The 212,052-nt window shown below is 47.7% G+C and overlaps 2 protein-coding genes across 5 annotated transcripts; one reads left to right on the top strand and one right to left on the bottom strand.

Annotated features, from left to right (window-relative positions):
• Positions 1–3,449: 3,449 nt before the first annotated feature.
• On the bottom strand, positions 3,450–26,199 carry LOC138794575 (gastrula zinc finger protein XlCGF26.1-like). The gene is made up of 5 exons (XM_069973337.1): positions 25,955–26,199; positions 20,063–20,171; positions 19,145–19,309; positions 18,900–19,056; positions 3,450–4,645 (listed from the first exon to the last, which is right to left on the bottom strand). Exons 2-5 carry the CDS (start codon positions 20,153–20,155, stop codon positions 3,516–3,518), a joined length of 1,545 nt encoding a protein of 514 aa, XP_069829438.1. The 5' UTR covers positions 20,156–20,171; positions 25,955–26,199; the 3' UTR covers positions 3,450–3,515.
• Positions 26,200–64,541: 38,342 nt separating this feature from the next.
• LOC138794572 (T-cell differentiation antigen CD6-like) lies at positions 64,542–206,053 on the top strand. Of its 4 annotated transcripts, XM_069973326.1 has the most exons (13): positions 64,542–64,626; positions 93,320–93,616; positions 96,668–96,976; positions 97,063–97,359; positions 134,764–134,829; positions 161,598–161,720; positions 171,353–171,424; positions 175,866–175,931; positions 183,342–183,446; positions 195,408–195,467; positions 199,024–199,098; positions 201,993–202,086; positions 205,199–206,049. In XM_069973326.1, exons 1-12 carry the CDS (start codon positions 64,554–64,556, stop codon positions 202,073–202,075), a joined length of 1,626 nt encoding a protein of 541 aa, XP_069829427.1. In that variant the 5' UTR covers positions 64,542–64,553; the 3' UTR covers positions 202,076–202,086; positions 205,199–206,049. The 4 variants fall into 4 exon arrangements, with proteins under 4 accessions (XP_069829427.1, XP_069829428.1, XP_069829429.1 ...); XM_069973327.1 differs by lacking the exon at positions 195,408–195,467 and having other exon boundaries at positions 205,199–206,053; XM_069973328.1 differs by lacking the exon at positions 171,353–171,424 and having other exon boundaries at positions 205,199–206,052.
• Positions 206,054–212,052: the final 5,999 nt, after the last annotated feature.

Raw genomic sequence — 212,052 nt, 5'->3', positions numbered from 1 at the left:
CTCCATTACTTTCGGGATCTGTTATTAGGACAGGTGTGATCTATAGGGATCTGTTATTAGGACAGGTGTGATCTATAGGGATCTGTTATTAGGACGGGTGTTATCTATAGGGATCTGTTATTAGGACGGGTGTTATCTATAGGGATCTGTTATTAGGACGGGTGTTATCTATAGGGATCTGTTATTAGGACGGGTGTTATCTATAGGGATCTGTTATTAGGATGGGTGTTATCTATAGGGATCTGTTATTAGAATCGGTGTTATCTATAGGGATCTGTTATTAGGACGGGTGTTATCTATAGGGATCTGTTATTAGGATGGGTGTTATCTATAGGGATCTGTTATTAGAATCGGTGTTATCTATAGTGATCTGTTATTAGGATGGGTGTTATCTATAGGGATCTGTTATTAGAATCGGTGTTATCTATAGGGATCTGTTATTAAAATCGGTGTTATCTATAGGGATCTGTTATTAGAATCGGTGTTATCTATAGGGATCTGTTATTAGGATGGGTGTTATCTATAGGGATCTGTTATTAGGATGGGTGTTATCTATAGGCATCTGTTATTAGGATGGGTGTTATCTATAGGGATCTGTTATTAGAATCGGTGTTATCTATAGGGATCTGTTATTAGAATCGGTGTTATCTATAGGGATCTGTTATTAGGATGGGTGTTATCTGTAGGAATCTGATATTAGGATAGGTGTTATCTATAGGGATCTGTTAGAATAGGTGTTATCTATAGGGATCTGTTATTAGAATAGGGGTTATCTATAGGGATCTGTTATTAGAATAGGTGTTATCTATAGGGATCTGTTATTAGGATAGGTGTATATAGGGATCTGTTATTAGGATGGGTAGGATAGATTAGGATAGTTATTGGGATCTATACGAATCTGTTACTGGGATCTATAGGGATGTGCTATTGGGATGGGTGTTCTCTATAGGGATCCATTATTAGGATAGGTGCTATCTATAGGGATCTGTTATTAGGATAGGTGTGATCTATAGGGATCTGTTATTAGGATGGGTAGGATAGATTAGGATAGTTATTGGGATCTATACGAATCTGTTACTGGGATCTATAGGGATGTGCTATTGGGATGGGTGTTCTCTATAGGGATCCATTATTAGGATAGGTGCTATCTATAGGGATCTGTTATTAGGATAGGTGTGATCTATAGGGATCTGTTATTCGGACGGGTGTTATCTATAGGGATCTGTTATTAGGACGGGTGTTATCTATAGGGATCTGTTATTAGGACGGGTGTTATCTATAGGGATCTGTTATTAGGACGGGTGTTATCTATAGGGATCTGTTATTAGGATGGGTGTTATCTATAGGGATCTGTTATTAGAATCGGTGTTATCTATAGGGATCTGTTATTAGGACGGGTGTTATCTATAGGGATCTGTTATTAGGATGGGTGTTATCTATAGTGATCTGTTATTAGAATCGGTGTTATCTATAGTGATCTGTTATTAGGATGGGTGTTATCTATAGGGATCTGTTATTAGAATCGGTGTTATGGGATCTGTTATTAGGTTGGGTGTTATCTATAGGGATCTGTTATTAGAATCGGTGTTATCTATAGGGATCTGTTATTAGGATGGGTGTTATCTATAGGGATCTGTTATTAGGATGGGTGTTATCTATAGGCATCTGTTATTAGGATGGGTGTTATCTATAGGGATCTGATATTAGAATCGGTGTTATCTATAGGGATCTGTTATTAGAATCGGTGTTATCTATAGGGATCTGTTATTAGGATGGGTGTTATCTGTAGGGATCTGATATTAGGATGGGTGTTATCTATAGGCATCTGTTATTAGGATGGGTGTTATCTATAGGGATCTGATATTAGAATCGGTGTTATCTATAGGGATCTGTTATTAGAATCGGTGTTATCTATAGGGATCTGTTATTAGGATGGGTGTTATCTGTAGGGATCTGATATTAGGATGGGTGTTATGTATAGGGATCTGTTAGAATAGGTGTTATCTATAGGGATCTGTTATTAGAATAGGGGTTATCTATAGGGATCTGTTATTAGAATAGGTGTTATCTATAGGGATCTGTTATTAGGATAGGTGTATATAGGGATCTGTTATTAGGATGGGTAGGATAGATTAGGATAGTTATTGGGATCTATACGAATCTGTTACTGGGATCTATAGGGATGTGCTATTGGGATGGGTGTTCTCTATAGGGATCCATTATTAGGATAGGTGCTATCTATAGGGATCTGTTATTAGGACAGGTGTTATCTATAGGGATCTGTTATTAGGATAGGTGTTATCTATAGGGATCTGTTATTAGGATCATTGTCATCTATAAGGATCTGTTAATATGATAGGTGGAATCTATAGGCATCTGTTAAGGCTGAATTTGGCTGATAATCGCTCGGTGTAATAGCTACTATTAAAAGGCAATGATTGTGCATGCCGGCTGATCCATGTCTTTCAACATGTTGAAAGATTTTTGTTTAACGATAACGACGTTCTGCTGGCCGTCGCTCCGTGTAATAGGAGTGGCAGCAGCAGACCTGCTGGATCGTCCAGGGAGCCCCTACCGCAGCATCCTGTGCCCCCCTGTACTAACCCGCTTGCTGACGGTGCGCGTAATATCGGCTGCAGCGAGTGAGGAATGAGGAGCAAGGATGGGATGTTATTGGTATGGGTGGCATCTATAGGGATCTGTTATTGGGATCTATAGGCCTCCATGTCAAATTGAGGATTATGATAGTATGTTGGTGGATGAATGGGCGTAACAACAGATGCTGCACTTATGGGGGACACAACATGCCTGACTAAAATATCCCTCAGGCATTTACATTGAAAATGAAAAATGTAACAGAGACATTTACAAGGCCATATAAAGGGATTAAAGGGGGATTGACAGAATGTGAAGGTATATAAGTGCTGACAGTCTGTTATTACCTTTATATAGATCCTCCATTCCAACATCATTTCCCAGTGACAGTCACAGAGGCATGTCACCCATCCAGCTCTCATCTAAAGCCAAAGCTGAATCTTCCTGCAAGGAGGTGGGGGAGGCCTGGAGACAGAGAGGGGTGAGTGCCAGCACTCCTGTCAGTGACAAAGACCACGGAACAGAGGATCTATAGAACGGTGTCATCCCTTATATACACATGTGCTGGCAGTTCCCTTTAAGAACTGACATCTCACTGAAGTCAAAAGTACTTTGAAAATCCTCATAAAAAACCCTACAAACCTGACAATTTGTAAAAATTTGCAACCCACCCTGAGATTCCAAGTGCCATTCCGATGTGTATTTTCTTTCCTGCAGGGCAGAGGATGGATCATGCAGATAATTCAGACTGGAACCAAGGACCCCAGGGAAATCCACGATAATTCCACTCAAAAAAATGCCTGTAAATAACCAAATTTTATCATTTCCCACACACTAAATACCAATATGGTTTCTTCTCTGATGAGTTTAATGAGAAAAATGTAATGTACAATAATAAAATATTTTCCTTATTTTAAACATTAAATCATCTTTACAGTGTGACGTCTCTCATGTGTTACAACATTTGACTTTTTTGTGAAACATTTCCCACATACAGAACATGAATATGGCTTTTCCCCTGTGTGAATTCTCTCATGAGCCTCCACTTTGTCTTTGGTAATAAAACATTTCCCACATTCTGAACATGTAAATGGTTTCTCTCCTGTGTGAATTTTTTCATGAACCTCTAGTTTGTCTTTAGTAACAAAACATTTCCCACATTCTGAACATGGAAATGGCCTCTCTCCTGTGTGAATTCTTTCATGTCTAACAAGATGTGATTTATCTGTAAAACACTTTCCACATTCAGAACATGAAAACAGATTTTCCCCTGTGTGACTTCTCTCATGTCGTACAAGATTTGATTTATCTTTAAAACATTTCCCGCATTCTGAACATGGAAATTTCTCCTCTGCGTGACTCCTCCCATGTCTAATAAGATTAGATTTTTTTGAGAAACATTTCCCACATTCTGAACATGAATATGGTTTTTCTCTCATGTAAATGTTAAAATGATGAACAAGATCTGAGTTTTCTGTAAAACAGTTACCATATTCTGAACATGTATATATTTTTTCTCTTGCGTGACATCTTTGATGAGCCTTGAGTCTGTCTTTAGTAATAAAACATTTGCCACATTCTGCGCAGGCATATGGCTTCTCTCCAGTGTGAACTCTCTCATGTCTAACATGATCTGATCTATTTGTAAAACCTTTCCCACATTCTGAACATGAATATGGCTTCTCTCCTGTGTGAATTCTCTGATGATTCCTAAGTTTGCCTTTAGTAATAAAGCATTTCCCACATTCTGAACATGAATACGGCTTCTCCCCAGTGTGAATTCTTCTGTGTATGAAAAGACTGGATCTTCTTGTAAAATATTTCCCACATTCATCACATTGAACCCTTTTCTCCCCTTTCTGATCAGTGCCTGTGGTAAGAATCCATGATCGGTCAGGGGAGGGTTCCTCAGCATTATACGACAGATACGTAGTGTGAAGTCCTGGATGTACATTAGGGGTGAGGAGGTTTCCTTCCAGGGAGTGCGGCATAATATCTTCATCTTGTAATGTATCACTTAGCAGGGATATAACATTCTTAGCGGGATTCTCTGTCAGGATGAAACACATAATGTATGGGGTTTTTTTTTGTTTTAAACCACAAAGCAGAAACATCTCTTAACATTCCTATTAGGATACAAACACACGGGGCCTTGGACTACGAGTAACGTGTACTACCAATGCTTTGTAAATTGGTAAATGGGATTTTTTTCATAATATGAGCCCCCCGTGTGTCTGCATCCTGATAGTAGCCTGCCATATCCCCCCACAAACCCTTTCAGTGCACCTCGAAATCTGCAAGTTCCCCCTTCACTTTCCAGGGACGCCGCCAATCCGTTTCTGCTGGAAGAGACGCCAGAAGTGGGGTGAGGCCGGTCAGTGCATGGAGGAGGTAACCAGAGCTTCTCACCACACGCATACTGGGTGCGATCGCTAGGCAGCTGTGATCCCCCTTCTCTGCTCCAGGTCGCCCCCTATGGGGAGCCACTACACTGCACCCTGCTGTACTGCCAATGCAGAGTCATGAACTTTGACAGAGAATTGAAAAGTCAACCGATATCCAGCACGTCGTTTCCAGTCCTGGAGTACGCACACTCACATTATGCCGCCACTTTGCAGCCGCCAAATGTTAGAGAAATAGTCCCGGTATTGAGCCGAGTGATTCCCTACAATGTATCAGCTTGCCGCACAGTTCATCCGGCTCTCTCCACTGATCTCCACCCAATAACACATAGCGGATGACCTGTGCATGCAGTGTGCAGCTTTAACCCTTGCCATTCTGCTGGTGATATACGCTGCATTACATGAATAGATATTTATGGGTTGTGAAGCAGATCTACTGCATTTCAATTATTTCATATATGAAAATTTGCTTTCATACTCAATTGATTTGGATTACATGTAGAGATGAGTGGATCTACAATACAAGAGAAGCGCTTCATGTGCTCAGCACTCAATTTTTTTCGCGGTTGCTTTTGATCTCCATGCCTCTCCTCCCTAGGTGCCGGGAAAAGCTGGATTCGGTCCTAAAAAACTTCTCAGTTTCCAGGGACGAGATCCAGCTGTTCCAGGCACCCGGGGAGGATCGGCAAGGAAATAAAAGGCAGCTAGCATATAAACTGAGTGCCGAGCACATGAAGCGCTTCTCTTATATTGTAAATTCGATCATCTCTAAATACAAGCATGTTCTCAGAATGAATTATAATCGTAATCCAAGGTCTCACTGTACTTGAATAGTGTGTCCCTGTCCAGTCATCAGCTTCTTTACCAACAAAATGGGGGGGATTTATGAAGACCCGCGAACAAGTACGCCGGACTTATATTAGGCCCCGCCCCCTTTTCCCCGGCAGGATTCACTGTAGATTTGGATCATGATTTATGCCTGCGAGCATGATAAATGAGGTGCGGGAGGAGGTCACGCCCCCAAGCTCCCCCAGCCCACCCATCGGTCGAGCGGTGCGTACGCCAGGGAGAAGGGGCGAATCTACACCTTCTCCCTGGCGTACGCCTCAGGCGGCCATTTTATAAATTTCCCCCAATGAGTTCTTCAATACCAAATAGCATTAGTTTAGTTCCCTGATGCCGTCTGCTTCCTTTAACGCCACCTTGATGCAGAAAGTGCTTGCAGGAAGCAGAGGGAAGCGGGCAGCGGTGGAATCTGAGGAATGTCGGAAGGGTGGATGGGGAAGGGGCATGGTCACATTCTTCCAAAGACAGCATCACCCTTCTCTCTAGCTCTGGTGCGGTTTGCAGTTAAGATCCATTCACTTCAATAGAACTAAATTGGAAAACTTGCACCAAAACTGGAGACAAGACTGGTGCTGTCTCTGTAAGAAGGTGGCCATATTTTTCTAATCCTGGATAAGACCCTTTAAAGTACCTCCACTGCATAATGTCTAAAAAACCCCTCTCTAATCTCCTGATACCTCCTCACATACTGTCCTGTCCTCTCCATACATCTCTCCCCTAATCCCCTAATACCTCCTCACATACTGTCCTCTCCATACATCTCTACCCTAATCTCCTGATACCTCCTCACATACTGTCCTGTCCTCTCCATACATCTCTACCCTAATCTCCTGATACCTCCTCACATACTGTCCTGTCCTCTCCATACATCTCTACCCTAATCTCCTGATACCTCCTCACATACTGTCCTGTCCTTTCCATACATCTCTACCCTAATCTCCTGATACCTCCTCACATACTGTCCTGTCCTCTCCATACATCTCTACCCTAATCTCCTGATATCCCCTCACATACTGTCCTGTCCTCTCCATACATCTCTACCCTAATCTCCTGATACCTCCTCACATACTGTCCTCTCCATACATCTCTACCCTAATCTCCTGATACCTCCTCACATACTGTCCTCTCCATACATCTCTACCCTAATCTCCTGATACCTCCTCACATACTGTCCTCTCCTCTCCATACATCTCTACCCTAATCTCCTGATACCTCCTCACATACTGTCCTCTCCTCTCCATACATCTCTACCCTAATCTCCTGATACCTCCTCACATACTGTCCTCCCCTCTCCATACATCTCTACCCTAATCTCCTGATACCTCCTCACATACTGTCCTCTCCTCCATACATCTCTACCCTAATCTCCTGATACCTCCTCACATACTGTCCTCTCCTCTCCATACATCTCTACCCTAATCTCCTGATACCTCCTCACATACTGTCCTCTCCATACATCTCTACCCTAATCTCCTGATACCTCCTCACATACTGTCCTCTCCATACATCTCTCCCCTAATCCCCTAATACCTCCTCACATACTGTCCTCTCCTCTCCATACATCTCTACCCTAATCCCCTGATACCTCCTCACATACTGTCCTCTCCATACATCTCTCCCCTAATCTCCTGATACCTCCTCACATACTGTCCTGTCCTTTCCATACATCTCTACCCTAATCTCCTGATACCTCCTCACATACTGTCCTGTCCTCTCCATACATCTCTACCCTAATCTCCTGATATCCCCTCACATACTGTCCTGTCCTCTCCATACATCTCTACCCTAATCTCCTGATACCTCCTCACATACTGTCCTCTCCATACATCTCTACCCTAATCTCCTGATACCTCCTCACATACTGTCCTCTCCTCTCCATACATCTCTACCCTAATCTCCTGATACCTCCTCACATACTGTCCTCTCCTCTCCATACATCTCTACCCTAATCTCCTGATACCTCCTCACATACTGTCCTCTCCTCTCCATACATCTCTACCCTAATCTCCTGATACCTCCTCACATACTGTCCTCTCCATACATCTCTCCCCTAATCCCCTAATACCTCCTCACATACTGTCCTGTCCTCTCCATACATCTCTACCCTAATCTCCTGATACCTCCTCACATACTGTCCTCTCCTCTCCATACATCTCTACCCTAATCTCCTGATACCTCCTCACATACTGTCCTGTCCATACTTCTCTACCCTAATCTCCTGATACCTCCTCACATACTGTCCTCTCCATACATCTCTACCCTAATCTCCTGATACCTCCTCACATACTGTCCTCTCCTCTCCATACATCTCTACCCTAATCTCCTGATACCTCCTCACATACTGTCCTCTCCTCTCCATACATCTCTACCCTAATCTCCTGATACCTCCTCACATACTGTCCTCTCCTCTCCATACATCTCTACACTAATCTCCTGATACCTCCTCACATACTGTCCTCTCCTCCCCATACATCCCTACCCTAATCTCCTGATACCTCCTCACATACTGTCCTCTCCATACATCTCTACCCTAATCTCCTGATACCTCCTCACATACTGTCCTCTCCATACATCTCTACCCTAATCTCCTGATACCTCCTCACATACTGTCCTCTCCATACATCTCTACCCTAATCTCCTGATATCTCCTCACATACTGTCCTCTCCATACATCTCTACCCTAATCTCCTGATACCTCCTCACATACTGTCCTCTCCATACATCTCTACCCTAATCTCCTGATACCTCCTCACATACTGTCCTCTCCTCTCCATACATCTCTACCCTAATCTCCTGATACCTCCTCACATACTGTCCTCTCCATACATCTCTACCCTAATCTCCTGATACCTCCTCACATACTGTCCTCTCCTCTCCATACATCTCTACCCTAATCTCCTGATACCTCCTCACATACTGTCCTCTCCTCTCCATACATCTCTACCCTAATCTCCTGATACCTCCTCACATACTGTCCTCTCCATACATCTCTACCCTAATCTCCTGATACCTCCTCACATACTGTCCTCTCCTCTCCATACATCTCTACCCTAATCTCCTGATACCTCCTCACATACTGTCCTGTCCTCTCCATACATCTCTCCCCTAATCCCCTAATACCTCCTCACATACTGTCCTGTCCATACATCTCTACCCTAATCTCCTGATACCTGCTCACATACTGTCCTGTCCTCTCCATACATCTCTACCCTAATCTCCTGATATCCCCTCACATACTGTCCTGTCCTCTCCATACATCTCTACCCTAATCTCCTGATACCTCCTCACATACGGTCCTCTCCTCCCCATACATCTCTACCCTAATCTCCTGATACCTCCTCAGATACTGTCCTCTCCTCTCCATACATCTCTACCCTAATCTCCTGATACCTCCTCACATACTGTCCTGTCCTCTCCATACATCTCTACCCTAATCTCCTGATACCTCCTCACATACTGTCCTCTCCATACATCTCTACCCTAATCTCCTGATACCTCCTCACATACTGTCCTCTCCATACATCTCTACCCTAATCTCCTGATACCTCCTCACATACTGTCCTGTCCATACATCTCTACCCTAATCTCCTGATACCTCCTCACATACTGTCCTCTCCTCTCCATACATCTCTACCCTAATCTCCTGATACCTCCTCACATACTGTCCTCTCCTCTCCATACATCTCTACCCTAATCTCCTGATACCTCCTCACATACTGTCCTCTCCTCTCCATACATCTCTACCCTAATCTCCTGATACCTCCTCACATACTGTCCTCTCCATACATCCCTACCCTAATCTCCTGATACCTCCTCACATACTGTCCTCTCCTCTCCATACATCTCTACCCTAATCTCCTGATACCTCCTCACATACTGTCCTCTCCATACATCTCTACCCTAATCTCCTGATACCTCCTCACATACTGTCCTCTCCTCTCCATACATCTCTCCCCTAATCCCCTAATAACTCCTCACGGAATACGTCCGTGTTCCGACTAATGAACTCCTTGGCTTCCTGAGCCTGTTTTGGTGAAAGGCTGTCAGCAACACGTACTCTGGCAGCTGCTTCCCCTGAAACAGTCGGAGGAGCTAGCTTCCCTTCCCCTAAACATACCGACTGTGGGCAGCCAACACAAGTCTCTCTATCCTTCCATGGCTTCAGTAAATTGACATGGTAGATCTGCTGCGGTTTCCGCCGACCAGGCTGATGTACCTTGTAATTTACGTTGCTTACTTTCTCCAGAATTTCGTAGGGGCCCTGCCACCTCGCAAGGAACTTGCTGTCTACAGTCGGTACGAGAACCAAAACCCAATCTCCTGGGTTAAAGTTCCGGACCTGAGCTGCTCTATTGTAGACCTGACTACATATGGAGGCTTGCTGAGCTGCCTCCATATGTTCCCTGACAAGGGGCATCACTGTCTCCATCCGCTCCTGCATTTTAGTAACATACTCAATGACACTCTTGTGTGGAGTAGGCTGTTGCTCCCACGCCTCTTTGGCCACGTCGAGCAAGCCTCGGGGGTGTCTGCCATAAAGAAGTTCGAAGGGCGAGAACCCAGTAGAGGCCTGGGGCACTTCTCGCACTGCAAACATTAAATAGGGCAGAAGCAGGTCCCAGTCCCTCCCATCCTTAGACACTGCTCTTTTCAGCATATTTTTCAAAGTTTGATTAAACCTCTCCACAAGACCATCCGTTTGGGGGTGGTAAACAGATGTCCTTAACTGTTTAATGCCAAGCAACTTGCAGACTTCCTTCATGACCTTAGACATGAAGGGAGTCCCCTGGTCTGTCAGTATCTCTCTAGGTAACCCTACCCTTGAAAACATCTCCATTAATTCCTTAGCTATGAGTTTGGCAGAGGTATGGCGCAGCGGCACCGCCTCCGGGTACCGGGTTGCATAGTCAATAACTACTAAGATGTGTTGGTGACCCCTAGCAGACTTTGGAACTGGACCAACGAGGTCCATGGCAATCCTCTCGAATGGTACCTCTATAATCGGGAGGGGTACTAGAGGACTGCGGAAGTGCTGCTGGGGGCTAGTTATCTGACAGGTCGGACAAGACTTACAAAATTCCTCCACCTCTTTGAATACCCCAGGCCAATAAAACCTCTGCAGTATACGGTCCTGGGTTTTCTGTGCCCCAAGGTGTCCACCTAACACATGTTGGTGAGCAAGATTTAGTACCAGGTGACGATATGCCTGGGGCACTAATAATTGTTCAACATTCTCCCCACGTAGTTGAGTGACACGATATAACATATTGTGGTGAACCACAAAACGAGGAAGCCTCAGCTCCTTGTTGTTGTGGTTCACCATCGACCATTAAGACACTCCCCCGTGCTCGGGACAGAGTCGGGTCCCGGAGTTGCGCCGTGCCAAAATTGTCACCAGAGATGTCCAGATCTGACAATTCGGGGCCCGGTGGCAAGTCCTCTACATCCCCAACCATTACATTCACTGGAATTGTCTCCATCTCATCCACCGAAGTGGCGGTCACCCCTACGGCTGGCCCTTCTATCTCGGTGGCCCATGGTTCTGGCTTAACATCTGGATTAGGACCCTCAGCTTCTGCTCTGCCTGACTCTTGGGGACAGACATTCAAAAATGATGGCCACAATGCAGAGAATAAGGGAAAGTCTCTTCCTATTATCAGGTCATATGGCAGATTCGACGCTACTGCCACCTCATGGACTTTCTCCCCTGCAGGAGTTTTTATTACCACCTGGGCAGTAGGATAGTCTTTCAAGTCTCCATGAATACACAACACTCCAACTTTGCGCTTAGTGAACTGAGATGGAAGCGCCAGGGTATCCCGTACTAGGGTCACCAGGCTCCCCGAGTCCAGTAGAGCATTGACCCTGCACCTGCCGATAGACACTGGGCACATGGGAGGTGCCCTATCCTTGTCCGGGAGGTTAGCGGTACATACACTAACAGCAGGTCGGGCATAGAAGGATGTCCGGCAAGTATAGCCACAGTCCATAGGCTCAGAGGTTAAGGGGCACCTTGCCGCAACATGTCCCGGACCATTACAGCGCCAACAGCGGATAATGGGGACCTCATGTAACCTTGGGGAACGTTGGTTTGGTGGGGAGCTACTCCCAGCAGGAGGTTGAAGCTTTTTCTCAGCCACTGCAAGTGGGGGTATGGGACGGGGTGGCCTCCGGCCAGGGGTGCAGTCTCGCACCAAGTCTTGGGTAGCTACATAACGTTCCACCAGACCAACCAGCTGGTCTAAATTGCCTGGGTCACCTTGGCCTACCCAGCGCTGGATAGTGACCGGCAGACTGCGCACAAATCGGTCAACCACCACCCTTTCCACTATTTGGGCTGGAGTTAAAGTCTCGGGTTGGAGCCATTTCTTTACCAGGTGCAGCAGGTCATAGGCTTGAGACCTGGCGGCTCTGGATTCCACAAACCCCCACTGATATACACGTTGGGCCCGAACATATATATTGACCCCCAAGCGTGCCAGGATCTCACCTTTCAGCTTTTGGTAGTCCTGGGCGTCCTCCCGATTGTCGCACTACAAGGCCCAGCCACCTTGCAGTTTATGGTCATCAATCTTAATCACCGAGCAGCTCATCAGCAATTCACTTGTTCTTTAAAGGGGAACTCCGGGTAGAGGTAGAAAAAAAATGAAACTTCTGCAGAAGCATATAACAATACTTACCTGTCTATCCCACTTTTGAAACTACCAAAAATACATTTGTTTTGGTTTTTTTTTGTTCTGTTTTGTGTTTCTGTATTTCCTGGTTGAGCAGATGTACTCAGTACTACAGGTTCCAGAATGCAATGCTTTCCCTCAGCTGTTCCATCACAGTCCCCCACCCTGCCTATTCCCTACCCAAATCTATTGCAGAACATCTAGGCTGTGTTCACACATTGCAGATTTGTGTTACTGAATTATTTGCAGTACTTCATTTCATTGTGGTCCCACCCACACAGCGCTGTATTCTCTACCTGTAATGCGGATATTGGAATAAAGCAAAGAACTTTTTAAATTAAATTTTGATTTTTATTTTCCTTTCCACGCACATATTATGATCAAGCATCTTTTATCTTTTAATTTGATTCCCACAACTATTGATTATTATCGATATTATCTTACATGGGATATACTGTTTATGACTTGTTTTTTGTGCAGGTGGGATTGGCAGTGCCCGCTCTTATCCTCTCTGCTGTTTAGCATTAACTAATTGTGTCACTGCATCATTTTTGTGCAGATGCTGCAGTACTGCAATGACACTCCAACATGTGTGAACACAGCCCTAAATTCTCTGTAGACTTCTGCACAATCAGCGAAGTTGAAACACCTGCTTCTGGCTGGTCAGAGATGGTGAATCACGGACTGCCCCCTCTCTGCATAATCAGCCTGTGTCTAGCAAACACACACAATGTGAGACAGAGGCATGGGATATTTGTCTCCTAAGGTGGGAGAGCAGAAGGAGCAGGAGACAATGTGGATTGGCACAGAGGCCATATTTCTTCACTTCCTGGATTTCTATCAGTTACCAGTGTGGCAGAACTGTACAGATACAGTAATACGTTGTATAGACACATCTATAGAACTTTTAATAGAAACAGAATTATACTCACCGATAATTCTCTTTCTACGAAGTCTCCACGACAGCACACCTAAAATTGCCTCCTCCTGATCAGGGACAGGAAAAACACCAGAGAGGTTAAACCCCCCCCCCCCCCCTTCCTCCAAACACCAGTGTATTTTAAAGAAGAACACCGAGAAGGAAGACGTGAATTATAATATTAAATGAAAACCGTAACCAAGTAATAGGGTGGGATGTTAAGGTGCTGTCGTGGAGACTTCGTAGAAAGAGAATTATCGGTGAGTATAAATCACCGTTTCCCCCCTCGTCTCCGCGACAGCACACCTGAGAACTAACAGAGAAACACCTAGGGTGGGACAACAGCACTAAGGACTTTACGTCCAAAAGCCGTGTCATCAGCAGAAGAGACATCTAGACGATAATGCTTAGAGAAAGTGTTCAAATTCGTCCAGGTAGCTGCCCTACAAATTTGTTCAACTGAGGCTGAAGCCTTTTCTGCCCAAGAAAAGGACATAGCCCGGGTAGAGTGGGCCCTGACTGAAATGGGGGGAGTCTGTTTCATGACACTATAGGCTTCAGATATAGCGAGGCGAATCCATCGGGAGATGGAGCTCTTAGATGCTTTTTTCCCTTTGTTCACCCCCGCAAACTGGACAAAGATTTTTATCTACCCTCCAAGACTTGGTAGCATCTATGTACTGTAGTACTAAAAGGACCTTTCTTTTTCATTTTTTGGGTTAGGGCAGAAGGAGGGGACCACAATATCTTGGGACCTGTGAAATGATGTCACTACTTTAGGTAAAAAGTTAGGGTCTAATTTAAAGACTAGTTTGTCATCCAGAATACTTAAGAAGGGTTCTTGAATGCTGAGGGTCTGGAGTTCACCTACTCTACGTGCCGACGTAATAGCTACCAGAAATATAGTTTTTAAGGTAAGTTGTCTGAGTGAAATGGAAACTATTGGTTCGAAAGGGGGGCTAGATAGGCCAGACAGAACCGTATTAAGATTCCATGGGGGATGAAGATTCCTGATTCTGGGTCTGATGCGTTCTGCTGCCCTCAGAAATCTAGTTACCCAGGAGATGTCACACAGCTTAGAATTGTATAGGGCACTTAGAGCAGATACTTGCACCTTCAGAGTACTTGGGGCAAGACCAAGATCCAAGCCTGATTGGAGAAAGTCCAGAATGAGTGGCATATCTGGAGAGTCAAGGGAGAATTTTGGACCACACCAGGAAGAATATTTTTTCCAGATTTTTAAATAAATTTTCTTTGTAGAGTCCTTGCGGCTGAGGAGAAGGGTATCAATAACCTTCGGAGAGAATCCCTTCCTTTTTAGTATGGATTTTTCAGTATCCATGCAGATAGGTGCATCCTCTGGACTGATGGATGATGTACTGGGCCTTGCATGAGAAGGTCTTGTTTTGCTGGAAATAATATGGGATCCTCTATTGCCAGGCTTTTTAGAAGAGGATACCACACTCTTTTTGGGCAAGCCGGTACTACTAGTATTAGCGTGGTCTTTTGAGTCCTGAACTTTGCTAGTACTCGGGATATTAGTGGAATCGGAGGGAATGCATATAGAAGTCCCTGCGGCCACTGTTGATTTAACGCATCTATCCCTGCTGGAGAGTCCCTTGGATTGAGGGAGTAGAACAGTTTTACCTTTGCATTTTTCTTTGTTGCAAACAGGTCGAGTATCAGAAATCCCCATTTTACCCTTATCATGTCGAAGGCCCAAGGGACTAGGGACCACTCCCCTGGGTCTATGGTCTGACGACTTAAGAAGTCCGCCTCTAGGTTCCAAGACCCTTTTAGGTGAACCGCTTAGAGGGATATTATGTTTTGTTCTGCCCACTCGAATATTTTGTGTGCTAGATCCTGGAGTGGACTGTGACGAGCCCCTCCTTGATGTTGAATGAATGCCACTGTCGTCATATTGTCGGAATGTATCAGAACATGATGATTTTTTTGTGAGATGTTCTGATGCTTTTAGTGCCTTCCATACTGTCATTAGCTCCCTGAAGTTTGAGGATCTTTCTTGAATCGACTGGCTCCATGTTCCTTGCAGCGACAGACCTGGTAGATGAGCTCCCCATCCTGTCGCACTTGCGTCGGTCGTTATCTCGACTAGGTCGGGTTGATGCCAGTGTACTCCCTTCTCTAGATTTTTCTTTAGAAGCCACCAACGCAGAGACAACCTTGTGTCTTTTGGAAGACAAATTGTCTTGTCGAGGGACGTTTGTTTCTTGTCCCACTTGGACAGGATTAACTTCTGGAGTGGCCTTGAGTGGAACTGGGCCCATGCCACCGACTGGATACAGGATGTCAGGTGACCCAGAACTGACATCGCTAGACGTATCGGGCAAGTTTTTTGGGATACAAACTTTCTTATGAGACTTTGAAGGTTTGATTGCTTCTCTGCTGGCAGGAAGGACATCTGGAGACGGGAGTTTAGCAGGGTTCCCAGGAAGACTTTTTCGTGACTTGGAGTTAGATTTGACTTCTCCATATTCAGGATCCACCCCAGAGATTGAAGAAGTTGTAGGGTCCTCTGGAGGTGGGTCTCTAGGATAGACTTCGAGTCGGCAATCACCAGTATGTCGTCTAGGTATGGGATGATTACAATCGCTTCCTCTCTGAGAATCGCCATCATTTCTATCATGACCTTTGAGAAGATTCTGGGAGCAGAGGAGAGACCAAATGGTAGACATACAAACTGGTAATGAAAAATCTGTTTGTTGACCTTTATTGCGAACCTGAGATACAGCTGGGATGTCGGATGTATGGGCAGATGGTAGTAGGCATCCTTTAAGTCTATCGTTGCCATGACAGCACCTTTTTTTATTAATTGTGATGCTGTTTTCACCGTTTCCATTTTGAATTTTCTGTAGGTCACAAATCTGTTCAGTGGCTTTAGATTGATGATCGTGCGTGATTTTCCATTTGGTTTTTGGATTGAGAACAGACGGGAGTAATGACCCTGACCTATCTGATTTTTTGGAACGGGACAAATTGCGCCTAGTTGAATAAGCTCTTGAACACCTTTCAGTATCTGACTCTGAGTCTGATGGCCCTGAGTTGTTACCACAAAACGAGAGGGGGGGGGGGGGGAAGAGTTGAACTCTATTATATAACCTTGGTTGATTATTTGGGTTATCCATGTGTTTGGGATTAGAGCACTCCATGTAGGGCCAAAATGACAAAGTCTCCCCCCCACCTGTATGGAGTCATTGTTTGGTAGCGGACTTATCTTGGTTGGGGTTAAAGATAAAGTTTTTTCCTTTACCCCCCTTATTGTAAGACCAGCGACCTGTTTTACCCTTATTACTTCTCTGGGACTGGTCTGATCGTGATTGGCCACGAAAGGAAGATTTAGTAGATTTAGGCTTATCTGTAGAATGAACTTTCTTTCTGTCCCCTGCCTTTTCCAGAATCTTGTCTAAGTCTGCACCAAAGACAAACTGACCGTGGAAAGGGAGGGAACACAACTTATTTTTAGAAGCCATGTTCCCAGTCCAGGATTTTAGCCATACAACCCTTCTAGCAGAGTTAGCAAGGGCCGAAGCTCTGGCCGACATCTTAACTACTTCTGCTGATGCATCAGCCAGAAAGCTAGTAGCCATTTTAAGGACTGGTAGAGACTCTAATATTTTAGCTCTAGGAGTTTTGCCCTGGAGATGTATTTCTAGCCATACAATCAGGGTTCAGGCTACGCAAGTAGATGCAACATTCGGCCTTAACATAGTTGTTACTACCTCCCAAGTCTTTTTTAGGAGACTCTCAGCTTTACGATCCATGGGATCCCGCAGCTGGGTAGCATCCTCGAATGGAATAGAGGTGTTTTTAGCAACCTTAGCCACTGGGATATCAATCATTGGAACTGTATCCCAGTCTGTACTGTCCTTTTCTTCAAAGGGGTAACGTCTTTTTAACCCTTTGGGAAGGACGGAGCTTTTTTTTTGGCTTAGCCCACTCGGATTTAATCATAGCATGAATATTTTCGTGTACTGGGAAGGCAATAGGTTTACTGGAAGCAAGACCCCCAAATATTTGATCTTGAATAGTTTTAGGCTTTTCCTCCTCTGTAATATTGAGGGTAGCTCTAATTGCTTTGATTAATTCCTGAGTGTCCTCTGGACTAAATAGATATTTCCTGGGGACACCAGGTTCCTCCTCAACACACTCCCCTTCTTCCACATCGGAGGTAGGATTGTCACGGTCAGAATTATACACATCTATAGCAAGATTATTATCTTCATCATTAGAATCAGAAATAACAGGTTTTACACGTTTCCTTTTAGGAGGAGTGGAATGTTTTGTGGCAGATGGACCCGGTTTAGAAGCCAGTGCTAAACGAATCTCAATCTGCTACACAGAGGATTATTGCCCACAGGATCCAAGTCTGTACCACATACTGCACATCTCCTTGAGGAAACAATAGGCTTTTGTGCATTTGAATCCTTGTCATCCTATAAAAATAGGAGAAGGATGAGCATATATAACACCATATATCAGCAGTAAGGCTTGCTGAGGCCATACTCACGATCCGGACTGGTGATTCCCTGTCAGAAGCTGAAGTGGCAGGAGATCTCATCTTGCTGCCTTGCTGCTGCAGGAAGGAGACCCGACACTCACAGTGTATAGGAGCTCCCTTAGTGCTGTAAAATGGACTGCTTCTGGTCCTTTGCTTGGACAGGAGCAGTGTCCATTCACTCAGCACACTTGCTGTTTGAATCTTGGCGCCAAATAAGCGCCCACGTGACCTGGTGCCGATCTGGAAGTGAAATAGGCGTCTCCTCTGCGCTCCGGTCCTCCTGCCGAAGCCGCCGTAGTTAGAAGGCCGAACTTCCGGTTTTCGGCAGCGCACCGGAAGTGACGTTTCGCGCAGCGTGGACGTCACCAGACCTCGGATGGTAGGCCTCAGCCAGGCGGGAGTCGGATCGGGTGAAGCTGGCCTATGCGGGCGTCCCCTGGATTCAGCCTGAGACCGTCTGCAGGAGACACTGAAAAATGAGGCTGGGAAGCTGCAGTTCAGCTCCCGAGCGAGCAGTGGGCCAGCCAGAGGAAGGGGAATGATTTGAATCTCGCCCGATCCTCTCCACCGTGAGTAAAATTACCTGCCAGGACCACACAGAGCCCTAGCACCTCTCTGCTCCTGCTCCTGAAAGGGACAGGAAAAACACTGGTGTTTGGAGGAAGGGGGGGGGGGTTAACCTCTCTGGTGTTTTTCCTGTCCCTGATCAGGAGGAGGCAATCTCAGGTGTGCTGTCGTGGAGACGAGGGGGGAAAACAAGTTTTCCTTATCCGGAGTTACCCTTTAGCTAACGCAATATACAAAGGAGAAAGACCCTAGTATAATGTGCACAGAGGTGACCCCATATTACTGGTTAGTGGCCCATAAGTCCCAATCCCTGCACTTCTCTCTTCTACCACCAGATAGACCAGATCTGCTATAATATTCTCCATGTCTCCTGTTACCTTGTGATGTGAGGCCGGGCGGCTGATCCTCCATCATGGGCGGCTGATCCTCCATCATGAGCGGCTGCTCCCCCCGGTACAGATCCTTGTGTCCTTCTACATACTCCCACTCCTCCATGGAGAAATAGACGGCCACATCCTGACACCTTATAGGAACCTGACACACACAATGATCACACAGTCATCCCCCCCAGCCTGCTGCCTCCTGGATTACTCTATCATCTCCCAGCATTCCCCAGTGTCACCTCTCCAGTCAGCAGCTCAGTCATCCTGTGGGTGAGTTCTAGGATCTTCTGCTCATGTATCAGTGATGGAGGCTCCGTGATGGGGCCCCGGGCCCTGCTCCGCCCTCCTGACTCCTGGGGGAAGGCCACACCCTCCCCCCATGTCTTCTTCACTATGGTGTAATCCTGGGGATGGAGAGAGACAATCAGGGGACTGAGCTCAGTATTCCTGCCAAAATATACACTAGCGCAAAGGGCCATTAGCCCAAAGGGCCCCGGATCACCCCTGGTAAATCAATTAAAAAGTAACTTTTAATAAACTAGTATATACTTAAAAAATATAAACACTGTGATAGAGTTAAAAACACTCCCAAAGTCCACTAATACTAATATGTTTATGTCCACCAGCCGGTGGTACTATGTATTATTACTGAATAGCTGCAGTTTACTCGGTCTGAGAACTTTGGGAGTAGCTGATTAAAACCTAACACTCCGCCGGTGGCTGGTGGACATAAACATATTAGTATTAGTGGACTTTGGGAGTGTTTTTAACTCTATCACGGTGTTTATATTTTTTAAGTATATACTAGTTTATTAAAAGTTATGTTTTAATTGATTTACCAGGGGTGATCCGGGGCCCTTTGGGCTAATGGCCCTTTGCACTAGTGTGCATTCTGTTTAAATGTACCCTGGACCCCCTAGGTTATTTTCGGCACCTTCGTTGTTTGTTTGCAGTATTCCTGCCTCCTCCTCACTACAAAGAGGAGATTGTCCCCCTGTATAGAGCTCTAGTGAGGAGGAGGAGACACATCTGGACTACTGGGGTCAGTGCTGGAGACCACCGCACCTAAAAGGACGAGACCAGATCCAGAACATAGAGCGGGGGAGGGAGGGGCCCAAAGAGCCCAGACAAGAATGGTGGAAATCTAGAGAAGTTACCTCTCCGGTCAGCAGGCGGATGATCTCCAAGGTGACGTGTAATATTCTCTTACTGATCTCATTCCTGTCCTTCTCCATCCTTGGGGGGGTCATTCAGGAGAAGAAGCGTCTGGGGGAGAAGAGGAGACAACTGGAGCATAAGGAGGGGCTAGTCCTCCCGGGGCTTTATGTCACAGCCAGGGGCCTCAGCATATGTAACACACACAGCCTCACTTATTAAAAGGGATATTCCCCCCAAGAGCCAAAAAATTAAAGTGACTGTACCACCAGGCCCAGGCTGAAGCACTGGCGGCGGGCCGACCCACCCCCAGTGGGAAGAAACCCCAGCCCCTCCATGACATGACTCATCAGAATCAATGGAACCCTATCAAAGAGGGGCTAGGGTTTCCTCCCACTAAGGGTGGGTCGGCCGCAAGTGAGTCATCACCGGGTGATTCGCGGGGGTGGGGTCGGGGAAGGGGGGCTGGTCGGTGTTGCCGCTGGCGGCCAGCATCGGTTCAGTTGCGGGGGGTTAGCCGCTGGCGGCCATCAGGTGGGGTTCACACATTCGGGGGAAATGAGGGGGGCTGCTTTCAGAGAGGGAGACAGTGATTAGCAGCAGCAGCTGTCAGTGTCCTCTCTCTCTTCAGTGGACTGGGTTATGCTGCGTTTACACAGAGCGATAATTCGCCCGATCGTACGATTAACGATATCAAAAGAACAATGTTTTTTTTAGAACAATCAGCGTTTAGACGAAACGATATATCGTACGGAAAAATCGTTTTGCGATCGCTTAAGCCTATCTCGCACATAGGTAAAATCAGTAAACGACTGTTTACACGAAATGATCTGCGATTTTTTTGCAAACATGAACATGTTGTAAGATCAAAATGAACGATTTCTTGCTCCTCGCTTGATCGTTCGCTGTGTTTACACGTACGATTATCGTTCGAATTCGATCGTTATTGTGCAAATCCGCACGATAATCGTTCCGTGTAAACGCAGCATTAGAAGCACTAACCCGCCCATTGAAGAGGCTGAGGACACATGATGCCGTCTCAGAGGGTGGGGGCCAGGAGCAGGGAGCCGTGTCAGAGTGGACTGAGGTCTGATGATTCTATGTGTTCGGTGGGGGTGAATGCATCTAAATAACAGCAAAACTGTGCAGAATCCATAATAACTTTATATTGGAAAGATGGAAAACTAGGGGTGGGTAACGTGTTCATGCAAAAATAATATTGGGGGGGGATACCCTTTTAGGCACTTAGGACAAAGCTTATTAGAACCATCACAATGCATAAGATGTTACAGCTGGAAACACCTGAAGCATAGAGGAACAACAGCTGTATACTGATACTGGGGAGGGGGCTCTCCACAGTATTTGGGTGACAGTATCACATTGTCCCTGCTAGTGATAGCACAGTATATGGGTGATAGCACAGTACCGGATGGCACAGTATGTGGGTGATAGCACAGTACCTGATAACACAGTATGTGGGTGATAGCACAGTACGTGGGTGATAGCACAGCACGTGGGTGATAGCACAGCACGTGGGTGATAGCACAGCACGTGATAACACAGTATGTGGGTAATAGCACAGTATGTTAGTGATAGCACAGTATGTGGGTGATAGCACAGTACCTGATAACACAGTATGTGGGTGATAGCACAGTACCTGATAGCACAGTATGTGGGTGATAGCACAGTACCTGATAGCACAGTATGTAGGTGATGGCACAGTATGTGGGTGATAGCACAGTACCTGATAGCATAGTATGTGGGTGATGGCACAGTATGTGGGTGATAGCACAGTACCTGATAGCACAGTATGTGGGTGATGGCACAGTATGTGGGTAATAGCACAGTATGTTAGTGATAGCACAGTACCTGATAACACAGTATGTGGGTGATAGCACAGTACCTGATAACACAGTATGTGGGTGATAGCACAGTACCTGATAGCACAGTATGTGGGTGATAGCACAGTACCTGATAGCACAGTATGTGGGTGATAGCACAGTATGTAGGTGATGGCACAGTATGTGGGTGATAGCACAGTACCTGATAGCATAGTATGTGGGTGATGGCACAGTATGTGGGTGATGGCACAGTACCTGATAGCACAGTATGTGGGTGATAGCACAGTACCTGATAGCACAGTATGTGGGTGATAGCACAGTATGTAGGTGATGGCACAGTATGTGGGTGATAGCACAGTACCTGATAGCATAGTATGTGGGTGATGGCACAGTATGTGGGTGATGGCACAGTATGTGGGTGATGGCACAGTACCTGATAGCACAGTATGTGGGTGATAGCACAGTATGTGGGTGATAGCACAGTACCTGATAGCACAGTATGTGGGTGATGGCACAGTATGTGGGTGATGGCACAGTATGTGGGTGATAGCACAGTACCTGATAGCACAGTATGTGGGTGATAGCACAGTATGTGGGTGATAGCACAGTACCTGATAGCACAGTATGTGGGTGATAGCACAGTACCTGATAGCACAGTATGTGGGTGATAGCACAGTATGTGGGAGATAGCACAGTATGTGGGAGATATCACAGTACCTGATAGCACAGTACGTGGGTGATAGCACAGTACCTGATAGCACAGTATGTGGGTGATAGCACAGTATGTGGGTGATAGCACAGTACCTGATAGCACAGTATGTGCAGGGCTCCAGATGGCGACCAAAATGGTCGCCAATGCGACTAACATCTTGCAAATGGCGCCCAGATTTATTAATCTGGGCGCCATTTGCGACTGGCCCCGGCGGCGCGCTGTCTCTTTAAGGACTTCCGCCTTCCGCACGCTGCGCCGAATCACGTGGCGCCTCTGCGGCCGTCCGTCCAATGAATGACGGACGTGCTGGATGACGTGTGCGGGGACACGCTTCTCCAGTGACGTCATCCAGCACGTCCGTCATTCATTGGACGGACGGACGCAGAGGCGCCACACTCCTCCAGCGCTTCTCTCCCGCCTCTCCTCACCCGGCGCCGCGGTTCTTCAAGTTCACCCCAGCGGCACCAAGATTGTGGATAGTGTGTGAGTACAACCGGAGGGACGGCAGGGGTGGCGGCCGGCCAGTAATGTGTGTGGGGGGACCGCGGCCTGGGCGGGGGATTGGTAGTGTGTCTGTTGTGATGGCGGCCAGGCGCGGTAGTCAGTGCGTGTGGGGTGCGAGGGGGGGGGGGTATGTATAGACTACACAGTACCACTTCCCTCAGTGTGTATGTATAGACTGCACAGTACCACTTCCCTCAGTGTCTGTATGTATAGACTGCACAGTACCACTTCCCTCAGTGTCTGTATGTATAGACTGCACAGTACCACTTCCCTCAGTGTGTATGTATAGACTGCACAGTACCACTTCCCTCAGTGTCTGTATGTATATACACTGCACAGTACCACTTCCCTCAGTGTCTGTATGTATATACACTGCACAGTACCACTTCCCTCAGTGTCTGTATGTATATACACTGCACAGTACCACTTCCCTCAGTGTGTGTGTATGTATATACACTGCACAGTACCACTTCCCTCAGTGTGTGTGTATGTACACACTGCACAGTACCACTTCCCTCAGTGTCTGTATGTATATACACTGCACAGTACCACTTCCCTCAGTGTCTGTATGTATATACACTGCACAGTAACACTTCCCTCAGTGTCTGTATGTATATACACTGCACAGTAACACTTCCCTCAGTGTCTGTATGTATATACACTGCACAGTACCACTTCCCTCAGTGTCTGTATGTATAGTCACAGTACCACTTCCCTCAGTGTCTGTATATATAGACTGCACAGTACCACTTCCCTCAGTGTCTGTATGTATAGTCACAGTACCACTTCCCTCAGTGTCTGTATGTATATACACTGCACAGTACCACTTCCCTCAGTGTCTGTATGTATATACACTGCACAGTACCACTTCCCTCAGTGTCTGCATGTATATACACTGCACAGTACCACTTCCCTCAGTGTCTGTATGTATATACACTGCACAGTACCACTTCCCTCAGTGTCTGTATGTATATACACTGCACAGTAACACTTCCCTCAGTGTCTGTATGTATATACACTGCACAGTACCACTTCCCTCAGTGTGTGTGTATGTATATACACTGCACAGTACCACTTCCCTCAGTGTGTGTGTATGTATACACTGCACAGTACCACTTCCCATATACATTGCCACAGGGGCTATATGTCATCGGCTGCCGGGGGCTATATATATATATAGTAGATCATTGCCGGTAAGATGGCAGCTGGCTGAGGGAACACACCGGCAGCAGGGGGGTATATGGTTGTCAAGTTGCAAGTTTCCATGTTGAACGTTTTCAAACTAAGAAAAGAGAGAATCTAAAGGATGAGGAGGATGAGGAGGAGGAGGAGGAGGCTGCCGCGGCCTCTGCACACAGTAAGTCCCATGTAACATAACATTAATTTTACATGTTTTAAAATGTTGGCGACCAAATATTCTATTTGGCGCCTAAATTTTTCAGGTTAGGAGCCAATGGCTCCTAGGTAAATTTTTTAGTCTGGAGCCCTGATGTGGGTGATAGCACAGTATGTAGGTGATGGCACAGTATGTGGGTGATAGCACAGTATGTGGGTGATAGCACAGTACCTGATAGCACAGTATGTGGGTGATAGCACAGTACCTGATAGCACAGTATGTGGGTGATAGCACAGTATGTGGGTGATGGCACAGTACCTGATAGCACAGTATGTGGGTGATAGCACAGTATGTAGGTGATGGCACAGTATGTAGGTGATAGCACAGTACCTGATAGCACAGTATGTGGGTGATAGCACAGTACCTGATAGCACAGTATGTGGGTGATAGCACAGTACCTGATAGCACAGTATGTGGGTGATAGCACAGTATGTAGGTGATGGCACAGTATGTAGGTGATAGCACAGTACCTGATAGCACAGTATGTGGGTGATAGCACAGTACCTGATAGCACAGTATGTGGGTGATGGCACAGTATGTGGGTGATAGCACAGTACCTGATAGCACAGTATGTGGGTGATAGCACAGAACCTGATAGCACAGTATGTGGGTGATAGCACAGTACCTGATAGCACAGTACCTGATAGCACAGTATGTGGGTGATAGCACAGTACCTGATAGCACAGTATGTGGGTGATAGCACAGAACCTGATAGCACAGTATGTGGGTGATAGCACAGTATGTGGGTGATAGCACAGTACCTGATAGCACAGTATGTGGGTGATAGCACAGTACCTGATAGCACAGTATGTGGGTGATAGCACAGTATGTGGGTGATAGCACAGTACCTGATAGCACAGTACCTGATAGCACAGTATGTGGGTGATAGCACAGTACCTGATAGCACAGTATGTGGGTGATGGCACAGTACCTGATAACACAGTATGTGGGTGATAGCACAGTATGTAGGTGATGGCACAGTATGTGGGTGATAGCACAGTACCTGATAGCACAGTATGTGGGTGATAGCACAGTATGTGGATGATAGCACAGTATGTGGGTGATAGCACAGTACCTGATAACACAGTATGTGGGTGATAGCACAGTATGTGGGTGATAGCACAGTACCTGATAGCACAGTATGTGGGTGATAGCACAGTACCTGATAACACAGTATGTGGGTGATAGCACAGTACCTGATAGCACAGTATGTGGGTGATAGCACAGTATGTGGGTGATAGCACAGTATGTGGGTGATAGCACAGTACCTGATAGCACAGTACCTGATAGCACAGTATGTGGGTGATAGCACAGTACCTGATAGCACAGTATGTGGGTGATAGCACAGTATGTGGGTGATAGCACAGTATATGGGTGATAGCACAGTATGTGGGTGATAGCACAGTACCTCATAGCACAGCACGTGGGTGATAGCACCTACCTGACCAGCAGCCACTGTGACTCAGGACACTGCAGGACCTGCCATGATGCCACTGTCATGTGACCCATATAAGGGGGGCTCTGCAGTGGGAAGGATGGAGTATTTGCAGGAAACTTCCAGCGGTTGGGGTTAGTAATCCTACAATGACAGAAATCCATCCATCTATCCTAAGGTAATAAGGATGGAAACACTAACAGGGCGACGAGACGGAGCAGAGCGGCTTTGCCTGGCAACAAGCTTCTGTATCAAATTGAGGATGAAGGATCTGTAAGGTGATCATGTGATATGAAGGGGCGGAGCTCAGCAGCCTAAGAAATAGGGGAGGATGAAGGACCTGTGATGTGATCATGTGTCCTGAGGGGGCGGAGTTCTGCAGTATAAAGGTTAGGGGGAGGAATCTGAACATGTGATCGGATCATGTGATCTGAGGGGCGGAGCTCAGGAGTATATATAGCACAGTATGTGGGTGATAGCACAGTACCTGATAGCACAGTATGTGGGTGATAGCACAGTATGTGGGTGATGGCACAGTACCTGATAGCACAGTACCGGATGGCACAGTATGTGGGTGATAGCACAGTATGTGGGTGATAGCACAGTATGTGGGTGATAGCACAGTACCTGATAGCACAGTACCGGATGGCACAGTATGTGGGTGATAGCACAGTATCGGAATGCACAGTATGTGGTTGATAGCACAGTACCTAATAGCACAGTATGTGGGTGATAGCACAGTACCTGATAACACAGTATGTGGGTGATAGCACAGTACCGGATGGCACAGTATGTGGGTGATAGCACAGTATGTGGGTGATGGCACAGTACCTGATAACACAGTATGTGGGTGATGGCACAGTACCTGATAGCACAGTATGTGGGTGATAGCACAGTACCTGATAGCACAGTATGTGGGTGATAGCACAGTACCTGATAGCACAGTATGTGGGTGATAGCACAGTATGTGGGTGATAGCACAGTACCTGATAGCACAGTATGTGGGTGATAGCACAGTACCTGATAGCACAGTATGTAGGTGATGGCACAGTATGTGGGTGATAGCACAGTACCTGATAGCACAGTATGTGGGCGATAGCACAGTACCTTATAGCACAGTATGTGGGTGATAGCACAGTATATGGGTGATAGCACAGTATGTGGGTGATAGCACAGTATGTGGGTGATAGCACAGTACCTGATAGCACAGTATGTGGGTGATAGCACAGTACCTGATAGCACAGTATGTGGGTGATAGCACAGTACCTGATAGCACAGTATGTGGGTGATAGCACAGTACCTGATAGCACAGTATGTGGGTGATAGCACAGTACCTGATAGCACAGTATGTGGGTGATAGCACAGTATGTGGGTGATAGCACAGTATGTGGGTGGTAGCACAGTATGTGGGTGATAGCACAGTACCTGATAGCACAGTATGTGGGTGATAGCACAGTATGTGGGTGATAGCACAGTACCTGATAGCACAGTATGTGGGTGATAGCACAGTACCTGATAGCACAGTATGTGGGTGATAGCACAGTACCTGATAGCACAGTATGTGGGTGATAGCACAGTATGTGGGTGATAGCACAGTATGTGGGTGGTAGCACAGTATGTGGGTGATAGCACAGTACCTGATAGCACAGTATGTGGGTGATAGCACAGTATGTGGGTGATGGCACAGTACCTGATAGCACAGTACCGGATGGCACAGTATGTGGGTGATAGCACAGTATGTGGGTGATAGCACAGTATGTGGGTAATAGCACAGTATGTGGGTGATAGCACAGTACCTGATAGCACAGTACCGGATGGCACAGTATGTGGGTGATAGCACAGTATCGGAATGCACAGTATGTGGTTGATAGCACAGTACCTAATAGCACAGTATGTGGGTGATAGCACAGTACCTGATAACACAGTATGTGGGTGATAGCACAGTACCGGATGGCACAGTATGTGGGTGATAGCACAGTACCTGATAGCACAGTATGTGGGTGATAGTACAGTATGTGGGTGATGGCACAGTACCTGATAACACAGTATGTGGGTGATGGCACAGTACCTGATAGCACAGTATGTGGGTGATAGCACAGTACCTGATAGCACAGTATGTGGGTGATAGCACAGTACCTGATAGCACAGTATGTGGGTGATAGCACAGTATGTGGGTGATAGCACAGTACCTGATAGCACAGTATGTGGGTGATAGCACAGTATGTGGGTGATAGCACAGTACCTTATAGCACAGTATGTGGGTGATAGCACAGTATATGGGTGATAGCACAGTATGTGGGTGATAGCACAGTATGTGGGTGATAGCACAGTACCTGATAGCACAGTATGTGGGTGATAGCACAGTACCTGATAGCACAGTATGTGGGTGATAGCACAGTACCTGATAGCACAGTATGTGGGTGATAGCACAGTACCTGATAGCACAGTATGTGGGTGATAGCACAGTACCTGATAGCACAGTATGTGGGTGATAGCACAGTATGTGGGTGATAGCACAGTATGTGGGTGATAGCACAGTATGTGGGTGATAGCACAGTACCTGATAGCACAGTATGTGGGTGATAGCACAGTATGTGGGTGATAGCACAGTACCTGATAGCACAGTATGTGGGTGATAGCACAGTACCTGATAGCACAGTATGTGGGTGATAGCACAGTACCTGATAGCACAGTATGTGGGTGATAGCACAGTATGTGGGTGATAGCACAGTATGTGGGTGGTAGCACAGTATGTGGGTGATAGCACAGTACCTGATAGCACAGTATGTGGGTGATAGCACAGTATATGGGTGATAGCACAGTATGTGGGTGATAGCACAGTACCTGATAGCACAGTATGTGGGTGATAGCACAGTATGTGGGTGATAGCACAGTACCTGATAGCACAGTATGTGGGTGATAGCACAGTATATGGGTGATAGCACAGTATGTGGGTGATAGCACAGTACCTGATAGCACAGTATGTGGGTGATAGCACAGTACCTGATAGCACAGTATGTGGGTGATAGCACAGTACCTGATAGCACAGTATGTGGGTGATAGCACAGTATGTGGGTGATAGCACAGTATATGGGTGATAGCACAGTATGTGGGTGATAGCACAGTACCTGATAGCACAGTATGTGGGTGATAGCACAGTACCTGATAGCACAGTATGTGGGTGATAGCACAGTATGTGGGTGATAGCACAGTATATGGGTGATAGCACAGTATGTGGGTGATAGCACAGTACCTGATAGCACAGTATGTGGGTGATAGCACCTACCTGACCAGCAGCCACTGTGACTCAGGACACTGCAGGACCTGCCATGATGCCACTGTCATGTGACCCATATAAGGGGGGCTCTGCAGTGGGAAGGATGGAGTATTTGCAGGAAACTTCCAGCGGTTGGGGTTAGTAATCCTACAATGACAGAAATCCATCCATCTATCCTAAGGTAATAAGGATGGAAACACTAACAGGGCGACGAGACGGAGCAGAGCGGCTTTGCCTGGCAACAAGCTTCTGTATCAAATTGAGGATGAAGGACCTGTAAGGTGATCATGTGATATGAAGGGGCGGAGCTCAGCAGCCTAAGAAATAGGGGAGGATGAAGGACCTGTGATGTGATCATGTGTCCTGAGGGGGCGGAGTTCAGCAGTATAAAGGTTAGGGGGAGGAATCTGAACATGTGATCGGATCATGTGATCTGAAGGGCGGAGCTCAGGAGTATAAGCAAAGTGGAGGGTAAACGACCTGTTATCGGATCATGTGACCTAAGGAAGCTGCTTTGTTACATTTCTCCTGTTCCTTTTGCTCTCTTTAGTTACTATTGTTTACTGTACCCCCCCCCCACTGTCGCTCTGCGCTTCACTTGTAATCCAAATCACTCTTACACCAAAGCAAACTTTGCCATAAGAAATCACTGATCTGTAGACAAATGGTTCCACACCCCAAATATACTGATTATTTATTTGGAATAACATGTAGAAGAGATGAAACAATGAGAAGCAGCTGAATGTGATATATAAGTTACTGTACAGTATAGCAATCAGCATGTGGTATATAATGTATGGTAACTGTATAACCCAGATAACACAGCAGCTGGATATGTGATATATAAGTTACTGTACAGTATAGCAGCATGTGGTGTATAATGTATAGTAACTGTATAACCCTGATAACACAGCAGCTGGATATGTGATATATAAGTTATTGTACAGTATAGCAGCATGTGGTATATAATGTATAGTAACTGTATAACCCTGATAACACAGCAGCTGGATATGTGATATATAAGTTACTGTACAGTATAGCAGCATGTGGTATATAATGTATAGTAACTGTATAACCCTGATAACACTGCAGCAGCTGGATATGTGATATATAAGTTACTGTACAGTATAGCAGCATGTGGTGTATAATGTATAGTAACTGTATAACCCTGATAACACAGCAGCTGGATATGTGATATATAAGTTACTGTACAGTATAGCAATCAGCATGTGGTATATAATGTATAACCCTGATAACACAGTAGCAGCTGGATATGTGATATATAACTTACTGTACAGTATAGCACCATGTGGTATATAATGTATAGTAACTGTATAACCCTGATAACACAGCAGCAGCTGGATATGTGATATATAAGTTACTGTACAGTATAGCAGCATGTGGTGTATAATGTATAGTAACTGTATAACCCTGATAACACTGCAGCTGGATATGTGATATATAAGTTACTGTACAGTATAGCAGCATGTGGTATATAATGTATAATAACTGTATAACCCTGATAACACAGCAGCTGGATATGTGATATATAACTTACTGTACAGTATAGCAATCTGCATGTGGTATATAATGTATAATAACTGTATAACCCTGATAACACAGCAGCTGGATATGTGATATATAAGTTACTGTACAGTATAGCAATCAGCATGTGGTGTATAATGTATAGTAACTGTATAACCCTGATAACACAGCAGCTGGATATGTGATATATAAGTTATTGTACAGTATAGCAGCATGTGGTATATAATGTATAGTAACTGTATAACCCTGATAACACAGCAGCTGGATATGTGATATATAAGTTACTGTACAGTATAGCAATCAGCATGTGGTATATAATGTATAACCCTGATAACACAGTAGCAGCTGGATATGTGATATATAACTTACTGTACAGTATAGCACCATGTGGTATATAATGTATAGTAACTGTATAACCCTGATAACACAGCAGCAGCTGGATATGTGATATATAAGTTACTGTACAGTATAGCAGCATGTGGTGTATAATGTATAGTAACTGTATAACCCTGATAACACTGCAGCTGGATATGTGATATATAAGTTACTGTACAGTATAGCAGCATGTGGTATATAATGTATAATAACTGTATAACCCTGATAACACAGCAGCTGGATATGTGATATATAACTTACTGTACAGTATAGCAATCTGCATGTGGTATATAATGTATAGTAACTGTATAACCCTGATAACACAGCAGCAGCTGGATATGTGATATATAAGTTACTGTACAGTATAGCAGCATGTGGTATATAATGTATAGTAACTGTATAACCCTGATAACACAGCAACTGGATATGTGATATATAAGTTACTGTATAGTATAGCAATCAGCATATGGTATATAATGTATAGTAACTGTATAACCCTGATAACACTGCAGCTGGATATGTGATATATAAGTTACTGTACAGTATAGCAATCAGCATGTGGAGTATAATGTATAGTAACTGTATAACCCTGATAACACAGCAGCTGGATATGTGATATATAAGTTACTGTACAGTATAGCAGCATGTGGTATATAATGTATAGTAACTGTATAACACTGATAACACTGCAGCTGGATATGTGATATATGAGTTACTGTACAGTATAGCAGCATGTGTATATAATGTATAGTAACTGTATAACCCTGATAACACAGCAGCAGCTGGATATGTGATATATAAGTTACTGTACAGTATAGGAGCATGTGGTATATAATGTATAGTAACTGTATAACCCTGATAACACAGCAGCTGGATATGTGATATATGGGTTACTGTACAGTATAGCAGCATGTGTATATAATGTATAGTAACTGTATAACCCTGATAACACAGCAGCAGCTGGATATGTGATATATAAGTTACTGTACAGTATAGGAGCATGTGGTGATGTGGTGTATAATGTATAGTAACTGTATAACCCTGATAATACGGCATGGACCAATCAGGAAGTGACAATCAGAGCTGTGCATGAGGACACTGACAGAAACCTCTCTATACAGAAGTGTGAATGGCTGAGTGTAACTGCAGGAACATTATAGCAGCAGTGTGTATAGCTGAGTGTGAGTGCAGCTACATTATAGCAGCAGTGTGTATAGCTACTCGAGTGTGAGTGTAGGCACATTATAGCAGTAGTGTGTATAGCTGAGTGTATTTGCAGGCATGTTATAGCAGGAATAGAGAGGATGGGAAACACAAGGACAGAGAATGCACGGAGTATGAAGGAATGAGCAGGCAGATGTGGGCACATACATGCAGCACTCTCTGTCCGGGGAGAGAGGGGTTACAGCTATGGAGAGATTACCTCCACCGTCCTGTCCCCTGATGTAAGCCCCAGCCTGAAGTGGATCTGCTATGATTTGGAAGGTGAGGGAGACTTCCTGGGTCAGAGTACAGGGCTGTAGACCCCGCTATGCAGACCATTCCCCTCCCCCACACCCCCTCCCACCCAGTACAGGGAGCTCATACACCAAACTGAAAAACTGATCTCTTCTTGCAAAACGCTCTTAAACCAAGTTACCACTGTTACCACTTTATAAATACACATAAGGATATTAAACCTGCGGTCACAAAAGATGACTGTATTTACACACCGATTCCAGTTATAGATGTAACAAGATGCCCTGTACTTATATACAGACTGATATACGGAGAGTGCAGATATCAGCCGCTATATCTTCCAGGCCTTTCCAATTGTATAGACATCAATGCAACAGTATCTAAATAGGTCTTACCTGTATTGTACTGGTGGCGTGTACCCCGACGCGCATTTCCATATAGCTGCTTCCTCCAAGGCCCCTGAGGGCTCAGCAGCGAGCTTTGTTCCTCATCCAAGGGAGGGCTACATGTTGGGGAGGTTCCAGGACGCACACTTTGCTTCGTCCTGTTATCACTGGCTGTATCTGCATCTGCCAGTTGTATATATCCTTCAGTGTGTGTATATATGGTCTTGTTTTGTGTGCCCTTAAGGCAATTACATAATCTGTGTAATCTTGGCTTGTTGTTCTATCTTGATCCACAGACCCATGTTCTCAGGCTGCCTTCTGGCACCTTAGAATAATTTCCTGCGAGAGCTGGGGGCAGCAGTACCGGCCATCCTTCTGGACAGGCGCTAGTGTATGTGTATATATATATACACGTTTCCTCGCTCTCTCCCTCTTTGCAGCTAATCTGTAACATGACCTGCTTCATGGTGCTATGGCACACAGTAACTTGCGGGGTGGTGCAGTACATCAGGCACATATGGATGGTATATTGATTCACTGCACTTGCATGTAACGGACTGACCATCACCCAGAAAGAGACGTATTGTGTGGTGTCTTTATTTCCTGGCGGTGGGTTTCTTATTGAATTTCACTATTATTTGGTATGGAGCATACATGCAGGTCTCCTGGCCTCTGCCTGCTGGGCTCTGTGGCCCTCCTGGCTTTACCCTTACCTGCATTTCAGACTTTCAGTATACACAATACATAAAGGAAGAGACCTAATGCATTTGATCCCCTCAGCTCACCTCCTTTATGTATTGTGTCCGGTCGCTTCCTTTATGTATTCTGTATGCTGACGCATTTCATCTCTCAGTATACACAATACATGAAAGTGAGCTGACTCATTTCATCCCTCAGTATACACAATACATGAAGGTGAGCTGTGGCTGCCTAGATCTCCATACAAAACATGCACCATATTCCCCACCAATGCCAGGAAATAAATACACAACCCTCAACTTCTTTTGCTGGGTGATGGCCGGCCACAGCTTTTATTAACTGTACTTTAAACCCTAATTAACCAACCAGCACTACGTGCCAACTCACCAGAGGGGAGTCCATGGTGTGCCACCGGTGGACTCCCGCCGTACACGAACGTCTGCTTAACCCCTTAACCTGCTAGGCAGGTGTCCTCAGCCAAGAAGGAGACCAGTTGAACCTAGACTGGGCTCCGAGCACCACCCAACAGGAACAAAGCCTGCTCGATACCATCTTGCAGGTCCGATAGTAAGATATCTGTTCCAATCTCCGACAGATCCACTCCATCACCAGACATCAGCCCTCTATTTTCAGCCTCCAACTGGAGGTGGCGAACCACCATGCCTGACCTAGATCGGACGAAGCGGGACATCTGTGCATTGAGCGTCTGGCGTGCCTTCTCAATCGCCCCAGGATCCCTGGCGAATTGCCACATCACGCTGGGGACAATCTCAGACCACACAAGCACGTATTCGGTAAAAAGCGGACCAAAGCGTTCTACGTCTGCACACATGAGGGTCATGAGCTCACCAATTTTGCAATGACACAAGTCATTGCCCCCCGTGTGGATAACCAAAATCACCGGACCTGTAACCGTGCCAGTAAAAGACATAACTTCCAGCAAAACTTAAGGCCAGCGAAGCCACCGAATTCATTGCCAGGAAAGCGCAATCTGACGGAACTCGAGGCTCCTGCCTCCTGGACGGACCTCCGCATGCTGGCCAGCACGGAATATGAAAGAATGGCCCACTATGAAAACCACAGGTGGAAAGAATAATTAGAAAAATCACACCAAAAGCTCCGGACGCACATAACGCACATAGCAGTCCGACAGCCATCTGCCAATTCTCTAGGGACTCCTCAGGGAGAGCCGCTCCTATCCTAAAGGAATGCATACCATAGTCCTCCTGGGTAAGTATGAGGGCGAGCAGCAATTTCTTGAACATCGACTTAAATTGAAATATAGTTAAAGGGGAACCGTCCCCGTGTACGAGAAACTGCTCACTAACCACCTTCCTTTGCAAATAGTAATCAATTTTACCAGGCACACCGGGCCATCAAAAGACCATAACGGTAACAAGCCCCCTGGGAGTACTGATCAGTTTTGGATTTGCAAATCCGAAGTCTAACTGCTCCATCCCCCATGACCACATCTTTCATTTTTAACCCACCCAGTCTATTTTTGGATGGGGGCAAGAGTCCCCTATCCGGAGAGCCCCAAAAAACGCGAGCCCAAAAGCTACAGCAAACAAAGAGCTCTCATAAGGAGAACTACAGGCTATCGGGCAAAGATCAACTAGCCTCACCAGCAACTGATATGAAACCGGCGACGACTATCTCTATTAACTAACATTTTTTTCCACCCCTTTAAAGCCTGCCTGATCATTAAGGCCCTAGTGACATCACTAGGGAATCTAGCGCTGCGGAATCTGTTGGCGCTGCGGAATCTGTTGGCGCTATACAAATAAATATTATTATTATTATTATTATTATTATTATTATTATTATTATTATTATCACTCCAACCAAATAATTTAAAGTAAAAGGAAACCACTGACAACTTATGCTGCGCAACCGAACCTGAAACACTCGCGGCCCGCTAGCGCAGGAAGAACTCCATCGTAACTTCCAGCCGAACATTCTCATCTCCTGTGGCATTTCTACCGCCCACTAGCGAACGCCACTGCTTCTATGCCTTACCGTGTGGCCTCCACGTGGCCGGCATAACAGAAGATGACACGAGCTCCATTAGCTGAGATCCACCAGATCCCATAGATATCCCGGGCAATCCCTGCCCACTTCGCTGGCCCCAGGACACAGCATCTGGAATTCCTGGCAACAAAAGCGGGATAAAGCATCAGCCATATTGTTATTAACACCAGGGACATGTCTGGACCTAAAGTAAATATTAAAATCAAGACAACGAAGAACTAGATGCCTGAGCAAATTAATAACAGGAGGAGAAGACGATGACAGGCTATTGATTCAAGCCATAACGCTCATGTTATCACTCCAAGAACAGATATGCTGGTTAGCGAGCCGTGGGCCCCATAGCTCTATAGCCACAATAATTGGGAAAAGTTCTAACAATGTAAGGTTCTTACAAAGGCCTAGCAACCGCCAGGATTCAGTCCAGGTGGCCGCACACCATTCTCTATTTAAAACCGCCCCAAAGCCCGTATCACCAGCAGCATCTGTAAAACGGAGAAACCTCCTCGTTTGACACTCTGGTACCCATCAAACAAGTGCGCCCATTGTAGGTCGTATCCTATGCCTAGGGCGCTTAACACCTTTAGTGGCTAATGCCAAATGTCTGGAAAAGATACGTCCCATGGGCATAATGCGACAGGCAAAAACCGAGAGACCTAGGATCGACTGCATTTGCAGAAGAGTAACCTTAGTAACCGTCAAAAATCCATCAATTAAATCCAACAGTTTAACCAATTTATCAGAGGGCAGGCAAAAGACCATTTCCACCGTATCAATTTTGATACCTAAAAACGTGAGGCAAGTGGAAGGGCCCTCCGTTTTGTCCTCAGATAACGGAACGCCAAAACGCCGTATAAAAAACTGAAAAGAAGACAACAAGTACGCACAGGAGTGATCAGAGACTGAGCCCACAAAAAGAAAGTCGTCCGACATCGCTTTCCTGCAAGAAACGCACTTTGAGGCTAGCTCCTCTTTTGCCTTCGCTAAGCGCTGGTACCCCCACGCTTATCATGCCTACCTTTCTACAAAAAGGGCGGGTGTTGCCATATTGCTGGGGACTTCTTGCCCTTTTCAAGTCCTTAAAGACATCACCGATCCGCAGGGTCGATACGTTATCTTGCACGGCTCACTTTCCGGGACTAAGCTTACTCTCTGTAACCTGTATGCTCCTAATGTCAAACAAGTTGCTTTTTTCCGCAGGGTGTGTAAACTCCTTGAACCTTTTCGTGACACTATGTTAATAATTGGTGGTGATTTCAACCTTGTTTTTTCTCCCACTGCAGACAGACACGCTCCTTTTCCCCCGCTCCTCCCCCCTCGGGTCTCCCAGCAGTCGCGAAGCTTCCGTCAAGCCGTTCGCGCCTTTCAGCTTTTCGACCTCTGGCGAATCCACAACCCCTCTGCCCGCCAATACTCCTTCTACTCGCTACCCCACAAGATGCACACCAGGCTGGACCACTTCTTTGGTAATGTACTCGCCCTGCGCACCCTCACCTCCTCCCACATCAAACCTATCACCTGGTCAGACGTCGCACCTGTGCTCCTGAACCTTGCTATCTCCCACCAAGCCTCGCGTAGATGCCACTGGCGACTAAATGAGAGACTTCTTAAGGTTCCGGAGCACAGAGACGTTCTGAAACAACACTTGTCTGCCTATTTCTCCCTCAATGATCACTCTGTCTCCTCCATTGCCTCACTATGGGAGGCGCACAAGGCGGTCATGAGGGGTCACTGCATCTCCCTGGCGTCCCATCTCAGGAAGAACAGGATAGAACAAGTGGCCCACTGGCGGGCTCGCCTCCAGTCCTTGGAGACTCGAATGCTTCTGCGCCCCGCGGTCCCGGTCCTGCGAAAGATTGTAGAAATTCGGGCAAAGCTTAAGGACTTGGCCATGTCGCGGGTCGAAAAGCTCATGCACTATTCTAGACGCCTCTACTACGAGAGGGGTAATAAGGCCCATACACTCCTTGCAAAACAGCTTAGGGACCGCCAGGCGCAGACTGCTCCTTTTAGTATCTGTTCCCCGTCTGGCACCCATGTTTATGACCAGGATGGAATAGCGGACCTCTTCCACGACTACTATACCTCCCTCTACTCTCTCCCCTCCACCCTACCCGACGACCCCCTCGAGCGACGGTCTCTTATCTCCTCGTTCCTTTCTACTCTCCCCCTCCCTAGTCTCCCCTCGGAGGCCCGGGACCATCTGAATTCAGCCATTGACTCGGAGGAGCTGGAGGAGGTTATTAAAGCTCTGCCCAACGGCAAATCTCCCGATGCGGATGGGTTCCCTTACCTGTACTACAAAACGTTCGGAGAGGTCCTCAACCCACACCTCCTGAAACTGTTTGCTTCATTTCTTCAAGGGGACCCCATCCCAGACACTATGCTCTACTCGCACATTGTTGTTATCCCTAAACCGGGTAAGGACGGCACAGCATGTGCTAGCTATCGGCCCATCACTCTTCTCAATTCCGATTTAAAAATTTTTGCTAAAATACTGGCCAATCGCCTCAATGTCTGGCTTCCCCAGCTCATTCATCATGATCAAGTGGGCTTTGTCCCTTGCCGCTAAGCGTAAGACAACACCCTCCGGACGATTGACCTGATTGATGTAGCCGATAGACAGCACTCCTCCATGCTTCTCCTGAGTCTCGACGCCGAAAAGGCCTTTGATCGCCTTTTGTGGCCGTTCCTTTTTACCACCTTGGATCACCTGGGCTTCCGAGGCGAGTTTATCACTGCCCTCCATGGCCTATATTCCACCCCGATGTCTGCAGTCCGACTCCCCCACGCCACATCCTCCTCCTTCCCTGTGCGCAATGGCACACGCCAGGGATGTCCGTTGTCCCCATTGATCTTCGCTCTATGTATAGAGCCCCTTGCGGCTGCTATCCGAGCACACCCGAACATCCATGGGGTCCGCTTACAGGACAGGGAATTTAAAATCGCCCTCTATGCAGATGACGTCCTCCTCACCATCACTCAACCATTGATTTCCCTGCCCTCCCTGCACACCCTTATCTCCTCCTTTGGCAAGCTGTCCGGCTATAAAATTAACACCTCCAAGACCGATGCCCTCCCCATTAATATCCCTAGTCCTCTCCTGACCTCCCTTCAACAGTCCTTCCCATACACCTGCCAATCTTCTTCCCTCTCGTACCTGGGGGTTAAGCTAACTCCCTCATACTCTCTCCTCTTTCAGGCCAACTTCACTCCCTTAATCACTGAGGTTTCCAGGCTACTAAACTCATGGACGCACTTACCTATCTCCCTCATAGGCCGCATTAACACGATAAAAATGGCGATCTTACCCAAATTCCTGTATCTCTTTGAGACCCTCCCTGTTATGGTACCCCGCCCCGCCCTCCGACGTATCCAGGCTCTTTTCCTCAGGTTTCTCTGGAAGGAGGGACGCCACAGAATCCCCCTCTCGGTCCTCACCTCGCCACTTCATAGGGGCGGGCTGTCGCTACCTGATATATCTCGCTACTATCTGGCCGCACATTTACCCACTATCCCCGCCAGGGCGTCCCATCCGTTCCTACAAGAGATTTGTGGAAATTGAGAAGCTCTGGATAGCCCCTATTCATCCTTGCGCCCTCCTCTGGGCACCACGCCGTGTCTTACCAGACTCGGCGCTTCTAGCCACCATGGCCTTTCTTATATCAATTTGGTCCCAGTGCCATTCTAAATATGATCTCTCTGCCCATTCTTCCCCACTCGAACCCTTCCTCTTCACCCCCGACTTCCCAGTCAGTGTCACCTCCTCCATGACCCAACCCTGGTCCGCTGCGGGCCTGTTTAGGTTTTATGACCTAGTCAACCCGGTCACCCGGACATTCCCGGACTTCTCAGCCTTGCAAGAGAAGTACGGTTTAACACAGCGTACTTACTTCTCTTACTTACAGATCCGTGACCTCTTCCGCTCCCGTTTGGGCTCATTGACCTGCCCTCGCCCTAACCAATTTGAGCTCTGTTGTTTGAGAGGAGCATCCTCCAAGGGGCTGATTTCAGACCTTTACCGTCTGCTCTTTCCGGCAGACCCCTCGGGACATGGCTATATGCGCAAATGGGAGCAGGACCTGGGCCTTACGATCGCGCCATCTACGTGGCAGGTAGTGTGGCGTGAAGCAGCCACTTCTTCCTTATGCACACAATACAAGGAGGCCCAGTACAAACTACTCATGCGATGGTACCACACCCCTCACCTCCTCCATAAATTTAACCCCGCTTTTCCCAACACTTGCTGGCGGTGCTTGTCCGCCCCTGGGACACTACTCCACATATTCTGGGACTGCCCCCTGATCACCCCGTATTGGGCGATGGTGCAAAACACTACACGAGAGGTCCTCGAGATACAGGCCCCACTGACCCCCCTACACTTCCTCTTTAATATCCCCCCGAGGTCTATCGGGACACGCACTGCCAAGATGCTCCTCCATATTCTTACGGCGGCGAAGTGCCTTATTTCCCTTCATTGGAAAACTACCTCCCCCCGTCCTCGCTGGATCTACTGACGAGGGTTAGAGATGTCCGCAGTATGGAATCCCTTACGGCCATCTTGAATAACACAGTAGACAAATTCAACGAGGTCTGGGCGCCGTTGGATGCGTTCTGGGACAGACGTCCGAGATAACCCTCCCCTTTTACCCTTCTCTCTCCCCCCTTCCCTCTGATCTTCCTACTAGCCCCTCTCTCACTCTGCCTCCTCTCTTTCTCTCCTCTTCTAACCCGAGTCCTACCCCGAAATCGGGTCTGTCCTCACACTGCATTGCCTGAAGGGCCTAAGGTGTTCCTCATGCCCTGCTATCAATCACTGGGTCACTCCTGACCCACACCCACCCGGTCCACCAGGTCATGCACTCTCTCAGTGCCTATCAGCCTGGGTTGTGCCCTCTACGGGCCCTTCTCCGGGCAACTGCTTGGTTTATGTTTGCAAATTGTTTTTGTTTTATTGCTTGCTAGTCATATTTCCCTAATCTCCCCATAGACTTCCTGGTCATTCTTGCTGCCCATGACTATGTCAGCTTTTTTATTTTACTTAACTCTGTTGTGTTGTCTTATATTGAAAAACTTTAATAAAAAGACAATTATAAAAAAAAAAGAAAATCGTCCAGGTAGTGCAAAACTGCATTTGAACCCGAACCACCCACTCCAAAATGGAGCTGAAAACTTCAAAGTAATGGCACATGATGGAACAGCCCATAGGCAGGCACATGTCATAATAAAAACTACCTTCCAAGTGACAACCGGAAGGCAGATTCTATATCAGACTTGACCATCAGGGCACCCCTACCTGCCCTACGAACCAACAAAACAGCCTTATCAAATGATACATAGGAGACTGATGCGTCATCCGCAGCAATAGCATTTTTAAATAGATGAACCTTTTGGATGCGACAGATGATAAATGAGCCTAAATTTACCTACCTCTTTCTTCGGAACTACTCCGAATGGGGACACCCTCAGGTTATGGAATGGGGGTGCATCAAAAGCACTGGCCTATGGCGACCTCCTTAGCTAGCTTGTCATGCATAACCTGGGGGTGCTCGCGTGCCAATTTTAGATTGCCTGTCTGAAAACTGGAATACAAAAACGGAATGAAAAAAACAATCAGTAAAACCTTGAACAAGTAAATCAGCCTCCTCTCGATTGGGTTACCTGTCGAGCCAAGGGCGCATCGCGTGTACGCTCACTGGCATCCTTGGCTTTGGGGATGGGGGGCCTGACGAGGAACACTTGTGTTTATATTTGCACAATCCGCCAAACCTACAGTGCCCTTCATTAAAGAGCCACAGGCTCCGGAACGTCGCACGGCCACTGTCCCCGTAGCAGGAGGGGGGGGGGGTCTAGGGGCCATCATGAGGCAAAGCCAAACATCCGTGGCCCTCACACCCCAGCCGATATCTGGCTGAAGAGCGAGGCGCCTACGAAGGTCTTCATCATACTGCCACCAGGCAGAACCCCCATGTGATTTATACGCGTTGTGTATATATATATAAAAATAAACAAACGATTCCGAACAACGCTCTTGGAATTTCTTGCCCATCACGCAACCAAGAACGGCGAACGTCTGAATCCAGTTGTTCATCGTCTTGGCCACCCGGGGCTTCCTATGTACAACCCTGAGATTATCCGAGAACGGACGCCTTTCCTTGTCAATCGTGTGTTGATCAACTGAAACTAGCGACCAGATATCGACGTATTGATTCGCCCATATCTTATCCCTAGTTTCAGAGTCAAGGTGAGCACCCAGCCAGGGCCGTCTTAACAGCATTATGGGCCCCTGGGCAGAGGTGCGAATTGGGCCCCCCCCAACCGCCGCCATCAAATCCCCCCATCTTTGCGTATAGTGCCCCCCATAGTAGCCAATTCCCCCATATAGTGCCCCCCATAGTAGCCAGTGCCCCCCATAGTAGCCAGTACCCCCCATAGTAGCCAGTGCCCCCCATAGTAGCCAGTACCCCCCATAGTAGCCAGTACCCCCATAGTAGCCAGTGCCCCCCATAGTAGCCAGTACCCCTATAGTACCCAGTGCCCCCCATAGTAGCCAGTGCCCCCCATAGTAGCCAGTACCCCTATAGTAGCCAGTGCCCCCCATAGTAGCCAGTGCCCCCCATAGTAGCCAGTACCCCTATAGTAGCCAGTGCCCCCCAAAGTAGCCAGTACCCCTATAGTACCCAGTGCCCCCCATAGTAGCCAGTGCCCCCCATAGTAGCCAGTACTCTATAGTAGCCAGTGCCCCCCATAGTAGCCAGTGCCCCCCATAGTAGCCAGTACCCCTATAGTAGCCAGTGCCCCCCATAGTAGCCAACACCCCTATAGTAGCCAGTGCCCCCCATAGTAGCCAGTGCCCCCCATAGTAGCCAGCACCCCTATAGTAGCCAGTGCCCCCCATAGTAGCCAGTCCCCCCCATAGTAGCCAGTGCCCCCCATAGTAGCCAGCACCCCTATAGTAGCCAGTGCCCCCCCATAGTAGCCAGTGCCCCCCATAGTAGCCAGTGCCCCCATAGTAGCCAATCCCCCCATAGTAGCCAATCCCCCCATAGTAGCCAATCCCCCCATAGTAGCCAGTGCCCCCATAGTAGCCAGTGCCCCCATAGTAGCCAGTGCCCCCCATAGTAGCCAGTGCCCCCCATAGTAGCCAGTGCCCCCATAGTAGCCAGTGCCCCCATAGTAGCCAGTGCCCCCATAGTAGTCAGTGCCCCCATAGTAGCCAGTGCCCCCCATAGTAGCCAGTGCCCCCCATAGTAGCCAGTGCCCCCATAGTAGCCAGTGTCCCCCATAGTAGCCAGTGCCCCCCATAGTAGCCAGTGCCCCCCATAGTAGCCAGTGCCCCCCATAGTAGCCAGTGCCCCCCATAGTAGCCAGTGCCCCCATAGTAGTCAGTGCCCCCATAGTAGCCAGTGCCCCCCATAGTAGCCAGTGCCCCCATAGTAGCCAGTGCCCCCCATAGTAGCCAGTGCCCCCCATAGTAGCCAGTGTCCCCCATAGTAGCCAGTGCCCCCCATAGTAGCCAGTGCCCCCCATAGTAGCCAGTGGCCCCCATAGTAGTCAGTGCCCCCATAGTAGCCAGTGCCCCCCATAGTAGCCAGTGCCCCCATAGTAGCCAGTGTCCCCCATAGTAGCCAGTGCCCCCCATAGTAGCCAGTGACCCCCAAAACAACAAACCAGTTACTCACCCTTCCGCCGGCCCCAGCAGCTCCTCTCCCGGCAGCGCGCACTCCCAACATCCTCCGGCACAGGCAGCGGGGTACAGAGAGACTGTCTGTCCCGGAAGTGTCCGGCTGCATGACACATGCAGGACACAGGCAGCGTCTCTGTACCCCGCTGCCTGTGCCGGAGGATGACGGGAGTGCGCGCTGCCGGGAGAGGAACTGCTGGGGCCGCCGGACGGGTGAGTTCCTGGACTGCCCGCCCCTTCTATCGCCACTTAGCTGAGCCGATCAGAAGCCCAGGAAAGTGCTGCTCATTGCACTTTCCTGGGCTTCTGATCGGCTGTCAGCTGAGAAGCGATAGAAGGGGCGGGCGGAGGGGGTGGCTCAGGGCCGCTCACTATGCATATGCTTAGTGAGCGGCAATAGAGGGGGCGGGCGGGACGGCTTCCTTGCGGTGCTCAGCACTGCTTGGAAGCCGTCTTCGCTTTATAAGACGCACTTAGTTTTATAAGTGCGTCTTATAAAGCAAAAAATACAGGTGTGTCCCAGAGGGCAGGGGCCCCCTAGGACGCAAGGGCCCCCGGGCAGCCGCCTACCCTGCCCAATGGGTAAGACGGCCCTGCACCCAGCAGGCTAATCTCGCAAAACAACGACTCTTTGTGCAAGCCCGCTAATGGTATAGTCTGTTTTACAGCACGGTTCGAAGAGGCAGAGGCCACCAGAGAAGCCGGGGTAGATAACTTACCCAAAATGGATTGCAAAGCCGACATCACTTCGGTTTCCCTGGCGCCACCTGCACCCCATGCCCCTGTGAAGTTGAACTCTCCACTCCCTGAAGCATTGGACACCTTGGACACCGTCTGCGGACTAATTGGCTGAACCGACAGTCCAGGAGAATCGGTGTTCGTAGATGGCACAGGAACCAGAGCTGCAAACGGTACTGCAGACAGCCTAGAGGAGGTGGAAAGGGTACAGTGTCCACGGTGATCCCTAGGTCTCCGGCCAAAAACTTCCAAACTACTGGACAAACCATCTGAGGAGGACGGGGAGTGCTAGCGGGAATATCTGGAACGCCTTGAGCTACTGGACGACCTACGGCGGCTATGGCGCAGAGAGTCCTGAGAACCCAATGTTTAACGGGACCTGGTGCGACTGCGTCTGGATTGGTCTGATCGGGAACGCCTTCCAGAGGATGTTTGGGACCTAGACATGCGCCTATGCGAGGACTCCAACGTGCTAGTGAGCCCACTAACAGCAGGGAGCAGAGACTGGGGGGGGGGGGCATTAGGCAATGTGGCCTCAGTAGAGGCAGGAGTAGTTTGGCTCATAGCCTGGATAGGAGTACTCCTAGTATCACTGGCTCCTTCAGCAGCAGGCTGCTCAGATGGGAGAGGGGAATCCTCAGAGGAAATGCTGGCGCGACTCCCCATGTTAGCCCAGGGAAAACGCACAGCCAGCGAGACAGAGGGATAAGGAGGAGGGGCAGTATCCTGAGGCACTAAGGTATGAGAGGACGCCGTCTGTGTGGAGACAACTACAGGCGGCCCCACCAGTGAAGCGGAGGGGCCTCTGCATCAGTGGCCGCTGGGACCGGGGATGTGTGCTGTCGGTCAGTAGTCTCCCTGGCTGTGGCACAATATTCACACATTACACTGGGCTCTTCCTTCAGTTAGTGCAGTGGGGCCATTGTGAGATTGTACTGGAAATGGGTTAGGGTTACCACTGAATTGCAACTTTTAGCAAATACATATAAATATATTTAAGTAAATATCAGGTTTACAGTCATTGCTAGAGAGCCTACCACTACTGTCTGTAATATAATCTGAATGGGCTGCTGCCAGTATATACTGCAGTCTAGTAGCACTATGTAACCTGACCTGTAACCTCCGTCAGTGGGAAGACTCTATACAGCACCACCTGTAGGCTGCATATGGTGTATATCATCTCCGTGGTGTTCTATATTGTGCTGTTATTAGACATGAGTGAACATACTTTGAGGTCACTATTTGCTTGAGTATAGTAGTAATTAAAAGTCCTCAGCTTCTCGCTGGTGGATAATACTTTAGATATAGTCTCAGAATACTTTAGACCTTAGTCTCTTTAGACTTGGGTGACTTTAGTGATCGATGGGGGTGAGGTGGGCCTATCCAGACCCTCAGGGACTCATCTGGGGGAGCTTAGTGACTAGCGGTGGTGAGGGAGGACCACCTGCAGGGCTTATATTGACAGTTAGAATGAGTTACTGCAGCAAGTCAATATTTGCAGTATTGCGGCTTCTTCTTCAGGACCTCTGCAGTTCTCCCCGGCTGCTCTCAATCAACTTCTGGACCAAATCCTGGCTGATAGCCGTCCATTCTTGCACAATCAATGCTTGCATTTTGTCAGAATTTGTTGGTTTTTGTTTGTCCACCCGTCTCTTGATGATTGACCACAAGTTCTCAATGGGATTAAGATCTGGGGAGTTTCTAGGCCATGGACCCAAAATCTCTGTTTTGTTCCCTGAGCCATTTAGTTACCACCTTTGCTATATGGCAAGGTGCTCCATCATGCTGGAAAAGGCATTGTTGAGGGCCAAACTGCTCTTGGACGGTTGGGGGAAGTTGCTCTTGGAGAACATTCTGGTACCATTCTTTATTCATGGCCGTGTTTTCAGGCAAGACTGTGAGAGAGCCGATGCCCTTGGCTGAGAAGCAACCCCACACATGAATGGTTTCAGGATGCCGGTTACAGTTGGCATGAGACAAGACTGGTGGCAGCGCTCACCTCCTCTTCTCCCAATAAGCTGTTTTCCAGATGTCCCAAACAATCGGAATGATGTGTTTTTTTCTGGAGAGGGAGAGAGTGGCTTCTTTGCTGCCCTCCTTGAGACCAGGCCTTGCTCCAAGAGTCTCCGCAGTCTCACAGTACACAGTGCAGATGCCCTCACACCTGCCTGCTACCATTCCTGAGCAAGCTCTGCACTGCTGGTAGCCCCATCCCGCAGCTGAAACATTTTAAGAGACGGTCCTGGCGCTTGCTGGTCTTTCTTGGGCCCCTGGAGCTTTTTTGGCAACAAGGGAACCTCTCTTCTTGAAGTTCTTGATGATGCGATAGATTGTTGACTGAGGTGCAATCTTTCTAGCTGCGATACTCTTCCCTGTTCGGCCATTTTTGTGCAGTGCAATGATGACTGCACGTGTTTCTTTAGAGATAACCATGGTTAAAAGAAGAAAAACAATGATGCCAAGCACCAGCCTCCTTTTAAAGTGTCCAGTGGTGTCATTCTTACTTAATCATGACAGATTGATCTCCAGCCCTGTACTCATCAACACCCACACCTTTGTTAATGGAGCAATCACTAAAACAATGTCAGCTGATCCTTTTAAGGCAGGGCTGCAATGATGTTGAAATGTGTTTTGGGGGATAAAGTTCCTTTTCTAGGCAAATATTGACTTTGCAAGCAGGGCCGTTCTGGGGTCTCTGCCGCCTGAGGCAAACCACAGGCGGGCCCCCCCCACCCCCCGCCAGCAAGCTTAACACCACAGCCCAGCCCCCCCCCCCCAGCCGGCAGGAGACCGGATCCCCACAGCGCGACCCCTCGAGCTACTAGGGCTCACCTCCCTGCATCTGCCCGACTGGACTGCTCCGGTGCTCCCTCCCGTTGCTGCTGCTGCCCCTAATGGGAGATCGCCTCGTCCGGACACCCCCCCCCCCCGGAGACCCGATTGCCACAGCCAGTACGGTGAGGAGAGCTACTGGGTGACGTCGCAGGAGCCTGGCGGGACAGCGGTGAGCATGGGCCGCGGGCCAGCTGCGGCGGGATAGGTGAGTGGCTGCATGGCTGCTGTCATTTTTTGTTAAGTGAAACTTAACAAAAATGACAGCAGGGGGAACGTTATGCCGCCCCCTGCAGGACCGCATAATCTGCCGCCTGAGGCGGAATACTCATTCTGCCTCATGGCAGAAGCGGCCTTGTTGGCAAGTAATTGCTGTTAAGCTGATCACTCTTTATAACATTCTGGAGTTTATGCAAATTGCCATTTTAAAAACTGAAGCAGTAGACTTTTGTAAAAATTTATATTTGTATCATTCTCAAAACTTTTGGCCATGACTGTATAAACACAGGGGGGACGGGTCTCTATATATACATAGCGGGGTCTACAGCACTGTACTCTGACCCAGGAAGTCTCCCTCACCCTCCAAATCATGGCAGATCCACTTGAGGCTGGGGCTTACATCAGGAGACAGGACTGTGGAGGTAATATCTCCATATCTGTAACCCCTCTCTCCCTGGACAGAGAGTGCTAGATGTATGTGCCCGCATCTACCCTGCTCATTCCTCCCTGCAGTCTCTGTCAGCCCTTGTGGTTCCCATCCTCTCCATTTCTGCTATAATGTGCCTACACTCAGCTATACACACTGCTGTAAGGAGAAGTTTCTGTCACTGGCCTCCTGCACAGCTCTGTGATTCCCACTTCCTAATTGGTCCATGCTGAACACCCCCCTTCCCCATTGATGTCATGTGACCACACAGACCTCTGACAGCAGCCCTGCTTGTCTATTCTAGCCGGTTGTACTATGCTACTGCATTATGGGGATCTGCAGCTCCATCCTGTATCTACAAGCTGCTGCTGTGTTATCAGGGTTATGCAGTTACTATACATTATATACCACATGCTGCTATACTGTACAGTAACTTATAGATCACATATCCAGCTGCTGTGTTATCAGAGTTATACAGTTACTATACATGATACACCACATGCTGCTATACTGTACAGTAACTTATATATATCACATATCCAGCTGCTGCTGTGTTATCAGTGTTATACAGTTACTATACATTATATACCACATGCTGCTATACTGTACAGTAACTTATATATCACATATCCAGCTGCTGTGTTATCAGGGTTATACAGTTACAATACATTATACACCACATGCTGCTATACTGTACAGTAACTTATATATCACATATCCAGCTGCTGTGTTATCAGGGTTATACAGTTACTATACATTATATACCACATGCTGCTATACTGTACAGTAACTTATATATCACATATCCAGCTGCTGTGTTATCAGGGTTATACAGTTACAATACATTATACACCACATGCTGCTATACTGTACAGTAACTTATATATCACATATCCAGCTGCTGTGTTATCAGGGTTATACAGTTACTATACATTATACACCACATGCTGCTATACTGTACAGTAACTTATATATCACATATTTAGCTTTTGTTATCAGGGTTATACAGTTACTATACATTATATAACACATGCTGCTATACTGTACAGTAACTTATATATCACATATCCAGCTGCTGTGTTATCAGGGTTATATATACAGTTACTATACATTATATACCACATGCTGCTATACTGTACAGTAACTTATAGATCACATATCCAGCTGCTGTGTTATCAGGGTTATACAGTTACTATACATTATACACCACATGCTGCTATACTGTACAGTAACTTATATATCACATATCCAGCTGCTGTGTTATCAGGGTTATACAGTTACTATACATTATATACAACATGCTGATTGCTTTACTGTACAGTAACTTATATATCACATATCCAGCTGCTGCAGTGTTATCAGGGTTATACAGTTACTATACATTATACACCACATGCTGCTATACTGTACAGTAACTTATATATCATATATCCAGCTGCTGTGTTATCAGGGTTATACAGTTACTATACATTATATACCACATGCTGATTGCTTTACTGTACAGTAACTTATATATCACATATCCAGCTGCTGCAGTGTTATCAGGGTTATACAGTTACTATACATTATATACCACATGCTGATTGCTATACTGTACAGTAACTTATATATCACATATTCAGCTGCTGTGTTATCAGGGTTATACAGTTACTATACATTATTCACCACATGCTGATTGCTTTACTGTACAGTAACTTATATAGCACATATCCAGCTGCTGTGTTATCAGGGTTATGCAGTTACTATACATTATATACCACATGCTGCTATACTGTACAGTAACTTATATATCACATATCCAGCTGCAGTGTTATCAGGGTTTCACAGTTATTATACATTATATACCACATGCTGCTATACTGTACAGTAACTTATATATCACATATCCAGCTGCAGTGTTATCAGGGTTATACAGTTACTATACATTATACACCACATGCTAATTGCTATACTGTACAGTAACTTATATATCACATATCCCGCTGCTTCCTTGTTATCAGGGTTATACAGTTACTATACATTATATACCACATGCTGCTATACTGTACAGTAACTTATATATCACATATCCAGCTGCTTCTGTGTTATCAGGGTTATACAGTTACTATACATTATATACCACATGCTGATTGCTACACTGTACAGTAACTTATATATCACATATCCAGCTGCTGTGTTATCAGGGTTATACAGTTACTATACATTATATACCACATGCTGTTTGCTACACTGTACAGTAACTTCTAATATCACAGATTCAGCTGCTTCTCATTGTTTCATCTCTTCTACATGTTGTTCAGAATAAAAATAAAAAAAAAATCATATTTGGGGTGTGGAACCAATTGTCTGCATATCAGTGATTTCTTATGGCAAAATTTGCTTTGGTTTAGGAGTGATTTGGATTACAAGCGCTGTCCCGAAATGAATTATGTATACAGTGGTTCCTCAACATACAATATTAATTGGTTCCAGGATGACCATTGTATGTTGAAACCAAAACTCTATGGAAAACTGGTAGAATTCCTTCTAAATCTCCCAAAATGTGAAAAAATAAAAATTTAAAGGAAAATAATCAGCTAACTAATACGGATACAGCAAGTGCTTACAACAGTCTGAAAGAGCTACAATAGACTCTATATTACTTTCTATACAGAGGACTGGAGCGTTTTTAGGTCTGATACAGATCATGCAGGGTCCCAGAAATATAACATGAAGCCGCGCACATCTGGTGCCCAAAGGAGCAACTCATCCTGCCCCAGGTACAGAGCAGTACAGGACATGTAGTATCACACTATACTGTAGGGAGGAGATACTAGACACACAGCAGTACAGGACATGTAGTATCACACTATATTGTAGAGGAGATACTAGACACACAGCAGTACAGGACATGTAGTATCACACTATACTGTAGAGGAGATACTAGACACACACAGCAGTACAGGACATGTAGTATCACACTATACTGTAGGGAGGAGATACCAGACACACACAGCAGTACAGGACATGTAGTATCACACTATACTGTAGAGGAAATACTAGACACACACAGCAGTACAGGACATGTAGTATAACACTATACTTTAGGGAGGAGATACCAGACACACACAGCAGTACATGACATGTAGTATCACACTATACTGTAGGGAGGAGATACCAGACACACACAGCAGTACAGGACATGTAGTATCACACTATACTGTAGAGGAAATACTAGACACACAGCAGTACAGGACATGTAGTATAACACTATACTTTAGGGAGGAGATACCAGACACACAGCAGTGCAGGACATGTAGTATCACACTATACTGTAGGGAGGAGATACCAGACACACACAGCAGTACAGGACATGTAGTATCACACTATACTGTAGAGGAAATACTAGACACACAGCAGTACAGGACATGTAGTATAACACTATACTGTAGAGGAGATACTAGACACACAGCAGTACAGGACATGTAGTATCACACTATACTGTAGGGTGGAGATACCAGACACACAGCAGTACAGGACATGTAGTATCACACTATACTGTAGGGAGGAGATACCAGACACACACACAGCAGTACAGGACATGTAGTATCACAGTATACTGTAGAGAGGAGATACCAGACACACAGCAGTGCAGGACATGTAGTATCACACTATACTGTAGGGAGGAGATACTAGACACACACAGCAGTACAGGACATGTAGTATCACACTATACTGTACAGAGGAGATACTAGATACACACAGCAGTACAGGATGTGTAGTATTACACTATACTGTAGAGAGGAGATGCCAGACACACAGCAGTACAGGACATGTAGTATCACACTATACTGTAGAGAGGAGATACTAGACACACACAGCAGTACAGGACATGTAGTATCACACTATACTGTAGGGAGGAGATACTAGACACACAGCAGTACAGGACATGTAGTATCACACTATATTGTAGAGAGGAGATACCAGACACACAGCAGTACAGGACATGTAGTATCACACTATACTGTAGAGGAGATACTAGACACACAGCAGTACAGGACATGTAGTATCACACTATACTGTACAGAGGAGATACTAGATACACACAGCAGTACAGGACATGTAGTATCACACTATACTGTTGCAGTGTCCCAGAACAGCCCTTCTTATGCTCACACTTTTATTATAACTAGTTCTGTTCTGGAAAGCTATGGTCCACTGCAAACTGCGTGTATTGTGTCCCCCTTCTCAGTATTCAGGTCTGCCATTTCAGTCATTTATTGCATGTGTATTCAGGTATCAGTGTCTTAAGGTATTATGTCGCCTCCTAGTGTTCAAGGATGGTACTTCTCATGTATAATCCTCTGTATATGCCTAATGGTGTGATGATGCAATGGCTGGATGTCACGTGACTGTGCCCTGCTTCCATGGTAACACCAATAGTCATCGAGCTTTTGGCTGGGGTTACCATGTGACTTCCTGTGCTACCTCAGTCTATTCCCTGCCACAGAGGGGGTAGGTTGTGAGTCGAGTCTTGTCCTCCACCATCAGGAGACAAGTTGTGCTTTTGTCCTCTCTCTCCCTGCCGAGAGATAGGCCTCTGTGTGCTCTGCTGCTCCAGTCCACTGGCTGTGTTCCTGTCTCAAGTCTCAAGATTCTCATCTGGGTGTCGATTCTTCAGCGGGTCAAGCAGTCCACCCCCCTCACCCGCTGGCGCACCTGTTCCTCCAGCTGCCCTCCCTGCATCTGCTAGTGCCGCTGGAGTGCCGTTTTTCATTGGGCCTAATCACCTGCCCAGCTATAAGGGGGAGCCCCACACCTTGGCTGCTTTTAAAGAGAAAATTTCCCGTACTCTTGAACTGGTTTCTCTCTCCCCTACCCAGCAGGTACAGCTCCTACTCGGACAACTAGAAGGTCCTGCTGCAGAGGAAGTCCGGTCATGGCCCGCTACAGAAAAAGCCGGGGTGCAGCAGATTCTTGATCGCCTCCGGAGGGAATTTGAGGTACAGTCCCCCCCAGAAGTTCGCCTCCAGTTCTATGATCGGCGCCAGAAACCAGGTGAGACCCTGAGAGACTATGCCCTTGCCCTCCAGTCTGCCTATCGGGCCCTACAACAGGTGGATGTCATTGACCCCTCTGCAGCAGAAAACATAATCACAGACCACTTCATAGAGGGCATAGACTCTAGGCTCATTAAAAGCCAGCTGCGCATGTTGGCTGCGCAGAACCCTAGTATGTCCTTCCTGGATTTCAAAACCCTGGCTCTGAGGGTAATCGGAACTGACTCCCCCTGCCATAACTCTCCCCCGACCTCGAGTCAGCCAGTACTGACAGGTGTGACCCCTGGGCCTGTCCCCACGCCTGCTATTTCACCTGTTCCCGCTGTCCAGGCCGTGTAAGCTTCTCTCACCAGCCCCCTGGTTACTCCTGACCTCCTTACTCACGTAGTTAGCTCTCTATGTCAAGCCATTCAAGAGCTAAAGGGGACCTCATCCATCTCCTCCTCCCACTCTACCTCCAGTCAGGCCCTGTCCCTAGAGTCACCTCCCAGGCACCCACGCTCTGCCCCCCCCCATGCCTCACAGGGCCACACCACGAGAGCGGCCCTACTGTGACTATTGTCGGCGACATGGACACTACCAATCTCAGTGCTTTCAGTTAAACGGGCCACCCCCGGGTCCGAGGGCCAACACCCGGGAGGTAGAATCTCAGGCCCGCAGGAGTCACAATGGCTCTCAAAATTCCTATCGCAATGCCCGCATGTGACTCTATGGATAGACGGTGTGCCTCTCGAGGCCTTGGTGGACACTGGGTCCCAGGTTACTACCATCCCCAAACATGTTTTTGAAGCGCATTGGGACCGCAGGGTGTTGTGTCCAGTGGAGAAGGCCAGGCTAAAACTGATTGCTAGTAATGGTCGGCCTATCTCACAACTAGGGTACTGGGAACCCACTATATGCATTGGTAACCGGAGGTTAGCCCAGCAGGGTGTTATAGTCACTGAGGCTCAAGGGGACAGTGGTGTTACAGTCTTGGGCATGAATGTCATTCGCCATGTATTCTCTGAATTAGTAGCTGCCCTGCATAACTCTCTGTCTCAAGCTTCTTCCCCCTACAGACAAGCCATCCAGAAGACTATCAAGGCGCTCACCGCTCAGCAGAGGTTTGTCAATCACCGGGGGGAGATTTGCCGTGCCCGTACTAAAGATGCTCGCCCCATCACTATCCCAGCTAACAGCGAGACCCTTATCTGGTGCAGGGCTCGACCGGGCCTAGACAACGCCGACTACGAGGCTCTACTGGATTCCATCGAGATCGAGGGGCAACCCCTTGTCATGGCTGCCCGAAGTCTAGTGACCGTCTCCAATGGTCAGGTTCCAGTACGGCTGGTCAACCTCAGTGCATCTTCAGTCGACTTACCTAAATTTACTACTGTTGCCATGCTCCACCAACTCGACCCTGAGGACCTCATATGTGAAGAGACTATTGCCCACCAGAGGACGATTAGGACATCATCAGGAGAATCCCAACAGTCCCGCGCTCCTTGGTGGGATGCCCTCAACATCGGGGATGCCAACACCCCAATCGAGTATGTTCAGGGGGTACTCAAAGTTGCCAAGCGTCATCACAAGGCCTTCAGCAAGCATTCACTTGACTTTGGTAAAACTGGTCTGGTCCAGCATCGAATCAATACCAAAGATCATCCTCCTATCAAGGAGAAGCACCGGCCTATTCCGCCTGCCAGCTATCAGCAGGTGAAGAGACTGCTCCAGGAAATGAAGGACACCAACGTCATCCAGGAGAGCCAAAGTCCGTGGGCTGCCCCTATTGTCCTCGTTAAAAAGAAGGACGGCAACATCAGATTCTGTGTTGACTACCGGAAACTGAACACCATTACTCACAAGGATGCCTATCCGCTGCCTCGTATAGAGGAATCTATTGCTGCTCTGGGTTCAGCTGCCTACTTCTCCACGTTGGATCTCACCAGTGGGTATTGGCAGGTGCCCATGGCTCCGGAAGACCGAGAGAAGACGGCATTCACTACCCCCATGGGACTCTATGAGTTCACCAGTATGCCGTTTGGGCTCTGCAACGCCCCTGCCACATTCCAGCGGTTAATGGAGAGGTGCCTCTGTCACGTCAACTTCCAAAGTGTATTGCTCTACCTGGACGACGTCATTGTCTACTCTCGCACTTATGAAGACCATATTCATCACTTAGCCGAGGTGTTTCAAGTTCTTATTGACCATGGCCTCAAGATTAAACCGTCGAAGTGCCATCTCCTCAAGCCGCAGGTGAACTATTTGGGCCATGTCGTCAGTGCCGTGGGGATACAACCTGACCCCGAGAAGATTTCGGCTGTGGAAAGCTGGGGCATTCCCAAGACGGTGAAAGAGGAGAGAAGCTTCCTTGGATTTGCGGGCTACTACCGCCGCTTCATACCCCACTTCGCCCAGGTGGCTGAACCACTCAATGAACTACTCCGTGGCTGTCCCCGAGAGAACTATAATCGACGGCTACCCATAGAGTGGTCTGAACGTCAGGAGACGGCGTTCCAAACCCTGAAGGCCCTGTTGATCTCGCCTCCCATCCTGGCTTACCCTGACTATAGTCAGCCCTTCCGTCTCTACACAGACGCCAGCTTCCAAGGCCTAGGGGCTGTCCTGTCTCAAGTCCAAGGTAACCAAGAAAGAGTTATTGCCTATGCCAGCCGAAGTTTAAGAGGTGCTGAGAAGAATGACAGTAACTACAGCTTGTTCAAATTGGAGTTGCTTGCGCTGGTGTGGGCCGTCACGGAAAAGTTCAAAGATTACCTTGCGGCTACACCATTCACTGTCTATACAGATAACAACCCGTTAGCTCACCTCAATACCGCGCGACTGGGCGCTCTGGAACAGCGTTGGGCCTTTAGGTTGGCCAATTTCAACTTCGAGATCAAGTATCGAAGCGGCAAGGCCAATGTGAATGCTGACCTGCTGTCTCGATTGCCTAGAGGGGAGGAAGCCCCGGAGGATGACGACTGGGAAGATGTGGAGATGCCTCCTTTCTATCAGAGGTTCGCTACCCAGAGTACTACCACGGCGGTCAAAACGGGCGAGGCGTCCCCTGACCCGGGGCCCTATCAAGATTTGTCCCGATGGCAAACCATCCAGAATGAGTCCAGAGTCTTGGGGGAAATCTACGACTACTTGTCTACTGGGAGAGTCCCCATGAGAATCAAGAGGCCCTATCCAGACGTTGAACTGAGGCGTCTCTGGAGACAGAGGAATCGGCTCTTCCTCCATAAGGGCCTACTTCTGAGGAATTCATTGGACCCCGTCTCTGGAGAGCGATGCCATCAGATCTTGATTCCCTGGCGGGACGCCAAATTGGTGTTGGATGCCTACCACGACCGTTACGGCCATTTCGGGGTCCATAAGACTGAGGCGACCATCCATCAACGGTTCTATTGGATCGGGATGCGGGCTGACATTGAGAACTGGTGTGCTGAATGCCCCGCCTGTAACATCTCCTAGGCGGGAGGAAGAGAGGCTAGAGCCCCCTTGCATTCCATTGTGTCCCACCGGCCAAATCAGCTCGTTGCCTTAGACCATGTGAAGTTGTCCCCAACGAGATGTGGATACACATATGCCCTGACCATGGTCGATCACTACTCCAAGTGGGTAGTCGTGGTACCCGTCCGAGACTTGACTGCAAGGACCACAGCCATCACTTTCTACAAAGAGTATGTGAAACACTACGGCTGTCCTGAGTCCCTGCTCACAGACCGAGGCCCGGCTTTCGAATCTCAACTCTTCCATGAGCTGTGCACTTATCACAAATGCAAAAAGCTTTGTACCACAGCCTATCACCCGCAAGGCAATGGTCTCTGCGAGAAAATCAACCAGGTTTTCATCAATATGCTCAGAACAGCTTCAGTGACCAAGCGGGTGGAATGGCCTCACCTGTTGGATGAGCTGGTGGAGATCTACAACAACACCACCCATTGCTCTACGGGCTACTCCCCTTTCTATCTGATGTTTGGGCGCCAAGGTCAGCTTCCTCAAGACCGCGTGCTTGGAGTTCAAGTAACTGACACTGTCAACCCTCTGCCTGATACCGACTGGGTCCAAGAGCATCAGAGGAGGATTCAAGACGCCCGAGAGATTGTCGACCAGAAGATGGGAGAGGCTCACCAGCGTCAGGAAGATGCTTATAATCAAGGGGCGCATGCCACACCACTAAGAGTGGGGGACAGAGTCTGGCTAAAGAAATATCACCGCACTCACAAGTTGGAGAGTTTATGGGAGCCTGAACCCTATGTCATTTCTGCTATTCCCTATCCAGAGACTGATGTGTATGAGGTCAAGAAGCCAGGTCTGGCCCCTCAAACTGTACACCAAACTGTACACCGGAATAGGATAAAGCGCTGTGTAAGAGAGGATCTGCAAGGCCTCACAGCATTCTGTCCAGCACCTGTACAGGCACTTCCGCCAGTTTCAGAGGCTCCATCTAAGCCGGTCTCTCTTGAAGATATGCTCCAAACCGAACCATTCCTCATGGCTGTTGGCTATCAGGGGATTCCGATGAGCACCCCAGTTGTCCTGCCTCCTGCGGCTCCGCCTCCTGCAGTCCCTTCTCCTCAACCAGCTGCTGTCAATGACCCCCAATCTGTTCCAGAGCAAGTTACTCATGAAGCCAACCTCATGCTGAGACGGTCTGAGCGCTCAACTCGGGGAACACTACCAATCCGCTACAGAGACCAAAGTCCTTAAACTGTTCCTGTTTTGTTGTTGTTCCTGTGTGATTAAAAAGTTCTATGCAACGTTCAAGGTTCGTGCCTGGTCCTCCTGACCAAGTTTCCTTATTATCATCCAGCTATGTGCTGATGGACACTCATTGACCAAACTGTTCTTCAGTGCCTGTCCCAGAGCCTTTACATGGACGATGTTCTATGTTGCCTAAAGAGACTCTACCACACAGAGACACTTATCCATTCCTTCCTAAAGCATTTTCCAGATTATGTGATTGTCAGAGGTTTATTATTGTACTTCAGTATTGCACTTCAGTAGTCAAAGGTCTATTTTCTTGTCAGAGTCATATATATATATTTTCCTACCTCTGAGTAAGCAGAAAAGTCATATAGTCTCAGAGTAAAGTGTGTCTTTTGGAAGAAGTATTTTTTTTTTCTCACAGTGTATATTTTCATGTCAGAGACAGTTTCCTTCACCTCTGAGTAAAGAAGTCAGTCTACATATTTATATCTATAGCCTCAGAGAAAGTGTATTTTCTAAAAAGTGTATTTTTCAGAAGAATCTTCTATTTTCTCCATGCATAATCTCATTGTGTATTATTATCATATCTACAGCTGGAAAGATTTAGTTGAGCCAGTTCGTATGCAGATTTTCTTCAGATTTTCATTCGGATTTCTCTCAGGTTTCCTTCAGAGTTATGTGAGCCAGTTCTCCTCAGGACCTCGCAGTATTTGTTGTCTTTTGTATTTCCCTTCCTTTTGTTTCCAGTGTTTGTTCACCTCTGTCTTGTTCCAACACAGTAGTTATCACACATAGTCATACCTAACATTCACACTGGTTCATACATATTGCACCTTGGATACCTTTTCGTGTGTTTGGCCTATTGGATAATTGTGTTGTATGATTGACCGGTATGTAAGGGGCCCCATGTATGTTTGCTTTTATTATTTTGTTCTTTTCTCTTCCAGGTGTCCAAGACACTTCACACAGACACCCAAGGTAGTACACAGGTCTTCACAGTTTTCTTTCCAGTAGGGTAACTCATTTCCATTGGAAACCTACTGTCAAACTGACTGGAATATTGAGGGTCCCCCGCCAGCAGTTAAGTAGTCCTGACTTCCATGTCAGATGGTCCACGCACTAACTACCTGTAACCAGAGTACGTTAGGCACCCCTAGGTGAAGTCCTGCCACTAGGGTTTTTCTTTCTCTCTCTCTCTTGTCACCTGTGCCTTGAGCGTGGGAAACACACATCTACATATTCACTCACACTAACATTCCTTCCTCTTGTCCTGGTCCTCTTATGTTCATTCGGCCACATCTACCTCAACTTGTGGTTCGCCGAGGTCGGCTCATTTCTAGTAGGGAGGTATGCAGTGTCCCAGAACAGCCCTTCTCATGCTCATACTTTTATTATAACTAGTTCTGTTCTGGAAAGCTATGGTCCACTGCAAACTGCGTGTATTGTGTCCCCCTTCTCAGTATTCAGGTCTGCCATTTCAGTCATTTATTGCATGTGTATTCAGGTATCAGTGTCTAAAGGTATTATGTCGCCTCCTAGTGTTCAAGGATGGTACTTCTCATGTATAATCCTCTGTATATGCCTAATGGTGTGATGATGCAATGGCTGGATGTCACATGACTGTGCCCTGCTTCCATGGTAACACCAATGGTCATCGAGCTTTTGGCTGGGGTTACCATGTGACTTCCTGTGCTACCTCAGTCTATTCCCTGCCACAGAGGGGGTAGGTTGTGAGTCGAGTCTTGTCCTCCACCATCAGGAGACAAGTTGTGCTTTTGTCCTCTCTCTCCCTGCCGAGAGATAGGCCTCTGTGTGCTCTGCTGCTCCAGTCCACTGGCTGTGTTCCTGCCTCAAGTCTCAAGATTCTCATCTGGGTGTCGATTCTTCAGTCATTCTTCAATTCCTCTCATCATCATCTCCTCAAATCATCAACAGCAAGTATTTCATTCAAGTCTCATTCCACCCAGCATCTCAGCTTCAGTTTCACTACTACTCCCATCATTCAGCACTCTACTCTCACAGCCTATTGCAGCATCACCCATTACTCTGCTTTATCCAAGATTGCCTTATTCCCGGTTGTATCCGGAGAGACTGTTACTACTAGTTACCACCGTTACAATAAATATACAACTACCGTTGTTTCTGAACCTTGGCATTGGTGTGTTCATTGGTGCCCTGACTAAGGACAACGAAGAATCGCACGCCCAGTATTCCCGCATGGTCAGGAGCCCGGTTTCCAGCTGTATCACCCTCGTGCCTACACCGTGACCACACTACATCCTACAGCTGCCCCGGTTCCTGCACCCTCACAACATCTGCACTGCGGAAGTGGCCCCCAGGGGCCAGGGCGTAGCACTGTAGGGAGGAGATACTAGACACACAGCAGTACAGGACATGTAGTATAACACTATACTGTAGAGAGGAGATGCCAGACACACAGCAGTACAGAACATGTAGTATCACACTATACTGTAGAGGAGATACTAGACACACAGCAGTATAGGACATGTAGTATCACACTATACTGTAGGGAGGAGATATTAGACACACACAGCAGTACATGACATGTAGTATCACACTATACTGTACAGAGGAGATACTAGATACACAGCAGTACAGGATGTGTAGTATTACACTATACTGTAGAGAAGAGATGCCAGACACACAGCAGTACAGGACATGTAGTATCACACTATACTGTACAGAGGAGATACTAGACACACAGCAGTACAGGACATGTAGTATCACACTATACTGTAGAGGAGATACTAGACACACAGCAGTACAGGACATGTAGTATCACACTATACTGTAGGGAGGAGATACTAGACACACAGCAGTACAGGACATGTAGTATCACACTATACTGTAGAGAAGAGATGCCAGACACACAGCAGTACAGAACATGTAGTATCACACTATACTGTAGAGGAGATACTAGACACACAGCAGTATAGGACATGTAGTATCACACTATACTGTAGGGAGGAGATACCAGACACACAGCAGTACAGGACATGTAGTATTACACTATACTGTAGGGAGGAGATACCAGACACACACAGCAGTACAGGACATGTAGTATCACACTATACTGTACAGAGGAGATACTAGATACACACAGCAGTACAGGATGTGTAGTATTACACTATACTGTAGAGAAGAGATGCCAGACACACAGCAGTATAGGACATGTAGTATCACACTATACTGTAGAGAGGAGATACCAGACACCCAGCAGTACAGGACATGTAGTATCACACTATCCTGTAGGGAGGAGATACTAGACACACACAGCAGTACATGACATGTAGTATCACACTATACTGTACAGAGGAGATACTAGATACACACAGCAGTACAGGATGTGTAGTATTACACTATACTGTAGAGAAGAGATGCCAGACACACAGCAGTACAGGACATGTAGTATCACACTATACTGTAGGGAGGAGATACTAGACACACACAGCAGTACATGACATGTAGTATCACACTATACTGTACAGAGGAGATACTAGATACACACAGCAGTACAGGATGTGTAGTATTACACTATACTGTAGAGAAGAGATGCCAGACACACAGCAGTACAGGACATGTAGTATCACACTATACTGTAGAGAGGAGATACCAGACACACAGCAGTACAGGACATGTAGTATCACACTATACTGTAGAGGAGATACTAGACACACAGCAGTACAGGACATGTAGTATCACACTATACTGTAGAGGAGATACTAGACACACAGCAGTACAGGACATGTAGTATCACACTATACTGTAGGGAGGAGATACTAGACACACAGCAGTACAGGACATGTAGTATCACACTATACTGTAGAGAAGAGATAACAGACAGCCAACCAGTGCATGCACTTTACAAATACTGGGATTTTACCAGTAAAATGGCCACTTTCATTGGTTGATCAGCTAGTGTTTTGTGTTTTTTTTTTTTTTTTAAATGTTCTGCACTTCTGGACTGTCTGTAAAATTGTATGTTGAGTCTTGTTTCAAGTTACAATGTTCCTTTCTGGACCATTGTATGTTGAAAATATTGTATCTTGAGGTTGAGGCTGAAGTTGTTTTCTTATTTAGAGGATTTCTTTTTCCTGTTTTAGCCATTATTCTTACAGAAACTGTATAATATTCATAACCTGCCTGTAAGTGAGGTGCCCTGAGGGGGTTGGTGACAAAAATGGCCAAAAGGAGCCCACGGTTGGCATCAAAGTACAAACACAAAATTATGGTTTAAAAGTAAAATTGACTTTGGGCCACTGATTTCACACTGCGTACACACAGAGAGGGATGCCCCTAGTTAAAAAAAACAAACATCATACTCCCCTAATCCGGGCTGTGTGGCTGCAGGGAGCAGCTCTTTTTCTTCGGGCTCCATCTTGCGAGCCATGGGGACGGAACGGGATTACGTCACATCATCACACCTGCTTGAGAGGTCACATCCCGATGTCCCATAGGCTACTGGTAGGAAGTGCTGGTGGCCTATGGGGTTGAATGTAGGAGCAGGACGCTGACAGGTCCTGCTCCTACATTCTGTTCACTTTAATGTTCTGCCCGCTCACAGTGCTCAAAGGGATCTGTGCATCCCTAGAAGCCTAATATATAATTATACGCACGGGAGGGACAGGTCTCTATATATACACACAGGAGGGACAGGTCTCTATAAACTATATACACACGGGGGAGGGGACAGGTATTTATATATACACACAGGGGGGACAGGTCTCGCTCTGACCAGCCTCAGACGAGGAGATTCCCTATATATTGCGCGGCCCTGATTAGTAGCGGCCTATACAAGCCAATCCTACGAGTGGAGCGGCCGCTCTGGGACATCCTGCTATGCCACAGCCATGTTATCTGCAAACATGGCAGTGATTGGCCGGCTGCATCAGGTGACCTGGGTGTATATAGGCTGGGTGTATATAGTCCCAGTCTCCTGATGCTGGAATCACTTGTTAGCTGTCAGGAAGAGCTGTTTGAGCAGGAGGTAGTGTGGGCAGCCAGGCAAGTAGGTTCACCAAACACCCAACAGTTTCAAGACTGAAAGTCTCTCAGTGTGACTGATAAAGAGCTAATTCCATACAATATACCAGTATACAGAAGAGTGATACTGGTATATAGGTGGTAATACTCTGTAATCCAGTCCTCTCCTGTGCTGGGCTCCAATACTGCATGTATGACTCCGAGCTAAAAGACAAGGGTCTAGATCAGGGCCTTCCCATCCTGTTTTATTAGAATTTATGGAAAACAGTGGTTCACCCATGCCGGATATGTCATTATAAAAAGGTATTCCAATATTCAGTATCTGCCATGTCTTTAGTGTATAGCAGAATCCGTGCCAGGGGGTGTGGGAATAATTCCAGTAGTAATGGCAGGGGATGTTGTGGTAGCTTTGTGGCCCCTGACCTGGCACTAATAGATTGGTTCTGGGCACAGCTGTAGTCCTGCAGCACAGGCTGGTCTACAGCAGTGGCGTAGCTACAATGAAGGCAGGGAAGGCGACTGCTATGGGGCCCCTGCAGGAAGGGGGCCCGAGGAAGCCTGCCCTGCCTTCATGGTAGGTACCCCGCTCCCCCAGGGGTCCAGAGAGGAAGAGGGACCCCCACTGCACTGTTCAGCCCCCTCACTGTAGTGCCGGGTGTGCGGGCTGAACAGAGGAGCAGGACCTGCCAGACGGCACAGGAGAGGGATGAAGGACCTTTGGGTTACATGACCCAAAGGTCCTGAATACTTCTATGTGAAGATCAGCCCGTACTACAGGAGGAGGAGGGGGAAGCCTGGGAGCTGTAAGTGCTGTGTATGTGTGTCAGTGAGTGTATATATGTATCTGTGGGTATATGTATATGTCAGTGTGTGTATATATGTATCTGTGGGTATATGTATATGTCAGTGTGTGTATATATGTATCTGTGGGTATATGTATATGTCAGTGTGTGTATATATGTATCTGTGGGTATATGTATATGTCAGTGTGTGTATATATGTATCTGTGGGTATATGTATATGTCAGTGTGTATATATGTATCTGTGGGTATATGTATATGTCAGTGTGTGTACATATGTATCTGTGTATGTATGTCAGTGTGTGTATATATGTATCTGTGGGTATATGTATATGTCAGTGTGTGTATATATGTATCTGTGGGTATATGTATATGTCAGTGTGTGTATATATGTATCTGTGTATATATTTATATGTCAGTATGTGTATGTATCTTTGGCTATATATATGTGTGTGTGTGTATGTCAGCAATGTCTGTAACACTGGTGTATATGTGTGTTTGTGTATGTCAGTAGTGTCTCAAGTGATTGACAGGTTTGCTCCCAAAGATGTTCTGCAGCAGCTTCTATTAATGCTGGGCCCTAATAAAAGAACCCACCACTAATATCTGCAGCATTTTCTTTTATTTCCGGTTGAGTATTTCGTATTACACTGAGATGATTTCCCTGTATACAGTCTATTCATGGTGTATACATCAGCATTAGTGTCATCACATTACAGCGTATATATGTGTGTATGTCATTGGCGTATCTGTATATATGTTAATGGTGCCTCTGTGTATATATATATATATGTGCGTCATTGTCTGTGTTTGGCACGCGGGGGGGGGGGGGGGGGGGGGGGTAGCGTACAGGATTCATGGGGCCCCATACAGTTTTTTGCTATGGGGCCCCACGAATCCTAGCTACGCCCCTGGTCTACAGTATTGTCCCTTCTCATCCAGAGGTCTTTTTAATACAGCGGCCTGAGAGTCTTGGATACGTCCGTGCTCTCCCTGGTGATCCAGCTCCATTTCCGTGATTTTTTTTCATTACTTTCTGAGGCTTTCAGGTGACCAGACAACCAGACCAGTCTCCCATTGACTTTAATGGAGTTTGTTACTTGAATTGAGCACTCTGGCATCGGAAAATACTTCAGAGTGACGAGTGTTCAAGCGTTTTCGTACTTGTTCATCTCTAGTTGTTACCAGTTCATTGTCTACAGCCTTCACTATATCCTAGAGCTAATGGCACCATGTTGAGATCAGATCATGGGGTGCAGAGCAGGACACAAAGCTTTTATCCACCTGCGTATATACTCTGCACTTCCTTTCTGAGAGCTACCACAAGCATCATCCTCCGGTGTGCACCTGACACTTCCTGCCAGTAACCACACTACGCAGACAAGATACGGAGAGAACAATGGAGGCCAGAACCTTCAGCCTCCTCCTCATGGCTCTACTGTGGATTTCCTCGGCCAAGACAAAAGATACAGGTAAGTAAAAGAGTCCTGTCATGGTAGAAAGTGTGAGGAGGACGAGGTGTGCAGGTTATATTGTGCCCGACACATTCTACGCCACCCCATGCCGCTGCAGCAGAAATCTCTAAAATGTAAAGATGAAGAAAAGCTTAATCCCTTAGTCTGGGGTGACACATGTTCACACTCCGTAAATAATACCAGAATACGGCCATGTTTTCAGTGTAAGGTTATGTTCACATTACGTGAACATCCGGACGTTCCGTGACCCCTGTGGTGAAAACTACGGCCGTAGTTTTATGTAGTGTGAACATAGCCTAATAATGGTAAATTGTCCAGCAGTGCACACAATTTGTAGAATAATGGCCGTAACTGATCAGGAGCGTCTCTATAATCCACAGCATGTATCTAGCACCTGTATCTAGCACCTGTGGCGCTTTCACCTGTTCACACATTTGTTTTATTTTCACTTTTGGTATCTTACTGTGTGTGAACATCCTTATCCTAATCTGGAGGACATTAGGGTTACATCCACCACCAGAGACTGCTTCTATCTTTACATAAAGGAATAGAAAGAGCAAATAGAATAGTAGAAAACTCGTTGTGATAAGGGTAGGGCATGATGGGAAATTACCGCTTCGGTACAGTTATAACAAAGTGAAACGCTTTGTTATCTCTGCAATCTACTTATCAGCCAGCTGCCTTATAACTGACTGCCACTCCTTTCCAGGTGCCTTATAACCGACTGCTGCTCTGTGCCACTACTTCCTGGGTGCCTTTATAACAGACTGCCTCTCTGTGCCTTTTCCCTCCGGGTGCTGGAAAAAAGCTGGATCCAGTCCTGGGAAACTTCTCCCAGTTTCTCAGGACCAAATCCACCTGAAGTAACATGGAGCGGCAGTCAGTTATAAGGCAGCGACTGATGAGCAGATTGGAGCCATAATGAAGTGCTTCACTAACTATAACTGTACATTTACTCATCTCTATTCCAGATAATCACATTGTACAATTTATAAATAATTATTAACCATTTTATTCCATGAAATAAGAATTTGATCACCGACCTACCAGCAGGACTTCTGCCTCTCACATAAGAAGCTCCTCCTACTCTGCCCTCATTACCTGGATTACCGTCACCTGTTTCATCTCATTACCTGTATAATAATTAGTGATAAGCGAACATGCTGGTCCGAGCTTGGTACTCAATCGAGTATTAGGGTACTCGATGGTGCTCCTTTCTCGGATGAGCATCTTGCGATACTTGAGATAATGGCATCTTCCTCTTCCTGCATGTTTGGCAGCTTTTTTGCAGGAGAGGCTTTGGGAGCTTGTAACATCATGTGGGTAATCCTACATGTCAATAGCAGCGATTGGCTGGCCAGATCAGATGACCCGGGCATATAAGAATCTGGGCCGGCGGTGCTCTGCTCACATGCATGCTGGAAGAGAATAGGGAGAGAGCTGCTGATTGTCAGGGAGAGCGTTAGGGAGGGAATTAGCATTCCTGTAGGCAGGTATACTACACAAAGAACCCAACAGCCCTTGTAAGGGCTTAAAAATTGTTTTTTTTTTGGAGTACTCCAGTCTGCTGGATGGGACTTGCAGTGTAGCTACCAGTGCCACAATCTTAGCTGCACACTGTGGTGATCGACTGCTAGCAGAAAGGGGACAGCGGGTGGTGCATACAAACATGCCCAGATTGGTAATTTGGCACACCGGGCAAATGCCCGGCGGGCTGGCCAGATTACCAGTCGGTGTGCTGAATGTCCCGTCGCTGCATATCTGCACCGGCCCTCTGCAGTGGTTAAGAGAATAGCGCAGCTGGCTGCCGCGCTATTCACTCAGCCTCTGGTCCGGAGAGGAGGGCTCGGGCCCGGCACCACTGCTTTCTAACTGGCAGAGCCAGGGAGCCAGCCATTGGCTCCTGGCCCTGCCAGTCACTCTTGTGTCCGGAAGTGGCTTTATACCTCCGGCCACTAGAGGCTGCTATTTCTCTCTGGGCGGCTTCCAAGCGCATACCTCCGGCCACTAGAGGCTGCTCTTTCTCTCAGGTCTGCTCCCTAGTGCAGAGGAAGGAACATTCGAGGACTGCATCGCTGCCGGGCCAGGTGAGTATGGTATGGGTTTCTATTTATTTTGGACAAAACACAATGCTCAGGTCACCTTGGGGGCGGGACGATTTCTTGTTTGGGGCTGGTGTGTTGGAGATGGCCTGGGGCTGCTATTGCTTATGGTGGGGGGATTACTATAGTGGGATACAGGGGCAGTCAGGGGACCAGGGTAGTGGAGGGCCCCACCAGGCTTAGACCCCAGAGGCTCCATGTGCTCTTGTCAGGCAGCCTTTCTGCACACAAGGTCCCGAGGCTGGTTCTCCTTGAGACTGTACTTCAGAAGGAGCGGGAAGCCTCACAGTGTCAGGAGCTCCTGCTCAGCTGCTGACCTCCTCACCTAGCTGTCGGGGGAGCAGATAAAATATAGCAGCACCTCTGTACGTGATGATAAGACCTGTAGCTGACGGTGCACAAGTTACAGAGGTCAGAGGTTATTCACTCCTTCCCCTCGGCTGTCTGTCGGTGGTCCCAGGCTCCCAGTCAGGAGGCAAGAGCCCCAAAGATCCAGCCAAGTATGGTGGGTAAATGTAGTAGGAGACTGTGTGACTGTGGATATTGGTGTATATGTGTGTTACTGGATGCAGGGTGGATATCGGTGTATATGTGTGTGACTGTGTGGATGCAGGGTGGATATTGGTGTATATGTGTGTTACTGGATGCAGGGTGGATATCGGTGTATATGTGTGTGACTGTGTGGATGCAGGGTGGATATTGGTGTATATGTGTATGACTGTGTGGATGCAGGGTGGATATTGGTGTATATGTGTGTTACTGGATGCAGGGTGGATATTGGTGTATATGTGTGTGACTGTGGATGCAGGGTGGATATTGGTGTATATGTGTGTTACTGGATGCAGGGTGGATATTGGTGTATATGTGTGTGACTGTGTGGATGCAGGGTGGATATTGGTGTATATGTGTGTTACTGGATGCAGGGTGGATATTGGTGTATATGTGTATGACTGTGTGGATGCAGGGTGGATATTGGTGTATATGTGTGTTACTGGATGCAGGGTGGATATCGGTGTATATGTGTGTGACTGTGTGGATGCAGGGTGGATATTGGTGTATATGTGTGTTACTGGATGCAGGGTGGATATTGGTGTATATGTGTGTGACTGTGTGGATGCAGGGTGGATATTGGTGTATATGTGTGTTACTGGATGCAGGGTGGATATTGGTGTATATGTGTATGACTGTGTGGATGCAGGGTGGATATTGGTGTATATGTGTGTTACTGGATGCAGGGTGGATATCGGTGTATATGCGTGTGACTGTGGATGCAGGGTGGATATTGGTGTATATGTGTATGACTGTGGATGCAGGGTGGATATTGGTGTATATGTGTGTTACTGGATGCAGGGTGGATATTGGTGTATATGTGTGTGACTGTGGATGCAGGGTGGATATTGGTGTATATGTGTGTTACTGGATGCAGGGTGGATATTGGTGTATATGTGTATGACTGTGTGGATGCAGGGTGGATATTGGTGTATATGTGTATGACTGTGTGGATGCAGGGTGGATATTGGTGTATATGTGTGTTACTGGATGCAGGGTGGATATTGGTGTATATGTGTGTGACTGTGGATGCAGGGTGGATATTGGTGTATATGTGTATGACTGTGTGGATGCAGGGTGGATATTGGTGTATATGTGTGTTACTGGATGCAGGGTGGATATCGGTGTATATGTGTGTGACTGTGTCCATGCAGGGTGGATATTGGTGTATATGTGTATGACTGTGTGGATGCAGGGTGGATATTGGTGTATATGTGTGTGACTGTGTCCATGCAGGGTGGATATTGGTGTATATGTGTATGACTGTGTGGATGCAGGGTGGATATTGGTGTATATGTGTGTGACTGTGTGGATGCAGGGTGGATATTGGTGTATATGTGTGTGACTGTGGATGCAGGGTGGATATTGGTGTATATGTGTGTGACTGTGTGGATGCAGGGTGGATATTGGTGTATATGTGTGTGACTGTGTGGATGCAGGGTGGATATTGGTGTATATGTGTATGACTGGGGATGCAGGGTGGATATTGGTGTATATGTGTGTGACTGTGTGGATGCAGGGTGGATATTGGTGTATATGTGTATGACTGTGGATGCAGGGTGGATATTGGTGTATATGTGTGTGACTGTGTGGATGCAGGGTGGATATTGGTGTATATGTGTGACTGTGTGGATGCAGGGTGGATATTGGTGTATATGTGTGTGACTGTGGATGCAGGGTGGATATTGGTGTATATGTGTGTGACTGTGGATATTGGTGTATATGTGTATGACTGTGGATGCAGGGTGGATATTGGTGTATATGTGTGTGACTGTGGATGCAGGGTGGATATTGGTGTATATGTGTGTGACTGTGTGGATGCAGGGTGGATATTGGTGTATATGTATATGACTGTGGATGCAGGGTGGATATTGGTGTATATGTATATGACTGTGTGGATGCAGGGTGGATATTGGTGTATATGTGTATGACTGTGTGGATGCAGGGTGGATATTGGTGTATATGTATATGACTGTGTGGATGCAGGGTGGATATTGGTGTATATGTGTATGACTGTGTGGATGCAGGGTGGATATTGGTGTATATGTGTGTTACTGGATGCAGGGTGGATATTGGTGTATATGTGTGTGACTGTGGATGCAGGGTGGATATTGGTGTATATGTGTGTTACTGGATGCAGGGTGGATATTGGTGTATATGTGTGTGACTGTGTGGATGCAGGGTGGATATTGGTGTATATGTGTGTTACTGGATGCAGGGTAGATATTGGTGTATATGTGTATGACTGTGTGGATGCAGGGTGGATATTGGTGTATATGTGTGTGACTGTGGATGCAGGGTGGATATTGGTGTATATGTGTGTGACTGTGTGGATGCAGGGTGGATATTGGTGTATATGTGTATGACTGTGTGGATGCAGGGTGGATATTGGTGTATATGTGTATGACTGTGGATGCAGGGTAGATATTGGTGTATATGTGTGTGACTGTGTCCATGCAGGGTGGATATTGGTGTATATGTGTGTGACTGTGGATGCAGGGTGGATATTGGTGTATATGTGTGTGACTGTGTGGATGCAGGGTGGATTTTGGTGTATATGTGTGTGACTGTGTGGATGCAGGGTGGATATTGGTGTATATGTGTATGACTGTGGATGCAGGGTGGATATTGGTGTATATGTGTGTGACTGTGGATGCAGGGTGGATATTGGTGTATATGTATATGACTGTGGATGCAGGGTGGATATTGGTGTATATGTGGATGACTGTGTGGATGCAGGGTGGATATTGGTGTATATGTGTATGACTGTGTGGATGCAGGGTGGATATTGGTTTATATGTGTGTGACTGTGGATGCAGGGTGGATATTGGTGTATATGTGTGTGACTGTGGATGCAGGGTGGATATTGGTGTATATGTGGATGACTGTGTGGATGCAGGGTGGATATTGGTGTATATGTGTATGACTGTGTGGATGCAGGGTGGATATTGGTGTATATGTATATGACTGTGGATGCAGGCTGGATAGTTGTGTAAATGTGTGTGTAAATAGATATAGTGTGTGAGTCTGATTGATGTGCACACCTGAAAGAATATACTTTCAGTGGCATTAGTATACTTTCTTTCTTAGCCCCTTAAAGGGGTTATGCAACATTCACACATTTTTTATATCTTGCTGCCATATAAAAGACCATAATAGCTTACATAAAACATAGAAAACATAAGCGCTTACCTCTATGCGCTCCCCTCGTGTCCCAGTGTGGTCTCGCTGGTGTCTGCCACTGTCTTTAGCCGTGGGCTGTCACTCCTGAGATGAACTTGTCTCAGAAGTAATTGCGGCTAAAGACAACAGTGACACTGCATCAGGACATGAGAGGAGCGCAGAGAAGTAAGCATACAATGTTATATTTTCTTATATGGCAGAGTGACCAGTTTCACTTTGTAAAATCCTCCATAAGGCCCTTCTGGGAATGCAGGAAATATGTTATGAATAGCTGGGCTAATATATTAATCTGTGTGTACCCTCCTTAAAGGCAGAAGGGTATGTTTTGGTTATCGGGGACCCAAGCACATTTTTTGCACAGGGGCCCACTGCAGTCTGTGTCTGCCCCTGGTGGGATAGTACATGGAGGGATGGGGAGGGGGTGATTACTATGGGGGGGTATTACTACAGTGGGATTCCCTATACTTATACTATATCTATACTATATGGAGGTACAAAAAGGGCACATATTATATGGAGCCACAGAGGAGGTCTGTACTATATGTGGGCACATAGAAGGCTTGTTTAACATATGGGGACACAGAGCGGCCTGACCACTATTTGCAGGCACATATTGGGCATAACTGCTTATATACACTGTTACTTTATGGGCCAATACATTGGTGCTTTGTATAGAGATGAAGATGATTGTGAAGAAAGAAGCCTAAAATCTTTGTCTGGCAGATCTGCTGGAGATGTCTTCATGGCGGTCGGAGCCAATTGGAGAAGAAAAGAAAAAGCGAAAAACTTTGACAATGAAAAACATCACCGGCACTTCTTACAGAGAAGCCCCCTCCTGTGAGTCCCTGCACTATAGTCACTTATATGTCTGCAGAACTTGTGCACAGCTGGATCTACCTCTATATGGTTACTGCTCCGGGAGACTATTGCTCTTCATATAATGGATATTATTCAGTGACAGTATAGTGGTATGATCCAGTCACTGCTTGGTGATGGTAGTGCTCATGGGGTGGCGGTATTGGCAGAAGATGGAGCTGTGGTTTGTCTCCTCCTCTCTGACGTTTCAGCTGGTAATGAAAAGGATGATTATAAAAGTTTACAATGGACTAATAGTGCGTTTACACAGAGAGATTTATCTGACAGATTTTTTAAGCCAAAACCAGGAACGGACTATAAACAGTAAGGCCCCGGGAGTTCAGCCAAAGGGTAACGGGAGGGGCCCATGACTAGGGGAGGGGTAGGAGTGGGGAGGTGGAGTTATAGCTGGTCAGAAGGGGGGCTAGTATAAAAGTCAGCATCACGTGGGCGAGTCAGTCTAGCCTGGTGCTGGGAGTGAGAAGTTGTGCTCACCATGTCGTTGACTGATCTTCTGGAGCGTGTGCGCAGGGCCGTGGAGGAACAGGAGTCCGTTGAAGAGCAGCTTCGGGGGTTGCTGCCATCTACTTCCCAGGCGGTGGAGGCAGTGCCGACGGGGCGCAGTACTAGGAAGACCTGTCCTCCGGCGAGGCTTTCACCAGATGTTGCGCCTCGGACCCGTCGGCGCCTCAGGAGCCCCAGCCGGGACCCTCCCCCTCCTGCTGCAGCACAGTCTCTTCCTGCTGCGGTGGGGAGGGCGGGAAGGAATCCAGTTAGGCGGTCGGGTACAGAGGTGGCCGGGCGTGCTAGATGTGAGACCCCCGGGCCGGCCTGTCGCGCGACAAGTGAGGTGGATACGTGGCCCCTGGGAGCTGTGAGGACCGGCAGCCCCAGGGCGGTTTGGCACGTCACCCGGAGACTCTCGGGCCTCCGGTTAAGTCGGCGCACACTGCGCCGTGAAGTTGGGGAAGTCATGACCGGGGGAGCAAGGGCTGGTTGTTCCCGGCAACGGAATGAGGAGCGCGCCGCGGCCGGAAGTGCGCAACCGGAAGTGGGCGGCCATCTTGCTCCACCAGAAGAGGCCGTGGAGAAGGACGGGGAGGCCCAGCCTGGAGGGGTCCACCCACAGTGACGTCACGGACGAGGAGGAGGGAGGCCGCAGTGATGCTGGACGGGGAGGAGCTTCCTCTTCCCCCGGGCGTGATCGGAGGTCTGTGGAGCGGCGGCAGTCGGCTGGGTCAGGGTCACGGGCCCCTGTGCGGGGGAATGTTGCAGAAAATATGGCCGGTCAGGCGGATCGGGACCTGGGGCGACCTGCATCCGGGAGCGGCACAGGAACCGGAGCGTCATCGGCCGAGTCTGCAGGGTCTACAGCCGCTGGGGGTCCTGCTTCAGCGAGGCTGGGTGAGTCTACCACAGTCCCGGCTGTGTGGGGAGGGGGGACGCCCCTTAGTGTGGAGGGATTGCAGGCGTTTTTAGTGGGGATGCAGAACTTGCTGGCGGGGATACAGCAGGGAGCACCTAGCCTCTCTCCTGTGGCTGTGGGGGGGGGCAGGGCCCTTGTGGGGGTGTGAGTGTTGGGACGAGCTCCGGTCTGGGTGCTGGTGGGGTTGTGTTGGGGTCTGGGGCTTCCGGGCCTGCGGCGCCGGTGCTTCGGGGTCCTGTGGCGGGTATGGCGGCACAGGAAGCTGGCGAGGTGGTTCCTGTGGTTGTGGCTGGTGGTTCGGGGGCAGCGGGCATTGGGGGGTGGCAGCGAAGAAGGTGGTTGATGACGTGCGCTTGGCCGATGCGGCGCGAGGCGAGGTTTATGTCTGTTTTGAGGGCCCGTTGGGGGTCCACCGGAAACAAGAGGTAAAGGAGAAAATATGGAAGGATGAATACGTGGAGATATTTTCTCTTTTGCCTCTGGAGAAGTTTCATCTTGACCGGGTAAAACCGGCCGATAGTAAAAAAAGAGGAGGAGGAACGCCGGCAATATCGGCTGATACCGCGGACGTTCGTCAATTGGTTACAGGCATTTGCCATCCCGGCCAGTGTGGTCGTAGAGAAGGCGCCGGAAAATTGTTCGGCGCTTTTTGGTTATCAGGATTCGATAGGAGAGGCCTATCGGGTGTATGGCGGTAACGCTTGGCTCAGATACGACGAGCAGTTCCGTCAGCGGAAGGCGGTGCGTCCCTCGCTACGCTGGGACCATAAGGACATTGGGCTGTGGATGAAGCTCATGGCGGCGCCAAAAGGGGCTTCTCAGTCCTTTCGAGACGCGGCCGGAGGTCAGGGGGCAGCCGGGGGGCGTTCGGCCGGGGTTGGAAAAGGCTGCTGCTGGCAGTTTAATGAGGGTTCCTGCAAATTCGGCAGCGAGTGTCGTTACCGGCATGAATGCTCCGGTTGTAGGGGAGCGCATGGATTGTCACGTTGTTTCAAGAAGGGAAAGGGGAAAGGGGGTGACGCTGACGGAAAGGGGGGCAACGCCGGTGAGGGTGGCCGCGATGCGGCCGTACCTTGCGGTGTACCCAAATAGGCAGGCGGCTGCATTATTGGAGCAAGGTTTTGATGGGGGCTTTGTGACTCCGTGTTCGTCGGTTGGCCCGCGGGGGGAACCGGGTAACCTGCAGTCGGCTCTGGCGTACCCTGAGTTGGTGTTAGAGAAGTTAGAGCAGGAGGTTGCTTTGGGGCGCATGGCGGAACCTTTTCAGGAGCCCCCGTGCCCAGACCTGCGCATCTCACCGTTGGGGGTGGTGCCCAAGAAGGAGCCGGGAAAATTCTGTCTCATTCATCACCTGTCATACCCGGCGGGTTGTTCGGTGAATGACGGTATTAATGCGGACTTGTGCTCAGTGTCGTATACCTCATTCGACATGGCGGTGGCTTGGGTGCAGCGGTATGGTCGTGAGGCGCTCGTGGCAAAGACCGATATCGAGTCGGCGTTTCGCTTGTTACCAGTTCACCCTGTTAGTTTTCCGTTGTTGGGTTGTCGCTGGGGAGGTCAGTATTATGTTGATCGGTGTCTCCCGATGGGGTGCTCTATTTCATGCGCGTACTTTGAGGCTTTCAGTGCGTTCTTGGAATGGGTGGTGCAGCAGGAGTCCCAGTTGGACTCCGTGCTGCACTACTTGGATGATTTTTTGTTGATCGGCCCTGCTGGTACGTTATGGAGGCGGTAGCGCGGCGTTTTGGGGTTCCGCTTGCCCTGGAAAAAATTGAAGGTCCGGCTTCGGTTATTACGTTTTTGGGCATTGTTATTGACTCGGATAGCATGGAGTGTCGGTTACCGGTAGAAAAGGTTGAGGCGTTGAGGGAGGCGGTGGATGGCGCGCTGAAGGGGCGCAAGATACAGCTCAGGGTGCTGCAGTCACTGTTGGGTCGCCTCAACTTTGCCTGCAGGATTATGCCGATGGGGCGGGTTTTTTGCAGGCGCTTGGCAGCGGCGACTGCAGGGGCTCGGGCCCCGCATCATTTTGTGAGGGTGTCAGGGGACATGCGGGAGGTTAGTTGTTGGTGTGGCGGTCTTTTTTGGATCAGTATAATGGTCGATCTTTGTTTTTGGATAGGGTGGTGTCCAATCACGATTTGGAGTTTTTTACGGACGCTTCGGGAGCGTGTGGTTTGGGGGCTTATTTCCAAGGGCAGTGGTGCGCGGCTGCGTGGCCGGATTCTTGGAAGGAGAGGGGATTAGTGCGTAACATGGCGTTCCTGGAGTTGTTCCCAATCTTGGTGTCGGTTGTGATCTGGGGCCCGCGTTTTTGTAATAAGCGTGTTCGGTTTCATTGTGACAACCTGGGGGTTGTCCAAGCGATTAATTCACAATCGGCTCATTCTCCCCCGGTGGTTGCGTTGCTGCGGTGGTTGGTGTTGGCAGGTTTGTCACTTTATGCTCATTTCACGGCTGTACATGTCCCTGGTGTTGCGAATGAGATTGCTGACTCTCTCTCCCGTTTTCAGTTGGAGCTGTATCGGGAGCTGGCGCCGGAGGCGGAGGGCGAGGGACTGCACTGCCCGGAGGAACTCTGGCGGCTGGTTTAGGTAGGGCAATGGCACTGGTGCGCAGGTCGGTTTGCGAAGGGACCTGGTCTGCCTACGGTAAGGTGTGGAGTGAGTGGGAGGCTTTGTTGAGGTCAGTGCCGGAAGGGAGCCAGCTGGGGCACAGGGAAGCGTGTGTGCTGTTTTTTGTGGGGTCTCAGTTTGGGGAGGGCGTGTCGCCTTGTATGGGAAGAAAACTAACGGCGCTTGCATTTTGGTTTAAATCGCGGGGTGAGGAGGATGTCACCAAGCGTTTTTTGGTTCGGCAGGCGATGCGGCGCTATAGGAGAGGGGCGGCTACTCGGGATACTAGGCGGCCAGTATCCTTTGCTTTGCTGTTATCTTTGGGTGAGGAGCTTCAGGCGGTGTGTTTTTCTGTTTTTGAGGTTTTGTTGTTTCGCCTAGCTTTTTCGTTAGCCTTTTTTGGGGCCTTCCGGATCTCAGAGTTGGTGTCGCGTAGTAAGGTTTGTGGGGGTGGCCTGATGGTGGAAGAGGTGCGTTTGGTGGGGGAGTTTTTGGAATGTGTGGTTAGCAGATCTAAGACTGACCAGTGGGGTAAGGGGCAGGTGGTTCGGTTATTCTCTTTGCAGGGTTCGGGGATGTGCCCGATTCAATACTTTGTTAATTACTGTGGGGTCCGGCCGCCGGTGCGGGGGGCGCCATTGTTGGTTCATGCTGATGACAGTTTTTTGTCGAAATTTCAATTTGTACGGGTTTTTAGGCAGTGTTTGCAGAGGCTGGGGTTCGGAGACTTCAAGTTTAGTTCACATTCGTTCCGGATTGGTGCCGCCACGGAAGCGGCCTGCTGGGGTTTGTCTGGGGACATGGTGAGGCGCATAGGCAGGTGGGAGTCGGCGCGCTATCAGCTGTATATCAGGCCCCAGCTGTTGGTTTAGGTCAGGGGTGGGGAACCTCCGGCCCGCGGGCCGCATCCGGCCCCTGAGACCTCCCGATGCGGCCTGCAGCTCCCCTGTGATGCTCGCCGCTCTGGAGGAGGAAGGAGCCGGCATACACAGCATCCTCCGGTGTCTGTGACAGCTGCCGGACACAGGAGGATGCTGTCTATGCCAGCTTCTTCCCCAGCAGAGCGGCGCATGTCTTCAGTCTCCTGCGGGCCGCGCGCGATGACGTCATTTCATCGCGCGCCGCCTGCAGGAGAAAGACCGGCACAGAGGACCTGGGACAGAAGAGGACATGGGCAGCGTGGGAACGGAGGTAAGGTGAGTGGGATGTTTATTTTTTTTATTTGGGGGTTAACTAGGCCACCAGGGACATGACTGATGGGGGTTAACTAGGCCACCAGGGATATGCCTGATGGGGGTTAACTAGGCCACCAGGGATATGCCTGATGGAGGATTAAATAGGCCACCAGGGATATGCCTGATGGGGGTTAACTAGGCCACCAGGGATATGCCTGATGGAGGATTAAATAGGCCACCAGGGATATGCCTGATGGGGTTAACTAGGCCACCAGGGACATGCCTGATGGGGGTTTACTAGGCCACCGGGGACATGCCTGATGGGGGTTAACTAGGCCACCAGGGACATGCCTGATGGGGGTTAACTAGGCCACCTGGGACATGACTGATGGGGGTTAACTAGGCTACCAGGGACATGACTGATGGGGGTTAACTAGGCCACCAGGGACATGCCTGATGGGGGTTAACTAGGCCACCAGGGACATGCCTAATGGGGGTTAACTAGGCCACCAGGGACATGCCTGATGGGGGTTAACTAGGCCACCTGGGACATGACTGATGGGGGTTAACTAGGCCACCTGGGACATGACTGATGGGGGTTAACTAGGCTACCAGGGACATGACTGATGGGGGTTAACTAGGCCTACCAGAGGCATCACTGGGGGGGTTAACTAGGCTACCAGGGACATGACTTGGGGGTTAACTAGACTACAAGGGGCATCACTCGGGGGGTTAACTACAATAGCAGGGGAACTAGGGGAACAATACTTTGCCTTGCCCTGGGTGCTGCAAACCCACGCTACTAACTGCCGCACACGGTATGCGGCCCTCAAATGATTTTATTAATGCCCGACTGGCCCTCGACATGGAAAAGGTTCCCCACCCCTGGTTTAGGTGGTGGTTGCTGGGTTTTCATTTTGGGCAGCTGTGTTTTGCTGTGGGCTGTGTTTTATTTTGTCCCCCCCCCCCCTTATTTTTTTCCTGGTTTTCGTTGTCTTTCAGGAGCTGGTCCGTGCCTCGTATGGATCCTGGGGCACTCGTTTGTGTACTGGGGTAGCCGTCGGGCGGATGTGCGGCCTGCGGGACGGCAGCTTGGCTTTGATCCAGTGGAGGTGCAGTTGCGGTGGTTGGGGAGCGGGGGCATGTTGTGGCAATGGCTGTTGGCAGACGTGCATTTTTATGCTGAACTGGACAGGGCTCCGGATGTACTGGTGGTCCACCTGGGGGGAATGACCTGTGTGTTCGTACCTCACGGGCTGTGGTGCGGGATATAAAGCTAGACTTGTTGAGGTTGTGGTGTTCTTTCCCGGGCCTTATTCTGGTGTGGTCTGACATTGTGGCGCGGAGAGTGTGGAACCAGGCGCGGTCTGTATCGGCTGTCAATAGGGCCCTGGCTAAAGTTAATAATGTCATTGGCAAATTTGTGGCACGTAACGGTGGTGTGGTGGTGAGACACCGGGAATTGGAGAGGGTGGACCCCAGTGTGTTGCGTTTTGATGGGGTGCATTTAAATGCGGTGGGTGTGGACATTTGGACCCTGGATTTGAAGGAGGGCATTGAGAAAGCCTTGCGTTTTTGGCGGGACGACCGCATGTAAGGGGTCACTTGCGGTCGCCTTGGCAGTTTAAGGAATGGAGGGGAGGTGGGGTCCTAGAAAGCAATGGAGGAAGGAGTGGTAATAATAATATAACGGTGGCTTGAAGTTTAAAAGAAAATTCCTGTTGGACAGGGTTCCCAGGAAGAGTTATGTAGGTCTGGAAGATGGGTGTCCGCAGGTCTGGTGTGTTATGACTGTGGGCAAGGTCCAGACCGAGTACTGGTTGTTGATGGATGGGTGCCTTCGGGGGACCCCCCTCTCTGAACTTTATGTAGCAAGGAAAAAGTTACAATTTGCACTAGGATGTTTACAAAGTAATAAGATGTTTGTTTATTACAGAATCTATTTTGAAAATGTTAAATTATGGTTGTTTATAATAAAAGCCGTGGCCTTTTTATACCACTTAACCCTTGTCTGTGTGTGGGTTCTTTAAGGGTTGGGGGAAAAAAGGAAAAACGGATATCACCTCTCCCTCAGTCAAGAGAACAGGTCATAAAGGAAACACTGAGATTTCTCTTTCCTAGTCCATTCCTGGTTTTAGCTTAAAAAATCTGTCAGATAAATCTGTCTGTGTAAACGCACCATAAAGGTCCAGTCACTTATATCTCCCATACACCTGTATGCTTGGATCTACAGCTCTGTACCTGATATGGACCTCACAGATTATCTCTAAGGGCATGTTCATACACATCCATTGCGGATTTGATGCTGCTCATTTAATCAATTTAAATAGATACGTAAATATGCAACATCGAATCCACAGCGGATGACGTTATATCTTTACTTTGTGTTCACGTATTTAAGAGAGTAGAGAAGGACATGGCTAAGTGAAGGAGAATTCTCTACAGCATGTAAAGTCACCGCTATCCATGATATGGGGGGGGGGGGGGGGTATGGTATGTGGGCTGCTGGGACTTGAGTGCCAGGGCTGATTTTAAGTCCCAGTCCGGCCCTGCATACAGACCCCAAAGTCCTCTCAGTACTATTTTTTTTTTTTTTTGTGGCTGGTGCTGCTGCTGTAGTACATTGTATTGCTGTGATTTGTAGTAAAGCTGCATAGAACCTCACTGCTCATTGTCCTGTGTAAGAGGTGGCATACACCATATAGCACCACTTACACACAGACTCTATACGACAACCTCCAAAAACCAGTCTGACCAGTATCTGTTGTCATCTGCAGCCAGTCTGCCGGGTTGCTTTCTTTTTGTGCAGCCATATCCAACCTCACTGCTCATTGTCCTGTGTAAGAGGTGGCATACACCATACAGCACCACTTACACACAGACTCTATAAGACAACCTCCAAAAGTAGTCTGAGTAATATATTTTCTTGGCTTGCTGTGATCTGTAGTGCAGCTCTCTCAGTCTTGACTGTGCAGTGTCCATAAAACGGTGAACCCCAGGGGTAAGGGTCGTGGGCGTGGGGTTCCAAGTGATGCCATTGCCGGAGGCCATGGTTCAGGGCAGGGTGACACAGCAGCACCTGTTGAGGAGGGAGCAGTGGCACACAGCAGACATCCACTCCCTAGCTGCTTTGCCCAATTTACAGGGTCTAAGGGTACATCGCTATTGAAACCGCAGCGGTGTGAACAGGTGATGACGTGGATAGCGGATAATGTGTCCAGTAACTTATCCACCAACCAGTCTTCCACACAGTCCGCCCATGCTACCCAAGGGAGTGGAACCCTTGCTCCATTAGCTCAGCCTCCTTCCCCACAGCCTGGCCCCTCCATCCACCACCACCACCACCAGGCTCCCAGGAACTCTTTTCTGGACCCTTCCCTGAGTCAGAGAAGCCGGAGCAGTCGATCTGTCCTGATGCCCAAACTATGCAGCTCACACAGTCAGTGAGTGATGAGAGTGGGGACTTGCAAGTGGGGTTTGAAGAGGTGTCTGATGATGATGATGAGACCCGGTTGTCAGACAGTGAGGTTGTTGTCATGGATGTAACTCAAAGTGAGGAGGAGAGTGAGGAGCTGGTGGATGAGGACGAGGTGACTGACCCGAGCTGGGTGAATAAACCTAGAGAAGACTGCTTCTGAGGGGGAGGCAAATTCACCCAAAGGACCGGTTGGAAGAGGAAGAGGGGTGGGCAGAGAGAGATGCACCACACCCTCCAGCAAGGTGTCCAAGCGCAGCGTTCAACTGTCCCTACAGCAGACCTTTGAACAGAAGCGCAAATACACTACCACTCACCCACATGCACAAGCCCTAAATGTGCACAGTTCTGTGGGCCAAAAAGTGGGGGAGAGGAGGGGTGGAGCAGGCAGCTTGTCAAGCACTGGAAGGGGACACATTCTCCAAGGCCTTTGAAAGTTTCATGTCACCCCAGCAAGACTGTCACCCGTCCCCAGTATGGACAGAGTAGGGGGGAGGTGTTCAGAAAGATGGTGAGGGAATACTAAGCTGACCATACAATGTTTGTGATCACTCTGCTCCATACACTACTGGGTTGTAAAGCTGGACACGTAGCCTGAACTGGTGCTTTACACCTTGAAGGATCCACGCCGGCCTCATCTACTTTGTTCACTGAGCTCTCACCGCCATGCTGTCAGGAATAATTTTTGGGAGGTTCCACGCCTGCCTCATCTACCTTATTCACTGAGTTCTCATCGCCATGCTGTGTCAGGCCTAATTTTTGGGAGGTTCAACTGCTGCCTCATCTACCTTGTTTAAGGAGTTCTCACCGCAATGCTGTGTCAGGCCTAATTTTTAGGAGGTTGAACGCCTGCGCAATCTACCTTGTTCACTGAGTTCTCACCGCCATGCTGTGTCAGGCATAATTTATTATTGGGATCCTTGTGTTTTCCATTTTGAACCATTTAAGTTGTGGATGTAAACTTGCTGTGGGTGTCCTCTGCTGTCCTTTCATTTTGTAGCTGTTTCAAAGGCAGAATTCAGCAGCTCGGTAAAGGTCACTTTATCGGCTGTTTTTTTTTTTTTAATCTTTGATTTCAAATCAAATCGACTTCAATTCAAGTGCTATTTTGCAGGGCTGTCTGGTCATTTGTTGTATCTCCAAGATACACGCCACAGCTAAAAGAAACAGACAGTGAAAATGGTGGAAAAAGTCCGCCCACCACTACCGCACTTGCCCTCTTTTGGATACTCTTTAACCCCTTCTGGACCGGGCTAATTTTCGTTTTTGCTTTTTCGTTTTTTTTCTCCTTGTGCTTAAAAGGTCATAGCGCTTGCATTTTTACACCTACAGACCCACATGAGCCCTTATCCTTATTTTTTGAGCCACTAATTGTACTTTGCAATGACAGGCTTAATGTAAAGTACACTGCGAAACCAGAAAAAAAATAAATGTGTGGTGAAATTGAAAAAAAATTTGATGGCTTTTAAAAATTTCAAACCATTGTTAACAAATATACTGTATGTTTCTTAAAATCGCTGTATTACCATGCTTACAGCGCTTTTATCCTTTGGTCTATGGGGCTGTGTGAGGTGTCATTTTTTGCGCCATGATGTTTACTTTCGATCGGTACCTTGATTGTGCAAATGCAACTTTTTGATCGCTTTTTATTGCCATTTTTCTGGATGCGACCAAAGATGCACAATTTTGCACTTTGGAATTTTTTTGTGCTTACACCGTTTACCGTGAGGGATCATGAATTAAATAAATTTATAGTTTGGACTATTACGCACGCGGCGATACCAAACATGTTTGTTTATTTATTTTTATTTATAAAATGGTAAAAGGGGGGGTGATTCAAACTTTTATTGGGGAGGGGATTATTTATTAATAATACAACTGCAGCCAAAAGCAATATAATGCCAAGCCGGGATCAGTGCCATTACAGCGCAGACCCCGGCCGGCACCAGACACGGAGATCTCTCCTCCATGACAACGTCACGGGTGGGCGATCTCCCCACTACACCACCAGGGAACGGCTGCAGTTAGTCTTCAGATGCAGCTGTCATCTTTGACAGCGGCATCTGAAGACTTAATTAGCGGCCCCGCTCTGAACTCCCCCACCCGCACGAGGGCGTACATTAACGTCCTTGTGCGGGAAAAGGTTAAAGGATTAAAAGTATATTCATTCAAATTCCGGGGCCTCTTAAGAAGACTGTATTGTTATTTCTTCGTCCCTACCTCCAATGATTTGCCTCTCATGCACAACTGCATGAGGGGGTGAGGCTAAATCTAGCCATAATCCGGCTATTTTTATTGGATGATTGTATTGTCCATTTCATACCATGTTATTGTCAATAAAAAAAAAAAATCAAACTTCAAACTCAAAATAAAATTACCCCAACTGCTAAAGTAGTCAGGGGGTGTCATGCCCCAGCCCTGGTCAGTCTAGTAACTTAAAAAGACAAGTTATGAAGGAGAAGTCCGGCCAAAATTATTTTTTTATATGTTATTACTTATGGAAAGTTAATGTACATTAATTATGGGAAATGCACATATAGGGCTATTTCCCTTAATTTAGTGTATCAGGAAGTGTTAGAATTCTCTCAGATCCAGTGACGTCACGACGAATGGTGTAATTCCTATGGAGTGTCCAGCAGGGGGCGCTCTCTATATAGAAGTCAATGAGTACCATTGACTTCTATATATAGTGCGCCCCTGCTGGACACTCCATAGGAATTACAGTGTATGTAATGTAATGTTATGTACTATACTTTTGGGGACTTCATGAATGCAGTTATGGAATACTTTGGGGAGCAAGTGTCCTTGCTCCCCAAAATATCCCATAAATGTATTCAATGAATAGATTTGCAGGGCACCGAGCAGGGAGGGAGAGGAGTGCCATCTACCTCCCCCGTCCCTGCATTATCTGCAGATAATGGGGGAGTAGTACTTTGTATATGTGCCCAGCACCGAGCAGGGAGGGGGGAGGTAGATGGCACTTCTCTCCCTCCCTGCTCGGTGCCCTGCAAATCTATTCATTGAATACATTTATGGGATACTTTGGGGAGCAAGGACACTTGCTCCCCAAAGTATTCCATAACTGCATTCATGAAGTCCCCAAAAGTACAGTACATAACATTACATTACATACACTGTAATTCCTATGGAGTGTCCAGCAGGGGCGCACTATATATAGAAGTCAATGGTACTCATTGACTTCTATATAGAGAGCGCCCCCTGCTGAACACTCCATAGGAATTACACCATTCGTTGTGACGTCACTGGATCTGAGAGAATTCTAACACTTCCTGATACACTAAAGTAAGGGAAATAGCAGTATATGAGCATTTCCCATAATTAATGTACATTAGAAAATTGTATAACTTTCCATAAGTAATAACATATAAAAAAAATAATTTTGGCCGGACTTCTCCTTTAAGGGGGGAGGAGGGGAGCAGTCAGCTTGTCAGGCACTGGCAGGGGAACACTCTCCAAGGCCTTTGACCTTCAAAGTGACCTACAGGCCTTTGACCTTGGTCGCATGTGCCTTGCCCATCTTTGTCTGGGTCAGCACTATTGTCTTGAGGTTGACCACCAGGCTTTTGTCCAGAATTTGGCGTAATGGTGTGATTAGGCAGCCTCAGAGGCATCCATACAGTATATGCTGCCCCTGCTGTTTCCTGTCTATTTCCGTGGTGTTTCCATTTTCTGAGGTTGACAGGTTTTCAAGCAACCTTCCCTGGGCCGAGCTTGGGTCCCCTGCAAAAATGCTCGATTTGATTGACTTCAATGGGGTTCATTACTCGAAACAAGCACCCAAGTATCGTCTCCATTATCGAGCACCCGAGCATTTTAGTACTCACTAATCACTAATAATAATCACCTGTCCACACATTCATCACACTTCCCACCATGGCCAAGACCAAAGAGCTGTCTAAGGACACCACGGACAACACTGTAGACCTGCACAAGGCTGGGATGGGCTACAGGACAATAGGCAGCAACTTGATAAGAAAGCAACAACTGCTGGTGCAATTGTTAAATTGGGCACTATGTTATGCTAACACTCTTATGAGGGAGGACACCAGGTAGCAGATGACAGCACTAAGGCAGCGCCAAGTAGCAGATGACAGCACAGGGCGGGGTAGGGGGATGATTGAACTACCACTCCTGTCATTGCTCCTGCAGTAGTGGATTATAATTGGTCTGTATTGGGTGGTAGCCCGGGGCCCTGAGCTCCTGGGGGGCCCATGGCCACCCAAAAAGACATAATTTTAGTGGTGAAATGTCTCCTGGCTACAGTTCTGCCATCATTTACAAAAAACACTGTTTTCTACAGCAATTTTGCACAATTCAGGGCATCATGACATTATCTATCCTGTACTATGAACACCGCGCTAGTGCTGCTATAGTTACAGTGTGGGGGGGGGGGGGGGGGCAGGGCCGTTTTAATACATTGGTGGGCCCAGTGCACAGCCCTCAAGAGTGGGCCCCCCCTTCCCTTTCGGCACATTGTATAATGTACTGAATTTGCCCCCACACTGTATCAAGAGCCCCAATACATACAGTAGTTACCTTATAACACTATTTCCACCATACAGTGATTACATATTACATAAAAACTGCACTAAACAAAACAGAAAGATATCACCAATGATACCATTACATAATACCGCCACATCATGACCCCTAACACTACAACCCTATAACAGAGTGCAGTTACATCCAGTGACTCACTGGGGGCGTCTTCTCCGATCAGGGTCTGTCACCTTTTCTTTTTCTCTCCATTCAGCCTAAGCCACCTTGAAGTCTTCTCCTGGCTGTGAATCTTCTCTCCAGAATCTGCCAGACAAATATTTTAGGCTCCAACACATACAGTAGTTAGGTCCCTTGTACCCCTATACAGTAGTTACACCCCTCTGTACCCATACATAGTTACACCCCTCTGTGCCTCCATAGTTTTAAGGTGTCCCTGTAGTATATAGCCCCTCATGTGCTCCTCCAGTTATATACAGCCCTCCTGTGCGCTCCCCCATTAGTATATAGCCCCCCTGTGCACTCTCCCCAGTAGTATATAGCCCCCCCTGTGCTCTCCCACAATAGTATATAGCCCCCCTGTGCTCTCCCACAATAGTATATAGCCCCCCTGTGCTCTCCCACAATAGTATATAGCCCCCCTGTGCTCTCCAATAGTATATAGACCCCTATGCTCTCCCACAATAGTATATAGCCCCCTGTGCTCTCCCCCAATAGTATATAGCCCCCCTGTGCTCCCCCCAATAGTATATAGCCCCCCTGTGCTCTCCCCAATAGTATATAGCTCCCCTGTGCTCCCCAATAGTATATAGCCCCCCTGTGCTCTCCATAATATATAGCCCCCTGTGCTCTCCATAATATATAGCTCCCCTGTGCTCCCCAATAGTATATAGCTCCCCTGTGCTCTCCATAATATATAGCTCCCCTGTGCTCTCCCCCATAGTATATAGACCCCTGTGCTCTCCCACAATAGTATATAGCCCCCCTGTGCTCTCCCACAATAGTATATAGCCCCCCTGTGCTCTCCCCCAATAGTATATAGCCCCCCTGTGCTCTCCAATAGTATATAGACCCCTATGCTCTCCCACAATAGTATATAGCCCCCCTGTGCTCTCCCCCAATAGTATATAGCCCCCCTGTGCTCTCCCCCATAGTATATAGACCCCTGTGCTCCTCAATAGTATATAGCTCCCTGTGCTCCCCAATAGTATATAGCCCCCTGTGCTCTCCCCAATAGTATATAGCCCCCCTGTGCTCCCCAATAGTATATAGACCCCTGTGCTCCCCAATAGTATATAGCTCCCCTTTGCTCCCCAGTAGTATATAGCCCCCTGTGCTCCCCAGTAGTATATAGCTCCCCTGTGCTCCCCAGTAGTATATAGCCCCCCTGTGCTCTCCATAATATATAGCCCCCCTGTGCTCTCCCCCATAGTATATAGACCCCTGTGCTCCTCAATAGTATATAGCTCCCTGTGCTCCCCAATAGTATATAGCTCCCCTGTGCTCCCCAATAGTATATAGCCCCCTGTGCTCCCCAATAGTATATAGCTCCCCTGTGCTCCCCCATAGTATATAGCCCCTGTGCTCCCCAGTAGTATATAGCTCCCCTGTGCTCCCCCATAGTATATAGCCCCCTGTGCTCCCCAGTAGTATATAGCCCCCTGTGCTCCCCAGTAGTATATAGCTCCCCTGTGCTCCCCAGTAGTATATAGCTCCCCTGTGCTCCCCAGTAGTATATAGCTCCCCTGTGCTCCCCCATAGTATATAGCTCCCCTGTGCTCCCCCATAGTATATAGCCCCCTGTGCTCCCCAGTAGTATATAGTCCCCTGTGCTCCCCCATAGTATATAGCTCCTCTGTGCTCCCCCATAGTATATAGACCCCTGTGCTCCCCAATAGTATATAGCCCCCTGTGCTCCCCCATAGTATATAGCCCCCCTGTGCTCCCCCATAGTATATAGCTCCCCTGTGCTCCCCCATAGTATATAGCTCCCCCATAGTATATAGCCCCCTGTGCTCCCCCATAGTATATAGCCCCCCTGTGCTCCCCCATAGTATATAGCTCCCCTGTGCTCCCCCATAGTATATAGCCCCCTGTGCTCCCCCATAGTATATAGCTCCCCTGTGCTCCCCCATAGTATATAGCCCCCTGTGCTCCCCCATTGTATATAGCTCCCTGTGCTCCCCAGTAGTATATAGCCCCCTGTGCTCCCCAGTAGTATATAGCTCCCTGTGCTCCCCCATAGTATATAGCCCCCTGTGCCCCCCATAGTATATAGCCCCCTGTGCTCCCCCATAGTATATAGCCCCCTGTGCTCCCCCATAGTATATAGCCCCCTGTGCTCCCCCATAGTATATAGCCCCCTGTGCTCCCCCATAGTATATAGCCCCCTGTCCTCCCCCATAGTATATAGCCCCCTGTCCTCCCCCATAGTATATAGCCCCCTGTGCCCCCCATAGTATATAGAACCCTGTGCCCCCCCCCATAGTATATAGCCCCCTGTGCCCCCCCCCCCATAGTATATAGCTCCCCCTCCCATATAACATTGAAAAAAACAAACACTTACTCACCTAGGTCCTCGCGTTCTTCTTCTCTTCTCTCTTGTGGCCGCACTTCCTGCGGTCACAAGAGGCTGCACTCCCCTTACCCTCGCGCCAACGCTCCAGTGACGTCGGGTGCTAGAGGGAGAGTGCAGCCTTTTGTGACCGCAGGAAGTGCGGCCACAAGAGTGACTGACAGGGAGGGAGCCAATGGCTCTCTCTCTGTCAGTGTCGCTGCTGCTGCATCGCTGAAGCGCCGCAGCAGCAGCAGACGGGGGCAGCGGCGAACGCCGGGGGGGCCCTGCAGGGGGCGCCATGGAGGGGTAAGTAGATTACCCATCCATGGCGCTCCCCCCTGACAGGCTGGTGGCCGCAGCGCTGTGCGACTGCATTGGTCGCACATAGCAACGGCCGGCCTGCTCGGGGGGGGGGGGGGCCCTTTAACCAGTGGGCCCGGTGCACGTGCACCATGTGCCCTCTGGTTAAAGCGGCCCTGGGGGGGGGGGGGGCCAGGCTTAGTGAACAGCCAGGGGCCTATGGTAAAGTTAATCCGCCCCTGTGCTCCTGGCCGTGGAACAGGAAGAGCCCTGTTTTCAGTTTTTACATGTCCTTTCGGCATATATTCCGCTCCCTGCTGGACCCTTCAATAACAACAACCCGGTTGGTATTTTCCTTTATTTGTTGTTTTTAGAGAAATTGAACCCCTCCTGATCTACTAAATTGAGGGAAATAGCAATATATATATATATATATATATATATATATATATATATATATATATACAGCACTTGTGCCTTTCCCATAACTACTGTACATTAGGAATTTGTCTAACTTTGCTAATGTAATAACATTTTTAAAACAAGACTGACCAGATATCATGCATTATGCTTCACACTGAGTGTATGCGCTATTGTATGAGAGACACTTATACTAGGAACTACAATGTGATACTCTGACTTGGTATTTGATGATACTATATCCCATATGAACGAAAACATGTTTTATCGAATGAGCGATTGTGATACTACTTGCTTTGTGTGCATATTTTTGTGGTTTGTTTGTGGAGGCGGCTGCTTGGTGTGCAAACGCGATGCAGACTACATTATAAGACTGGTATACAGGTTATGCGCAGGCGCAGCATGCACCATGTTTTTGGTGACCTAATATTTGATCTCCAGGGTTTAACTAATTTACAGGGATTATCCAGTGCTTCAAAAACATGTCCACACTTGCACCACTCTTGTCTCCAGATTGGATGGGGTTTAAAACTCAGTTCATTGAAGTAAATGGAGCTTAATTTCAAACCACACTGCAGACAAGAGTGATACAAAAGTTGCCATGTTTTTGTAGCGCTGGATAACCCCTTTAATGTTTCTGGAGACCTAAGCCACATGCGCATGTTGCAATACAAAAAAAAAGATAGCGCCAACCGGTGCAGGGATGACGCCATCACTCCAGGCATACAGAATTAATTGTTTGTTTTGTCTTTGTATTTAACTATTTTATATAAATATGGCATTTATAACTACTACCCACATCCCCAAGGACGATGTTGGACTGCAGAACGTGTGGGATTCCTTATTTTTCCCCACCTGACCTCATTATACTTGGACTGCACATGGTGAACTCTGATACACAGCTTCCTTCCTTACCCTATCTATCTATCTATCTATCTATCTCCTATCTGCAGTGTCCCAGAACAGCCCTTCTTATGCTCATACTTTTATTATAACCAGTTCTGTTCTGGAAAGCTATGGTCCACTGCAAACTGCGTGTATTGTGTCACCCCTGCAGTATTCGGGTCTGCTATTCCATTCATTTATTGCATGTATGTTCAGGTATCAGTGTCTAATGGTATTATGTCACCTCCTAGTGTTCAAGTATGGTATTTCTCATGTATATTTCTCTGTAAATGCCTAATGGTGTGATGATGCAATGGCTGGATGTCACGTGACTGTGCCCTGCTTCCATGGTAACACCAATGGTCATCGAGCTTTTGGCTGGGGTTACCATGTGACTTCCTGTGCTACCTCAGTCTATCTCCTTTCCCAGAGGGGATAGGGTGTGTTGCTCTGCTGTTCCTGTGCAGTCTAGTCTTGTCCTCCACCTTCAGGAGACAAGTTGTGAGTCTATTCCCTACCACCAAAGGGGATAGGTTGTGTGTCTGTTCTCTCTCCCTGCTAAGAGAGAGGCCTGTGTGTGCTCTGCTGCTCCAGTCCACTGGCCGTGTTCCTGTCTCAAGTCTCAAGATTCTCATCTGGGTGTCGATTCTTCAGTCATTCTTCAGTTCCTCTCATCATCATCTTCTTTAATCATCAACAGCAAGTATCTCATTCAAGTCTCATTCCACCCAGCATCTCAACTTAAGTTTCACTACTACTCCCATCATTCAGCACGCTACTCTCACAGCCTATTGCAGCATCACCCATTATTCTGCTTTATTCAGGATTGCCTTATTCCCGGTTGCATCCGGAGAGACTGTTACTACTAGTTACCACCGTTACAATAAATATACAACTACCATTGTTTCTGAACCTTGGCATTGGTGTGATAATTGGTGCCCTGACTAAGGACAACGAAGAATCGCACGCCCAGTATTCCCGCATGGTCAGGAGCCCGATATACAGCTGTATTACCCTCGTGCCTTCACCGTGACCACACTACATCCTACAGCTGCCCCGATTCCTGCCTGTTAGCACCATCTACACTGCGGAGTGGCCCCTAGGGGCCAGGGCATAGCATATCTATCTATCTATCTCCTATCTATCTATCTATCTCCTATCTATCTATCTATCTATCTATCTCCTATCTATCTATCTATCTATCTATCTCCTATCTATCTATCTATCTCCTATCTATCTATCTATCTATCTATCTATCTATCTATCTATCTCCTATCTATCTATCTATCTATCTATCTATCTATCTATCTATCTATCTCCTATCTATCGATCTATCTCCTACCTATCTATCATCTATCTATCTATCTCCTGTCTATCTATCTATCTCCTATCTATCTATCTATCTATCTATCTATCTATCTATCTATCTATCTCCTATCTATCTATCTATCTATCTATCTATCTATCTATCTCCTATCTATCTATCTATCTATCTATCTATCTATCTCCTATCTCCTATCTATCTATCTATCTATCTCCTATCTATCTATCTATCTATCTATCTATCTATCTATCTATCTATCTATCTATCTCCTATCTATCTATCTATCTCCTATCTATCTATCTATCTATCTATCTATCTCCTATCTATCTATCTATCTCCTATCTATCTATCTATCTATCTATCTATCTATCTCCTATCTATCTATCTATCTCCTATCTATCTATCTATGTATCTCCTATCTATCTATCTATCTCCTATCTATCTATCTATCTCCTATCTATCTATCTATCTATCTCCTATCTATCTATTTCCTATCTATCTATCTATCTATCTATTTATCTATCTCCTATCTATCTATCTATCTATCTATCTATCTCCTATCTATCTATCCATCTACCTCCTATCTATCTATCTATCTATCTATCTATCTATCTATCTATCTCCTATCTATCTATCTATCTATCTCCTATCTATCTATCTCCTATCTCCTATCTATCTCCTATCTATCTCCTATCTATCTATCTATCTATCTATCTATCTATCTATCTATCTATCTATCTCCTATCTATCTATCTCCTATCTATCTATCTATCTATCTATCTATCTATCTATCTATCTCCTATCTATCTCCTATCTATCTCCTATCTATCTATCTATCTATCTATCTATCTATCTATCTATCTCCTATCTATCTATCTATCTCCTATCTCCTATCTATCTCCTATCTATCTATCTATCTATCTATCTATCTATCTATCTATCTATCTATCTATCTATCTCCTATCTCCTATCTATCTATCTATCTATCTATCTATCTATCTATCTATCTCCTATCTATCTATCTATCTCCTATCTATCTATCTATCTATCTATCTATCTATCTATCTCCTATCTATCTATCTATCTCCTATCTATCTATCTCCTATCTATCTATCTATCTATCTATCTATCTATCTATCTATCTATCTATCTCCTATCTATCTATCTCCTATCTCCTATCTATCTCCTATCTATCTATCTATCTCCTATCTATCTATCTATCTATCTATCTATCTATCTCCTATCTATCTCCTATCTATCTATCTATCTATCTATCTATCTATCTATCTATCTATCTCCTATCTATCTATCTATCTCCTATCTATCTATCTCCTATCTATCTATCTATCTATCTATCTATCTATCTATCTCCTATCTATCTATCTCCTATCTCCTATCTATCTCCTATCTATCTATCTATCTATCTCCTATCTATCTATCTATCTATCTATCTATCTATCTCCTATCTATCTCCTATCTATCTATCTCCTATCTCCTATCTATCTCCTATCTATCTATCTATCTATCTATCTATCTATCTCCTATCTATCTATCTATCTATCTATCTATCTATCTATCTATCTATCTATCTATCTCCTATCTATCTATCTATCTATCTATCTATCTATCTATCTATCTATCTCCTATCTATCTCCTATCTATCTATCTATCTCCTATCTATCTCCTATCTCCTATCTATCTATCTCCTATCTATCTATCTATCTCCTATCTATCTATCTATCTATCTATCTATCTATCTATCTATCTATCTATCTATCTATTTATCTCCTATCTATCTCCTATCTATCTCCTATCTATCTATCTATCTATCTCCTATCTATCTATCTCCTATCTATATATCTATCTATCTCCTATCTATCTATCTATCTATCTATCTATCTATCTATCTATCTATCTATCTATCTATCTATCTGGTTATACGGCCCAGGCCCCAGTCTTGTGTGTATGCTTCCTGTTTGTGTGCCTCTTGTCAGCTGCCGGAGGGTCCAAAGCAGCAAAGTCTTGTGTTTGTGTTGGTCAGCAAATGGGGAGTGTTCATGGCAACATGGTGTCTGAATATGCTCAAGTGTCAATCTATGCTCATGTTACGGCCCACGAGCAGAGTGTAAAACGTGCAACCCAGCAGAACCCTAACCTGGTCAACACCGACCCCCAGATCCCAGACAGGAGATGGCTGGGAGTCATTCAGGTCTGGATGGAGGAAACTGGTCATTCTTCAAATTGCTGTATTCTGTGTTTATAATGTGTAGAATTACAAAGGAGCGGAAAGAAAAAGGGATTAATGGGTCCGTCAGCCCAGATTGGGTGTGAGCCAGTGATTCGTATTAGTAATATCACCGTAGACAGGAGACCACTGTGGGTCAAATAACACTAAAATGTAACTTTTATTATAATAGTTAAAAAGGTGCAAGCCTCAGAATGGTCCACACCTATTCACACTACATATCAACAATACAATAGAAAAAGTGTTGGATCAAACAAAGAGTAGGGGGGTATAAACCCAAAATAGATGGGAGGGTCATACACAGGGAAAAGGAAAAGAAAAAACGGACACAGGGAATGTATGCCCTGTTCTAGATAAACTATGATCTTTCCCTGCCTTTTGGGGAACCCACCTCCTTAACAGGGTGTCCAAAGAAAACTATATACATATATACAAAAAGGGTAAGTATGTCCATAGATAAGAGGAAAAACGTGATGTTGTTATAGAGTATCGCTATGTTCAGAATATATCAACAATGAGTTATTATGTTCCAACGCGTTTCCCCTGGAAGGATATGTGTAAATATCTCACAGGTTCATCAGGGAACTTATACTTAATTTCACTGCGGTAAAGCAAAGGGCGTATTGAGTACACATACTTAAAATAGATGCGTGACCTAAGATGCTAGGTAACAATATATACTGCCAAACAGTAAGATAAACTGATAAATATAGTCAGCCAAGGAATACAACCACAACCATCTCCCAACAGGATCCCAAACACAAGCAGATGTATAGGAAAGAATAGCAATAGGCGTACCCCTAGGATAACCCTGGGGGACAAGTTAAATAGTGATAATCAATAGGTGCTCATAATTTAGGAGATATGATAAATGTAACAGATACAGGTGGATATAGTCACTTAGCTATGGTCCTGTGATGAAAGGCTGAGTCTGATGATGGCCAAGCCAGAAACGGCCCGTACGGTATGGATGGTGACTACATGGGAGCAGCTGTACAGCCGGCTAGGATACATGAGGCAGTATGTGAATTTATAATGTGTAACCACAATTGTTTCCCCAGGATCTCCCTTCATCCGGTTATATGGGTCAGACAGAAGATGCCAGGGAGTCGTTCAGGTCTGGATGGAGGACGCATGGCATTCCTTATGTAAGACAGCTCTAGATGGTGACTTATCTGCAAGCATATGCAGAATGAAGAATTGTGGGAAACCAATGCTACATATGACTGGCCAAGAACTGAATGTTTCATCTCCATTCCTGAATGTCACGTGTAACTCATTAGATGACATAAAGAACTGCAGCTTCTCGCAGGCAGCGGAGGATGAGTGTCATGGAGCCGCCTTCCTAAACTGCTCAGGTAACAATGTCATAAATTCATCTCATGTCCTAGACTTCTTTGTCCCCCTGTGATGCCCATGGGGAGGATGGGTTGAGTATGGTAGAAGTATCAGTACTGACAGCTACTCTGTCGGTAAGGTGACAGTGAAGGGGAGTAACAGTTATATGGTGTGTACAGGTGAGACAGCCCAGACACACCCAAATGGAGATAAACTTTACTAAAGATCCAGATGACAGTAGAGATGGATGGAGATTGGGTGCGGTACGGACCCTGGATGGAGACTGGGCGCGGTACGGACCTTTGATGGAGACTGGGCGCGGTACGGAGCCTGGATGGAGACTGGGCGCGGTACTGACCCTCGATGGAGACTGGGCGCGGTACAGACCATGGATGGAGACTGGGCGCGGTACGGACCCTGGATGGAGACTGGGCGCGGTACTGACCCTCGATGGAGACTGGGCGCGGTACGGACCCTGGATGGAGACTGGGCGCGGTACTGACCTTCGATGGAGACTGGGCACGGTACGGACCCTGGATGGAGACTGGGCGCGGTACTGACCCTCGATGGAGACTGGGCGCGGTATGGACCCTGGATGGAGACTGGGCGTGGTACGGACCCTGGATGGAGACTGGGCGTGGTACTGACCCTCGATGGAGACTGGGCGCGGTACGGACCCTGGATGGAGACTGGGTGCGGTACGGACCCTGGATGGAGACTGGGCGCGGTACGGACCCTGGATGGAGACTGGGCGCGGTACGGACCCTCGATGGAGACTGGGCGCGGTACGGACCCTGGATGGAGACTGGGCGCGGTACGGACCCTGGATGGAGACTGGGCGCGGTACGGACCCTGGATGGAGACTGGGCGCGGTACGGACCCTCGATGGAGACTGGGCGCGGTACGGACCCTGGATGGAGACTGGGCGCGGTACGGACCCTGGATGGAGACTGGGCGCGGTACTGACCCTCGATGGAGACTGGGCGCGGTACGGACCCTGGATGGAGACTGGGCGCGGTACTGACCCTCGATGGAGACTGGGCGCGGTACGGACCCTGGATGGAGACTGGGCGCGGTACTGACCCTCGATGGAGACTGGGCGCGGTATGGACCCTGGATGGAGACTGGGCGCGGTACGGACCCTGGATGGAGACTGGGCGCGGTACGGACCCTGGATGGAGACTGGGCGCGGTACGGACCCTGGATGGAGACTGGGCGCGGTACGGACCCTGGATGGAGACTGGGCGCGGTACGGACCCTGGATGGAGACTGGGCGCGGTACGGACCCTGGATGGAGACTGGGCGCGGTACGGACCCTGGATGGAGACTGGGCGCGGTACGGACCCTGGATGGAGACTGGGCGCGGTACGGACCCTGGATGGAGACTGGGCGCGGTCAGACAATATAGTGTTTTGAGGGGCCACTACCCTCACTGATGACCCTATTATTATTATTATTTATATTCTTCATCCGGCGCTCTGCAGTGGTGTCAATCTGGCACTCATTGCTGCAAAGTGCCAGAAGAACGTTCATTAGAAGGGGCGGTTTGTCCAGGGCTGATCGGTTGCCTGAGGGGGCTAGCCCCGCCCCCACCGTACCAACGCCTCATTAGCATATGGATGAAACTGCAGAAAAACAACGTTGAGGCTGAAGATAAGCATAACCCGTGCGCTATAGGGACATAGCAGTTAGATGCTTCTGCTGATAGCACTTTGGATGCAATGATACACATGTATCTTTGTGTTTGCGCCATTTTATGAAGGCTTTTGCACCTTTTTTCTTTTTTTTTTGTGGTCAGAGACATGGTTTCATGTTAGCTACATTATTATTTAGATTTATTTGTGATTTCCTTAGTTTATGTGTAAAATTATGCAGCAGTGCTTCATTCCTACCATAGTTATTTAGCCAAGAAATTATGCACAAAAGTTACGCAACATTCATCAAGGCCTGAGCGCCTACTGATGGTACAATTTGCGGAAGGTCTGTGAGTAAAAAATGATACATGATAGAAGATCGATGGGAACGCTAGAAGACACAGAGATTGAGTGGATAATGTCACCATGCTGCCTGTGCCAGGACACAACGCAGCTGAGGGTCACTCTGACAAGCTATGAAGCAGGAGGGAAGGTACCGCTACCCAGTGCTCTGTGAGATGCGGCTGCGCTGAGAGTGTGAGGAGTGGAGAGAGCTGAGCAGGAGCTGCAGGAAGGTGTATATGGACACAAGGTGCATTGGGTGACATCGGCCAGCGTAACTAATAGGACACTGCTGGGGGTGGGGGGCTGGCTACTATATGGAACACTGCTGGGGGGGCTTGCTACTGTATAGGACACTATTGTGGGGGCTGGCTACTGTATGGAACACTACTTTGAGGGGGCTGGCTATTGTATGGGGCACTATTACGATGAGATGAGACTATTGTGGGTATTTACCATATCATTTTTGAAGTGCATATCGCTGGGTAACGCACACCGCACTGCCGCTATGAAAGGGCCAGAAATGCTAGTTGCACACTTCAGTATATATCGAGGTTCGCCTGCAACTTAAGCCGCTATTTTACGGGGCGATGCAGAGGAGCAAACTAGTGCCGACGGGTTAGCGCTTGCTTGCTCCTTGTTTCCTGCTCGCTGACGGGGCTATTACACGTGTCTGCAGCCGGTAAGAGCTGGGGGGGCCATGGGGAGCTGCAGGGGGGGCTGCCTGGGTGATCACTAGATCTTCGGGGCAGCCTATAGAAGATAGCGGCGGTGCTCCTATTCCACAGAGCGATGTCAGCATATCGCTGCTATCTATATCGTTGCCGTTTTAACATGTTGAAAGACAACGATCAGCTGACATTGTGCATGATGATCGCTTTGTGTAATAGGGCCTTTAGTCCAAACTTTTACTTTTGGCCCAGTGTGTATTTGTGTGTGACACCCCTGCTGTAGACCATCATTAGAGAGCGCAGCTCAGGAGGTAAAACTCCTCTAATACTTCAAGTGGGAGATTCTGGCATTTCTTCACTTTATCCCTATTTTTATATTCTATTATAGACCTGTCAGTGGTGTCATTGTCTGTATCATCTACAGAGCAAGTCATCTTACGCCTCTCAGGATCTCATGGTCCCTGTGCTGGTCGTGTGGAGATCTTCATGGATGGAGTCTGGGGCTCTGTGTGTCATGATGGTTGGGATGCCCTGGATGCAGAGGTTACGTGTCGACACCTGAAGTGTGGTTCAGCCTTATCGGCACTGGGAGGGTCTCATTTTGGAAGTGGACCCGCAGAAATCCATCTAAATGAAGTAGATTGCAGAGGTGGTGAAAATCTTCTATGGGATTGTTCAGCACATAAAAAACAAGAGTGTTCCCTGGGTGAACATGCGGGAGTCATCTGTGCAGGTGAGAGGCTACAGCCATTCCTTCCTGCCCAGTATAAGGTCAGCGAGCCTACAACCTGTCTCGTCTTCTGTGTTCCCACAATGCAGATTATCGGGATGTGCGGCTGTCTGGAGGGACAAACAACTGCTCGGGCCGTGTGGAGGTTTATCTCCATGGAGTGTGGGCGACCATCTGTGATAACCACTGGTTTAAAGAAGATTCTAATATGCTTTGCAACTATCTTGGATGTGGATCCTTCCAAAATCAGACAAGACATGAGCACTCCCCTAGTATGTATGCATCTGTAATCTGCTCGAACGCTAAATCCCCCTGGGACTGCAATATGTATAAGAAGAAGGCTCATATGTGCCTCCCTTCCAAAGCTGTCGGGCTCATATGTCAAGGTAAGAGCGGTCCAATACTTATTGTCTTGTTACAAAAGAGCCTAAAAGTATATAGCCCAACGGGGCGTCCTCTGGTGTAGAGATACAAGCCGTCCATCTATTATGGCTCATAGTGTCACCCAGCAGAAGGACATATGTTGGTGTGTTCTGTCCGTCTGAGTCCAGGATAAACGTAACCACTTGAATGCTTTACTGGAACATTTCTTAAAGTGACAGTACTGCTTAAAGTGCCACTGTTGTTATATATGTATATAACAACATATATATATATATATATATATATATATATATATATATATATATATGATATAAAGCAAGTATGCAATATACACTCATTATTTTTCTTGTTGTTATCATGCTGTAATACAAAGCTGAACTTACCAGAAATCCAGGTCCAGTCTCCTATATACCAGCTATGAATTAAAAGAAACGTATTCCAGCAGTCCAATAAAATCCGATATTTATTGTTTAAATTCCCCAAAAATGTTACATACAAAAAACATTTTTGTATGTAACGATTTTATGCAGTTGACACAATAAATACCGGATTTTATTGGACTGCTGGAATACGTTTCTTTTATCCATGCTGCAACATCTGATCACCCACAGGTGAGGTCCTTTGCAGTCCTATTCCGGGAAAGTGAATAGCCAGCTATATAGCAGCAAGTAAAGTATATACGGAGTAGCAGCCGAAAAAACTTTAGTTGTAATATAACAGCTATACTTACTGTATCCAGGTCCAGTCTCCTGAAGGCAGCTATATAACAGCTATAATTACTGTATCCAGGTCCAGTCTCCTGAAGGCAGCTATATAACAGCTATACTTACTGTATCCAGGTCCAGTCTCCTGAAGGCAGCTATATAACAGCTATACTTACTGTATCCAGGTCCAGTCTCCTGAAGGCAGCTATATAACAGCTATACTTACTGTATCCAGGTCCAGTCTCCTGAAGGCAGCTATATACCAGCTATACTTACTGTATCCAGGTCCAGTCTCCTGAAGGCAGCTATATAACAGCTGTACTTACTGTATCCAGGTCCAGTCTCCTGAAGGCAGCTATATAACAGCTATACTTACTGTATCCAGGTCCAGTCTCCTGAAGGCAGCTATATACCAGCTATACTTACTGTATCCAGGTCCAGTCTCCTGAAGGCAGCTATATAACAGCTGTACTTACTGTATCCAGGTCCAGTCTCCTGAAGGCAGCTATATAACAGCTATACTTACTGTATCCAGGTCCAGTCTCCTGAAGGCAGCTATATAACAGCTATACTTACTGTATCCAGGTCCAGTCTCCTGAAGGGTGCTATATAACAGCTATACTTACTGTATCCAGGTCCAGTCTCCTGAAGGCAGCTATATACCAGCTATACTTACTGTATCCAGGTCCAGTCCCCTGCTATATAACAGCTGTACTTACTGTATCCAGGTCCAGTCTCCTAAAGGCAGATTTTCTGACTTGTGCTGGTTGTAAAGAAACAGACTAAACTTAGGAATTCCGGCCACTACAGAGAGTCACGGCTCAATGTGTCCATCTGTAATGGCCCATTCCGGTATATATTGTCAGGTGTCTGGAGGTATATTGTTGCCATTGGCAACCCCGGACTGTCTGTATTGGGGCCTATGTGTTTGTGTCTTTTCCTGCCCTCTCTTGTGGTAATGTATTAAATGAGCATTGTATGTATTGACCTCTAGTGGTACAGGTAAAAGTGTTATTACAGTTTCCATAGCAACCCACTAGGAGAATATTGATTGGTTAATTTTTGTTTTTGTAAACAAGTGTTGAGCTTGATCAGTGCTCCTCTCCTGCAACCCTTCAGACTCTAGTGATTGGCCAGGGGAAAGCTGGCTCCGCCCACCTTCTACCCAGAGGGCTGTGCGGGTCTTGACAGTTGGTAGTCTGGCTTGGCCAGTCACATCTAACCTCCCTGCTCCACCTCAGTAATCCTGTCAGACTCCATCCTCAGCCCCCTAACCTGTTTCCAGGCAGCTATAAGGACTAATACATGTCCTCAAAGTCTCAGTAGGACATTCTCTGTATGTATTAGTGCCTGCTGTTGGATTGGTGAAGTGTTAGAGGGTCTCCCATTCACCGCCCATATCAGGGTCGGACTGGCCATAGGGCACTTCTGGCAAATGGCAGCGCACCGTCCGGCTCCCATCTAATGCGCGGCTGCCGGGGTTGTTGCGTTCTATCCCTGGCAGCGCGCGTACCATAGAGTTCTCTGTGGGCGTGTGCTGTGGCCGCGACTTCCGGCACAGAGACGCTTACTGTGCCGGAAGTCGCGGCCATCGGCACACAGAGAGCTCTATGATACGCGCGCTGCCAGGGATAGGATGCGACAACCACGGCAGCCGCGCATCAGACAGAGGCTGCAGGAAGACAAAGTCTCGACGGGGTAGCGTGTTGTTAGGTGAGTTTGTTTTTGTTTGTTTTTTTTTTAAAACCTGCTTTGCAATGGGGGTAGGGGGAGAAGAGGAGAAGGGGCCATCTATAAGGGGGGGGGGAGGAGAAGGGGCAATCTATAAGGGGGGGGGGAAAGGCCATCTATAAGGGGGGGCAGAGAAGGGGCAATCTATAAAGGGAAGGAGAAGAGGCCATCTGTAAGGAAGGGGGGAGGAGAAGGAGGCATCTATAAGGGGGGGGGGAGAAGGGGCCATCTATAAGGGAGGGGGGGAGAGGGGGACATCTATAAGGGAGGGGGGGAGAGGGGGACATCTATAAAGGGGGGGGGAGGGGGGCCATCTATAAGGGTAGGGGCCATCTATAAGGGGACAATATAGGGGGAGAGGGGGTTATAAGGGGACAGTATAGGGGGAGAGGGGGCCATCTATAAGAGGACAACATAGGAGAGGCCATCTGTAAGGGGGGGCATCTATAAGGGGACAACATGGGAGGAATCTATAAGGCGGGCAGCATGGGGGGCTTCTATAAGGGGCAACATAAGGGGGCTATCTATTAGGAGGGACTACAGAGAGGAGGGCCATATACTATAAGGGGGGTCACATAGAGTCAGCCTACCCACTAAATGAGGGTGTAAAGGGGCCAATACAGATGTGCAGTGTGTATAGAGATGAGGATGGTGCCAGAGTGAGGAGACTAATATGTCTGTCTGGCAGATTCTGTGGCTTCGTGGCTCGGAGAAGTTCTCATAATGACCCAGGACGGATGGAGAAGAAAATGAAAAGGGAAGAACTCCGATCAGAGAAGACGTCCCCTGTGAGTGACCTGATATAACTGCACTGTGATGTATATGGTGTATAGAACCTGTGTAGGGCTGCATCCACCTCTATATGACTGTATGAGGTGATAGTGATCTGTGTACAGTGAATGTTATTCAGTAGCAGCAGTGGTCATAGTCAGTATGCGGTGACATTAGTCAGTATGTGGTGACATTAATACCACCACATACTAATGTCACCACACACTGACCAATGTCACCACACACTGACTAACACCACCACACACTGACTAATACCACCACACACTGACTAGTCAGTATTTGGTGCCATTAGTCAGTATGTGGTGACATTAGTCAGTATGCGGTGGTATTAGTTAGTATGTGGTGACATTAGTTAGTATGAGGTGGTATTAGTCAGTATGCGGTGGTATTAGTCAGTATTATCTGTAATTCCAGTCATGGCCGTGATGATACAACATGTAGCCGTGCTGCACTCACAACATCCTCTCATAACTTTTCACCGCGCGGCGAGTGGGCCTGTGTGCTCTGAAATGCCAGGGCTGATTTTCAGTCCCAGTCCGGCCCTGGTCCATATCCTCCTGGCTCTCACGTCATTGTGTTCATGTGTCTTCCTCCTACTTGCCAGTGAGCGTTGCCAGAGTCATTTCTTTCAAGTCTTTTCAGTAACTTCAAGTATCTGTTCACACTTACCTTATAAAGGCTGGAAACCGCAAAGTCCCTAGAACAGGTCTGTCTACTCTCTTCTTATAATCCTATCTAACTACCAGGTCCAAGTTATAGTGACCAAGGTATTTCCCCCCCCCCCCCCCCCCCCCCCCCCCCCGAAGCTAAGGACTCTGATCAAGCCAACAATCCTTCATCATCAGATGCCCCTGTATTGGTTTGTACATAGTTATTCTTCAAGTAACGTTTCCATATACTTGCAACGCTGCTGACTTTTATTAAACATATTCCCCTGTGTATATGCTGAGAGCAGGGCCGATTCTGGGGTCTCTGCCCCCTCACTAGCGGCACCCCCCTCCCCCGGAAACCATATCATGTTTTCCATGATTGAAGTTTGAAGTCAGCAGTTTGCTCTTGAGTGTGATGGCATTGGTTCTCTTTAAGATACCTGGACAATAGTTTTGGGTAAGTCAGGGCAGAGTAGATATGGGGCCAACAGGGGGGCTGTCTAGGCAGTTCAGAACTCGGTCAGGGTGACTAATTCCTGAGACTTGATAGAAGAAACATGTAGTCATGTATTAGCGCAGGGGGGGTTAAACTCAAATACACAGGGGGCCAAAATAAAAAAATTGGACAAAGTCGCTGGCCAACCTTGATAATTATTGCAGTGTGAATGCAGCGGTCCTGGCACTGTCAGTGGTGTGCGTCTCTCAGCGCTGAGCACTATGATAAATGACATGTTAAATTGCTATGACATGATTAAACCCGAGCCTATGTAATAGCCAACCCCCACAATATTGACCCATGCAGTAGCCACCCAACCAAAATTGCCCCACATATTAGTCAGCCCTCCCAATAGTGACCAAATAGTGGCCAGCCCCCCAAGCGTCCCATATAGTAGTCAGCCCTCCCCATAGTCTTATATAGTAGCCAGCCCTCCCCAGTAGTCTCCTATAGTAGCCAGCCCTCCCCCATAGTCTCTCATATAGTAGCCACCCCTCATCCATAGTCTCTTATATAGTAGCCAGCCCTCCCCTATAGTCTCTTATAAAGTAGCCAGCCCTCCCCCATAGTCTCTTATATAGTAACAAGCCCTCCCCCATAATCTCATATAGTAGCCAGCCCTCCCCATAGTCTCTTATATAGTAGCCAGCCCTCCCCCATAGTCTCTTATATAGTAACCAGCCCTCCCCCATAATCTCATATAGTAGCCAGCCCTCCACCATAGTCTCTTATATAGTAGCCAGCCCTCCCCATAGTCTCTTATATAGTAGCCAGCCCTCCACCATAGTCTCTTATATAGTAGCCAGTCCTCCCCATAGTCTCTTATATAGTAGCCAGCCCTCTCCCATAGTCTCTTATATAGTAACCAGCCCTCCCCCATAATCTCATATAGTAGCCAGCCCTCCACCATAGTCTCTTATATAGTAGCCAGCCCTCCCCCATAGTCTCTTATATAGTAGCCAGCCCTCCCCCGTAGTCTCCTATAGTAGCTAGCCCCTCCCCATAGTCTCTTATATAGTAGCCAGCCCTCCCCCATAATCTCATATAGTAGCCAGCCCTCCACCATAGTCTCTTATATAGTAGCCAGCCCTCCCCCATAGTCTCTTATATAGTAGCCAGCCCTCCCCCGTAGTCTCCTATAGTAGCTAGCCCCTCCCCATAGTCTCTTATATAGTAGCCAGCCCTCCTCCATAGTCTCTTATATAGTAGCCAGCCCTCCCCCATAGTCTCTTAGATAGTAGCCATGGCGGCCCAGATGTAATTCAAACTCTGAATTGCCTGGTGGGCCAAAAATAATGGCACCATGGGCGAGATTTGGCCCGCGGGCCAGAGTTTGACATGGCTGTATTATAGAATAGCGCCTCATGCTAGACGCTTTTACCGACTTATAGTATTCTTTATATAGCACCCTTCATAACTCAGTCCCTGACTAAAAACAGCACATCGGGCCCCTCCATGCCTGTTACCTTTCAAAAGCCACAATAGTGTTTCTTCTGGGCTGAACTTGCATTGGTGAAGTGCTGGGCCTTCAATGTCTGATCTAAGATAATAGTGCCATAATAGTGAATAGTGAGCGACCACCCTGGCTGATCCGATTGACTACATACATACATTATACATACATACATTATACATACATTATACATACATACATTATACATACATACAATATACATACATACATTATACATACATACATTATACATACATACAATATACATACATACATTATACATACATACATTATACATACATACAATATACATACATACATTATACATACATACATTATACATACATACAATATACATACATACATTATACATACATACAATATACATACATACATTATACATACATACATTATACATACATACATTATACATACATACATTATACATACATACAATATACATACATACATTATACATACATACAATATACATACATACATTATACATACATACAATATACATACATACATTATACATACATACATTATACATACATACATTATACATACATACATTATACATACATACATTATACATACATACAATATACATACATACATTATACATACATACATTATACATACATACATTAGCAAACATACAATATACATACATACATTATACATACATACATTATACATACATACAATATACATACATACATACATTATACATACATACATTATACATACATACAATATACATACATACATTATACATACATACATTATACATACATACAATATACATACATTATACATACATACATTATACATACATACAATATACATACATACATTATACATACATACATTATACATACATACAATATACATACATACATTATACATACATTAGCAAACAGTAACTTTTATAGCAGCGGTAACACTCTCCTCAGCAAAGTGATGGCGTTACTCATATTGGAGATCTTCCCTCTTCCCTATGTGCTAATTTGGTGATCTAGCAGCTGTCAAGACTATTTTTGGACATTTACATTCATGTTATGTGCATTTATTGTGAGATATATTTGTTTATTAACTATTTGCCTATAAACTTACAGATTCTTTGTCCTATATATTTGTTAGAATTCATCATAGTCTAGCTTCCCATAGCTATATGACTACCAGTATATCTAGCTACACAAAGGACTTGGTTTCATGCATTTATCTTTAATAGTTTGTATACTAACACTTTGTCCATGGTTATATTTTGTATAGATACAATGAATAAGAACCAGTTTGGTTCGAAATGCTTTGGTAATTTTAAGGATTCACAACAATAAAAGATATGAACTTTAATAAGAGCTGAAGGATTTTGGTCTTTTATCTTGTATAGTAGTCAGTATAATGGAGGTCACCCAGCTTTCCCAGCATCTTGTATAGTAGTCAGTATAATGGAGGTCATCCAGCTTTCCTAGCATCTTGTATAGTAGTCAGTATAATGGAGGTCACCCAGCTTTCCTAGCATCTTGTATAGTAGTCAGTATAATGGAGATCACCCAGCTTTCCTAGCATCTTGTATAGTAGTCAGTATAATGGAGGTCATCCAGCTTTCCTGGCATCTTGTATAGTAGTCAGTATAATGGAGATCACCCAGCTTTCCTAGCATCTTGTATAGTAGTCAGTATAATGGAGGTCGCCCAGCTTTCCTAGCATCTTGTATAGTAGTCAGTATAATGGAGGTCACCCAGCTTTCCTAGCATCTTGTATAGTAGTCAGAATAATGGAGGTCATCCAGCTTTCCTAGCATCTTGTATAGTAGTCAGTATAATGGAGGTCACCCAGCTTTCCCTTCATCCTGTATAGTAGTCAGTATAATGGAGGTCATCCAGCTTTCCTAGCATCTTGTATAGTAGTCAGTATAATGGATGTAACCCAGCTTTCCCTTCATCCTGTATAGTAGTCAGAATAATGGAGGTCATCCAGCTTTCCTAGCATCTTGTATAGTAGTCAGTATAATGGAGGTCACCCAGCTTTCCTAGCATCTTGTATAGTAGTCAGTATAATGGAGGTCACCCAGCTTTCCTAGCATCTTGTATAGTAGTCAGTATAATGGAGATCACCCAGCTTTCCTAGCATCTTGTATAGTAATCAGTATAATGGAGGTCATCCAGCTTTCCTAGCATCTTGTATAGTAGTCAGTATAATGGAGGTCATCCAGCTTTCCTAGCATCTTGTATAGTAGTCAGTATAATGGAGGTCATCCAGCTTTCCTAGCATCTTGTATAGTAGTCAGTATAATGGAGGTCACCCAGCTTTCCTAGCATCTTGTATAGTAGTCAGTATAATGGAGGTCATCCAGCTTTCCTAGCATCTTGTATAGTAGTCAGTATAATGGAGGTCATCCAGCTTTCCTAGCATCTTGTATAGTAGTCAGTATAATGGAGGTCACCCAGCTTTCCTAGCATCTTGTATAGTAGTCAGTATAATGGAGGTCACCCAGCTTTCCCTTCATCCTGTATAGTAGTCAGTATAATGGAGGTCACCCAGCTTTCCCTTCATCCTGTATAGTAGTCAGTATAATGGCGGTCACCCAGCTTTCCTAGCATCTTGTATAGTAATCAGTATAATGGAGGTCATCCAGCTTTCCTAGCATCTTGTATAGTAGTCAGTATAGTGGCGGTCACCCAGCTTTCCTAGCATCTTGTATAGTAGTCAGTATAATGGCGGTCACCCAGCTTTCCTAGCATCTTGTATAGTAGTCAGTATAATGGAGGTCACCCAGCTTTCCTAGCATCTTGTATAGTAGTCAGTATAATAGAGGTCACACAGCTTTCCCAGCATCTTGTATAGTAGTCAGTATAATGGAGGTCATCCAGCTTTCCTAGCATCTTGTATAGTAGTCAGAATAATGGAGGTCATCCAGCTTTCCTAGCATCTTGTATAGTAGTCAGTATAATGGAGGTCACCCAGCTTTCCCTTCATCCTGTATAGTAGTCAGTATAATGGAGGTCCCCCAGCTTTCCTAGCATCTTGTATAGTAGTCAGAATAATGGAGGTCATCCAGCTTTCCTAGCATCTTGTATAGTAGTCAGTATAATGGAGGTCATCCAGCTTTCCTAGCATCTTGTATAGTAGTCAGTATAATGGAGGTCATCCAGCTTTCCTAGCATCTTGTATAGTAGTCAGTATAATGGAGGTCACCCAGCTTTCCTAGCATCTTGTATAGTAGTCAGTATAATGGAGGTCACCCAGCTTTCCTAGCATCTTGTATAGTAGTCAGAATAATGGAGGTCATCCAGCTTTCCTAGCATCTTGTATAGTAGTCAGTATAATGGAGGTCATCCAGCTTTCCTAGCATCTTGTATAGTAGTCAGTGTAATGGAGGTCATCCAGCTTTCCTAGCATCTTGTATAGTAGTCAGTATAATGGAGGTCACCCAGCTTTCCTAGCATCTTGTATAGTAGTCAGAATAATGGAGGTCATCCAGCTTTCCTAGCATATTGTATAGTAGTCAGAATAATGGAGGTCACCCAGCTTTCCTAGCAGCTTGTATAGTAGTCAGTATAATGGAGGTCACCCAGCTTTCCCTTCATCCTGTATAGTAGTCAGTATAATGGAGGTCATCCAGCTTTCCTACCATCTTGTATAGTAGTCAGTATAATGGAGGTCACCCAGCTTTCCCAGCATCTTGTATAGTAGTCAGTATAATGGAGGTCACCCAGCTTTCCCTTTATCCTGTATAGTAGTCAGTATAATGGAGGTCATCCAGCTTTCCCAGCATCTTGTATAGTAGTCAGTATAATGGAGGACACCCAGCTTTCCCTTCATCCTGTATAGTAGTCAGTATAATGGACGTCATCCAGCTTTCCCAGCATCTTGTATAGTAGTCAGTATAATGAAGGTCACCCAGCTTTCCTAGCATCTTGTATAGTAATCAGTATAATGGAGGTCACCCAGTTTTCCCAGCATCTTGTATATTAGTCAGTATAATGGAGGTCACCCAGCTTTCCCAGCATCTTGTATAGTAGTCAGTATAATGGAGGTCACCCAGCTTTCCTAGCATATTGTATAGTAGTCAGTATAATGGAGGTCACCCAGCTTTCCCAGCATCTTGTATAGTAGTCAGTATACTGGGGGTCCCCCAGCTTTCCTAGCATCTTGTATAGTAGTCAGTATAATGGAGGTCACCCAGCTTTCCTAGCATCTTGTATAGTAGTCAGAATAATGGAGGTCACCCAGCTTTCCTAGCATCTTGTATAGTAGGCAGTATAATAGAGGTCACCCAGCTTTCCTAGCATCTTGTATAGTAATCAGTATAATGGAGGTCACCCAGCTTTCCTAGCATCTTGTATAGTAGGCAGTATAATAGAGGTCACCCAGCTTTCCTAGCATCTTGTATAGTAGTCAGTATAATGGAGGTCACCCAGCTTTCCCAGCATCTTATATTGTATTCAGTATAATAGAGGTCACCCAGCTTTCCTAGCATCTTGTATAGTAGTCAGTATAATGGAGGTCACCCAGCTTTCCCAGCATCTTATATTGTAATCAGTATAATGGAGGTCACCCAGCTTTCCCAGCATCTTGTATAGTAGTCAGTATAATGGCGGTCACCCAGCATTCCCAGCATCTTGTATAGTAGTCAGTATAATGGAGGTCACCCAGCTTTCCTAGCATTTCGTATAGTAGTCAGTATAATGGAGGTCACCCAGCTTTCCTAGCATCTTGTATAGTAGTCAGTATAATGGAGGTCACCCAGCTTTCCTAGCATCATGTATAGTAGTCAGTATAATGGAGGTCACCCAGCTTTCCTAGCATCTTGTATAGTAGTCAGTATAATGGAGGTCATCCAGCTTTCCTAGCATCTTGTATAGTAGTCAGTATAATGGAGGTCACCCAGCTTTCCTAGCATCTTGTATAGTAGTCAGTATAATGGAGGTCCCCCAGCTTTCCTAGCATCTTGTATAGTAGTCAGTATAATGGAGGTCACCCAGCTTTCCTAGCATCTTGTATAGTAGTCAGTATAGTGGAGGTCATCCAGCTTTCCTAGCATCTTGTATAGTAGTCAGTATAACGGAAGTCACCCAGCTTTCCCAGAATCTTGTATAGTAGTCAGTATAATGGAGGTCCCCCAGCTTTCCCAGCATCTGGTATAGTAGTCAGTATAATGGAGGTCACCCAGCTTTACCAGCATTCTGTATAGTAGTCAGTATAATGGAGGTACCCCAGTTTTCCCAGCATCTTGTATATTAGTCAGTATAATGGAGGTCACCCAGCTTTCCCAGCATCTTGTATAGTAGTCAGTATAATGGCGGTCACCCAGCTTTCCCAGCATCTTGTATAGTAGTTAGTATAATGGAGGTCCCCCAGCTTTCCTAGCATCTTGTATAGTAGTCAGTATAATGGAGGTCACCCAGCTTTCCTAGCATCATGTATAGTAGTCAGTATAATGGAGATCACCCAGCTTTCCCAGCATCTTGTATAGTAGTCAGTATAATGGAGGTCATCCAGCTTTCCTAGCATCTTGTATAGTAGTCAGTATAATGGAGGTCCCCCAGCTTTCCCAGCATCTTGTATAGTAGTCAGTATAATGGAGATCACCCAGCTTTCCCAGCATCTTGTATAGTAGTCAGTATAATGGAGGTCATCCAGCTTTCCTAGCATCTTGTATAGTAGTCAGTATAATGGAGGTCCCCCAGCTTTCCCAGCATCTTGTATAGTAGTCAGTATAACGGAGGTCACCCAGCTTTCCCAGAATTTTGTATAGTAGTCAGTATAATGGAGGTAACCCAGCTTTCCTAGCATCTTGTATAGTAGTCAGAATAATGGAGGTCATCCAGCTTTCCTAGCATCTTGTATAGTAGTCAGTATAATGGAGGTCCCCCAGCTTTCCTAGCATCTTGTATAGTAGTCAGTATAATGGAGGTCATCCAGCTTTCCTAGCAATTTGTATAGTAGTCAGTATAATGGAGGTCACCCAGCTTTCCTAGCATCTTGTATAGTAGTCAGTATAATGGAGGTCATCCAGCTTTCCTAGCATCTTGTATAGTAGTCAGTATAATGGAGGTCACCCAGCTTTCCTAGCATCTTGTATAGTAGTCAGTATAATGGAGGTCACCCAGCTTTCCCTTCATCCTGTATAGTAGTCAGTATAATGGAGGTCACCCAGCTTTACTAGCATCTTGTATAGTAATCAGTTTAAAGGAGGTAACCCAGCTTTCCCAGCATCTTGTATAGAAGTCAGTATAATGGCGGTCACCCAGCTTTCCTAGCATCTTGTATAGTAGTCAGTATAATGGAGGTCCCCCAGCTTTCCTAGCATCTTGTATAGTAGTCAGTATAATGGAGGTCATCCAGCTTTCCTAGCATCTTGTATAGTAGTCAGTATAATGGAGGTCACCCAGCTTTCCTAGCATCTTGTATAGTAGTCAGTATAATGGAGGTCACCCAGCTTTCCCTTCATCCTGTATAGTAGTCAGTATAATGGAGGTCACCCAGCTTTACTAGCATCTTGTATAGTAATCAGTTTAAAGGAGGTAACCCAGCTTTCCCAGCATCTTGTATAGTAGTCAGTATAATGGCGGTCACCCAGCTTTCCTAGCATCTTGTATAGTAGTCAGTATAATGGAGGTCACCCAGCTTTCCTAGCATCTTGTATAGTAGTCAGTATAATGGAGGTCATCCAGCTTTCCTAGCATCTTGTATAGTAGTCAGTATAATGGAGGTCACCCAGCTTTCCTAGCATCTTGTATAGTAATCAGTATAATGGAGGTCACCCAGCTTTCCTAGCATCTTGTATAGTTATCAGTTTAATGGAGGTAACCCAGCTTTCCCAGCATCTTGTATAGTAGTCAGTATAATGGAGGTCACCCAGCTTTCCTAGCATCTTGTATAGTAGTCAGTATAATGGAGGTCACCCAGCTTTCCCTTCATCCTGTATAGTAGTCAGTATAATGGAGGTCACCCAGCTTTCCTAGCATCTTGTATAGTAATCAGTTTAAAGGAGGTAACCCAGCTTTCCCTTCATCCTGTATAGTAGTCAGTATAATGGCGGTCACCCAGCTTTCCTAGCATCTTGTATAGTAGTCAGTATAATGGAGGTCCCCCAGCTTTCCTAGCATCTTGTATAGTAGTCAGTATAATGGAGGTCACCCAGCTTTCCCAGCATCTTGTATAGTAGTCAGTATAATGGAGGTCCCCCAGCTTTCCCAGCATCTTGTATAGTAGTCAGTATAATGGAGGTCATCCAGCTTTCCTAGCATCTTGTATAGTAGTCAGTATAATGGCGGTCACCCAGCTTTCCTAGCATCGTGTATAGTAGTCAGTATGACGGAGGTCACCCATCTTTCCTAGCATCTTGTATATTAGTCAGTATAATGGAGGTCCCCCAGCTTTCTTAGCATCTTGTATAGTAGTCAGTATAATGGAGGTCACCCAGCTTTCCTAGCATCTTGTATAGTAGTCAGTATAATGGAGGTCACCCAGCTTTCCCTTCATCCTGTATAGTAGTCAGTATAATGGAGGTCACCTAGCTTTCCTAGCATCTTGTATAGTAATCAGTTTAATGGAGGTAACCCAGCTTTCCCAGCATCTTGTATAGTAGTCAGTATAATGAAGGTCACCCAGCTTTCCTAGCATCTTGTATAGTAATCAGTATAATGGAGGTCACCCAGTTTTCCCAGCATCTTGTATATTAGTCAGTATAATGGAGGTCACCCAGCTTTCCCAGCATCTTGTATAGTAGTCAGTATAATGGAGGTCACCCAGCTTTACCAGCATACTGTATAGTAGTCAGTATAATGGAGGTCACCCAGCTTTCCCAGCATCTTGTATAGTAGTCAGTATACTGGGGGTCCCCCAGCTTTCCTAGCATCTTGTATAGTAGTCAGTATAATGGAGGTCACCCAGCTTTCCTAGCATCTTGTATAGTAGTCAGAATAATGGAGGTCACCCAGCTTTCCTAGCATCTTGTATAGTAGGCAGTATAATAGAGGTCACCCAGCTTTCCTAGCATCTTGTATAGTAATCAGTATAATGGAGGTCACCCAGCTTTCCTAGCATCTTGTATAGTAGTCAGTATAATGGAGGTCACCCAGCTTTCCTAGCATCTTGTATAGTAGTCAGTATAATGGAGGTCACCCAGCTTTCCCAGCATCTTATATTGTATTCAGTATAATAGAGGTCACCCAGCTTTCCTAGCATCTTGTATAGTAGTCAGTATAATGGAGGTCACCCAGCTTTCCCAGCATCTTATATTGTAATCAGTATAATGGAGGTCACCCAGCTTTCCCAGCATCTTGTATAGTAGTCAGTATAATGGCGGTCACCCAGCATTCCCAGCATCTTGTATAGTAGTCAGTATAATGGAGGTCACCCAGCTTTCCTAGCATTTCGTATAGTAGTCAGTATAATGGAGGTCACCCAGCTTTCCTAGCATCTTGTATAGTAGTCAGTATAATGGAGGTCACCCAGCTTTCCTAGCATCATGTATAGTAGTCAGTATAATGGAGGTCACCCAGCTTTCCTAGCATCTTGTATAGTAGTCAGTATAATGGAGGTCATCCAGCTTTCCTAGCATCTTGTATAGTAGTCAGTATAATGGAGGTTACCCAGCTTTCCTAGCATCTTGTATAGTAGTCAGTATAATGGAGGTCCCCCAGCTTTCCTAGCATCTTGTATAGTAGTCAGTATAATGGAGGTCACCCAGCTTTCCTAGCATCTTGTATAGTAGTCAGTATAGTGGAGGTCATCCAGCTTTCCTAGCATCTTGTATAGTAGTCAGTATAACGGAAGTCACCCAGCTTTCCCAGAATCTTGTATAGTAGTCAGTATAATGGAGGTCCCCCAGCTTTCCCAGCATCTGGTATAGTAGTCAGTATAATGGAGGTCACCCAGCTTTACCAGCATTCTGTATAGTAGTCAGTATAATGGAGGTACCCCAGTTTTCCCAGCATCTTGTATATTAGTCAGTATAATGGAGGTCACCCAGCTTTCCCAGCATCTTGTATAGTAGTCAGTATAATGGCGGTCACCCAGCTTTCCCAGCATCTTGTATAGTAGTTAGTATAATGGAGGTCCCCCAGCTTTCCTAGCATCTTGTATAGTAGTCAGTATAATGGAGGTCACCCAGCTTTCCTAGCATCATGTATAGTAGTCAGTATAATGGAGATCACCCAGCTTTCCCAGCATCTTGTATAGTAGTCAGTATAATGGAGGTCATCCAGCTTTCCTAGCATCTTGTATAGTAGTCAGTATAATGGAGGTCCCCCAGCTTTCCCAGCATCTTGTATAGTAGTCAGTATAATGGAGATCACCCAGCTTTCCCAGCATCTTGTATAGTAGTCAGTATAATGGAGGTCATCCAGCTTTCCTAGCATCTTGTATAGTAGTCAGTATAATGGAGGTCCCCCAGCTTTCCCAGCATCTTGTATAGTAGTCAGTATAACGGAGGTCACCCAGCTTTCCCAGAATTTTGTATAGTAGTCAGTATAATGGAGGTAACCCAGCTTTCCTAGCATCTTGTATAGTAGTCAGAATAATGGAGGTCATCCAGCTTTCCTAGCATCTTGTATAGTAGTCAGTATAATGGAGGTCCCCCAGCTTTCCTAGCATCTTGTATAGTAGTCAGTATAATGGAGGTCATCCAGCTTTCCTAGCAATTTGTATAGTAGTCAGTATAATGGAGGTCACCCAGCTTTCCTAGCATCTTGTATAGTAGTCAGTATAATGGAGGTCATCCAGCTTTCCTAGCATCTTGTATAGTAGTCAGTATAATGGAGGTCACCCAGCTTTCCTAGCATCTTGTATAGTAGTCAGTATAATGGAGGTCACCCAGCTTTCCCTTCATCCTGTATAGTAGTCAGTATAATGGAGGTCACCCAGCTTTACTAGCATCTTGTATAGTAATCAGTTTAAAGGAGGTAACCCAGCTTTCCCAGCATCTTGTATAGAAGTCAGTATAATGGCGGTCACCCAGCTTTCCTAGCATCTTGTATAGTAGTCAGTATAATGGAGGTCATCCAGCTTTCCTAGCAATTTGTATAGTAGTCAGTATAATGGAGGTCACCCAGCTTTCCTAGCATCTTGTATAGTAGTCAGTATAATGGAGGTCATCCAGCTTTCCTAGCATCTTGTATAGTAGTCAGTATAATGGAGGTCACCCAGCTTTCCTAGCATCTTGTATAGTAGTCAGTATAATGGAGGTCACCCAGCTTTCCCTTCATCCTGTATAGTAGTCAGTATAATGGAGGTCACCCAGCTTTACTAGCATCTTGTATAGTAATCAGTTTAAAGGAGGTAACCCAGCTTTCCCAGCATCTTGTATAGTAGTCAGTATAATGGCGGTCACCCAGCTTTCCTAGCATCTTGTATAGTAGTCAGTATAATGGAGGTCACCCAGCTTTCCTAGCATCTTGTATAGTAGTCAGTATAATGGAGGTCATCCAGCTTTCCTAGCATCTTGTATAGTAGTCAGTATAATGGAGGTCACCCAGCTTTCCTAGCATCTTGTATAGTAGTCAGTATAATGGAGGTCACCCAGCTTTCCTAGCATCTTGTATAGTTATCAGTTTAATGGAGGTAACCCAGCTTTCCCAGCATCTTGTATAGTAGTCAGTATAATGGAGGTCACCCAGCTTTCCTAGCATCTTGTATAGTAGTCAGTATAATGGAGGTCACCCAGCTTTCCCTTCATCCTGTATAGTAGTCAGTATAATGGAGGTCACCCAGCTTTCCTAGCATCTTGTATAGTAATCAGTTTAAAGGAGGTAACCCAGCTTTCCCTTCATCCTGTATAGTAGTCAGTATAATGGCGGTCACCCAGCTTTCCTAGCATCTTGTATAGTAGTCAGTATAATGGAGGTCCCCCAGCTTTCCTAGCATCTTGTATAGTAGTCAGTATAATGGAGGTCACCCAGCTTTCCCAGCATCTTGTATAGTAGTCAGTATAATGGAGGTCCCCCAGCTTTCCCAGCATCTTGTATAGTAGTCAGTATAATGGAGGTCATCCAGCTTTCCTAGCATCTTGTATAGTAGTCAGTATAATGGCGGTCACCCAGCTTTCCTAGCATCTTGTATAGTAGTCAGTATGACGGAGGTCACCCATCTTTCCTAGCATCTTGTATATTAGTCAGTATAATGGAGGTCCCCCAGCTTTCTTAGCATCTTGTATAGTAGTCAGTATAATGGAGGTCACCCAGCTTTCCTAGCATCTTGTATAGTAGTCAGTATAATGGAGGTCACCCAGCTTTCCCTTCATCCTGTATAGTAGTCAGTATAATGGAGGTCACCTAGCTTTCCTAGCATCTTGTATAGTAATCAGTTTAATGGAGGTAACCCAGCTTTCCCAGCATCTTGTATAGTAGTCAGTATAATGGAGGTCACCCAGCTTTCCTAGCATCTTGTATAGTAGTCAGTATAATGGAGGTCACCCAGCTTTCCCTTCATCCTGTATAGTAGTCAGTATAATGGAGGTCACCCAGCTTTCCCAGCATCTTGTATAGTAGTCAGTATAATGGAGGTCATCCAGCTTTCCTAGCATCTTGTATAGTAGTCAGTATAATGGCGGTCACCCAGCTTTCCTAGCATCTTGTATAGTAGTCAGTATGACGGAGGTCACCCATCTTTCCTAGCATCTTGTATATTAGTCAGTATAATGGAGGTCCCCCAGCTTTCTTAGCATCTTGTATAGTAGTCAGTATAATGGAGGTCACCCAGCTTTCCTAGCATCTTGTATAGTAGTCAGTATGACGGAGGTCACCCATCTTTCCTAGCATCTTGTATATTAGTCAGTATAATGGAGGTCCCCCAGCTTTCTTAGCATCTTGTATAGTAGTCAGTATAATGGAGGTCACCCAGCTTTCCTAGCATCTTGTATAGTAGTCAGTATAATGGAGATCACCCAGCTTTCCTAGCATCTTGTATAGTAGTCAGTATAATGGAGGTCCCCCAGCTTTCCTAGCATCTTGTATAGTAGTCAGTATAATGGAGGTCATCCAGCTTTCCTAGCATCTTGTATAGTAATCAGTATAATGGGGGTCCCCCAGCTTTCCTAGCATCTTGTATAGTAGTCAGTATAATGGAGGTCACCCAGCTTTCCTAGCATCTTGTATAGTAGTCAGTATAATGGAGGTCACCCAGCTTTCCCTTCATCCTGTATAGTAGTCAGTATAATGGAGGTCCCCCAGCTTTCCTAGCATCTTGTATAGTAATCAGTTTAAAGGAGGTAACCCAGCTTTCCCTTCATCCTGTATAGTAGTCAGTATAATGGCGGTCACCCAGCTTTCCTAGCATCTTGTATAGTAGTCAGTATAATGGAGGTCCCCCAGCTTTCCTAGCATCTTGTATAGTAGTTAGTATAATGGAGGTCATCCAGCTTTCCTAGCATCTTGTATAGTAGTCAGTATAATGGAGGTCCCCCAGCTTTCCTAGCATCTTGTATAGTAGTCAGTATAATGGAGATCACCCAGCTTTCCTAGCATCTTGTATAGTAGTCAGTATAATGGCGGTCACCCAGCTTTCCTAGCATCTTGTATAGTAGTCAGTATGACGGAGGTCACCCAGCTTTCCTAGCATCTTGTATAGTAGTCAGTATAATGGAGGTCCCCCAGCTTTCCCAGCATCTTGTATAGTAATCAGTATAATGTAGGTCACCCAGCTTTCCCTTCATCCTGTATAGTAGTCAGTATAATGGCGGTCACCCAGCTTTCCTAGCATCTTGTATAGTAGTCAGTATAGTGGCGGTCACCCAGCTTTCCTAGCATCTTGTATAGTAGTCAGTATAATGGAGGTCACACAGCTTTCCTAGCATCTTGTATAGTAGTCAGTATAATGGAGATCACCCAGCTTTCCTAGCATCTTGTATAGTAGTCAGTATAATGGAGGTCACCCAGCTTTCCTAGCATCTTGTATAGTAGTCAGTATAATGGAGGTCACCCAGCTTTCCTAGCATCTTGTATAGTAGTCAGTATAATGGAGGTCACTCAGCTTTCCTAGCATCTTGTATAGTAGTCAGTATAATGGAGGTCACCCAGCTTTCCCAGAATCTTGTATAGTAGTCAGTATAATGGAGATCACCCAGCTTTCCTAGCATCTTGTATAGTAGTCAGTATAATGGAGGTCACCCAGCTTTCCTGGCATCTTGTATAGTAGTCAGTATAATGGCGGTCACACAGCTTTCCTAGCATCTTGTATGGTAGTCAGTATAATGGAGGTCACCCAGCTTTCCCAGAATCTTGTATAGTAGTCAGTATAATGGAGATCACCCAGCTTTCCCAGAATCTTGTATAGTAGTCAGTATAATGGAGGTCACCCAGTTTTCCTAGCATCTTGTATAGTAGTCAGTATAATGGAGATCACCCAGCTTTCCTAGCATCTTGTATAGTAGTCAGTATAATGGAGGTCACCCAGCTTTCCTAGCATCTTGTATAGTAGTCAGTATAATGGAGGTCACCCAGCTTTCCTAGCATCTTGTATAGTAGTCAGTATAATGGAGGTCACCCAGCTTTCCTAGCATCTTGTATAGTAGTCAGTATAATGGCGGTCACACAGCTTTCCTAGCATCTTGTATAGTAGTCAGTATAATGGAGGTCACCCAGCTTTACCTTCATCCTGTATAGTAGTCAGTATAATGGAGGTCACCCAGCTTTCCCAGCATCTTGTATAGTAGTCAGTATAATGGAGATCACCCAGCTTTCCCAGCATCTTCTATAGTAGTCAGTATAATGGAGGTTACCCAGCTTTCCTAGCATCTTGTATAGTAGTCAGTATAATGGAGGTTACCCAGCTTTCCTAGCATCTTGTATAGTAGTCAGTATAATGGAGGTCACCCAGCTTTCCTAGCATCTTGTATAGTAGTCAGTATAATGCCGGTCACACAGCTTTCCTAGCATCTTGTATAGTAGTCAGTATAATGGAGGTCCCCCAGCTTTCCTAGCATCTTGTATAGTAGTCAGTATAATGGAGGTCACCCAGCTTTCCCAGCATCTTGTATAGTAGTCAGTATAATGGAGGTCACCCAGCTTTCCTAGCATCTTGTATAGTAGTCAGTATAATGGAGGTCCCCCAGCTTTCCCAGCATCTTGTATAGTAGTCAGTATAATGGAGGCCCCCCAGCTTTCCTAGCATCTTGTATAGTAGTCAGTATAATGGAGGTCACCCAGCTTTCCTAGCATCTTGTATAGTAGTCAGTATAATGGAGGTCCCCCAGCTTTCCTAGCATCTTGTATAGTAGTCAGTATAATGGAGATCACCCAGCTTTCCCAGCATCTTGTGTAGTAGTCAGTATAATGGCGGTCACCCAGCTTTCCTAGCATCTTGTATATTAGTCAGTATAATGGCGGTCACCCAGCTTTCCCAGCATCTTGTATAGTAGTCAGTATAATGGAGGTCACCCAGCTTTCCTAGCATCTTGTATAGTAGTCAGTATAATGGAGGTCACCCAGCTTTCTTAGCATCTTGTATAGTAGTCAGTATAATGGAGGTCACCCAGCTTTCCTAGCATCTTGTATATTAGTCAGTATAATGGAGGTCACCCAGCTTTCCTAGCATCTTGTATAGTAGTCAGTATAATGGAGGTCACCCAGCTTTCCTAGCATCTTGTATAGTAGTCAGTATAATGGAGGTCACCCAGCTTTCCTAGCATCTTGTATAGTAGTCAGTATAATGGAGGTCACCCAGCTTTCCTAGCATCTTGTATAGTAGTCAGTATAATGGAGGTCACCCAGCTTTCCTAGCATCTTGTATAGTAGTCAGTATAATGGAGATCACCCAGCTTTCCTAGCATCTTGTATAGTAGTCAGTATAATGGAGGTCACCCAGCTTTTCCAGCATTTTGTAGTCAGTATAGATAAAGTAATAATCTTTGATTTGCTATATAAAGGGGCCTGCTTAGGCTTTGTCGCCCAGGGGCTCACAAAAGCCTGGAGCCGGCCCTGTTTATGTCTCACACCCTCCACCATTTTTGTAGCCGTCTTTGGACCCGTTCTATTTTATTAATGTCCTTTATTAGGTGAGGTCTCCAGAACTGGACACAGTATCCAGATGTGGCCTCACCAGAGCTCTATACAGCGGGATCACAATCTCTCTCTTCCTACTGGTTATACCTCTAGATATAGAGCCCAGAATACTATTATTTATGTAAAAAGGAAAATCCACAGCACTCCCGGATTTGTGAAAAAACGACAAACTGGTATTTCATAAGTGTTTCATCATATACAGCAATCGTGAGACGCGAAGTTTCGGCAGCCGTCTGCCACCATTTTCAAGTGGCAGACAGTCGCCGAAACGTTGCGTCTCACGATTGCTGTATATGATGAAACACTTATGAAATAAACACCAGTTTGTCGATTTTCCTTCACATATGTTGAATACGGTCCTAGAATCAGACCTTGATCTACTGGCACCCCTTACTACCTGGAAGTAGTGCTGCTTTCTGTATACCTTATTGTAGATATATACAGTGTATGTATGTATATATATATATATATATACACAGCCCAGCATACGATTTGCTTTCTCCACCACCTGGTTGCACTGGTGACTCCATTTTAAGGTTGTCAGGAATCACTAACCCTAAATCCTTCTCTTCTGAAGTCTTTTCCAACACAGTACTGCCGATGTGATACTCTGATAGAGGATTCCTCCTCCCCAAGTGCATTATTTTACATTTGGAAACATTGAACTTCAATTTCCAAAATAGAACAGTTTTAATGTGCAGTCTCTAGATAGTAGAAAACACTTTGGCAGTAGATAGATAATCTTTGTACAGACTTTAGTGCTTAACTGGATCTGTGCTGCGGAGATACTTGAAAGAGAGAGGTAGTTGTAGCGGTGCTTGTACAGTGAGAGGCGTTTGTCAAGGGAGTCCCAACCCAATGTAGTACTGTGCTCTGCCAGAACCTTAGAAAAATACTTGAGACTTGAGAGTGAGAAGTTACTTGTACCCGTGTTTAGACTTTTGTCTGACCACCTTCTGCCCTACAGTGTTGAGTTTCCTGTCTTAATAGGGTGATACAAGCCCCAGCCGTGGTTACCTGGGTGAAGCTAAGTGTCTAAGGGTGTCCCGGTGTCCCCTTCACTGCGAGATAGACTACGTAGACCTTCTGGTATCTTTGTTCTATCCAGGCTAGTTCCTCTGTGTATCAGGATACTGCCCTGCACTTTGTAGAGTGGTTCTCAGCATGGGCTGGGTTTATCCCCGACTCTTCTCTATTTGTGGTATCTAGTACTGCATAGTTGCTATAGTGGATAGACTGGAGAAACTGGCTGTCTCTGGCTGCTTCATACACGTGTGTCTCAACCAACTCACGAACACACACTGCCTAGATTAGACTGAACCTCCTCCCACACAGGGCTAACTAGTTAATTCCCATGGGTCTGTGTGTAGAGAACAGGGATAGGTAGGAAGAGAGTATCCCCTATAGGTCAGCGCAGACCACATGGTACAATAACAACAGTAACTCTTTGCTTACATCAGCTGTGCAACACATAACAAGGTTTAGAAAAAACGCTGACACCTAGTGGTGAAACTATAGAATGCTACCTTCATCACTACTGAACCGAAGAGAGAACTTTACGATAGGTGCCTAAGGCATTTAACTGTGGGACACCACACACCTGAGACAGTAGTCTCTGAATATAGTATATTTTAGCTATAACCTTTACTTTAGTGGTAGTGACTTAGAATAACCTTTGGTAATGCAGCAGTGGTGACTTGGGACTTCCCGTTACTGATTGGAGCCCTATCCACACCCTAAGGGACATATAACATATAGTACAAATCGCATTGACATCAAGTGGTGGGAATAGCATACTGCAACCTTCCATCTCAGAGCATATAAAAGTATCATCCCATATTTGCTACATAGAAGCAGTGGACACCCACTCTGGGAGACTGCAGAAGCATGCTGAATTTGCTCATTCCTACAGAGGAACCATAGAGCCCTGCCATAACTTAAAACAGTATGAACTTTTATTGTAAAACTTCTTAAAGGCACAGTACACGATAACAGTTCCTTCAATGAGGCTGGGTTCACACTATGTATATTTGAGGCTGTATTTGGTCCTCATGTCAGGTCCTCATAGCAACCAAAACCAGGAGTGGATTGAAAACACAGAAAGGCTCTGTTCACATAATGTTGTAATTGAGTGGATGGCCGCCATATAACGGTAAATAACTTCCATTATTTCAATATAACAGCCGTTGTTTTAAAATAACAGCAAATATTTGCCATTAAATGACGGCCATCCACTCAATTACATCATTATGTGAACAGAGCCTTTCTGTGTTTTCAATCCACTCCTGGTTTTGGTTGCTATACAGCCTCAAATATACGTAGTGTGAACATAGCCTCAAGGTGCAAAATATATATATATATATATATATATATATATATATATATATATATACTGTAGATTGAGAGGTTGCTGACTTAGATCCCTTACAATGCTTTAGACTTTTAGATGTCAGTGCTTTTAGCAGTTATGTTGTAGGTTTAGACTGAAGGTTGATTCCTGCTTTAAGCAGGTATACTGAGAAATAAAGTCTCTTTGAGGAAGTTACTTGTTACTTTGAGAAAAGACTTGCATGACTAAGGGATATTATAGCTTACCATGGCATCCCTTCAACCACACATGGCACGTGCGTTATGTAGATGTTAGTGGCACAAGTGATATGTAGTGGGTATATTAGTGGCACATACTGTACGTAGTGGGTATGATAGTGGCACATGTGATATGTAGATGTATAAATAATATAAAAAATAAAAATACACAAGAATAGAAATGCCTTTTGTTTTTTTGCGCTTGCACTGTTTACTGTGTGTGTTCAGGAAAGTGATAATTTTATAGTATGGACAATAACACATCAACTGTCAGGGATGATGGGGGCTGTAGTCATGTCACACTTCAGCTATCAGTGGGATAATGGGGATTGTAGCCATGTAACACTTCAGCTATCAGGGGGATGATGGGGGTTGCCGTCATGTAACACTTCAGCTATCAGGGGGATGATGGGGGTTGCCGTCATGTATCACTTCAGCTACCAGCAAATACAAGACCACGAGTAAACAGCTCACCCTTCTCCGGGAGGAACTCAGATTGGTGCACGGTACACTGTTTGGCAACAGTCGTTCAAGAACCAGGAAAAGATGGATGTCCAGCTCCAGATCAAGTTTCTCATATAACTAAGTTTATTAAGGACACAATTAAAAGCGCTCCATAGTCCTTGTAACACCTATATGTTTCGGGCTATGCGCCCTTATACGTGGCATCGTATATCGTTGTAGGTGTTACAAGGACTATGGAGTGCTTTTAATTGTGTCCTTAATAAACGTTGTTAGGCTATGTTCACACTATGTAAATCTACGGCCGTAGTTCTCGCCGCAGAACTACAGCCGTAGATTTGCGGGGTGGAACATAGCATTGTTTGCTATGGGATCCCGGCCAGAGCGTACACACATCGTATATGCTCCAGCCAGTTCCCATGCGGAGCCGCAAACAACTGACAGGTCCATTATTTGCGGACGGAATTCAATGAATTCCGTCCACAGAAGGACCTGGCAGTTCAAACAGTGAAGCGAGCGGCTCCGGCCTATGGGAAGCTATGGGCCTATGTGGCCTATGCGAAGCTCTGATGCGGGCGCGTGCTGATGCGCCCGCATCAGAGCTCCACGGAGAAAAGATCATCCGGCCGGTACTTCAGTACCGGCCGTGATGATCCGGGCTGAGACCGGCCATTCCGTGACCCGGCCGGAGTCACGGAACGGCCGATCTCATCCGTAGTGTGAACATAGCCTTATATGAGAAACTTGATCTGGAGCTGGACATCCATCTTTTCCTACTTCAGCTACCAGGGGATGATGGGGGTTGTAGTCATGCAATACACACTCCAGCTATCAGGGGGATGATGGTGGTTACATAGAAACATAGAAGATTGTCGGCAGAAAAAGACCACTGGGTCCATCTAGTCGGCCCTTTTAGTATTTTCTTTCTTATTATCTTAGGATAGATATATGTCTATCCCAGGCGTGTTTAAATTCTGTTATTGTAGATTTACCAACCACCTCTGCTGGAAGTTTGTTCCAGGTATCTACTACTCTTTCAGTAAAAAAATATTTTCTCACATTGCTTCTGATCTTTCCCCCAGTAACCTCTCACTGTGTCCTCTTGTTCTTGAGCTCAGTTTTTTACTAAAAACACTTCCCTCCTGAACCTTATTTAGTCCCTTAACATACTTAAAGGTTTCAATCATGTCCCCCTTTCCCTTCTTCCTCCTGTAACATATATAAAGGTTTCCATCATGTCCCTCCCTTTCCCTTCTTCCTCCTGTAACATATATAAAGGTTTCCATCATGTCCTTCCTTTTCCCTTCTTCCTCCTGTAACATATATATATAAAGGTTTCCATCATGTCCCCCTTTCCCTTCTTCCTCCTGTAACATATATAAAGGTTTCCATCATGTCCTCCCTTTCCCTTCTTCCTCCTGTAACATATATAAAGGTTTCCATCATGTCCTCCCTTTCCCTTCTTCCTCCTGTAACATATATAAAGGTTTCCATCATGTCCTCCCTTTCCCTTCTTCCTCCTGTAACATATATAAAGGTTTCCATCTTGTCCTCCCTTTCCCTTCTTCCTCCTGTAACATATATAAAGGTTTCCATCATGTCCTCCCTTTCCCTTCTTCCTCCTGTAACATATATAAAGGTTCCATCATGTCCCCCCTTTCCCTTCTTCCTCCTGTAACATATACAAAGGTTTCCATCATGTCCCCCTTTCCCTTCTTACCCCTGTAACATATATAAAGGTTTCATCATGTCCTCCCTTTCCCTTCTTCCTCCTGTAACATATATAAAGGTTTCATCATGTCCCCCCTTTCCCTTCTTCCTCCTGTAACATATATAAATGTTTCCATCATGTCCTCCCTTTCCCTTCTTCCTCCTGTAACATATATAAAGGTTTCATCATGTCCCCCCTTTCCCTTCTTCCTCCTGTAACATATATAAAGGTTTCCATCATGTCCCCCCCCTTTCCCTTCTTCCTCCTGTAACATATATAAATGTTTCCATCATGTCCTCCCTTTCCCTTCTTCCTCCTGTAACATATATAAAGGTTTCATCATGTCCCCCCTTTCCCTTCTTCCTCCTGTAACATATATAAAGGTTTCCATCATGTCCTCCCTTTCCCGTCTTTCCTCCAGACTATACAGATTCAAATCTTTAAGTCTTTCCTGATATGATTTATCCCTCACACCCTCCACCATTTTTGTAGCCCGTCTTTGGACCCGTTCTATTTTATCAATGTCCTTTGTTAGATGAAGTCTCCAGAACTGGTCACAGTATTCCAGATGTGGCCTCACCAGAGCTCTATACAGCGGGATCACAATCTCCCTCTTCCTACTGGTTATACCTCTAGCTATACACCCCAGCATACCGTTATATATATATATATATATATATATATATATACACAGCCCAGCATACCATTATATATATATACACCCCAGCATACCATTATATATATACACAGCCCAGCATATCATTATACAGTATATATATATACACAGCCCAGCATATCATTATACAGTATATATATATACAGCCCAGCATACGATTTGCCTTCCCCACCGCCTGGTTGCACTGGTGACTCATTTTAAGGCTGTCAGAAATCATTACCCCTAAATCCTTCTCTTCTGAAGTCTTTTCCAACACAGAACTGCCGATGTGATACTCGGATAGAGGATTCCTCCTCCCCAAGTGCATTATTTTACATTTGGAAACGTTGAACTTCAATTTCCACTGTTTGGACACTTATCTAGCAAAGATAAATCGTTTTCCATATTACTGACACCTCCAGGAATATCCACCCTATTGTACACTTTTGTGTTGTCAGCAAACAGACAAACCTTACCTACCAACCCTCCTCCTATATCACTATCCTTACCTACCAACCCTTCTCCTATGTCACTATCCTTACCTACCAACCCTTCTCCTATGTCACTATCCTTACCCACCAACCCTTCTACTATGTCACTATCCTCACCTACCAACCCTTCTCCTATGTCACTATCCTTACCTACCAACCCTTCTCCTATGTCACTATCCTTACCCACCAACCCTTCTCCTATGTCACTATCCTTACCCACCAACCCTTCTCCTTTGTCACTATCCTTACCTACCAACCCTTCTCCTATGTCACTATCCTTACCTACCAACCCTTCTCCTATGTCACTATCCTTACCTACCAACCCTTCTCCTATGTCACTATCCTTACCTACCAACCCTTCTCCTATGTCACTATCCTTACCCACCAACCCTTCTCCTATGTCACTATCCTTACCTACCAACCCTTCTCCTATGTCACTATCCTTACCCACCAACCCTTCTCCTATGTCACTATCCTTACCTACCAACCCTTCTCCTATGTCACTATCCTTACCCACCAACCCTTCTCCTATATCACTATCCTTACCTACCAACCCTTCTCCTATGTCACTATCCTTACCTACCAACCCTTCTCCTATGTCACTATCCTTACCCACCAACCCTTCTCCTATGTCACTATCCTTACCTACCAACCCTTCTCCTATGTCACTATCCTTACCTACCAACCCTTCTCCTATGTCACTATCCTTACCCACCAACCCTTCTCCTACGTCACTCTCCTTACCTACCAACCCTTCTCCTGTCACTGTCCTTACCTACCAACCCTTCTCCTATGTCACTATCCTTACCCACCAACCCTTCTCCTACGTCACTCTCCTTACCTACCAACCCTTCTCCTGTCACTGTCCTTACCTACCAACCCTTCTCCTATGTCACTATCCTTACCTACCAACCCTTCTCCTATGTCACTATCCTTACCTACCAACCCTTCTCCTATGTCACTATCCTTATCTACCAACCCTTCTCCTGTCACTGTCCTTACCTACCAACCCTTCTCCTATGTCACTATCCTTATCTACCAACCCTTCTCCTGTCACTGTCCTTACCTACCAACCCTTCTCCTATGTCACTATCCTTACCTACCAACCCTTCTCCTATGTCACTATCCTTACCTACCAACCCTTCTCCTATGTCACTATCCTTACCTACCAACCCTTCTCCTATGTCACTATCCTTACCTACCAACCCTTCCCCTATGTCACTATCCTTACCCACCAACCCTTCTCCTATGTCACTATCCTTACCCACCAACCCTTCTCCTATGTCACTATCCTTACCCACCAACCCTTCTCCTATGTCACTATCCTTACCCACAGGGGAATGATGGGGGTTGTAGTCTCACTATTCCAGCTGTCAGAGCATGCTGACCGCTGACCCAGCAGGACGACCTGAGGTGTCCCACCACGGGTGTTGCTATTGGTTACACCCTTTGCAAAAGCCTTTACTTATTGTAAGTAAGTGGTGATGAAGTAGTGATAAAGTTTTGCCACTAGATGTCGTATATACACTCAGTTGAAGTATGGAAAGGGTTATTTATTTATGTGTTACATGGATCTGTGAACCTATAGGAGTCTCTCTTGTTCTTCTGTCCTATCACTTCTTACTTTACTTCTTCTGTATGCACCCTTCACCCACTCACTCACATTGTAGAGGACGGACACAAGCTAAAACGCTCCCTACAGTGGTCCTTTTGGGCCCTTGCCCTCAGCCAGGTCCCCCTACTTTAAGAGTTAGTCTTAGCTGTGTCTTGTCTTGCTTCCTCACCATACAGGAACCTGACTAACAGTTTCTCTACTTATCTACAAGTAACGCTACACAACACTATGCAGTGTAAAGCCTTTCACAGGAGAGGACAAGTCAGATTATCTCAACCCACGCCATGGACTACGAGTGTCACAGTGCAGGACAGTATCCACAAAAGCCTAAGAAAGCTAGGAACTCATCCGGATAGAGCAAAGTTGCTAAAGCCTAGGAACTCTATCTCGCAGAGTGGTTGTTAGCAGGAAACCCTCAGCATTCCGCTCATCCCAGGTAACAAGGTCTGACGCCTTGTGTCACCTACTAGGACGGGTCACCCAACACTGGTAGGGCACTAGGTGGTGAGAAGACCCAAAGGTCAAAAGAGGGGCACAAGTATTCTCTTTCTTCTCAAGTATTCTTCTACCTCATCCTCCAACATCCCGGAAGAGCACAGTACTACTTGGGTTGGGGCTGATTCTTCTGTATACCTCTCAGCACGCAACTCACTCAGCACGACTGTACCCCTTGCTGTACTCCTAACTCAGATCTGGATCCTGTATTGTCAAGTGTATTATCAAGTGTACTTTGAAGTGTAACATATCCAGTCAAGGCACAGTTGTATGTTCTGCTGCACACAAGTACTTTCAAAGAGATTATTTATGGTAAAGAGACTCTGTGATTCTTCACCCCGCACCAACATAGCATACACACAATCCTTGGGACATTTCCCCTTTTTGTGGGTGTCGGTACCAATAGTCTGGGAGGATCACTACACCACTCTGGCCCATCGTGATAGCAACCCAAGGGATCCCATAGCAACCCAGCAGGCCACTGGCAGGCACTCAGCTTGCTTGCCATGTCTTCTGCTGTGTACTCTATGATAAGCCGCACTGCTGCACTGCTTATCATAAAGTATCGAATACTAGGGAATCCTGGTATCGAACTGTAAATATGCCCCGAGAATCGATAGTAGTATCGATTTTTCTCTCCTCACCTTCAGGACTGCACCACAGGAGTTAACTCATCCCCTAGGGACAGGAAAAGCACTAACACAAGAGGTAAAAAGCCCCTCCCCTTCCCACAATCACCAGTGCTTTTCCTGTCCCTTTAGGGTCAGAGGTGGGGGATCCGTCATGAAGAAGAGGGGACCCCCGGTATATTCACAAGAAATCTTACCCCTCAGCCAGGTCGATCGAGGTCTGACCTCCTTCCTCCCTGGGAGCAGCTGTGGATCTCGGATCCAGGGTAGGGGGATGGTCCGGTCCGTCCCATTCCCGGTGTGCGCGCACAGACCAAATTGACCAGCCGCCAGGTAAGTAGATGTCGGGAGACACTGAGGCCGTAGGACTGCCTACGGGCTTTTGCGGCCTAGTTGCGGCCTACTTCCGGTTCGGACGAGCAGGCTAAGACATCCGGCTGGTCACGGCTGGTCACAGTGACGTCCTCACGTTACGTGGGGGCGTACTGACGTCACACTCCGGAAGTTCCTGCATCTTCCGGGCGCCGATTTGAAACACTGGGACGGCATAAAAGGAGAGGGGATAGTTTGTCTGGTGGGGTCTGATCGGTCAGGATGGAGTCCGCTTCTTCCTCTGCAGTCGCTGCCACGACTGATAAGCCTCCCCATGTGTCCCATCTTTTCCTGGGTCCTGAAAGGTAGCAGGGAAAGAGCAGATATCAAAACAGAGCCCTATCAAGCCCTAATGTGTAGGTAAGCCGGCTCTCACAGCGGGGCACTCGTCCTATTAAGGACGACTCCTAACCCCGAGCTACCCCTTGGAGCATACCCTACATTAAAAAAAAAAAAAAAACTTAACACGTCTGACCCCTACCAAAGTACCACTCCGATGTCTGTATGTCGTATGTTTCTGCCAGATTAATGGCGTCATCAGGGAGGGAAACTAGTATGGGGGCACAGAAGATATATGCAAAAGAAAAATATATACAATAAGGGTCAAAGCAATACAGGTAACCTCCTTGCAGGGGCAAAGAGAGGTGACAGCCCACAGACCGCCATCCGGAGCTAAATCACACTGAGTAAATAAACACAGCGGTCATGCTGCAGCGGCAGCAGAGCGTATTCACCAGTGTGAAGATTAGGGAAAGGGGGGTGAGGGGCAGTGGCTCCTTGAAGGATTTTCTAGGATAAGGAATAAGGACAAGGATTCTGCCCAGAGGGAAAAATCCAAAGCTCCCCCTGCAAGGAAATGTGACCTGTAATAGTCGGCTGTCCTCCTCTTAGGGCCCTATTCCACAGTAACGATAATAGGCCGAATCGGCCCCATTCAGCCCGACTCGGCCGATTATCGATCGGTGAAATAGAGAGAACGATCAGCCGATGATTGTGTCATCGGCTGATCGTTCATTTAGGGCCAGACCTAAAATCATTGTTTCCCCACCGTGCATCGCTACGGTTGAATAGCGGTACACGGCGGGCGACCGACGATTTGAGAAGCAGCAGCAGCAGCATACATTACCTGTCAGGTTTTCCTCCCCGGGCTGAGTGGCCTGTCAGCTGACCGGCCATTCTGAAGCTAGAGCGCGCGGGACCCGGGGAGGAAGACTGAGCGGAGCAGAAGACCTGACAGGTAATGTATGCTGCAAGGGCTGCAAGGACATCGGTAACGATGTCCCTGCAGCCCTCGCTCAACGATCATCGGGCCGTGGAATAGGCCCAGTAAATGAGCGGCGATCTAGCAGATCGGCGCTCGTTTACATCGTTGATTGGGCCCTCCTCGGCCCGTGGAATAGGGCCCTAACAGAAAGAACATCTGCTCCACCTGCATTGGAGACATAGTTAAGGAGGCTAGATCATCATTCCTGGCAGAGGCAAATGATGAAGAACGAAATAAAAGCGTCACAATCTGTTCCAGCTCCTGTGGTTGCGCCACTTACACCAGCCCCTTCTGTGGTTCCTATTGTACCTCCAGTGGTGGCTCCTGCTCAAAACCCCATCCCCTTAAACGTAGCCCACCCAGATCCTTTCCCGGCTAGTGTTTCTGGGGATTCTACCAGATCTAAAAGGCGTAGATCTTTGTCACCAGAGTCCGAATGTAAGTCGGGTCAGATATCGGACTCTGTGGTTATAAGTAAAGAGGAGGTGGAAGTGGAGGAATTTGTTAAAAGATGCTTCTTTCCTTGGGAACGTACAGGGCCCTTTATAGAAGCAGTAAGACATGCCCTAGGTATGGAAGAGATTACCCCTAAAGATAAATTCTTTGCAGGTCTAAAGACTAAGGAAAAAACTGTTTTTCCCATTCATGAGACCCTTCAGTCCCATGTTCTTGAAGAGTGGAAAGAACTAGAGAGAGGGTTTGCTATTCCCGAGGAGATCAGGAGGAGACTACCATTTAAGGATGAGGACAACACTAAATGGGATGAAACACCAAAAATTGATGCACAATTAGCAAAGGTCTCCAAGAAAATGGTGCTCCCCTTTGAGGACTCTTCTTATTAAAAGGATCCCATGGATCGCAAAACAGAAAGCTTTTTAAAAAAATCATGGGATACAATTTTCTTTTTTCATTAATAATAACATTGCAGCTACCAGTGTAGCGTGTGCTATGCATGTCTGGATAGAACAATTAGATGATAGTTTTAAAAAAATCCTCCTAAAGAAGATATCTCTGATTCTATTTTGCTTCTGAAGGATGCAGCGGCTTTCTTGTCCGATTCATCTGCTGAATCAGTAAGAGCAGCCTCCAGAGATGGAGCCCTTACTACTGCAGCCTGACGGGCATTATAGTTAAAGGATTGGTCTGGGGACAACATATCCAAGTCAGTTATGTAGTATCCCTTTTGAGGGCAACTATGTCTTCGGAACAGCTTTGGATAAAATCTGTGACAGATCCTCAGATAAAAAGAAGGCTCTACCAGAAGGTATACCATCAAAGAAGAAGGAGCCATATAAGAGACCAAGATACCAGGACCAGACTAGAGGGAAAGGTAAAACAGGAGGTTGCTGGAGTTATCAAAAGGGGGGTAAAAGCAAGAATATTTTTTACAACCCCAAAAGCTTCCAAGACAAACAATGACCATAGTTGGGGGGAGACTGTTCCGGCACGGGGAAGCCTGGAAGCAAATAACTCAGAATTCCTGGATTCTGGACATTGTTTATCAGGGTTACAACATAGTATTCACCCAGGAGTCTCCTCCCAAGAGATTCCTGATCTCCCGCCAGTCATCCCCACATCTCCAGATGGAACTCGTAAACAGTGTAAAAAAGCTGATTCTTTCAGAAGTGGTGTCCCCTGTCCCAGTGAAGGACCTGGAAAGAGGACATTACTCCAACCTGTTTCTGGTGAAGAAACCGAACGGGTCGTACAGACTGATCATCAGCCTAAAACCCTTAAACAAGTTGGTGAAATACATAAGATTCAAGATGGAGTCCAAAAGATCTACTACTTCTCTTATCTCAAGAAACGCAGTGATGGCATCTATCGATCTCACAGATGCGTATCACCATATTCCTATTCATGCAACGTCTCAACCCTGCGGATGGACGGTAAAGTTCAGCATTTTCAGTTTAAAGCTCTTCCTTTTAGGATATCTTCAGCTCCCAGAATTTTCACAAGTGTCATGGGAGAAGTGGTCTCCTACTTATACTTGAGGGATAAGCATTGTTTGTTATCGGGATGACCTTCTTTTGATTGCAGATACTCCTTAGAGGCTTCTTCAAAATCTAGAGGTGGCATCAGACCTTCTAAGGAACCTGGGATGGCTGATAAACGAACAAAAATCAGATTTAGTTCCAAGCACCCAGAAGGTATTTATTGGAATCCTTTTGGATTTTTCCAGACAAATATCTTTTCTTCCTACAGATAAGAAGTTATCTCTAATAGAGAAAGTAAACATCCTTAGGAGGAAAAAATCATGCAGAATCCATGAAGCCATATCCTTTTTGGTATCCTTAACAGCCTGCATCCCAGCTGTACCCTGGAGCCAGGCCCACTTCAGAGTATTACAGGGATACTTTCTGTCTGGAATCAAAAAATCGGTCTGGACAAATTAATGTCTATTTCTCCACAGGTTCTCAAATCTCTCAAATGGTGGCGATGTCCAGAGAATCTCTCAAAGGGCATCCATTGGAATCCGACCCCAGGATTACGATGACCACGGACGCAAGTTTGTCGGGATGGGGAGCCCAAGTAGAAGGTGTTCTCCTGCAGGGTCTATGGTCCCAAGAAACAAGGACAAGGTCTTACAACTACAGAGAGATGTTGGCAGTCTGGATGTCTTTGAAACAGCCAGAAGCTACACTGAAGCATTGTCACGTTCAAATCTTATCAGACAACATCACAACAGTCGTTCATCTATGCCATCAGGGCAGTGCAAAGAAGAATGCCCTTCAGGACATCTCAGCCAAGATCTTCCATTGGGCAGAGGAGAACATCTTATCACTCAGTGCCACGCATCTCAAAGGCTCAGAAAACGTCAGTGCGGATTATCTGAGCAGACATGTGGTGCATCCAGGGGAATGGTGCCTCAAGGACAAGATCTTCCTGCAATTATCCAACAAATGGGGTCACCCACAGGTGGACCTGTTTGCCAATGCACAGAACAGGAAGACTCTGAACTTCTCTCTGGATCCAAGAGATGGTGCCATGGGGAAAGATGCGTTATTCCAACCATGGAATTTTAGCCTAGCGTATGCCTTCCCACCAATTCCTCTGATACCAAGAACCCTCAAAAAGATTTTGAAGGAAAAGGTCTCGGTAATCCTCATTGTTCCATTCTGGCCAAGGAGATCTTGGTTTAAGCTTTTTCAGAATCTTGCAGTAGAACCCCCAGTCCACCTCCCGGAGGAGCCGGACCTTTTCTTTCAAGGCCCTCTCTTCCATATAGATCTTCGGACACTCAATTTATCAGTATGGAACCTGAAAGGTGCATGCTCAGAAGTAAAGGACTTTCTGAAGAAGTAATATCTACAATTCAGAAAAGCCGGAAGCCTGTTACAAATAAAATTTATTTAAAAGTCTGGAAGGTGTTTTCGTCCTGGTGCCCCTTTAAACCACCCTTTTCAGCAGAACCAAATATTGCATTAATACTTGACTTTCTCCAGGCAGGTCTTATGAAAGGTCTAAAACCAGCCACACTCAGGCTATGTTCACACTGCGTATATGTCCGGACGCATATTTTCGCGGCCGGACATATACGCGGTAAACTCCGGCCGGGGATTTACGCTACTTGCGGCCGGCTACGTATGGAGCGCGAACTTACGCCTGCAGTCTACTTACGCTTCCCGAGCGCCCTACGTAGCGATCTGACAGTGGTCTTTTACTTGGAAATCTTCGCCTAGCCCCAGACACCCCACAGAACCTTTTGGATCGGCACAAAAAGCTGCAAAATGAAGAAATCACCACTCCGTACGGGACCACATGTTACGCTATGGGCGTAAGTTACGGCATTTTCGTCCTCAAACAATGGTCTGGTTCATTTTTTACGGCGCCGCGTACGATCCTCGCGTAAGTTCTTACGTAGTGTGAACTGTGCCGCCGTATATACTTTCCATTGTACGCAAACTACGTAAGTCTCCGGCCGCTTATTCACGGAACGCGCTACATCCGGAGACTTACGTAGTGTGAACATAGCCTCCAGGTTCAAGTGGCAGCCCTCTCCGCCATCTATGATTATTCTATCGCAGACCATAGGGGGGTTAAGAAGTTCATGAGAAGTGCACAAGAACAGTCTCCTATTAAAAATCTACACCCACCTTTGGATCTCAACACTGTGCTCGAAGGACTTACCCGAGCGCCTTTTGAACCTTTGGAAGAATCAGACATAAAGCTACTATCCTATAAAATGGCCTTCTTAGTTGCCATAGTGTCCGCAAGAAGAGTGTGAGAACTCCAAGCTCTTACTATCCGTGAACCTTATTTTTTCGTACAGGAGGATAGAATTGTATTAAAAACCGATCCCAATTTCCTCTTAAAAGTTGTCCTCCTTCCATCGATCCCAGGACTTCATTCTACCATCATTCTGTTCAATGATTTCATACATTAGATGTAAGAAGATCTATTCTCCAATACTTAGATGTTTGTAGTCCTTGGAGAGAAGACCAGTCTTTATTTATACAATACCAAGGTAAAAATAAAGGGGAAAAAGTCTCAAAGTGTTTTAGCATACTGGATTCGTAATGCGATAGAACAGGCATACAGTCTTCAGAACTTGACATTACCGCTGCAAATCAGAGCCCATTCCACCAGAGCTGTCTCTGCCACCTGGGCAAAAAGGGCTTACGCTTCAATAGACCAGATCTGTCCGGCAGCCACTTGGTCCTCTCCGCACACCTTTACGAAGCATTACAGACTACAGCTTCAAAGGACATGTAATAAACCAAAAAAGCAAGCCTGAAGAAAGAAAATGCTCAGCACATCCAAAATAATACACAAAATATGCTTTATTAAATATTTGCAGATTAAAAACACACAAAAAAGAAAGAAAAAAGCTGTATACAGCAATTAAAACCAACTACATAGAGGGAGACCCTAATACGTCAACCCTCAAACCGAGGTCCTCCACATGAATAAATCATGCTTTGAAGGTACAGCACCCCTCACTGGTGTCAAAATACAGGTATACAATGCATGCATAAGTAGTAATACAAAACAAATAACATGTGAAAATAAAACATACACACAATAACCTAACACATGCACTAATGTACAAACCAAAATGTAGAAATGGTGGAGGGATGAGAGTGACCCCGATGCTACCCTGCCCCCCGCGTTCCGTCAGCAAGCCGCTGACTTCATCAGGGGTCTGTATTTTGACACCAGTGAGGGGTGCTGTACCTTCAAAGCATGATTTATTCATGTGGAGGACCTCGGTTTGAGGGTTGACGTATTAGGGTCTCCCTCTATGTAGTTGGTTTTAATTGTTGTATACAGCTTTTTTCTTTCTTTTTTGTGTGTTTTTAATCTGCAAATATTTAATAAAGCATATTTTGTGTATTATTTTGGATGTGCTGAGCATTCTCTTTCTTCAGGCTTGCTTTTTTTGGTTTATTACATGTATTTTTTTCTGAAGTAGCTCGCACTCCATTTGCTATATTTCAATTTATTTAGTGTGCGCTCACACTATATTTGTTGTAGGTTCATTAGAGCTTCAAAGGAATGAAGACCTCACCTCTGGAAGGAAGGTTCTTCAGGCTGTTGTCCCACCCTAAGGTAAATGGTTGGCATTCTCCTGTGGTGCCGTTGTGGAGATAAGGAGAAAAAATGGTATTAGTCTTACCGGTAAGACTGTTTCTCCAATATCTTCACGGCTGCACCAACATCCCTCACCAATACTGTGTATCTAATTATTTATATTATTTAGAATTTGTATTAGAATTATATATATGTATGTGTATATATATATATATATATATATATATATATATTAGTACTCACGTGGTGCCAGAAGTTGTTATAATACACTGGTGATTGTGGGAAGGGGAGGGGCTTTTAACCTCTCGTGTTTGTGCTTTTCCTGTCCCTAGGGGAGGAATTAACTCCTGTGGTGCCGTCGTGAAGATTTCGGAGAAACAGTTTTACCGGTAAGACTAATACAGTTTTCGGCGCATCGTGCATCCCTAGTGGGTATATTAGTGGCACATGTGGTACGTAGTGGGGATGTTAGGGGCACATGTGATATATAGTGGGTATGTTTATGGCGCATGTGGTATGTAGTGGGTATATTAGTGGCACTCATGGTATGTAGTGCGTGTGTTAGTGGCACATGTGGTATGTAGTAGGGATGTTAGTGGCACATGTGGTATATAGTAGGGATGTTAGTGACACATGTGGTATATAGTATACGCTCAGGTTCCCTATATGGTTACTGCAGTTCTTGGGTTTTCTTCTTGTCTTTTATATTTTCTTCCTGATCATTTTTCCTTCTGTCTTTGTTACTTTGCAGGAGCTAAAGAAGAGTCCAAAGTAACAGAATCCAGGACAATTGGCCTCTCCAACCTCACTGCTTCAGGTAGGACCACAATAAATGGACACTGACCAGCTGTGGAGAATGAAGCGATGGTGATGACAGTGATGATGGTGACCATGATACTAATGGTGATGAAGATCATGGTTGTAGTAATGATGATGGGGTTAATAAAACAGGTTGTCATAACTGTATTAATGATGGAAGTAGTAATCATTATGGTACTAGTGGTAGTAATGAGCGGTTAGAGATTAATTGATTTGGAGCTAGAGACTTATTCGTGTTTGGAAAAGTCCTAATTTCCTAGAAGAGTTGTGTCTGACACACTGAGGTATCCTATGGCTGTATCCAATCCTTTCAGGCTCCCTATAGACACACAGTGACAGCAGCACAAACGCACCATCAAATGTTTCTGGGGATAGTAGCAGCAGGTTTGGTTTTATTAACTAGATAATAAATAAGTTCCTCCCTGGTTACGTCCGATGTCAGGTCAGCTCTGTACCGGCAGAGATAATATATAAACTCCTTCCCGTGTGTGGCCGGTGTCCAGTTAGCTTTGTCCTGTCCCAGCAGAGATAATATTTAAGCTCCTCCCTGTAGGTGGTGGGTGTCTGGTGAGCTCTGTCCCGGCAGAGATGGTATATAAGCTTCTCCCTGGCTCCTGGACTGGGCAGTAGCAGCCTGGTATTATTAGGCTGGGGAGGGCCAAGATAAATGCCCCTTCCTACCCTGGTACTACTAGGCTGCTTGGTTTTTACCTGGCAGGTTATGGAAAAGGAGGGATCCTGGGTAGGTTGTGCCAGGACCGCTCCTCCTACTTGTACATCTAGTATTTGTTATGTTGTATCCATTATTAAAGATGAGCGAGTAGATATTCGATCGAGTACAACACTATTTGAAATACATGTTTGTTTGTTTTTTAAATTCTCAATTTTATTAAATTTTTACCATTTTTTAAAAGGAAAACATTACATACCACACCCAATAGGGTGAAACGGTGCAAGTAGTAGGAACCCAAGTAAACAGAAGCAACAAAAAAGAGGGGGGGGGGGGGCAACAAAAAGTACTGACAGATGTGCTGAACCGAACAAGTGCACTCCATAGCTTCCTCTGGGAGAGGTCTTGCGCAGGTATGTAGGAGCAAGGAGCGTGCTACCACTCGGTCAGAGACCGAAGAGAAGGCACTGTGCAAACGAAAAAGGAGAAGAGGCAGAAAAAGAGAAGAAGAAAGGAAGGGGGAGGGAGGGATGGGCGGGGGGGGGAGTAGAGAGCAGGAGCCAGGAGAGTCTTGTATTCATCCATCTCGACAAACTGGTCCCAGTAGAACCATGTCCGAAAAAACTGCTTGTCACGACCATGCATCTGTGCAGTGAGATCTTCCATGTGCTTGATGTCCTCCACTTTGTGGATCCACATGGTGATGCTCGGGGGGTCGGGACGGCGTCAGAGAGCCGGAATACAAGCTCTGGCAACATTTATCAGGTGTCGGAGAACAGAGCGCCGGTAGGTCTTAAGGGAAATGTCCACAATGTGCAAGAGAAAGAGCGCTGGGGAGAAAGGCAGCTGCCGATCGGTGAAGGTGGAGGAGGTACGCCACACCTCCTTCCAAAAGGGTACCAATTTGGGACAATTCCAGAAGATGTGTAGGAGAGTGCCTTCCTCACCGCAGTTTCTCCAGCACAGAGGAGAGCCGTCAGAAAAAATCCGGTCAAGCCGGGTGGGGACCCGATACCAACGAGAAAGCAATTTGTAACCCGCCTCCTGGAGGCGAGAAGATATAGAGCAGGAGTGTGTACAGGTTAGAACTCTGTCAACTTGATCCGCAGAGAGGGAGATACCTAGATCTTCCTCCCAGGCGGTGAGAAAGGGAGGTGGTGGCTGTTCTGGTGGGGAGCCCAACAGGGAGTATAAGAGGGAGAGAGAATGGCGGAGTGGTCCCGAGCCCAGACAAAGAGATTCAAAGTGCGTGGAAGGACGGGAGAAGCCAGAGGGGTTCGGGAGGGAGCAAAGGAAATGGTGGAGTTGTAACGCCCTCCAGAACCACCAAGGGAGCTGGGTCCAAGAGATCCTTGAGGTCAGTGAGGGACCGCCACGCCGAGTCCTGGAGAAAAGTGATGGCTCGGAATGAGCCAGCTCTGAACCAAGCCCGAAAAAAACTGGATCTTCTGTGCCACTCGGGAAAGAGGAGTTACCCAAGACAGGGAACAGGGGAGAGGCATGAGGGGCCAAAAAGCCAGCAGAGAGATGCTTATGGCACATCTTCAATGTGGGGACAATAGTGGGATGGGAACCAGCAAAACGAGAGGAGGCCGGGATCCATGGGGCTGCCAGCAAGGAGATTGGGGAGACCGACATTTCCAGGCCTACCCATAATTTAGTGGGGGTGTGGCGATGCCAACCTAGTACCCAAAAGAGATGAGCAGCAGCATAGTATTGATAAAGGTTAGGAAGACCCAGACCTCCTCTCGCTTTGGGACGGTACAATATCGCTTTGGCTATGCGGAGTTGCTTATGTGCCCAAATAAACTTCGTAAGGAGTGTAGACAATTGTTGGAAGTAGGACAAGGGCACCGCCACTGGGAGGGCTTGGAATAGGTAAAGAAATCGTGGCAAGACATTCATCTTGAAGATCGCACAGCGCCCAAACCAGGTGAAGGTGCCCCCGTGCCACCTGAGCAAGTCTGCATCGATACGACTAAGTAAGGATGGGAAGTTAGCTTTGAAGAGGTCAGCTACCACGGGCGTTAGCTGGACCCCAAGGTAAGTCAGCGAAGAGCGCGACCAACGAAAAGGAAAGGCAGATGCTAGGGAGGCAGCGACAGAGGGGGGAAGAGAAAGGTTAAGCGCTTCCGATTTTTGTAGGTTGATTTTATAGTTGGATAGATTTTGGTAGCGGGAGAGTTCCGAGAGAACATTGGGCAGGGAGACAAGAGGTTGGGTGAGGAAAAATAAAAGGTCATCTGCATAATAAATAAAAGGTCATCCACCGACCCCACTCGTACCCCCGAGACATTAGTATTACTTCTAACGTGTCTAAGGAAAGGTTCTAGGGTCAAGATGAAGATGAGGGGGGATAGGGGACAGCCTTGCCGCGTTCCATTGGTAATAGGGAATGAGGGAGAGAGAAGGCCATTGACCGAGACCTGGGCCGTAGGGCAGGAATACAGGGAGCCGATCCACTCCAACATGTTCGGGCCAAGACCGATGTGTCTGATTGTGGCAAAGAGGAATGGCCAGCTGACTCGGTCAAAGGCCTTCTCGGCATCCGTGGACAAGAGCATGGTGGGAAGGCCTGAGGAACGGACATGATGGATAATGTTAATTGCCCTGGTGGTATTATCACGGGCCTCTCGGGTAGGCATAAAGCCTACCTGATCCAGGTGAATAATAGGTTGGAGTAAAGGAGTAAGGAGGGCAGCTAAAATTTTTGAGAAGAATTTAAGGGTCAGATTCAGAAGGGAAATAGGGCGGTAGTTTTGGCATTGGGAAGGGTCTTTGCCTTCCTTGGGGATAACTGAGATATGGGCACGTAGGGAGTCTGGAGGGAGAGCGGAGCCGGTGGAGACAGCGTTGTATGCAGACAAAAAGTGATCCCGGAGAAGGGGGCCGAATGATTTGTAATAAGGCAGAGTAAGGCCATCGGGGCCCGGGGCTTTGCTAGACAGGGAGGATTTAATTCGAGCGAAGAAATACTGTCCTCTGGTAGGGAAGGAAGGCCGGAATCTCGCAGATAGGAGGAGATAGAAGAGAGAGGGGGGTCGGTACTGTTGGAGCTGGGTATGGAGGAGAGCCCATAAAGGCCCACATAATAGGAGCGAAATGCTTCCGCTATTTGGGAGGAGAGCGACAGCCGAGCGCCGTTAGCCGAGGAGATTTGGGGAATGAAGGAGCGGGCTCTCTGTAGTCTAAGGGCTCGGGCTAGGGTCCTGCCAGGTGTGTTGCCAAACTCAAAATAGTGACGACGGCAACGTGCTAAGGAAGCCTTGGCAGTGGTAAATGTGAGATCCCTTAATTTACCCCGCAGGGCCGCCAGCTCCGCACCTACGGATACAGCTAGCGTCCTTTTGTGCTGCTTATCAAGGTCTGCAATTTGCGAGATAAGGGACAAAATCTTAGCCGAGCGCTCTTTTTTAAGCCGTGTGGCCAATTTGATAAAAGTACCCCTTATGTAGCACTTGTGGGCTTCCCACACCACCGTGGGCGAGGAGTCGGGGGTAACATTAGTAGAAAAGTAACTGGTTAAATCCGCGCGAATTTCAGCAAGGACCGTCGGGTCCCTCAACAAGGAGTCATTAAAGGCGCCAGCGCCACGACCAGGGTTGGGGGGGGGGAGGGTAAATGAGATGGAGATGAGTGCGTGGTCCGAAAAGGAAATAGGATCAATAGAGGCAATGGCCACTTTGTCCAAGTGCATGTGAGAGACCAATAAATAGTCAATACGGGAATACAGATTATGTGGATGAGAAAAGAAGGTATAGTCCTTATCCTGGGGGTGCTGAAGTCTCCAGACATCCATAAGCTGAAAGGAATGCAAGGTGTGCTTAACTCGTCGCAGGGCGGAGAAGGAGAGGGAAGAATGACCCATAGAGGAGTCGGGTAAAGGGTCCAACGCCATGTTGAGATCTCCACCGATAACCACCCCCCCTTCCAAGAAGGATTCCTTGTCTGCCAGACAGCGTTCTAGAAAGGCCAGCTGACCTGTATTGGGAAGGTATACTGAACCGAAGGTACAGAGTGTGCCAGCCATCTTACCCTTCACGAAGAGATACCGACCCTCTGAGTCCGACAACTGATCCAGAAGCTCCCAAGGAGCAGAGCGAGCAATCAGAATGGATACCCCCTTGGTTTTAGAGTCCGAGGCACAACTGTGGAACACATCGGGGAAGTTACGATCGGACAGGCGCTGGACCTGGTCTTTTCGGAAATGTGTTCCCTGGATAAAGGCCACCGAGGCGCGTTTAGCCCAGAGGAGTCGCAACAAGGAGGACCGTTTCTCTGGTATATTCAGGCCTTGTGCATTTAACGAAACGCAAAGGATAGAAGACATGACTCAGCAAGGAGCGACCACGGGAGGGAGGGGGAAAGAAGGAGGAGTAAGAGGGGGAAAAGTGAAAAAGGGGAGGTGAGGGAAACAGAGAGAGAAGAAGGGAGTTGGGTATCAAAGACCCAGACACTAGGATGGACAGGAGCCACCAGGGCGGCCCGCCTAGAGCCTGTGAGGAGACGGCCACGTGGGGGAACGTGGAAGAACAGACCTAGGTCTTGGCTCAAGCACCCAACCTCCGAGAGAACCTATCCAGAGGGTGGGGGTGGAGCGTTCAAACGAAGGCCAACAGAATGCCTCAGTCATCCGGGCACCCTGCTAACGGTAAGTCAAGGGACAACCACCACAGGTGGCTGAAGACTCCTAGGGTCATAGTTGGGAGGGGGAGCCGGAGGAGAAGGGGAGCATCGGGAACCCATGGCAGAGACTAGCGGGGGAGGGTGTCACGGCCGCGGCGGCTTCCCGCGTCCCGGGTGGCCGCCGCGACCGCCTCCTGTCCCGTGCAGCCGCCGGGGTCCTTGTGTAGGGACCCGGCGCTGCTGCTGCTTCGGCCCCTGGGGCGCCTCACCTCTCCTCCGTGCATGTCGCGGTCTGTGCTGGCCGGCGCGCGCGTCCCCGCCTCCTAGGGCGCGCGCGCGCCGGCTGTCTCAGATTTAAAGGGGCAGTGCGCTCCTAATTGGTTAGTGGCACCAATCACTCCCCTATAAATCCCAGCATGCCCTGTCCTTAGGGTTGGAGCCTCTACATGCTTCCCATAGCGTTGGCCCAGCCCCCTGTTGTTCCTGTGTCCTATTCCGCTACCTGGTCCTAGTCCCTGTTCCTGAGTCCTATCCGTTACCTGTTCCTGAGTCCTATCCGTTACCTGGTCCCTAGTCCCTGTTCCTGGTTCCTGTTCCCCTGTCCCTCCATCTGTTCCCGTGTTCAGCCTGTCACGTGCGCTCTCACCTGCAGACCATTGCCTGTGCCATCTCCTGCCACGCCTCGCCTGCCGACACCAGCAACCAAGCCAGGGGTAGCGACCTGGGGGTCGCCTGCCGCAGCAAGTCCATCCCGCCTTGCGGCGGGCTCTGGTGAAAACCAGCGGCCCCTTAGACTCCGCCCCCTGGTGAGGTTAGTGCCATCGCTGGTGTCGGTCCAGTGGATCCACTACTCCAGGCGTTACAGTAGGCTCCAACCATGGATCCCGGCGAGGTGCCTGATCTCCGTGACGTCGCCAGAGTGGTCACTCAGCAGGCGCAACAAATCCAGAAACAGTCGCAGCAGATCCAGCAACTCACTACCGCCTTACAGCAGCAGACTACTGCCCAGCGCACACCACCTCCTGACGCTTCTTCTTCACTCCGACTGGCTCTCCCAAGCAAGTACTCTGGGGACTCTAAGTTGTGCAGAGGATTCTTGACTCAGTGCACCATGCACATTGAACTTTTGAGTAGTCAGTTTTCCACCGAGCGCTCTAAAGTGGCTTTCATCATCAGCCTATTGGAAGGTAGAGCCCTGGCCTGGGCCACGCCACTGTGGGACCGTGATGATCCTGTTGCTGCCAATCTCCGGGCCTTCCTATTCGAGTTTCGCTCCGTCTTTGAGGAACCTGCCCGTGCTTCTTCAGCCGAGACTGCTCTCCTCAACCTCTCTCAAGGCAGCTCCTCTGTTGGTGACTACGCCATCCAGTTCCGCACCCTGGCAGCTGAATTGGACTGGAACGAGGCCGCCCTATTGGCCACCTTCAAGAAGGGTCTGTCTAGTCGAGTGAGAGACGTGCTCGCTGCCCGAGACCTGCCTACCTCCCTGAACGAACTCATTCTACTGGCCACCCGAGTTGATACTCGTTTTTCGGAGAGGGAGGAGGAGGTTCGGCATGAACATTTACTAAGCCGTTCCCGTCGCCATCCCCAGCTGGCGCCGGTTTTCCAGAATCCTGACCTTTCGATGTCCCAGCCCTCTCCTGAGATTCCTATGCAGGTGGAACGGGCTCACCTGACGCCTGATGAAAGAATCCGGCGCCTGGAGCGGAATCTCTGTCTCTATTGCGGTGGTTCCGATCACTTCCGGCTGGGATGTCCCCTACGTCCCCAAACATCCGGAAAATGCTCGCACCTAGGTCCGGTGGGACAGGTGTCCCTAGGTGTGAATGCCACCTTTCCAAGTCTGTCTATGCCAGTTTCCATCCGGACTCCCTCAGGACAAAATCATCAGACTACTGCCTTCCTCGATTCTGGGTCAGCAGGCAGTTTTATTGCGGCAACATTGGTCCAAAGATGGCGGCTACCCGTGACACGACTAGCCAGGCCCCTGACTATCTCCTCGGTCACGGGCGAAATTCTTACCGACCGTGTGTACTACCAGACCGCACCTTTAGTCCTCCAGGTGGGTCCTTTACATCAAGAAGAGATATCCTTCTACGTCCTGCCCCATTCTTCCCCCGCGGTCCTCCTGGGACTCCCGTGGCTGCAAGAACATGCCCCTCAGCTGGACTGGAGAACCGGGGAGATTCTCAGTTGGGGTCAGGACTGTTCCAACCAGTGTCTCAAGTCACCTCAGACCAAGTGTACTATGTCGTTTTCTGTCCCTGCCAAGCCTCTATCCGGCCTACCGGCAGAAGACCAAGACTCGGCGGATGCCTTCTCTGCCGAGGTGTACCCTCTCTCCGTACCCAAGACTGAGGTCATGTCCTCTCACCACCGGGAGAACTTACAGAAGGACCTCGTCCACAGACCCACATTCCCTTGCCACGTTTTACCGCCTGATCGCCTAGCACCAGTCGTCACCTCCTCGCTTCGGAGAGTACCCCCCGGAAAGACTCATGTTCACCCTGCGCTTCGAAGAGGTATTTTGAAGTGGGGACATTCCTCGTTGGAGGCCGGGCACCCTGGAGTCCGTAAGACCGGCCAACGGATCTCTCGCCACTACTGGTGGCCCAGTCTATCCCAAGATGTCAAAGACTTTGTGGCTTCCTGTGCCATTTGCAGGCAAGAAAGAGGGGGAGGCCAAAGGGGGGGGGGGGTACTGTCACGGCCGCGGCGGCTTCCCGCGTCCCGGGTGGCCGCCGCGACCGCCTCCTGTCCCGTGCAGCCGCCGGGGTCCTTGTGTAGGGACCCGGCGCTGCTGCTGCTTCGGCCCCTGGGGCGCCTCACCTCTCCTCCGCGCATGTCGCGGTCTGTGCCGGCCGGCGCGCGCGTCCCCGCCTCCTAGGGCGCGCGCGCGCTGGCTGTCTCAGATTTAAAGGGGCAGTGCGCTCCTAATTGGTTAGTGGCACCAATCACTCCCCTATAAATCCCAGCATGCCCTGTCCTTAGGGTTGGAGCCTCTACATGCTTCCCATAGCGTTGGCCCAGCCCCCTGTTGTTCCTGTGTCCTATTCCGCTACCTGGTCCTAGTCCCTGTTCCTGAGTCCTATCCGCTACCTGGTCCTAGTCCCTGTTCCTGAGTCCTATCCGTTACCTGGTCCCTAGTCCCTGTTCCTGGTTCCTGTTCCCCTGTCACTCCATCTGTTCCCGTGTTCAGCCTGTCACGTGCGCTCTCACCTGCAGACCATTGCCTGTGCCATCTCCTGCCACGCCTCGCCTGCCGACACCAGCAACCAAGCCAGGGGTAGCGACCTGGGGGTCGCCTGCCGCAGCAAGTCCATCCCGCCTTGCGGCGGGCTCTGGTGAAAACCAGCGGCCCCTTAGACTCCGCCCCCTGGTGAGGTTAGTGCCATCGCTGGTGTCGGTCCAGTGGATCCACTACTCCAGGCGTTACAGAGGGGAAGGGAGGGGAGTTGCTCCAGGGAGGAGGAACCCACCTGGGGAAGGTGGGAGGGGGAGTCAGCGGAGGGGAAAGACGAGGAAGGAGAAGAAGGTAAAACGGACCTTGCGTGCAGCTGGCAGCCTCTGTACAGCAAAAAACATGTGGAAAGGAATATATGTAAAATCAGAATACAAAAAAAATTATATCAGAATACAGGAGATAAATATATATATACACATGTGCATATACGTACACATACACATATATATTCATATACATATACATACACATGTAAAAGAACAGATGTAACCCCAGGGAATATATGACAGTACATTTAACATAGACAGGACTAGCACTGTGTATTTATAGAAAAAAGAACAAATACTATAGAGTACAAGAATTATAGTGTAACCTTGAACGTAATGCAACACCACCCTCTAGTGGGCGTTTAGCGACACTGCCGTGTTCCTGCATCACACAGTGTAGACTTGGAGGCACATTGAAGGAGATCGCTGACAAGGGAATAGGGGGGAGGGGGGAAGAGGCAAGGGGGGCGAGGTAGTGGAAGCAAAGGGGGAATAGGCATGGGGGAAGGGGGGGAAGGGAGAGGAGCGGGAGCAGGGGGACAAGTGACATGTAACATAGTGCACACTCGGTTCTCTACCCAGCACAGGGTGGGTTGGCGTGGACCGTGAAGTGACCCCCCACGGCACCTTCCAGGGCCGGGGGGAGATTACGGTGGGGCACCTAGATGTCACCAGGGGGGGCAGGACAAGCGGGAAAAAGGGATATAGGAAAGGTGGGGGGGGGGGGGGGGGGATGGTATACAGGGGAAAAAGGGGGGGGGAGTCGAGATCACAGGAGAAGCGGGAGACAACACTACCCTCACTCCTCTGGGTGGTGAAGGAGTTAACAAGGTGTCTCAAAGGGCCACATGGTAGCTGGTGGGGTAGATACAGACGCCAGGGCACCCGAGCAGTCAGACAAAGCAACAGTCCCCCTATACCCGGTGCGGAGAGGGGACTCACGGCAGTGTCTCAGGGAGTCCTCCATTTTCCCTCACAGGACCACCGGAGAGCGCTGCGGGAGGGAAGTCGGGCGGGAGTCATCTCGTCGGGGGGAGCGGGATCGGGGCTGTTCGCTGAGGGGTGTTCGGTGCCCAGGAGCAGGTCTAGCCGCAGGAGGAGGGAGGGCAGGAGCAGTCCAGTCCGGGATCGGTAAGCCCGGAATGTATAGAAGGTTGAAGGCAGCCGGAAGATCTCCAGGTGTGTGGACCATGCAGGAAGCCCCTCCGCGTCTCACAATGAGATGAAAGGGGTATCCCCAGCTATAAGAGGCCCCCGCATCCTTAATCCGCATCCAGGAGAGGGCGCAGAGGCACCGCATCGCTAAGGTACGGCGAGACAGATCTTGGGAGCAGGGTGACTTCCACGCCATGATAATCCAGGGGACCCAACTCCCAGGCAGGGATTCCTTCTGCTAATAATAGTGGACACGGCACAGGACGTCCCGTGGGCGGTTGCGGTCTTGAGAGCGGGGACCAGCCACTCGGTGCGTTCTGTCCATTTCTATGTGTGTGTCCTCTGGGTCCCCCAGGTATTGATTGAAGATGCTTCTAACCGTGTCCACCAGGCGGTCCGGTCCTATGTCTTCAGGGAGGCCGCGGATCTTAACATTGTTGCGGCGGCCCCTGTTTTCCAGGTCGTCCACATAGAAAATCAGGTCCCTCAGGACCGCACCGTGGGCCTCCACACGGGGGCAACGGCGGAGACCCTTTTATCCAGCTCCGACTGCCATGACTCCAGTGAGCCAATGGAAGAGTTTATAGAGGCAACTGCAGTCTTCAATTCTGCCATGTCCCTGCTCCTCCATGTGGGACAGCTGCGCTGTGAGTTCGGCCTGTGTGGGGAGGGCCTGGAGCAGGCTTCTCACCTCCGTTAGTAAGGCGGCCAGAGCAGTAGCTGACAGAAGATCCCCCTCTGGGGGCAAGCGGGGAGGTGAGTCGGGAGTTACTTGAGACCTGAAGATCTCCGGGAGCGGCTGGCTCAGGTCCGGGAGAGGGGGATTCGACTGTTGGGCCGCTTTCCCGGTGGCGGTCGCGGCAGCCATCTTGGTGCTGCTCGAGGCGTCAGTCGGGGAGGGCGATAAGGAGTGGACAAAGCGGGTAATAGAAGCCCGGGAGGTCACCAGGGGGGTTGCTGGAGTCTTTCTAGCCCTAGTGGGCATCCGTGTCAGAATGCGGGTGGTCTGTGTTCCGTTAATGATGGTCAGTGCCCGGAGCTGAGGAAAGCCATGCTCAAGCCACGCCCCTAAAATACATGTTTTCAATCGAGTATTCAACCAAAAATGCAGTAAAAATTTGATTTTCTTTAAACTATGCAGGGGGGGGGCAGGCACTAGGAGCACAGAGGAAGTCATAGAAAAGCATCTGCATTCATTGGCTGGCTAAACCATGTGACCTTCAGAGTACAAGAATAGTGGTTTTCAGATTTGTTTTCAGATGCTACTTTGAGCTAGAGGGAGACAGTGTGGAGCAGGGACAGTCAGGTATTAGAGAGGGAGACAGTGTGGAGCAGGGACAGTCAGGTATTAGAGGGAGACAGTGTGGAGCAGGGACAGTCAGGTATTAGAGAGGGAGACAGTGTGGAGCAGGGACAGTCAGGTATTAGAGGGAGACAGTGTGGAGCAGGGACAGTCAGGTATTAGAGAGGGAGACAGTGTGGAGCAGGGACAGTCAGGTATTAGAGGGAGACAGTGTGGAGCAGGGACAGTCAGGTATTAGAGAGGGAGACAGTGTGGAGCAGGGACAGTCAGGTATTAGAGGGAGACAGTGTGGAGCAGGGACAGTCAGGTATTAGAGAGGGAGACAGTGTGGAGCAGGGACAGTCAGGTATTAGAGAGGGAGACAGTGTGGAGCAGGAACAGTCAGGTATTAGAGGGAGACAGTGTGGAGCAGGGACAGTCAGGTATTAGAGGGAGACAGTGTGGAGCAGGGACAGTCAGGTATTAGAGAGGGAGACAGTGTGGAGCAGGGACAGTCAGGTGTTAGGTAATTTTAGGCAGGAGAGACCCCCAAAAGCTCTTGTTAGGGCTAAAATTATAGATAGCATATCTTCTATAATTTTCTATAAATACGAAAATGTGCTGTTTTAATTAAATATAGACTATTACGGACTCTTGTTTTGCATATTTAGACTATTACAAAGAATGATATTACTGCCAGGATACCACTAATACCACTCCCAGTCATAGGGGTGTAATACTGCTTCCCCTGCTGTCTCAGTTGCATCCAGTGGTGTTTACATCATTTCCTGAGGTGTCATTGTGGACTTGGTGACCTCCAAGTGGTCGAATTTAGGTTTCCAAGAAACAAGCATTTTTTTTTCCCATTGACTTTAATGGAGTTTGATATTCGATCAAATATTTGAGTATTGCAGTCTACTTGAATTGAATTTCGAACTTTTGAATATTTCACTACTCGCTCATCTCTATCCATTATATCATATAGGTCTATGTTTCTACCATATGGAGTTACTTTAGTGCTATTACTTGGACTGTCCTCAAAAAAGAAAAAAAGCATATGCACAGAAGTGGTAGCACATCACAAAAGAGCCTTTATTACATAACCATAAATACAAAAATAACATATAAATGTACAGGAGTAGTAGAACAAGGGAGACAAAACCCCAGATACTGCGCTACATTAAAATCACTTAAAATGTCAACAGAAGTCCTGCTGGCGTTCCATCCAAGACTAATCTACCAGCCTGACCCTGGACTGTATATGCAATGATAGTAGTATAACATCTCTTTCCCGAAGCCAAAAAACACTATAGATCACACAATGCAACAAAAAAAGGTATAGGGTATACACAAAAGGGGGAAATGGAGAAAAGTCACCATATGCAATCCACAAAGTATAAAGGAAGGGTCAGATGGGATAAGAAATCACCCCACGCGTTCTGCCGTCTAGCGGCTTCCTCAGGGATGTGGGCAGTAAAGTATGGGGCATACTTATATATGTAAGTGAGGACAATCATAACTTTATTGAAATAATCATGCCATGTGCAGGAGAATACGGCTTTTCAAACCGATGATCGGCGCCATTTTGGAATTACAGTGCATGCGCGATAGCACTACAGCACTACGTCTCACACCGATGACCAGCACCATCTTAAAATTACAGCACATGCGCAGTAGCGCTGCACAGCTACGACTAGAGAAGAAAATGTGCATGCTTCAAGAAAATATTGGTCGATATATGTATAAAGATAAAATTATTCTGTATACTACAAGAAAATGGCTGCCGATGTCGTTGGGCATAACAATACTCAAATTCAACTCATATCCATAGCGGATTGTCATACAATGTCATCGTAATTCTATGCATATATATATATATATATATATATATATATATATATATATATATATATACACTACCGTTATAAAGTTTGGGGTCCCCCAAACAATTGTGTTTTCCATGAAAAGTCCCACTTCTTCACCCCCATACGTTGTGAAATGAATAGAAAATAGAGACAAGACATTGACAAGGTTAGAAATACTGATTTGTATGTGAAATAACATTGTTCTTCCATCACACTTTGCTTCCGTCCCAGAATCCTCCTCTTGCACCAATTCCAGCATTGCACACCTTTGGCATTCTAGCTATTAATCTGTTGGGGTAAGCTGGAGAAATTGCCCCCCACGCTTCTAGAAGCAGCTCCCACAAGTTGGATTGGTTGGATGGGCACTTCTGGCGTACCATACGGTCCAGCTGCTCCCACAATGGGGTGGTGATCTGGTGACTGCGCTTGCCACTCCATTACCTATGATAGAATACCAGCTGCTGCTTCTGCTGGAAATAGTTCTTGCACAATTTGGAGGTGTTTAGGGTCATTGTCCTGTTGTAGGATGAAATTGGCTCCAACCAAGCGCTGCCCACTGGGTATGGCATGGCGGTGCAGAGTGATGGCCTTCCTTATTCACAATCCCTTTTACCCTGTACAAATCTCCCACCTTACCAGCACCAACCCCAGACCATCACATGACCTCCACCATGTATAACAGATGGCGTCAGGCATTCTTCCAGCATCTTCTCATTTCTTCTGCGTCTCACAAACCTTCTTCTTTGGGATCACCTCAAACTTGGATTCATCCGTCCACAACACTTTTTTCCAGTCTTCCTCTGCCCAATCTCTGTGTTCTTTTGCCCATCTTAATCTTTTTCTTTTATTGGCCAGTCTCAGATATGGCTTTTTCTCTGCCACTCTGCCCTGAAGCCCAAAATCCGGCAGCCGCCTCTTCCCTGTAGATGGTGACACTGGTGTTTTGCGGGTACTATGTAATGAAGATGCCAGTTGGGGACCAGTGAGGTGTCTGTTTCTCAAGCTAGAAACTCTAATGTGCTTATCTTCTTGCTTAGTTGTGCAACGCGGCCTCCCACTTCTTTTTCTACTCTGGTTAGAGCCTGTTTGTGCTGTCCTCTGAAGGGAGTAGTACACACCATTGTAGGAAATCTTCAATTTCTTAGCAATTTCTCGCATGGAATAGCCTTCATTTCTAAGAACAAGAATAGACTGTCGAGTTTCAGATGAAAGTTCTCTTTTTCTGGCCATTTTGAGCGTTTAATTGACCCCACAAATGTGATGCTCCAGAAACTCAATCTGGAAGGCTGAGGAGGAAGGTCAGTTTTGTAGCTTCTGTAACCAGCTAGACTGTTTTCAGATGTGTGAACATGATTGCACAAGGGTTTTCTAATCATCAATTAGCCTTCTGAGCCAATGAGCAAACACATTGTACCATTAGAAGACTGGAGTGATAGTTGCTGGAAATGGGCCTCTATACACCTATGTAGATATTGCACCAAAAAACAGACATTTGCAGCTAGAATAGTCGTTTACCACATTAGCAATGTATTATTACGCCTGGAGTAGTGGATCCACTGGACCGGCACCAGCGATGGCACAAACCTCACCAGGGAGCGGAGTCTAAGGGGCCGCTGGTTTTCACCAGAGCCCACCGCAAAGCGGGATGGACTTGCTGCGGCAGACGACCCCCAGGTCGCTACCCCTGGCTTGGTTGCTGGTGACGGCAGGCGAGGCGTGGCAGGAGTAGGTACTGACAGTGGCGTGTAGGCGTACCGCAGGTGACAGGCTGAACACAGGAACAGCAGTGAGACGGGAAGCAGGAACCAGGGACTAGGAGTAGGGACTGGGTAGCGGGCAGGAAACAGGAACAAGGACTAGGGACCAGGTAGCGGACAGGTATCAGGAACAACAAGGAGCTGGGCCAAACGCTATGGGAAGCATGTAGAGGCTCCAACACTAAGGACAGGGCATGCTGGGATTTATAGGGGAGTGATTGGTGCCACTAACCAATTAGGAGCGCACTGCCCCTTTAAATCTGAGACAGCCGGCGCGCGCGCACCCTAGGAGGCGGGGACGCGCGCGCCGGCCGGCACAGACCGCGACATGCACGGAGGAGAGGTGAGGCGCCCCAGGGGCCGAAGCAGCAGCAGCGCCGGGTCCCTACACAAGGACCCCGGCGGCTGCACGGGACAGGAGGCGGTCGCGGCGGCAACCCGGGACGCGGGAAGCCGCCGCGGCCGTGACAGTACCCCCCCCTTTGGCCTCCCCCTCTTTCTTGCCTGCAAATGGCACAGGAAGCCACAAAGTCTTTGACATCTTGGGATAGACTGGGCCACCAGTAGTGGCGAGAGATCCGTTGGCCGGTCTTACGGACTCCAGGGTGCCCGGCCTCCAACGAGGAATGTCCCCACTTCAAAATACCTCTTCGAAGCGCAGGGTGAACATGAGTCTTTCCGGGGGGTACTCTCCGAAGAGTGGAGGTGACGACTGGTACTAGGCGATCAGGCAGTAAAACGTGGCAAGGGAATGTGGGTCTGTGGACGAGGACCTTCTGTAAGTTCTCCCGGTGGTGAGAGGACATGACCTCAGTCTTGGGTACGGAGAGAGGGTACACCTTGGCAGAGAAGGCATCCGCCGAGTCTTGGTCTTCTGCCGGTAGGCCGGATAGAGGCTTGGCAGGGACAGAAAACGACATAGTACACTTGGTCTGAGGTGACTTGAGACACTGGTTGGAACAGTCCTGACCCCAACTGAGAATCTCCCCGGTTCTCCAGTCCAGCTGAGGGGCATGTTCTTGCAGCCACGGGAGTCCCAGGAGGACCGCGGGGGAAGAATGGGGCAGGACGTAGAAGGATATCTCTTCTTGATGTAAAGGACCCACCTGGAGGACTAAAGGTGCGGTCTGGTAGTACACACGGTCGGTAAGAATTTCGCCCGTGACCGAGGAGATAGTCAGGGGCCTGGCTAGTCGTGTCACGGGTAGCCGCCATCTTTGGACCAATGTTGCCGCAATAAAACTGCCTGCTGACCCAGAATCGAGGAAGGCAGTAGTCTGATGATTTTGTCCAGAGGGAGTCCGGATGGAAACTGGCATAGACAGACTTGGAAAGGTGGCATTCACACCTAGGGACACCTGTCCCACCGGACCTAGGTGCGAGCATTTTCCGGATGTTTGGGGACGTAGGGGACATCCCAGCCGGAAGTGATCGGAACCACCGCAATAGAGACAGAGATTCCGCTCCAGGCGCCGGATTCTTTCATCAGGCGTCAGGTGAGCCCGTTCCACCTGCATAGGAATCTCAGGAGAGGGCTGGGACATCGAAAGGTCAGGATTCAGGAAAACCGGCGCCAGCTGGGGATGGCGACGGGAACGGCTTAGTAAATGTTCATGCCGAACCTCCTCCTCCCTCTCCGAAAAACGAGTATCAACTCGGGTGGCCAGTAGAATGAGTTCGTTCAGGGAGGTAGGCAGGTCTCGGGCAGCGAGCACGTCTCTCAGTCGACTAGACAGACCCTTCTTGAAGGTGGCCAATAGGGCGGCCTCGTTCCAGTCCAATTCAGCTGCCAGGGTGCGGAACTGGATGGCGTAGTCACCAACAGAGGAGCTGCCTTGAGAGAGGTTGAGGAGAGCAGTCTCGGCTGAAGAAGCACGGGCAGGTTCCTCAAAGACGGAGCGAAACTCGAATAGGAAGGCCCGGAGATTGGCAGCAACAGGATCATCACGGTCCCACAGTGGCGTGGCCCAGGCCAGGGCTCTACCTTCCAATAGGCTGATGATGAAAGCCACTTTAGAGCGCTCGGTGGAAATCTGACTACTCAAAAGTCAAGAATCCTCTGCACAACTTAGAGTCCCCAGAGTACTTGCTTGGGAGAGCCAGTCGGAGTGAAGAAGAAGCGTCAGGAGGTGGTGTGCGCTGGGCAGTAGTCTGCTGCTGTAAGGCGGTAGTGAGTTGCTGGATCTGCTGCGACTGTTTCTGGATTTGTTGCGCCTGCTGAGTGACCACTCTGGCGACGTCACGGAGATCAGGCACCTCGCCGGGATCCATGGTTGGAGCCTACTGTAACGCCTGGAGTAGTGGATCCACTGGACCGGCACCAGCGATGGCACAAACCTCACCAGGGAGCGGAGTCTAAGGGGCCGCTGGTTTTCACCAGAGCCCGCCGCAAAGCGGGATGGACTTGCTGCGGCAGACGACCCCCAGGTCGCTACCCCTGGCTTGGTTGCTGGTGACGGCAGGCGAGGCGTGGCAGGAGTAGGTACTGACAGTGGCGTGTAGGCGTACCGCAGGTGACAGGCTGAACACAGGAACAGCAGTGAGACGGGAAGCAGGAACCAGGGACTAGGAGTAGGGACTGGGTAGCGGGCAGAAAAGAGGAACAAGGACTAGGGACCAGGTAGCGGACAGGTATCAGGAACAACAGGGAGCTGGGCCAAACGCTATGGGAAGCGTGTAGAGGCTCCAACACTAAGGACAGGGCATGCTGGGATTTATAGGGGAGTGATTGGTGCCACTAACCAATTAGGAGCGCACTGCCCCTTTAAATCTGAGACAGCCGGCGCGCGCGCGCCCTAGGAGGCGGGGACGCGCGCGCCGGCCGGCACAGACCGCGACATGCACGGAGGAGAGGTGAGGCGCCCCAGGGGCCGAAGCAGCAGCAGCGCCGGGTCCCTACACAAGGACCCCGGCGGCTGCACGGGACAGGAGGCGGTCGCGGCGGCAACTCGGGACGCGGGAAGCCGCCGCGGCCGTGACATGTATAGAGTGGATTTCTTTAAAGTTAGGACTAGTTTAAAGTTATCTTCATTGAAAAGTACAGGGCTTTTCCTTCAAAAATAAGGACGTTTCAATGTGACCCCAAACTTTTGAACGGTAGTGTGTGTATGTGTATATGTATATATATACACACACACTTCCCGATCAGATAAGCATACCGTAATAGTAAAAAATCTCTGTATAGTGATCGGCGCCTTTTTGGAGATGTAGCACATGTGCAATAGCGTTAGGAGAATGAGACTAGAGGAAAAAATGTACAGGACTACACAAAAATGGCGTCCTTTATATGTACAATATCATCCCTCACACAGCAAAGACAAATCTCATGTGAATTTCATATTTCAAATTCCATAATTTCATATATTTCATATATCATTGTGCCAAGTATCAACAACTGTTATGTTTGACGCTTATATGTGAAGATAAGGTCATAAGTCATCCAAAGCACACATGGTCGTGCTGACCAAACATGGCACGGAGTGGTTATTTACTCGTCACATTGAAGATAATATAGAACCGTTACCTGGTCATTAGGGATATAACCCATTAAAGATTGTTTCACATATTTATCCCAATACAAGTGCAGCGGAAACAGTGTATGGCGCTCCCAAGTATCAGGTATAATGATAGAGATACACATGATCGCAACAGTTAGTTCCCATATCTGTCACAGTACAAATGCAGCCAAGACAAGATGAATGGAAAGATATATTGATATGTATTGTATACATTATGATGGCCTTACTATCCACAAGAAGATGTCTCTGAAAGTATTAAAGACAATCTGAGGAGGAGAATTGATAACCGTCTGGACCCACCTTGAGTTTGACATTCCTTCCATCCATGCGAAAGGAGAAACATTATTTAACCAGACGTTTCTGGGTCTGAATAAATACATACTAGATTTGGACACTTTAGGGGTTTTTATTAGTCACAGATCACTATTACCTATCACCGTATGGTCATCTGACTTTTATATACATTTTTTTATATACATTTCTGTTTGGTTCTATACTGGTTACACATGTGCAGGAGAATACAAACTTTACTATCATTATGAACTTCACATTATATTTTGGGACTTATCAGTCCCTCTACTATCTGAATGTAGGTAGTATAATTTTCACTATTTTATTAGTCTTGTACGTTGTTTATTACAGTAGTGGGGTCTATATTAGGGTTGTATTCAGCACGGTGCTCAGATTCACATGGGATTTCTATATTATCTTTCAGTGTCTTTCCTCCATTTCTCCATGTGGCATAATACCATTTGATACTACACATTGCATGGATGGATGGTTGTCTGTAGACATATGTACACTCATATTTCATCCCTCCATGCACTGTGTTAGGGTGGTTTCTGGGTTATAACATGTTTTTATAACACGTTTTCCTACAAAATTTCTGGCAACAATAATTTACTATTACGGTCCACTCCCATATTTATTATAAACCTGAAACATCATCTTCTATCTGGAGATATTTTACGTCTTTTCTGCAATTTTCATTGTTGCTGATATACTATAAGAAATTGTAGGTATGATCTTATTTTATTGTATTTAGACAATATCACTAAGGTTCTACTATTGTGAGCAATGTCTGTGATCCTGATTATTTTCACAGGCTCCTTTTGAGATGTTTTCTTGCTTTTGCCTACCTAATAAAATATTGTTTAAAAAAAACAAAAACGTGTTTTTATGATTTAATTGGGACATGCTTGAGCTCCCTCGTTACTCGATTCCGGGCATCGATAGGTATAGCTCAGTTCTGTACTTACTGGACTTTGTCATGTTGGACTGTTGTCCGTACATTTTCTTAGAAGCTATTATGCCCAATAACCTTGACAACTGGGGGCGCCGTATATCGTTGTGGCTGCATTTGTACTGTGACAGATATGGGAACTAACTGTTGCGATCATGTGTATCTCTATCATTATACCTGATAACCTGATAATTGGGAGCGCCATACACTGTTTCGGCTGCACTTGTATTGGGATAAATACGTGAAACAATCTTTAATGGGTTATATCCCTAATGACCAGGTAACGGTTCTATATTATCTTCAATGTGACGATGTTTGGTCAGCACGACCATGTGTGCTTTATGTTGGATGTGTTTATCAGAGCCTGGATACCCTGTGTCACCATTTAGACATGATTTTCTTTGATAGTGCTGATTGACGGCACTTGTATATGATAGGTTTGCCATATTGAATCTGTGGATATTACTATGTGAGACTTATATGCTGCGCCGTGGCAATTTGGATGACTTATGACCTTATCTTCACATATTAGCGTCAAACATAACAGTTGTTGATACTTGGCACAATGATATATGAAATATATGAAATTATAGAATTTGAAATACGAAATTCACATGAGATTTGTCTTTGCTGTGTGAGGGATGATATTGTACATATAAAGGACGCCATTTTTGTGTAGTCCTGTACATTTTTTCCTCTAGTCTCATTCTCCTAACGCTATTGATTATTTCAATAAAGTTATGATTGTCCTCACTTACATATATAAGTATGCCCCATACTTTACTGCCCACATCCCTGAGGAAGCCGCTAGATGGCAGAACGCGTGGGGTGATTTCTTATCCCATCTGACCCTTCCTTTATACTTTGTGGATTGCATATGGTGACTTTTCTCCATTTCCCCCTTTTGTGTATACCCTATACCTTTTTTTGTTGCATTGTGTGATCTATAGTGTTTTTTGGCCTTGGGAAAGAGATGTTATACTACTATCATTGCATATACAGTCCAGGGTCAGGCTGGTAGATTAATCTTGGATGGAACGCCAGCAGGACTTCTGTTGACATTTTAAAGCGACTCTGTACCCACAATCTGACCCCCCAAACCCTTTGTACCTTCGGATAGCTGCTTTTAATCCAAGATCTGTCCTGGGGTCCGTTCAGCAGGTGATGCAGTTATTGTTCTTAGAAACAACTTTAATCTGTATCTGTGCCCTAACTTTGCACCACTCCTCCGTCCTTCCTCCCCACCCTCTTCATCATTAGGAATGCCACTGGAACATTTTCTCCTGTCTGAACATTGCACAGGTGTCTTAATGATCCAGCCCATGTTCAGTATTCACACAGGTGGGGAATAGGAGGCAATCTGCCTAGAGCATTCCTAATGATAAGGAGGGCGGGGAGGAAGGACAGAGAGGCTAATGCTTACACATTACAATGTTTACACGGAATGATTATCGTTCGAATTTTCGCAATAACTATCGCATTTGAGTGATAATCATTCCGTGTAAACACAGCAAACGACGAATGAAAAATCGTTCATTTTGATCTCTCAACGTTATTAAATCGTCATTCACTTAAAATTCGCAGATCGCTTTCTGTATACAGTCTTTCAAAGATTCCCCCTATGTAAAAGATGGGCTTAAGCGATCTTAAAAACGATTGCAATAACGATTTTTCTTACGAATTTTCTAACGATTTATTCATCTAAACGCTGATCGTTATAAAAACCAAATCGTTGCTTAAAAATCGGTAAACGATCAATTGGGCTAATTATCGCTCCATGTAAATGCAGCAAAAGTCACGCTTACCTAGCTACCGACTGAATTTCCTATTAGGATGTGAAGAATTGCCATCCAGCGTGGAGAGGGTTTTCCTGTCCTTCCCACTACCAAGAAAAGCAACAGGATGCCCTTTAGCTCATGTAAAATATTCATCTTTATTGTGGAAACTTCATTAAAAGGAATAGCGGGGGGGAGGGGGGGCGTGGCCTGCAGCCGGAGGAGACGGTCGCACATCCTGAGCGCTCCCGCTCATTACCCCGTTTATCAGCGACTTGGACCTTATTTTGCCCGCTTCCTTCTTCCTACTTGGGCTCCTATTGACTGTGAGTGTTACCCCCTACCTGGACATTATGTCATTTCGTCCGACTCAGCCGCGGAGGGGGCTAAAAGTTATATGGGATCCTCCGCATTTCAAGCAAGATGGCGCCGGCTCCCGCATGAAGCAGAAGCCGACAGAACCAGCCGACGCCTGTACTTCTTCTCCTCTTAATCAGCCTGCGCTACCACGGAGCACGATTTCTGACACCCCATCCTCTGTACTTCCCCCTAAATCCTCGGGGCTTGAATCTGAACACCGAGCTGACACTTCTGGTTCTAATGTGCCTGGAGTTGTGCCGCCGACGGGGATGAAGTGTACTGTATCTGAGACTCTGACATTTGCCACTGTGAGCCACCTGGGCTCTCCCTGCAAAGGATCTCTCCAAGCTTCAGAGTCTTCTGCCATAATCCCGCCTAAGGACTTATCAGATCCCCAGGGTCACCCTACTCCTGCTTCATTGCTAGCCACTGCTGCTAACTCCATTAATCTTTCTCCCTCGGCACCTGTGTTTGTTAGCAGCAAGGTTCAGCAAGACCCTGGCAGTTCTCACTCGCTCCTTGTCTCACCCACAAAGGATAGTCTGCCACCCTCCACAGCTGTGTGGACATCTATATTTTCCACTGCGGCACAAGACTGTGCATTTATATCATCTCCTACTCCTTCAGCATTTCTGCTTAAAAGCTCAGCCATAAACTTTGATACGTTACAATCATCAGATACACAGATGACCGAATTTTCCATCAAAAAATTGCTTCTGTCTTTCAGAGACTCTCTCCTATCTGGAATTGACCAAATCTTTCAATCATTTAGTTCCGCTGTGAGAGCTGTGGAGGACAGAGCGTTGTTGGCAGAAATAAAGTTGGGCGAGCTCATCAATTCCCATAATCAGCTGTCGGACTCCTGTAAGAGGTTGGAGGAAGAGACACAACAATTAAAAAGCAGAACCATGTTCCTGGAGGACTATGTCAGACGAAACAACGTTAAGCTTAGGGGAGTACCCGAATCTGTCCCGACATCAGAATTATCATCGTACATCCAGAGGTTTATTAAGACTGTCATGCCCAAATGTACAAATAAAGATCTGGTTATAGACTGGGTCCGCAGGGTTCCTAGACCCCGACATCTTCCCATAGATACTCCGAGAGATGTCATTACGCGCATTCATTTCCTCCATGTCAAAACAGCACTTTTAGATGCGACCAGATCAGCAGACAGACTACCGGATGAATATCAGAAGATATCTGTGTTTTCAGACCTATCACAAGGAACCTTAAAATGGCGCAAATCCTTTACTCCTTTTACTAAACTACTGCGGGACAATCATATCCCATACAAATGGTCTTCTACTACCCACCTTCTTGTGTTTAAGGGGAACTCCACATACAATCTTGCTAGCCCGGAAGAGGGAATGCAATTATGGCATTCATGGCACCCTGGACTTGGTCATTAATGAGCAACAATAGATGGGCGGTCTGTTTTAATTATCTTTGTCTCCTACCCTTCTGGCATGGGCTGGACTATGTACCCTCCACTGCGGCGTGACTAACATTCGTTAGTGTTAAACGCTGCTCTATTTTGCTACTTTCTTATCATAGTCATGCGACTATGTACCTGCATCTACACAGTTTATTTATATGATTATGCGAGAATTGTGACTGACTAGTTGTATATCGCATTGTCTCTAGCAATATACTTGCTTTCTAGGATTTAGCATTTATGAGTAAGATACAGGTTTGATCTGTAGCAACAATAAAACATTATTCATGGCCCCCTGAGGCCAAGTTTAATAGCGTGCATATGTTAGGGTTGTAATGAAACAGTTGAGCCGTTCTCGCTCTATTCTTTTATTATCTTTTAGCTGTCAGTTATATAGTATGTGCATTACCATACCCTTATAGTTACCAACGTTATCTGTGTTGCATGACGAATATTACAAAGCTATGTGACATGTTTAACCTTAAGCGTTTACCAATCTTCCTGCCTGTTATCTCCTATTTTCCGGCAGGTTCATCAAGGTAATATAGCGTACTTATCCTCTTGCATTATGTATACAGCATATTCCTGCCTTTCATACCCTTGCAACTTATTTTTATCTCCATTGTTAAAATCTATGCTTTAAAACCTCAATAAAAATGATTAAAACATTAAAAGGAATAGCCGACGCGCTTCGAGCCAACCTAGCTCTTAGTCATGGCATCTGGACTTTAGATATACCAGGGAAAAATGTACAGCGGCTCCACTATATCCTGTCCCCTTCACACATGGCGATATAAAGCCAGTTTTTTCCTGTTTGTCTGGCAATCACAGGATGCATCTGAAGTCCAGACTAAGAGCCAGGTTGGCTCGAAACGCGTCGGATATTCCTTTTAATGAAGTTTCCACAATAAAGATGAATATTTTACATGAGCTGAGGGCATCCTGTTGCTTTTCTTGATATGGATACCCCGATATCCAGGGGCTATTACCTTCGCGCTCATGTGATGGTGGGCATAAGGATGTTTCATGATGGGGGAGATGATGATAATCCTGATGATGGTTCATGATGGGGGTGATAGTGATGGGGATGATGATGGTTCATGATGGGGGTGATAGTGATGGGGATGATGATGGTTCATGATGAAAGGGGGATAGTAATGGGGTTGATGATGGTTCATGATGTGGGCCAACGTGGACAAGTTGACATCCATAAACAATAAACAAACGGAAATCCCACAGGATGTGTCCATCCCACTGCCTCAATGAGGAGACAAGATACAAATGTACATGGGGTGAGAGAGCCCTGATCTACCCCCGACCTCTCTCCCCATCTTCCCTAAATACCGCCGCAGCCTCTCTCCCTGCCTGCCCTGATCTACCCCCGGCCTCTCTCCCTGCCTGCCCTGATCTACCCCCGGCCTCTCTCCCTGCCTGCCCTGATCTACCCCCGGCCTCTCTCCCTGCCTGCCCTGATCTACCCCCGGACTCTCTCCCTGCCTGCCCTGATCTACCCCCGGCCTCTCTCCCTGCCTGCCCTGATCTACCCCCGGCCTCTCTCCCTGCCTGCCCTGATCTACCCCAAGCCTTTCTCCCTGCCTGCTCTGATCTACCCCTGGCCTCTCTCCCTACCTGCCCTGATCTACCCCCAGCCTCTTTCCCTGCCTGCTCTGATCTACCCCCAGCCTCTCTCCCTGCCTGCCCTGATCTACCCCCAGCCTCTCTCCCTGCCTGCTCTGATCTACCCCCAGCCTCTCTCCCTGCCTGCCCTGATCTACCCCCAGCCTCTCTCCCTGCCTGCCCTGATCTACCCCCGGCCTCTTTCCCTGCCTGCTCTGATCTACCCCCAGCCTCTCTCCCTGCCTGCTCTGATCTACCCCCAGCCTCTCTCCCTGCCTGCTCTGATCTACCCCCGGCCTCTCTCCCTGCCTGCTCTGATCTACCCCCAGCCTCTCTCCCTGCCTGCCCTGATCTACCCCCAGCCTCTCTCCCTGCCTGCCCTGATCTACCCCCAGCCTCTCTCCCTGCCTGCTCTGATCTACCCCTGGCCTCTCTCCCTGCCTGCCCTGATCTACCCCCAGCCTCTCTCCCTGCCTGCCCTGATCTACCCCCAGCCTCTCTCCCTGCCTGCTCTGATCTACCCCCGGCCTCTCTCCCTGCCTGCTCTGATCTACCCCCAGCCTCTCTCCCTGCCTGCTCTGATCTACCCCCAGCCTCTCTCCCTGCCTGCTCTGATCTACCCCCAGCCTCTCTCCCTGCCTGCCCTGATCTACCCCCAGCCTCTCTCCCTGCCTGCCCTGATCTACCCCCAGCCTCTTTCCCTGCCTGCTCTGATCTACCCCCAGCCTCTTTCCCTGCCTGCTCTGATCTACCCCTGGCCTCTCTCCCTGCCTGCTCTGATCTACCCCTGGCCTCTCTCCCTGCCTGCCCTGATCTACCCCCAGCCTCTCTCCCTGCCTGCCCTGATCTACCCCCAGCCTCTTTCCCTGCCTGCTCTGATCTACCCCCAGCCTCTCTCCCTGCCTGCTCTGATCTACCCCCAGCCTCTCTCCCTGCCTGCTCTGATCTACCCCCGGCCTCTCTCCCTGCCTGCCCTGATCTACCCCCAGCCTCTCTCCCTGCCTGCTCTGATCTACCCCCAGCCTCTCTCCCTGCCTGCTCTGATCTACCCCCGGCCTCTCTCCCTGCCTGCTCTGATCTACCCCCAGCCTCTCTCCCTGCCTGCTCTGATCTACCCCCGGCCTCTCTCCCTGCCTGCTCTGATCTACCCTTGGCCTCTCTCCCTGCCTGCCCTGATCTACCCCCAGCCTCTCTCCCTGCCTGCTCTGATCTACCCCCGGCCTCTCTCCCTGCCTGCTCTGATCTACCCCCAGCCTCTCTCCCTGCCTGCTCTGATCTACCCCCAGCCTCTCTCCCTGCCTGCTCTGATCTACCCCCAGCCTCTCTCCCTGCCTGCTCTGATCTACCCCCAGCCTCTCTCCCTGCCTGCTCTGATCTACCCCTGGCCTCTCTCCCTGCCTGCTCTAATCTACCCCTGGCCTCTCTCCCTGCCTGCTCTGATCTACCCCCGGCCTCTCTCCCTGCCTGCCCTGATCTACCCCCAGCCTCTCTCCCTGCCTGCCCTGATCTACCCCCAGCCTCTCTCCCTGCCTGCTCTGGTCTACCCCTGGCCTCTCTCCCTGCCTGCTCTGGTCTACCCCCAGCCTCTCTCCCTGCCTGCTCTGATCTACCCCCAGCCTATCTCCCTGCCTGCCCTGATCTACCCCCAGCCTCTCTCCCTGCCTGCCCTGATCTACCCCCAGCCTCTCTCCCTGCCTGCCCTGATCTACCCCCAGCCTCTCTCCCTGCCTGCTTAGCGATATTGTGTTAGGGATGGGGGTAGGGATGATGGTCAGAGAAGAGCGTACGGTTTCAACACAACTGATTTGGACCAAAACTCTCTAAATATTTTCTACAAAACCAAACAGATGAAATGCTCAAGATGGCAGCCAGAGTGTCTTCATGGTGATGATGATAGGTGATCACCTATCTCACTCTCCTTTAACCTCAAATATTGTTGTCTTGCAGGGATCCCCATGGTCTACATTGCCTCCCAGTATTTGGTCATCGCCTGTGCCACCCTTGCAACCCTCCTTCTGGCCTCCATCTTGATCTCTGCAGTGACCATCAGTAGACTCCAGAGACAGAAGAGTAAGGATGATGGCCGAGGGGGGAGGGATCAGTGAGAGACGTGCAGATCAGCAAACACACCACCTCACTCACAGCTCTGACAGTAAAGAAGCCTGGCCACCTCTGGAGTCTGGATCTTCATTCCTCTAGCAGGAGAGGGCGCTCTTATATTCTGTGCTCCTACATCAGTGTGCCAGTAATGATCACATCCTCCCCTGTAGTGATTGACTCCTCCACAGCTCATAACATGATCATTATTAGTGTCTCCTCACATTTGGGTCCATCTATACACGGGTATTCTCATGCACGTTTGGTCTATATTAGTATCTCCATATAATAGGGTCCATCTATACACGGGTATTCTCATGCACGTTTGGTCTATATTAGTATCTCCATATAATAGGGTCCATCTATACACGGGTATTCTCATGCACGTTTGGTCTATATTAGTATCTCCATATAATAGGGTCCATCTATACACGGATGGTCTTGTGCACGTTTGGTCTATATTAGTGTCTCCTCACATCAGGCCTCTTCTGTACACGGATGTTCTCGCTCGGTCTTCTCACATTGCGCTGTGCTGCTTTTTTGCTGTCTGATGATGTTTGCAGAGCTTGTGGTTTTGCAGATCTGGTGTTCTGACCTTCACTTCATGCCTCTCGCATCCCTTACTCATGTTTCCTGTCAAAAGCCCCCCCCCCCCCCCCCCCCCCAACACACACGCACCGCATACACAGCTGCGCAGATGGCTGTACAGTTATAGCCAAAAGTTTTGAGAATGACACAAATCTTCTATTTTCCCATGATCCTCTGCCCTCTGGTTTTTCTGTGTGTTTGTCAGATGTTTTTATCACGTACAGAAATATAATTGCAATCATATTCTGAGTAACAGAATCTTATACTGACAGGTAGATGAGTTACTGCAGCAAGTCTATAATATTTGCAGTGTGAACAATAATAAAGGATAAAAGGAGGCACTCCGGCACCCACCTTGTCTCCCCCGCTCCCCCTGCGCACAGCAATAAAAGCCGGATGGTCTGAATACACTGCTGGCGAGTGCCTCCTTTTATCCTTTATTATTGTTCATACAGCATGTTTATTTCGGATTGAGCACCACCACATACCGGACCCAGCCTGAGATAGTGCCATCAAGTGGAGAGCCAGGCAGTGCCATCACTTTTTTCTTTCTTGTTGGATCAATATTTGCAGTGTTTCGCCTTCTTCTTCAGGACCTCTGCAATTCTCCCCGGCTTCTCTCATCAACTTCTGGACCAAATCCTGACTGATAGCCGTCCATTCTTGTACAATCAATACTTGAATTTTGTCAGAATTTGTTGGTTTTTGTTTGTCCACCCGTCTATTGATGATTGACCACAAGTTCTCAATGGCATTAAGATCTGGGGAGTTTCCAGGCCATGGACCCAAAATCTCTCGGTTTTGTTCCCTGAGCCATTTATTTATCACCTTTGCTTTATGGCAAGGTGCTCCATCATGCTGGATAAGGCATTGTTGGTGGCCAAACTGCTCTTGGACGGTTGGGAGAAGTTGCTCTTGGAGGACATTCTGGTCCCATTCTTTATTCATGACTGTGTTTTTAGGAAAGACTGTGAGAGAGAAGATTCCCTTGGCTGAGAAGCAACCCCACACATGAATGGTTTCAGGATGCTTTACAGTTGGCATGAGACAAGACTAGTGATGAGCGAACGTGCTGGTCCGAGCTTGGTACTCAATCAAGTATTAGGGTACTCCATGGTGCTCATTACTCGGACGAGCATCTCGCGATACTTGAGAAAATCCCATCATCCGTTTCCTGTAAGTTTGGGCGCTATTTCTCAGCCAATAAACATGCAGGAGACTCTTTGGTACATCCTGCGATGACGTGGGACCCATCCATGTCGATAGCAGCGATTGGTTGGCCAGATCAGATGACCCTGCCATATAAAACTGGGCGGGGGCAGTGCTGGCTTCAGACGCATGCTGTGAGAGATCAGAGACAGAGCTGCTGCTGGTCAGGGAGAGTGTCAGTGTAGGATATAGCCTTCCAGTAGGCAGGGTATATACCAGCAATGCAAACACACAGACCTTTATCAGGGCTTCAAAGCTTTTATTAATACTATTACTACAGACTGCTGGCTGGGACTTGCAGTGCTGCTACCGCGATTTCACCAGCACACTGTGGTGACCGGCTGCTGGCAGAAAGGGGGCATTAGGTGTTGCATACACACCCCTAAGAAGTGCTCAGTGTACTCTTTTTTTTATTTTGGGGCTGGTGGTCCTGCTGTACTACATTGTATTGCTGGGATTTGTAGTACACCTTTATAAAACTTCACTGACTTCATTGTAAGGGTTTTATCACAGCGTGTATCTAGGTCCAGCCACTACCAGATTGTACCGTACAGCCCCCCTAAACTAGTGGGTAGTACACTGTATTGCTGGGATTTGTAGTACACTACCCCTCAAGTGATGATCCCTTTGCATGAGACAATTGCCAGATCCTCAAAGATCAAAGTCAAATTCAAAATCAAAACAGCGGTGAGGGGAGAGGTGGTGAGTCACATTATGCAGGGAATGCTACCCCAACTGCTGCAGTCAAATTGAAAATCGAAAGGGTGCTGGGGGTAGAAGGCTACTTGTTGGCTACTGCTGGGACTTAACTGGCATCCATGTTGACTACTGGTGTGCCTGCCGTTGCCTCCATGTTGGCTACTGCTGGCATCCATGTTGGCTACTTAACTGGCATCCATGTTGACTACTGGTGTGCCTGCCCTTGCCTCCTTGTTGCTGGGCCTTAACTGGCATCCATGTTGACTACTGGTGTGCCTGCCCTTGCCTCCTTGTTGCTGGGCCTTAACTTGCATCCATGTTGACTACTGGTGTGCCTGTCCTTGCCTCCTTGTTGGCTGTCCACCCGGGAAGAGCAGCTCAACATTAAGATTCTTGTTATCTCCTCCTCCTCCTCTTCCTTCAATTCTCAGCCAACTGCGAAGTCTTCTTCCGCCATGCAGGGTCTGGCCTAATTATTGGGAGGCTCCATTGCTTCCTCAATCACTTCTAATGATTCTCTCTGTCCTCACTGCCATGCTCTGACGTCACACTACGTCTGCAGAGGAGCGGGGCTGTCGATAGCGCCCCTGCCAACCAGCCAGCTGTTTTATTTTATTTTTTTTTGTCTAGCTGTGCGTGGCCGGGGCCTCACCACCCCCGGTCGAGAGGCATCAGGTGTACCCTTGATGGTCACTGACAGCTGGCCTAGCACCCAGGTTCATGTCCACTAAATATCCCACCCCCTGGACTCACTCCAATTTTTGCCTGGGCTCACTTGCTTCCTCACTTCCTCACTTGCTTCCCAAGTTTGGAGTTTTTTTTAAAAGAAAGTGTGGATGACCGACGGACTGTAGTGTGCAACGTGTGCCACGCCAGGATCAGCAGGGGAGCCACCACTACTAGCCTAATCACTACCAGCATGCGCAGGCACTCAGTGGAACTAAGGCCGTTCAGTGACTGCAAGTCACTCCCCTGCTCCTTCCCCTGTGTCAGGTGCTGGCTCTGTCAGTCCCCCCGCCCAGGCCCCAGGCACGAGCGCCTCCCGCCCTACACGCACCCCTTCACCTCCACTATGCTCCACACCCTCCAGCAAGGTGTCCAAGCGCAGCGTTCAACTGTCCCTGCAGCAGACCTTAGAAAGGAAGTGCAAATACACTGCCACTCACCCGCATGCACAAGCCCTAAATGTGCACATAGGCAAACTGCTGAGCTTGGAGATGCTGCAATATCGGCTGGTAGAGACAGAGGCTTTTAGGAACCTCATGGCGGTGGCTGTCCCTCGGTATGCTGTCCCCAGCCGCCACTACTTTTTACTGTGTGCTGTCCCAGCCCTACACCAGTTGTTGAGCGTGTATGGCCTGAAGAGGGTGAATCGGTGGAGGATGAGGAGGAGGAAATTATAGCTAGTCGGGAGAGGGAGTTCTTCCGTGTTGGGACCCTGGCGCACATGGCTGACTTTATGTTAGGCTGTCTTTCCCGTGACCCTCGGGTTAAAAAGTTTTTTTGACAACACAGATAACTGGGTATTCACCCTCCTGGACCCTCGGTACAAACAGAACTTTTCCACTCTCATTCCTGCCGGGGGAACGCAGTATGAGAGTGAATCAATATCAACAGGCCCTGGTGCAGAAGCTGAAAATGTACTTCCCATCTGACACCACTAGCGCCAGAGGACGTAGTTCTGTGGGCCAAAGAGCGGGGGAGAGGAGCGGTGGAGCAGGCAGCTTGTCAAGGGGCAGGGGAACACTCTCCAAGGCTTTTGACAGTTTCATGGCACCCCAGCAAGACTATGTCAACCGTCCCCAGTCTAGACAGAGTAGGGTCTGGCATAATTATTGGGAGGCTCAATTGCTTTCTCACTCACTTCTAATGGTTCTCTGTGTCCTCACTGCCATGCTTTGATGTCACACTACGTCTGCGGAGGAGCGGGACTGGTTGCTGGGGGCCCGCTGATCGCGCCCCCGCCAACCAGCCAGCTTTTTTTTTTTTTTTTGTCTAGCTATCCGTGGCCGGGGCCTCACCACCCCGGGTCGAGAGGCATCAGGTGCACCCTTGATGGTGACTGACAGCTGGCCTAGCCAGTTAGCTGTCAGCACCCAGGTTCATGTCCACTAAATATCCCAGCCCCTAGACTCACTCCAATTTTTGAGTGGGCTCACTTGCTTCCTCACTCACTTTTAATGGTTCTCTGTGTGCTCACTGCCATGCTAGGTCTGGTATAATTTTTGGAAGGCTGACTGGCTACCACTTCTACCTTGTTCATTCTGTCCTCACCGCCATGCTGTGTCAGGCTGAAATTTTTGGCTGGTTCATAATATGCTACCTTTGTTTTAATGGTTCCCTGTGTTCTCACTGCCATGCTGTGTCAGGCTGAGTTTTTGGGTGGTCCCTATGCCTACCTCTGTTTTAATCAGGCTGTTGCACAGAATTAGGCATAATGGTGTCATTAGGCAGCCTCAGAGGCATGCATACATGCTGCCCCTGCTGTTTCCTGTCCATTTCCGTTGTGTTTCCATAAATTTCTGAGGTTGACAGGTTTTCACACGACCTTCCCTCTACCGAAATTGGGTCCCCTGCAAAAATACTTGAGTCTCCCATTGACTTCAATTGGGGGTCGTTACTCGAAATGAGCATTCGAGTATTGGGAGATATTCGTTTCGAGCATTTTAGTACTCTCTCATCACTAGACAAGACTGGTGGTAGCGCTTACCTCGTCTTCTCCCAATAAGCTGTTTTCCAGATGTTCCAAAAAATCGGAAAGGGGATTCATCAGAGAAAATGACCTTCCGCCAGTCCTCAGCAGTCCACTCCCTGCACCTTTCCCCCAGTCCTCAGCAGTCCGCTCCCTGTACCTTTCCCCCAGTCCTCAGCAGTCCACTCCCTGGACCTTTCCCCCAGTCCTCAGCAGTCCACTCCCTGCACCTTTCCCCCAGTCCTCAGCAGTCCGCTCCCTGGACCTTTCCCCCAGTCGTCAGCAGTCCACTCCCTGGACCTTTTGCAGAATATCAGTCTGTCCCTGATGTTTTTTCTGGAGAGAAGTGGCTTCTTTGCTGCCCTCCTTGAGACCAGGCCTTGCTCCAAGAGTCTCTGCCTCACAGTGCACGCAGATGCACTCACACCTGCCTGCTCCTTTTCTCTCCCATGGACCCGGAAGTGAGGGAGATCGCAGGACGGTGGCCGGAGGTGACGGAGGCGCAGATGGCGAGCGAATCAAGTGGCGATGGTTACCGGAGGGATGGTGAGTAAGAACTATGTGTGTGTCTGTGTTTTTTTTTTTTTGTTTTTTTTTTTGCAGGTACCGCAAGAGTTGTTCTTTTAAGTGCCTTCCACTGAAAGGGTAAGGAAGTGTCATCAGTGGCATGGGTGGAGAGATAGTCCATTATTTCCTTTCTAATATCAGCCTGACAAGCGACATCTTTAAGTAAGTTGGGATTCAGCCTCCAGGACCACTCCTGAGGAGCAGCATCAGGAAGGGTCAGTGTCAGTGTGATTGGGGAGTGATCAGCCTATGTCATGGGTTCTATGGAAGAGTGAGGGTGCCAGGGGAACAGGTGGTGGTCTATCAGGAAATAATCTATCCTCCTGTGGGAATCGTGCACTCCAGAGTAGTAGGTGTAATCCCTCACTCCCGAGTGCAGGATCCGCCATACATCAACCAACCTGTGTTTGAAGAGGAAGTTCTTAAAGGAACGCACCTGGGAAGACCTGCCCGAAGAAGAATCAAGTATTCGGTCCAAGACCAGATTGAACTCTCCAGCTGTGATCAGGAGTCCCTCCAAAAATCTGGCTAGCTCCTCAATGAACTGGTGTCCCATTTGTACCTGCTGATGATTAGGAAAGTAGAAGTTAGCAATGGTAAACAGACGTCCTGCAACCTGCAGTTTCAGGAAAAGATACCGTCCCCACGGGTCCGCTAGCGTGTTGAGTACAGTTGCCAGCAAGGATTTATGGATGCCTATGCTAACACCCTTTGTCCTTGCTTCAGGATTGGTGCTGTGGTACCACTGAGAGAAGTACCTATTTGCATAACCGGGATATGGCCAGTTTTGAAATGAGTTTCCTGCAATAATGTCATAGGACATGTGTCCGCTGCTTGTGCATATGGTATAGGAGTTGAGATCGCTTCTTAGGCTTTTTAAGGCCTCTGATGTTCAATGAAGTGACCTTTAGGGAAGCCATACCGGCCAACTATTTGGGTGCGGTCTTAGGGATGGGCGATGAGAGAGGAGTACGGGAAGGGGGGAAGGATAAGAGGGAAAACCTGGAAGGGCAGAGGCAACAAAAGAAAATAAGAGAAAGGGAAAAGAGACTCTGAGAGAAGGTAAAAAGAAGTGAAATGTAGAAAAGAGCCGTCAGAAGAAAGTGGAAGGACAGAACTATAGACAGACTGTCCACCTCGGGCCACTAAGGGCCAAGGGTAGAAAAAGTAATTGCAACGTTGGGTCAATATACCCCGCTGCAAAACTTAGTTGGAGAGGTGACTGGGAATGTGCTGACACGTAGACCAAAGTCCCGTCTCCCAGAACCTGCAGCTACAAGATCCCACCAAAAAACGGATAGCGGGAGAAAAAACAGTGAGAACATCAAATAAATGGTGAAACGCAACCCTCAATGAGCCACACAATGTAGGTGGAGAGGGGGGGGGGGCAAGGAGAGAGGAAGGGAAATCAGGGCATTGGTCCGGTGGTGGTGGTGGTGGGGGTAGATGGGGGGTGGGGTGAGGGGGGGGGAGAGGTCATATGATGCAACATAACACCCTGAAATGAAAAGATCCCCACCCCTTAAAGCAAAGTTAAAAATCACAGTATGCAAAGTGTCTCCAATAATGAACAAAGACTGTAGAAGCCTGTAGTAGGGGGCAGATAAGGTGAACGGCGTATAGCATATAGGCATATGGCAAAAAACATAAGGCACATGACAGAATGGAGATCAGCAATATTAGCATCAACCAAACCAATGTGGAGTGATGCACTCCTAACCGGACTGTCTGTGTATGAGGACATTGGTTCCTAAACATAGAAAAAAAAAAGGCTGTCAATCTTCAGGTCTGGTCGGGCCGCGGTCAGAGGAGCGGCGCCTCCATCTCCGGCTCGGAGGTGGACCCAGAGCAGCTCCGGCGCCTCTGCGGATGATCCGTTGCTGCAGCGGAGGAAGGGGTGGCCAATCGGTGATGTTGACCGGAGGTAGTTGCAGGTCCTCTAGAAGTTGGGGTAGGTCAGTGGGGGTGCGCAGGTGGAACACGCGGTTTCCCCTCCGTATCTGTAGCTGGAAAGGCCCCAAGAGTATCGGAGTCCCTTTTCTCTGAGGAGGGCAAGCAGTGGGCGTAGGGCTCTGCGTTTGGCCAAAGTAGTGTGTGACAAGTCAGTGAGAAATAGCACGGTCACACCATCAAAATCCACTGAGCCCGCTTCCCTGGCCTTGTGCATGATGTCTTTCTTCACCTGAAGGAGGTATTCTGCACACAATGTCTCTCGGTCTGTCGGGATCGGTGCTAGGGGGGCCTAGGGTCCTATGCGCACGATCAATGTCCAGCGCAGCCGTTGGCGGTCTCCCCAAGAGGGCATTAAAGATGCCTTGGAGGGTCGGCATGATATCAGGTGGCTTAACCGCCTTAGGGATCCCCCTCACCCTGATGTTATTGCGGCGATTCCTATTTTCAGCATCGTCAACCATGTCGAACAAAGCTTGAATTTGGTGGGAATGCAGGTCTAGCTGCTGCTGGTGTGTGAACTGAGCTGTATGCAGGTCTGTTGTAGTCTGCTTCAGGGTTTGTACAGTGGAGGATAGGGACCCAATGTCCTCTTTTTAGGATCTAATTTCGGCTTTACAGACGGCTTCCATCCTTGTAATGTAGTCCTCCATATCAGCCTTAGTGGGAATGGCTGCCATGTGAGCCTGCAGTGTGAGGAGATCTACTCCCTGAGAAGGGAGGGGGGGTATGCGCTGCTGCGCAGCACCTGCCCGAGTGGTGTCCGAGGGGACCTGGGACCCTGTGGCCCTCAACAATGGTGGGAAGTCCTGGGAGAGGGTGAGAGACGGAGAGGCTGCAGTCACCTGGGGAGCCTGCCGGGGAGTCGCCGGAGCAGAGCGGGCAGCCATCTTGCTTTGTCCAGGAGGAGACGAAATGCTGGATTCCACTGCGGGTCCGGCCCGATGTCGCTGCGGGTGAGTGCAGGAGGCCTTTGCGGGGCTTGCCCGGCATATGGGCACTGTTTTTCCGGCTATTAAAAGCTTCTGTGCAGGCTCTGGCCCGGCAGCAGGACAGAGCTCTGTCTAGGTGCATCCGCTCGGCGCCATTACCAGGCCACACCCCCCAGTCTCTATAACAATATACTGGAGCGGTCAGATCTCCCCTGTGGTGAATACGTCACTACCTCCTTCAGTCTCTATAACAATATACTGGTGCGGTCAGATCTCCCCTGTGGTGAACACGTCACTACCTCCTCCAGTCTCCATAACAATATACTGGAGCGGTCAGATCTCCCCTGTGGTGAATACGTCACTACCTCCTTCAGTCTCTATAACAATATACTGGTGCGGTCAGATCTCCCCTGTGGTGAACACGTCACTACCTCCTCCAGTCTCCATAACAATATACTGGAGCGGTCAGATCTCCCCTGTGGTGAACATGTCTCTACCTCCTCCAGTCTCCATAACAATATACTGGAGCGGTCAGATCTCCCCTGTGGTGAACGTGTCACTACCTCCTCCAGTCTCTCTATAACAATATACTGGTGCGGTCAGATCTCCCCTGTGGTGAACGTGTCTCTACCTCCTCCAGTCTCTCTATAACAATATACTGGTGCGGTCAGATCTCCCCTGTGGTGAACGTGTCTCTACCTCCTCCAGTCTCCATAACAATATACTGGAGCGGTCAGATCTCCCCTGTGGTGAACGTGTCTCTACCTCCTCCAGTCTCTCTATAACAATATGTGTTCTTGAGATATCCAGCACTGGTCATACTGACGTTACTCTCCGTCTGTGGGTGAAGGTTATTTTTAAGCAGAAGCAGAAATTACATCCTGCTCCTCAGATCATAAGATTGTTTTTCTCCACTTATGTCTCATCCCGTGAGGAACTTACAAATATCTCCTAACTTTATTTTGCAGAGGTCTCCATACAAAATGGACCACTTCCCAAGAGCAATGAGTGCTGGACCTCAAGAGAGATCAAACAGCCAGGTGAGATACAGAGGGGAGCAGAGGACTGTGGGGGAGGGGGGAGCAGAGGACTCTGGAGGAGGGGGGGGGCAGAGGACTCTGGAGGAGGGGGGGGGCAGAGGACTATAGAGGAGGTTAGGGGGAAACAGAAGACTCTGGAAGTTGTCGAGCAGAGGACTCTGGATGGGACTGAAGAGCATTGAGTGGACAAAGTTGTCTACATTCATGACCAAAAGTTTTGAGAATGACACAAATCTTCTATTTTCCCATGATCTTCTGCCCTCTGGTTTTTCTGTGTGTTTGTCAGATGTTTTTATCACATACAGAAATATAATTGCAATCATATTCTGAGTAACAGAATCTTATACTGACAGGTAGATGAGTTACTGCAGCAAGTCTATAATATTTGCAGTGTTGCGGCTTCTTCTTCAGGACCTCTGCAATTCTCCCCGGCTGCTCTCATACAACTTCTGGACCAAATCCTGACTGATAGCCGTCCATTCTTGCACAATCAGTGCTTGCATTTTGTCAGAATTTGTTGGTTTTTGTTTGTCCACCCGTCTATTGATGATTGACCACAAGTTCTCAATGGGATTAAGATCTGGGGAGTTTCCAGACCATGGACCCAAAATCTCTCTGTTTTGTTCCCTGAGCCATTTATTTATCCCCTTTGTTTTATGGCAAGGTGCTCCATCATGCTGGAAAAGGCATTGTTGGTGGCCAAACTGCTCTTGGATGGTTGGGAGAAGTTGCTCTTGGAGGACATTCTGGTCGCATTCTTTATTCATGGCCGTGTTTTTAGGCAAGACTGTGAGAGCGCCGATTCCCTTGGCTGAGAAGCAACCCCACACATGAATGGTTTCAGGATGCCGGTTACAGTTTGCATGAGACAAGACTGGTGGTAATGCTCACCTCGTCTTCTCCGTTTTATTGAGTTTTTCAAAAGTTTTTAAGACATACAAACAATATGCCCAACATAGGCAATAACATCAAGGCATAACATAAGCTAGCCATAAAGAAGACAGGTAGAAAATTGGCAATTCTTCCTTCAAAACCAGTTTAGCCCCGTTAAACATATCGTATGCTACCTAGTCACTGTTTTTCAACAGTTCTTCAAACCGGAGTGTCCCTTTTATTCATTACCAGTTCCCACCCGTCATTTAACCAGTATAGATTAAAGAGTCATAAATCCTAACTTCACACATAACAGACATAGACATAACATTCACAAAAGACAAAGGTAATCCACTCACTTCCCGCACTCCTCCCAACAGCCATTCCATCTAGACTCTCCCAGAACTCGGATCTAGATATGTTATCCAGGGTTGCCACACCTTCCAAAACCATTCCTCTTTATCGTTCAAAATCGAAGAGAGGCGATCATTAACCATGATCCAATTAAGTTTGGACTTTACCAGATCAAGCGGGACTACAGCCTTCTTCCATGAGGTGGCAATGGCTATTTTAGCAGCTAGAAAGAGGTATGCAGCAAAACGTTGAGAGGCTCTTGGCATGTTGGGAATCTTTACATTCAATAATGCGTACTCAGGCAACATTCTAACATTTTAACTTTCGGGCACGCCCACCATGTGTGGAACATAGGGATCTTAGCCCCACATCTACGAAAATAATCTGCTGGATAGTCCGGAACCATTTTTGCTATGCGGACTGGGACCAAGTACCATCTGAGCAAGACCTTATAATTTGCTTCAACCAGGGCCACATTTATAGATATCTTAGCAGTAGCGGTGGCAATGTCTTGCCATTCTCTAGTAGAATGGGACACCTCTAAATCATTTTCCCATTGTATCATGTATGATAGTTTCCCTACGGGAGAGATCAATACATTATACAGGGCGGATAACACATGAGGCCCATTAGCAGAGTTGATACATAGATTTTCAAACATGTACGAAGACGTCACTCCTGTGGCGCCATCTTTTACAGAAGAAATAAAATGGGCTATTTGGTTATATCGAAAATATTCGTTTTCAGGTAGATTAAATTTGGACATTCTTTTGGCCGAATGCCCTTTTGATAAAAGAACTTTCCTATCCTGTAGAGGCCCTTATCCACCCACCATTTAAACTGACTAATCTGTCTCCCCGGAGGAAAGTCTGGGTTTGCAAACAAGGGCGCCGCAGGTGTGTGGTCATACCGTAACCCAAAAGGCTTCCATAGTCGATCCCATAAGGCTAAAGTAGAAGAGAGGAGTGGGCAAAGGATGGTAGGACGTTTGCGCATTGGAATCCATGGTAACAGGTCAATAGGAACCTGAGGGCACGCTTGCTGTTCCACCGCCACCCAAGTTGGGCGAGAGGCTTTTCTATGCAAGGTGACAATTGGTGCAAGGAGAGCAGCGTAGTAGTATTTAGTAATATTAGGGAGGCCCAACCCTCCATTTGTTCTATTGGTATATAATGTTTTTTTAGCAACCCGGCTGCGTCTGGGTCCCCATACGAAAGACAGAATTTCCTTCTGGATGGAGAGTAAAAAGGCGACGGGTCCATCAATTGGGACTGTTCTGAACATATACCTCATCTTCTCCGAATAAGCTGTTTTCCAGATGTCCCAAACAATCGGAAAGGGGATTCATCAGACACAATGACTTTCCCCCAGTCCTCAGCAGTCCACTCCCTGGACCTTTCCCCCAATCCTCAGCACTCCCCTTCTGGACCTTTCCCCCAGTCCTCAGCAGTCCACTCCCTGGACCTTTTCAGCAGTCTGCTCCCTGGACCTTTCCCCCAGTCCTCAGCAGTCCGCTCCCTGGACCTTTCCCCCAGTCCTCAGCAGTCCCCTCCCTGGACCTTTCCCCCAGTCCTCAGCAGTCCGCTCCCTGGACCTTTCCCCTAGTCCTCAGCAGTCCCCTCCCTGCACCTTTTGCAGAATATCAGTCTGTCCCTGATATTTTTTCTGGAGAGAAGTGGCTTCTTTGCTGCCCTCCTTGAGACCAGGCCTTGCTCCAAGAGTCTCCGCAGTCTCACAGTGCACAGTGCAGATGCCCTCACACCTGGCTGCTGTCATTCCTGAGCAAGCTCTGCACTGCTGGTAGCCCCATCCCGCAGCTGACCACACTTCTAAGAGACGATCCTGGCGCTTGCTGTCTTTCTTGGCCGCCCTGGAGCCTTTTGGCAACAATGGAACCTCTCTCCTTGAAGTTCTTGATGATGCGATAGATTGATTACTGAGGTGCAATCTTTCTAGCTGCGATACTCTTCCCTGTTCGGCCATTTTTGTGCAGTGCAATGATGACTGCATGTTTTTCTTTAGAGATAACCATGGTAACAGAAGAGAAACAATGATGCCAAGCACCAGCCTCCTTTTAAAGTGTCCAGTGGTGTCATTCTTACTTAATCATGACAGATTGCTCCATTTACACAGGTGTGGGTGTGGATGAGGACAGGGCTGGAGATCAATCACTGAAATGATGTTAGCTGGTCCTTTTGAGGCTGCAATGATGTTGTAATGTGTTTTGGGGGATAAAGTTCATTTTCTATGCAAATATTGACTTGCAAGTAATTGCTGTTAAGCTGATCCCTCTGTATAACATTCTGGACTATATGCAAAGTGCCATTTTAAAAACTGAAGCAGTAGACTTTGTAAAAATTAATATTTGTATCATTCTCAAAACTTTTGGCCATGACTGTAGCTCTAGAGTGTCACTGCTCTTACAGTAAAGAATCCGCGTGTGTGCTGGTGGTGAAACCTTCTTTCCCCTAGACGTAGAAGATACCCCCTTGTCATGGTTACAGACCTACGGAGCTCTCTATATTTTTTACTGTAAGAGCAGTGACACTGTGGTACTCTATATTCTTTACTGTAAGAGCAGTAACACTATGGAGCTCTTTATATTCTTTACTGTAAGAGCAGTAACACTATGGCGCTCTTTATATTCTTTACTGTATGATTAGATACCCAATTTGTCAATGTGCACTCTATAATCACAAAATCCTAAAGTAATAACTAAAATGTGTACAGTAATACCTCTACATATGACATATCAAATACAATAACACAATACTGAGTTTCAGAAGTAAATCTATCTTTATTATTCACATTTTAAAACCTTGTATATTAAAAGAGAAAGAAACCATACATTAAATAGTGGCAATCCCGGGGGGGGTATACAGTACAATATGTTGTTATAATACTATTTACCCAACTCCGGACAAAGGTTACGAAACGCGCGTCGGGGTGGTGGAGTCCCGGAGGAGTTTTATTTATATATAACAGGTATGGGCAGTCCAGAAAACTGGCCATATTATAATCTGTCATGATGTCCTATCGGAGGGACAGCTCTAGGAAATCAATTGATTATCTAGGCGGCCCAAAACTAATGGCGCCGTGGGCCAGAGTATGACTGCTCTGGATCAACATAGCAGGGTTATACTGTCGGTTGAACTTGATGGACACCTTATTAACTATGTTGCTATGTCACATTATTTTTTTTATTTTCTTCTAGATTTTTCACAGCAGATTTCAACCATGGGACCAGCCAAAAGTCCTCGACTGCAGAGCAAAGTGCCAGGTGACCCCGACTACCATCATCTTCCCATAGTGTCCTTGTATCTATTATCTTTCTGAGAGTAAATTCCAAGGTTCGACAGGAAATGGATGCGGCAGCTAAAGTCTAACCACTGCTTTAATGACCCCAGGGTCTCGAAGGGCCGTATTACACGAAGCGATAATCAGCCGAATCAGGACAGTTTGGCCAATTATCACTCCATGTAACAGAGAGAACGATCAGCCAATGAAACGATCATCGGCTGATTGTTTTTAAATCATCAGGCGTCGGGCACGCACGGCTACGTGTAATAGCTATGTGTAATAGGTCCGTGTAATAGAGATGTGGGCCCAACGGCTGATGACTGTAGTACAAAATAATAAAGTAATAACTCACCATACCATGTTCCCTGTTGTCCTAGAGCCTTTCCCAGTGTCTGCAGCTAAGCCTTCTCTGCACTGATAGGCCACCAGCCGCTCATCCAATCCCAGGCCGAGGTAGGCCCCAGCCGCTCATCCAATCCCAGGCCGAGGCAGGCCCCAGCCGTTCATCCAATCCCAGGCCGAGGCAGGCCCCAGCCGTTCATCCAATCACAGGCCGAGGCAGGCCACAGCCATTCATCCAATCCCAGGCCGAGGCAGGCCCCAGCCGTTCATCCAATCCCAGGCCGAGGCAGGCCCCAGCCGTTCATCCAATCCCAGGCCGAGGCAGGCCCCAGCCGTTCATCCAATCCCAGGCCGAGGCAGGCCCTAGCCGTTCATCCAATCCCAGGCCGAGGCAGGCCCTAGCCGTTCATCCAATCCCAGGCCGAGGCAGGCCGAGGCATGGCTTGCGCACCTCCACTTCTGCCAAGTCACAGAGGGGAGGGGGCTTCGTCACACATCTGGAAGGGGAAGCCCATGATGGGGTATGGGAGTTACCCTCACACCCTTGCTTTGGGTACTCAAGGAAAAACCTCACCCTAATTGTGCATGATATGTCGCTCCAGTGCTGCGTAAAGGCATCAGCGGATCTTTATGCCAGTCACTACTATCGTATATAGTCCCGCACTGAACTGTGTATTATTCGCCCACCCCATAGTATTGAGGGTGGCTGAAAAACTGCCACGCATCTGCTGAGGGTTTTAGGCAGCAACTATTCCCAGATGAATGCACTATAAATAAGGTAACCTGCCACTCAGCAACAGATAGCTGCTGGTAGTAGCTCTAGAAGTTTCTTCTCATCCTTCGTGATATACAGTATACACCATCAACAATTAAAACTTCACACAACAAGTACCCTAACCATTGTATGAGCTCTAAGGACCTTTGTGATATCTTAATAACCCCAAGAACAGTTATTGTCCAGTTACCATGCTTGTCCGCAAAAATGGGACATGAATGGCACAAGTGCCAGGGTTGTAACCCTACAGCTATGGTAACAAGAAGGGAAATGTCCTCCTTGTGAACCATAGTCATAGGGATGTGTGTCTTGATCATCCTGTTCTTGAGGCATGGGTTACACATTGTCTTTTGGCAGGGCATCAAGCTGGTGGGGATAATATATGCCTGTGTTGGAAATGTTTTGCCATGGGCACCAAATTTAACCATGGTGTTGTTCAAATATATCAGAATGGACTATGCGTATTTGTTACGGGATTGTGGGGGTGGGGGTATATTTTATTGTGGATTTTTTTGGATAGAGCCTGGCACGTGCCGATCAGCTGATGTTTCAATCGTCACGCACAGGGGTGGTGAAATCCGGTCCTATCCAGGCTTGATTCCTTTGGAGGAATGTAAGGCATAAGACAGCCTGGTCCTCCTGGGGGGTCACAATGACCCCTGCCGCACTGAACACCCTCTCTCCGATGTAACACTGCTGCCTGGGCATGACAGCAGGGTGAGAGCAAACTCTGCCAGCTGTAGCCAGATGTCCAGCTTTTCTGACTAGAATTGCATTGGGTTTAAAATATTCAGGGGCAAGAGGCATTCCAAATAGGATTTGACCTGGAACTTCGGGTGCTGTCTGATACACCAGTATGGAGCTGCCAGGCCTCTTCCTCTGGTGACTTGAGGAAGTCCCTAATCTTTGATTAGAAGCTCAACTGGATACCACGGCTACTGCTGCATCTCATGCCTCCACTACCAGTCATTGTGGTAGAGTGGTCCTCCTGGCTTGTTGGCGGGTCAGGATGGTGTTGTTCCTAATATGCCTTAAGCAAACGACTACGCAGTAGCTTGCAATAGGGTTTGACTTTGGTGTCCCTGTCCAATGGCGTAAAAAATCCAGCATTTTCCGAAGGTTCAACCAGGTTGGCCAGCCAGTACGTATGGCCCTCCTACGTATGTCTTTCACACGTGTATGTGAGCACATGCACTCTAATAAGCACATGGCCATATGAACGAGCTTCACTGAACGCCTTTCCTAACTCGTATCTTCTGTGTAATTCCAGGGTGCGCTGGGGTCATCCTCTTCAGAAAGAGTCATCCATCATCTTGTGTGTTTCCTGGCCAGAGATGCTACCTGTTGTTGTTTTGGAATACCTCCCCAAATACCTCCTCCACCACCAATTCATCCATCTCCAGGCTCAGATCGACAAGATGGACTGTCACACTACTCTGACACATCGCAGACCAGCCAATTTTCTTGCAGTCCACGTTGATGTTGGGGCTTGCAGAAGGCTGAAATGGGTACATTGTTTCCTTGCCATCTTCAGGAGATCCTTTTAGTCCTGGAAAGGAGCAGAGGAGCCTATGCACAATGAGGTTCAGCATGTGAGCCATGGACGGAATGTGTGTTAGCCCTCCCCGCTGCAGTACCGACACAATGTTACGGCCGTTGTCTGCCACTGCGGTGGCCACCTGCAAATTCCGAGGGGTCAGCCCCTCTAAGATATCGTCCTCCATGGCCAGAAATTCGTTCCCAGTGTGGCTTCTTTCACCCAGGCTGCACAGGTGAAGGACAGCCTGATAGCGTTGGTACATCACATGGACAGGTTATGCAGTGAGGTGATGACCGGACAAGGTGGTGGAGGCTGAGGATGAGGTCTCCGGATGATTCCTTGCAGAATTCTCAAAGGAGATAGCAGTGTGACCTCCGTTACTTGTGTTGCTGCTGCTGCTCTCCAGTAAGGACATTTATCCAGTGGGCAGTCACGGACATATACTGCCCCTGGCCATAGCTCGAATTCTATACATCCACACTTAGGTGCACCCAGTGAGAGACAGAGCTGCAAAGAGTCGCCAACCTTCTTCTGCAGGTACTCGTGCATGGGTTGAACCCCGTGCTGAGTGACCCCCATTATACAGGATGCCAGGGAAGCTGAGTGACCCCATTATACAGGATGCCAGGGAAGCTGAGCCTGAGTGACCCCCATTATACAGGATGCCAGGGAAGCTGGTGACCCCCATTATACAGGATGCCAGGGAAGCTGAGCCTGAGTGACCCCCATTATACAGGATGCCAGGGAAGCTGGTGACCCCCATTATACAGGATGCCAGGGAAGCTGAGCCTGAGTGACCCCCATTATACAGGATGCCAGGGAAGCTGAGTGACCCCATTATACAGGATGCCAGGGAAGCTGATGACCCCATTATACAGGATGCCAGGGAAGCTGAGCCTGAGTGACCCCCATTATACAGAATGCCAGGGAAGCTGAGCCTGAGTGACCCCCATTATACAGGATGCCAGGGAAGCTGAGCCTGAGTGACCCCATTATACAAGATGCCAGGGAAGCTGGTGACCCCCATTATACAGGATGCCAGGGAAGCTGAGTGACCCCATTATACAGGATGCCAGGGAAGCTGGGTGACCCCATTATACAGGATGCCAGGGAAGCTGGTGACCCCATTATACAGGATGCCAGGGAAGCTGGGTGACCCCATTATACAGGATGCCAGGGAAGCTGGTGACCCCCATTATACAGGATGCCAGGGAAGCTGAGCCTGAGTGACCCCCATTATACAGGATGCCAGGGAAGCTGAGTGACCCCCATTATACAGGATGCCAGGGAAGCTGAGTGACCCCCATTATACAGGATGCCAGGGAAGCTGAGTGACCCCCATTATACAGGATGCCAGGGAAGCTGAGCCTGAGTGACCCCCATTATACAGGATGCCAGGGAAGCTGAGTGACCCCATTATACAGGATGCCAGGGAAGCTGAGTGACCCCATTATACAGGATGCTGGGAGGCTGAGTGACCCCATTATACAGGATTCCAGGGAAGCTGGTGACCCCCATTATACAGGATGCCAGGGAAGCTGAGTGACCCCCATTATACAGGATACCAGGGAAGCTGAGTGACCCCATTATACAGGATGCCAGGGAAGCTGAGTGACCCCATTATACAGGATGCCAGGGAAGCTGAGTGACCCCATTATACAGGATGCCAGGGAAGCTGAGTGACCCCATTATACAGGATGCCAGGGAAGCTGGTGACCCCCATTATACAGGATGCCAGGGAAGCTGGTGACCCCCATTATACAGGATACCAGGGAAGCTGAGCCTGAGTGACCCCCATTATACAGGATGCCAGGGAAGCTGAGCCTGAGTGACCCCCATTATACAGGATGCCAGGGAAGCTGGGTGACCCCATTATACAGGATGCCAGGGAAGCTGGGTGACCCCCATTATACAGGATGCCAGGGAAGCTGGGTGACCCCATTATACAGGATGCCAGGGAAGCTGGGTGACCCCATTATACAGGATGCCAGGGAAGCTGAGTGACCCCATTATACAGGATGCCAGGGAAGCTGAGTGACCCCCATTATACAGGATGCCAGGGAAGCTGAGTGACCCCCATTATACAGGATGCCAGGGAAGCTGAGTGACCCCCATTATACAGGATTCCAGGGAAGCTGAGTGACCCCATTATACAGGATGCCAGGGAAGCTGGTGACCCCCATTATACAGGATGCCAGGGAAGCTGAGTGACCCCATTATACAGGATGCCAGGGAAGCTGAGTGACCCCATTATACAGGATTCCAGGGAAGCTGAGTGATCCCCATTATACAGGATGCCAGGGAGGCTGAGTGACCCCATTATACAGGATTCCAGGGAAGCTGAGTGATCCCCATTATACAGGATGCCAGGGAAGCTGAGTGACCCCCATTATACAAGATGCCAGGGAAGCTGGTGACCCCCATTATACAGGATGCCAGGGAAGCTGAGTGACCCCATTATACAGGATGCCAGGGAAGCTGGGTGACCCCATTATACAGGATGCCAGGGAAGCTGAGTGACCCCATTATACAGGATGCCAGGGAAGCTGAGTGACCCCATTATACAGGATGCCAGGGAAGCTGGTGACCCCCATTATACAGGATGCCAGGGAAGCTGAGCCTGAGTGACCCCCATTATACAGGATGCCAGGGAAGCTGAGCCTGAGTGACCCCCATTATACAGGATGCCAGGGAAGCTGGGTGACCCCATTATACAGGATGCCAGGGAAGCTGGGTGACCCCCATTATACAGGATGCCAGGGAAGCTGGGTGACCCCATTATACAGGATGCCAGGGAAGCTGAGTGACCCCATTATACAGGATGCCAGGGAAGCTGAGTGACCCCCATTATACAGGATGCCAGGGAAGCTGAGTGACCCCCATTATACAGGATTCCAGGGAAGCTGAGTGACCCCATTATACAGGATGCCAGGGAAGCTGGTGACCCCCATTATACAGGATGCCAGGGAAGCTGAGTGACCCCATTATACAGGATGCCAGGGAAGCTGAGTGACCCCATTATACAGGATTCCAGGGAAGCTGAGTGACCCCCATTATACAGGATGCCAGGGAAGCTGAGTGACCCCCATTATACAGGATGCCAGGGAAGCTGAGTGACCCCCATTATACAGGATGCCAGGGAAGCTGTGTGTCTTCCAGCTGGCAGTGATAGTTACCATCTTCCTGCTGTGTCTCCTCCTCAGGCCATGTGCGATGAGCGAATATCCCATCCGCGGTGGGCGCTGGGGGCGGGGCTTGCCGCGATGGGGGGGACTTAGCGGAACATCCCGGGACTGTTCCACTTGTGGAGAGGGGGACACTGGTGCAGGACACTCTGAGCCTGTGTCAGGGGGAGGTGCGGAGGTGTTTCAGAGGGGATTGCAGACGCTCCCTTCTGCGTCTCTGGCAGGGTGCTTAACCATCAGTGGCGTAGCTACCTTGAAGACAGGGGAGACAGGCCAGGCGGGCCCCCTGCAGTGCAGGGCCCCATAGCAACTGCCTTCCCTGCCTTCATGGTAGCTACGCCACTGGCTGTAAGCATAGTCAGGGCGTTTAGCTTCTGTGTGAATAGGGGTGTCTCCTTGTGATGACCTCCTTCAAGGCCATAAGCTCACCCTCACTGGCTCTCCTGACTTCTATATGGCCTCTCGACTCCTGCAGTCTCAATGCTGCCTTCCAATTGCTGACTGTCAGGACATTCCTCCAAAAGACCCTCCGAGTACAGGGGCTGAGACTCTGGGGGTAGTGCTAGGCTTGCCATGAGCTCTCTTGCTGATGGCCCTGGCATGCGGAATTGGGTCTGAGACACCCCAGAAGAGGGGGCAGAGCAAACATCCTGACCTTGCCATGGAATGGTGGTGGAACTACTCCGGAACGACCCTTCTGTTGACTGCTGTCTCCGGGATTGACTATTGCCTATGGTGGGACTGGAACTTTGAAGGATCCAGTCAACAATCCTGGCCTGGCTGATGTTCACCTGCCCACAAGTGTAACTTGGTGCTGAAACTTTCCTCCAACCACTCCGAATCTGTCTTCCACTGAAACCACCTTGTGTGTCACCTTAGCTGCTGACACTGGCCATACCCTAAGAAGGGACAGATTTATTTGAATTCTTTTTGCACGCTTGAACATATTGCTGGTTTTCTTAATTTTAGAGGGAGCTAAATTATAATTTTTTTTGATGGGGAATAGTGCCACTAATGTCAGACCACCCAGTGTCTGATTATAGGATCTGTTTTCACAGCACCCAATGATAAATAATATACACTTTTCACAGCCCCCAGTGACTTGGTATAATGTAAACTGTCTTCACAGCACCCAGTGTCTTGGTATAATGGACACCCAGCATCCAGGGACTTGTTATACTGGACTGGACACTGGCTTCACATCAACCACTGACAACCACCCACAATAGACTCTCCCTCTCTATCTCTGTCAATTTCTCTCCCTGCCCTGCTCTAAATATCTGCTGCCATCCTGCTCTACACCACACACACAGCCGACTGCCCGCCTACAGGAAGTGGCTTACACTATATACAGGAAGGGGGGGGGCTTCCTGACATTGCAGTGGGACCTGCAGTTGATTGGACGGTGGCAAAGGATTATGGATAATCTCTTGCTCCTGCCAGGGGACAGTACTATAAGATAATGTGTGGTCGCCATGCTTAGTGGATTTTGGTGCATGAATGTGTATTTAGTAGATGAATTTGTATTTCTGTCCTTGACTCTTGTAGTTCCTGCAGCCATCCCCCTGGTCCCCATCATAAGCAGCACACTGGAGGAAGAGGAGGATTATAGGTTGAGCAGTGCCACCCTAAGGCCAATGGTGACATTTCAGGGTAAGTACATTCCCTTTATAAGTCCTGCTAGTATTTCTATACTGAATAATGACAGGAAGTAAGGACCCAGATCCCTGGCGTATAGAAGGCGATAAAACACAAAAAATGGCTGGCACACCAATCCCTGTATTCACACTATGCAGGTGCACATTGACAATATACAGGCAAGACCAGAAACGTGCAAGTGCCAGGACTTACCGTATACTCCCTCCGTTGAACCATGTACCCTCCTCCATCTTACTCCCTGACACCCGGCCCCTAAACACCCATCTCCCCCCCACACACACACACAATCTTAAAAATGGCCGCTCCCTATCGCCTAGCATCGCGCAGGTGCCTCAGAGCCGTCCCCACCAGCAGGGACAAGTGGCCTGCTAACCCGAACTCCCCAACACCCCAGGGCACAGCGTCTCAGAGATGCTAAAGGGGGGACAGCACCATGTGATGCCAGGTGAGTATGTTGGGGGGCCCCATGAATCCTAGTACGCCCCTGCCTCCCAGCTCTCATAGCCTTCTCTATACCATACACATTCACACTAGTGCCTGGGAAGGTCTAGGGGTAGAAGTCCCACTGGCAAAGTCCATGGTAATGTCAAAAATTGCTTTATGACAGACTAAATCTGTAGATTCCCCAACGGACCTGGGGGTACACGAGTGGGGTGTCTGGGGGTACACATGGGTGAGGTGTCTGGGGGTGTACCTGGTGAGATGTCTGGGGGTGTACATGGTGATGGTGCATGGGGGGGTGTACATATGTGGTGTCCCACTAGGGGTGTTGCTAATATTTACACCCTTCGCAAAAGTCTGTACTTTTTTGTGTTCTTATTGCAGCTAAAGTAGTATTAAGGGATGACCACTAGATGTCGCTGTATCATGTATTGAAGTATGGAAGCTGCACGGCTGAAGTGTATCAAGGGTTATTGTGTTTATGTACACCAGATTCTGTGAACCAGTAGGATTCTCTCTTTCTTCTGTCCTATCAACTCCTCTCTATCCTGTTCTGGATAGAGAGGATTCCTTTTTTTCATCCAACAACCTCAGCTCACGTAAGTCACGCTGGACAGGAAGTTAGTCTCTTGGGTGGAGGAGGAGTCTTAGTCTAGATTCTGTGGGAGAAGGGCACAAACCAGATAGCTCTCCAAAGTGGTCTTACCTGGGCCCTGGCCCCCTGCAAGGGCAGTACCCCGCATGGGTAGGACGCAGGACAGTTCTCTTCTACAAACTTCTCTCTTGAAACCAAAACCAAGTACTATTTAGTGTTAAAACCTCTCAGGAGAGGACTAGCCAGCAGATCATCTCAACCCACACTGTGGACAAGGAGTTACAACAGTGCAGGACAGTATCCACAAAAGAGCCACAGAGCTAGGAACTTTGCTCCGGGTGGAGCAAAACTGCAGTAAAGCTTACGTACTCCATCTTGCAGTGCGAGTGTCAGCCAGGGAACCCTCAGCACTCTGCTCATCCCAGGTAACGAGGTCTAGGGCCTGTGTCACCTATTAGTATGGTTCTGCCAATGCTAGTGGGCATAAGGAGGTGTGAAGACTAGGAAAGGTCAATACACGGGCACAGGTTTTCATCTTCCTCTTCCTCCATCCCAGCATAGCACATTACTACTTGGGTTGAGACTCTCACGGTATCCTCCTCTCTGCTCCGCTACCTCAGTACAACTCCAACAACTCTACTATATCCTACTCAGCACTTATCACACTGGTGGTCCTATGCTCAGATATTTATTGGAACTTTATCAAGTGTATGTCCAAGCTCTATTTTGTACTACCTGTTGCACATCTAGAAGGTTATGCCAGCTGGAGGTACAACCGTGCAGGAAGATCCGGGACTTTTAGTGGCGCTGACGGCATCAGATAAACATCACTCCTTCAATGATGGGAGTAGTAGTACTTGATGTAAAATCAAAGCTTGATGTAAAATTAAAGTTCTATCCTGTGGACAGTCAGGGCCCTTCCATGAAGACATTCTATGACGCAGTGGCCAAGGATCTTCGGGAACTCACCCCCACCAATACGCCACAATCCGACGGATTACTCAGCATTGGGGAAAAGAAAGCCTTAAAGGACCTATGGACTAACCACGATCTCATCAGCAGATCTGCGGACAAAGAGGGCGGCATTGTCCTACAAAATTATACTGACTACAACAAAGAAGCCATAAGAAATTTAAGTGATAAACAATACTACCGGGTCCAGAAGGTGGACCCTTTCCCACAATTACAACTAGATATAGGAGACATGCTGAATGAGGCCCTGAAACAAGACGACATTACCAAGGAAGAAAATAAATTCCTGTGGATAAGGAATCCTTCCACACCTTTTTACTACCATCTGCCGAAGGTACACAAGAATGAAAGCAATCCTCCTGGACGTCCAATCATCTCTGGGATCAACAGACCCACTTGTAATATCTCTCACTATTTGGATCTTTTCTTGCAGGAATACGTTCTACATCTAGACTCCTACTTAAAAAACTCGGATGCCCTAATTAAATTATTAATAGACCAGGAATGGACAGAAGACACACTTTTTTTACACCAACAAATAGCATAACCTGGGAATCGAATGCACCAACTACTATCTGGAACAAGATCCCACCATACCATCCATTCAAAAGGCGTTTTTACTAAACTGTCTGGATTTGATTTTGAAAAATAACTTTTTGAATATAATGGAACCATTTACCATCAAACGTGTGGGACGGCAATGGGCACACGGGTGGCGCCGGCCTACGTGAATCTATTCATGGGGAGGTTCAAAGCCCAATATATAACCTCGCACCCCCTCTATCAGCAAAATGTAAAGTTATATAAAAGATACATCAATGACCTCTTCTTCCTATGGAAAGGGGATATAAACGGAATACACACTTTTTTAGAGGACATGAACAAAAATGATTGGGGTATAACTATGGTACCCCATTATTCAAAAGAACAGGTGAAATTTTTGGACTTACTAATTTTCCATGAGAATGATGAACTGAGGACAGCGACATACTTCAAACCTGTGGACTCTAATAGCTATTTACCGTTCAATAGCAATCACTCGAAGAAATGGAAATTAAATATCCAATTCGGACAGTTCAGCCGGATCCGGAAAAACTGCACCACAAACAGTAAATTTCAAGAACAAGCAATAACAATTAAAAACCGTTTTTTGGCTAAAGGATACCCCAAAGAACTGGTCAAAGATGCAACTGAGAAAGCCGCCGCACTTAGACAGAAAGAGTGTCTTCAGGAAAGAGCAAATGAAGTGATGCTGGAAACGCAAGAGAAAATAGACCACTCCTCTAATTTTATCACCACTTACTCTTCAAACCACAAACAACTACAGGACATACTTAAAAGCATTGGCACATCCTAAAACTGGACCCATTCCTAGAGAAAGGACTTTCCAACAAGCCAAAAATAATATACAGACGTGCCCCCACCCTAAAAAGTATGCTGGCACCCCGCCGCCTGAGAAAACACACCACCAACAACGAGAGCATTATACATCAAGAAAAAGGTGTATATAAATGTAATGGAAAGAGATGTCTATTCTGTCAATCATTGAAAACAGGGATGACGAATTTCACTAATAACCAAGGGAAAAACTTTAAAATCAAACATAGACTGACATGTGCTTCCAAATACGTAATATACGTCATAGAATGCCCCTGCAAGCTTAAATACGTGGGGAGAACACCACAAACACTTCACCTAAGGTTAAATAATCATTGCACGAACATCAGAAGGGGATTTTTGAAGCATAGCCTATCCAAGCACTTCCTGGAAAAACATGATTGCGATCTAAAAGTGCTCCAGATTTACCCTATTGATCATGTCCCTGAAAACACGGTGAACCGCTTTGGCAATTTGGTCCGCAAGGAAATGTTCTGGAACCCAATGGCCTGAATGAAGCAACTGAGATGATCATGTGATAAACCATTACTATATTCACATACATCGAAAAGTCATGGACTGAAACCTTCCAATCCTTGTTCTCCCCCCCTTCACCTGTTTAAAAAGCCACTACCATAAGATATAAATAAATATATATAACCTAACATTGTTTCAGCACAAAAGGGGTTAAATATTTATAATCTCACCTGTTGCAGTGATAAAAAGGTTAAAAATGCTTTTTTTGATATTTAAAATCTTTTCTGTACATCTATGAAAACCATACTCTATTTCCCCTCATTCAGGGTTTGAATTCTGGACCTCATGCTCCGAGGGCAATAGACTTTCCCCTGTACCATAATCTTATACTTACTCCTATACTACTCTATACTAAAGAGTCTCATGCTTTCCATCAATTTAGCTGTAAATACCTAATTATTCTATCCCACATATTAGTAAACTCCTTTATGCTTTTTTATTGTATTGTAAACACATCAATTCAGTGTAATTGAACTCAGGACCCTGTGTACGGCCGGCTGGTAGGATACCATTACTCGGCAGAGCCATTCATATATTCAGTCCTGCTCTCCTACATGAAGTCCCTATCTCATGTCTATGCCGACACTGTCTTTTAATGCTGTTCTTTTTAATCACACACATTATCATTACTATTTATTACTTGTTAATCATGACACAGACTCAATGATGATGGAATCTAATAATTTTATTATTTCTTACATTGGAATTCATGTTTTAAGTGTTTATGCAAATGACCTATGAGAGTGATTCCCGGGCAATTCAAACAGTGTTTTCCCGTTTTTTTACTGCATAAATGAGTGTACATCCCAATACCATGCGAATCTGATGAAGAGGCTGTGCCTTGAAACGCGTAATTCCTGCAATAAAACTTTAATTTTACATCAAGCTTTGATTTTACATCAAGTACTACTACTCGCATCATTGAAGGAGTGATGTTTATCTGATGCCGTCAGCACCACTAAAAGTCCCAGATCTTCCTGCACGGTTGTACCTCCAGCTGGCATAACCTTCCATTGATTCTCCACCGGCGGTGTCGGGCTCGTAGCACGACCCCCCCCAGGTGAGCGGCTCCAAAGCCACCATTTCTATTGGAATCTCCAGTTTGCAGTAACACACTATGTGCGCCCCCGTTGTTTTTTAATCTCTCCAGTTCTTGTTGCACATCTGCTAATAGTAAATCAAGTCAACGTTATCTACAGACTCTGTGATTATTTATCACCACCTGCGCAGCATATACCCTGCAACCTTGGGACATCTCCCCATTCTGTGGGTGGCAGGTCCAACTATCCGGGAGGGTCATTACATCACTCTGGCCATCTGTGACTATATCACCTGTGACTACACTATCCCAAGGGACCCACTAGCAACCCGACAGGACACCGACCACAAGGGAGAAGGGTACAACCGGCCTTACACCCTAAAAGCAGGCGTGCCATCACACCTGTGTGCCCACCAGGCACTGGCGTCACGTGACAATTACACAAGGTCCAGCTGTATCTCGGACATCCACCATAGTAGTGGCGTCACACTTCCATCTAGCAAGTGTCGGCCGTCCTACCACTATAACATCATCCGGGGGCTCACCACATATGGCTGAGGTGTCAGGGGGTGTACATGGCTGAGGTGTCTGGGTTTGTACATGGTGATGCAGTGGTGGCAGTGGGAACACCGTATACACTAGGTTTTTACAGTCAAAGAGGTCCCGAACCTGTGAAGTCTGGGCCTTTTTTGATCAAGCCACTGATTCGCCGACTGCGGTGATATGCCGTATTTGCAGACGTGCCAGTATAGGTAAAAATTAAAAGAGTTTAGGCTCCATGAGCATGAACAGACACGAATAGTAGAGAAAAAGGAAACGGGCAAGAGGCGTTGCCTCATGTGATACCGTACAGTGAGGGAAAAGGAAGGTGAGGTAGGTGGCAGGCTCACCTTGTTGCCCCTTGGGCTTAATGCATATCACCCCTGAAATGGGGTACCGATGTAGAATGGTCCTGGTGCTGAAGACTGCAAGCTAGTAGGGAATAGCCCGCCGGGAAGCTAGTAGGGAATAGCCCGCCGGGATGCTCCCTGAGTGGGGGCCCAGGTAAAATTGCAGCAAAGGAAAAAGGAAAAATTGCCAAACTCCTTGGAAACACCAGCGCTGTCTTCACAAAGTCATGGGACCAAAGTTTTAGGTGAAAGCAATAAAAAGCATTTATTTCAGATAGCACAAATATAACGCGTTTCCAGAGCCTAAGCTCTCTTCATCAGATACAGTATTCATAATTTTGTCTATATGCAATACCTCTGTTCTAGAATGATATATACACTTAGTAGTATTGGTCTGTTGCAAGCAGCCGTTATAATACTACTACAGCTTTTACAAACTATTACCCAAAAGAAAGAACAAAATGCAGAATTTTCGTAGCAAAAAACTTTTATATCTTTATTCAATATACATATTAAAACAATTCATAAAAAAGGAGACTAACCAAACATTAAAAGAACGGTGGCTATCCTGGAGGTGTTTGTAATATTACTTGATCACATGTGCTGAAATCCCTGACCAACAACCTACATCATTATACAGGGGGATATGGTCAAAACATAATACAGTAGGACGTTATGTAAACTTTGCAGATATAAAGTGCTAGTGCATATAGTTCATAAAGTTAACCTACATCAAATCAATAGATCTACTATCCACCCTCCATCAGCTATTATTACCCCACAAAATCTAGGGATCCAGCAAGTCAGATACCTTAGCGGTATATTGCGGTATATATCCTCCGGGACGCCACCATCCCGACGCGCATTTCGTTGCCTTCGTCCGAGGGTGTATGCACTGTATCTGATGAAGAGAGCTTAGGCTCTGGAAACCCGTTATATTTGTGCTATCTGAAATAAATGCTTTTTATTGCTTTCACCTAAAACTTTGGTCCCATGACTTTGTGAGGACAGCGCTGTGTTTCCAAGGAGTTTGGCTATTTTTCCTTTTTCCTTTCCATGAACAGACACATGCAGGATAAGCATGAATTTCTCTGGAATAGTCGCTTGGAGAAAAAAGGCCACACAGGTCCTGGACTTCCAACCACCGTGACATCTTCTGCCTCCTTCTCCTTGGCCTCTTCCAAGCCAAAGCGGCCCTCTGCTCCCAATGTGCCGGTGCAGCATGAGCAAGCACCTTCCCCAGTACAAGATACTGCCAGCCTCCTCCCACCTACAGCAACACAGCTCACACCTTCTCCTATCACCAGTGTGACCTGCACGCTGTACAGCAGCCAGCCTTCTGTGTATCAGGTGGGGGAGCATAAAGAAACACTTTCACTCCAATCATCCCAAAGCCTAAATGTTGGCATTGCCAGGCTGTTGGCCCTTCCACCTGGTGGACAAATAAGAGTTCCGCCATGTCATGGCCCTAGCATGCCTCCAATATCAGATGCCAAGCAGGCATTTCTTTGCCAGAAAAACTGTCCCTGCCCTGGCCCAGCATGTTGCAGAAAATATCTCCAGCTTGTTGGCTGCATCTGTGTCCACCAAAGTCCATCTGACTATAGTCATATGGACGAGTAACCATGGTAAAGGGCGTTACATATCACTGACTGCAGAGCCCAGATCCCCAACCTTGAAAGGTAGCATCACGTGGCAAGAGAAACCAGGCCATTCTGAAATTAATTTTTCTTGGAGACCGTCAACACAGGTCAAGAACTGTGGAGGGCTCTGTGCACTCAGACTGACCACTGGCTGGGTGCTAAGAACCTGGCACCAGGTAAGATGGTGTGTGACAACGCAAGCAATCTCCTTGCTGCCCTTAAGATTGTCAGACTTATGCACGTGCCCTTGTCTGGCACACGTTATGAACCTGGTTGTGCAGAAATCTCTTAAATGCTACCCGGGTCTTGACTGTCTGCTGAAGAAGGCTTAAGGTCTTAGCTCCCACTTCCGGCGTTCGCACCCTGCTTCGGCACAACTGGGAGTGTTGCAAGTTGATCTGAGCCTCCCCAACTGTCTAATATGTGATATGGCAACACGCTGGAATTCCACGCTGCACATGCTTCAGCAATCGTGGCAGCAGCATAATTCTATTATGCAGTACGAAATGTTTCATGGCCTGACTAGCAGTGGTGCGGACCTTGGATGTTCACCCATAGAGAATGGAGACAGGGGAAGGATCTTTTCACCATCCTTAGCAGTTTTGAAGAGGCCACCAAAATGGTCAGTCGAGACGATGCCCTTATCAACATCACTGTTTTGGTTATATTTTTACTGGAACAAGCGTTAGGCACTCTGCGGCAGCAGGTCTCAGCAGCGATGGAGGAGGAGGCAGACACAGAACCTTACTCAATGGAGGATGTAGAAGACCCAACTGTTTCCCAATTGTATAGGTCTTCTTTAGGCAGTGGTTTTAGGTTGGGGGTGGGTGCAGGATGACCATTCAGCTCACACAGTAGAGCGCATAATGCTAGCCAGGGATTTGGTGATAGTCAGGATGAGGAAGTGGAGGAGGATGAAGAGGCAGGGGTGGCCGCCATTCCACTTCTCCCCCCCCCCCCCCTGCTTCTAGCAGCGGACGCTGGAGTCCACTTAAGGACTCCAGCACTACTGCATGTTCGGCCCGGCAAGGCACATTACCCGCGCTCCTGGTCTCTGCTGTCCCGGCCGGCGTGCGTGTCCCCGCCTTCTAGGGCGCAGGTGCGGCGGCTGTCACAGATTTAAAGGGATACTATGTCCCCAATTGGTTAGTTGCTCCAATTACTTCCCCTATAAATTACACACCTGTGCTGACCCTCCCTGTGTGTGGTTCCAGCTCTCCATTGTTCCTGCCCGTGCTTCTGTTCTCCGTGCTTCCAGCCGTGAGTCCTGCTGTCTATCCTAGTGTCTCCAGCTGCACCTTGTCCGCCGCCGTTAGCAAACCTAGCCAGGGGTAGCGACCTGGGGGTTGCCTGCTGCAGCAAGTGGATCCCACCTTGCGGCAGGCACTAACAAAGACCAGCGGCCCCTTAGACTCCGCTCCCTGATGCGGTTACGCCATCGCTAGTGGTGGTTCAGCAGATGCACGACTCCAGTCCTACAGTACTGATTACCCTTCAGTGGTAAGAAGTTGGCACAGATACAGGGGGAGGAGGAGGAGGTAGAGGAGGAAGATTCCTCTAGTGCCCCTTGACTCCCGAGGCTTTGGAGATCCCAGCAGCATCTCGCACATGAGTGCTTGGATGCTACATTACCTCCAACATGATCCACGCATCAAGGCAATAAAAATGAACAGCGATTACTGGGTGGCAACCCTCCTCGATCCACATTACAAGACCAAAGTGAGCAATTTCCTTCCACCCACAGAAATTAACAATAGAATGCAGGATTTTGAGACAGTGCTCATTGACCAACTCGAGACATCTTTTGAGTCTTCACATTCTAATGTCACGGTGGAACAGCGTCAGCAACACAGCAGCAGCAGAATCATAGCAGCAACAACAACAGGCAGTGTAGCAGGACCCTACTGGGTGACATTTGGCAATCAATTTTTACCACCTCACCAACGCCGCAAGGCAGGGCAGCATTGTGACACACAGAGACCACCTTAAGACTAGAGATGATCGAACCTCTGGATTTTGGATCATCGAACTCGAAAATTCTCAAACCTTTCGCATTTGATTCCCGATGCCTTCCCATTCTGTGGGGAAGGAGACAGGCTGTAACCTGGAATTCCAGGCGGTACTTGGGCTATTACCTAGGCTGTATCCTGGAATTCCAGGCGGTATTTGGGCTGTCTCCTCCTAACCTGCAAAATCCTGAGGTTCGATCATCTCTACTTAAAGGGAACCATTCACCCCGTGGCCCCGGCAGAAACTGACATACAGTGACATAAAGGTCAATACACTTACCACATTGCTCCCGGTCCTGTCCCGGATCCCGTTGTTGACATGGAGAAATAGCCGATTCTTCTTCTCGCGCCCATTATGGTAATGAGCGCCGCCAGGCCTGAAGTCCAGCCTTCTCCCCGCCTCCGACACTTGATTGACGCCGGGTTCTCTTCCTCCTCGTCTTCTTTCTTCTCGCCGGATCCCGCGCAGGCGCTGTGACAGTTGTTTTCAGCGCATGCGCAGTTCACAATTGAAGCCGCTCCGCAGCTTCACTGTTTACTGTGCATGCGCCGATTGTCTCGAGCACGTATCCTGCTTACCGCGCAGGCGCAGAAGAGGTGACGAGACCATCGCAACGGCGCCTGCGCGGGAATTCGTCAGAAGACTGAAGACATCAATCAAGTTCCAGGAGGCGTGGATGGGCGGCGACGAGAAGAGGACCTCATGAATAAGTTGGACTCGTCCGTCATTTCCTATGGACGTTGGACTCATCTCAGCTCATTACCATAATGGGCGCGAGAAGAAGAATCAGCGATTTCTCCGTGTCAACAACTGGATTCGGGAGGGACCGGGAGCGATGTGGTAAGTATATTGACCTTTATGTCACTGTATGTCAGTTTCTGCCGGGGGCCACGGGGTGAATGGTTCCCTTTAAGACCATAGTCCATGACTATCTGCACCTCAACATCGATGTTTTGAACTTAGTCTTGACCTATTCAACTTCTAGGTGTCCAAACTGGATGAATGGACTGAGCTTGCTGGACACGCCATAGAAGTGTTATCTTGCCCAGCAGCCAGTGTTATCTCGGAACGCACATTCAGCACAGCTGGCGGGGTGATAACTGACTAACGTATCCGTCTATCCACTGACAATGTGGATCGTTTGACATTTATAAAAATGAATGAAGCGTGGATCTCTGACCTTTTTGTTACCCTGGTTGACGATGTCACTGACTAGTAAACTGTAGCATGTCTTCTTGACAATGTGAAATACACTTTTCCACTGCACTACATTTCACGTCTGTAGTTCCTATGCCTGCTGCTGCTAAATATTGTATTTTTTGCTGCTGCCCACAGCTAGTGTTCCAAGTGTTACAGCTGAATGTATTTTTATACACCAGTATGAACTTGCTGTGCAATGCATACACCTCTTACTCCACGTCCTCTTTGTAGCCCTCCACACATTACAAAGTTATACAACTAATGTGTGTTATTTATGTGAATGGCCCCCTTTCCTGTGTTCCCCCCACTCCGGAAGTGTGGTGCAATATACTCACCGCATTACTATCGACCCCGGGCCGCCATCTTGGGACAATGACGAAATCTTCGGGAGGCCGGCCAAACCGCTCCAGCCGTCCCTCATTCTGGCCCCCCTCTGGCGCATTATCAGCTGCTTAGTTATGCTCAGCCAATCGTGGCTGAGCAGCTGATGACGTGCCAGAGGAGGGTCCGGAATGAGGGACAGCTGGAGCGGTTCGGCCAGCCTCCCGAAGATGTCGTCATTGTCCCAAGATGGCGGCCCGGGGTCGACAGTAATGCGGTGAGTATATTGCACCAAACTTTCGGGGTGGGGGGAACACAGGAAAGGGGGCCATTCACGTAAATAACACACATTACAAAGTTGTATAACTTTGTAATGTGTGTTATTTAGTGAATAAATGTTGAATGCCGCACTACCCCTTTAAATGCCTCCACCTCTCCTGCCATGTTCTGCTACCTATTTAAGTTGAACTGGAACCTCCATGTTCCCTGCTGGGCTCTTCTAGCTGCCACCAATGGTACTGCCGTCTAATCTACTCCAGCCTGCAGAGGCGTAACTTTAAGTTCTTGGGCCATGGTGCAAAAGGTGAAGTGGGGCCCGTCAATTACCATGTGCCATTTCCAATACCGATGTCCCATGTGTCAAAGGTGCTTTTGGGCCACCTCAGGATGCAGGGCCCAATGGTACTGCCGTCTAATCTCCTCCAGCCTGCAGAGGATGCTACCGTTGCACCCCCTAGAGCTACATCACTGCTTGCAATCTGTCCTCATCTTTTCCGTTATCAGTTGAAAGGAAAGAAGTATTTTACCCTCTAATTTTTTCTGTCATTCTTAGAGCCAAACAGAGAACATTTTTTTGAGATTTTTTGTTTCTAAATTTTTAATGGAAGTAAAATCTTTCAATAAACTTTTCTACCTTCTCCCCAAATCCAGAAGAAAAGGAAACTCAAGGAGCAGCCACAGCCAGTAATGGAAACCGACCCAGGAGGCTACGTAAGATACTCATAATCGCATACATGCACAGAAGTGAAAAGAGTAGTGAGAAGATTGTGGAGGTATAGGGGGGTGGGTGGGTATAGGTGTGAGAAGGTAGAGGTGTGTGTATGTGTGGGTATACAGTAGACGTGAGGAGGTATAGAGGGATGTGTGAGGAGGTGTAGGGGGTGTGGGTATAAGTGTGAGAAGGTATAGGCAAGGGCGTAGCTAATGTCCCCTGGTGCGAGAGGTCAACTTGCCCCCCCCCTTTCACGACCAAGTGATGCTATTGGTGTATATATATATATAGAGATATATATATATATATATATATATATATATATATACATACACCAAGACAGCTATTACCAATAACACCAGCATATAGGAAGAGAAAATATTGTCATCATACATATTACAGCCATACTGTTACTGACCAAATCCTGTATACTGAGACCAATATTACCAGTATATAGGAAGGATATATTACCGCCACACCACAACCACTACCATTACCACCATATTGTTACTGACCAAATCCTGTATGCTGAGACCAATAAAACACAGTACCAGAAAAAAGTAACAAATAATTTCACCAAATACTGACTAATACCACCACATACCGACTAACACTACCACATACTGACTAACACCACTGCTGCTACTGACTAATACCACCACATCAGGCCCGTATTTGGAGTCCATGCTGCCCCAGGCACTTTGCATGCTGAGGCGCCCCCCCCCCCCCCCCCAGCACTGGCAGGTTACATGCATGATGGAGGAAGGAAGGAGGCCGGGGACGTCTTAGTTTGGGGGCCGCTTCTGTCCAGTGTCGGACTGGGGTACCTGGGGCTCATCAGAGGAAATGATCCTTGGGGTCCACCAATATACAACCAGTGAGACACGACACGTTGACCCGCTCCTTTCCTGGATTCATCTGTATCTGTGACAAATCCCTTGTGAACAACATTTTCAGTCGAACTAAAACTCTCAGAATACCCTCCATTTATACAGCTCTCAGGGTATGCTGGGAGTTGTAGTTTCTGAGTGGACTTAATAAATCACTGTGTGCAGAGTCTCCTGGTGGCTGCAATCTGTAGGTGACAACCATCAGCCCTCAAGGTCCAGCAACACATCTGTCTACACTGTACTACAACTCCCAGCATATCCTGAGGAATGCCAACTGTCAGTAAATGCTGGGAGTTGTAGTCTCTGAGAGGACAACCCTTTAATAAATCACTGGTGGCTGTAATCTGTGGGTGACAACCATCAGCCCTGAAGGTCCAGCAATACATCTGTCTACAGTGTACTACAACTCCCAGCATACCCTGAGGGCTGCAGACTGTCAGTACATGCTGGGAGTTGTAGTGCCTGCAGCTGTTGTAGTTGGGTCCTATACACTGGATGCTTTGTGGCATATAAGAATACATAGATCTGTGGGGCTCAGTGTAGGGAAGTGACCCCAGAACATCACTAATAGGGGATAGAACAACAACATCTCCCCCTATCCCCTATTAGTGCTGTTCTGGGGTCACTTCCCTGCACTGAGCCCCCACAGATCTATGTATTCTTATATGCCACTAAGCATTGAGTGTGTAATGCACCTAGGACCCAACTACAACAGCTGCAGGCACTACAACTCCCAGCATGTACTGACAGTCTGCAGCCCTCAGGATATGCTGGGAGTTGTAGGGGGGCACGGGAGAAGCTTGGGGCAGGGGAGCAGCTGGGGGGCAGGGGAGAAGCTGGGGGTGGCAGTACAGGGGCAGGGGAGAAGCTGGGGGGCAGCAGTAGGGGGCGGGGTAGCAGCTGGGGGCGGCAGTAGGGGGGCAGGAGAGCACTTCCAGGGGAGAAGCTGGGGGTGCACGTGGGAAGACGGATCAGCCGGGGGCAGCCGGAGGGCAGGGGAGCAGACGCAGGCTGGGCAGGCCCCCCCAATGCAGCTTTTGGGGCCGGGGTGCAGCTGCTTCCGGCACACACTGGCTCTATCGCAGGCCAGAAGCTCACAGCTGCAGCCCCGCGGTCCCGGACTTCCTCCCTGCTCAGCGGCGCTCACATGTGACATCATCGCCGAGCAGGGGAGAAGTCAGGGACCGTGGGGCTGCAGCTGTGAGCTTCTGGCCTGCGATAGAGCCAGTGTGTGCCGGAAGCAGCTGCACCACAGCGATCAATACCCACCCCACCCCCGGCCGCGGACTAGGCACCCGTGGGCCGGTGTCTATGGCGGCGAAGGGGGTAAAAAGAAACATTTTTTTTAAAAAGTGTTCCCTGCGGTTGCCGCCCCTCCAGGGCACCGGACCACAGGTGCCTAGTGGCGAATACGGCCCTGCACCACATACTGACTAACACCACCGCTGCTACTGAATAACATCCACTATACACAGATCACTATCACCTCATCCAGTCATATAGCGGAAGCCCCATCTCTACACAGGTTCTAAACACCATATACATCACAGTGCAGTTATATCAGGTCACTCACAGGGGACGTCTTCTCTGATCGGAGTTCTTCCCTTTTCATCTTCTTCTCCATCTGTCCTGGGCCGTTATGAGAACTTCTCCGAGCCACGAAGCCACAGAATCTGCCAGACAGACATATTAGTCTCCTCATACTGGCACCATCCTCATCTCTATACACACTGCACATCTGTACTGTCCCCTTTACACCCTCATTTAGTGGGTAGGCTGACTCTATGTGACCCCCTAATAATATATGCCACCGCCTCTATGTAGCCTCCTTACAGATGGCCCCCTATGTTGCCCCCCCTTATAAATGGCCCCCTCTTGCCCCCTTATAGATGCGCCCCCCCCTTATAGATGGCCCCCTCTCCCCCTTATAGATGCCCCCCTTATAGATGGCCCCCTCTCCCCCCCCTTAAAGATGACCCCCCTCTCTCCCCCCCACTTGTAGATGGCCCCCTCTCCCCCCCCCCCTTATAAATGGCCTCCTCTCCCCCCTCTCCTTTTAAAAAAAAAAAAAAAAAAAAAAGCACACAACTCACCTCACAACACGCTCCCCTGTCGATCCTCTCTCCTCCTGCAGCATCTGTCTGCCCCCCGGCTGATGTGCGGCTGCTGGGGGTGTCCTGCCCTATTCCGGCTCCCTGTGCACCAGGGCTGGGACTTCTGCACAGGGAGTGTCTCTAACAAGCGCTCCCTGTCCCAGAAGTCAGGGCCCCAGGCGGCACAGGGAGCTTTCTGATGCGTGCTCTACCGGGGATAGGGCAGGACACCCCCAGCAGCCGCACATCAGCCAATGGGCAGACAGATCCGGAATTGACTGATGGGGGCCTCACGGGTCCTGTGGGCCCCCCCTTGTGGCGGGCCGGGTCGCAGCGGTGACCACTGTGACCCTGGTAGTTACACCATTGGGTATAGGTGTGTCTTTGGGTATGTGTGTGAGGTGGTATAGGTGTGTGTATGTGTGGGTATAGGGTGGTGTGTGTGTGTGTATATATATATATATATATATATATATATATATATAAAATCTTCTGTGTATGGACATACCACACTTACCGCCATGTTTACCACATCAGCGCCATTTACGCACCATTGTTCCTTGTGTTTATAGGGTCAGCCTCTCGCAGGTCATCCAGTACATCATCTGAGGAGGAGAACTGGTACGAGAATTACAGACAGCAAGCTGGTGAGTTTCATTTGGTGGGGTTGGAGTGGGCTGTCACCATTGTGTGTTTGGCCGGTGACTGGTGTTGGGTGTTGGGGGCCAGCACAGCATCAGGGTATACGAGGTTGTATCCGAACCTTGATGTCGACAAGACCCAGTGTTACCTTAATGGTCCATTATTGCATAGATTTAGCCTAGAGCTTTGTATGTGACTTCTGATGCTCGCACACTACCACTCACTTGTACAGTGGTTTCTGTGGCACCGTATGCAAATAGCATAGAGTGCCACATATGTTTCTTCTCCTGCTGTATTCAGCTTGGCATTGCTGCATCCCACTCCCACTTCCTGGTTTGGCGTGGGTGATGCTGAGCTGTTGCAGTGATGCTGAGCTGTTGCAGTTCCCTGTCTCTCACTGAGATCACAGATTCCTCCAGGGACAATCCACTTGGAGACGCTGAAGCAACAAGCTGTCAACTATAGGAACATAGTACAGGGAAAAATGCAAAAATTATCAATTCTGTTAATTTAAAGCATTGACAGAATTTCTTACTTTTGCATTATATTGCAGTTTTCAAAACATTAGCAGGTAAGAATACCCCTTTAAGTGAAGCAGGGACTCCTATCAATCTGACAGGAGTTCCTATTTCCAGGTATAGGGAATTCCCTTTAAGAGCGACTTGGGTACCAACCTTTTAAAAGCGTCTTGTGTACCGTCCCTTTAAGAGCGACTTAGGTACCGCCCCTTTAAGAGCAACATGGATACCGTCCCTTATGTAATGCCCCTTTAAGAGCGGCTTGGGTAGCGTCCCTTTAAGAGCGGCTTGGGTAGCGTCCCTTTAAGAGCGGCTTGGGTACAGTCCCTTTAAGAGCAACTTGGGTGCCGTCCCTTTAAGAGCGGATTGGGTACCGTCCCTTTAACACCGACTTGGGTACCGCCCCTTTAACACCGACTTGGGTACCGCCCCTTTAAGTGCGACTTATGTAATGTCCCTTTAAGAGCGACTTGGGTACTGTCCCTTTAAGAGCGGCTTGGGTGCCGTCCCTTTAAGAGCGACTCATGTAATGCCTCTTTAAGAGCGGCTTGGGTAGCGTCCCTTTAAGAGCGGCTTGGGTAGCGTCCCTTTAAGAGCGGCTTGGGTAGCGTCCCTTTAAGAGCCACTTGGGTGCCGTCCCTTTAAGAGCGGATTGGGTACCCTCCCTTTAACACCGACTTGGGTACCGCCCCTTTAAGTGCGACTTATGTAATGTCCCTTTAAGAGCGACTTGGGTCCCATCCCCTCAGCTCTGCTACTTATAATGGTAAAGATCATTGCTCGGTTACCATGACAACCTTACTCATGTCAGGGAGACAAAATTGTTAAGGACCTTTCATCTTCTATTGGCCAATAGTGGACATGTGACTGTGTGGATGTTGTGAGACATTGCCTGACAGGACCTTAGAGTTCATATTGGCTGCTATATTTCAGCTATTTGCATATGTGCTGTGATTGGCTGTTAGTGGTTAGAGTGTGGCCATTATTTCCAATGGGCCATTATTTTCTATGAGAAATTAGGGGTCTTTAAACATAAATTTCTTAAAAACGACAAATCCGATCGAAATGAAAAATAGATTGCACACCTGTCACCGCCGAGGGCTTCGAAACGCAGTTTTAACGGAGTCTGTGTACAAAGCTGTTCGGGCTGTATTAATCACAGAAAGATGGCTGGAAGAAGAAGAAACGGAAGAAGAATATGGATTACAATATAGGGATTTTGCAAGCACTATAATAATAGAGATAAAACAGCACCATGTATGTAACAATACCACCAACACCATGTGTGAACACAGCCTTAGAACCAATGAGCACCTTGTATACCTGTGTAATGCACGCTTCATGATGACACCGCCATGCTGCGCAGGTCTGCTCACAATCCACACCGTATATTGGCATGACCTTTTTATTTTTGTGATCCAGGTAAATGCCCATGGCTGTCTACATAGAAGGCGCTGAGTGAGGGCGGCTCCCGGCTCATTCTCCTGATCACTCAGACCCCCAACTATCACACATTTAGTGACTATTTAGGCAGCTGAGCATTGATTATGCAGATCATCTGTGTGCAGCCACGCCTGTCCCTGCAGATCATCTGTGTGCAGCCACGCCTGTCCCTGCAGATCATCTGTGTGCAGCCACGCCTGTCCCTGCAGATCATCTGTGTGCAGTCACGCCTGTCCCTGCAGATCATCTGTGTGCAGCCACGCCTGTCCCTGCAGATCATCTCTGTGTGCAGCCACGCCTGTCCCTGCAGATCATCTGTGTGCAGCCACGCCTGTCCCTGCAGATCATCTGTGTGCAGACACGCCTGTCCCTGCAGATCATCTGTGTGCAGCCACGCCTGTCCCTGCAGATCATCTGTGTGCAGCCACGCCTGTCCCTGCAGATCATCTGTGTGCAGCCACGCCTGTCCCTGCAGATCGTCTGTGTGCAGCCACGCCTGTCCCTGCAGATCGTCTGTGTGCAGCCACGCCTGTCCCTGCAGATCATCTGTGTGCAGCCACGCCTGTCCCTGCAGATCATCTGTGTGCAGCCACGCCTGTCCCTGCAGATCATCTGTGTGCAGCCACGCCTGTCCCTGCAGATCATCTGTGTGCAGCCACGCCTGTCCCTGCTGATCATCTGTGTGCAGCCACGCCTGTCCCTGCAGATCATCTGTGTGCAGCCACGCCTGTCCCTGCAGATCATCTCTATGTCCTTTCTTTGCTGTACTCGGATCAGTTTGGGGCGGCAGGTTGATTGGAGGACTGGAGGACATTGATGTGAGCTTCAGCCTGTGGCCGTCATGGTCCTCCCATACTGGGGCGTCCACCTTCCTTTCTTCTCACCACGGAGGACGCAGCATTGTAAACCATTATTAATAACACTCATCTATGTTACAGGTCCCCAGAATTTTCTGCTTCCACCACAACCTTACGAAGGATCCTCCGAATATGATGATGTCAGTTCTGTGGCTTCTGATTGAGATAACCTGCAGTAAGTGTGACTATCGGACACCTAAGGGAAACACTGAGAGGGTAGCAGCAACTAAGGTGATGAAATATCTATATAGTATACGTTATATCCTCTGCCTACACTATAGTAGGAGCAGGGAGACATCAGCATTAATCCAGTATTATATGGGGAAAAGGTTCTGACACCTCCCCTATTATACTCTAGTACATTAGGCAGCAAAGTGGCACAAGAAGATCAGGAAGAGCTGAAGAAGAGTTGTAAGAAAAACAAGAGCAGCACAGGAAGATCACAAATAGTGTAAAAAGGGAAGGAAAAGGAGCACAAGAAGAGCAGAAGAAGGAGCATGAAGAAGCAGGAGAAGAGCAGAAGAAGGAGCATGAAGGAGCAGGAGAAGAGCAGAAGGAGGAGCACGAGAAGAGCAGAAGGAAAAGCATGAAGGAGCAGGAGAAGAGCAGAAGAAGGAGCATGAAGGAGCAGGAGAAGAGAAGGAAGAGGAGCACGAGAAGAGCAGAAGAAGGAGCATGAAGGAGCATGAGAAGAGAAGGAGGAGCATGAAGGAGGAGCACGAGAAGCAGAAGAAGGAGCATGAAGGAGCAGGAGAAGAGAAGGAGGAGCATGAAGGAGGAGCACAAGAATAGAAGGAGGAGGAGCATGAGAAGAGCAGAAGGAGGAGCACAAGAAGAGAAGGAGGAGCATGAAGGAGCACGAGAAAAGAAGGAAAAGGGTCAGAAGAGAAGAAGGAGCATGAAGGAGATGGAAGAGCGTGAGAAGAGCTGAAGATTGAGCATGAAGGAGCACGAGAAGAGAAGGAGGAGCAGGAGAAGAGCAGAAGAAGAGTAGGGAAGGAGGAGGAGGAGCACAAGAATAGAAGAAGCATAAAGGAGCATGAAGGAGTAAGAGAAGAGTAGAAGGAGGAGGAGCATGAGAAAAGCAGGGGAATAAGGAAAAGGCTCACAAGAAGAGCAGGATGAGCATAAAGCATAAGCATGAAGAGGGTGAGAAGAGCAGGAGAGGGGCAGGAAGAGCATGTTAAAGAGTCACTGTCGTATATATATATTTTTTTTTTTTTGCAGAAATCAATAGTCCAGGCGATTTTAAGAAACTTTGTAATTGGGTTTATTAGCCAAATCTGCTATTATCTGCATTCAGAAAGCCTTTCCCCAGTTCCACCCCCCCTTCCCTCCTCTTTTCCATCCACTGCAAAATATCAGGAAATTGTGACTTGTTGCATCAGACGTCCCCAGTATGTTCTATAGGGAGGGGAGGGGGGAGGAGGGAGTTAGCAGACAGCAGAAAGCAGAGAACAAAGAGATTACAGGCATGGAGCTGGGTGACAGCTGTAATCAGAGCTCAGAGAGGTCAGTGCTGACTGTCAGAGGAGATAAAGGGTGAGGTATTTGTAGATTAACTCTTTGTTGCCCTGTTTTGGTCTATTATTTAGCTCTTTCCATAAGAGAACAATGAAGACGGGGGGAGAGTTTCAAACTGCTTTTTCATGATAAAAATGATTTTTTTTGGCTTATAAACCCAATGACAAAGTTTCTTAAAATCGCCTGGACTATTGATTTCTGCAAAAAAAAATTTGCAACAGTGACACTTTAACCCCTAGACGACCCTGGACGTAGGGTTACGTCATGGAAGTCTGTCCCCAGACGACCCATGACGTAACCTTACGTCATGGGTGTTATTCCCGCTATGAAGCGCGCTCCGGAGCGGAGCGCGCTTCATAGGAGGTGGGGGCCGGCTGCAGTGAGCAGCCGGGACCTCACCGGTAATGACACGCTGCAGCGATCGCGCTGCCGCGTGTCATTAACCCCTAAAACGCCGCGATCGCGGCGCGACCGCAGCGTTTAAGTGTAAGTGACAGGGGGAGTCCCCTGTCACTTACCGATCGGGACCCCCGCAGTGTGACTGCGGGGGTCCCGATCGGTAAAACGGACTGCTGGAGGTCTCTTACCTGTCTCCATGCGGTCCGATCGGCGCTCTGCTACACTGAGCCTGCACAGGCAGGCTCAATGAGCAGAGCGCCGATAACACTGATCAATGCTATGCCTATGGCATAGCATTCATCAGTGTAAAAATCAAACTAGTGAATGTAGAAGTCCCCCAAAGGGACTTCAAATGTGTAAAAAAAAAAAGTTCAAAACACTATTACACTACCCCAAAACCCCTCCCCCAATAAAAGTCTAAATCACCCCCCTTTCCCATTATATAAATAAAACATATAAAAATGAATAAATAGATAAACATATAATATACCGTAGCGTGCGTAATTGTCCGATCTATTAAAATATAACAAGCGTCATTGCGACCGGTAAACGGCGTACACGAAAAGAGGGGAAAAAGTGCGCAGATTACCGATTTTATGTTACATTATATATTAAAAAAAATCAATAAAAAGTGATCAAAACGTCCGATCTTCACAAATATGGTATTAATAAAAACTAGAGATCATGGCGGAAAAAATGACACCCCATACAGCCCCATAGGTGAAAAAATAAAACCGTTATAAGCGTCACAATAGGCCCATTTTATTAATATTTAATTGGCAAAAAAACGGATTTCATAAAAAAAAAAATATATATAACATTAGAGAATCTGTGTAACCTGCATATGGTTGTGTTCGGGCTGACCTATAGAATAATAGTGTCATGTCGCTGTTACCATATAGTGCATTACGTAGACACAGGAACCCCCAAACGTTACCATATTGCATTCTTTTTTACGATTTCACCTATTTATATCTTCATAAATAATATATTTGGGGTTCCATCATACATAATATATTTGGGGTTCCATCATACATAATATATTTGGGATTCCATCATACATAATATATTTGGGGTTCCATCATACATGTTATGGTAAAATGAATGACGCCATTACACAGTACAACTATTCCTGTAAAAAACAAGCACTTACATGGCCTGTAGATAGAAAACTGAGAGTGCTGGAGCTCTTAGAAGGGGAGGAGGGAAAAACGAAAGCACTAAGATCAAAATTTGCGCGGTCCACTGGGTCATTTTGGGCCTGGTCCTCAAAGGGTTAAAGTCATAGCAGTCTCTAGAGAGGAATACATAGTGTTTGTATGATTGTTGTAAAATCATTTCTACTATCTATATTCTCTCCCCAGAGTCACCAGTCTGTGGACATGGCTCATTGTCCCCTGACGCCTTCTCTCCAGAGTGACCCCATCATGGACACGGCTCATTGTCACCAGACGCCTTCTCTCCAGAGTGACCCCATCGTGACACGTCTCATTGTCCCCTGACTCCTTTTCTCCAGAGTGACCCCATCATGGACACGGCTCATTGTCCCCTGACGCCTTCTCTCCAGAGTGACCCCATCGTGGACACGGCTCATTGTCACCAGACGCCTTCTCTCCAGAGTGACCCCATTGTGGACACGCTCATTGTCACCAGACGCCTTCTCTCCAGAGTGACCCCATCGTGACACGTCTCATTGTCCCCTGACTCCTTTTCTCCAGAGTGACCCCATCATGGACACCGCTCATTGTCACCAGACGCCTTCTCTCCAGAGTGACCCCATCGTGGACACGTCTCATTGTCCCCTGACGCCTTTTCTCCAGAGTGACCCCATTGTGGACACGGCTCATTGTCACCAGACGCCTTCTCTCCAGAGTGACCCCATCATGGACACGGCTCATTGTCCCCTGACGCCTTCTCTCCAGAGTGACCCCATCATGGACACAGCTTATTGTCACCAGACGCCTTCTCTCCAGAGTGACCCCATCATGAACACGGCTCATTGTCACCAGACGCCTTCTCTCCAGAGTGACCCCATCGTGGACACGGCTCATTGTCACCAGACGCCTTCTCTCCAGAGTGACCCCATCGTGGACACGGCTCATTGTCACCAGACGCCTTCTCTCCAGAGTGACCCCATCATGGACACGGCTCATTGTCACCAGACGCCTTCTCTCCAGAGTGACCCCATCATGGACACGGCTCATTGTCACCAGACGCCTTCTCTCCAGAGTGACCCCCATCGTGGACACGGCTCATTGTCACCAGACGCCTTCTCTCCAGAGTGACCCCATCGTGGACACGGCTCATTGTCACCAGACGCCTTCTCTCCAGAGTGACCCCATCACGGACACGGCTCATTGTCACCAGACGCCTTCTCTCCAGAGTGACCCCATCGTGGACACGGCTCATTGTCACCAGACGCCTTCTTTCCAGAGTGACCCCATCGTGGACACGGCTCATTGTCACCAGACGCCTTCTCTCCAGAGTGACCCCATCGTGGACACGGCTCATTGTCACCAGACGCCTTCTCTCCAGAGTGACCCCATCGTGGACACGGCTCATTGTCACCAGACGCCTTCTCTCCAGAGTGACCCCATCGTGGACACGGCTCATTGTCACCAGACGCCTTCTCTCCAGAGTGACCCCATCGTGGACACGGCTCATTGTCACCAGACGCCTTCTCTCCAGAGTGACCCCATCGTGGACACGGCTCATTGTCACCAGACGCCTTCTCTCCAGAGTGACCCCATCGTGGACACGGCTCATTGTCACCAGACGCCTTCTCTACAGAGTGACCCCCTCATGGACACGGCTCATTGTCACCAGATGCCTTCTCTCCAGAGTGACCCCATCATGGACACGGCTCATTGTCACCAGACGCCTTCTCTCCAGAGTGACCCCATCATGGACACGGCTCATTGTCACCAGACGCCTTCTCTCCAGAGTGACCCCATCGTGGACACGGCTCATTGTCACCAGACGCCTTCTCTCCAGAGTGACCCCATCATGGACACGGCTCATTGTCACCAGATGCCTTCTCTCCAGAGTGACCCCATTGTGGACACGGCTCATTGTCACCAGACGCCTTCTCTCCAAAGTGACCCCATCATGGACACGACTTATTGTCAACAGACGCCTTCTCTCCAGAGTGACCCCATTATGGACACCTCTCATTGTCACCAGACGCCTTCTCTCCCGAGTGACTCTCATTGTCTCATTGACTCTCATTGTCGCCTTTTCTGTTACTTTTTCAGTAAAATAACATTTCCTCATGTGGTTTTTTTCCTTTACCCCAAATAACTTTTGATTATTTATTCTGATAATCCTAAGAAACACCCCTCAACATTATGTCTCCTCTGGAATGTATTGCTGTAGGTAGTGGACTCTTCTGCGCCTTTATATGAGGGCACCACATCTGCCTACACCCCTCTATATGAGGAATAGACACCCGCCTACACCCCTCTATATGAGGACAGGACACCCGCCTACACCCCTCTATATGAGGAATAGACACCCGCCTACTCCTTTCTATATGAGGAATAGACACCCGCCTACACCCCTCTATATGAGAAATAGACACCCGCCTACACCCCTCTATATGAGCACAGGACACCCGCCTACACCCCTCTATATGAGGAATAGACACCCGCCTACTCCTTTCTATATGAGGACAGGACACCCGCCTACACCCCTCTATATGAGGACAGGACACCCGCCTACACCCCTCTATATGAGGACAGGACACCCGCCTACTCCTCTCTATATGAGGAATAGACACCCGACTACACCCCTCTATATGAGAAATAGACACCCGCCTACACCCCTCTATATGAGGACAGGACACCCGCCTACACCCCTCTATATGAGGAATAGACACCCGCCTACTCCTTTCTATATGAGGAATAGACACCCGGCTACTCCCCTCTATATGAGGAATAGACACCCGCCTACACCCCTCTATATGAGGAATAGACAACTGCCTACTCCCCTCTATATGAGGAATAGACACCCGCCTACTCCCCTCTATATGGGGAATAGACACCTGCCTACACCCCTCTATATGAGGAATAGACAACTGCCTACACCCCTCTATATGAGGAATAGACAACTGCCTACACCCCTCTATATGAGGACTCCCCATCACCCCCTGTATGTCAGAGATGACAGGTAGCAGGAATACTTTTCATAGGGTCCAGTGTTGGTCACATATAGAATTCTTATTGCTGACACTATTAACCACTCATGCCTGAGGTGTGAAGCCACATGCTTTGGGCATGATAGATATGCCCCTCTGACCATGATATACAGCTGAAAGACGCCATCTAGTGGTACAGAAGCCGTACTGCAGCATTTACCATAGACTGCAATGTAGCAGATGGAACAGGTTGTGTCATCCTCCTAATAACAGTACAGACCTGAGGGAGAGGGAAAGCCTGGAAAAGTCCTGTACTATAGATATAGCTGCCCTGTTATACATCCACCTCTCATACAGGCACAAGTATACACCCGCTTCCAGGGCCGGACTGGGACTAAAAAGCAGCCCTGGCAGTCAAACCCTACCAGCCCACATACAATACCCCTGGTGTTTGTTTGCAGTGCCCTCAGAAGGTAACCAAGCAGCCGGCTGCACAAACAATCACTATATTGCAACAGTGAGATGTGCAGGCAATAACAATATATATAGGAGAGTCAGATGCTCATAGAGAATTAATGGGGAGTCCGATGCTCCGTCATTCTCTATGGGCATCAGACTCTCCTGTGAGCGTGAGGTGAGGTGAGTATAGGGGGATCTAACAGGGGGTCAGGAGCCTGTCACCCCGGCACAGTTTCCTTTAACTGCCCGCACAAAATAGAAGATCAACTGAAGTTTCTGTGTTAAGGCCCTTTTATACGGGCTGATTATCAGCCTAAGGAGCATTTCTATCATTGCTCCTTGCCAATACTCAGCCCGTGTACCGGCCTCAAGAAAGAGCGCAATGCAGGCTGTGGCAAACTCTGATTTACTAGGTCACAACCTTTGCCACTCATCTCATATGGTGACCTCCATCATCACCACAAGAAGGGAGAAAAAAGGACCACGGACACTACTGACAGGAATAAGTGTCCACTACACAAAGAACGATAATAAATAGGTGCCCTGGAAAGTATTATCACATTGCCGACTATAGTACAGAATACAGAACTAATCAGATGCAGTCTCAGGCCATGTTCACACTCAGTATAACACTGGCTGTTCTGTAACCGGCTGGATGAGCTTTATTTCTACTGAATTCGGATGTGGGCACACACGGGTGCGCCCATATCCGAATTCACCATTGCACACAATGGAGTGTGCGGCCAGAGCCGCACTCTCCATTGTGTAAACTGACATGTCTTTGCGGCTGCTATTAAATGAATAGCGGCCACAGAAAACTGACATGTCAGTTACTCATGTGGCCAGATGGAATCCTGGCAGGAATGTAAACTATGTGTATATGCTCCGGCCGGGATTCCATCTATTCACATACAACGTATGTGTTGTATAAATTGCTGCAAATTGCAACAACGGCTGTGATTTATACAACACATACGTTGTGTGAACATGGCCTCAGGCAGAATGTGCTATTAGAGAGAATCTGCTACCTTTCTAACGGCCTTATTCAGTGACACCTACCTACGCACATTATTTATGCATAATCAGGCAGGTCTTAGAGGCGCATGTGCAGCAACAGCACAGACGAGCTGCTCCTCCTGCACATGTGCATTAAAGGCCTGCTTGTTTATGCATAAATAATGTGCGTAGGTGTCACTGAATAAAGGCCCATATTCCACCAACAGATCTGACGACAGATTATCGGCCAAAGATCGGCCCAGGAACAGACTATAATCAGAGAACAGGTCATAAAGGAAAGACTGAGATCTCTCCTCTTTTCCCATCCACTCCTGGGTTTGGCTTCGAATCTTTGGCAGATAATCTGTCGTCAGATCTGCTGGTGTAATAGGGGCTTTAGCTGGCAAATTGGGCGTGGGAGTGCTCTGGGGGGCCGAAGAACACCCGCAGTGCTCCTGACTAGCTGAAATGCATTTTTGCTTTTTGTTCAAAATGAGAGGACCTGGGGAAGAGAGTCCAGCAGCACAGACATACACAGCTGCAGGGGGACATCAGAGGGTCCCCATTACCTCCTATAGTTGTGACCTCTGTAGGGACTGGTTCAGCTTCCACAAGAATCATGTCACTAGGATGACAGGAATAGGGCCTGGAATCACCACCCAGGGTCACTAATCCTCTGTATGAATATGGTGGGCAGCATTTCAGCCCCTATTCCTGTCACCTGGGCTTTTATTCAATATGCTCCCATGGAAAACTGCAGTGCAACCAACTCACCGCGGTCTGGGAAGCCTGGGAGCACCTGAGGGAGCTGAGGAGCACCTGAGGGAGCTGAGGAGCACCAGAGGGAGCTGAGGAGCACCAGAGGGAGCTGAGGAGCACCAGAGGGAGCTGAGGAGCACCTGAGGGAGCTGAGGAGCACCAGAGGGAGCTGAGGAGCACCTGAGGGAGCTGAGGAGCACAAGAGGGAGCTGAGGAACGTCCTGAGGGAGCTGAGGAGCACCAGAGGGAGCTGAGGAGCGTCCTGAGGGAGCTGAGGAGCACCAGAGGGAGCTGGGAAGCACCTGAGGGAGCTGAGGAGCACCAGAGGGAGCTGAGGAGCGCCCTGAGGGAGCTGAGGAGCACCAGAGGGAGCTGAGGAGCACCAGAGGGAGCTGAGGAGCACCTGAGGGAGCTGAGGAGCACCTGAGGGAGCTGAGGAGCACCTGAGGGAGCTGAGGAGCACCAGAGGGAGCTGAGGAGCACCATAGGGAGCTGAGGAGCACCTGAGGGAGCTGAGGAGCACCAGAGGGAGCTGAGGAGCACCAGAGGGAGCTGAGGAGCACCTGAGGGAGCTGAGGAGCACCAGAGGGAGCTGACCTGCTGCTTGAAGAAGATGGGTAATCTGGCATCGCGGGCATATGTGGGGGCGGGGCTAAAGGTCAGGGGGCGGAGCCTTTCAGCACAAATAGAATTCATCCCAGCTCAGGACCTTGTTTGAAAATCTGTTTCTGGTGCATACCTCGGCCGGGGAATCAGAGGAGACAGAGACCCTCCAACAAGCCCACAGGAAGTTCACTGCTTCAGTCCCCTCGGTCCTACAGCGGCAGCCAGCACTACTTTCCTGCTTTGCTTCAGAAGAGGCTGCAGACAGCTGTCCCTGTGCCCTACTATATATTCAAAAGCTTATCCCATCCTCCTCCTCCTGGCCGCCAGCGACAGCTCTGCAGCGTCCATCAGTGTGAGTGCATCACTACTGTGTGACAATGATGACACACTCAGCAGCCGCGGCCCTCAGTGATCAGAAGCAGCTCGGCCGCTGGCAGCTGCTCTACAGTTATACAGAACTTTAATATGCAGTCCAGGCGGCCCCCCGGATTGGCAATCAGGGCAGCCCATCAGGCATTTGCCCGGTCTGCCAAATTACCAATCCGGGCCTGCCCGCTTCTCATACAGGCACAAGTATACACCCGCTTCTCATACAGGTATACACCCACCTCTCATACAGGTACAGGTATACACCCGCCTCTCATACATGTACAGGTATACACCCGCCTCTCATACAGGTACAGGTATACACCCGCCTCTCATACAGGTACAGGTATACACCTGCCTCTCATACAGGTACAGGTATACAACCGCCTCTCATACAGGTACAGGTATACACCTGCCTCTCATACAGGTACAGGTATACAACCGCCTCTCATACAGGTACAGGTATACACCCGCCTCTCATACAGGTACAGGTATACACCCGCTTCTCATACAGGTATACACCCACCTCTCATACAGGTACAGGTATACACCCGCCTCTCATAGAGGTACAGGTATACACCCGCCTCTCATACAGGTAAAGGTATACACCCGCCTCTCATACAGGTACAGGTATACACCCGCCTCTCATACAGGTACAGGTATACACCCACCTCTCATTCAGGTACAGGTATACACCCGCCTATCATACAGGTACAGGTATACACCCGCCTCTCATACAGGTACAAGTATACACCCACCTCTCATACAGGTACAGGTATACACCCGCCTCTCATAGAGGTACAGGTATACACCCGCCTCTCATACAGGTACAGGTATACACCTGCCCCTGGTATACCTGTACCAGCCGCTCTAAGCTTGTGCTCACATACAGTAGTA

The sequence above is a fragment of the Dendropsophus ebraccatus genome, chromosome 6, assembly GCF_027789765.1.
Source record: "Dendropsophus ebraccatus isolate aDenEbr1 chromosome 6, aDenEbr1.pat, whole genome shotgun sequence".
In the NCBI taxonomy this organism is placed as follows: Eukaryota; Metazoa; Chordata; class Amphibia; order Anura; family Hylidae; genus Dendropsophus; species Dendropsophus ebraccatus.
This window is presented reverse-complemented; position numbering and strand designations above follow the sequence as displayed.

What these genes read in the sequence shown, in the direction of transcription:
- LOC138794575 (XM_069973337.1), bottom strand. Translation starts at nt 20,155, where the DNA reads ATGACCCCCCCAAGGATGGAGAAGGACAGGAATGAGATCAGTAAGAGA. An exon ending in TCCGCCTGCTGACCGGAGAG is followed by an intron (nt 19,310 to 20,062) that starts GTAACTTCTCTA and finishes CTCCATCCCCAG; the next exon opens with GATTACACCATAGTGAAGAA. An exon ending in CTGAGCTGCTGACTGGAGAG is followed by an intron (nt 19,057 to 19,144) that starts GTGACACTGGGG and finishes TGTGTGTGTCAG; the next exon opens with GTTCCTATAAGGTGTCAGGA.
- LOC138794572 (XM_069973326.1), top strand. Translation starts at nt 64,554, where the DNA reads ATGGAGGCCAGAACCTTCAGCCTCCTCCTCATGGCTCTACTGTGGATT. An exon ending in GGCCAAGACAAAAGATACAG is followed by an intron (nt 64,627 to 93,319) that starts GTAAGTAAAAGA and finishes TTGTTTCCCCAG; the next exon opens with GATCTCCCTTCATCCGGTTA. An exon ending in GAATTACAGACAGCAAGCTG is followed by an intron (nt 199,099 to 201,992) that starts GTGAGTTTCATT and finishes TCTATGTTACAG; the next exon opens with GTCCCCAGAATTTTCTGCTT.